Here is a 244,828-nt window from a genome sequence, read left to right as displayed (position 1 = left end):
ATGCATCTCCATCCTGGTTGCTACTCACCTTTGGAAAAGGGGTCTTCCACATCCACATCTCCATATCTTTCCCATTGCAATACTCACCTTGGACATCCACTGTGGAAGAGGGTGGTAGGACTTTGAGTGCACTCATACTCATATTTTCCCTTTGCTTTTTAGTTTTTTATTCATTTGAACTTTTGGGACAATTTCCTTTTTCATACCTGAGATCTCAGAGGTGCTTTTTTTTATTTTGGTTATAAAATCAAACAAAGGTATTTAAAAGAACTGTGTATTGTGAATCCAACTTTGAGTTTATGATAGAGGTACTGAAGTATTATAATGCAGTATTCACTTTAATTTACTTACCTTTTGAGACACTGTGTTGTGAAGGATCTAGGATTTGCTGGGTTTAATATACCTCCTTTAAAATTGTCAATCTGTTGTTGTGTGTGTTATTTGGGGTAGATATTGTAGGTCTAATTCAACAATTGGGCAGGTAAAGCTCAGCAGTCTCCTCATTGAATCTAGAATCAAAGAAACCCTAATTTTCCTATTTGATATTTAGCACTGTCTTAAAGTGACAGGTGCAGGTAGGGGTTACACTTACACAAAGGATTTGATGCGTCATTACATAATATCATTGTATGTTATTAAAGCATTGTCAAATGCTCTGAAGTATAACTTCGAACAGCTAACATTCTGCATCAACACTTCTTTTCCTGAAAGCATGTATGTGGTCAGTTTGAGGAACAGGATAAGCAACTACAAACAGCCCGCCTCTTTATGTAGAAAGCAGCCTTACTGAAGCACAGTTCATTGTGGACATTGCAGAGCTTCAGTCACACTCACCATGAAGAACTTTACCTTGATAACAGCTTTAAGTCTCTGCAGCTTCAGTGAGTACTGGCATTGAATTACATTCATAACTTTGGTAGCTCTAACTAACCAGGACTGAAAGTATTGAGTTATGTAAGAGTTATTGTTCATGTTCTTTTTGTCTCATTGAAAGTAAATCTTGTGTGTTTCAGGCTGGATCTCTGTCTCTGGTTCTGAGTCTCAGACTGTGGAGGCTCAGGTTGGTGACACAGTCACACTGCTGAGTACCAACATGTCCAAATATGACTCTGTGACATTCTGGGTCAAACTGGTCAACAGAACCAAGGCCAGCTGTATCACTGTTATGATCAGAGCTGATGACGAAGTTAAACACTGCGACGGATTTCAAAAAGGAAAATATGAAATGACATCCAACATCTCCACTGTCTTTTTCAGGATCAAACTTATCTGACTCAATTTATCTGACTCTGGACTGTATCTCTGTGGAGGTTATGAAAGTGGACGTCCGAATTTCAATGCGATACATTTACATGTTAAAGGTAAGGTCATTCTAAAGTCTTTCTTCTGATACCCTTTCTTTGTTCAGATTCTCACAATTATCTCCTAACAACACAGGCAACATAGTGACAATTTAAAGACTGACAAACTGTTATTATAAGGAAAATCTGCCAAAATAATATCAAGACTAAATGTATCCTTATTTCTTTAGGAGGCAGCGATGAGCCACATGATGACACGGACAACAAGTGTGAAAGTAAGATTCTCCTAAAGATTTTCTTTATTGTGTTATCAGTCATTTCCAGTTAAACTATTTAGCTAAATTAAGTTTCTAATGTTGAGTCTAATATCATTATCTTTCTATGTAGACTCTGATGGAATAGCACATCAGAGTGTGACGAGTGTGATCCTGGGCAGTGTGACTGGTTTCCTTGTAATGGTCATCACTGGTCTGATTGTTACAGTCAGGAAACTTCAGACAGGTACTCTTATTTTTGGTTGATTGTTTTTATCCATATCCTGTTTATCCATGCGTTAAGTCTAAATGTAATAACATCAGAGTTTAAAGAAAAGGACTGTCAGTTAACTGATTCGATGTATTGTCTCTGTCATTCAGCTGCCAATGAGGAACAGAGACCACAACAGCGTGAGGTGAATCACCTTTTATTGTTTACTGTTGTATATGTTAAATGTTTTCATATGTTAAAGATGGTAGAATCATAAAAGTAGTTTTTCTCACACACTCAGCTGTTTGCCTTGTGTTAACTGTGTGTACTCTTTACAGAATCTGGACTCTGATGACCTGAAGGATGCAGCCCTGAGTTTGTATTTAACAACAATAAGAAACAGGAGGCCTGAGTCAGAGAGACAAGTGGAGACTCGTGTTATTTATGCTGCCAGCAGATAGACTCAGAGTGGTTCAGAGGAACTGATGCTTTATCATATTAATCTGCTACTGTGTTCTTTTGTGGTTGGGTGGGTGGAGTTACCATTTTCTTATTGAGAAGAAAATCAAATAACATTTGACTTTTACTCTCATGTCTTGCTAATTTTATCTGACTTTGCTGACTGTCCAGATCGACAATAGATAGATGGAAGCCTGCAGCAGTGGAGGAGTGAGTGAGGTACACACACAGTGTGGTCTGAGCTCAACTGAGGTGGAAACCATGAGGGTCTGTTCAATCAATGCAAATAAAGTCTGAAATGAAGCAGTGAATAGTGTGGAACTGGATATTTTAACTGCGATGTCAATGTGGTACATGCCTGTGTGTGTGTGTGTGTGTGTGTGTGTGTGTGTGTGTGTGTGTATAGTATATTGTATATTGTATATATACAGTTTCTCTAGAAGACATTCATAGTGCTGTCAGTTGTTCACACATTAGTTGACAGAAAGAGTTGTGTGCACAATGAAAAAAGAGAGAAGGAGAAGTTCAACCACAGGTTCCTTTCTCACCTCCACCCAGCTGACCAATCAGAACCTGACCTGGGTGTGAATGTCCGATCTTCGGTTTCAGAAAGTTACAGAAATGGTCGGACGCATCCCCTCCATCTGACGTCAGAAACCTGTAGGGGGAGGGGGTTTCAGAGGCTGTTCGCTCATCTAACAAGCAATTACATGCTCTCTGTGTTGCCAATTTTATCTGACTTTGGTGACTGTCCAGATAGACAATAGATAATAGAAGCCTGTGGTCTGTTCCATCAAAGCTCTGTGCAAATAAAGTCTGAAATGAAGCAGTGAATAGTGTGGAACTATTTTATATCTTAACTGCGATGTCAATGTGATACATGTCTGAATTTAAAATACAATGTATTTTAAAAAGATTGGTGGTTGTATTAATTAATATAGATATTTATGTCACCTACAGGCCCTTTGTTGCACTTTGTACTGGGGTGACAAACAGCTCTGTCTATATCAGGCAGATATCTGTACTGTATCTTTACACATTGCAAAGACTCACACTCCTCTATCAAACTTGTGAAAGTATATCTGAAGCACAGTGATACTTGGACAGCCTCATATGAAACCATCCACTCTACAGGCTGCACATGTTTAAGACAGATCACAGAGGACGGAGGGGCACCATATTGTTTTAATATGTTGTATGTCTCAGCCTGACAGTCAAGTTGTTGTTCATATCCTTGTCTCTTCAGACTCATATATAGTATATGTGGTAAATACTTAGAGGGAATAGAATATAATGTGTAAGTATTAGTCATTAGGTATAAGTATTAGGTAAAAGTAAGTATATTTGTGGGTCATCATAATGATGGTATATATATGTATGATTTCAGTTAATATTTTTATTTCGGTTTTTGAACTGTATGGACTATCATTGACATATTGGCCAAACACATACACATGTACTCCATTGCTATGTAAAGATGGATGCTCATAGAGTATAGGTTTATAAACAGTGGTGGAGTTTTTCTCCTTTTGTTTTTAGATGCAATGGCTCTCTATGAGCTGTAAGTGAAACTCATTCAGTCACTGGAACACAATGAGTTAAAAGTGACGCTCAAATTCAGAATGAGGCAGTATGAGAGAGGCAGATGAAAGCCCCTCCTGTGCTAGTTAATGTTTACTCATGCTGTCCCAGTCAAGATGTGTGTGAAATATGACATTTTTAATTCATGGTTAAAAACCTATTTTGAAGTCACAATGACCTTTGACCTCTGAGACACAAATGTCACCAATTTAGTGTCTGACCAACTGTGAAATATGGTCACAATCCCCTCTTGTGTTCCTGACTTATAGCCAAAAAAATTGTTTTCCAGGACATTATGATGTCACAGTGACCTTGACCTTTGACCACCAAAATCCATCTTGCCCGACTTCAATCTATACGTTTGTGGCCGTTACAGTGCTATCAGACCAATTGGTGTCCTTTGAAAAAGCACTAACAGCTGTGGGGTTGGGTGCCAGAGCCTGTGAGCGGAGTGGAGTGAGACCGAGCGAACAGAGTGAGTGGAAGGATTTTGGATGGAGTGTGGAGAAGATTTTTGAAAAAGTTGGACCAACTCCTTTTCTCTTTCTCCATTTACTCTCCAGTATGCATATGCCTATCTCCAGAAACACTCTCAAAGTGCCTGCCCTCTTTCAAACAGTTTTCAAAGACAACTTCCCAAATGGCTCTGTGTAACAAACCATCAGATACAGTCAGGTTTAGACAAAGTACCACTACCTGAGAGGTAACCACCAGCGTGGGAGACCACCAGGGGCGTTTCCAGACATTTTTGACTGGGGTGGCACAAGTGGGGCACTGACTTACTCAGGGGTGACATGAAATATGTCTCAGTTTTTCAGTCATTCCCAATTTGAGCAGTATGCAAAAACAAATTAAATACACTCGGCAAAAATAACACTTTTACACCACATACAAAGGTCAATGGCAGAAATGGCCATGCCAGTTTTTCTATCTGCAAAATTTACATCAACTTATAGCGAGTAACACCACAGGTCCCCCCTCTGGACACGCCCCTGAATACTACCTCTGTACCAAGTGTGAACCTATCATAACCATTTGTTGGAGTCAGCGGAGGTAACACACTGCGAGTTAAGCTGCGCTCATTGGCTGCACAGTGTAGACTCGTCTGTAGCAGGAAACAGTGATCCAGATAGATAATAGATAAATGGAGGCCTGCAGCAGTGGAGGAGTGAGTGAGGTACACGTCACCAGTACAGTGTGGTCTGAGCACATCTGAGGTTTAAACCATGTGGTCTGTTCCATCAAAGTTTTGTGCGAATAAAGTCTCAAATGAAGCAGCAAATAGTGTTTTTTTAGCCAAACATCAGTGTGCAAACTGGAGATTTTAACTGATGTCAATGTGTTACATGTCTGAATTTAAAATACAATGTATTTTTAAAAGATTGGTGGTTGTATTAATGAATATAAATCTGTATGCAACCTACATGCCCTTGCACATGTACTGGGGTGACAAACAGCTCTGTCTATATCAGGCTGATATCTGTATCTGTATCTTTACACATTGCAGAGACTCACACTCCTCTATCAAACTTGTGAAAGTATATCTGAAGCACAGTGATACTTGGACAGCCTCATATGAAACCATCCACTCTACAGGCTGCACATGTTTAAGAAAGATCACAGAGGACGGAGGGGCGCCATATTGTTTTAATATGTTGTATGCTTCTGCCTGACAGTCAAGTTGTTGTTCATATCCTTGTGTCTTCAGACTCATATATGGTATATGTGGTGAATACTTGGAGGGAATTGAATAAAAAGTATAAGTATTACTTATTAGGCATCAGTATTAGGTAAAAGTAAGTAATTTATGGGCTAAGAGGATTTGATCATAATGATGATCGTATATATATATTCAGAATGAGAAAGGAAGATGAAAGCCCGTCCTATGCTAGTTATTGTTTACTCGTGCCGTCACAGTCAAGATGTGTGTGAAATCAGAAATTGCCTAATTCGTTCTTAAACCATGGTTAAAACCTGTTTTGAAGTCACAATGAGTCAAAAATGTCACCAACTCAGTGTCTGACCAACTGTGAAATATAGTCACAATCCCCCCTTGTTCCTGAGTTAAGGTGTTGAATACCAGCCAAAACATTTTTTTTTCCAGGACATTATAATGTCACAGTGAAGCTTACTCTTTGACCTTTTGGTAAAACATGTCATCACTTTATTGTTGTATCCCATTAAACATTTGTGTGAAATGGTATCATACTTTCTGCAAAATAATCTGTGCAAAAAGGTCCATTTGGTTCACTGGCGAGTGTACGGTCATAAATACAGGAGGACAAATGATTATGAAGGGTCAGGGAAATGTATTTGTCATTATATAACACAATGTTCTACAATTAAATGAACGTTTGCAGTCCCTTCATGCTACACACATTACTGTTTCTACACAACTGTCTGAAACTGTAGGACAACTGATGGTTCCTAACCTACAAAGAGTAAGTGCTGTTTTCAGGAGAGGTCAGTCCAGAAGATATTTTAAGCATTATAAATGACCAGACAACCTTTGAGTTTGAGTTGATGATTGAGATCTAACATAAAGAATTTGTCATTTGTAAATAAAATCAGCATATCTTGTTAAAGTATTATCAAATGACATGGTCTGAAGTATAAGTTAGAACAGCTAACATTCTGCATCAACACTTCTTTTCCTGAAAGCGTGTATGTGGTCAGTTTGAGGAACAGGATAAGCAACTACAAACAGCCCGCCTCTTTATGTAGAAAGCAGCCTTACTGAAGCACAGTTCATTGTGGACATTGCAGAGCTTCAGTCACACTCACCATGAAGAACTTTACCTTGATAACAGCTTTAAGTCTCTGCAGCTTCAGTGAGTACTGGCATTGAATTACATTTATAACTTTGGTAGCTCTAACTAACCAGGACTGAAAGTATTGAGTTATGTAAGAGTTATTGTTCATGTTCTTTTTGTCTCAGGCTGGATCTCTGTCTCAGGTTCTGAGTCTCAGACTGTGGAGGCTCAGGTTGGTGAAGAAGTCAGACTGCTGAGTACCAACATGTCCAAATATGACTCTGCGACATTCTGGGTCAAACTGGTCAACGGAACCAAGGCCAGCTGTATCACTGTTATGATCAGAGCTGATGACGAAGTTAAACACTGCGACGGATTTCGAAAAGGAAAATATGAAATGACATCCAACATCTCCACTGTCTTTCTCAGGATCAAACATGTGGATTTATCTGACTCTGGACTGTATCTCTATGGATGTTACGAAAGTGGACGTCCGAATTTCAATGTGATACATTTACATGTTAAAGGTAAGGTCATTCTAAAGTCTTCCTACTGGTACCCTTTCTTTGTTTTTGTTTTTTTCACAATTATCTTCTAACAACAAAGACAACATAGTGACAATTTAAAGACTAAATGTATCCTTATTTCTTTAGGAGGCAGCGATCAGCCACATAATGACGTGGACAGCAAGTGTGAAAGTAAGATTCTCCTAAAGATTTCCTTTATTGTGTTGTCAGTCATTTCCAGTTAAACTATTTAGCTAAATTAAGTTTCTAATGTTGAGTCTAATATCATTATCTTTCTATGTAGACTCTGATGGAATAGCACATCAGAGTGTGACGAGTGTGATCCTGGGCAGTGTGACTGGTTTCCTTGTAATGGTCATCACTGGTCTGATTGTTACAGTCAGGAAACTTCAGACAGGTACTCTTATTTTTGGCTGATTGTTTTTATCCATATCCTGTTTATCCATGCGTTAAGTCTAAATGTAATAATATCAGAGTTTAAAGAAAAGGACTGTCAGTTAACTGATTCGATGTATTGTCTCTGTCATTCAGCTGCCAATGAGGAACAGAGACCACAACAGCGTGAGGTGAATCACCTTTTATTGTTTACTGTTGTATATGATAAATGTTTTCATATGTTAAAGATGGTAGCATCGGGTGCCCGGTTAGCCCAGTCACCGGAGCTGGCGACCCATATACAGAGTTGCTGCAGCGGCCCGGGCTCGAATCTGACCTGTGGCCCTTTTCTGCATGTCATCCCCTCTCTCTCCACTCACCTTTCCTGTCTACTTACAGCTGTCTCTATCAATCAAGCCAAAAAAAGAACTTTAACAAAAAAAAGAAACAAAATGGTAGAATCATAAAAGTAGTTTTTCTCACACACTCAGCTGTTTGCCTTGTGTTAACTGTGTGTACTCTTTACAGAATCTGGACTCTGATGACCTGAAGGATGCAGCCCTGAGTTTGTATTCAACAACAATAAGAAACAGGAGGCCTGAGTCAGAGAGACAAGTGGAGACTCGTGTTATTTATGCTGCCAGCAGATAGACTCAGAGTGGTTCAGAGGAACTGATGCTTTATCATATTAATCTGCTACTGTGTTCTTTTGTGGTTGGGTGGGAGGAGTTACCATTTTCTTATTGAGAGGAAAATAAAATAACATTTGACTTTTTATAAGTGCTTTTACTCTCATGACTTGCTAATTTTATCTGACTTTGCTGACTGTCCAGATCGACAATAGATAGATGGAAGCCTGCAGCAGTGGAGGAGTGAGTGAGGTACACACACAGTGTGGTCTGAGCTCAACTGAGGTGGAAACCACGTGGGTCTGTTCGATCAATGCAAATAAAGTCTGAAATGAAGCAGTGAATAGTGTGGAACTGGATATTTTAACTGCGATGTCAATGTGGTACATGCCTGAATGTGTGTGTGTGTGTGTGTGTGTGTGTGTGTGTGTGTGTGTGTAGTATATTGTATATTGTATATATACAGTTTCAATGTGTGGCTAAAGGAGCACATTTTCAGGCAGTCTCTAGAAGACATTCATAGTGCTGTCAGTTGTTCACACATTAGTTGACAGAAAGAGTTGTGTGCACAATGAAAAAGAGAGAAGGAGAAGTTCGAACCTGGGTTCCTTTCTCACCTCCACCCTGCTGACCAATCAGAACCTGACCTGGGTGTGAATGTCCGATCTGTCGAACATTTGACTTTTTAAAAGTGCTTTTACTCTCATGTCTTGCTCTATCTCTTGCTCTCTGTGTTGCTAATTTTATCTGACTTTGGTGACTGTCCAGATAGACAATAGATAATGGAAGTCTGTGGTCTGTTCCATCAAAGCTCTGTGCAAATAAAGTCTGAAATGAAGCAGTGAATAGTGTGGAACTGGATATTTTAACTGCGATGTCAATGTGTTACATGCCTGAATTTAAATACAATGCATTTTAAAAAGATTGGTGGTTGTATTAATTAATATATATGTCACCTACAGGCCCTTTGTTGTACTTTGTACTGGGGTGACAAACAGCCCTGTTTATATCAGGCAGATATCTGTATCTGTATCTTTACACATTGCAAAGACTCACACTCCTCTATCAAACTTGTGAAAGTATATCTGAAGCACAGTGATACTTGGACAGCCTCATATGAAACCATCCACTCTACAGGCTGCACATGTTTAAGACAGATCACAGAGGACGGAGGGTGCCATATTGTTTTAATATGTTGTATGCTTCTTCCTGACAGAGTTGTGACATTAACGAACAAACCAAATCTACTGAACGGCTCTTAAACAAGAACGATGGAAACCGAGTCGTTCTTTTTTTTATATCGCTGTGTTTCACACAGCATACACACACAAGCTCCTCCTTTGCTAATCCACTGAGTGAGACGGACAACAGGTACAAGGGGAGAAGTGCAGCAGACTACATGTGGGGTGCTTATTTGATATGCAAATATCGCATGACGTCACCTGAGCTGTGCACACTGCCTTCACGTGAGCCTCAGTAGTCAGTAGACAAAAGAAAGTCAAATGCAGCCGCATCTGGGTGCACTTTTGTGAAAAGTGTAATATTTGCCTCATTACTCAGATAACCCACCAATAGAATATACAGTATATTGGTGGGATGAATACGTTTGAATGATTCTGATCTAAATCTTACCCTATCATTCCTCCCAGTGATTATTTACCGGATAAAATGAGTTACCCCCAGGCTTGCTTCTTAAAAATAAATAAATATATTTGAACAGCTTTCACAAGATCCTTTCCCTCCCTTCAGAGAGCTGTAAATCCCATCTCTACTGACAGTCAAGTTGTAGTTCACATGCTTGTGTCTTTAGACTCATATATGGTAAATGTAGTGAATACTTGGAGGGAATAGAGTAAAAGGTATAAGTATTAGTTATTAGGCATCAGTATTAGGCAACAGTAAGTATATTTTTGGGCTAAGTGGATCTCATCATGATGATGGTACCTGTATATGTATGTATATGAAATATTTTTATTTAAGACTTTGACCTTGTCCATTGACGTAATAAGATATTCCTTTGTTGATCTCCCGTACTAGAAATTCAAATCAGACACAGCAACATAGGAGGATGTAGTGCAAGTACAGAAGTTCAAAGCACAATAAAGAATCACAAAATAATAAAAAATACAAATATTATAAAGATATAATAGAAAATATAAGACTATAATGAAAAATGGAATTTGACAGTTTGTTGGAGTCATTGGAGGTAACACACTGCGAGTTAAGCTGCGCTCATTGGCAGCGCAGTGTGGACTCGTCTGTAGCAGGAAACAGTGATCCAGATAGATAACAGATAAATGGAGGCCTGCAGCAGTGGAGGAGTGAGTGAGGTACACGTCACCAGTACAGTGTGGTCTGAGCACATCTGAGGTTTAAACCATGTGGTCTGTTCCATCAAAGTTTTGTGCGAATAAAGTCTCAAATGAAGCAGCAAATAGTGTTTTTTTAGCCAAACATCAGTGTGCAAACTGGATATTTTAACTGTGATGTCAATGTGTTACATGTCTGAATTTAAAATACAATGTATTTTAAAAAGATTGGTGGTTGTATTAATGAATATAAATATATATGCCACCTACATGCCCATGCACATGTACTGGGGTGACAAACAGCACAGTCTATTTCAGGGAGATATCTGTATCTGTATCTTTACACATCTGAAAGACTGACGCTCCTCTATCAAACGTGTGAAACTATATCTGAAGCACAGTGATACTTGCTACTTGTGATACTAGTGGTACAGTGAGACAGCCTCATATGAAACCATCCACTCTACAGGCTGCACATGTTTAAGACAGATCACAGAGGACGGAGGGGCGCCATATTGTTTCAATGTGTTGTATGCCTCTGCCTGACAGTCAAGTTGTTGTTCACATGCTTGTCTGTTGAGACTCATGTATGGTATATGTGGTGAATATATGTATGTTGAATATGTGGGATTTGAAATGGATGTTATCATAATGATATTACCTTTATGATTTCAGTCAATATACATTTTCTAGCTGTATGGACTATCATTGACCATGGGTAGACAAACTGCCACATGCGGCTCCTTAGTCCCTCTCCAGTGGCACCCTGTGACTTCCACAAAAATTATATGGAAATTAATAATTATTTTTTCCCACAATCCACAATTGTAAAAGTGTGTAGCTATTACACACTAAATAAAAAAAAACATTTCCTAAACTAAAAAGTGCATCATACATTAAGTCCTGACCTGGTACCTTTTGGGGTGGCACGAGTGGGGCACTGACATATTCAGGGGTGGCATGAAGCATGTGTAAATTTTCTAGGCATTCCATATTTATGCAATTCCAGTACTGTTTATGGACGTCACTGTGTCAATATACAAATGCACTAGGCAAAAGAGAACACATTCATACCACATGCAAAAAAAAAAGTGTGGGATTTGCAAAAGGTGGGCAAGGCTGCAAAAGGGAGACCAATAGAACTAATTTCCATTCAGATATCTTAAGGTCAGAGGTCAAGGGAGTACTTTGAAAATGACAATGCCAGTTTTCCACTGCTATTTAGCCCCCTTGCTGTCATCATAAAGGGTGGCTGTGGCTCAAGGCGGTTATTTGAGCAAGATACTGAACTCCAAATTGCTCCTGATGCCATATATTAGTGTATGACTGTGTGAATGCTTAGTTTCTGTTCTGGTGAGAAGTTGGCACCTTGCATGGCAGCCACTGCCATCAGTGTATGAATGTGCATGAATGGGGTGAATGTGGCATGTAGTGTACAGTGCATTGAGTGGTTGAAAGACTATAAAGGCGCTATATAAGTACAGTCAGGGACGGCTGGTATATATGGGCTAACAGGGCTAAGCCCCCCCTATCTTTTACAGTAAAGTTAAAAAACTATTATTAAAAACATTAGAACATATTGTTTTGAATTTTGGTAGAACCTAGAGCAGCAACAGCACCAAAAAGTGACAGAAAAAACCCAGGATATATATCTTGGGTTTTTTCCTGTGAATGGGCTAAATACAGTAGTGTAAACTTCCATTCACTTTTGATTGACAGGTGTCGTGACACGCCCCCTTCATATGCTGCCCATTTGGGCTAAATTCATTCAACCCAAAGGCTAACCTTCAACCAATCACAGCGCAGTAGCTACAGTACAGTGACCTTCAACCAATAACAGCGCAGTAGCAACAGTACAGTGACCTTCGACCAATCACAGCGCAGTAGCTACAGTACAATCACAGCGCAGTAGCTATAGTACAGTGAGGCCAGTTCGTAGTATGGCGGGCGTTAGCATGAACATGAACGAGGTGGATTATTTACTTTCTAATCAATTTTCTTTAAAGTCTTTGGAGGAAACATTGGAAGTACAGAGATTGGGGACACATCATCAAAATGATGTTCAAATAACACAAAAGAACAAACGACAAAATCGTAATTTTGTGTTACGTGGTTTCAGCTAACGGACTGGTTAACGACAAGTGTAGCTAGGAATTAACTTTTCTGTTTCCCATGTTTGTTTTTTGGAGGAGACACTGCTTGGACCCAACAAGGAACTGATATTTATCCAACAAAATTAGGAAACATGAAAGCAGCACGAGCCATATCAGAAATAGTGTAAAGCTGTCATTGCTGGGTAAAGTGAACATCCTTAGCTAAAGTACCACGTAAGACAACCGGTAAGAAACAGGCATTCACTATCACGGATTGTGGACTGCATACATTTGTGGGGGACTGAGCTCGCCCGCGGGGTCCGATTAATCTCCCACTTCACCCAGCAGCAACCAGTTCTCTTTTTTAGACAGTCAATCAGCCGATCACCTGTCAAACACACAGGTTGCGAAGTACACGTCTAAGACCACAGATTCTCTCAAAACGAGACAGGGCCTGGAGAATTTTTTGTGCTTCATATCTGAACTGCTGACCAAAGATGACAATCAGCCACATCCAGATGCGGACACAGCTGCAGCCGCTGTAACGCCGCGCAGGATGTGGCGCTCTGATAATGTCTCAGTAGCCGCACAGTGCGCTTTGAGAAAGCCAGGCACTTGTTGTCTTTGCATGTGAACATTACCCAATGATCTGCATGGAGAAACTGAAAGGTGAGCTGATGGTGAGGTACAGCAGTGTGGAGTTTGACATGGTGATTAACCTGTTTGCATCACAGAAAGGCCGTCGATGTGAGCGGCGTTTTAAATAAGGTATGCCCAAGCTCTGAAACAACTCTCTTCTACAAATAATTATTTTTGCTTTTTGCTATTTTGCTTTCTGGTACATGGTGTTAAAATTGTTGCTGGTACTTTTCTATAATGTTGTAGTGCAATTGGCATGTGCTGATGTGTACAGAGAAGAGAGAGAGAGAGAGAGAGAGAGAGAGAGAGAGAGAGAGATTTTTGGCATCAGGTCATTCTTTTGGGTATGTCTCCCCAGTGTTGCCGTAGAGCCCTTACTATAACAAAATATACAATGTTGTTGCTGTAACTTGATGCTACAGTTGCTGCTGTTGCTGTTGTGTGGCGTATTGATGAGTGTAATGCATTTGTTAGCCCACCCACCCAAAATCTCCACCAGCCGTCACTGAGTACAGTCCTTTTACCATTTACCATAACTATGACATGGTTGATACCAGTGGGTGTGTTAGGTCATCTAGGTTCATATGATAAGAGTGTCTTCACTCAAGCTTTAAACTAAAGCTACAGCTTCTACAAGACAGTGCAGAGTGGAAGACGTAAAGAAAATGGGGAGTAACTGAAACTCTGAAATCAGCCTGTGCAGACCACCTCTGTACTAAAACAAAAAGATCCTGCCTGAGCAAAAAGGTTTACACAACTGTAGGACAACTTATAGCGTCTGTATGAGTGCTTCTTTAGCAGAGGTCATCCTAGAAAATATTTTAAGCATTATAAATGAACAGGCAACCTGAGCTGAGCTGATGATTGATCTATTCTATGGTCAGGATCTTTATTTCAGGAATCTTACATAAAGGATTGGATGTGTCATTACATAATATCAATGTCTGTTATTAAAGTACTGTCAAATGGTCTGAAGTATAACTTAGAACAGCTAACATTCTGCATCAACACTTCTTTTCCTGAAAGCGTGTATGTGGTCAGTTTGAGTAACAGGATAAGCAACTACAAACAGCCCGCCTCTTTATGTAGAAAGCAGCCTTACTGAAGCACAGTTCATTGTGGACATTGCAGAGCTTCAGTCACACTCACCATGAAGAACTTTACCTTGATAACAGCTTTAAGTCTCTGCAGCTTCAGTGAGTACTGGCATTGAATTACATTTATAACTTTGGTAGCTCTAACTAACCAGGACTGAAAGTATTGAGTTATGTAAGAGTTATTGTTCATGTTCTTTTTGTCTCATTGAAAGTAAATCTTGTGTGTTTCAGGCTGGATCTCTGTCTCAGGTTCTGAGTCTCAGACTGTGGAGGCTCAGGTTGGTGATACAGTCAGACTGCTGAGTACCAACATGTCCAAAGGTGGCTCTGCGATATTCTGGGTCAAACTGGTCAACGGTACAAAGGCCAGCTGTATCACTGTTATGATCAGAGCTGATGACGAAGTTAAACACTGCAACGGATTTCAAAAAGGAAAATATGAAATGATATCCAACATCTCCACTGTCTTTCTCAGGATCAAACATGTGGATTTATCTGACTCTGGACTGTATCTCTGTGGATGTTACGAAAGTGGACATCCGAATTTCAGTGTGATAAATTTGCATGTTAAAGGTAAGTAAAGTCTTTCTTCTGGTAACCATTCTTTGTTCAGATTCTCACAATTATCTTCTAACAACACAGGCAACATAGTGACAATTTAAAGACTGACAAACTGTTATGAGGAAAATCTGCCAAAATAATATCAAGACTAAAGGTATCCTTATTTCTTTAGGAGGCAGCGATGAGCCACATGATGACGTGGACAACAAGTGTGAAAGTAAGATTCTCCTAAATATTTCTTTCATTGTGCAGATTATCAAATGTTTGAAGGTGAAACAGTTTTAGCCAGCTCTCAAGTCTCTAAAGGGGAAATAGCGTCTAACTTAATGTTATTTTTTGTAGAAGAGTCTGATGGAATAGCAAAGCTGGTGATTGTCGTCCTGGGCAGTCTGACTGTTGTCCTTGTAATGGTCATCATTGGTCTGGTTGTCAAAAACAGGAAACTTCAGACAGGTACTTTTTGTCAGTGCTACTGTCTCTATCTTACATATATTTCTTGTTGTTTAAAGTTGTGTCAGTATGATTGAAAAATGACAATGATCAATGAACTGACCAGATGTTTTGTTTCTGTCACTTAGCTGATAAAGAAGAACAGAATCCAGAGCAAAGAGAGGTGAATCCAATTTTAACATTTACTCGCCAGAGCTATATTGACTCGGCTAACATTAACTTGTCCCTGACATATTGGTGTATTCATATATATAAGTGCATATTTGTATTGAATAAGTAACAAGAAAATGCAGTAAAGAAATGACAAAATGATGTTTGAGGTACAGTTCAAACAGTGCCTCCATGTTGTAGTTTGTCCATTAGAGAGCACTATCAAGTTTATTTTTAAACTTTGTCACAATCCTTTAAAGAACAAACGTAAGGACATCTTATCAGGAATGTATGGGTCACACTTTACAACACGGTACACAACATTGTGTGTGGTTACTAAGGAACGAGTGAGGAAAGACCTGATAATTAATGAATTGTTAAGAAGTAGTTAGTGAATAACTCCAAATGGAGGACTATATAGTAGATAGAGATGATTTTCTAGAGAACTGACTGGGGAGATTATTTTATGTCCCCTCAAGTAAAGTGATACATTATAGGAAGTATGCTACATAATATAGTCCATTCATCCATCCATTTCATCTATTTACCCGTGGTCGGGTTGCCGTGGCAGCAGATTAAGCAGGGGGCTCCAGACGTCCCTCTCCCCAGCAATGTTTTCTAGTTCATAATATACATAATATAGTATATATAGCTATGTAGTCCTGGGTTTGGAGTATTTCAGTAAGTGTTTATGAGGGATTAAGGATGTTCTTGACGTGTACCGTGTTGTAAAGTCTTACAATCGTACGTATTTAGAAATTAATATTGACAAAATATCAATATTGGTATCAGCCTCTTGAGTCCAGTATCCATCTGGCTATATTGGATTAATTAAAATAATGTCAATCCACCACATTCAGACTGTAAATACTCTTTTCACAGAATGCAGACTCTGACCTGAACTACGCAGCAGTGGCATTTCGACCAAAGGCAAACAGAAGACAGCCGGAGCCAAATGTTATTTATGCTGCCACCAGATAGACTGAGGAGGCAACTGGAACTGATGCTGTATCATATGAATGTGCTTTAGAGCTGTTGAATGCCTTGTTCCTAACAGCAATAACCACATGTGAAAATTGCAATAATGATCTGATGTTCATTCATTTGCAAGCAGTTTCATGCTTCAATTCTCAACATTTCATTTATTTTCATTTCTTGTCAGTGCTTAGCAGAAATATAAAGGACTGATGTTTTAGGAGGAGGAGCCAGTAAGGACATTGATATTTGTCCAATCTGTTATAGTGAGTTTGATGGAGGTCGTCAGCGGTGGAGGAGCGAGTGAGGTAAACATCACTTGTTTGTCAGGAAGAGACAGTACAGCGTGGTCGGAGAATAACTGAGGTGAAAACCATGAGGGCCGTTAGATCAAAGCTTTCTAATAATAGAAGCAGTGAATACGGGCTGACTTCCCAAAAAGGCTTTGAAAAACCATACAGTCCATTAGTGTGAGAAATGTAACCGATTTCATAGAATCCCTATCATATGCTAAAAGTCTGAATCAAAAACAAAATGTCTGACTATTAGAAGTGTCTGTATCATTGGTGAGGCATGAACCACAGGAAGATTGACGTTCACCTCTCTGCAACCCCTTCCCTCACAAGGTCATAAAAACAGCATAGAGAACTACCACACTGTCTATACTGTATAAAGGAGTAATGAAGGAATATACTGTGACATTTTCTGGCTTATGCATATAAATGTATTACTCTTCATCCTCACACATGCATCACAAAATCATCAATCAGCATTTTACTGCCATTATCTGTTCTGCAAATCAACACATTGAGGTGATAACTGTATTCAAAATCCTGTGTCATGTCATGTTTAAATAAAGGTTTTGATTTGGAGTCTGTCTATTCTTATTATTACTGCCTGTTATCAAAGTAGATATATGCTGTATGGGAGTTAAACCTGCTGTTGTTTCGTTGTGTCTTAATGACGTGCAGCCTGGAGCAAAGTGTTTCAGTTGTTTTTGATGAGGCTGTGTGAGTGTCACACTGCTTCTGGCATCTTCTGTTCAGTTGATATTCATTGTCAAATGAGGTAACATAATGGTGACTGAACTTAAGTCCCACTGATGGAAGTCCTTGCACTTGCAGTATTACAAACTGGGTGTCAGTGGTGACATTCCTGGGAAAAAATGCTGTGTTATGTTACTTCTAATGCAAACTGAACAATTTCCTGATACTGCACCTTCACATTAAAAGCATTTCACTGGAGAAACACAAGTTGACATTCATTCTGAAGTAGTCCCAGAGTGCTTGAGATTAGCACAGACCACTATGGTCAATCAAAAAAGCACCTACAAAAGAAGATAATACTCAATTTTCACATTTTTAGGAAATCAACTTTTGGAGGGAGTACTGAAACAGGAAGGAGCAGTTACAGTAAACATTTAGATGAAGAGCTGCACACCTCCAACTTCTCAGCACAGTAACCCACTCCTTTCACTGGACCCTGCTGTTTGCACTGCCGTGTGCAACACTAGATAAGATCACGTTGCTCACAGAATGACCGAGAAAGGCCAATTATTACCAGACTTCTTTAATTAATTAATTAAAACAACAATCCTTTGTTTTGTTGCACACAGAATTCTGGGACTTGTAGTATTAAACCTCATTTGCCTTCAGACCTACCACCAGTCCCTAGGTGTCGACAAATCAACCAGGTCTGAAATCTTAAGGGTTGTAATTTCAAGTGTGATTCTTTACAAGAGGAACAGTGACAGTCTTTATGAAACTACTCCCTTTAAGATTCATTAAGGTTTTCAGTTATGCTCAGACCACACTGTGCTCTCTCTTCCTGTCAAATAAGGGTTGTGTACCTCACCTGCCCCTCTACTGCTGACGACATGCTTCTAAGGCCTTGATTTAACTGAGCACCGCTGTGTCACACTCGGGCCTCGATGCAGCTGCTGTGGCGGATTGTTACCGTTCTAGACAATCCTTGTGATTCTACAAGAAGCTCCATAGAGTGTTTCAGAACCAGACCTAGACAGTGACTGAGAGAAATAAAATACTAAGAATTGATTCTCTGCAGTATCAACATGCTTTTAAATGAGTGTTTATTGCTGTTAGAAACAAGGCATACAAAGCTCTAAAGCACATTCATATGATACAGCATCAGCTCCAGTTGAGTCTATCTGGTGGCAGAATAAATAACATTTGGCTCCGGCTCTCTTCTTTTAGTTTTTGGTCGAAATGCCACTGCTGCGTAGTTCACATCATCAGAGCCTGCATTCTGTGAAAAGAGTATTTACATGTGGTGACTTGACATTATTTTAACTCCCCTATAGCCAGAACAATAGTGGACTTTTGAGGCAGATACCAATATTATTATTTGGTCAATAGAAACAACGAAGAATTGTGATAAAGTTATTAAGTGAGTCAATATAGCCCTGGCTGTTTTTCATCGGGCTCTATCAAACAGTGTATATGAGTAATTGTTCAAACTAGATTTACCTCTCTTTGCTCTGGATTCTAAGTGACAGAAACAAAACATCTGTATTAAGATATGGTATTAAAAAACAGAAAACGAGTGGTTATTTGATTTTTGTTTTAAAATACAAAAATTAAAATTGAAATACAAGGCGTTTTTTTTTCATGGTCAAAAAGGGATGAGCGAAATGAATCGATTTTCAATTTCTATTCCATATAACAAAAAATAAAATCACTAGAAAACAGAAACGGGATTTACAGTACGGTGCTGTGTAGAAGAAACAGTAGGCTAGTAGACTGCGGCGGGGTAATCAACCGTGACACGTGGACATGGAGCAGTACGTCCCTTTTCCGAAACAATAAAAGAGTGTGTCTCAGGGAAGAAGACATGACTGCAGAAAAACTTAGTTGCATATTTCAGGTAAAAAAATAAAAAAAACTCTACTCCAGGGCGTCAGTCTGTGATGTTAGCCTGTTAGCCTAACTTTCCCCTTTAGTGGAGCTGTTTCGATAGAAGTTAGGGTGGCCATTCGTCCCGCTTTTAAGCCTGACACTCGTTTGTCCTCCTTTTGAGGTCCACATTTTGACACATTACCTTGTTGGTTTAATACTTACTGGCTAAAAATGTGTGTCAAAATAAATCATTTCTTTGGTTACATTTTCATGTTGACCTATCAACACATGGCTAATTTTAATATTCAAATGAGCCATGTGTTGATTGGCCACAACACAGATCACAGCAGTTGCTACCACCAGGCTGTCAATCAAGCTCTCAGTGACAGAGAACGTAGGTTGTTGGACTGAAATTCTGAAAATGCTCATACTCTGAAACAGAAGGTGCTGCATTTTTTTTTACCCTTTATCTATCCAGATAAAAACATTAAGAACAGTTTCTGTATGATGTTTATTAGACCTATGTAATCTGAATTTGAAGGGCACGTTGTCATGAGCTGTATCTTGTATATTTATTATTAGCTATGTGGTATGTATATGCACCTTTATGTAATCTGGTGGAAATACATATTCGAATTTAAAACCGGATCATACCAAACAAATATCTGCTTGCGTGTCCCCGTGTATGCAAAGTGTGCTCCTTTTTGATATGAAGGAAATGGCCACCCTAATAGAAGTCCGCCTTGTCGTGGCCGATTATCACTTAAATACTGTATATATGTAACTAATGCCATTTAGACATTTAGCATTTGGAGAATTTTCTCTCTCAGTGTTCACTGAAGAATATTCATTGAGAAAGGTTTGTAACATTAAGTGAACACTTTCTTGACAGGTCTCAACTCGTAGTCTGTACTTGACTAACGATGCAAATGTGGCCTTGTTTCCGGGACCATCTGGAGTGTTCAGCTCATTCGACCTTACTGCAAGAGCCCATTATGAGGTTAACGGTGAGGAGGAGGACACCTCATCATCAGCTTCAAATAACACGGGCCAACGTTTTGCATTCATGCGAACTCCTGCAACTGCTTCAGCCCCCCCCCCAGAGCCACTGTCCCCAGAGCCACTGTCTCTAAAACATTTCAAAGGTAACATTAGCCTAAATTGCTTGTTAAATGACGGTGATACGATTTATATTTTCAAATTTACTAGTTATGGGATGGCATGGGAAGTAAAAAATAATTAGATTTCATTGCAAAACACCTAGTTAACATTTGATATGATCATATCAACTCCAGTTGCCATTCTTTGTCTCCTTCCTAGTTGTAGTGTAATAATAGTTAATACTACTTGTACATCATTTGCATTATGCACATTTTAACATTTTTCCACTGACTTTCATAACCTCCGCCAAGGAAGTGGTGATATATGGTTATTGTTAATATACAAAACACATTAACCATTGCTAGGATTATGAATTCCCTGTATCATAGAAATTATTTTAATATGATACTCTTCCAGATCAATGTACCTTGCTGAGGTGGTTGGTGGGAGGTTTTTAGAATGTGAGGCTACCCTTCAGGGGATCATCGGAAAAGTGCAAGATGCCATTGGAAGTCATGACCCCATGGTATTGACTGATGCACAGGGTAATGCAATTTTGGAGTCCGAAGGAACAACAGGTGGGTAACATTAATTTAGTTTTACTTTTAAGTCTTTACTTTGATTGAAAATTAGATGGCACATGATTAATCATGACTGAACCAACCACTTAAGCTGTAATGGTTTTTCCTGGTTTCCACCTCCACTCCAAAGGGTCACACTACTGGAAGCAAAATGCGCGAAAGATTCTTGCTGTACAAGAACGGGACTTCCTAGAGTTGCATTGTGTTTTTTTTACTTAGACGTATCCTTACCTTTGCTGTTCAGACTAATAAAAAAAACTTTTTTTCAAATCAGCACCTGTTTGCCTACCCTTTGGACATTACTGCTTCTGTATATACAGTGGCTTCTATAATGTTTGGGACAAAAATGTATTTTAAAAAACATATTCCCATAATCAGGGATAGAAATTGAGCTCACCCCCACCCCCCTTGCTGTTTTGTTGTGTGTGAAACAAGTGTCTTGTTTTGAATGAATGAATTTCATAAGAAGCTTCCCTGACATAGTCAAGCTACATTCATAAATAAAAACCGTTGCTTTTGTTGTGGAGACCTCTGTGCACTGTGCAAAATGTAGAGAGAACACAGGTCTGGTCTGTCAGAGGCATTTTCTGTTCTGCACTTTTATACTCACAAATAGGCATATTGTGTTTGCGTTTATTTATCAATTCAAAAATTTGGGTTAGAGTTCTTGTACTATTGATGTGAATTTCTTAAAATGTTTGGGCTAGATGATGTCATATTGGTGTGAAGAAGGAAGTTGAAAATGTGAGCACTGTTCTTATTGACATCACTGTTTAGTTATATTAACATTTGTCTTTAACAAACACCCATTGCCACCAACTTATAGTTCTTGTTACTCATTTACATTCTGTAAGTTCAAACAGAGCAATGGCCTTTCACACATTGCGCTGAGTTGTGGTTATGAGATAGAGCAATGCCTCTTTGTATGGAGCAAAGTCATTGTTCACTGCTCTAGAGAACTAGTCTGAAATGTCTGAATATTTCTCTGCAAACTGATTCTCGACTGTAAGTTTGTCCTGTTCAGTTGAAAATGGATCAACTCCAAAAGCAGAATGTGTTGTCAGTGAGGATCCCAGCTGTTGTCCGTGAAGGTCTGCTGCTTCAGCTGAATGAGGCAACAGCTCCTGTGGGATTTTTTTGGGACACCCACTGCCAGCCAAGTCATTGGGTATACCTTTACCTGTAAAATAAAGAACATACTGTTGGTCTCAAAACTTATGAATGCCCGTTGTAATTATTTTAATCTTCGCAACACTGGTTTATTTCACCTGGAATTCGGTGAGCATTCCATGAGTCCACCATCCTTGTGAGACCAATCTGGCACAACTGGCCAGTCAGGTTGGACACACAGTATCTCACAAGGTTGTCGTCCATGTCTAGTTCCTCTTGATCCACCAACTGCAGAAGGGCTGTCTTCAGTGGATAATTGACACGATTGTTGACCTCAGGCCAGACTCGTTCAACTATGTGGTTCTGAAATTGCACAAAGATTTGTCATAAGTAAATTCGTTCTGGTGGGTTAATGAAAAATATATATGTTACGGTCCATTAAGTCTGAAATGTCGAATATTTCTCTGCAAACTGATTCTCGACTGTAAGTTTGTCCTGTTCAGTTGAAAATGGATCAACTCCAAAAGCAGAATGTGTTGTCAGTGAGGATCCCAGCTGTTGTCCGTGAAGGTCTGCTGCTTCAGCTGAATGAGGCAACAGCTCCTGTGGGATTTTTTTGGGACACCCACTGCCAGCCAAGTCATTTGGTATACCTTTACCTGTAAAATAAAGAACATACTGTTGGTCTCAAAACTTATGAATGCCCGTTGTAATTATTTTAATCTTCGCAACACTGGTTTATTTCACCTGGAATTCGGTGAGCATTCCATGAGTCCACCATCCTTGTGAGACCAATCTGGCACAACTGGCCAGTCAGGTTGGACACACAGTATCTCACAAGGTTGTCGTCCATGTCTAGTTCCTCTTGATCCACCAACTGCAGAAGGGCTGTCTTCAGTGGATAATTGACACAATTGTTGACCTCAGGCCAGACTCGTTCAACTATATGGTTCTGAAATTGCACAAAGATTTGTCATAAGTATATTCGTTCTGGTGGGTTAATGAAAAATATATATGTTACGGTCCATTAAGGAAAAATGGTCATTATGCAGAATTCCAAGTAAATCTTTAAATTTACCAACTCAGCAGTCATTATGCATAATTACCAGGAAATCTGCATATTGACCACCTAAATGGGTATTATGTGCATTGACCACTGAGCTAGTAAATTGAGAGTTTTACCAGGAATTCTGCTTAAGGACCATTTTCCCAAATGGACTGTAACATAAAAAAACATCATGTAACTACAATATAAAGTTTGAATAAACACTAACCATATTATAAAAAGAAAGCTGTTCTTGGCCAAGGTTAATGTTATGTTTATTGATATGTTTACCCTAACATTTAGAAAACCTAGCAATAGTAAAGAAAATGTATATAATGTAACCAAGAAAACAGTATGCTGCTGAAGCAAACCCAATAAAAGTAATAATAATAAAAGCAGGCATACAACAAATACTGTGTTACTGAAGCAACCACACAAACTATTGAACTGTACCCTTGTGGATGAAGTCTGTAAATAAGGCCTTCTCTCCTGATTATGGCGATGAGATGACAGCTGCTCCTGCATGAAGAGCGTCAAATAAAACTCCTTGCCATGATCTACTCACACCTGGTCCCACATACCATAGGCAAGTACTGCAGGCCTATTGGATGAAAGAATAATTTTTAATTTCCAAATCAGTTATTCTCAGTATAATATGGTTCATAACAATGTAGATGTCCAGCAATTATCATTTAGTCACATTCTATTAGGAAAGCAGTAGCCATGTGTATGCAATATGTACAGCTATTTCAAAGGCTTAAGGTATCGTCTGGTATTTATTTGGGAACAATATATGTTGTTATTTCGTCAATTGCAGCCTCTCTTTTTTCTCTCATGTCTGAAAGGCATAATATAAATTGATAGGTGGTTTCAGGTCAATGAATAGAGAATAATGTCTGCAAATGACCATCGCAAAATAAATCATTTTACTGTAAAGCAGCCTTTAAAACCAGAAAGAGACTACACTTATGTCATATCATGGTTATTATGATATCCAAAATCCCAGACCATATCTAGTCTCATATCACGATGTTGATATAATATTGATATATTGGCCAACAAACATTGTCTTGAAGAAATGACAGATTATCCCTTTAGTGTCCACAACAAAACATAGGCTATTCCCTGAAAACATCTTCATAGATGGCAAGGTTGTTTTTTATAGGCATTGTAGAATAAGCAACAACCTTTTTGCGGAAGCAATCAATGGCTAAAACATGGGTGACCCCAAACATAGCCAGTTTTTCATTTTGGTCCATATGAACCTTGTGACCCATGTAGTCAGCTTGATATGGTATGGGGTTGAGATTGCGGGCACCCTAAAAGAGAGAGGAAAACAATGTAAATATTTCATTGTATACAAAATCCCATTAGTCCTATATACACTGCATTGGTTGCAGGTTTTCTAAATGTGACAATGCCTATTTGTATTGTCCCTCTCAAATAAATGAATAAAATAAAAATGATGGCATTTTAATCTTATACGGGCTAAATAACTGCAACTAACCAAACACCAAAAAAAACACACATTAGCTCATAGTTACACAGAAATTCCACAAGTAACAGACAGTAACATACCTGACGTCTTGCTTCATGGTAAGGCTGATGCATAGTTCTGAGCACTGATCCAATTCGTGTCTCTGCTGCATGCACTCCTTTCATAGCGAGATACCCCTTTATCATCCTTCTTCCATATGTAGGTCCCATCTAGAAAATAACAAATTAACATGATTTCCATATTCCAAAATCATATCAGCTGATATAGGTTTATCATGAAATTAATGCAGTGTGCATGCATGTGGGTGTTTGTGTTATGGGATTTGTCAGTGCTGTGAGGTTTATATTTACTGTGATTACTTACAAATAGCCTATGGTAGGCTGAGGCTATTTATTTTGTATTTATTTACTATTTTTTTTTTTTTTTTTTTTTTTTTTTTTGGGGTTATTTTATTTATAATCATGATAAACGGGCATAAAAAATTCCAGTTGAACTTGCTAAGGGATCCCTTTAGAGATGCGGGACATAGACGTCTATGCATGTTCTCTCTCTCTCTCTCTCTCTCTCTCTCTCACACACACACACACACAAATCTAAGTAGCAAAGGGGAGATATAGCAGGTTCATACCTCGGTTATAGCTTTTGCCACCTCTAACTCCAAATGTGCGTCAGGGAGTCCCATCAAGCTTGACCCATTTTCAGCGCAAAATCTCCTCACATTTCTTGCAGAAAATCCTCTTGTGCCCCCACTTTCCTGTAATATGCACACCGAGATTTCTGTGGATGACAGGCCTTGTTTCGCCATGTCCAAAATCCCATCAGAGTAGGATTCCAAAGCCATTTTAGCCTGGCAACACTGGCACACTGGCAATTTTACATTTGGCGTTGGCGCTCTTGCCTTGTAAATGACAACATCCGTCTCAGAATTGAAAATTGAATAATTTTTTAAATTTCGCTCATCCCTTTTTGACCATGAAAAAAAATAACACCGTGTATTTCAATTTTAATTTTTGTATTTTGAAACGAAAATCAAATAACCACTTGTTTTCTGTTTTTTAATACCCGTTTCTGAAAGGAAAATCCAATGACCAAAAGATACACGGACCCACTGAAAATCTGCCTGTGCAAACCACCACTGTACTAAAACAAAAAGATCCTGCCTAAGCAAAACTGTCTACACAACTGTAGGACAACTTATAGTTCCTCACCTACAAAACTTGAGCAGCAGAGGTCATTTAAAAAAATATTTTAAGCATTATACATTAACAGACAACCTGAGCTGAGCTGATGATTGAGATCCTGTTTATGGTCAGGATTAACAATAGTTATGTACATCTGTTATTTTGCATAAGGGAATCTAAAGTAAAGAATTTGTCATTTGTACATAATAGCAGCATCTCTTGTTAAAGTATTGTCAAATAACATGGTCTGAAGTATAACTTAAAACAACTACTACAACTCTGTGACATTCTGGGTCAAACTGGTCAACAGAACCAAGGCCAGCTGTATCACTGTTAAAATAACCTCAGATAACGCTGTTGTGTACGGCGACGGATTTTCAAAGGAAAAATATGAAATGACATCCAACATCTCCACTGTCTTTCTCAAGATCAAACATGTGGATTTATCTGTATTTAGTGTAAAATAAAAAAGGGGTTAAAAAATTTAAGTGTATATTTTTTTATTTTTTTTTTTTGTTTTTTTTTTTGTTTTTTTTTAAAGTGGGTTGGAATTTTTTTTTTTTTTTTTTTTTTTTTTAAGGGTTTTTTTAAATTTTTTTTTTTTTTTTTTATTTTTTTTTTTTTTTTTTTAAAATTTTTTTTCTAAAAACAAAAAAAAGGGGAATTAAAAGGGAAAAAGGGTTATTAAGAGGAAAATCTGCCAAAATAAATCAAGTCCTTATGTCTTTAGGGGCAGTGAGCTCATATGAGTGGTCAGAATAAGATTCTCCTAAAGCTTTCTTTACTGTGCAGATTATCAAATTTGGGGCGAAACAGTTTTAACCAGGTCACTCTAAAGGGGAAATAGAGCAGGTCCATCCATTACCATCTGACTCTGGTCTAATGGTCATCATTGGTCTGGTTGTCAAAAACAGGAAACTTCAGAGAGGTACTTTGTCTATCTTACGTTTGGTTTTGTTGCTTGTGGAAATGCTCTTAAAGTTGCGTCAATGTGCTGGAAAAATCCTTAACTGCTGGTTTACCAAAGACAATGATCAATGAACTGACCAGATGTTTTGTTTCTGTTACTTAGCCAATAAAGAAGAACAAAAACCAGAGCAAAGTGAGATGAATCCAATTTTAACATTTTTCTTCATATACGTCCCTCTCCCCAGCAATGTTTTCTAGTTCATAATATAGTATATATAGCTATGTAGTCCTGGATTTGGAGTATTTCAGTAAGTGCTTATTAGGGATTAAGGATGTTCTTGACGTGTACCGTGTTGTAAAGTCTTACAATCGTAGGTATTTAGAAATTAAAATTGACCAAATATCAATATTGGTATCGGCCTCATAAGTCCAGTATCCATCTTGCTATTTTGGGTGGCTTAAATTCATGTCAAGTCACCACATTCAGAAGTGGCATTTCGACCAAAGGCAAAAAGAAGACAGCCGGAGCCAAATGTTATTTATGCTGCCACCAGATAGACTGAGGAGGCAACTGGAACTGATGCTTTATCATATGAATGTGCTTTAGAGCTTTTGAATGCCTTGTTCCTAACAGCAATAACCACTCCTACCAAAACAATTCATTTTGCAAGAATGATCTGATGTTCATTCATTTGCAAGCATCTTCATACTGCAGTTTTAATTCTTAACATTTTATTTCTTTACATTTCTTTTCACTCTGCTTATCAGAAACATTGTCAGGAAGAGACGGTACAGCGTGGTCGGAGAATAACTGAGGTGAAAACCATGAGGGCCGTTAGATCAAAGCTTTCTAATAATAGAAGCAGTGAATACGGGCTGACTTCCCAAAGCCTTAGCAAGACATTTGTCTATAGGCTTTGAAAAACCATACAGTCCATCAGTGTGAGAAATGTAACCGATATCATAGAATCCCTATCATATGCTAAAAGTCTGAATCAAAAACAAAATGTCTGACTATTAGAAGTGTCTGTATCATTGGTGAGGCATGAACCACAGGAAGATTGACGTTCAGCTCTCTGCAACCCCTTCCCTCACAAGGTCATAAAAACAGCATGGAGAACTACCACACTGTATAACTGTATTCCAAATCCTGTGTCATGTTGGAATAAAGGTTTTGATTTGGAGTCTGTCTGTTGTTATTATTACTGCCTGTTATAGAAAAAAAAAAAAAAAACTTCCCAAGAAAGATCATTCAATTACTTGAACTGTGATCAAGTAGCATATATTGTGCATATTTCCGAGTGAAATACTTTTTTATACTTTACTAGCTTGAAATCTAATATTAGCACTGATTAATGACCTTTGTTGACTGATGCAATATCAGTTCACAAATTCTAACCTGCATATTAAATCCTAATGAGAGGAAGGGAGAACATTTAATGTGCTACTGAAAAAAATCTCTCACATTAATTATCAGATTTTGACAGGATATTTCCTTAACAATCTATCTCTGACCACGTTGAAATAAGATACATTCTGTTTCCTTTGTGCTGGCAGCTAAAGGACACTGTACGACAATTCTTACCTTGAACCTTTAAATATGTTGCACTGACAAGTACTGAGTATCTGTTCATGTTAAATCCACAAAAATACAACCCAGAGTCAGACACATCAAGGCGCTTGATTTTGAGAAAGACGGTGGAGACGTTGGAGCTCATTTCAAATTTGCCCTTTTCGACTCCATCACAGAGTGAAGCAGGCTCAGTAGAACTGTACATGGAGGAAATACAACGGGGCTGCGTTCTGTTTACCAGTGTGAACCAGACTGTCTGAGTGGGAGAACTGGAAAAGTTGGAGCACAGCAGTGTGACATCTTCACCAGGCTGGGCCTCCACAGTCTGAGACTCAGAACCTGAGACAGAGATCCAGCCTGAAACACACAGCAGAGAGATTTAGTTCTCAGCTGATAATGCAACAACAAACAGATTAAAACGACCCTAAAACATTGCAGTAGAAACTATAAACTAAACAGAATTTAGCCATGGACTAACACTGAGAGAAATTAAATACCAGTACTTACTGAGGCTGCAGAGAAATAAAGCTGGTATCATCATCAGAGTAAAGCTCATCATTGTGCGTATGATCGTCTTGCTGTAATGGAGGCTAAAATCTCCAGGAAGGAGGTTTAAAGAGAAAGGTTCTTCTACGTGTTAATCACTGACCACATAACCTACCATACCACTCACGCAAAGTGTTCTATTTTAGTGACAGCACAACATGTGCAGAGAAAGAACAGATTGGTGCAAACGTAGGAGGATAGATACGAACAGAATTTGCACCCATATAATGCAATGCAAGTCAAGCTATGGACCAAACTCTAGCTGAGTGCAGATTAAACTAACAGTGATCTTGTTATATTGTGGTAAGACAGTGGAAAGGCATATATGCAAAAAACAGAAAGGGGGCAGTAACTCAGTAATCATTGCAGTACCATCAATTCAAAATTCACAACATAGAACTTGGCCTTTATTTGAAACCGTCTGCCTTTATTCCCACTTCCCTTCATTTTACCTTCTTCTTCTTATAATTTGATCATATTTTAGTGAAACGTCTCCTTGTTGAACAGAGACTGACCTGTATCTGTTTGGAATTACCACATGGGAGGGAAGAAGCCTGAGCTTGTTGTCCATGCACTAATGTGACGATTTTATACAGTAGTTAGAGGGCCTTAACATTGCAAGTTGTTTTCTGAATGGAGTCCAGTTAAAACTTTACAATTTACATTTGTTTCACATGTGGGAAACTATATTTCAAATCTAATCACAGCAATTAGTTCACACATCACTACAAACAGGTTACATACTGCGGTCTGCTCCTGTGACCAATTCCGTAAACAGCTTTATTTAACATTTTATTCTATTTTATAAAAGATTCTGAATCTGTTGAGATGTGGTGTGTGTATTTGTAGGTATCTCGAGGTATGTGCAGCGTTTCTTGCGTGTGGTTTTATAGCAAAGAGCTGAAGGCCAGTCTTCCTGTGGCTTTCGTTCAGACTGATACGCTCAGTGTTTTCACCACAGTGGAAACTGAAAAAAGGGGGAGGGAGGGTGTACAAGACTTGTTGCTTGCCCAAATGTGAAAGCAAACACAGCCAGGGCAGAAAACTACCACTCTAGCAGAAACACACAGTCTTGTGGGAACATTAGTGTTTGTTTTTATCTATTATCTTGAACCTCTTCTCCTTTGCAGGGTTGTGGGGGGGACTGGAGCCAATCCCAGCTGACATTGGGCGGGAGGTGGGGTAGACAGGTCACCGGTTAATCACAGGGCTGACACATAGACACATCAAACAGGGTCACCATTAAATCTAACCTATATGTTGTTGGACTGTGGGGGGAAGCTGGAGCACCCCGAGGAAACCCACACAGACACGGGGCAGAACATTCAGACTCCACACAGAAAGGCCCCAGCCGGCTGACACCACCCTCTCGCTGTGAGGCGACAGTGCTAACCACTGTACCATCGTACCACCCATGTTTTATCCTAAAAATAGACTGTACAGGCTCCTCCTGCATCAAACCTCATACGTGTTTGTCATTTTGAAGTCAAGTCTGGGTCTTACTGGCAACCCAAGACGTCAGTATTTGACAGCCTGAATGACTGACCCCACCTTTAACATTAAACCTTTCTATCTTTTAGATATAGAGGGGAGGCATTCTGGCGTCTGACACATCTTTCTAATTGGAATAATGACTCATTTCATCTGAGATCACATGTTGATGTTTGTGCACCGCCACAACATGACAACAGGCACATAAATGAGTAAAAACAATACAGGTCTTTACTGAATAAATTAGTGACTTCACTGCCTCCTGCAGTGCTGTCAGCATCACACACTACACTGTTCTGAGTTCAGCAGCAGATCTGCTATTCAGTATCCCCACATTGGTATCCAATGAAGTCTAACATTAAGGCATCATAATGAAATAAGGATTACATAACAGGATATGGCTCTATTTTTAAACCTGTTGTGGAGACTTTGTTTTTCACTCATACAGACAATGTTTGTCTCCACAGGTTTATTCCATCGTTACTGATTTTCTTCACTATTTTTCCAGTCTGTACATATCCAGAAGTATTTAGTAAAAAGCAGGAAGGTCAGTTTTGACTATTTATTTTTGCTGCAAAGCTTTGACTTCAGAGGCCTTGTGACTTTCACAGCAGTTGTACTCAGATCACAATGTGCTGTCTCTTCCTGTGAAATGATGTGTATCTCACTCCTCCCTCCCCCCTGACAGACCGTTTGACTCTCCCTATGAGGGCGTTTGACAGTCGTCAGTGTCCTTTGTGTCTCATCAAACATCAAATATGTCCTCGTTCTTTTCAGATGAAGACTGAACGCTGACAAAATAAGAAACCTTGACCAAAAAAGTGAAAGAAAGAAATACTATGCAAATGATCAATGAATATACAGTAGATATAGTAGTAATAGAACTTTAATGTCAAACTGTTTTTTGTCTCCACCCACACAGAAATACACAACAGCTGATTCATATGACAAAGCATCGACACACTCAGAGTTGCAGTTCCAGACTTGAAAAGGTTCTTCCAACAATCATTTCTAAGGAGCAGACTGGCTTTATAAAGGGGCGTCAGCTCTATTATAATGTTCGTACTTTGTTAAATGTCTGTTAAATGTAATCTACTCGAAAGAAACAGCTATACCTGAAGTAGTGATATCGATTGACGCCGAAAAGGCGTTTGATCGAGTTGAATGGAATTATTATTTGCAGTCTTAGCTAAATTCGGATTTGGTGAAAGTTTTATATCGTGGTTGCACCTTCTTTATACACTCCCTTGTGCCAGTATTACTACTAATAACATTCAATCCAGCTATTTTTTTTAAATAGAGGTTGTAGACAGGGCTGCCCCCTGTCTCCCCTCTTGTTTGCACTTGCAATGGAGCCCTTGTCTATGTACTAGAGGACCTTTCCCACTTTTAATGGCATCACCAGGACTCATACGGAGTTGAAACTGTTGTTATATGCAGATGACCTATTGCTATATGTCGCACATCCAGTAGTGGCCTGCCCCGCCATTGTTTCACTCTTTCGTAGATTCGGAGTATAAAGTTAACATCGCCAAGAGTGAATGTTATCCTGTCAATAAACTAGCAATGCAGCTCTCCCAGTTGGACATTCCTTTAAAATTGAGCCCTTCGTGATTTAGGTATCTTGGGGTTAACATAGCCAGATCTTTTAAATCTCTTTACTCTGAAAATTTCTTCCCCCTTTTAGCCGAGATTAAGGCAGACTTTCAAAAGTGGGGTTCCCTCCCTCTCTCTTTGATTGGAAGAATAAATACTGTCAAGATGAATGTCCTGTCAAAGTTTCTATTTCTGTTTCAATGTTTCAATGAATAAATACTGTCAAGATGAATGTCCTGCCAAAGTTTCAATTTCTGTTTCAATGTGGCAGTTTTTTTTAAAACAGTAGACTCGATTATTTGTCATTTTTTTGTGGAATGGCAAAACACCTAGAGTTAGACAAAAAGTACTTCAGAATTGTAAGTTCTATGGCGGCCTCTGTCTGCCAAATTTTCAATTCTACTACTGGGCCGCGAACAGTTTCATTGAGATTGGACCACGTACGCTGAAGTGATGAGGACGTGTTCAGGGCAAGACTGTTTCAGAATATACAAAGTTTATTGGAGATTGGACATTGCACACTGAAGTTATGAGTACTATTTTATGGCGAATCTGCTGAAATCGACAAGTTGTCACTGGCACGCGGTTTGATGTACAGTCACAAATAGCTCAACTTTTCAATCAGTTTGTATGACCACAGAATTCAAAGTGGCCAACTTTGACCTCACGCCACAGACACGCCGTTAAACGTACAGTCTCAAATAGCACAACTTTTAATCAGCACCATTTTTTGACTGTACTGACTAATTTTGAAGCAGATCCGATAAATTTCCTAGGAGGAGTTCATTCAAACACAACGCGAAAAAATCACCGAAAATGCGCACAGAATTCACTATGGCCAACTTTGAGGGCACGCCATGGACACGCCCTTCAACGTACATGCACAAATAGCACAACTTTTAATCAGCACCATTTTTTGACTGTACTCACAAATTTTGAAGCATATCCGATAAATTCCCTAGGAGGAGTTCGTTCAAATACAACGCGAAAAGTTCGCAGAAAGTGAAACTTTAAATCAAAATGGCTGACTTCCTGTGGGGTTTCGGGTATGGGTCCAATTGGCTTTTTTGTACGTCCCGGAATGTTACACGTGCCTACCGAGTTTCGTACACATCGGTAAAACGTAGCGCCGGTGCTGCTGGTTTTTTATCCTGTAGGGGGTGCTACACACACGACAAACATGATTTTTGGTATGTGACCTTCAGGCACCACTCTACACGAGCCCTGTGAATTTCATATTCATAACTATTACGGTCTCCGCACAGTGATTTATCATGCCAAAAGAGCGCCACCTAGTGGCGGATTGTTGACAGATTTTTTAGTGAGCCTCAGGAAGCCATCGGGAAGCATTGTACCAAGTTTCATCTTAATCACACATACCGTTGTAGAGATATAAACTTCTTCGTTTTAAAGAGCGCCACCTAGTGGCGATGGCCTGAAATTGTGCACTCATACAGACGCTATAAGTTGTCCTACAGTTGTGTAAACCTTTTTGCTCAGGCAGGATCTTTTTGTTTTAGTACAGAGGTGGTCTGCACAGACTTCTTTACGTCTTCCACTCTGCACTGTCTTGTAGAAGCTGTAGCTGGCTTTAGTTTAAAGCTTGAGTGAAGACACTCTCATTATATGAACCTAGATGACCTAACACACCCACTGATATCAACCATGTCATAGTTATGGTAAATGGTAAATGGACTTTACTTATATAGCGCCTTTCTAGTCTTTCAACCACTCAATGCACTGTACACGACATGCCACATTCACCCCTTTCACGCACATTCATACATACACATTTTACAGCCTTGCCCACCTTTTGCAAATCCCACTTTTTTTTTTGCATGTGGTATGAATATGTTCTCTTTTGCCTAGTGCATTTGTATATTGACACAGTGACGTCCATAAACAGTACTGAAATTGCATAAATTGGGAATGCCTAGAAAATTGAGACACATTCTTTATGCCACCCCTGCAAAAGTCAGTGCCCCACTCGTGCCACCCCAAAAGGTACCAGGTCAGGACAGGATGTATGACGCACTTTTTAGTTGAGGAAATGTTTTTTTGTTTTTTTTGGTGTGTAATAGCCACACAATTATACAATTGTGGATTGTGGGAAAAAATTATAATTCATTTCCATATAATTTTTGTGGAAGTCACAGGGTGCCACTGGAGAGTGACTAAGGAGCCGCATGTGGCAGTTTGTCTACCCATGGTCAATGATAATCCATACAGCTAGAAAATGTATATTGACTGAAATCATAAAGTTAACATCATTATGATAACATCCATTTCAGATCCCATATATTCACCATACATATATTCACCACATATACCATACATGAGTCTCAACAGACAAGCATGTGAACAACAACTTGACTGTCAGGCAGAGGCATACAACACATTGAAACAATATGGCGCCCCTCCATCCTCTGTGATCTGTCTTAAACACGTGCAGCCTGTAGAGTGGATGGTTTCATATGAGGCTGTCTCACTGTACCACTAGTATCACAAGTAGCAAGAATCACTGTGCTTCAGATATAGTTTCACACGTTTGATAGAGGAGCGTCAGTCTTTCAGATGTGTAAAGATACAGATACAGATATCTCCCTGAAATAGACTGTGCTGTTTGTCACCCCAGTACATGTGCAAGGGCATGTAGGTGGCATACATATTTATATTCATTAATACAAGCACCAATCTTTTTAAAATACATTGTATTTTAAATTCAGACATGTAACACATTGACATCAGTTAAAATATCCAGTTTGCACACTGATGTTTGGCTTAAAAAACACTATTTGCTGCTTCATTTGAGACTTTATTCGCACAAAACTTTGATGGAACAGACCACATGGTTTACACCTCAGATGTGCTCAGACCACACTGTACTGGTGACGTACCTCACTCACTCCTCCACTGCTGCAGGCCTCCATTTATCTTATTATCTATCTGGATCACTGTTTCCTGCTATGGACGAGTCTACACTGTGCAGCCAATGAGCGCAGCTTAACTCGAAGTGTAAGTGCAACTAAGTAAAACTTTATTTATATAGCAACGTTTTGACACAGAGATCCAAAGTGCTTTCCAAACAGCAAATAAATAAAACATAACACACACATACACAAACATAGAGAGCATGTAAAAACAAACAAAGGAAAATAAAACAAAAGGGAGGGATAAATTAAAAGAGACACGACAGAAGAGAAAACAAACAGGGAGATCTATAAAAAGGCCTGTAGAGGTGGATTTTGAGCAGCCGCTTAAAACAGTCCACAGATTCAGTGAATCTGAGTGATTGGGGAAGACTATTCCACAATGTTGGGGCTAGAACAGCGATGGCACAGTCACCTTTGGATTTTAGAGAGCGTGGTAAAAAGGCAGAGATTTGAGGAGCGGAGTGGCCGAGGAGTGGAATGAGGAACAAGGAGATCTGAAATGTAACTGGGGGCAAGGTCATTAAGTGCCTTATATGTAATCAGTAAAATCTTATAGTTGATTCTGAATTTTACAGGAAGCCAATGAAGGGATGCAAGAACAGGAGTAATGTGGGACAGACGGCTGGTTCTGGTTAAAAGTCTGGCTGCTACATTTTGGACTAACTGTAATCGGTTTAACAAAGCCTGACTGAGGCACGTGTAGAGGGAGTTGCAGTAATCTAGACGGGAGAAAATGAAGCTGTGAATTAATTGTTCCAGATCACTGGAGGACAGGAATCTTTAGATTTTTGCTACATTTCGTAGCTGCAAGAAACAGGACTGGACAAGTTTTGTGACATGAAGGTCAAATGTCATATGCTGGTCGAAGATGATACCCAGATTCTTAGCAGTGGGTTTGATATTAGTGCGTAGTTGTCCAATAAACTGATCAACTGCAGTGACAAACTTATCAGGGCCAAAAAAAATGATTTCAGTTTTATAAGGATTTAGGTGGAGAAAATTAAGAGACATCCAGTCTTTGGTGGCAGCTAAACACTCATGGAGAGAGGACAGTTGATTCAGATTATTGGGTTTCGCAGAAAGATAGATCTGTGTATCATCCGCATAACAAAGGTATGACATGTTATTGAAGCAGCTGAACAAATGACCCAGAGGAAGCATGTACAGGGAAAACAGAACTGGACCAAGAACCGACCCCTGACACCACACAGCGGAGGAAACATGATTATTAATGCAGACATTAAAGACTCTATTAGTCAAGTAGGAATGAAACCAGTTTAAGGCTGTACCAGCAATGCCAACCCCGTTCTGTAATCTATCCAGTAAAATGGCATGATCGATGGTATCAAAGACTGCAGTCAGATCGAGAAGAATAAGGATGGAGCTTTCACCTTTGTCAGCATGCATAAGAATGTCATTAGACACTCTCAGTAATGCTGTCTCGGTGCTATGTTTTTGGTGAAAACCAGATTGGAATTTGTCCAAGATTCTATGTCCTTCTACCAGCTTCAGGAGCTGGTCCGCGACAATCTTTTCAAGGATTTTAGATAAAAAGGGAAGTTTGGAGATAGGTCTATAGTTTTCTAACTGGTCTGGATTGAGAGAGGGTTTTTTAAGAAGTGGCTGAACACTGGCACTTTTAAAGAGGTCAGGTACGGACCCTGATGTGAGAGAGGAATTGATGATAGCAAGCAGGCTAGGACCTAACACAGGGAGTATGGTTTTTAAAAATGTCGTAGGAACTATGTCACAGGGACTGGAGGAGGGACACATCTTATCGACAGTTTTTGAAAGGATCTGTAGAGAGATCGGAGCAAAATCAGACAGTAAAATAGGACGGCTGAACATTGCAGGGGGAAGAACAGTGAGGGGAAAATGAGACCTTATACCATCGATCTTGCCAATGAAAAAAGACAGGAATTTTTCTCAGTCAGCAGGAGAGTAGGCCTGAATAGCAGGAGGAGATGGAGTTACAAGCTGGTTGATAGTAGTAAACAAATCCTTGGGTTATGTCTATTGCAAACAATCAGATCAGAAAAGTAGGCAGGGACTTCCGGTTTGAGCATGTAGCGAGCAGACGTGTGAGAAGTGGCTCCCGAGTTACTTTTTATTTTCTTAGAAAAGAAGGCCAGGGAGTTTTACGAGCTTCACTGGGGAGAGTAAATGATGCTGGAGCACAGACCATCTATGAGAAGGTGAAAGTAAGCTTAGCTTTCGGCTTAGACACTTTGATTCCTTGGGACTATTTGTTTGCTTGGTTAATATATAGGGGAAAAGAACATTTTTCTTTTTCAAATAAACTACAAGCCTGCACGGTAATATTTACGTTAATGTGGTCTTCATATATGTTTATGGTACAATAACAACGCTGTGGCCTCTGTGATTTAAATTTACAACAGCTATGTTTTGTTTTTGTTTTTTTTATTCTTAGCATGGCATGGTTGTTTTAATTAGTGTGGCTTTCACACATAACTCTGCATATGGCCATTTCACAGACTGGTCAATTTTAGTAAGGTAAATTAAATGATAATATCTGTCCCAAGAGAACTGGATACATTTTATTTTAACTAGGCCTGCCACTTTGATTTATTTTACATACTTTTATCAGTCCAATCATGCTCTGTGTAATTGCATAGTGAGCACTGGTGATCCAGATGCAAATCAGGGATATATCCTATTACTTTCAATGTTATTTATTGATTTAGTTTGGTCCCTTTTTTCTTTTTTCTCAAGGTGAGCCTAATAGATGAATGTATATGGTAGAACACAAATCACTTACTGAGAGGGGAGCCACCCTCAGGTTAGGATAGGAGTTATAGACAACGTTGGATGTCTTGGAAGTTTTCCATCTGGGAATTTCTGCGGTTTTCTTCGTTTGGGGAAGAAGATCTAGGTTTGGGGTGTTCAATGGGATTTTTTTTTTCTTCTTTTTTTTCCCTTCTATTCCAAGTTTCATGAGAACTGGGGAACATTTTATTTACATGGCAACACTTTATCTTCTAAGGATGCACACAACTATGTTAAACTGTATTTTTCCCCACAAGCATGTATTCAAACTAATCAATCTCATTTCAAATTTTTCCCCCTGTCACGTGGGACACGTCAAGGATGTCCATTATCCCCGCTTCTGTTTGCAGTGGCAATTGAGCCTCTTTCAATTGCATTGAAGTCGTCGTTGTTGTTATGGGGGGTTGGGCGTGGGACGGAGGAACATCGCGTCTCTTTGTATGCAGATGATCTCTTGATCTATGTAAGCAATCCAGAAACTAGCGCCCCCGTAATTGTATCACTATTGAACAATTTGGGGTCTTTTTGGGTCTATTGCAGGGCGGGTACAATCGGTGAAGATGAACGTACTCCCAAAGTATTTGTACTTGTTTCAATGTCTACCGTTATTCCTGACAAAATCATTTTTTCAGTCAGTTAACGCATCCATTACCTCCTTCATCTGGAAGAATAAAGTTCCAAGAGTTAACAAAGGCTTACTTCAGAGGGGACGTGATGTGGGGGGGCTAGCTCTCCCCAGTTTTATTCACTATTATTGGGCAGCTAATTTGCAGAAAATTGTATTCTGGCTCCATGTGCCAGACACCGATTGGTGTACACTTGAAGCACACTCTTGCCACTCGTCATCCCTCCCTGCCCACAAAGTGCTCCAGGTTTACCTCCAATCCCATAGTACTGTCCACCCTTAGAATCTGGGCCCAGTTCCGAAATCATTACAAATTCATCTCTCCCCTCCCCCCAAGCCCTATTTGTAAGAATCGTTTATTTCCAGCCTCCTCTCTCGACTTAACATTTACTCAGTGGGGCAGGAAGCAGCTTTCCTGTTTTAAAAACTTGTACTGTAAAGAAGGGTTCGAGAGTTTTGATAATATATGCCAGAAATATGATCTTTCACGCAGTAATTTTTATAGATATCTCCAAATACGCCACTGTGTCAAAGCACTGTTCCCTTCTTTCCCGGTCCTCCCTACTGAGGCAGCATGGGAAGAAATTACCCTCCTTTGTCCAGAAAAAGGACTGATATCACAGTTATATTCTCAACTAATGTCTCTGGAAAACCATGACCTTTCAAAAATCAGGAACGGGTGGGAAGGCGAGTTGATGGTTGAGTTGTCGGACAGACACTGGGAGGATGCACTACAAAGGATTAACTCTTCCTCATCCTGTGCACGCTTGGGGCTCATTCAGTTTAAAGTAGTGCATAGGGCTCATTTCAGTAGGGCTAGGTTAGCAGATATATATCCAGGAACGGACGGGAGTTGTAATAGATGCTCCCTCTCCCCAGCTGATTTAACACACAAAACACACTCAAAATATGGAAGGGTGGGACAACTGTGTTGGGAGGGGGGGTATTACTAAGCAATGTTTTCGTTCCTTTTTTTTGGGGGGTGTATATATTTGTTTAAGATAAAATGAAACTGGAGAACTGTTTCACTTCCTGTAAAATGTAACATCCTTGATCCTCCAATAAAAAGATTCATCAAAGAAAAAAAAAAGAAAAGTAGGCAGCTCGCGCATCTTTATTAGTCTGGTTCAATTAAAATAGTAGTTCCTTCATGTAGAGGCGGTGTACTTCAAGTTTGTGCTTTTTCCAATTTCGCTCTGCCTTCCTATATTCCCTTCTTTGTTGTCTAATATTGTTGTTGATCCAGGGAGTTATATTAATAACTGGGACAGCCCTGGATGTATATGGAGCAAAAAAATTCAAGGGCTGAAGTACACAAATTATTAAACCAGCTAATTTGATCATTAATATTGAGAAAGTGAGGGGAAGAATTAGCCAGATCAGAAAAATGGCTAAAGAATGTGGCTGCTGACCACTTATTAAAGATGCGAGAGTGGATTATACGTTTCTGGGACGGTGAAGCAGTTATAAAATGTGTATCAAAAGTAATACATTTGTGGTCAGAGACAAAATCATGCATATTCAGGGAACTAAGAGACAGATCCAGAGTAAAAACTCCAGGGTATGCCCACGGTTAGGTGTAGGGCCTGAGACGTGCTGCACAAGGTTAAAGGATTTACAAATGTTTAAAAAGTCTGTGGCAAATGGATTTTAAGTTTTATCAATATGAATGTTAAAGTCACCAGCTATAATGGCCTTATTAAATTTGAGCACGAGAGAGGACAGTAGGTCAGAGAATTCAGTGAGGAAACCACAGCTGGAGTTGGAATTGGGGGTACGGTAAATGATTATACAGCAGATGGGGTCTTCACGCACAATTTTAAAAGTTAAGATTTCAAAACTGTTAAAAGAGCCAAGGCTGAGTGGAATACAAGTAAAATGGTTTTTAAAGACAACTGCAATACCCCCACCCCGGCCTGTTAGTCTTGGTGAATTTAAAAATGTGTAATTGGGTGGGCAGAGCTCCACTAGCGGGGAGCACTCCCCAGGTTTTAGCCAGGTTTCAGTAAGAAACATAAAATCAAGCTTATGGTATGTAATTAGATCATTGAGAATGAAGGATTTATTAGCCATAGACTGTGCATTCAGAAGGGCACAGGTAACTGGGATAAGAGGATGAGCTGAGTGGAAATACCAAATTATGAGATCTAGCAGTAGAAGAGACAGATTGCGTGGAGTAGTGGGTTTTAAATCTAGGCATAATTCTGACAGTAATACTGTAAGAGCCTGGGGGGGGGTACAGTTAAATGGGCTCATTGGAGATCAAGATATACAGGCTTCACAGGAGCACAGAGTCAGTTCAATGTTGGTGGATAAGAGGCGTGACTCTTCCTGTGAAGGATGGAGGCCGTCCGGCTTAAAAAATTTAGGCCGAAATAAAAAGGCGGCGAAATTTCTGCGGTGGCGGAGTTGTGGTTGTTACTCTGCTGTAGAGCGCTGGGTGTAATGTGCTTAACGCGGGCACCAGGATAGCAGAAAGTCTGGTCGCCAGATACTGCCACGTGTCGAACCATCGAGGTGCCGACAACAAGCACCGACGGAGGACGCCGAGCCTGGGCGTGGAGGTCTGACCGCCTGGAGGACTGTACCCGAGAGACTGCAGGTGATGCGCGGGCTGGGTTGCACGTAGAAGACATTCGCCCATTTGCAGCGGCAGCAGGGGAGACCCGAGGGGCCGTAGCAGCCAGTGGACAAGGGGAGTTGAGGTCCACCGGATGAGTGGCAGACAGATGAGCCAAGCCAGTGGGATTTGGTCGATCTTTTCTATTTTATTTATTACAGACAACGCCACCTTGGGTTAGGGCCCAAGGACCCGTACTAAAGGTCAATTATCACCTCTTACAAAAGGACACTCAGGTTCGTTCACTCAGGGAGGGCAGGAGACAGAGTTCAATCACATACAAAATTTTATTGTGTAAATGAACACAAAGTTTGGCACAAACGAATAATAGGAAACTGGAGCCCAACTAGGGAAGGGAAGGGGTACCGGCTGAGGCGTCCAAAAAAAGAAAGGAGAGCACCCCACTCACACAGCAAAAAACATGACGTGCACACAAAGAAAATCTTGAACGAGACTCACGCACACACAAGGGATCACCACCACCACCCCCCAAGGGAACCACCACCACCGCCGTCGGCCTTCAGCTCTAGAAGAAGATAAGAGGCACAGTTAAGAGGGCTCACAGTTAAACAATATCTCTTGACATAAACAAACTAATGAATAATCAAGGAACTGAAGAGTATTGATTTACATTAATCAAAATTCAACCAAACCAAAAAAAGAAAATTAAAGAGTCTCTGGCCAGAGATATCAACTCAACAGTTAACCATAATTAATCCACTTTGAACTCAAATAAAGGAAGGGTCAAATTGAGAAGTTGCCCTCCCAAATAGAAATTAAATAATTACAGTAAACTCCTAAAATAAACAAAATTACCCAAACAAAACAATAAACAACCAAACTATTAAAAAGTTACTCAAAAATAAATTATACCGCTACTGAGAAAATAAATAAACATTTACACCACACATTGGCAGATTACCCTTAAAACACAACGTCCAAACGAGTGGCTGAGAGTCCCAGCGGAACTCGCAATGGCCTACCCGAGCAGCAACCATACATACACCACACAATCCCACGCACAGCAGCAGCCGGGAAACAGGGTCAGCAGCAGGAAGCAAACCGACCAGAGACAGCCGACAGGATTTCGAACCAAGCCAACGAAGCAACAGTAGCAACGAAGTAGTAGTGACAGCCGAAGTAGCAGCGGCGACAGCGAAGCAATAGCAACGAAGCAGCAGTAGCAATGAAGCATAAACTCCGGTCCCCAGTCCGGTTAATTTGCGGTCGAGGGTCGGCGTAGCAGGGGAGACAGCCACCACGTATCATGCGACCAGCAGACTGTTAGAGGGAGAGGAGCGGTGAGGGGGGTCCACACCTGGCTAACAGCAATTAACAACAGAAGCTCACCATGACTCACCTATGCTCCGGTCGACGGCGGCGGACAACCCCAAATAAAATATCACCTTGACCGCGATGGAGACATCGGATCTATTAAAAGGAGTTACGGTTTGAGTTAAACGAAACGCTGACGAATGTACACCAACAGCACGCTAAGGTGCGCCTACCTGTGCTGAGGCGAGCAGCGCACGCAACGGCCCGGGAGTAGGCGGACCAAAAAGGCAGGAAGCGATAGATCAGGAGGAGGGGCAAGGCCTACTTTTAGCCCCTCGACATGAACAATGATTGGCTAATAAGCCAGAGAGGGCACGGTGAAGCAGAAGACCGTGTTCCACATGGCAGTGATGCCTCGTACCACAACACCTATTTTCCAAAGTTTGGAATTTGAGTGAAGCAGGCTTGGGATTCAGGGCCAGCCCCGAGGGTGGGCCACGAGGGGATGCTCAGTGCTGGGATGTTTATCGAAAGGATCGGCTCCCCACCTGTGGTAACAGAGCCGGTCCATGGAAGGGTGGCATCGTTGTGTGTGGTAAAGGCTGCGCACTCTGTGGGCAGACTGGCGCCTCCGTAGCCACAGCAGGTAGAGCCCAGAGCGGAGAGGTGTTTAGCTTGAGAATAAGCCACGCTGGTGATTACCTCTCAGGTAGTGGTACTTTGTCTAAACCTGACTGTATCTGATGGTTTGTTACACAGAGCCATTTGGGAAGTTGTCTTTGAAAACTGTTTGAAAGAGGGCAGGCACTTTCAAAAAATACAGTGTTTCTGGAGCGAAAATGGAGCAAGAGAAAAGAAGTCGCTCCAGCTTTTTAAAAAATCCACTCCACACTCCATCCAAAATCCACTCCCATAGTTGCCAGTGCTTCCTCAAAGGACACCAATTGGTCTGATAGCGCTATAACGGCCACAAACGTATAGATTGAAGTCTGGCAAGAAGGATTTTGTATTTTTGGTGGTCAAAGGTCAAGGTCAATGTGACATCATAATGTCCTGGAAAACCTGTTTTTTAACTCAGGAACACAAGAGGGGATTGTGACCATATTTCACAGTTGGTCAGACACTAAATTGGTGACATTTTTGTCTCAGAGGTCAAAGGTCATTGTGAATTAAAAATAGGTTTTTAACCATGATTTTAAAATGTCATATTTCACACACATCTTGACTGGGACAGCATGAGTAAACATTAACTAGCACAGGAGGGGCTTTCATCGGCCTTTCTCATACTGCCTCATTCTGAATTTGAGCGTCACTTTTAACTCATTGTGTTCCAGTGACTGAATGAGTTTCCCTTACAGCTCATAGAGAGCCATTGCATCTAAAAACAAAAGGAGAAAAACTCCACCACTGTTTATAAACCTATACTCTATGAGCATCCATCTTTACATAGCAATGGAGTACACGTGTATGTGTTTGGCCAATATGTCAATGATAGTCCATACAGTTCAAAAACTGAAATAAAAATATTAACTGAAATCATACATATATATACCATCATTATGATGACCCACAAATATACTTACTTTTACCTAATACTAATACCTAATGACTAATACATCTACATTTTATTCTGTTCCCTCTAAGTATTTACCACATATACCATATATGAGTCTGAAGAGACAAGGATATGAACAACAACTTGACTGTCAGGCTGAGACATACAACATATTAAAACAATATGGCACCCTCCATCCTCTGTGATCTGTCTTAAACATGTGCAGCCTGTAGAGTGGATGGTTTCATATGAGGCTGTCCAAGTATCACTGTGCTTCAGATATACTTTCACAAGTTTGATAGAGGAGTGTGAGTCTTTGCAATGTGTAAAGATACAGATACAGATATCTGCCTGATATAGACAGAGCTGTTTGTCAACCCAGTACAAAGTGCAACAAAGGGCCTGTAGGTGAAATATATATCTATATTAATTAATACAACCAACAATCTTTTTAAAATACATTGTATTTTAAATTCAGACATGTACCACGTTGACATCACAGTTAAAATAGCCAGTTTCACACTATTCACTGCTTCATTTCAGACTTTATTTGCACAGAGCTTTGATGGAACAGACCACAGGCTTCCATTATCTATTGTGTATCTGGACAGTCACCAAAGTCAGATAAAATTAGCAAGACATGAGAGTAAAAGCATTCATAAAAAATGTGTGTATGTAGCATACTTCCTATAATGTATCACTTTACTTGAGGGGACATAAAATAATCTCCCCAGTCAGTTCTCTAGAAAATCATCACTATCTACTATATAGTCCTCCATTTGGAGTTATTCACTAACTACTTCTTAACAATTCATTAATTATCAGGTCTTTCCTCACTCGTTCCTTAGTAACTACACACATTGTTGTGTACCGTGTTGTAAAGTGTGACCCATACATTCCTGATGAGATGTCCTTACGTTTGTTCTTTAAAGGATTGTGACAAAGTTTAAAAATAAACTTGTTAGTGCTCTCTAATGGACAAACTACAACATGGAGGCACTGTTTGTACTGTACCTCAAACATCATTTTGTCATTTCTTTACTGCATTTTCTTGTTACTTATTCAATACAAATATGCACTTATATATATGAATACACCAATATGTCAGGGACAAGTTAATGTTAGCCGAGTCAATATAGCTCTGGCGAGTAAATGTTAAAATTGGATTCACCTCTCTTTGCTCTGGATTCTGTTCTTCTTTATCAGCTAAGTGACAGAAACAAAACATCTGGTCAGTTCATTGATCATTGTCTTTGGTAAACCAGGAGTTTAGCATTTTTCCATCATATTGACACAATTTTAAACAACAATATATATATATATATGATATAGACAGTAGCACTGACAAAAAGTAACTGTCTGAAGTTTCCTGTTTTTGACGAACAGACCAATGATGACCATTACAAGGACAACAGTCAGACTGCCCAGGACGACAATCATCAGCTTTGCTATTCCATCAAACTCTTCTACAAGAAAGAGCACTAAGTTAGACTCTATTTCCCCTTTAGAGACTTGAGACCAGGCTAAAGTTACAATGGACCAAACTGAATTTAGTTAAAGTGTTTCACCTTCAAACATTTGATAATCTGCACAATTAAAGAAATCTTTAGGAGAATCTTACTTTTACACTTGCTGTCCAGGTCATCATGTGGCTCATCGCTGCCTTCTAAAGAAATCAATGTAATCCATGTTTCAATATAACTATAAAAAGACATAATGGATTAATGGGAACCAAGAGACAGACTTTACTATAATCTTACCTTTAATGTTTAAATGTATTACAGTGAAACTTGGACGCCCGTCTGTGTAAAATCCACAGAAATAAAGTCCAGAGTCAGACAAATCCACTTGTTTGATTTTGAGAAAGAGAGTGGTGATGTTGGATCTCATTTCAAATTTTCCACTCTGATATCCATCACAGAATGAAGCATTGCTTTTGGAATTGAACATAACAGAGATGCAGCTCATCTTGGTTCTGTTGATCAGTCTGAACCAGAATGTCATACATTCATATTTGGAAATGTTGGAGCACAGCAGTGTGACATCTTGACCAGGCTGAGCCTTCACAGTCTGAGACTCAGAACCTGAGACAGAGATCCAGCCTGAAACACACAGCAGACAACGACAATGTTATAAAGTCATATGAAGGCAAACAACATCTCTTAATGAAGGTTATCAAGAATTTAATAAGTAAATGAATTTAAATGTTGGCAGGTTAAACATGCAATAATAAACTGAGCAATGAAATTGAGAGTAATTCAGTACTTACTGAGGCTGCAGAGAGTCAATACTGTTATCAAGGTGAAGAAGTTCATCATCGAGCGTATGACTGAAGCTCTGCAATGTCCGTAATGAGAGAGTGCCCCAGGAGGGCGGCGCTCAGTGTAAAGAGGTGGGCTGTTTTATGTTGCTTATACTGTTGCTCAAACTGACCACATACATGCTTTCAGGAAGTGTTCAAGGAGTATGAGACAAGTTTATCAACTTTAACATGTTAATGCCTGGCAGAATTTTGGATGACATTGTTTCCCATTGATGGGAATATGTGCTGTAGTTAAAGGACTAGTGTGTAGGTTTTAGTGGCATTTAGAGATGTAATTGCAGACAGCAACCAACTGATCACAGCTCACTTCACTCTTCTTTCCAAGTAAGTAGGAGAAACTACGGTGGCCGCAAAATTTTAGAATCTGTCCAGAGCCAGTGTTTGATTTGTATGTTCAAATTTAATTGTGGTATTTATTGTTCTTTTGTGTATTGGTGATTTCTTATCACCGGTCCATTACACATATCATCGTCCAAGGCCCAGTTCCTATAATACATGTTCATGAAGGATTCATTCACCGTATTTAAACACTGTAAAACTTGAAAAGTTAATTCAACTCTGTTTGAGGAAACAGATTGCCCTAAATGCGTTTAGGTTTATTAACTCAAACAATTTAAGCATGAAAGATATTTGATTTGAGTAACTCAAATATTAATTGTTAAGGTAACTTGGGAAAATTAGGTTAATGTTAACAATTCCATTCAATTAATTGAATGTATCTGAATAAAGTCACTTTTAATTAATGTAATGGATTGACTGCATTTTCTGGGAGGATTAAGTTATGGTAACTTACTTCTTTGATCAAGGTGTGTTGTCAGGTTTTACAGTGTGTCTTTTTACACCCACAATCACACCTCTCTGAATTTATGTTAGATCATGCTTTAAGCCCATTCATGGTAATCCCTCAACAGTACAGATGCTTTGTCAGTCATATTCTCACAAAATAAACGGAAGAACTGGGGAGAAAGATTTTAAGATGCACAACTGAAATGCTCTCATGTCTGGTTGTGAGCTTGTCAGTTTGTGTAAAGTGGTGGGTGGATAGTGAAACAGTGTCATGGCTTGATATATATACCGGTAGCTTTTAAAGCAGCATCATTCTTCTGCTCTTCGATATGTGTGGTTATGACTGGAAACCAGTCTTCCTGTGGTTGCTATTGGTTGCCTCCTGGTTAGTTTCTTTCTTTTTCCAAAACATCCGTACAAATAGAGCCTTTTTGTCTCTTAATGTCCAAGGCTGGGACGGTTAACTTTAAGACTTTATAATTTCTGACTTAGTTGAAACCTTAGTTCAGTCAGACAACTCACATTTGAAATGTTTATTCCAGCAGTACATCATAGTTAGATTTTGCCGTCTAGGCTCCGACCTCATCATTCCCCGCAGATATGTTTACATAGAGATATTGGGGAGTAATGAGCAAATACCTTAACCTCTACCCGGAGCCTACAGGTGGATGCTGGGTTGGTGGTGGGGCTTACAGAGCAGCTATACGGACACAGGGCAGCAGCGGCATTGACAGAGCAGAGGGAGCTCTGGGAAATTGTTCAGTTTAAATAGACCGCCAGATTGGAAGGGTGCGCTTGGTTAGTGATTATGGAGTGAGGCATGTAATGTTTGCATGTCTGCATAGCAGTGCAGCTATAGTGCCTGAACTAGCTCACAGGCTTTGCTCCATTTGTCCTTAGACACCACTGCTATATCTCACTTACTCCACCACTATGTAAATCTACACAGGGTCTGTGTCCAAAGGGCAAGGTCAAAGGATGATGTTGTCAAAAGAAGGGAAAATGAAGCAACTAAACTCATCTCATTCACAAGTTGTAAATTGTTGATGACCTGTGAAGTGTGTAGGAGACTATGGTGCCCGAGAAAAAAAGCTAAAGGCCCTACCTACAACCATTGTTTGGTTTGTCCATGCTGGGCTACTGTAGAAACATGTCGGTTTAACACTGACTCCATGGAAGGCATCCTCCTCAATGTTACACACTGCACCTTTTAATCTATACAAATTATATTTATATAACCCCAAATCCCAAACCACAATTTGCCTCAAGGGGCTTTACAATCGTTACAACATTCAACACCATCTATCCCTAGACAGTTGATTTGGGTGAGGAAAAATTGTAATACAGTATGTGGTATGACTTTTTGGTCAGGGTTACATTTTACGTCTTTCTAGTTGCAGCATATATGAGGTTGAGTTTCCACTTCTTTCTTGTTTTGGGTTGGAAAATCAATGCTGCATCCTTCGGAGTCCAGATTCTGTAAATAAGAGTCAGAGGATTTTCACATATATGAGCTTCAGTGAAAAAATGCTAAGGGCTGCACACTTCCCTGCCACAACGGTTAATAATTACTTTTGTCAGGTCAGAATGTCTGAAAAGCTTTGAAACCACACCAATATGCATACATAAACCATGTATAGGCTGACAAGCTCAATGGTGGCAGATGTGGATTATCATTCTGACCAGGGTGATAAACATCTGAAAACAATGAACAAAGTACATAAGTACACAGATATAGTGTACATATCAATAGAAGCAGTATACATTATATCAGATACATCGACACATATATCAAAATCTACATCACCTGCCTTCAAATATACATATAAAAATATAGTGTAGAAAAATGAGGAGAAATATATTATATATTAGTTAGTATATATGCAATCTAACATTGTTTTCAGATTTTTTTTTTTAAATATGTGTATCGGGATCTAGGGAATTTAAGACTATGTATACATATACGAATATATACATATATACATTGCAAAATTGCTATCATAATGCTGCCACCATTGTATTTTAGAAAGAGATATAGTCTCATAAACTATATAAAATGATTGACTAATTAGGACTTGAAGTGGTTTAACTTGCTTGTGGACTATATATCCAGTAAATCAGTCTGATCTGCTATTAATACATTTCATCACTGAGCAGTAGGTTAACTGTGATATTGACAACAGGATGTGCAAAAGCTACATAAACACAATAGACAGCTCTCAGACAGTACCTCTTTGCCTCATTTTGACAACAAGGACAATGATGACTTTAGTGAGAACAACAGTCACACCACTCAGGATCACACTCATCAGGCTCAGTATTTCACCAGGCTCTTCTACAAGAAAGATCATTCAATTACTTGAACTGTGATCAAGTAGCATATATTGTGCATATTTCCGAGTGAAATACTTTTTTATACTTTACTAGCTTGAAATCTAATAGAAGCACTGATTAATGACCTTTGTTGACTGATGCAATATCAGTTCACAAATTCTAACCTGCATATTAAATCCTAATGAGAGGATGGGAGAACATTTAATGTGCTACTGAAAAAAATCTCTCACATTAATTATCAGATTTTGACAGGATATTTCCTTAACAATCTATCTCTGACCACGTTGAAATAAGATACATTCTGTTTCCTTTGTGCTGGCAGCTAAAGGACACTGTACGACAATTCTTACCTTGAACCTTTAAATATGTTGCACTGACAAGTACTGAGTATCTGTTCATGTTAAATCCACAAAAATACAACCCAGAGTCAGACACATCAGTGCGCTTGATTTTGAGAAAGACGGTGGAGATGTTGGAGCTCATTTCAAATTTGCCCTTTTCGACTCCGTTGCAGAGTGAAGCAGGCTCAGTAGAACTGTACATGGAGGAAATACAACGGGGCTGCGTTCTGTTTACCAGTGTGAACCAGACTGTCTGAGTGGGAGAACTGGAAAAGTTGGAGCACAGCAGTGTGACATCTTCACCAGGCTGGACCTCCACAGTCTGAGACTCAGAACCTGAGACAGAGATCCAGCCTGAAACACACAGCAGAGAGATTTAGTTCTCAGCTGATAATGCAACAACAAACAGATTAAAACGACCCTAAAACATTGCTGTAGAAACTATAAACTAAACACAATTTAGCCATGGACTAACACTAAGAGAAATTAAATACCAGTACTTACTGAGGCTGCAGAGAAATAAAGCTGGTATCATCATCAGAGTAAAGCTCATCATTGTGTGTATGATCATCTTGCTGTAATGGAGGCTAAAATCACTGAGCTCCAGGAAGGAAGTTCAAAGAGGAAGGTTCTTCCACTCACACATGGTCTTTTTTTGTCGCAGCACAAAGATTAAGATCACAGGTTGATCAACATATGACAGGTTGACACTAACGTAGGAGGATAGATGTGAACCGATACAGTGTGCACCCACATAATGCAGTGCAAGTTGAGGTGTACAGAAATTCTGATTGAAAATTGGGCCTGAGACAGAGAACAGACAACTAAGAGTATTTTTCCAGGGCCACGCCTCTCACTTTGTTGTGGACCAAACTCTACACTGAACACAGATTAAATTAACATTGATCTTCTTATTATATTCTGCAAGACAGCAAACAAAAATACAGAAAAGGGGGGAGGAACTCAGTAATTGTTGCAGTAGCATATATTCTAAGAAAGAAAAAGTCTTATAGAGACAATCAGGTTTTTTGCAGCCACTTATTCAGCTGGTTACAATCTACACCTTCACTGCTAGATGCCACAAAATCCTACACACCCTGCACCTTTAAGTACATTTTGATGTAATACTTATATACTATATATACTGTATACATATATATATATTACCTTAGTAACATGTAGAATGCTGAACTTTCACTTTCAGTAGTGGAGTATTTTCACAGTGGGGTTGCTATTTGCACTTTTTGCAAAATGGACATGAACCTTCTTCCAACCAGAGGTTAGCACACCCATAGCCTAACTGCACCTGTGTGTAAGGTCGTCTTGTGGGTAAGGAAGTGAGGAGGTCTATTACAATTTGCTTCTGCAGCTGAGCTTGAAGCCGTGGTTGGAGAAATCAGAGCCATCAGACGATTTGCATGTGTGAGGCTGCACAAAGCATTTTTCCTGTAAGCAGCCTACTGATGTATAAAACGTAAAACAAAAAGTGAATGAGGTGGACGAAGTGAAAGTAAAGCTTCGACTGAGAGCAACGCAGCCTTTGTTGCGTGTGGTTTTATAGCAAAGAGCTGAAGGCCAGTCCTCCTGTGGCTTTCATTCTAACTGATACACACAGTGTTTTCACCACAGTGGAAAATAACAGGGGGGAGAAGGTACATTGCTTGTTGCATGCCTACATGTGCATGCAACAAGTGTTATGGAAAGCTCCCCTTTGTCTTGTTCATACACGCATCCACTCTGTCTTATAACATATGTTTGAGATAGATGAGACAGATATTGATCAGGGACAAACCAAATGGCAACAAAAAAAAATAGCATTAGATTTTAGACTGAGCGAATTATTTCCTCCCTCCTGTCTCCTGACCATCATGCTGGATATTTGCTGGATATCAATAGGCACTGATGGAGGTCTAGTCATAGTCAACAGTAGTGATCCTTTAAGTTAAGGGGCAGGCTACAGTACATGACCTTTGCCACAATTTGCTCATTTGAACTTTTTAAATCTGAGATAAAAAACTATGCGTTGGCATAAAACATCATCATCCGTTGTATAGACACAAGACATAGAGGGGAGGCTGTCTGGCATCTGACACATCTTTCTAACTACCGTCATCTGAGATGATGATGTTTGTGCATCCCCACAGCATGAAAACTGGGCCAAACATTTGAATAGTAACAGTACAGCAGTTCTGTCCACACTAGATTAACTCAATATTCAAAGTCTTTTAAAGAAGATGATGATTTTGCATTATTATGCATTATTGCAATATGAAGTAACTATCACAACTGACAGTGTTCATGTTGATGTCTTTCTCTGGCTAAAGAGTGTCTTGAAGTTTGAAGGCAGATATTGATGTAGCTTGTGAATGTAAAGTAGTTAAATAGTAGCATTACTCTGTTTGTGTAGCAGGTTGTTGCTGTTTGTGGTCATGGCTGAAGTCTTCCTGTGGTGGACACTTTGTTTTTCACTCATACGGACAATGTTTGTCACGACAGGGGGCTGATTTGACTTCAGAGGCCTTGTGACTTTCACATGAGTTGTACTCAGACCACACTGTGCTGTCTCTTCCTGTGAAATGATGTGTATCTCACTCTTCCCTCCCCCTGACAGACCATTTGACTCTCCCTAAGAGGGCGTTTAACAGTCGTCACTGTCCTTTGTGTCTCATCAAACATCAAATATGTCCTCATTACTGACACTACTGGCCGACAAAATAAGAAAGGCAAAGACTTTGGCTGAGAGAGCGACACAACTGCCCATGAATATAGAAACTTTATTTTAAAATGTTTGCCATTGACCGCTTCTGTCACCCACTACCAACATGCATGTGGGTGGTGACTGGCAGCAGATTCATATGATAAAGCATCAGTTACAGTTGCAGTTTCAGTTCCTTCCTGAGTCTATCTGCTGGCAGCATGAATAACATGAGTCTCCACTTGTCTCTCTGATGTAGTCCTCCTGTTTCTTATTATCTGTGGAAGGAAACACTGAGCGTTGTAGATCAAGTCATCTGAGCCCAGATTCTGTGAATAAAGGAACTATTTAGGCCCATATACTGTATCTATACACACACACACACATACACACACACACACACAAGTGTGACAAGGAGACAACATTTCAAAGCGAGCAGGTCAAATCTTGAGGTTTTCTTGCAGTCACATACTGTACACAAACACTGTTTGCACCAAAAAAGAATGACTTGAACTTGAAGATTAAGGTTGATCATAGATACGGGCTGTTTTTAAAAAAGGAAAACAAAGTTAGTAGTAGTTAAATGATTTGTCTATCTCTGTAGGGATCATTTCCATAGTGTTGTCAGACACTTAAAACAACGATCTGAGTCTGTCAGTGGCAAAAACAAGGACTCTGACATACTTTGTTGGTTGCATTTGTGCCCATGGATTAATGTTAGCTTACATTGTGGCAACTGCAGCACTTTTCCCGAATATTTCCACATCTCACTCTGTGAATTATCTGTGTGGAAATACTAACAAAGATGGTTTTTATCCCGTCCCGTTGTTCTGCTCTGAGATGATGGTGCTCTAGTGCAACATCCAATGGCAAAATAATTTTGTATATATAACCGTTACCTATCATCCACAGTAATACTTCACCTTGTTTCTTTCAGGATGCAGTTCTTCAACGGCAACTATGTGACAAAAGATTAGTCTGATTAGTTTAGTGTCACTGACCAAATACTGTTTCACAACTTGACACAACAGGATCTTATGATATCTCATTATATCTGAGTCAGGTGCAATTTGAGATAAAAGTGGCCACAAAGGATTATTTCAGATGCTTAAAAGTAACCTCACCTAATCCAGTCTATAAAGACTAACTATAAAGAAAACAAAGGGAGGGACATATGGTGTCATATCTTTATTCTTGGTGCTATAATCTATGCTGTTTGTGTCATTTTCTTAGAGGTTGAACCTAGATGCAGACCGCCGACAAGCACATAGGTGAATCATCTATTCAGTCTTTTATTGTAGATACCGGAAAGAATGGCGGGTTGATGGCTGACTCATTGCACATGATGAACAAGTGTGCAGAGAGGCAGAGCCATAGTGAGGCAGAAGACCACGCCCATACACAGACACAGACCCTGGGGGACTTTCTCATTTCCCAGTTTTACATCCTCGATTCCATTCCTCACCTCCTATCCTTGCACCTCAGCCCCTCCCAGTCCCAGGAATGAGAAGTGGAGTGATTTAGCAACATCAGAAGAGAATCATATGTATTTTACATTTTTATTTATTACTCATACAGACAGTGTTTATCACCACAGGGTGCTGGTGTATTCTATTACTATTGTCTCCATGTTCCTTCAAAAAGGTCTCTAATTTCATCTGAAGAAGTTAGTTTACACTGTTTGCTTTTATACTTTCCACTGAGCTTTGGCTTCAGAGGCCTCATGATTTTCACCTCAGTTGTTCTCAGACCACACTGTGCTGTCGCTTCCTCCTCCCCCTCAGACCAAAACAGAAAGACATACACTTTGACCGAGAGAGAGAGACAGAAAGAGACATGAGCGAGAAAATACAGAATCAAAGTTTATTCTTCCACCCACTACTCACACACAAAAACACAACAGCAGATTAATGTGATAAAGCATCAGTTCCACTCAGAGCTACAGTCCCAGTTGAGTCTATCTGGTGGCAGCATACACAACATGTGGCTCCAGCTCTCTCTCTGGTGCAGGTCTGCGGTTTCTTTTTGGTTTCGCCTGGAAACGTAGAGCTGCGTAGTTCAGGTCATCAGAGTCCAGATTCTGTAAATCAGAGTATTTAGAGTCACATATTCACATACACTGTAGCTGAGTTTGCCAAACAACCTTTAAGTTAAATTGTTGGCTTTGTGGGTTTTACCACAAAGGAATCATTTCAACTAACGCTATGTCCACACAGCATTTGTAAGCAGTGTTTCACAACTGCTGCAGCTCGCATATCTGAGGTGATCACACAGAAAGATTTCTGCTGCGGAGCTGCTGCTGCCAGCCCTTTATATATGGATAGCTTCTGGTGGAGCTGATGGTGCAGAATAATATGGAAGCCGAGAACGGCTGTGCTTGTGATTGCGAAAGGCAGACTTTTCAAGATAACAAACTAAACAATTTTTGTTTTGTTGAGATCAATAATTATGGAAAACTCAAAAAGAAGTGTTTGGTTCATTTGATCGCACTTGATTTCAGCCTTTAAGATCACTGTCATGAGTGTTGGAGAGGATTCATAATTCAGCTGAAAAGAGTTGTTGCCAGAATGGACATCTGAGAGTTCATTTAAGATATTCATTTCCTGGTGTATATATATCAAAATATATCAGTAGAAGAGATTAATAATGAGATAAAACATCCTTGCTATTCTTTTCATGCACTTGCATGCAGCTGATGGCTCATTTTGGTCGGAATGAAAATCAATATTAGGTGGCACGTTGTCTGTCCATTGTGTTGAACCAATGCTACATCTATAATACATCATCTGTACATGCTGATATGGCACTAGATTTATAATGTGTTCAAATGCAACTTTAAAACCATAACACACAGTTTGTGTAAGTTAATGGTGGGTTCACCTCGTTTCTTTCTGGCTGCACTTCTTCCTTCACAGCTAAATGACAAAAGACAAAAGTCTGATTAGTTCATTATTATTGATCACATACTTTACTTTGGATTTGTCCATCATGTAGATGATGTGCAACAAATTATAAATGTACTGTACCTGTCTGAAGGTTCTTGATTTTAACAGTCAGAACAATGACAACTATAGTGAGGACAGCAGTCAGACCACCCAGGATCTCACTCATTAGGGTTGTCATTCCATCAGGCTCCTCTACTGGAAAAATGGTACGACTACACACTTTAATCTGTCTGATATTAATGACTCTATGGTAACTTGCAAAAATGAAAATAATCTTAACAGGAGAAAGAAGGACCTTACTTTGAGTGTTACAATCCACTTCATCATCAGATTCACCATCACCTTAATAATTAATAATTTGAAATGTTTTGGTTTCTTGTTTGTCTTCCTGCTGCTTTCATACTCTGACAATATATTTAGATATACTGTAAACATGATGAGATAAAGAGATCTTTAAAAGATATAACGTTTATCTACAAACTTACCTTTAACGTTTAAATGTGTTGCAGTAAAAATGACTGTATGTGTGCCAGTGAAAAATCCACAGAAATACAGTCCAGAGTCAGATAAATCCACTTGCTTAATGTGAAGAAAAATAGTGGAGACGTTGGAGCTCATTTTAAATTTTCCATTTTTAAATCCATCACAGAATGAAGCCTCGCCATCAGATCCAAACATAGAGGTGATACAGCTGCCTTTTATTCTGTTGGTCGCTCTGAACCATTCTGCATGAATTGTATTTCTGGAAATGTTGGAGCACAGCAGTGTGACATCTTCACCAGGCTGAACCTCCACAGTCTGAGACTCAGAACCTGAGACAGAGATCCAGCCTGAAACACACAGCAGAGACAACATGAGATTTACTCATAAACTGATTCATTAAGAAATAATTAGCAAGTTAGAAAAAATAAATGCATTACTGGATAGGAGAGATTTGATTTGAATTTACTGCTCAGAATAATTCAATAGCAGTACTTACTGAGGCTGCAGAGAAGTAAAGCTGTTATTAAGGTGAAGCTCTTCATTGTGCGTATTACTGTGTCACAGCAAGAGCACTTTATATCACTGTAAAGGGGCGGGGAATTGAATAGGCCATGTAAAGAAGCTCACATCTTTTACCACGGAACATTTGAGACAAAATTGTGCCTCAAAGAATTTCAGATGACATTAAGTAACAATTCTTCTGCCACTCTTACTGTTTTATACAGCCATCATGGAATACATCCTCACCTCATCTACAACAGTCTGATACAGCAGCTCAGACAGTGTAAAAATGGTAAATGGTAAATGGACAAGTACTTGAAAAGTGCCTCTCTAGTCTTCTGCCCACTCAAAGCACGTTTACACTGCGTGGCACAATAGCCTTTTCACACACATTCACACACCGATGACACGGAACGAACCAACAAGCTTTCGATTTATGGATGACTCTACCTCTGCGCCACAGCTGCCCATCATATGCAAGTTTGTTATTTATCTGTATTCAAGTATGCAAAAGAACGACATGTTGTCCCAGTCTGAAGTTAAGGTGCACAGACAGAAAACACAATAATAAATCAGTTACCAAATGAGAATGTCCCTGTGTCATAAAATACCTTGTTAGATAATGAAATAAATAATAATATAATAGCTAAAAACTAAAAGGATTGTGGTTACAAACAGTGCTTCCATGGAAAGTGGATTGTGTTGGGGGACTATCTAAGACTGTAGATTATGTACACCACAAAAACCTTCAAGCCCCTCACTCTCTGCACACTGGTGTCATTGATTTGTTTGTTGTATCATTGTTGTTGATACAGTCTGCCTCTACTGTGACATTAACAAACCTATCGATGTGACTGAAGCTGGACTTTGTTCGCCAGTTATGTGTAAACAGTCTGAATAGCACTGGGCTGTGCATGTAGCCCTGAGGAGCACCAGTGGGCAGCCTGATGGAGTTAGAGATACATTTCCACACACTCTCTGTGTTGTGTCAGTTCTTCCAGTGACAGAGGGAGGTGTCGACAGACCAAACACTGTCACTATAAGCACTATAAGTACCCACAGCTCTTTTTATCAGACTCAGAGGAGGTATTGTACACATGCACACAGTAGATTCTCCAAGATTATCATCTCTATCTCTAATCAGCTGAATCTCTGTACTGTAAAGGTACGGTACAACCAAAAGGCCATACTGAAAGGCAGTTGCCATTTCAGTTGCTTCCTGAGTCTATCTGTTGGTCCATTTCTACCTGTCTGTCTGACACAGGCCTCCTGTTTCTTATTGTCTTTGGAAGGAACTGCAGAGAGTGCAGCAGAGTTCAGCTAATCAGAGCCCAGATTCTTTAGATCAGAGTATTTAGCATTATACACTGTATTGCACACACTGTTACAGAGTTTTCCTGGCAAGTTGAAAAATCCTGATACTGAATGTAAAATGTAAAATGTTCACTAACAACATATTTCATTTGATATTTGCAAAAACTATCAAGCAATACACTATCTGCTCACAGTGACTGCAGTGGTTATGGTTATTTTTAGGAGCTAGCACTGATACAGAAAAAGTCAGTAGTGATTTGAGCCATATGATTTTTTTATTAACATCTAACTGAAATCGCAATTCAGTCAGGACCACATTCGTCAAAATATCTTATATTCCAAGCAGAATTTACATTTGGCGGTATGGCTCTGTTCTGGGACCTCTTTGTCCTTCCGCGTGCCTACGTGGAAAACCTTAAGGCAGGGAGAGCACACCTCCCTGCCCTTCCATGTGCCTACATGGAAAAGTTTAAGACAAGGAGAGCGGCAGCAGAGCCCCCCAAAGAACCATACCAGGCAACCTCCCTTCCATGAGCTACATGGAAGTGCCAGTAAGAGGAGCCAGCAGGACTATAAACCAATACGTCTAAGCAGACACTAGTTGAAGTACATGGCTAAGTATACTAGAGATATCCCCAGAAATCTGCAATTCAAACCGGGACAAAAATCAGCAATGTTATCCAAGATTGGAATATGAGATGCTCTAATAATGAATTTACCCAACATAGATAACCAAGTGAGGCGCCTTACAAATCTATTAATGAATGGAACTGAAGAACGCCCTTGTAAATGATGTTGGCATTTGCCTCATTGTCGCAAAAACATGATTGTTTCCTTGACCAGTCTTTTCCCCACAGAAACATGAAACAACAATTGGGTACATTCATTAAAAAGGTAGAAGAGGCATTAGCTGGCGAGATGACAGTATTTTAGCCATATGTCTGCAAACCACTGATTATTAAAATACCCCCCCAAAACCTACGGAAGGGCGGTTATCATACAGGTCAATCATGCCACTTCTACTGTATGTTTGAATTAATTATATCTCCATTATTCTGTACACAACACTGAAAAACTTGTGGATCCATTGCTCTTCCCTAAATGCCCCTCATGTCTGCTCTCTGTCTTCTTAGCTCAGCAAAGCTGTTCATTAGTGATCTAGTAGATCATAGCAGTCACACTATTAGACCTTGCTGTTGACATAAAGCTCCCAGGGTGAACTGGCACACAGTGTTCGATTCATTTATATGTACTCAATATGCTGCGTCTTTTTATAATTAATGGCAAATGATGATTCTAGCTGCTCATTGTAAAAGAAGGAGATGCCATACCATTATCACACAGAAGAGATCGGGACTGGGGCTCGGATCTGCAGCCCTCATCCAAGCTCACCATATCATGGAGTTCTCTATAAATCGGAGAGGTCCAGAAGCCTGGATATAAGGGAACTTCCCTGGGGAATAACACACATGCCAATTTAAGATGTCTAAGCAAGGAGAGCAGTTCTCTTTTGGAAATTACTACTGCCTGCTGCTTCATTACCTCTCTGATGCAATTTTTTCATCTGTACACTATCTAGAGTGAAGCCTAGAACTCTAGCCTTACAGGGTCTGATGTTTCTCCTTGATAGCGGAAGACCTAATGTTTAAAGGTATATTTAAGAGCAAAAATGCATGGTCTGATTTTTTTGAATTGATAGTCAACTAACAGAAAATCGTCTACGAGATGTGCCTGATGTGTACTGAGAAGTACATTTCTCTTAATTTAAACCGAACAGATGCCAATGTGAAGGTGTAATGCATGACTTAAATGCATCTGTGACATCTGCCTTGCTAGCCATCTGCCTTGGCTAGCCATGCGCCTCTACATGCTTCCTTAATCAACTGATGGCATTGTAGATTATAGCATAAAATAAGGGAAAAGTGCCAGAGGATTTAAACTATTTATGCCTTAGTTTCGCCTTTGCAAGAGCAGATAAATTAATAATTATGTTTATTTATTTTCCCTGAATATTTCCTGGTAGCTATACCTTAATGCTTGTTGAGAAGGCAACTTATGAATGGACCAATATAACCTTTTGTTATCCTTTCTTCAGTAAAGCATCGACTATGTCAGCTCTTCAAAGCAAAGTCAGCCCAGCTAAGAACCCTGAACCAGCCCTATAACAGATAATTCACTAACAGTGTTTAGATGCTTTCTTAGCTCCTTCCCCAGCTCAGGGACGTTTACTGGGGTTGAAGGCTGATCTCTCATGCCCTCTTTTTGAGAGGCAGCACGTTCTTCCCTATGGTGATTGGGACTGCACTTCCCAGCATTCTCGGCGGGAATGTGACGCCGTCAAAACAAGCTGCTGTGACGTCATCGTCCAGCGCTGCACCTGTGGGACCATGCGCTCTACCTGCAGACAGCGAAGAGGGACACAGGCCAACTGCGGACGAAGACTGGCCGGCCTGACGTGCCGAACCGAACCCTGGACCCTTGAACCCATGACGGCAAGCGACAACCAGATGTTGGACAGAACTGACAAGCAAGACAGGTGGAGCCGGCCGCTGCGCCTGGGACCCGCGCTCCCCTGGAAGGCAGCGCAGCGCCGGAGCCGGAGCCGGGACCGCAGCGGAGCCGCAGGAGCAATTCGCCCCCCCCTTCTGCAGACCCCCCAGAACCAGAGCAGCCGGACAGAACTGCGGATGTTGTTCAAAAGCGACACTCTCCCCAACAGCCGAGATCGCTGCTGAGACTTCACAATGCAATCGACCCGCCATCATACTCACCGCAGACAGGACAAGTAGAAACAAACGACAAACCACAAGTAACGCACACAACATCCTGGCAAACAGGCTTGTAGAGGAGCAGCAGAGATAGGCAGGCAGGCTAAAGCAGCTTAAATAAGGCGCCATGCATGATGTTTGCCAATTGGATGCTTGAGGAAATCAGGTGAGCTGTCAGCTGACTGTGTATGGTATCCAATGGGAAGCTTAGAGGAATCAGCTGATGTATGTTTATGACTAGCTGTGATCGTATGATATAGCTGTAACTGAAAGCTAAGCCTGACTTCGTGCCCTGCCTGAACTAACGCTATGCTCAATTCTTTTCCTAACGTTAAACAAAGTGCTTTTATTGCCTGAAACAAAGCCCTATAGGAGTCTGGATAAGAATCCTGGATTCCTGTGTCACAGTGCTGCACTTTATACCCGCTGGCAGCTAGTTGAGTTTTGTCAAAAGAAGTTAGTTTTCACTGCTCCCTCTTGTACTTTCCATCGAGCTTTGGCTTCAGAGACCTCGTGATTTTCACCTCAGTTGTTCTCAGACCACACTGTGCTGTCGCTTCCTGTCAAATAATTGATGTGTACCTCACTAACCCCTCCCTCCTCTCACAAGCAAGACAGACACTTTGACCGAGAGAGAGACAGAAAGAGACGTGCAAGAAAATACAGAATCAAAGTTTATTCTTCCACCCACTACTCACACACAAAAACACAACAGCAGATTAATGTGATAAAGCATCAGTTCCACTCAGAGCTACAGTCCCAGTTGAGTCTATCTGGTGGCAGCATACACAACATGTGTCTCCAGCTCTCTCTCTGGTGCAGGTCTGTGGTTTCTTTTTGGTTTCGCCTGGAAACGTAGAGCTGCGTAGTTCAGGTCATCTGAGTCCAGATTCTGTGAATCAGAGTATTTAAAGTCACATACACTGTTGCTGAGTTTGCTCATCGGTGGATTTCTGGGTTTTACCACAAGGGAATCATTTCCACTAAAGCTAGGTCCACACAGCATGTGTGAGCATCGCTGCATTGCTCAACTGCTGTAGCTCGTACACCTGAGGTGATCACACAGACAGATTTTGACTGCAGAGCTGCTGTTGCCAGCCCTGTATTTCTACACTGAGTGTGCCTTTGATAAATACAATACAATAAAAGTCCTGTTGACATATGAAGGGATTCTGTCCACAGAAACAGCTTTAATCTGAAACAGATACAGGAGGTGTTGAGTTGAGAAGAATAATTTTCTACATGTCTGTGACATATTCTACCTATATAGACATTGAAACAACTGAAATGTGTATATGTTGCTAGTTTATTGTCAATATGACTATGAACAGATCATTGTCACTGTCTATTGTTGCTGTGAAGCACAGGTGGCTTGTGGAAAAGATAGGCGAGACTTTGACTCTCTAGTGAAGCATCACTGCAGAGACTTGCAGGCAGTGTGGCCTGAGCTTAAGATGAGCATTAAGAATAGTTTAGCTGTGTCTAATTTAAATGCTGAAAATTACTTTTATGTGTCCATCTATGTATATGGATATCTTATGGCTGAGCTGATGGTACATTTAGCTTGAAATATACAGTTTTTATTCAAGCTAATAAACCTCAACTGTCCATTTAGTTTGAAGATGGCAGCTGAAATTAGAGTTAAGAGTATGAATTAATGGATATCATTATAGCTTGAGACTAGCAGAATAATATGGAAGCCGAGAACAACTGTGCTTGTGATTGCAAAAGGCAGACTTTTCAAGATAACAAACTAAACGACTTTTGTTTTGTTGAGATCAATAATTATGGAAAGCTCAAAAAGACGTGTGTGGTTCATTTGATGACACCTGATTTCAGCCTTTAAGATCACTGTCATGAGTGTTGGAGAGGATTCGTAATTCAGCTGAAGAGAGTTGTTACTAGAATGGACATCAGAGAGTTCATTTAGGATATTCATTTCCTGATAATGTGAGGCAATTTGGACAAAATATACAAATAGAATAGTGAGCTGAAATATCCTTGCTATTCTTTTCGTGCACTTGCATGCTGCTGATGGCTCATTTTGGTCGGAATGAAAATCAATATTAGGTGGCACGTGTTCTGTCCGTTATGTTGAACTAATGCTACATCTATAATACATAATCTATACATGCTGATATGGCACTAGATTTATAATGTGTTCAAATGCAACTTTAAAACCATAACACACAATGTGTGTAAGTTAATGGTGGGTTCACCTTGTTTCTTTCTGGCTGCGCTTCTTCCTTCACAGCTAAATGACAAAAGACAAAAGTCTGATTAGTTCATTATTACTGATCACATACTTTACTTTGGATTTGTCCGTCATGTTGACACAGCTCACTAGATGATGTGCAACAAATTATAAATGTACTCTACCTGTCTGAAGTTTCCTGATTTTAACAGCCAGAACAATGAGAACTATAGTGAGGACAGCAGTCAGACCACCGAGGATCACACTCATTAGGGTTGTCATTCCATCAGGCTCCTCTACTGGAAACATGGTAGAATTAGACTCTTTTAATCTGTCTTTTAATCAAAATGAATGGCTCTATGGTAACTTTCACAATGAAAATAATCTTAAGAGAGCAAAGAAGGACCTTACTTTGAGTGTTACAATCCACTTCATCATCAGATTCACCATGATCTTTAAAAGATGATCAAACCATATGAAATGTTTTGGTTTCTTCTTTGACTTTATGCTGCTTTCATACTGTGACAGTATGTTTGAGATATATTGTAAATATGATAGGATAAGTAGATATTTAAAAGAGGTAAGACTTTACTACAAACTTACCTTTAACATTTACATATGTTGCAGTGGAAATGAAGGTGTGTCCGTTTAGGTAAAAGCCACAGAAATACAGTCCAGAGTCAGATGAATTCACTCGATTGATTTGAAGAAAAACAGTGGAGATGTTGTAACTCATTTTAAATTTTCCATTGTGAAATTCATCACAGTATTTAGCTTTCCCTTCAGCACTGTACAGACAGGAGATACAGCTGGGTTTGGTTCTGTTGGTCACTCTGAACCACTCTGCAGGAATCGTTTCTCTATAAATGTTGGAGCACAGCAGTGTGACATTTTCACCAGGCTGAACCTCCACAGTCTGAGACTCAGAACCTGAGACAGAGATCCAACCTAAACACAGAGACAACATGAGATTTACTCACAAGCTGATTAACCAACAACATACCTCTACACTGAACAAAAGAGAGGTTAGAATTGTATTTGCTGGCAGAATAATTAAATAGCAGTACTTACTGAGGCTGCAGAGAAGTAAAGCTGTTATTAAGGTGAAGCTCTTCATTGTGCGTATAACCGTGTCACAGCAAGAGCACTTTATATCAGTGGAAAGGGGCGGAGTATTCATATAGTTCATGTAAAGAAACTCAAATCATTCATCACCAAATATCTGTTGCTGATGCTGTTTGAGACAAACATATGCCTCAAAGAATTTCAGACAGCATCAAGTTACAATTATTCTGCCATTTATACAGTTTTATACAGCCATCATGGAAGATAACAGTCTGATACAGCAGCTCAGACAGTAAAAGTCACCTGCAAGTTTGTTGTTATTCATCTATATTCAAGTATGCCATTAGAACGACAAGTTGTTCCTCTCTGGAGCCAAGGTGCACAGACAGTAAAACACGAACAACACAATAATAAATAAGTAATCAATTTAGCAGGTCATGGGGGGTAGTGTTAGGGAACAACCCCCACCTTTGTGCCCCTGACTCTCAGAGGTGCCATTTTTGTATCATTGTTGCTGATACAGTCTGCCTCTACTATGTCTTTAGAAAACTTACTGACATGAGTGAAGCTGGATTTTGTTCGAACAGTTTGGTGTAAACAGTCAGAATGGCACTGTGCCGAGTATGTAGCCCTGAGGAGCACCAGTGGGCAGCCTGATGGAGCTAGAGATACATTTCCATTCTCTCTCTGTGTTGTGTCAGTTCTTCTACTGACAGAGGGAGGTGTAGACAGAATACAGTCACTTCAAGCACTGTAAGTACTCACAGCTCCTTTTATGAGACCTAAGGGAGACATTTTGCATGTGCCCACTGCCATTATCCCTCTGCATGGAATGTGTAATCAGTTGATCCTCCAAGATCACCATCTCACTCTCTACTGAGCTGAATCGCTGCACTGTAAAGGTATGTATAAACAAACAGGGCTTATTGAAGGGCATACTGAAATCACATCTGACTTCTGCTCACCACATATTTCATCTAGTCTCCTCCAGGAAGCACTTCAAACATTTCAGTCAGACAACTCATGTCGATTTGTTTATTAAAGCAGTATAGCATATTTAGATTTTGGCATCCAAGCTCCGACCTCATCACTCCCCGCAGATATGTTTACATAGAGATATTAGGGAGTGATGCGCAAATACCTTAACCCCTAGCCGGAGCCTACAGGTGGATGCTGGGGTGGTGGAGGGGCTTACAGCGCAGCAGGCAGCAATAGCTTACAGAGTAGCAGCGATGTGATGCAAGGCAACGGCAGCATTGACGCAGCAGAGGGAGAGCTGAGAAATTTTGCAGTTTAAATAGACCGCCAGATTGAAAGGGTTTGCTTGGTTAGTGATTATGGAATAAGGCATGTCATGTATGTATAGCAGCACTGCTCGAGTTGATTGCCTGAACGAGCTTGCAGGCTTCGCTCCATTTATCTATTAAACCATTCTGCTTCAAGTAGTTTATAAAAATATGTTTGATTAAATGTTACCTCACTTAGATGTCTGACCTTCACCGTGCAGAATCACATACACCAATCAGTAATAACATGATGACCACCTGGGCACTCTGGTGGTCATAATATTATGCGGCCCCATTCCAACAAACTTTTGATAGGTACTGACCACTGCAGACCAGGAACACCCCACAGGAGCTGCAGTTTTGGAGATGCTCTGACCCAGTTGTCTAGCCATCACAATATGTCCCTTCTGCATGTATGCTCCATTTTTTTCGTGGGTGTATGGGTGGTTTATTCTATTGCTATTTTATGTCATGTTTCTCGAAAAAGTTCTCTTTACAGCAGCTAGTTGAAATTCATCAGAAGAAGTTAGTTTTCACTGCTTCCTTTTATACTTTCCACTGAGCTTTGACTTCAGAGGTCTCATGATTTTCACCTCAGTTGTTCTCAGACCACACTTTGCTGTCGCTTCCTGACAAACAAGTGGTGTGAACTTCACTAACTCCTCCCACTAAAAAACATTTCACTCTCTATAAATAAGTTTGACAGTTATCAGTGTCCTTTCTGAATCGTCGTCCTTCACACATTAAGCATATTCTTTTTCCTCTCAGACTAAATCAGAAAGACAGACACTTTGACCGAGAGAGGGACAGAAATAAACATGAGCGAGAAAATACAGAATCAAAGTTTATTTTTGGACTCTTTCCACCCATTACTCACACACAAAAACACAACAGCAGATTAATGTGATAAAGCATCAGTTCCACTCAGAGCTACAGTCCCAGTTGAGTCTATCTGGTGGCAGCATACACAACATGTGGCTCCAGCTCTCTCTCTGGTGCAGGTCTGTGGTTTCTTTTTGGTTTCGCCTGGAAACGTAGAGCTGCGTAGTTCAGGTCATCTGAGTCCAGATTCTGTAAACCAGAGTATTTAGAGTCACATACACACAAACACTGTAGCTGAGTTTGCTCATTGGTGAATTCGGGTGTTGGACTACAAACAAATCATTTAAACTGAGATGAGTGTTAGTTTAGCTAAGTCTAATTTAAATGCTGATTTTTATTGGAAGCCCAGCTGTGATGCACAATGTAATGTAAACAAGTAAAAACGGTAAATCATTTAAAATTAGGTTGCAAAAACAACAACGGAAAAAGAATACACTGTAGCTGAGTTTGCTCATTGGTGGATTTGAGTGTTGGACCACAAAGAAATCAGTTAAGAACATCAAAGCAAATAGAATACCTTACAATGTCCATATTTAAAATTCAAAATAACCATTTTGTAACTGTACTTCAGAAAACGATATGCAACAGGATGGCAGAACACTCAATTTTCTCTTTCTAAAAAGAATATTCTCTGGCTGATGCATTTTCATGTGTTTCACATGGAAAAAACAAGGTAACTGTTGGCATTACTTTTGGGTAAGCACACAACTAGCATTTGTTCACATTCTGAGTAAGCCCAATGTTAACCTTTCTATTTTTTCCTTTTCTTTGCTGAAAATTATGAAGTTAATCACGTTTTTGCTTCAAGTTAATGAACTTTAACTGTCAGTTTACAGTTTGAAGATGGCAGCTGCCTGTCTGAATTTGCTGTTTGATTCCACCTGCAGCAGCTCGGGACAAAGATCATTAACAGACTCATCATGTGTTCAAATGCAACTTTAAAACCATAACACACAGTTTGTGTAAGTTAATGGTGGGTTCACCTTGTTTCTTTCTGGCTGTGCTTCTTCCTTCACAGCTAAATGACAAAAGACAAAAGTCTGATTAGTTCATTATTACTGATCACATACTTTACTTTGGATTTGTCCGTCATGTTGACACAGCTCACTAGATGATGTGCAACAAATTATAAATGTACTGTACCTGTCTGAAGTTTCCTGATTTTAACAGCCAGAACAATGATGACTATAGTGAGGACAGCAGTCAGACCACCGAGGATCACACTCATTAGGGTTGTCATTCCATCAGCCTCGACTATCATACCTAAAATGGTTGATTTAGACTGTTTAATCCGTGTTTTCTTCAAAATGAATGGCCCTATGATAACTTGCACAATAAAAATAATCTTAAGAGAGGAAAGGAAAACTTTACTGTCAGTGTGAAAATCCACTTCATCATCAGATTCACCATCACCTTTAAAAGACGATCAAACCATACGAAATGTTTTGGTTACTTGTTTGACTTTATGCTGCTTTCATACTGTGACAATACATTTGAGATATATTGTAAATATAATAAGACCTTTATAAAAAGTAATATTTAATTACAAACTTACCTTTAACATTTAAATATGTTGCAGTGGAAATGACGGTGTATCCATTTTGGTAAAATCCACAGAAATACAGTCCACAGTCAGATAAATTCACTTGCTTGATTAGAAGAAAAACAGTGGAGTCGTTGGAGCTCATTTTATATTTTCCATTTTGAAATTCATCACAGTATTTTACCTTTTTACCAGCTTCATCATCAGCACTGAACAGATGGGAAATGCAGCTGGGTTTGGTTCTGTTGGTCACTCTGAACCACTCCGCCTGAATTGTAACTCTATAAATGTTGGAGCACAGCAGTGTGACATTTTCACCAGGCTGAACCTCCACAGTCTGAGACTCAGAACCTGAGACAGAGATCCAGCCTAAACACAGAGACAACATGAGATTTACTCACAAGCTGATTAACCAACAACATACCTCTACACTGAACAAAAGAGAGGTTAGAATTGTTTTTGCTGGCAGAATAATTCAATAGCAGTACTTACTGAGGCTGCAGAGAAGTAAAGCTGTTATTAAGGTGAAGCTCTTCATTGTGCGTATAACCGTGCCACAGCAAGAGCACTTTATATCAGTGGAAAGGGGCGGAGTATTCATATAGTTCATGTAAAGAAACTCAAATCATTCATCACCAAATATCTGTTGCTGATGCTGTTTGAGACAAACATATGCCTCAAAGAATTTCAGACGGCATCAAGTTACAATTATTCTGCCATTTATACAGTTTTATACAGCCATCATGGAAGAAAACAGTCTGATACAGCAGCTCAGACAGTAAAAATCACCTGCAAGATTGTTGTTATTCATCTGTATTCAAGTATGCCATTAGAACGACAAGTTGTTCCTCTCTGGAGCCGAGGTGCACGGACAGTAAAACATGAACAACACAATAATAAACCAGTAATCAAATCAGCAAGTCATAGGGGGTGGTGTTAGGGGACTAACCCCACTTTTGCGCCCCTGACTCTCAGCACAGAGGTGCCATTTATTTGTTTGTTGTATTAGTGTTGCAGATACAGTCTGCCTCTACTATGTCTTCAGCAGACTTATTGACGTGACTGAAACTGGATTTTGTTCGACAGTTTGGTATAAACAGTCTGAATAGCACTGTGCCGAGTATGTAGCCCTGAGGAGCACCAGTGGGCAGCCTGATGGAGCTAGAGATACATTTCCACTCTCTTTCTGTGTTGTGTGAGTTCTTCTACTGACAGAGAGAGTTGTCGATAGAACAAACAGTCACTGATTGATAGACAGAACACAGTCATTGTAAGTACCCACAGCTCCATTTATTAGAGCCAAGGGAGACATTTTGCATGTGCACACTGTCATTCTTTCTCTGCATGTAATGTGCAATTAGTTGATCCTCCAAGATCATCATCATCGCTGCACTGTAAGGTATGTATAACCAAACAGGCTAACTGAAGGGCATACTGAAATCACATCTGACTTCTGCTCACACCATAGTTAATCTTGTCTCCTCCAGGAGGCACTACAGACCTCTGTCTACCAAAGTATTCTGCTCTAAAGCATTTTATAAAAATATGTTTTGTTAAATGTTACCTCCGTTAGATGTCTGACCTTCACTGTGCAGAATCATGTACATGGATCAGCAATAACATGATGACCACCTGGGCACTCTGGTGGTCATAATGTTATGCAGCCCCATACAAACATACTTTTGATAGGTACTGACCACTGCAGACCCTGAACACCCCACAAGAGCTGCAGTTTTGGAGATGCTCTGACCCAGTCATCTTGCCATCACAATTTGGCCATTCTAAATGTAGATTCACTTGCTTGATTTGAAGAAAAACAGTCGAGACGTTCAAGCTCATTTTATATTTTCCATTTTGAAATTCATCACAGTATTTTACCTTTTTGCCAACTTTACCATCAGCACTGTACAGATAGGATATACAGCTGGGTTTGGTTCTATTGGTCACTCTGAACCACTCCACCTGAATTGTAACTCTATAAATGTTGGAGCACAGCAGTGTGACATCTTCACCAGGCTGAACCTCCACAGTCTGAGACTCAGAACCTGAGACAGAGATCCAGCCTGAAACACACAGCGGAGAAAACATGAGATTTACTCATAAGCTGATAAACCAACAACATACCTCTACACTGGACAAAAGAGAGGTAAGACTTGTATTTGCTGGCAGAATAATTCAATAGCAGTACTTACTGAGGCTGCAGAGAAGTACAGCTGTTATTAAAGTAAAGCTCTTCATTGTGCGTATAACTGTGCCACTGCAATCAGAATCAGAATCAGAATCAGAAATACTCTAATAATCCCAGGGGGAAATTATTTTTGGTACAAACTCCAGATATACAAACAACATGTATTATACAAACAACATATATTAAGAACAAAATATATAAAAAAGATCAAATGTACAGTAATAATGTGCTAAAAGTGCAAAAAATGATTGTCTATGTTTGAGTCAGATTACAGAGAGGGGGTGTCTGAATCTCTTAGGGGGTGTTGTATGGTTTGATGACCACAGGCAGGAATGATTTCCTGTGGCGCTCTGTGGTGCATCTTGGTGAGAGGAGTCTTCTGCTGAAGGCAGAGATGTTCACAAGTCCTTTTTTGTAAGTCCAAGTCAAGTCTGAAGTCTTTGGTCACGAGTCCAAGTCAAGTCTCAAGTCTCTAAAAAATAAAAGTCATATGTCTCTTCTGCTTGTAATGAGCCTTCTGTCATCTGCTGCTATCCGGTCACTTACTGGGCAGTATCTCTCCTCTACCACTGACATGAACTTCTTGAAGCTAGGCTTGTCAATCAAAGACAGAGGCAGATTGCATGAAATGATGAGATCCTGTATTATGGATTCAGTAATGACCTTCTGCCTGGGATGGCCCTGGCTGTATATCGGCACACCTGGTTTTGTTAAGAAAGGCTGCTCTGTCCCTCTGCACTGCCACTGGCCACTTTTTTCGCTCTGTTGAATCCAGAAAACCTGTAGATGAATAACATGGAAAATTAGGCTGTTAATTATAGTAATAAGATCTGGATGATATAGCTCACATTTTTATGTGTAGCAAAACACATCTGGAACCACATGTTTCTGAGAGAAAAACTGGATCTAAACTAATGTTGCAGGCTATATATCAATCTTTTATTTCTGATTATAGAGAGGGTTGCTGAGATGTAGACTAACTCAGGGTAACAGGAAAATATTGCTATTTCCTCAGGCCATTAGACCCCTGAACCAGAACTCAACTTGACCACTCCCCCCACCACCAGGACTCAGCCTGACACACACACATACACACACCCTTGCACATATTTTAATTTCTGATTACATTATTTAGATTATATTTAATTACATTAATTACATCATATTAGTTTGATTTTATTCATATTTATCTTATTTATTCTATTTATAAGGCCAGTTTAGGAGTAACCAGGAGACATTTCACTGCATGTTACTCTGGGACTTATAAAGTAATCTTGTAATCTTGTAAATCTAACATTATTAGTCATGCAATAATAACCAATCATCCAAGGTTTGCACTCTGCAACCGTATTGGTGGCAACGTAGATGATTAACGTTACCCGACCTTTTTTTTTTTTACGTCATGTCAACGCCACTCAATGCAAACAAGTGCGACAAGCAAACTAACATTCACTCATCTATTCAAATATTCAGTTACAAAGCTAGTAATTAATAAGCTAAGTGAACGTTACATAGCTGATGCTGAGCTAACCGTCCATATGCGCTAATGTGACTGACCTATCTGGGTGAGTTTTCAGGTGCCTGATAAAATTTGATGTGGTGGATCCAGCATCCTTGATTCGGGTACTGCAGACTTTGCAGTCAGCGCTCCTTTTGTTGGTGCCGTCCTGTTTGAAGTTTTTACAACCAAATGCAATCACAAATGGTACAGCAGTAGCTGCACGTGTGCCGCCTGGCGCCATAGTCGTCATCCGAGGTACTAGTGTGTGAGGCCGCAAGGCACGCACCCAATGCGTAATATGGTTACCATGGTTACCATGAAAGAAAGGAAAGAATCACATTAAGCTCATCAGACGTTTCAGAATTTCCTCAATATTTATACGCCAAAAATTAAAACATAATGATTGTTCAAGAGTCCCAAAACACGAGTCCGAGTCGAGTCTGAAGTCTTTGTGTGTGCGACTTAAGTGCGACTCAAGTCCGAGTCGCAAACTAAAGTCCCCATCTCTGGCTGAAGGTGCTCCTCTAGTGGGCCAGTGTGTCGTAGAGAGGGTGTGAGACATTGTCCAAGATGGACTGAAGCCTGGACAGCATCCTCCTCTCTGCCACGGTCGTCATAGTGTCCAGCTCCTCCCCCACGACATCACCGGCCCTCCTGATCAGTTTGTTAAGTCTGTTGGTATCCACAGGGACCCCCTGGATGGAAACAGGGGTCACTGGTGTTTTCACCCTCATCAGATCCACTATGAGCAATTGTCTTATCATCACAGTTTGGCCATTCTAAATTAATGCCCCATTTTTTTTCGTGGGTGTATGGGTGGTTTATTCTATTGCTATTTTATGTCATGTTTTTCAAAAAAAAGTTCTCTTTACAGCAGCTAGTTGAAATTCATCAGAAGAAGTTAGTTTTCACTGCTTCCTTTTATACTTTCCACTGAGCTTTGGCTTCAGAGGTCTCATGATTTTCACCTCAGTTGTTCTCAGACCACACTGTGCTGTCGCTTCCTGACAAACAAGTGGTGTGTACCTCACTAACCCCTCCCACCAAAAACCATTTCACTTTCTATAAATAAGTTTGACAGTTATCAGTGTCCTTTCTGAATCGTCGTCCATCACACATTAAGCATACTCTTTTTCCTCTCAGACTAAAACAGAAAGACAGACACTTTGACTGAGAGAGAGAGACAGAAAGAGACATGAGCGAGAAAATACAGAATCAAAGTTTATTTTTGGACTCCTTCCCCCCACTACTCACACATAAAAACACAACAGCAGATTAATGTGATAAAGCATCAGTTCCACTCAGAGCTACAGTCCCAGTTGAGTCTATCTGGTGGCAGCATACACAACATGTGGCTCCAGCTCTCTCTCTGGTGCAGGTCTGTGGTTTCTTTTTGGTTTCGCCTGGAAACGTAGAGCTGCGTAGTTCAGGTCATCTGAGTCCAGATTCTGTAAATCAGAGTATTTAGAGTCACATACTCACAAACACTGTAGCTGAGTTTGCTCATTGGTGGATTCGAGTGTTGGACCACAGAGAAATCATTTAAACTGAGATGAGTGTTAGTTTAGCTAAGTCTAATTTAAATTCAGATTTTTAATAGAATTCCAGCTGTGTTGCACAGTAAAAAAAAAAATTTAAATTAAGAAAATAAAAGAAATAAATTCCTTACAGTGTCTGTATTTAACATTTTGAATAACCATTTTGTAACTGTCCTTCAGAAAACTACTCAACAGGATGGATGAACGCTAAATTTTCTCTTTTTAAAAAGAATATCCTCTGGCTGATGCATTTTCATGTGTTTCATACAGAAAAACTACTGGCATTACTTTTGGGTAAGCATACAACTACCATTTGCTCACATTCTGAGTAAGCCCAATGTTAACCTTTCTATCTTTTTTTTCTTTGCTCAAGTTAATGAAGTTAATCACATTTTTGCTTCAAGTTAATGAACCTCAACTGTCAGTTTACAGTTTAAAGATAGCAGCTGGAATTAGAGTTGAAAGTATCAGTTAATAGGATCATTTCTACGTGACGTTAAAGAGGTCTGCTGTGACTGCCTGTCTGAATTTGCTGTTTGATTCCACCTGCAGCAGCTCGGGACAAAGATCATTAACAGACTCATCATGTGTTCAAATGCAACTTTAAAACCATAACACACAGTTTGTGTAAGTTAATGGTGGGTTCACCTTGTTTCTTTCTGGCTGCGCTTCTTCCTTCACAGCTAAATGACAAAAGACAAAAGTCTGATTAGTTCATTATTACTGATCACATACTTTACTTTGGATTTGTCCATCATGTTGACACAACTCACTAGATGATGTGCAACAAATTATAAATGTACTGTACCTGTCTGAAGTTTCCTGATTTTAACGGCCAGAACAATGATGACTATAGTGAGGACAGCAGTCAGACCACCCAGGATCACACTCATTAGGGTTGTCATTCCATCAGGCTCCTCTACTGGAAACATGGTAGAATTAGACTACTTTAAACACGTTTAATCTGTCTTTTAATTAAAATAATTAATGGCTTTATGGTAAATTATATGGTAAAATAATGGAAAGGAGAACCTTACTTTGAGTGTTACAATCCACTTCATCATCAGATTCACCATGACCTTTAAAAGATGATCAACCCATATAACTGTTTTGGTTTCTTGTTTGACTTTATGTTGCTTTCATACTGTGACAATACATTTGAGATATATTGTAAATATGATGGGAAAAGTAGATATTTAAAAGAGGTAAGACTTAACTACAAACGTACCTTTAACATTTAAATGTGTTGCAGTGGAAATGACGGTGTGTGCATTTATGTAAAATCCACAGAAATACAGTCCAGAGTCAGAGAAATTCACTCGCTTGATTTGAAGAAAAACAGTGGAGACGTTGGAGCTCATTTTAAATTTTCCATTTTGAAATCCATCACAGAATGAAGCTTCACTATCAGATCCGTACATAGAGGAGATACAGCTGGGTTTAGTTCTGTTGGTCACTCTGAACCAGTCTGTCTGAGTTGGAACTCTGTGGAAATAATGGAGCACAGCAGTGTGACATCTTCACCAGGCTGAACCTCCACAGTCTGAGACTCTGAACCTGAGACAGAGATCCAACCTGAAACACACAGCACATACAACATTAGATTTACTTCTCAACTGATAAACCAACAATTTACCTCTACACTGGATAAAAGATATATTAGAATTGCATTTGCTATGCAGAATAATTCAATAGCAGCACTTACAAGGATAGACATTGGTAGGGACTGAATCGCTGACTATGCTAGAAACAGCTAGAACTACTAACTGCTCATGTTATCACACATATACGTAAATCAATCAAATCACACAACAAGCAGAAGAGGCTGTATTTGCTGCTCAGAATAATTCAATAGCAGTACTTACTGAGGCTGCAGAGAAGTACAGCTGTTATTAAGGTGAAGCTCTTCATTGTGCGTATTACTGTGTCACAGCAAGAGCACTTTATATCAGTGGAAAGGGGCGGAGTATTCATGTGCTTCTTGTAAAGAAGCTCAAATTTGTAGCTGATGCTATCTGAGACAAAAATTTGCCTCAAAGAATTTCAGATGGCATCAAGTAACAATTATTCTGCCACTGTTACAGTTTTATACAGCCATCATGGAAGATAACAGTCTGATACAGCAGCTCAGACAGTAAAAATCACCTGCAAGTTTGTTGTTTTTCATCTGTATTCAAGTATGCCATTAGAACAACAAGTTGTTCCTCTCTGGAGCCGAGGTGCACAGACAGTAAAACATGAACAACACAATAATAAATCAGTAATCAAATCAGTAAGTCATGGGGGGTGGTGTTAGGGGACTACCCACACCTTTGTGCCCCTGACTCTCAGCACAGAGGTGACATTTTTGTATCATTGTTGCTGATACAGTCTGCCTCTACTATGTCTTAAGCAAAGTTACTGACATGACTGAAACTGGACTTTGTTCGACAGTTAGGTGTAAAAAGTCTGAAAAGCACTGGGCCGAGCATGTTGCCCTGAGGAGCACCAGGAAGCAGCCTGATGGAGGTAGAGATACATTTCCACTTTCTACTGACAGAGGGAGGTGTAGACAGAATACAGTCACTGTAAGCACTGTAAGTACCCACAGCTCCTTTTATCAGACCCAGAGGAGACATTTTGCATGTGCCCACTTGGGATGGAGAGATTCACCGGTTTGAATCGGTGGTCCAAGACAGACGTTTGCGATGCGAGTGCACCGGTAGCTTCAGTGTGCATCAGATACAACTGCCGGCTAAATGCGCAATGTATATTTCTTTGCGTGTCTGCATCGGTAAAACCCATGGTTACATCGATTATTACATAGTTTATCTCCTCTGCACCCGTGTTTTTGAGGCGCCTTGAACGCACCATCACTATCTTTTTGTGTGGCGCCACAGACGCCGTTAGTTAGTAAACAGAAAAAATGGAGGGAAGCGACACAACAGGTGAAGAGGAGATATTAAGCATACCTTGGAAGACACACAATAGTGCAGGAGTAGTGTGGACTTTGAAAAGAAAGACCCCTAGTTGATATACCTCAGTGTGAGTGATGTTTACAGTTGCTGTGGCTGTCAGTCAATAGTTACATTTTTTACACTTACATTTGTAAGCAGTTGCAATTGTTTATTTTTGTTTAACTGTTATATTGTTGTATAAATCTCAATGATTTCTGCTCTCACTGTTCAGGTAGCCAACTAGAAGAGTGTCAGCTCAAGCACATCAGTCTGGCAGGCAGTAGTATGGGCATTGCACTATGATGAAGTTATTTGCACAATGCACATTGTTGATGTTGGGAAGTTTTATAGGTGTTTTGTAAAACATTGTGAAATTACAGACAGAGAACACTATTAAAGGACCTGAGAAAAGGACTGTTTTTTTGTTTTGTTTTTTTTTTATGAAGAGGCCAAAAAGAAATTAGAGAATGAGATTAAAAACACATGTAATGAAAAAAAAATTTTTTGTTTATGATTTAGTGTTTATTAGGAATAAAACAATCCTCTGTCTGTACCATATTGAATTGCAATATTAAAGTTGGATTTATTGGTTTGCTTTATAGAAAACAATCAAGTATCAAATACATTAGAAACCAGATGTGGGCTTGTAAATTCTTTGTATTGTGTTGAATCGTTTTGAATTGCATCATGAATCGCATCGAACCGAATCGCATTGTATAAAGTCAAATCGTTGTCAAATCATTAATGAATCGCATCGTGAACAGAGGTGAATCGTATCGCATCGTATCGGCAGGGGGCTGCACTGTATCGTTAATGTATCGTATCGCTGGCAGCGTATCGAGATGTGTATCGAATCGGCCTCAGTGGTGGAGATTCACATCCCTAGTGCCCACTGCCATTATCCCTCTGCATGGAATGTGTAATCAGTTGATCCTCCAAGATCATCATCTCCCTCTCTACTGAGCTGAATCGCTGCACTGTAAAGGTAAGTATAAACAAAAGGGCTTACTGAAGGGCATACTGAAATCATATCTGACTTTTGCTCACCACATATGTAATGTTGTCTCCTCTAGGAGGCACTACAGACCACTGTCTACCAAACTACTCCTCTATAAAGCAGTTTCACCCCAAAATGGGTGAACTAAATATAAACAAATAACAGTAGTATTTGCACATAGTCACTTAACTTCTGGTGCTTGACTTCAAGTAGGACACATCTTGTGTTAAGCAGTTACGTTTTTAAAATATAAAATATTTGCATATTCATAGATGCCATTTTAGTAATTTTTAACTATAGGTGAATTCACTGTTTGTATATGTCATAAAACATGCCTGAAGGGGGTCTTTAAGCTGCTTTTACAATAATGAAAAAAATAAACACAAAATTGTATCCCTAAGTGACCTACAGTGCTCTCACTATCAGCCAGTACAGCCACAGAGGTAGTTATAGGCCCAAATTGAGCTCTAAGAGAATGTGGAGATTTTTTCACTCTCACCAAGCTCTCTGTCCAGTGTTTATGGTTTTACTGTTACCTAAGGAAGGTAAACAAGTTCATAATGGATCTATTTGATACCACAGGACAGAAAAGAAAGAGTAAGTGTCTGACCCAACCAATGACAAAGTAGAGTAACTTTCATTTTACATGTTCTTTGTTACTGTTATGTTCATTCACCTTCAACTGAGGTCATAACGGATGTTTACAGTGGAACACAGTCCGACCCTCTTTGCAACCAATCACATGTAACCTCATTTTAAAGCTACCGTCTGCTCTTTCGCTCAAACCTTTCAGTTCTTTGGACCACTGAGACGATGCCCCTGTACCCGATCCTCTGTGGAGTATGTAAGTGTCTTGATATGAAATATATTCAGTATGTGATTCTAAGTAAGGCTAAAAATGTAATGTCTGTATAGTTTGTATAACATTATATCTTTTTGATCCAGTTCATCTGTCAGTGGTGATCCAGTCGGCAGCAGTCCAATAGAACACTGGGGTTATATTCGCCAGTGTTCGGGACAATGTGACTCTACATTGTTTGTACGACAGCCAAGTAGCGATGCACTTTTCCTGGTACCAACAAACCTTAAGGCCAGGACACACCAACCTGACGGCCGACCGTCGGCAAAAAAAGCAGTCGGACTGATCAGTTGGCTCCCGTCTCCCCTAGTCAGTCAAAAAAGTGCCTCCGAACACACCAAACCAACGCCGACTGGAGCGTACGTTCTGCGCTTGCGCGACGCTTAATATGTCCCCATAACAGCAGGCGGTGCTAATCTGTGTTGTTTTATTTTTCATTGGCTTTAAAGATTTGCATTCCAAAGTTTATTCACCTTAAGTATGAACAAAATCCCCGGCGTTTATTTGCTTTGAGTGTAAGATTAAAATTATAGTGTTGAAATATACACACCAGAGATTATATAACACTGGATGGTTCGGGGCATATGAACACTCCAATCAACATATCTGAGACCATCCAGCCAGGAGGGTCTGTGACCTTCAACTGTACAGTACACACTGGGAGCTGTGGTGAAGAACACGGTGTTTACTGGTTCAAACATGGGCCTCGACAAGGAATCCTTCACCCGCTCGGGGATGGGTGGAAACACGTCTCTGCACCAGGGTCCCCTTCACAGAGCTGTGTCTACCATTTACAGAAGATGAACCTGAGCTTGTCTGATGCCGGAACCTACTACTGTGCTGTTGCTTCCTGCGGGGAGATACTGTTCGGGGATAGAAGCAAGCTGCTCGTCCAAGGTGCTGCTGAAGACCAGATGAGAATCTTGGTCTGGCTCTCTATCATTAGAACTGGGGTTCTCTTGTTGTTTGTAACCACTTGTCACTTGTTTTACATCAACAAGAGCAGGTGAAGTCCTCAATGCAGAGTTTGGCTCTCTGAGGTCAAAATGTTCGTTTAGCTCAGAGTCTCTGTTACAGTTAAATGACATGTTATCACAGAAAAGTTATCACAAATGACACAAGATGAACACCAATGTTAGATACACATTATTTAGTTGTTTGACTGTATTACACTTTCATTAATAAAAAAACATTTGACAAAGCTGTTGTTCCTCATACAGTCATTATGTGGAGGATGAATAATTATGTAGAGATATAATTAAAGCATAAAATACATTTATGAACAATAACCACAGACCAATAATCAAACAGTAAGAATCATTTGAATCTATTGTCTTATCAGCCCATAAACTTTGATCAGGTTTTGCTAACCACAGCAGCGCTACGTAACATCTATGATTTTTTGTTCACAAGCTGTGTGCGGTTAAACACAGTGAAACACACTGTGTTGTGGGACATCAGTCAACTTCTGCTTCTAAACATAAAGTTTGATCACAGAAAAAGGCTTCTGTGGTCCACTGAGAGTCGTATGGGTTCTTTGCAACAAAATGAGAACATCCTGCTTGAAAACCCCTACATACAAACATAAAAAGCACAAAGGGAGTTTTAAATATGCATATGACCAAACCCTACCGATATATACACTGTAAAACAGGACAGCCCTGTTTAGTTAAGTCCACTTACTTCCTCTCTTTAACACAAAGAGCTCTGACAAGATTAGTCTTTTGAACCATCCGTAGTTCACAATAACTACTGTTATTAATTGTGTTACTATTTGAAACTTTATCAGATCAGTATGTGTGATGAACTTTGGTTTCAAAGTTATCAGATGGGGGTGGGGTGTGGTGGGAAAGGCGGGAGTGGGCCAATGGGAGCTACAAAATTAATATTGTGCGACTTTGAGTTTAATGGTCTTCTTTAAATCATAGCAAGGCTGAAGCATGAACAGAATAATTAACACTGCAGATAAGTCATATATCGAGTTCCAATCAAAATACAGACACTTTGTAGTAAATGATCAAGGACTACTTCCAAACGCGGAAAGAGACTATGTACCGACAATGGCCTCAAACCGAGGCGGAGCAACACGACGTGCAGCGAAGGCACCAGTGAGGGTGGTGAAGCGGATTTCCTCACGCAGGACAGGTGAGTTTAATTATCTCTAATAAAGTATTTAACATGAACCTATGTGTAGTAACGTAATAAGGTTAACTGTGTAGGTTGTGCTTTTAATAGCCGGAAAATGTGACCAAAATTCGTTTTATTCGAGCCCAACATGAGTTAACGTTAGCTAGTTTGATGTTAGTGACGTGAGGCGGAGTGATACTATGTAGAGATGGGTCTAGTTCCCGGTCCACCGGGTGCGTGAATGCAGGCTACATGTGTGTGAATAAAGCAACACTCTAAGTTAAAGACAGGCCCAGGACGTCCGCATGTATGTCGAGTCACCCGGTCATGAAAATTATAACAATTTATAATAAAAATGTAGTTTCAACTATATACTTTATTTTAATGTTTAGTCAGAGGGTAGGAAAGGAAGGATAGGATATTTAATGCTAACTAATCATTATCTATATCTATGCCCCTTTCCTGCTGTTTATTATTGGTTTCAGCTCAGTGCTGAGTTCAGTAGAATCGTCACCAAAGACCTGCCGGAGTCATTCCTGGATGGACTTGATGCCTTGGTGCCAGGTGTTCTACAGATGTTCGAAGAAGCTGCTGCATCAGGCAGGAGGTTGCGCCTGAGCAGTGTTCTCAGTTGTCTTCAAAAGGAGGTATGTACTGCACAGAAATCAGTTCTTGTTGATGTACTAAAATTAGTATTGTAGCTTGGGTATCCTATTCACAAACTCTTGTCTGTTTTTATAGGACACAAATCAAAACAAAAGAACAGCTGCCCTACTTGGTCTTCCATGCTACCTTGGAGAAGATTCCTCCGACATAATCAGGATGTGTGATGTAAGACACTATTTACACATTTTATATTGTAAAAATAATGACGCCCTATGTTTGGCACACACCCAACATTGATGGGGTTTCCTTGAAATAATTAGAATTTTGTCCCTATGACAAGCAAATGTAGTAATGTCTGAAAAATTCATGAAATGTGCCCTTCATTTAAATCGAAAGTGTAATGAAACCCAAAATGCAATAACTTAACCAATATGTAATAAAATACCCAGACTTATATTGTTTTTAAATAATGGAATCTAACTATCACATTAGGCTACTTTTTAAAATAGCTATAGTATATAGTATAGTATATCAGTATATCAGAAAAAAGTTTGATGGAATGATAAAGTAGTAGGCTACTATTTATTTATTTTTTTTATTGACCACGTGTTAATGTTAGTTAACAGGTGTGTCCCGGAGTTTCTGTCCATGTGCATGTAGCTGTATGATGCATAGTCTATAATAATCATTCTTTCATTTCAAATGCAGTGTATATAACATTGCATTATTATTCATACTAAAACCCAATATACTACATTTTGAGAAATAGAAAAATTTCAATGCAGTACATTCTCCCAGTTTACCCACATAGTGGCCAAAATAACTTGGTTTATTTTATTATTTGGGTTTAACAATGAACATGCAGAAAGGCACTCAAAAACACTCACTCAACTAATTTCAAAGACATTTGTAGCCTTTCTTTATTAGAATAGCAGTGATGTTTAAGTCAGTCAGTTAAGATGTGTGTTTTTGTCTTTATGTTTTCAGCCTCATGGTGAAACCCTTGACGTGATAATGAGAGGAATGCAAGTTGGACTGTTGATTGGACACGAAGGCCCTCTGCATGATGCATTGCCTTTGCATGTTTTCAACATGGCTGTGGTAGTAGAGGAGAAAATCATCCTACATGACCTCAGAGATCTTTGCCATGTTACTGGGCGCAATCCACTGCCTTAACCTTGAGTACCCACGTAATATGAGGTACTCTTTTGAGTTCCTTCAGAGGGTTGTCATGAACATTAAACTGGACGAATGTTCAGCCAGAATCCATGGACTCAGAAATAAACTGCTTAGATATCACATGTAAACAAAGGAATGTACTTGTCAAGCAACTACTAGGAGGCAGCAGTTATTTGGGAAGCTTGTCTTGTTCTTTACACTAACATTATACAGGTTTTCATCAGTCTAGTTTGTTCAGCAGAAGTCAGGTATGTGCAAATCAAGTGACAAATGGGTAAAGTTGAAAAATCTAAAATAGTTTAAATGTGCAAAACATTTTCTGAGGTGTATATATAATGAAAACATTGTGGTTTAAGAATCTTTTAGATGTGGATGTTTTCTAAAGCTTTGCATATACCACATTTTTCCTCTGTACAACTTCACCATACTTACTCTCGTTTACAGTTTCAAAATTGCTGAAGTTTATATAAACATGTATATTTTTAAAATAAATGTTCTATTTTTGGACAAATGCAAGAATTCAGTGTGAAGCTCTGCCATTTACCATACAAGTTGAAACAAATTTGGAATTTTAATCCTTAACTTCAAATGGGTAGTCGTATAAATATTATTAGTTATTTTTAACTCAGATCAAGTATTAAGTTTAAACAAGATGTGATTAAAAGTTTTCATGTATTGATGATGTATAATGATTTTTTTGTTTCAACTAATGGTATCAAGTTAAGAACAAGTGATTAAACTTAAGCCCTTTGAACATGTTAAAAACAATACTGACAACTAAAACATTGTAGTATAATCAACCTTTTGAACTTTACTTTCAGACTTCATTGAAACAAGGTAATTCGTTATATTTTCAGGTATAAAGAGATTGGTATAGTGATAGTGAAGGATGTGGCCTGTGTTCTGTGATGAAGCGGAAATGTCATTGCAACAGTGTTATGGAAGAAATGCGACACACTTGATTGTTGTGGTGTACAATGTGTTTTTATGGTAATAAAGATGAAGTTTTCTCTATCCGCAGGATATGAAGCTGCAAATTTATTTTTTTATATTTTCATCATAAGACAGGTAAACAACCAGTATGGCCTTACTCAATATGCTGCAGCACCTGACACACAAGTATAGTAGCTAATATGCTGTTGATAAGGAAGTAGTATTTAGTTCCTGTGCCAAGACTCTAATTCTGACTTTATAAATTAAGAATGACACACGAAGACAGTGCTTCATATGAATATGAAATGGCAGATGACAGATAATCATCAACTAATAATTAAAAACCGATTCATTATCATAACAGCATTTAAGATTGACTTTTTAGATATTAATCAATACAAAATGTATTGTAATTTATTCCATATGAATCAGGAATATGTTTGTTTGTTTATTCATTATATTTTTCTTACCATAAGTTATTTCATCGTTTTTATTTAATTATCTACTTTATATATGAATTCAATTGTTCACATTGTAAAAACACTGTTGTATAATAATGATTCATAATCAATAAAACTGTACAATCATGCTTAAACAAAAAATTCGAAATTCACCTTTGAAGGGAAACATTTTCATTTATTCAGTTTGACTAAAATATCAACTCATGGTCCAATTATTTGCTTTTTCCAGAACTTTCAGACACATTTCATGGTCTTCCTCAGTGGATGCAGTTTGATCAATTGTTAAATAGTTTTCATTGCTATACAGATTATACAGAAAAACAGATTAAACTGAAGCTTTATGTGGTCACATTGACGTGTTAATGGAAGGTTTTATTTTACAACTATACTTTTACCTCATGTACTTGTTATGCAGTTTTTATTTAAAATAACAATGATTCACATTATCACCATATCTGCAGTTCGAAGTAGTACTGCAGTAAAATACAATAAATTAACTGAAAATGAAAATAAAAGTGTTCTATTGTTTTGCATTCGTACAAACAGGCTTTTACTCTGCATTCTTAATCAAACCATATATGTTTTGTCATGCAAGGCTAAGCTTGGTTTGCAATTAAATAAAAAAAAATAAAAGCACAATACTAAAATGTGAAGCTGACAAGATAATCAACTAGTTACATGAATAACTGTTCCACATCATTAGGATACCATTATAAACCTATATTTTAATATTATTGTAAAGTTGTTGACATTTGTTATTTAGTTGTTTTACATTTCTCACTGCTTTAATGGTTTGTTTACTGTAGTTTGATACATCAGACAAGTTAACAATAAAGCTGCACACAGTAATTTAAAAATGCCAGGGTGAGTCATTCACTTTATGTAGGGATGTGAATGATGCCTTTAGTAAATTATTTCAAATGATAATAAAGGTGCATGGATTTAGAAAATATCTGAAAATAGAATAATCTCTTTCTAACCTAATTTTTTTTTTAAACCAGTAATTAAAAAACATCAAAAAACATATATATCTGAGAACGCTGCCAGAAGCCACCATATTTTTCAGCTGGAAAATTGGAAGCGAATACCAACAATAGCAAAGCGAGTGCTGCCACTTGTAGGAACAGCTGATGCCTCAGAGAGGGAGAATCATTCACATTGATTGAAAATGTCTGATGATGGTGTGCAGGTGCTTACTGTAGAAATCCCTGCCAAATCACAACAAAGTCCTGGTTTATTTCTTCCTGGTATCTTTGCTCATAAGTCTGTTAGTCCTGTTGACACTTCCTGACTTCAGAATAAACTACTGTGTCTCCACTGCATTCCACTGGAGCTGGTCTGCAGGAGGAGCCTCTAGGACCTGAACACACAGCTGAATAGAAAAGCTCCTCCTCAGTCTGAAAGACAAGCAAATGCACATAATTTATACTTGAGATGGTAAATAGGTATTTTTACTTCATGGTACATGCTATGTGAGAACCTTTAAAGATATAAAATTGTAAAGAAAAGGAAACTAAGAAGAACAGGAAAAGCTGTATGAAACAAATGGATTACCTTGTTGCCTTCAAGAGATTCATTGCTGGTTCTGGATGCTGCTGTAACACAGAGAACGTCTGTCATTGCTGGCTACTGCACAATATTACACAACATACCCTATGGCTCGGTTTTTGCTTCAGATACTCAACATAATACATTGTTTTACATACCTGTGGGATCTTTCTTGTGTTTCTTGCAAAGTGTCCATACCAGTAGAATTATCACCATGCCAAGAACGATGTTTGACAGCATCAGTGCAATAACAGCTGGACTCAGATCACTTGCTTCGATCATGTCTCCTTTACACATATGAGAATGAACAAACAGTATTTCCTTTAGATTTTATTTACTCCCGTACTACAAATCTTAATCTTGAGATTATTTTGGACAGAAATCTTCTGCTTTCTATCTTACTGTGAATATTAATCCTGGTCCCATTTCCCAACTGTGAATGTCCACAGGACGTCACAACACAGTAGTAGGTTCCAGCATCATCAGAGCTCAGGTTGCTCATAGGAAGCTTGTACACACAGGTAGTTTCTCCACTTTCAGTCCTCTGGCAGGTGTGGTCGTCATTTCCAGAGGAGTAAATCATTTGTGGAGCAGAATGGTGAGAGTTTTTCAGCCACATGACACGAGTGTGTTCTGCTGCACAGTGGCCAGTGTGAACAGAACAGCTGAGAGTCACAGAGTCTCCTGGCTGGACTGACTGAGACTCTGGCTGCTGGAAGACAGAGTTACTGATCATGTTTGCACCTTGGGAGAGAAATCAAATGACCTGTGATCATTAGCATTATGTTCACATTCAGCTCCAAATGAGCTCAATATCAGTAAGAATGGTAAGCTGAATACCTTTTATTATCAAAAAGGTGCCTGATCCAAATTTAACATCATTTAAGTTAATCACTCCACAGTAGTATGTTCCAGCGTCGTCCCACGTTGCTGCAGATATGCTCAGATGACTGCTCAATCTGTCAAATTTTACTGTATAATGATGTGATTGCTCTCTAAATGTTGTCATATCATAGAAAGTATCTGTTGAAGCCACCAGTTGCAGTCTTCTCCCAGTGGTTACTTTGTACCATACCCTCGTTCTCACAGCACTAGCAATGCAACATGTAATAGTGACTGTGTGTCCTAGCTCCACTGTTTGAAAAGAAGCAGGCTGAGAGATGTCGCTTAACTGTGCTCCACCTGAAAGAAAGAGAAAAGCCTAAATAATACAGTCTCTTTGATGTGTGTAAATCCACATAAAAAGACACACAAGTGGACTTTTTGTTACTTACACAGAGACCAGAGCAGGGAAATATGCAAAAGGCAGACCATCATCTTCTCTGCGTGTGTCCGTGTCTTCTGCACAGAGTTAAATAAAGTGGCAGTGACACCAGTCTTAACAGATTCACCATGCAGGGCCAAGTGCTGCGAAAGGATGTCAAATCTGTCAGCTATCTGATTGGTTCATCATATTCATCAAGCCTCACCTGATTGGCTGCTCAGTATGTTTGGTCACAATGGAGCAAAAAAAATCTTTCACCTCAGTCTTACAACATAGTTCCACCAGACGCATTTGGGCATCCAACTCTGTACTTTCAACTGAAGATCTTAATGTGTTTCTAACAGCCTCATATGATTACATCACAAGAATATATAATATATATATATATATATATATATATATATATATATATCAATTTAAACACAATATATCAACAAGAAGCAAACATGTTGATTCTCAGCTTAAGCAAACTTTGCAGAAGACCCACGCTGAAGCACACATTAACCAAGCTTTGCTATCATTGTTAGTTAATAAATAATTACTTTATGTACAGGAAGCAAGCTCACACTGCCTCAGCTGTCTCCGGGCACAGTAAGGATACAGGTAAGACAAAAGTAAGGAGTCCATTTAGATTTCAGTACTTCTTCTAAATTAAATGTATTAATTTGTTATCTTTGCAAATGCGTTACACTGCTTTTAACACTGGATGCTACAGAAACTTTGCTGGATTGTTTTATACCCGAAAACATATTTTATTTGAAAAGCTATAAAATCAAAATGTCTTGTCAAACTTTTAGTTCATAAAAAATATATGCTCTGTTGTCAAAAAACAAGTTCAGCTGTTTTTCTTCTTGCCTCTATAGTCTGTGACAGGAAGAGGAGACCACATCCTTTCCACACATGTACAGTGTGTAAAAAATATGTTTTGTACGGTCTGCTTGAAAGGTCGGTTTCTGTTAGAGGTCTCTACAGATCCAAATGGACCTGGGGATAATTTGACCCAATGCACAATACCGTCCACCTGAACAGACACTGATATAAAGAAAGAACATCAACACAGTTAGCAGCATGATGTGTGATCAGTTAGCACGCAGAAACAAAAATAATTAGTTTTACACTTCGAAAGATAACCATTGAAAGCCCAAACTAAACACCCCGCATCAACAGTAATATATGTCTAATAACACATAGAACTGACCTGATGTCGTGTCTCAGTTCTCCAGAATTGAGTAAACCTGTAAATACCTCTAGCTGGGAGCCTCTGCGGCTTAATATTGGTTCATCATTTTGCCCTGGAATGGAAATACTTGAAGGGGTTACTGGTCTGCAGTCCACAGATGTAGAATGTAGAATATACTCTCTCTCATTGTTGTTCTGCAAGACTATATCATCAAGATAGGGGGAGGCAGACTCTTAACTACCAGATGCATAAACCCCTGGAAGGAAGACAGATCTCAACATTCAGAACGCTGAAAACTTAACTTGTCAAATCTTAAGATCAAAAGAGTTGAAGAGTCCAACATAGAGAGATAAACCTTAGTGGGATCCATGAACACTGCACTGGTTCATATCTACATGGTAGAGTTGACTTTTTTGCACAAGTGGAGGCACTTACTGCTGAGATTGAATTGCTGTACTTGAAATTATACAAACTGCATCAGCTAAAACAAATAATGCACATGTTAAATACAATATGGCTTAGATATCCTAACTAAAAGCAACTTTCAGTGTCTGCACAAGATGCATTCAGGCACTGTAGTGAGTGTCTGTTTTGGCAGTCCAAGACACAAATACACAAAATGACAATACAATGAAAAACAAAACTGCCTTAAAATTATGCTTTGAGTTGCAGTTATGTGACACTACTACTACATGACACTGTGGGGTCGCTGAGTAGCTCCTTCAGCAGCAGACTGTTACACCCTCGGTGTAAGAAGGAGAGGTTACGCAGGTCTTTCATCCCTGCCGCTGTCAGACTCTACAAAACCTGATCAAAGTTGTAGTTTCTGTTTTCAAATTACCACCATACCATAGCTTTACCACTTTACCATAGCTTTTTTATATCTGTATTTATTTATTTCACGTAAATGCTGCTGTGACAAGTTGTGGGATTGATATAGTGATAAAATTAATTAAAAATTTAAAAATTTAAATAAAGCACCAGCAAAACTCACCTGGTTGACCTGGCGGCCCATGTACCAAGGCTGGGTCCTTGCTGCAGGGGCAAGGGTTCAGGTCTAAGCTGTGGTCAAGTCAATCTCTCAAGCTGTCCTGTCTAATAAAGGAACCCTTGCCCCCACAAAAAGTGTGTAGAAGACTGAACTACACTGCTAAAACGCCTCCTGTGAGGACAAGATATTAGTCCCAGATACAGTGTATAACAGGTTCCTACAGTTACCACAATCCACCTCAATCTTTTCATTAGACCCCTACATCTCTAGTCAACCACCCACCATATGTAAGGCAGTCTTCAAAACCCGTTGAACATCACAAGAGCTATATTGTCAGACTTGACAAAAGCTGACATTATATAACTGCTCTCACAGGCTGATAGTACCGCTCATGGGCAAACTGATCTTATGTGTGCACTTACACTTTGTGACATCTCTGCATCTACTTAAGCAAAGGATCTAAACACTTGTGTTGTGGATAGGATCTATAGGTCAGATTCAGAGAAGAAATGAGAACTACTGATGTAGAGACATCCTGCCTGAAACCACAGACATGACATGGGTCTGAGATTTCCTCTCTTTACTGCTCACTGCAAAGAGGTGCTAAGAAGCCTCTTACTTCTCTGGGTTTGTGGCAGCATTCACAATAAACAACCTACAAAGAAGAACATTCTTTTTTTGATTCTTTGTGATGACTTTGGCATTGTGTATGTACATAGAGTACATGTGATGTCAATGATGCAAGGTTGGTTAGATATGTGGAAACTCTCAGAGGAGCTAAATCAGTGTGCTTCACAACTGGTGGCACTTCAAAGAAACCCTCAAAAACAAGACAAGTGTTTTTTCAGTGGAAGAGTTAGTTTATTGCAAGGCAAGCAGATATATTCATTGAATTTGGTGAAATCATCTTGACGTGTTCAATATCAAATGACCCTAATGAAAAATGCCTTGTTACACAGAAACTGAAACATGTCCAGCTCTACTGCTTCACGCTGGAGTACACGCATTCACTCATAGTGTTGTCTCTCTGTCGTCTGGATCTGTTGGCCTTATGATTCCTTAAAGCAGCGTAATGGAGGTTCTCTGCATCTTGATTTAACTGTTAACAAAATGTAAAATGTTTAATCAATATTATAAAACATACAGCGCAAGAAAAACTTGTACGGAAGCCAGCAGGTGCCATGGGGGAAAAAAACTAATGCTCTAAATTAATCTTTGTGTGCACTAATTAACTAAACATAGCATAAAACATATTGTTAATTTTTGTCATTGTCAATTTGTGTTGTCAAAGATAGCACAGTCTTGTTTGATGCGAGAAACATATCAATGTATCTCTGGCCAATTACATCATGCGACATCTAACTGATAGCAGGCAAAGTTGACCAGTTTTGCTGAAACCTCTGAGAACACAAATTTGAAGAAAATAAATCCCTATGACACCTGCCGACAGGTCAAGAAAAGTAAAGATATTGCTGCACTATTAAAATTCTTTGTTTTTCAGTATAACATGAAACTTACCTCAGTATTCGCAGTAGAGGCCGCTGAAAATGTACACAAAATGAAAGTCAATTCACTCAAATACGTTATGAACTCGATACTTGTCAGCTTCAAAGAGTACCAGTTACCTGTACATTGGCAGTTTCTTTTGTTCATCTTGTACACTGAGACAGTCAGTAAAACAACCAGGATGGTGGTGAATGCCAAAGCTCCACTCAAGAAATACACCAAGACAGGAGAGTTCACCTCATCTGTTGAGAGACAGACACCAGGAGATGTTACAGAGCTTTTAGATGTTATCTCAATGTTGATTAAAGGACATGTTTGGGTACATTTAAGTCTATCTTAAAACATTACTCACATGCACATTTGTACATTGACAGAGTTATTGGTTGTGGTAATGTTAGCTCCTGCTGGCCACAAAGAGATTCCTTCCTAAAGCCATTTCAGTGTAAGTACATTAGACAAATAAAGTGGGTATCTTCCAATGATATTACTTTGGAAAAGAAATTGAATTTAACAATGACTGTTGATTTTTCTCCTACAGTGGAGTTGCGATTACAGTGTCCAGTAATTCCAGTTAGAATGTGAGAAAAACGTACACAATATAAACCGTATAAATCCATTTATCAGACGAGACAAATTCTGCTTGAAATTTACTTACCTTCAATGTCCAGCTTTGTCCCATTTCCAAACAGTATGTGTCCACATGAGGCAACAGCACAGTAGTAGGTCCCAGCATGAGAAAGATTCATTGGCAAGTTGTACACACAGGTGTGTGTTTGTGTGTCGGGTTTCCTCTCACACTGATCATTCCTGTCTCCATGGGTGTAAATGAGTCCTGGATGAGATTCTTCAGAGGTTTTGAACCAGTAAACACTGTGTTCTCCATCACAGGTCCCAGTGTGTACTGTACAGTTCAGAGTCACAGAGCCTCCTGGCTGGATGCTCTCAGATGCTGACTGATGGACCGAAGCTGGGATGTTCAAACCTGAACCCTCCACGTTGACAGTAATGCCCTCGCAAAATTCAAAGTCATATAAATTACTCCCTACGCAGTAGTAAGTAGCTGAGTCTGAAATTTGCAAATATGATATCTTCAAGTGATATTTGCCGTTTTCAGTATCCAGGGAGAAACGTGGATTCTTAAAGTCACCATGAAAGGTACCGTTGTCATTGTGCCTGTAGAATGTAGACACCAGCTTTGGTTGCTGTCCCACAGTTTGTTTGTACCAGTAAAACATCACTGCTGCATCATCTTGACAGAAGCACGGCAAAGTCAGAGTAGCTCCAACATTAGCTGATTCAAACTGTAATGATGATTGTTTTAAAGCTGTCCCAGCAGCTGAGGAGAAAGTGAAGAAACAAAACAAATACACAGTTAATTTAATGCTGGTATATTTCAATTATCTGTAGAAAGCATGAACATGTTACAAGCAAACATATGGTTATAGTATATAAAAGGCTAATAATATATAATCGCAGTATAGTATAGTCAACAACAGGTGGTAACAAATCACAGCTTACCCGTATTCGCCACAAGCAGACATGTGAAATACAAAGCAATGTTTGGAGCTGTCATCATGCTTCAAATGCTGTGATGAATGAACTGAACCTCTTCACGTTCTCCACTCTTCACAGCAAAGGCTGTGTCTGATTGGCCAATGAGATTGTATGTCCTGTTTTGGAAACAGTGAACACACTTCAGTGCCCCCTACCTGGGCCATGCTGGTCCTTGATAAGAGCTTCATCCGCAGCAACAATAATAACAACAACATAACTTTTGAACCTGACAATAGCTTTATGAGAAGAAATAAAAAGCACATACTATATATAAGTAATACAGTGAAGCCTTTGATCACAAGCAAGGGGGTTTAGGATATATATAACGTATTTTGACAGATTTTCTTGCATGCTGGCAAAATGTTAATTACTTTTAACTGATTAGCATGCCACTTAATTTTCTAGCATGTGGGGCACCCTATATTGCATCGAGTTTTCTACAGTTTAAGTGCACCAATTAGTGCACTGCATGTTTTCTCCACTAGAAGGGTGTCCTAGAGGGCACTTAATAATGTTTTATCTACCATAGTAGCATCAAAGACGGGACTTTTGCAGCTTTTTTTTAACACGGGGGTACTATCGGGGGAGTCCACCGGTGCATGTATAGTGTGCAGTGTGTGACAGATGAAAGTGTGTTCACGTAGATACGTACCTACAGTGTGCAAACTATACCAGCGCTTTTGGTGATGATGGTAATGGGGGGGTTGGCGGTTGCCTATGTTTCACCGAGTAGTCAATTAGTCAATTTCTGAAATTTTAGTTAAAGTGAGTGACGTTCATGATATTGCGCCACTACGCTGCGATGGTGATGGCACGAATAGCATGCATGCCAGTATCTTTATTAAAGTGAATTATATCATACATCAAAAATACATTTTACGCATGATCCATGATGAAGAAGATGCAGTAAAAAAGAAATGCAAGGTGAAAATAGCATATTTTTAAGAACCCCAAATCATGTTTTCAGGGGAGCTCATGTCTTCATTAAGTGGAGCCAAGCTCCCCCTGGCCCCTGTGGTTCGCACCCTGCATACCTATCTACAGTCAGATGAAAATCAACGCAATGCCTAGGCCTACGACCTACAAATCTGGAAAAGGAAAAAATAAAAACTGACTTCCAAAAACAAAAAACAAATACATAAACATAATAATTGTGATCAGTAATTAACTGCATGATGTTAAAACTGTTTATAACGGCTTCCACTGTGACACAGACACACACAGAGACCATGCTGATTGGTCGAAAAATGTTAATTAAGTCACTTCTTCTGTCTTTTTTCACTGCTATGTGAGGCTAAATACTAGAACTATATAACATTATAAAATAATTTATAATACATAACAATTAGTGTTACAGTGAATTAATGAGTCTAAATATTAGAAGACGCTGCTCACACATTACAGTGTTAGCCATTCAGTCCCGTCCTGGTGAGGGCTTGTATTTCCCATTCACTAACAAAGACCACGCCAATGGCTGTATGGAATAAGAACAATTGTATTACACGTTATAAACATATGTGGAATACTGGGAGGGAAAGGGTCGAGCGATGGAGGGGATGGAAGGATGAAGGGATGATGGGGTAGGGGTCGAGGGATGGGGGAAAGGGTCGAGGGTTGAGGGATGAGGGGGTATAGGAAGGACGGGTGAGGGTTGATAGAAAGGGGGAAAAGCTGGTAGGATAGGTGGATGGAGGGAGGAGTTCGGCGAGAGGATCAGGAGGAACAGAGTGGGTGTTGAGACGCTGAGTGGGGGAACTGTCTCTTATCTCTTCATGAGCCCCAGTGGTTCCTGTATTTGGATAAGAGAGAAAAAACAAAAAGAAAGAAGGGGATTGTGGGGAGGGATGTAGAAAATTAGTCAAGGAGGGAGTGAATGGATAAGGTGTGCTTAAATATGTTTTGAGTGGAAATGAGATGAGTTCGGGGCGTGGTCTTTGTTCCCGAACCTAGTTATAAAACTTCATTTTGTGTACATAGCATGTTATCTGCATTGAAAACATGGCCCTCCTTTCACACAGCCACCGTTTCAAAATGACTTCTCTCTGCTCGTGGGTTGTCTCTGAGCTGCTGTGTGCTGTGGCTGGAGGCCGCAAGCCGGTCTTCCTGGGTTCAAGCTAGGACTTAAGTTTCCACCAGCGGAAACCTGCTGACAGTAGTTCACACCTCATATGAGCACAGGAGTCACAGCGAACGTCAAAAATGCTGAGAGCCGCCCAGTTTAAAGGTTGCACCCTCCGCTTACATTTCTGGTCAGACGGTATAAATAGATCAAAGGGTTTTTTTGAAAATGCTCTGTATGTGACTGCATCCAATGTTGTATATGACAGCATTTTCTTTTGGCACACATAGATTTTACTTTACAGACTGCACATTTGACACCAAATCTTTTAGCTGAACCCTTTTTTAACTCACTTTAGTGGCTTTGTGTTGTTGGTTTTGCTTTTTCTGTTTGTCATTTGTGAAGCTTCCGGTGGAGTTGGGAGAATGAAAGGGTAAAATGTTTTTCTTTTTTACTCTGCAAATCCAGAGTGCTTATAATATTTGTTTTGTCATTTGCAGTGTTTGTTCCTGTGAGGTCCTCTTTTATTCTGTAAAGCAATAATATTTAAAAAGCTTCCATAGTTATTACCTTTGACTATCTTATCTTACTAGTTATTTTATTTGGTCGACCACTGTTCATTTCATCATTCATGCGATTTGTTTCATACAGTAAATTTGAATAGAATTTATCTGTGTTGCTAAAAGCTTTGAAAAGTTACATTTCACATTTCACAAAGTTGTGAGTAAATTTTTTCAGAACTTGTGTGGAACCTTGTGGTGCTATCTAGCAAGCCAGTGTGATCATCACCAGCATCATCAACGCGATGCACGATGCACAATAACCCACAAAATATGACACACCCACATCGGTTCCCAATTTTGGGTTACAACTTTTCAGGTCCTCTATGTTTTTTCGTGAAAATGCTCCAAACATTTCAAAATTTGATTCTTTAACCAGAACAGAGCAGGTTCCCTGTTGGTGGGAAGGGCCTAACAATGAAAACTATTCTTAAAGATGTTTAACCTTTATTTCCGACATACTAATCATGAGAGATGCTGGTCTATGACATCCACAATACTGGCCATTTCTCTACAATGCTGTAGCCAATTACTGGAGCTTAGGTTTACTATGTCTTTCATTGACCTGGCCAAAATCTAGCCCAAATGCTGATAACTTGGCCTACTTCTGAGAACACATGAGCCCATGTCCAGTCCAAAACCTTGTCTAATCTGGCAGTCATATGAGGGTCACATTTCACAACACTGAAACAATGGACCAGACTGCGCTGTCAACCTCTAATCACTTGACTTGTTACTTGGCCAATTAGTTTACTTGGTGATGGGACCACAGAAATGTGACACATGAAAGAAAAGCAGGTCAAAGGAAAATGAGAAAAACATTATCGACATGTTCAGCATGCCAGACAGATTCAGACACAGAAATGCATTCAGTTAGTTGTCATGGAGCAATTATTTGTAATTATAGCAGTTTATTATTTCCATGTTACAATGGAATGTAACAGTCGACTGACAGGCCTTTTGCCAAGTATCACAGCACAGTAAAATCTACAGTATATCCCATGGTACAGCACTCCAGAGAATAGATAGTAAAACGTAAGCGATAAATTTAAACTCAAGAATAAAGTTAAAGTTAAATCGAAATGTTATAAAACATTGGCAATGGTTCGTGCAGAGTAAGCAGCACTGATCAATGCAAGATATTTCCAATCCATTAGGTAGGCTGGTAGATATGGCCATCACTGAAAATTGGGCACATTTAAGTCTTTCGTATTAAAATATACCATTTGAGCTGCAAAGATGTGAACTGTGCAGCTTTAATTACAGTCACGAAGAAGTGTTGCGCTCCGGTTCCTGATTTGTTCATATTTGGCAGAGATAAAGAGCTCTTTGGATCTATTTGAAACTTGTTTATGTAGCACTGCTCCATCCATCTTCACTCTCTCTGGTTTGTTGAAGATGAAACGTCTCCGTTCTGTTGACAGTATTTGATTTTAGAATAAACTACAGAGTCTCCACTGTATTTCACTGTAGCTGGTCTTGTGGGGAGGCCTCTGGGGGTTGAACACACAGCTGCATAGATAACTGCATCACTAGTCTGTGAGGAATAGAAAGTGAAGACTTGTTTTGAAAGCTGTACATCATACAGAATGGCCATATACAGCTGAACTGTGACGCTGTGGGTGCTGAGACAAACTCTTACCTGATTGCGTTCAGTAGATCCGTCAGTTGCCTCTGCAGAAACAAAGATAACTACAGTCAATTCCAGTTCCTGCACAGTGTAACAGGATGTGGATCTGACTGTGCTGCAGATATGAGCTGATCAATACAACACGTAGTTTTAAATACCTGTGGAATGTTTCCTCTGACTCTTGCACACAGTCCATATGAGAATGACTGTCACAATCGCAAGAAGGATGTTTGACAGCATCAGTGCAATAACGGCTGGACTCAGTTCAACTGGTTTGGTCCGTGAAGTGTCTGCGTTAAACAGAAGAAAATAACTATCAGTACAAAACAGAGGAAAGCAGAAAGTCCTGAAATTGTAGGGGCTGCAGTGTTTACTGAGAGAATGTTTAGTATTTTGCTTGAAAAATTACCTCATACACAATTAATTGACTATGAAAATAGTTGCTGACTATATGATATCAATGCTTTTGTCTGCATTCAGTAAAAGTGAAAGGCATTTTGTATGTGGGACGCGGTCTATTGTGCAACTGTGTCAAAAAACAATTGTTAATGTTGACATTTTTTTGTGTATTTATTAATTATATTATTTGCAAAAAGTGAAGGTATTTTATGGTGACATCTTACTGTGAATAATAATCCTGGTCCCATTTCCAGACTGTGAATGTCCACAGGACGTCACAACACAGTAGTAAGTTCCAGCATCATCAGAGCTCAGGTTGCTCATAGGAAGCTTGTACACACAGGTAGTTTCTCCACTTTCAGTCCTCTGGCAGGTGTGGTCGTCATTTCCAGAGGAGTAAATCATTTGTGGAGCAGAATGGTGAGAGTTTTTCAGCCACATGACACGAGTGTGTTCTGCTGCACAGTGGCCAGTGTGAACAGAACAGCTGAGAGTCACAGAGTCTCCTGGCTGGACTGACTGAGACTCTGGTTGCTGGAAGACAGAGTCACTGATCATGTTTGCACCTTGGGAAAGAAATCAAATGACCTGTTATTATTAGCATGGTGTTCATATTCAGCTGAAATGAGAATGATATGAGTAAGGATGATAAACTACAGAGAAGTAATACCTTTTATCATTAAAAAGGTGCCTGGTCCAAATTGAATGTCATTTAGGTTCACCACTCCACAGTAGTATGTCCCAACGTCGTCCCATGTTGTTGCAGATATTCTCAGATGACTTCTGAATTTGTCAGATTTTGCTGAATGATGATGAAATTCATCAGCAAATATAGTCCGATTATACTGGTAATTAAATGTGGACACAAGCTGTAGTCTCTTCCCTGTGGTCAATTTGTACCACACTCTTTTTTTCATTTCACTGTTTATGTGACATTCAATAGTAGCTGAGTCACCCAGCTTCACCATTTGGAAAGAAACAGGCTGAAAGATGTCACTGAACGCTGCCACACCTGAAATATCCAGACAGCATACAATCAGCTTAGTATGTGAAGACGCTCATAAAAAAGTGGATTTTTGTTACTCACCCAAAGACGAGAGCAGGAAAACATTCACAAAGTACACCGCCATCTGGTCTTCTTCTCTGGTCCTGTTTCTCTCCACAGCAGTTCTGACTTACTGAAACAGACTTAACAGATACACCACTTGTCCTACATTCAGCTACATCTGTAAGTCCTGATTGGTTCATCGTCCTCCCCCTTGCAGGGCATGATTGGTTGTTCACAGTGAAAGAAAAAACCCTTCATCCTGACCTCTTTTGACATCAATGTCAGTGTCAGCAGTGTTTGAAGATCTTTTTTGTCTCTATGTTGCGGTTTGTCATCAACTCCTTGATATTAAATAACAATGTACAGGTATACCACAATGAGGTTGTCAAAATGGTTCTTAGTTCTTAGAAACCTCACTTGAAATAAAAAGGGGGCACCACAAGGTTCTGTGCTGGGTCCTTTACTATTTACACTCTACATAAAAATATTATCAGTGCAGCACTGACTTATATTATTTTTTATGCATTACAATCTTCCTTTCACATTCTCCGGATATCTCTGCATTATATCCATCTTGTACTGAATGTCAGTAAGACAAAATGTGTTATATTCTCAGACACCCCTAATTCCACATAGTTTTTTTTTATAAAAGTATCCTGCAAATGCTGCCTCAGTATATCACTCCTCAAATACAAAACCACTGCTCACCAGATTTCAGACAGTTTAACAGTTCTTAGTATGTATATCTGCTTTGTTTGTCTGGATATGTTATGTTTTTTTTTACCTGCTGTAAGGTCTGTCTTGCAAAACAAATATTGATCTAAATGAGATTAACTAAGGTTATATAGAATTTGAATTCTATTGTATTAAGCTTCCTGGTCTCTGCTATGCCTTATTGACCAAAAGGATACCTACGTTTATGTACTCTAAAGCAAAAATCACTTCCTACCAGATCTCTCAGAGAATATGAGGCCCCCTCATCTGGAAACCATAGGTGTTTAAATGAGTGCAACAGTCATCTTTCAGTTTCATACAATGCACTGATCATAAAGAGCCTTTTCTTAGCTTTACTTCAAGAATTTTTTAAACCTACATATTCATAATTTGTACCATCTCGTCCTGTCAGTTTAAATTGTTACTTACTACATTAGCAGATACTACAAGTGGTTGGTGAGTGCATACACATATTTATTGAGGTCAGGCAGTTGATGTCACAGCCCTCAACAGCCAATGGCAGAAAACGCTACCCTTGTTCATGCTAGCATGTAGCTGTATTTGTACTGACTGTTGACACGTGATAATCTTATTGACGCAAATTTCCATTATGACAGGCAGACAGCATCACTAACCTAACTGTATTAGTTTGAATCTAAAAAGGTCACAAAAAGTTTATCTGCTATGACATCAGTTGGTTGCCTCTATAGAGACATCCTGCTTGAAACCACAAACGCACAATAACAAAAAGTACAGACTGTGTAGTGTGTGGATAGCACTAATTCTGGTGTTAATGCTCATTTTGCTGTCAGGAAATCATGAGCTATCAGCTTCAGAACCACTGAGGTAAGTCTCTTGCAATAGTGGCACAAAGGCAGTGGAAATAATTGCACTTAGAGCATTATCTTTAGAAAAGTTTAGTTTAATGTGTTTATGGCAGGGTAAGGCTTTACAATGATCATGTTTAGATGAAATAAGGCAGAAAAAGCATCAAAAGATACACTAATAAACACTTATGTCATGTTTTTTTTTTTTTTTTTTTTTTTTTTTTTTTTTTCCTTTTTTGTTTTATATTTTTTTTATCTTTCTATCTATCTATCTATCTTTCTTTCTTTCTATCTATCTATCTATCTATCTATCTATCTATCTATCTATCTATCTACACAGTGGTACACACATTCGCTCCAGGTTTCATCTCTCTGTCTCTTTGATCTGTTGATCTTCTTCTCCCTTAGAGCACCGTGTTGGACATTATCTTCATCTTGATAACCCTAGACATGACAAACAATACATCAGAATATCGTATTTAATATGACAGAAATAATAATGTAAATGAAATAGAAATATTAATTTAAACAGTAAATACCTCTGCAGTGGTTGTGGAGTGAGCTGAAGAATAAGAAACAAAGAAAACCCTTCTAAGTATGTAGTGCTTTGCTCAATGAAGACACAATATAGATACCAACAGTACCAGTTACCTGTACAGTGAAAGCAGTTTTTCTTCATGATCATGCACATTAAGAGAGCCAGTAAAAACCCCAGGGTGACGGTGACAACAACAAATACTTCCAATGTCGAAGGAAAATCAAGTCTAAGGTCCATGTTACCTGTGAATCCAGAAAACATTTCATTAAATTTATTTGGCAGGCGCTTTTGTCTAATGCAACAGAGAAAAGTGCACCACAAAGCTCCTTTACTCTGTGTTTATCTCAAGTTTGATTTGTGAATGTAACAATGCATTATGTAATAACAATGCATTATGTAATAACTCAACAAAATGTAATACATTTTCACTTCATTAACACCTGTATTTTGTAATTATCTGCCACATTTTGTAATAAACACCCTGAACCCAACACTCAATACATTTTCCACATTTGTAATGAATTATTACATATTGTGGTAGCTATTATGAAATGTGGGAGTTGCACAAAACTGCATTTTGAAAAAGCTGAAGCTTTTTGAGGAAAGGAAGAAATCTTCCACTTTCTGTCTTACTGTGAATATTAATCCTGGTCCCATTTCCAGACTGTGAATGTCCACAGGACGTCACAACACAGTAGTAGGTTCCAGCATCATCAGAGCTCAGGTTGCTCATAGGAAGCTTGTACACACAGGTAGTTTCTCCACTTTCAGTCCTCTGGCAGGTGTGGTTGTCATTTCCAGAGGAGTAAATCATTTGTGGAGCAGAATGGTGAGAGTTTTTCAGCCACATGACACGAGTGTGTTCTGCTGCACAGTGGCCAGTGTGAACAGAACAGCTGAGAGTCACAGAGTCTCCTGGCTGGAAGACAGAGTCGCTGATCATGTTTGCACCTTGGGAGAGAAATTAAATGCTGTGATCATTAGCATTATGTTCACATTCAGCAGACATGAGCTCAGTATCAATAAGAATGATAAGCTACAAAGACTGAATACCTTTTATTATCAAAAAGGTGCCTGATCCAAATTTAACATCATTTAAGTTAATCACTCCACAGTAGTATGTTCCAGCGTCGTCCCACGTTGCTGCAGATATGCTCAGATGACTGCTCAATCTGTCAAATTTGACTGTATAATGATGTGATTGCTCTCTAAATGTTGTCCTATTATAGAAAGTATCTGTTGAAGCTACCAGTTGCAGTCTTCTCCCAGTGGTTACTTTGTACCATACCCTCGTTCTCACAGCACTAGCAATGCAACATGTAATAGTGACTGTGTGTCCTAGCTCCACTGTTTGAAAAGAAGCAGGCTGAGAGATGTCGCTTAACTGTGCTCCACCTGAAAGAAAGAGAAAAGCCTAAATAATACAGTCTCTTTGATGTGTGTAAATCCACATAAAAAGACACACAAGTGGACTTTTTGTTACTTACACAGAGACCAGAGCAGGGAAATATGCAAAAGGCAGACCATCATCTTCTCTGCGTGTGTCCGTGTCTTCTGCACAGAGTTAAATAAAGTGGCAGTGACACCAGTCTTAACAGATTCACCATGCAGGGCCAAGTGCTGCGAAAGGTTGTCAAATCTGTCAGCTATCTGATTGGTTCATCATATTCATCAAGCCTCACCTGATTGGCTGCTCAGTAAATCAAATAGGTTTGGTCACAATGGAGCAAAAAATAAATAAATGTTTCACCTCAGTCTTTGCTGTAACATAGTTCCACCAGACGCATTTTTGTATCCAACTTTGTATTTACTTTCAACTGAGGATCTTGTGAGGATCGCGTTTCTAACAGCGTCTTCCCCCCAGACCCTTTCTGAGAGAACAATGTCAGACGCCCATACCAGGAAACCACAGAGCAGTTTAAATAGAATTCTGTATCTCTTAATCTGATTTCACTGGGTTTCAACCATTTTTTTGCAAAGAACACTCATTAAGCTCAATCCAGTTTTTTAAAATCAATTTAGATGTTCCTCACCACACTTGCAGGTAACATTCAATAAGGGGAGACTTAATTATTTGTATGAAGATGTGCAGATGTGAAAAAAACTTTGATGAAGCCTGGTGGGACTTGACTCAGTGAGGTGTATGAACTACACTGCAGACTGGAGTCTCTTTTAACGTATACACTCATCTCCTGTGTGAAATGGCTGTATCTTTACTTTCCTGTATTATTATAAACTATTACAACATTGTTATAGCGATCATCAACAAGACCTCTAACCTGTACAAAGTCTGCTTTATTCTCCTGTACATCAGACACACTAAGAAAACCAGTAAAACACTCAGGATGGCGGTAAATGTTGAAGCTCTATGCTAGAAAGAGACAACTGACAGCAGACAGAACTGAGAATGTTTTCTTACTGTGTCTTCTTATGCTTCTTTTATTAGGGCGTCTTTAGAACAAGTATTTATCATATGACACAACTTCTGCCAGAAAGTTATTTACCTTCAAGGTGCTGTGATAAATGGCTCAGTGATCAAGGGAACTAAAACTGTGATCCCACTTCAGATTTTGAATGGGGGGTGAGTATGGTTTTATGTAAGGAATAAAGTGAAGGGTGTGCGTTTGTTCACGGTCATTCAAGCAACTACATTGCATGCAACTGCTTTTATTAACCACAGAAGATCTCCAGTAATCTGGTATCGTGAGACTACACCGAGATGCGTCACTCACTAGAAACAAGAATCTTTTTCCTACAGTACAGCACTGCCTGGTGTCTGCTCTCTTGAGCTTCTTCAAGCAGTTTTTAGATGCGCATAACAGTTAAATACTCTCAACTTTGCACTGGGCCCAGGCAGCCAATCAAATCAAGCAAGAGGAGGACTTTACTACTTCACCACTTCCTTCCTGTTTTGATGTTGTGTGATAAGAACGAGTATGTGAGAGGGAAAGAGGGGAAGAGAGAGAGAGGGAGAGCAACACCAAGAGCTCGACATCTCATTTGATCGCCCGGTTGCGTGTGCAACCATGCTCCACAGGTGCACTAGCTGTTTTACCTGTTTACACCTCTTTGCCAAGGTGATTTTGACGTTGCAGTGCCTGTGGCGATGTGTCTCTGACCAGCCCCTTAGAAAGATCTGAGCCCACCCTACACAGAAGCCACAGAGCAGCTCAGATGAGTAGAATTATAAATTAAGTGCTCTATTTTCCTGGTTTCACATGACACTATGTTTTTTGTTTTTTTTAAACCTATTTAAATTAATAAAATGATCATAATATTTATGATAATATTTATCATTATATTTATATAGGCCTTTTCAAAAACAAATTTACAAAGTGCTTAACAGACATAAAAACTGAATATTATCTGAATATTCAGGAATGACCCATCCTGGCATGGCAGTTTACATCTTCTTCACCACACATAGGTAACATTTATGGTTTGTGGGTTCACACACACACACACACACACACACACACACACACACACACACACACACACACACACACAAGGGAAAACGTTTACACAAAACCTTTCAAAACCATAGAGAGATTTTATCATTACACTGTCGACCACGTGAGAGCTATAAACTGAGTTTGGGTTTGTGGTATGCAGTTGTGCACAATTCCTGCATCTACAGTGTGGTTTCTGTCTGCGATGACTTTGCATCTGCATTTGCTGTGGCTGTCACCCTTACACACTGTGACAATAAATTCAGGTAGATCATCACAAATTGAATATATATTTTTTTTTAGCAAGTAGCTTATATCACCAGAACCAAAGCTGTAAGGTCACTGCAACCCACTGGCACAGAGAAAGAGGAAATCATTGTTATTGCCATTACAAGAGCTTCTTTAGTTAATTTGTTTATTACAAGGTAAAGCTTTACATGACATTTGTACACTTTAAAAGACCCAGTAGGGGTCATCTCCTGTTACACAGAGATGAAGATGAAGCATGTCCATCCAGCTTTATTATTACTTCACACTGGAGTACACACACTGATCCTGTGCGTCGTCCCTCTGTCTTCTTGATCTGCTGGCCTTGTTCACCCTTAGAGCAGCGTAATGCAGATTATCCTCATTTTTGTGAGCCTAGTAATGAAATACATTGCGGTCACAATCACAATATGGTACAAGACAGGAACTTCAACAAATACAGCAGAAATTGTTCCAAGTACGGAAGCAGAGAACAGCCGTTTTTTTTTTATATGTTATCTCAAGAAAATAAGTTTTATTTCAAGATAATGAGATAATCAACCATTATCACGGGAAAACAAAAGATTGTTTCCTCTTATTAGATTACTTAAAATGTCAATTACAGATCAGGAGTGCCGTTATAATTGTCAATGCAACATCGGTTTAAGATATTAGATAATTCATGGAGGCATGATATGCAACGTGTCCGTTAATATTCATTTTTGTACTGACCAAAATGAGCCAGCAGCCAGGAAAAAGTTTGAAACTTTGAGCTCATTATTAATCTCAATCTGATATATTTTGTCAGTATTGCATCACATTACCAGGAAATGAATATCTTAAATGAACTCTCAGACGTACAGTCTGGTAACAACAATTTTTAGCTCACTTATGAAGCCTTCCTTTGAGAAAACAAAAGGTGCATTCTCATGAGAATGCACCATCTTCAACGTCAATTTCTTTAAACTCACAGAGAAATTAACTGGTATTAAAAATATAACAAGCACGGATGTTACTCGCTTCCGTATGTAAGAATGTGTTTGGATGGTAATAAAATAATTGATCTACATAGGAAATACCTCTGCATTTGTTGTGGAACAAGCTGAAACTCTCCCATTAGATTCTGAAAAACAATGTGAAGCTGTGATTCTATAATGACATGTTTAGTAATAACACACTGTGGATAGGAAAAGTGGCATTTACCTCGACATTGGCAGCTCTTTCTCTTACTTATAAAGTACACAAAGAAAGTCAGTAAAACAACCAGGATGGTATTAAATGCCAAAGCTCCACTCAAGAAATACACCAAGACACGAGAGCCTTCATCATCTATAGAGAGACAGACACAGCGCTTTCAGCTTTTATCTCTGTGTTCATACAAAGTTTGTTGGTAAAGTGACCATAGAGAACTATTTATCAAATAAGACAAGCTCTGCTAGAAAGTGACTTACCTTCAAAGTCCAGCTTGGTCCCGTCTCCAAACAGTATGTGTCCACATGAGACAACAGCACAGTAGTAGGTCCCAGCATGAGAAAGATCCAGGCTCTGCATTGGCAAGTTGTAGACACAGGTGTGTGTTTGTGTGTCGGGTTTCCTCTCACACTGATCATTCCTGCCTCCATGGGTGTAAATGAGTCCTGGATGAGATTCTTCAGAGGTTTTGAACCAGTAAACACTGTGTTCTCTATCACAGGTCCCAGTGTGTACTGTACAGTTCAGAGTCACAGAGCCACCTGGCTGGATGCTCTCAGATGCTGACTGATGGACCGAAGCTGGGATCTTCAAACCTGAACCCTTTACACTGACAATAATGCCCTCTGCAAATTCAAATTTTACTGAAAAGCTACTTGCGCAGTAGTAAGCAGCTGAGTCTGAAATGTGTAAATCTAAAATCTTCAAGTGATTTTTACCAGTTTCCGTATCCAGGGAAAAACGCGGACTGTCCTTGAATTCATCATAAAAATCGACTCTTTTGTTAGACACATAGACTGTAGAGACGAGTCTTGGTTTCTGTCCCAGATGTTGTTTATACCAGTAATATCTTGCTACCATATCACTTTCATAGAAACATTGCAGAGTTATGTTGTCACCAACGTTGGCTGATATAAAACCTCTGTCTTGATTAAAAGATGAGGACAGATACGTCGTCTGAGCTGAAGAGACAAGGGAGACAAAGCAAATACACAATTCATTTAACGTGATAGGAAGTACACTTAAGGCATGAGAAACGATCAGAAGCAGTGACACTAAGAGTGACCATACATTTAAAAGATATGAACAAGAGCCATAAAAACACAACTCACCTATTTCCCCAAAGAACAAACAAGTCCACAGACAGAAAACAAGCTTTGGAGATGTCATCGTCTTCAAACTGCTGACTTGAGTGAAAAGAATCTTGATCTCTTCTCCTCTCTTCACAGACCAGACTGTGTCTGATTGGCCAGCCTGAAGTGACACTGTATGTCCTATTAAGGAAACATGATCACATGCTCACTGCCACCTGTGGTGTCAAGGTTGGTTCTTCTAAAAACTCTGCAGTGAGTAAATGAAGAACATAATAGCTTCTCAAATTTGTCAACAAGAGCAGTAGCTTTAAAATGACCTAAATATAACATAGACATCCACACTTATATAACACCATGCTTCCATGCTGATCTCACTGGTGAGCCAAACTAACTTTCAGTATTTATTAGTTTTTTGTTCATTAAAGGGAACCTATTATACTCATTTCTAGCTCTATATTCTTAGTCTGAGCCTACACTAGAAGTAGCTTTGCATGATTCACTCTTCATAACCATCCTTTTTTATCTTATACTGGCCATTCATGCAGCCCCTCAGTTCATCCTCTGTCTGAAACAAGCTGTCTCTTTAAGACAGTTTAATGCTACATCGGTAGCGCAGGAGCTTTGGACCTTGGGCTCTGGTCTGTTTTTTTAAACTTGCTTTATTTTCTGGTTGAAATGCTTAATTGTAATGTTTGTTTTTTATTGTCCACAGCGAAAAATGTCCAAATATATACTGTACCTCAGATTGTTGTATGATTGACAGGTGATATGTTGCCTCAGCTCAGAAAACACAGGATTGAACCCAAATGCAAAATGCCAGCAGGCAGCCAGATGTTTTCAGAGATTGTAGTTTACAGGAAGGTGCAGGTAGGTAAACACATACAGGTCCAGGCAAAAAACAAAATAACAACAACAACAACAACAAGGAAACTAGGGACAAAGCAACCAGGATGAGGAGGGGACAGAAAGACACATAGATAAGGAGGACAACTACACACAGGTGGAAATAATCAGTGCGCGGCAGACAATCCAAACAGTCAAAGGAAGTGAAGATAACCAAGATGCAAGAGGAGGAGTATTACAAAATAAAACAGGAAATAACTAAAGTAAGCCTAAAACCGTGACATTTGAGTAAGTTAGGTCATTAGAGTATGTATGTATGCAGTGTGATTCATTTCTTTTCAATTTTTACAAAACAAACTGACATGTAATCAAGCAGTGCAGAATACTGTATTGTGACTCCAGACTGTGCTGTTCACTAGTTTTTCCACCATTATCTGCTGATGAGGAAATGAACCTTTCTCAGGCAGATCCATTAGTCCTCAAACAAACTTTACATTTGGTTTCTTGTTGGGTTGAACATTGTGAGGCTGCCCTCCTCCAAACTTGTTAGTGTGGCTTGAGAGCTGGCAATGTAGGTCAAGGTAGGTAGTGTTATATTGCCATCAAGCTTTGTACACAGTCATGGTCCCTAGAGGATGTTTCCTTATGACTTTGGAGATCCCAATGTCTCCTCTATCACCACAGTGTTGCTGGTATAGTTTTAAATGTCTTGACTATTGTTGGTAGTAGTACAGACAGTGGCATGGCTGTAGTCATTTTAATTATGTCCATGGTCTTTATTGCATCTAACAGAATTTCTCATAAACAACCTCCCTAACATCTAAACTTTCACAAGAAATATCACAATATGTAAAGTGAATATTAAGTTTAGATGCTGAACACAGATGTCAGGTCACAGTCATTGGTAGTCACAGACAGTAGGTGGCACCACCTATGCCAGAAGGTTTTATGTCTAAAACATAGCACAGAAAGTTTGTTCATTCATCATCCAAATGTATTACTACTGCACAAAACTCATGCCAACCATTACACAACACTCACAGCCACTGAGAAGTATTTGATTATAAAATTCATTTATTAGCAACAAGCAAAGTTAAAGCTCAGAAAATAACATCCTTAGGTATTATTTATTAAGAGTGACATCAGCTGATCTCAGTCTCAGGACTGTGCTAGTGTGGTTAGTACAGATTTGATTGACAGTGGCCTGACAAAATAAGGAACAACCTTAGCAACAATGAAGTTCTGGTTCAAATATAGCAACATTCTGATTGGTGGACAGAAATATGCTAAATAATGTTTTTCCGACTAAGCCCCGCCCACTTTAAACCACTGAGAATAACACAGATCTCATCTTAAAGCTGGTTGTTTTCAGAGTCTTTAAATGCTGAAGCCAATTTATGTACGATGATACTCGGTTTCTCTAAAACCCAGAACATGCAAGCTTTAAGTTACATATGGATTGAAGGACATATTACTATCATAATCCCTGTTTTTTCTCCCCTGCACCTCCTCTGTGCCGCTTTCTCGTTTCCTCTCTCCCTTTATCAAACGCAGTGTCGGTTTGCCTGTCACATACTGTCAGCCAACGTGCATCCATACCATTCTCTTTGAAATACACTTGTTCCAAAGCCTTTCTTCAAAACTTCCTTAGCTATTTGATCTGCTAAAAAGTTACCTTGGTGGACGAATTTAAAACGTTTTTCTTTTTAATATAATGCAATCCAACCTAACACAACCATAGTAGCTAGCTAAATACATTTGATTTGTACAGAGGACAATATGACTTCAGTGTCTTATGGGCTTGCAAAGAAACTCTTATAAGCTTTTTTTAGTCTTACTCAGAAACAAATAGAAAACGTACAGCTCTACGGCTTTATACTTGAGTACACACATTCATTCTCGCCGTTGTTCCTTTGCCTTCTAGATCTGTTGCCCTTGACTTCGCTTAAAGCTGCGTAATGGATGTCTTCCTCATGTTGGTCCCCCTGATAGAAAAATATAAAGAGATAAATCACAATATAAAATTTGAAATTAGAACTGAAGTAAAAATATGTTGTGCTTTAAAAATGTTTTGATGTTAAAACAAGAGTAAACAAAATATACCTCGGCATTTGTTGTGGAAGGAGCAGAAAATCTTGCATTAGACTCTGGAAGAGAATGAGAAGTGTTTTTACTTTACTATCATGTCAAGTGAGTACAAACTGACGACTGCAAACAGTAGCAGTACAGTACCTGGACATTTTCTGTTGTTTCTCTTGTTGATGACACACATTAAGGAAGCCAGTAAAACACTCAGGATGGTGGTGAATGTCAAAGCTCCGCTCAAGAAATACAGCAAGACAAGCGAGTCTTCATTATCTGTAGATAATCAGAGACATTACAGCGTTTGAGTTTTAATATGCAGTAATTTACTTAATACTTTCAAAGACAACCTCTACTAAAAAAGTGACTTACCTTCAAAGTCCAGCTTGGTCCCGTCTCCAAACAGTATGTGTCCACATGAGGCAACAGCACAGTAGTAGGTCCCAGCATGAGAAAGATCCAGGCTCTGCATTGGCAAGTTGTAGACACAGGTGTGTGTTTGGTTGTTGGGTTTCCCCTCACACTGATCATTACTGCCTCCATGGGTGTAAATGAGTCCTGGATGAGATTCTTCAGAGGTTTTGAACCAGTAAACACTGTGTTCTCCATCACAGGTCCCAGTGTGTACTGTACAGTTCAGAGTCACAGAGCCTCCTGGCTGGATGCTCTCAGATGCTGACTGATGGACCGAAGCTGGGATCTTCCAATCTGAACGCTCTACACTGACAATAATGATTTCCGTAAACTCAAACATTAGTGAATTACTGCTTATGCAGAGGTAAGTACCTGAGTCTGAAAGCTGTAGATCTGTTATTTTCAAGTGATTTTTACCTATTTCAGTATCCAGAGTGAAGCGCGGATTGTTCATGAATTCACCATTAAAAGTTCCCTTTTCACTGTACTTGTAGTAAGTAGAGATGAGCCTTGGTTTCTGTCCCAGAATTTGTTTATACCAGTGAAACTTTGTTGCAACATCACCTTCATAGAAACATTTCAAAGTTAAGTTGTCCCCAGTTTGAGCGGATACAAAACTTTTCTCTTGATGAACAGCCGAGGAGAATTTCTGATTAGTTGTCTGAGCTGTAGAGACAGGAGAGACAAATAAATATCAGCAGCAATGTCACGAGGAGAGACCAAATAATTTAAAAAAGACTAAACTCACCCATTTTTCCAAAGAACAAACACGTCAGATAGAAAACAACCTTTGGAGATGTCATCGTGTTCACACTGCCGTGCTGAATGAAAAGATTCTCAGTCCTTTCACCACTTTTCATACACAGGACTGTGTCTGATTGGCCTACCAGAAGTGACACTGTTTGTCCTATATAGGAAACTTGATCACATGATCACTGCCACAGCAGTAACACTGATAACATCATTCATGGTGTGTTTAACTACAGTCTGAGTTCAGCCATGCTAAAATTTCAGTAATCATCTGTCAGATACACTGAAAAGAAGAACAGCTTAAAAATGTAGCTGAAAATGTTAATGTCATTAGGCCCAGATGCTAATTGGTGTGGTCCTTTTTGGTCAGTACCAACGCTAAGAAGATGTTGTCTTTGGCTTGTAAGCCACAGTTACCCCACAAGTTCGTTTACAATGATTATTGCACACACATTTCATTCAAATGTCACATTAAAATATAAACTATATGTATTTGATCAGTATTGACACAAAATTAACATTACAGCAAGTTGTTGGGAACAATTGAGGATTTTTTGAGAATTATTTACAGTGTGATACCAAAAGTAACTTGATGTGCAGCATCAGTGAACTTCACATTCTAAATATGCTGGTTTGACCACAAAAACAAATATTTTCTCCGCTTCTAAAAATGTACAGATTGGTTGCTGGGTTGCTTTGAACACCCTTCCTGTTTGAAACTACATAGACGGAGAAAAACAGCAAAAAAAAAAAACTGCAGGGTTTCCAAAATGTGCACGTAAGCAGTAAAAATCTATTTAAATCAACTTCTATGTCTAAGTCAACATTACACCAAAGAAGAACACTGGAGTACACACACTCCTCCTTAGTGTGGTTCCTCTGTCTTCTTGATCCTTTGCGGTATCCAAGGTTTTTCCTTTATTAGGCCTAGTATATGCCCCCCTCATAAAGCCTTGACCACCCTCTGGCCATCCCTCGTATAAAAGTCTAGTTCCGCCACAGACCACAGTATGGAGTGTGGACTGGTAGCTGGAGAGGTGCCAGTTTCACCTCCTGGGCACTGCTGAGGTGTCCTTGAGCAAGGCAACCTAACCCCAAAAACAGCTTATGTGGCGTTGCTAACGTGGCAGCCCACCACTCCACCATCTCTTTCCTTGTTTGCATGTCCACAAGCCCTGGATGGGCATGAGTGTGCATTTCAGCCTGTGTGTGAATAAAATAAAAAAAAGAGTGAAAAGAAGAATTTCTCCAATAGGGGATTAATAAAGTATAAATCTATCATCTATCTATCTAATGGAGGTCGTCTTGGTAACCCTGCTGATTGCTACTGAATGTAGTGTTGTGCAATAAAAATGTGTCTCGAATGTAATTCAACTGTTGGTCAAAACCAACTCACCTCTTAATTTGCAGAAACTCTTGCTTGAGGCTCTGGCACACACACAGTAAAAAAGGTATTTCATGTAAAAGCAATGCAGTCTAAATTAGAGCTGAAAGATACCAACAGCACTGCTTACTAGTAAATCGGCCTGGTTCGTTTAAGGAAACCCCCTCCCCCCCACTAAAAAACTATGAAATTAGGAGAAATCTCAGGAAGAGCCCCAGAGGCCATGCAATAGATCTCGATCAAACAGAACAGACCAAGAAAATCCTGTTATATAGAAATTTTGATGACAGAATTGTTGATCATGTCAATTATATTGCTCTATTGACGATACGCAGTATTTAGGATCCTCACTCAACCAAATCATTCAATAACCTTGAGTAGCCTGACAGTCTGAATGAAAGTCATAGACATGGGGTCCTTTTTTATCTCAGCCAGTCATCTCATTATAAGACCTAGAAGAAAGATCTGGATAGGGGAGGAGGAAGAAGACACAATGACCAAAGAAGATATATTTTCTTTGACCTGGTATGTTCACTACAGGCTAAGAAGAGATTGTCCATCACTATTAATCTTTCCACTTTCATCTGTTTCATCATTGCTTGGAAGCAGCCCATTATGACAGTCGTTGGGAAATGCAAATCAAAATCTAGTTTGATTGAGTTTCTGTGCTTTATTCAGTCGTTGGGAAATGCAAATCAAAATCTAGTTTGATTGAGTTTCTGTGCTTTATTCACTTTTGTTGAACTTTGTTCTGTCTGTTCAAGTGTTACACACTTTGTCTGAGTTGTAGTTATAGTTATATCTGCACCAAATGTAAAAACGGGTCAATGGTCATGATTGTTCTCATTTACATCATTAGCAATGGATGGATGAGTTCAGTCAGATGCTTTGGTGCAGCTACTGGGGATTGAACACACGCACACATATTGTCAATTGGTCAAATATGGTTCATAGATAGATTTATTTGATCATTAATGCACATGGAAAGGAACAATATGGAGAGACGAAGCATAAAATACAAATAACACTTCCTATTTGTGTTGTGGTCCTTACAGCACAAGAGAGTTCGTACAGAGAAAAATAAATCAGTCCTAAATGTACTGCTATATTAACAAAAATAATAAGAGTTAAAATACAGGCTTATTTTTAGTGAGATATCAAAGTAACAGTGGAAATCACCATGACAAAATACAACAAAGAATATCCACGTTATAAAATCTTACCACAAGGAAGCTACCAACAGACGTTTACCTCTAGAGCTACGTCTAAATCTACGTCACATCTCCCAAGAGATTCTAAGAAACTGACTCCTTACACAATCCACTATTCTACTGCTTCACACTGGAGTACACACATTCATTATTGGTGCTGTTCCTCTGTCTTCTTGATCTGTTGGGCAGGTTGACACTTAAAGCAGCATAATGGAGGTTGTCTGCCTCTTGGTGATCCTGGATAAAATATATAGAGCAGATCATAATTTGGTTCCTAACAAAACAAATGTCAATGAGACAGTTAATTGTGCTTCTATGAAGGCTGTTAAACAGTTAATCAAAACTGCATTTACCTCTGCATTTGCTGTGAAGGAAGATGGTAATCTTGCTTGAGAATCTGATTGTGAAACACAGAAAATGTAATTTTATTCAAAAGCTGAATTCAGTGAACACAAGCTGCCAGAAATAAAAGTACCAGTTACCTTTAGATTGGCAGCTGCTTCTCTTGTTCATCTTGTACATTGAGACAGTCAGTAAAACAACCAGGATGGTGGTGAATGCCAAAGCTCCACTCAAGAAATACACCAAGACAGAAGAGTCCACCTTTTCTACAGAGTCAGACATCAGATACAGAGCTTTCAGTGTGATTGCAGTTTTTATTCTCAGATTGGTTGGAAGTAACAATCACTAGTCAAGTACATTTTATGTATATAGCCCAAAATCACAAATTTACAGTCTGTATGACATACAACACCATCTATAAGCTAAAACACACCAAAGACAAACCCTTTAATGGGGAAACTACTGTTCACTTTTTGCTATTCATCAGATGAGACAAATTCTGATTGAAATATACTTACCTTCAAAGTCCAACTTGGTCCCGTCTCCAAACAGTATGTGTCCACATGAGGCAACAGCACAGTAGTAGGTCCCAGCATGAGAAAGATCCAGGCTCTGCATTGGCAAGTTGTACACACAGGTGTGTGTTTGTGTGTCGGGTTCCCTCTCACACTGATCATTCCTGCCTCCATGGGTGTAAATGAGTCCTGGATGAGATTCTTCAGAGGTTTTGAACCAGTAAACACTGTGTTCTCCATCACAGGTCCCAGTGTGTACTGTACAGTTCAGGGTCACAGAGCCTCCTGGCTGGATGCTCTCAGATGCTGACTGATGGACCGAAGCTGGGATCTTCCAATCTGAACCCTCTACACTGACAGTAATGCTCTCAGAAAATTCTAATGTGTATAAAAAATGAACACAGCAGTAAGTACCTGAATCTGAAATGTGTAAATCTTTGATCATCAAGTGGATTTTACCATTTTCCGTATCCAGTGTGAAGCGTGGATTGTTCTTGAATTCACCATAAAAAGCGACATTTATGTCATACTTGGAGTAACTGGAGATGAGTCTTGGTTTCTGTCCCAGAGTGTGTTTGTACCAGTAAATCCTTACAGGAACATTACCTTTATAGAAACACTGCAAAGTCAACTTGTCCCCAGTTTTAACTGAAACTATATTTCTCTCCTGACGGACAGACGAGGAGAATGTCAGAGCAGTCGTCTGAGCTGAAACTAAATAGGAGACAAAGCAAATGTAGAGTTAATGTGATGTGACAGAATTCAACTTAATCAGTGTAAAAATATTAGAAACACTGATATGAGAACATACACTCTCACAGATAAAAGTCACAAAAATGCAACTTACCCATTTTGCCCAAGATGAAACATGTGAGACAGAGCGCAAACACTGGAGATGTCATCATGTTCAAACTGCTGTGCTGAATGAAAGAACATCGATGGTTCCTTGACTCTTCAGACACAAGAATGCATTTGATTGGCCAGCCTGAAGTGACAACCTATGTCCTGTATAGGAAACATGATCACATGATCATTAACACTTAAAGTGCCATGTTTGGTTTTTGAGAAAAGGTTCACATTGTTACAGACATATGAAGACTATTACAGCTCCCTACTGGCATTACATTTTAAATTACAAAATTATAACTTTTTGACCATTATAAACACACCAGTAACAAGACACAGTGCAGTGCATTTATGCTCATCTTTGGCTATGGACTGACCGCCATTATGTTTAAAAAGATTTTAAACAGTTCCTCCATAATATACCAATATACTCAACTCTCTTTTCAAGCTGTAGTCCTGCGAAACAACACTGTGCTGTCTGCTGTATTGTAAATGCAATAATTAAATATATATGTAAACTGCATGATGCTTTGATCATCATAATGAATGCACTATTCATCTAAGACCGCTAGATACTAAAAGATAGCACCTACCCCAACCACAGTCCATTCACCCTGCTGCTATGTTGGAGGAGGTACAGAAGCTTCTGCAGTCGTACCACCAGACGTAAAAGACAGCTTCTTCCCTTAGGCTGAGAGAGAACTTGAATGATCCTCAGCACTTCATCAGGAAAAATAAAAAAAATGTTATGACTCATTAACCATTTTTTTATTTTGTTTTTAAAAGTAACATAAGGGGAACTCTATCTAATTTTACTCACTAACAAAGAACACACCATCGAATGTATGAAATAAAAAAAGTGTATTGCACATAATGAACAAATATGAACCGATGTGGTATACTGAGGGATGATGGGATGAAGGGATGAGAGATAAAGGGATGTGGGGTAGGAGTCCAGGGTTGAGGGATGGAGGTAGGGTTGAGGAATGAAGGAATGAAGGTTGAGGAATGAAGGTCTGTTAGCAGATGGATGAATGGATAGAGGGGTTCGGCGCCATGTAAGAGGGAACCAAGTGGGTTGTGAGACACTGAGTGGGGGAGCTGTCTCTTCGTATCTCTTGTAGAGAACCCCAGTGGTTCCTGTATTTGGATAAGAAGAGAAAAAGAAAGGGTTTGGGGGGGAGGGGATGTGGAAAAGGAGGGAGTGAACGAATAAGGTTGTATGTAAGTAAAGTATGTTTTGAGTGGAAATTAGGTGAGTGCAGGGCTTGGTCTTTGTCCCCGAACCTAGTTATAAAACTTAATTTATACAACCTTGCATTGTAAATGAAAATATAATATCCTTTAACTGTTAAACACTGGACCCTTAAAGAGTGAATGCAAACAACCTTTTGAACTAGTGTTTCCCTTCTTTAAGGAAGGAAGATTTAGTATCAAATTGTCTTACTCGATATAAGTTAGTTAGTTAGTTAGTTAAGATATTTAGTAGTGAAAGTAAGAGCATTTCCACATGCACAATGTGAAGGGAACTCAAGGGATTGGGACTGAACAACTGTAAAGCCATAAGAAAACCACTGATCGGTGAGGCTAATCGGAAAAAAGGCTTGAATTTGCTAGGGAGCATAAAGATTGGACTCTGGAGCAATGGAAGAAGGTCATGTGATCTGATGAATCCCGATTTACCCTGTTCCAGAGTGATGGGCGCATCAGGGTAAGAAGTGATGCACCCATCATGCCTTGTGCCTACTGTACAAGCCTGTGGGGCCAGTGTTATGATCTGGGGTTGCTATAGTTGGTCAGGTCCCCAAAGTTATGTCCCCAAAGAATGAGGTCAGCTGACAACCTGAATATACTGAATGACCAGGGGTCTCATTTATAACCGTTGCGTACGCACAAAACGGGGCTAAAAGTGGCGTACGTGACTTTCCACGCCAAGGTTGTGATCTATAAAAAACAAACTTGACGGGAGAATGTGCGCAGCCCTAAGCAAACTCTGACCCATGCATACGCATGGTTTGGAGGAAAAGGAGAATTGGCGACACAGACGGTGTGGTGGTGAACTGAAGAACGATTATGTTTTATCATCGCCCTTCATAAGTTTAATTTCAACCATGCGTTAAATCTATGTAATCAGAATGATTTAAGTCAACTGCGTTATTTCTCAGTTATTAATCCAGAAACATCTCCTTAGAATCGAAATCAAAATTCAAAATCAAAATTCTCTATATTTAATCCCGTCACTCCATACTGTCCACTCCCGGAGCGCAGGAGGAGGAGAGGACGGCGCGACTGCATGGAATAAAGCATCTGTCCAACATGTGTCAATAACATAATATTTTTATGTGACACTGTAAACACATAATCAAATGTCAATTAAATCCCAAGTGTGGAAAACCAAGCCACATACTCCTCAGCACAATCGTTATATTATTGTCCGTTCCTCTTGATGCTTTTCATGACAAATCAGGCATTAAAAAGGGGTTATGTTCAAGAACATTTTACGTGGGTGATTACAAACTGATTATCCAAGGTGTTCTCAGTCAGTCTGATTACCGTAACCCTATAAATACAGCAGTGAGCCCCGTGCGTAATGCTGCACCATGGCACTGCTGGAGGACCATGCAAATGGCAGGATTCGGAGGGAGAGGGTCTTCAGGGACCATAACGATTTATTGGCCCATGATGATGACTGGCTAATGAGCCGTTTTAGATTCTCTAGAGCTATGCTCTTGGATCTATGTGCTGAACTGGGTCCAGCATTGGAAAGGGCAACACGTAGGAACCACGCTATCCCGGTGCAGACGCAGGTCCTCACCACTTTGGGGTTCCTGGCAACCCGCTGTTTCCAACGGGAATTGGAAGACAGGTAAGTGTTTCATATAGCTACATCTTAGAACCTGATTTCACATAGCATAATTGGCTCGATTTTGTTTTTTGTTTTCCACCCTGTAGATCCGGTATATCACAGCCATCCCTCAGTGCCATAATGCCTAGCGTTTTGAATGGCATCATACGTATGGGCAGTCGAAACATAAGGTTTCCCTACACAGTGGAAGAACAGGCCGAGATTAAAAGGCAATTTGCAGCAATGTCCGGTTTCCCAAACGTAATCGGCGCAATTGACTGCACTCATATTGCTATACGGGCTCCATCTGAAAATGAGTTTGTTTACGTCAACCGAAAGCACGTGCACACTATTAATGTTCAAGTTATATGTGATGGCCATATGATCTTAACAAACATAGTGGCACGTTGGCCTGGTGCAACACATGATTCCTTTATTCTGACACACAGTAGTGTAGGGAACAGACTACAGGCAGGCGCCGGGCGGGATGGCTGGCTTCTAGGTGAGTTTTAAAGAGAGGAAAAATGTAACATTGTGGTTCTTGACATAACTAATGATTTTCTGCCTTGCAGGTGACAGTGGATACCCCCTGAGACGCTGGCTCCTCACCCTGGTTTTGAACGCGCACAGCGCAGAGGAACATAGGTACGATGACGTCCTCGGTCAGTGGTGGAGCACGCCATCGGCCTCCTGAAGTGCCGGTGGCGTGCTCTGGATGCGTCGGGGGGAGGCTTTTATACCAGCCTGCCAAAGTGTGCCGCATTATAAGAGCCTGCGGCGTGCTGCACAATTTGGCCCAGAGGAACGGCATCCCTCTCCCCCCGACCTCCCTCCCCCCAAGCTTGACCCGGAGGCCGAGCCCCCTCCGAGGCAAGTGGGATTTCAACAGGGTGCAAGAGTACGTGCGGCGTTGAAATGAAGACAACTCAAGGTTCATTTTTTCACAGTATCTTTTAATATTGTGGCAATTTTGGTGATAACATTTCGAATCTGCCTCACCTCCTCAGTCAAGTTGTTGACTGCATGTATTGTTTCCCTCTGTAGCTGCAGAACTGTGTCTGTGAGCACCCGACTGGCGGACTGACACGTGGTGCTGGGGGTGGGGGCAGCTGGATGACCTGCAGCCGAGGGCCCCTCGCCGGCATCATCGTCCTCCTCCCCACCGACCGCTGACTCTGGATGACACACAAGCGAAATAGCTTGCACTATACATGATCAATGATAATAAAAAAAAATCTATAAAAAACAGAAATCAGCTTTACTTTGTACGCAGGGTTTTATAAGTCTGAATATTTTTTGGCGCACGTAAAACTTGGCTTTTTTGGGCGTACGTACACTTTTAGTAACGATCCCACGCACAGTTTTATAAATGAGACCCCAGGTCTTTCCATCAATGGAGTTTTTCTTCCCTGATGGCACAGGCATATTCCAAGATGACAATGCCAGGATTTATCAGGCTCACACTGTGAATGAGTGGTACCAACAGCTAACGCTAATGGATACTAATGGTCATATCAAGTCATATTCATCCCATGCTGATTGACAGAAAGTAATTCATGCTTTTATTTCATCCTGTCAAGACTATTGCAACTCTCTCAGTAAAAGCCAGTCTCAAGTCTCCAACAAGCAAAAGTTTTAATTGGCACTATACGGAGGGAATATATCACTGCAGTCTGTATTGGCGCAGCGGTGCATCTCAGCTTCTATGCTCCATTGACAAAATACGCTGCTGGTCTATTTGTGATGGAAGCTGTGACCCACTCATGTCAACCATAACTGAGCAGATTGCATTGACAGGAAGTCAAAAACAGAAACGGCATAGGAAATCCATTCAATCCCTGTGCAGACTCTGGATGGATTATCACACTACATTGTGGCTCAGGTCAGAAGTCAATCAGACAGAGGAGATTTGAAGTGGAGAAGTTTTGCAAGTAAACAACGTCGGGCTGGAAGACTTTACACTTCTGAAATGCTCTTGGTGGAATCCAGTTTGCAACAAACCACGATGCAAACCAGTAGAGTTACAGGGTAAAAGAGACTGTGCACAAGAGGAGGGCAGACTTGTACTATGAAAATAAGTGCTCCAGATAGATGTAAAATGTCAGATGTATCATTTCTTATGGTTTTCCAGTGAATTAGAAAGTCATCAGTGCAGATACAGACTAACTGCCACACTGAAAACAGTAGCAAGTTCATTCATGAGTGTGAAGGTAGACTGAACTCAACTAGCAAAGCCTTAATCTTAAAAAAAGTCAGTAAAAGCACCTTCCTGTGCCATTTTACTTAGGCACCATAACAACTCACTTTCACCATTTACTGTAATGATAACCATGATAGTGCCATAATGAAGCCATAATGTTTCGAACTCAAAGTGCTCAAGATTTTTATTTCTATTTGCTCATTACAACATAAAATGTACATATACAAACACTTGCATGATTTGATTAAAATCTAATGAGGGTAAATGTAAAGATGATAAGACAATCAATCAGACAATCCTCAGTCACATCCTTTATGTTGTACTTAACTCATAACTCATATCTACTAAAGATAACCGTATATATTTAGATACATGGTTGATATGCAAGAAACACGGCAACATTATAGAGATATCCTGCTTCAGACCTCACTGACACAAAAACAGCATCCTACATATGCACATTAGCAAAGCATAGGGCAATTTTGGTTGCAGAATACAAAGAAGTTATGAAAGCAAATTTATTTCAAACTTGGATCCAAATCCACATCACAACTCAAAAGAGGCACACAGAAAATGCTGTCTTACTCAGAATCAAAGCACAAATGTGATATGTCCACTTCTACTTCTTTACGCTGTAGTACACACACTCACTCCAGGTTGGATCCCTCTGTCTTCTTGATCTCTTCGTCAGTTTGACACTTAAAGCAGCATAATAGAGGTTGTCTGCATGTTGGTAACCCTGGTAACAAAATATATAGCACGTATAACATTAAATATTTTGTTCTTTACCTAAATTAAAACAATAACCAGTAAAATTAAACAGTTAATTTACAGTCAACAGTTTTTATTCACCTCTGCATTTGCTGTGGAGGAAGCTGGTGATCTTGTTTCAGGATCTGATTGTGAAACACAGAAAATTTTATTTTATTCAAAAATCAGATTAAGGGTGGCCGTTTAGCTCAGTCGGTAGAGCTGGCGACCCATATACGCAGCGGCCCGGGTTGGAGTCCAACCTGCAGCCCTTTGCTGCATATCATCCCCTCTATCTACCCCCTTTCCTGTCTATCCCTCTCTATTAAATAAAGGGATAAAAGGCCAGAAAAATAAAAAAAAAAAAAAAAGTCCAATTAAGAGAATACAAGCTGCCAGATATAAAAAGTTACCTGAAGATTGGCAGCTGTTTCCCTTGTTCATCATGCACACTGAGAAAGCCAGTAAAACAACCAGGATGGTGGTGAATGCAGACGCTCCTCTCCAGAAATACACCAAGTCAGCCTCATCTGTATAGAGCCAGATATCACAAACACAGCTTATAGCATGATTTCTATTTTCAGAAATTATAATTTCTGCTAGAAAGTGACTTACCTTCAAAGTCCAGCTTGGTCCCATTTCCAAACAGTATGTGTCCACATGAGGCAACAGCACAGTAGTAGGTCCCAGCATGAGAAAGATCCAGGCTCTGCATTGGCAAGTTGTAGACACAGGTGTGTGTTTGGTTGTTGGGTTTCCTCTCACACTGATCATTACTGCCTCCATGGGTGTAAATGAGTCCTGGATGAGATTCTTCAGAGGTTTTGAACCAGTAAACACTGTGTTCTCCATCACAGGTCCCAGTGTGTACTGTACAGTTCAGAGCCACAGAGCCTCCTGGCTGGATGCTCTCAGATGCTGACTGATGGACCGAAGCTGGGATGTTCAGACCTGAACCCTCTACACTGACAGTAATGATTTCCATAAACTCCAACATTAGTGAATTACTGCTTATGCAGAGGTAAGTACCTGAGTCTGAAAGCTGTAGATCTGTTATTTTCAAGTGATTTTTACCTATTTCAGTATCCAGAGTGAAGCGCGGATTGTTCCTGAATTCACCATTAAAAGTTCCATTTTTCTTGTACTTGTAGTAAGTAGAGATGAGCCTTGGTTTCTGTCCCAGAATTTGTTTATACCAGTAAAACTTTGTTGCAACATCACCTTCATAGAAACATTTCAAAGTTAAGTTGTCCCCAGTTTGAGCGGATACAAAACTTTTCTCTTGATGAACAGCCGAGGAGAATTTCTGATTAGTTGTCTGAGCTGTAGAGACAGGAGAGACAAATAAATATCAGCAGCAATGTCACGAGGAGTGACCAAATAATTAAAAAAAGACTAAACTCACCCATTTTCCCAAAGAACAAACACGTCAGATAGAAAACAACCTTTGGAGATGTCATCGTGTTCACACTGCCGTGCTGAATGAAAAGATTCTCAGTCCTTTCACCACTTTTCATACACAGGACTGTGTCTGATTGGCCGACCAGAAGTGACACTGTTTGTCCTATATAGGAAACTTGATCACATGATCCCTACCACAGCAGTAACACTTGACATCATTCATGGTGTGTTTACTTACAGTCTTCAAGAGACTGATTCAAAATCATTCTGTTGTTTCATCATAAAGATAATAATTAAACATTCAAGATTTGTCTTTATTTAAGGAATAAAGTGAATACATCTTATCAATATTATTTTGAGCAGACAATTGATAGCTGACGGTAATCTTCCCATGTTGTGGACCATAGGACCCACACTGTCATCTGTGCTGCTAAAAAGGGTCAGAATCTGACAATAAATGAAAGGTGTGCTAACTATTCCAGCCGACACATAAACAGCTTAGAAGCATAGCTGAAAATGTTAATGTCATTAGGCTCAGATCCTAATTGGTGATAGGGCTGCTCAATTAATCGAAATTTGATCATGATTACGATTTTGGGGCCAAACGATCTCAAAACTAATAAAAAAACATTTTTTTTCATTTTCTGTTGTGCAACGTTGTATAGAAAAAAGCTGAGCCCCTGAATTGGGACACATTGGGACGTATTTCGGTGGTCGCGACACTAGTTGCAGTCTTCTCCTGTCACGTTGTTTTCATTTGAACAGGTAACGCGGAGACTTGCAAATGTTCATGGGGAAAGGAAAGTGTAACTGAGGACTTCCTTGCAAAGTGTTTTTGAAAAATGTCCAATAAATACAGCATGTTTCTGAAGTTTAAAAAAATTATCGTTTGAATAATCGTGATTTCAATTTTGACCCAAATAATCTTAATTATGATTTTTTCCATAATCGAGCAGCCCTAATTGGTGATTGAGGATTTTTTGAGAATTATACACATCATACAATTACAGTGTGATATCAAAAGTAACTTGATGTGCAGCATCAGTGAACTTCAGATTCTAAATATACTGGTTTGATCACAAAAAACAAGTATTGCCTCCACTGCCAAAAATAATGCTAAGATTGGTTGCTGGGTTTCTTTCAACACACTTCTTGTTTGAAACTAAAAAAACAGAAGAAAAGAAACAGCAGGGGTTCCTCAATGTGCACGTCAGTAAAAGTTAAATGTTAGCTAATGTTAACAAAGGTTAATGAGATCTCATCTTTGGAATATATGAAAATCTATTTAAATCAACATCTTTGTCTAAGTCAACACTAGACCTTGAAGAACAAATGAAACATCCAACATCCCATTCTACTGCTTCACACTGGAGTACACACACTCCTCCTTAGTGTGGTTCCTCTGTCTTCTTGATCCTTTGGCCTTGTTTTCACTTAAAGCAGCGTAATGGAGGTCGTCTTGGTAACCCTGCTGACCAAGTATAAATCCCAATAGTGGACCTGTCAGAAATGTAGTGTTGTGCAATAAAAATTTGTCTCAATTTTAATTCAACTGTTGGTCCAAACCAACTCACCTCTTCATTTGCAGAAACTCTTGCTTGAGGCTCTGTCCAGAACACACAGTGAAAGGTAGTTATTGTAAAAGCAATGCAGTCCAAACCAGAGCTGAGAGATACAAAACGCACTACGTACCGACAGATTGGCCGCCTTTTCTCTTGTTCATCTTGTACATTGAGACAGTCAGTAAAACAACCAGGCCGGTGGTGAATGCCAAAGCTCCACTCAACATATACACTGGGACACGGCAGTCCACCTTATCTGTAGAGAGACAGACATTAGAAACAGGGCTTTGGGTGTGTTTTTAGTTTTTATCCCAAGTTTGGTTGGAAGTAACAATGACGAGTCAAGTTGATTTTATATATATACTAGTCAGACATCAGGAGACATTACAAGCTTGAGTTTTAATAGTGAGTATTATGCTGGCTCGTTCTCATTTCCCAGAGCATCAAATACCGCCGTTTATTCACACAATTAAAGAATCCTTTCTTATTTCTGCGGTAGGTATAAACTGTGTAAAACAATGCATATTTCTTTTTCTTTTTAAAAGTGAAACTAAAAATACGACGTGGTCAACTACGGAAAACGGCCTCATCTCTTTTGCCATGTCTTGCCTGTTACCTTTTTAGCTTTTTCACTGTCTGACTTAGGGAAGCCAAAAAGCTGCCACACCTCCGATTTTAAACAGAATGGTACATCCTCAGTTTAAAAGTCATCAACTACGGCCGCCATGTCTTTGCACCTTGATACAGCTACTGACACGAGTGACGTAGGATGTCAAAAAAGTAAAGCAGATGGGACAATCTGCTGTTTAAAAAGAGTACCATTAAACATTTTTCATCTCACTAATTTGAATCTTCACATATTTGTATAGCTGTTTAACTTTAATGATATAGTGTCACATCCTTTTATAACATCCTGTTTATACTTTTACTCTTAAGACAACCCCTGCTAGACCCCTTTTTATACGTCTGTGTTTATGGTGTGTGTACACCTGGTTTTAACATGTGTCTTTGGTGATGTGGACAGCTTTATTTTACGTCAATTACACCTGGCATTAGAATGTGTCTCTGCATGCGTCTCGAGTGACCATGTGTGTTCCCTGTTATTTATGCAAATAAAGACTTTCCTTGGGCTGTAGCCTACTCAAAATTCTGTGACTCAATGTCCATTATTATAATTTTTTCAGTTTAGCAGCCCTGCAGTGCAGGAGAGACGCTGTTGCACTGTGGCATTACACCTGAACTTTATGAGCAGGACACACTTTTTCTGCTGTGTGGACATCTAATGTTTTCACATTGACGAAGAAAGGCTTTAATACTAGAGAAAGTAGAAGTGTGTGTCCTGCTCCCACCACAATTCTATTTTTAAAGGGAGTCTGGCATTATTGCAGTTACTAGTTCAGTGGTCAAAATGAAATCAAATGAAAAAATGTACCGTCTACTAGAAAGTCATACACACTGAGAAAGCCAGTAAAACAACCAGGATGGTGGTGAATGCCAAAGCTCCTTTCCAGAAATACACCGAGTCAGCCTCATCTGTTTAGAGCCAGATATCACAAACACAGCTTTTTTCAGAAATGATAACTTGTGCTAGAAGGTTACTTACCTTCAAAGTCCAGCTTGGTCCCGTCTCCAAACAGTATGTGTCCACATGAGGCAACAGCACAGTAGTAGGTCCCAGCATGAGAAAGATCCAGGCTCTCCATTGGCAAGTTGTACACACAGGTGTGTGTTTGTGTGTCGGGTTCCCTCTCACACTGATCATTCCTGCCTCCATGGGTGTAAATGAGTCCTGGATGAGATTCTTCAGAGGTTTTGAACCAGTAAACACTGTGTTCTCCATCACAGGTCCCAGTGTGTACTGTACAGTTCAGAGTCACAGAGCCTCCTGGCTGGATGCTCTCAGATGCTGACTGATGGACCGAAGCTGGGATGTTCAAATCCTCTACACTGACAGTAATACTCTCTGAAATTTCTAATGTGTTTAAAGCGGAACTTATGCAGTTGTAAGTAGCTGAGTCTGAAATTTGCAAATCTGTAATTGTCAAATGGTTTTTAGTATTTTTAGTATCCAGTGTGAAGCGTGGATTGTTCTCAAATTCCCCATAAAATGTGGCATTTTTATCATACTTGAAGAAGGTAGAAATGAGCCTTGGTTTCTGTCCCAGAGGTTGTTTGTACCAGTAAAGTCTTGCTGCAACATCGCCTTCATAGTAACATCGCAAAGACACATTGTCTCCAACACTTGCTGATACAAGACCACTCTCTTTATAACCAGACGAGGAGAATGTCAGAGCAGTCGTCTGAGCTGAAGGGAAATAAACTGAAATGTAAAGTTAATGTGATGTGACAGATTTCAACTTAATCAGTGTAAAAATATTAGAAACACTGATATGAGAACATACACTCTCACAGATAAAAGTCACAAAAATGCAACTTACCCATTTCCCCCAAGATCAAACATGTGAGACAGAGCACAAACACTGGAGATGTCATCATGTTCAAACTGCTGTGCTGAATGAAAGAACATTGATGGTTCCTTGACTCTTCAGAGACAAGAATGCATTTGATTGGCCAGCCTGAAGTGACAACCTATGCCCTGTATAGGAAACATTTTCACTGCACCTATGGTGAAAAGTTAGTTCACACTGTTACAGACATGGAGATTATTATGGTTCCTTACTGGGATTAGATTAAGTTAAATCACAAACATATAACTTTATGTCCGATATAAACACACCAGTAACAAGACACGGTGCAGTGCATTTATGTTTGGCTATGGACTGATTGTCATTATGTTTAAAAAGATTTGTAACACTTCCTCCATAATATACCAATATACTCAACTCTTTTTTCCAGCTGTAGTACTGAGAAACAACACTGTGCTGTCTGCTGTATTGTAGAGGCAATAATTTAATATATATGTAAACTGTATAATATTTTGATTGTCATAATGAACTGAAAGATGAATCAAAATAAGATTCAGTGCATCAAAACAAACATTACTTTTAATCGCTTGTATTTATTGTTGTCAGTGATATTCCAATGAGAAAGTATTCTCTAAGTATTAGTAGTTGCAGTATTGTTAAATGTGACCTGATAAAGATGTTTTGGATGTTTACTGCAACTGGTGTTTGGATTGAGGGGCATCCATGTGAGAGTGCAAACATCCTTACATCTTGCTAAGTGGATTGCATCTCTCTATCTTGTTTAAAAACACCAACAGTGCCACTGGGACGCAGATGAATTTAGTTTATTTTGTGAGTTATTCTGAACTTTTTCATATGAAACGTTAACCATTATGTTTCCAGTCACTTCCTGTGACTGTAACCCTGACCAGGTCAAAAAACACCAGGTCTCCCTTTCTTCTCTGTCTTTTCTCTGAACTCTTTCACCTCATACCGGCTCATGGGCTCTCTGAACTTCTGTGTGTGATTTTCATAAAGCAGACGCACCAAAGAAAAGATATAGTATAATGGCACTGATACTGACACGAGAGCTTGCCCAAGATTCCGGGTTTGATGAGTACACACCACTAACCAAGATTACACAAGTTAAGTTAGCGCCAGCAGCACACACAAAATGCGTCAGTCCGCACAGTTTCCAAATCCACCTGAAAATATATATATGACGTTTTCAAGCAGCACAGAAGAAGAGAAAGATCTGATTAAAGTCATACCGATAATATACCTGCTACATATAAACCTTTCACTGCAGTTGAGATTTCTGTATCTGAAGAATAATGTAAATATAATATATAATGTATCAACACCTCCTGTATCTGTTTCACACTTGCAGCCTTGACCAGCATGTACTCACCACGGTGCATCTGGCACATGTGCAGTGTTTACACCAACAGCATGGCTTCTGCGAAGCTGCTGCTGCCAGCTCTATCTTTCTATACTGATTTTACCTTTGATAAATACCATAAAAAGAAACCTTGTTAACATTTGAATGGATTCTGCCCATAGAAAGGCCAGACAGCTTTTAATCTGAAACAGATACAAACAGATGAGACATATTCTACAGATATAGACATTGAAACTACAGTGAAAGGTGTATATGTTGCTGCTATGTCGACATGTCTATGAACAGACCCTTGTCACTGTGTATTGGGAACCAGGCACAGCTTGCGAAAAAAAAAAAAAAAGGTGAGACCTTGACTCTCTAGTAAAGCATTGCTATAACCACAGCTGAAACACACGACTCACTTTGGAAGTGTGACTATTCTAATCTGTAAACATGGGCACCAAAATAAAAAGCAAGACATTTTGCCACACACATGCGCTGCAAAAGCAGGCAGTGTGCATTGCAGCTACATGCTAATACATACCTGCCAACTTTTCAAAAAACCTTGGAGTGAGATTTTGTCGGGGGTGACCAAAATTATGCCGCGCACGCAGCCACACAAGTTGGTGGCTCAGATATCAGAGAATTGGAATTCATTTGATGTTGTACCCATGTTGTACCCTGCATTCTGGTGGTTTGTGGGGAGGCCCAAAGCCGCTGATAGGGGCAGCTTACTGGAGATGGACAATATTGGTTACATTCTGAGAAGCAGACATAGCTGAAGGTCCACCCCCAGGAAATTTTGGATTAAGTAGATGTGATTTCCTGCATTCTAGTGGATTTTTGGGTGGTCTGCTAAAGATGTGCAATACCTGAACTTATTCTGAGTCATGTTCGGCATCATGACTCGTAGGGCCTTCTAGACTTGAGCTGAACATTCAACCAGAAAACTATTGTTGTGCCTAAATGACTGCCTGTATCACAATAAAGCCTTATTCATAGACCAGTGTTTAAGATTGGACCTAGGTACCTGTAGGTTGATTGATTAGAATGGTATTAAACTGTGAGTAAATAAACAATGCAATGAGCTGATATTTTGAGCATGCAGTATACCACAAGGTTAACAAGGTGCTCTCCTGCTGCTTGTTATGACAGCTTTCACCACACTAAATCATGTTCACACGCACAAACAAATCATTTATTTCAAGATTTAAAGTTTAAGAGAGTGAGTACACAATTGGACGACATTTCATTGTTACATACCTAGTCTCAGCTCAGATCAAGGACGACTTTCTGATTTTGGAGGTTTTTCAAGTTATTTGTTTGGCCTCTTGATGGCTTTATTTATAGAGACAGCTGTGGGGAGACAGTGATGGTGGGTGGAGAGAGAGGGGATGACACGCAGCAAACGGAAGCAGGTCGGATTCGAGCCCGCGCCGCTGTAGCGACTCCGTATATGGGTCGCCAGCTCTACCGACTGAGCTAACCGGCAGGCGCCCCCAAGTCATACTTCTAGCTTTCTATTGCTACTTTTACATTTACTGTTCCCTTTTTGATTTGACTGGTTGTAAAGAATGTAAATGTAAATATAGAAAAAATATTCTGGACACACAACGCACGCACTCACGCACGCACGCGGACACCGATTCAAACGTGAATGTAAATGAAACCTCTAATATTACCTGGGCAACACCAGCAGACCGGTGTGCAAGCAAGATGGAGTGACAGCGGGGACGGCCAATCACACAAGAACCGGCAGAGCCAATCGAGGAGCTTGTGGGCGGTCTAAACTAAGGGAAACAGGCTTCAGCTTGAGCGGCCGTTTACCGCTTGGTCCTAGTGCTTGACGAGTCTCTGTTTACTATAGCGGAACATTTTTTTTGGACGGTACAAACTGCAGGGGACCGAAACAGCCCAAGATCGGAGAAATTGGATGTGTGGCGTGAGTGCGTGTGAAATCAGGCAAAACAGTGTGTCACACGGCGAAAGCGTGAGAGTTGGCAGCTCTGCTAATGTCAGCATGCTCATGCTCACAGTGACTAGGCTAGTACACGTGTGTTAACAGTGCATACAGTCAATAAATTATCTAGCTAATTGTCAGTTTACATCCATGTATGTTGGAGGGCTTATCAACAGTTAACAGATACTAATAGTTAAATCAAGTCATGTTATCCAATTCTGATTTAGAGAAAATAATTGATGCTTTTATTCCATTCAATCTAGTCTGTTGTAACTCTCTCTACATGAAGTTTTATAACTAGGTTCGGGAACAAAGCCTTGCACTCATCTGAATTCTGCTCAAAACGTACTTAAGCACACCTTGTCCGTTCACTCCCTCCTCGACTCAGTTTCCATATCCCTCCACCCGAACCCTTTCATTCCTTTTTTCCCCATCTCTCTTATCCAAATACAGGAACCACCTGCGCTCTCTACAAGAGATACAAAGAGACAGCTCCCACACTCAGTCTCACAACCCACTCGGTTCCCTCTTACCATCTCGCCGAACCCCTCCATCCATCCGCCAACACAACCAGCTTTCTTCCATCGATTTATCCCCCACCCCCCTTCTGATACCCCTTCATCCCTCAACCTTCAACTCTTCATCCCTGAACTCTCATTTCTTCATTCCTCAACCCTTCAAAAAAAAAAATGTGTCTCACGTCTCTGGTGCAGAGTGCTGCCGCTAGAATTTAAACTGCCACTATATATAGAGAACATATTACTGCAGTCTTCACATATCTGCATTGACTACCGATAAGGTTCTGAATCAGTTTTAAGATGCTACTGATTACTTTGAGAGCATATAAAGGTATACATTGCTGACCTTTTAAAGTTTTATGAGCTAGAATTGAGCCTTAGATTCATGGCAACGGCCCTTTTGGTTGTTGTACAGTCGAGGCTCAAGACTAAAGGAGACCGCACTTTCTCTATCAGGACGCCTGTAGGAAAGTATGCCAGCTAAATCTGTTTCATCTTTTAAATCCCTTCTTAAAACACACTTTTATAAACAGATTTGTAAATTAACTTACATCATTTTGTGTATCTTGTGTGCAAAACAATCTCCCTCTGGGATAATAATCAAGTTGAGAGTAGAAGCTCAGACTTGTACTCTGGAAATGGTTCGGATAGATGTACAATTTCAATTTCAGGCACTCATGAAGAAGCCTGAGTTACATTAAACATGTACACAAGTAACTTTCTTTTTTATTTGATCATTACAACATAAAATTCACATACATTAACACTTGCAGGTTTTGGTTTAAAAGTGATAAGGATAAATGAAGAAAGTATGGGACTGTCTTGATCATGAAAGACCATGAGAGACTTACATATACTGGTTATGTCAAAAATGTAATTAACTTGTATGTACTAAAGACAGCATTATAATTTGAGATACAAAGCACAAAAGCATCACTGATGTACATATTAGTGATGCTTTTGTGCTTTGTATCTCAAATTATAAGGTTGTCTTTAGTACAGTGCAATTTAATTTTATCTGCAGACCACAAAATTGATCTCAAACTTACATCCAAATCTACATTACAACTCAAAAGAGGCACACAGAAAATGCTGTCTTACTCAGAATCAAAACTACAAATGTGATATGTCCACTTCTACTTCTTTACGCTGTAGTACACACACTCACTCCAGGTTGGATCCCTCTGTCTTCTTGATCTCTTTGTCAGTTTGACGCTTAAAGCAGCATAATAGAGGTTGTCTGCATGTTGGTAACCCTGCTAATAAAATATATAGCACGTATAACATAATTATTTTGTTTGTTGCATAAATTAAAACAATATTAACAACATATCAACTGAATTTATTCACCTCTGTATTTGCTGTGGAGGGAGCTGGTGATCTGGTTTGAGATTCTGGTTGTGTAACAGAAAAAGCTCTTTATTCAAAATGTTCAGTGAATACAAGCTGTCAGATTCAAACAGTAACAGTTACCTGAAGATTGGCAACTGTTTCCTTTGTTCATCATGCACACTGAGAAAGCCAGTAAAACAACCAGGATGGTGGTGAATGCTGACGCTCCTCTCCAGAAATACAGCAAGTCAGCCTCATCTGTATAGAACCAGATATCACAAACACAGCTTATAACATGCTTTCTTTTTTCAGAAAGGATAACTTCTGCAAGAAAGTTACTTACCTTCAATGTCCAGCTTGGTCCCGTCTCCAAACAGTATGTGTCCACATGAGGCAACAGCACAGTAGTAGGTCCCAGCATGAGAAAGATTCAGGCTCTGCATTGGCAAGTTGTACACACAGGTGTGTGTTTGTGTGTTGGGTTTCCTCTCACACTGATCATTCCTGCCTCCATGGGTGTAAATGAGTCCTGGATGAGATTCTTCAGAGGTTTTGAACCAGTAAACACTGTGTTCTCCATCACAGGTCCCAGTGTGTACTGTACAGTTCAGAGTCACAGAGCCTCCTGGCTGGATGCTCTCAGATGCTGACTGATGGACCGAAGCTGGGATGTTCAAACCTGAACCCTCTACACTGACAATAATGCTCTCAGAAATGTCTAATGTGTATAAAAAGCAACTTATGCAGTAGTAAGTAGCTGAGTCTGAAAGGTGCAAATCTGTGATTGTCAAGTAATTTTTACCATTTTCAGTATCCAGTATGAAGCGTGGATTGTTCTCGAATTCACCATAAAAAGTGCCATTTTTATCATACATGTAGAAGGTAGAAATGAGCCTTGGTTTCTGTCCCAGAGGTTGTTTGTACCAGTAAAGTCTTGCTGCAATATCGCCTTCATAGAAACAGTGCAAAGACACATTGTCTCCAACACTTGCTGATACAAAACCAATCTCTTCATAACCGGACGAGGAGAATGTCAGAGCAGTCGTCTGAGCTGAAGGGAAATAAATAGGAATGTAGAGTTAATGTAATGTAATAAATGTCAATATCAGAAACATTTGTATGAGATCATATACTCTAACATATAAAAGTCACTAAAATGCAACTTACCTATTTTCCCCAAAAACAGACAAGTGAGACAGAAAGCAAACACTGAAGATGCCATCGTGTTCAAACTGCTGTGTAAAAAGAAAAGAAAACTGATGGTTTCTCTACTTTTTAGAGACAGGGCTATGTTTGATTGGCCAATCTGTTGTGACGCTCGACTGTGTGCCCTACTTACCAGACATCACATGTTCACTGACACAGTCTTGGTTTTTGTAAAAAAAAAAAAGGTTCACATGGTGAGAGATAAAGGAAGTTCTTAACCTCTCCACATCTCGGCATTACATTTAAAATCAGTGTAAAATTAATTATCTTAGTTTTTTCCATTTTTAGTAACAGGTAAAAAGACACAGCAGACTTGTTGCTGTTTTTTGAAAGAGTTTGACGCTTTGGGCGGCATAATCAGGAGTCATTGAGCTCCATTTACCTCCACTGTACTAGACTGGCAGCAGAAGACAAATAAAATCTGTTTTATCTTCATGAATAACTACCACTTGGCATAAAGTGGGACATACTTTTAACATTTAAATATATCGATATAATCATATAAATCTGACCTGATAAGGACCCTGCTGCTGTTGAGGGTTTACGTTGGCTTTGCCTTAGACCTTACGTCCTGCTGAAAACCACAAATGTGACTTCCACGAAAGAGGCAATACAAAAAGCAAAAAGTTGGGTGCAATTTGTTGTTCATAAAACAGTTTCACCCTCACCAGTTCACAGTCAGCAGGGTAGCATTCTGTCTGCGTACACAATACGAATATAATGGAGATCCATTTATTTGTCTCGAATAAAGAATCACACTGTGGTAAATTATATCCTGTGGTCTCGGGGGAGTGGTAGCAGCATGAGTGTACAGGATTTCAAGAATTCAGTCTAGATCAGGGTTGACAATCATTTTGGTTCATCGGCCACATACAGTCTATTTTGATCTCAAGTGAGCTGCAAATCCCTCGCACATTAACTTATGAAAAGCAACAACTCCAAATTGTTTGCTTTCTTCTAGTGCAAAGGAGGATCACATTCTAAAAAGGTTCGCAATTTATGAACCATCCATGTGCAAATCCTTTGGCAGGACAGTTTTGGCAAATGTTCCATATGATTGACACTAAGGGCCCTATCTTGCCGATCTGAAACGCAAGTATCAAACGCAAAACGCAAGTAGCTTTGTGGGCGGATCTCGGGCACTGTTGCTATTATGCCAGCAGGATAAATGACTCTTGCGCCCGGAGCAAATCTAAAATGGGTTGGTCTGAAGTAGCTACATACACAACGTGCAATAAACCAATCAGACCGTCATCTCACATTCCCTTTAAAAGCAGGCGCGCTTGTTCCATGGCGGATTGCTATTATAATGGCGGATTTGCCAGGCGCACGCCAGGAGCGGTTCACAGCCGAGGAGACCCACGTTCTCGTCAGGGCCGTGAAAGACCTTTCATGACATTATTGACATGAAATAAATGTAACACAGCCATACAATAAATCTAAACAATGTAACGAAGTTTTGCAGGAAGAAGACCCTGGCCTCGGGAGCAGTGTGCACGGGCCGAGCAGTGCTCAAGGGCCAGCTGAGGAGGGAGCAGCGCCAACACCAAGGTGCAGAGGATCCAGACCCACTACTCGCCGGAGGACCACCCGTTCCTGCAGCAAACCGGGTTTGACATGCTGGAACGAGAGCTGTCCGGGATGCGGCAAAGTATTAATGCCCGTCTTGACCAGGTGGCGATGTTGCTGCTGCCTCTCAGGCGCATCCCCTCAAGTCTGCGCCCTTAAAATAGCATCTGAATAAGCGCCACTGACTTTAGACTAGGTTTTTCCTGGTCTGTGGCAGAATTGTTTTCTGAAACAGCAAAATAGCACCAGGGAACGTTTGTGCCGGAACATGCCTCCTGTTTTCGCCGAACCGCCCCCCCGGAGCGCAAGTTCATTCCCTAATTTAAGGACATGCATCGGTGGAGGGAAAATTCCAATGTGCGTCAAGTGCAAAATAGGAATTATACAAGCGCAAGTGTACAAAGTCAATTACGCTGAGTGCAAGCTAGAGCCCTCAGAGTGAAGATAGTGTGTTATTAGAGACTCACTGTCAAAAGATATAGTTACTCTAGATGGCATTACCTTGGCCTCTAGCACCACTGTCAGGAATCTTGGAGTTATCTTTGATCAGGATTTGTCATTTAACTCCCACAAAAAGCAGAACTCTAGGACTGCCTTCTTTCATTTACGTAATATTAGAAAAATTAGACACATCCTATCACAGACAGATGCAGAAAAACTAATCCATGCATTTGTTACTTCAAGGCTGGATTACTGCAACTCTTTATTATCAGGTTGCCCCAATAAGTCCATTAAAACGCTCCAATTAATTCAGAACGCTGCAGCACGAGTACTGACAGGAACCTAAAAAAGAGATCACATCTCTCCTGTACTAGCTTCTCTGCATTGGCTCCCTGTAAAATGTAGAATTGAATTTAAAATCCTCCTCCTCACCTATAAAGCTCTTCATGGTCAGGCCCCTTCATATCTTAAAGAGCTCATAGTACCCTATTACCCCTCTAGAACACTACGTTCTCTGAATGCTGGGCTACTTGTGGTTCCTATAGTCTCTAAAAGTAGAACAGGAGCCAGAGCCTTCAGTTACCAAGCTCCTCTCCTGTGGAACCAGCTTCCAGTTGTGGTTCGGGAGGCAGACACCATCTCCACATTCAAGAGTAGGCTTAAGACATTCCTCTTTGATAAAGCTTATAGTTAGGGCTGGATCAGGTGAGTCCTGAACCATCCCCTTAGTTATGCTGCTATAGGCCTAGACTATCGGGGGATTTCCCATGGTGCACTGAGCTCCTCCCTTCCTCTCTCTTTCTGCACTCATTCATGTTCCATTAATGCATGTTACTAACTGAGATAACTTCCGTTATGAATTGGCGCTATACAAATAAAACTGAATTGAATTGAATTGAATATTATGTAATGGTATAATGTTTCTGTTTTGAAATGCAAAGAAAAATCTGTTTTGGTGTAAGAATCCAATAAAAACATTTTGTGATCAAACTAAAATAGGTAGTTAGACATTATTTTAAAGGGGTGGGGTTACCAGTTGATAAATGACAAAAAGAGGGGAATATAATCATAAATGTACATTAATCAGCACACAAGGAAGCAAAAACTCAACAAACAAAATCCAACACAACAGGAAGAAATAAAAGCGTTTGGTTATTAAAAATAATAACTCGATGGTTGTGGTTTCTGGAAGATAGTTGAATATTCTGCCAGATTAGTTCCGATTTGTGTTGGAGCTATTTGAGGAGAGGTCCACCAGTCTGTCAGTAGATAGGGGCTTACATGAGGCCTTATGTAGGATGGAATATATTGTTGAGACAAGTCCACTGGGGATGGTCAGAGCTGTTTGAAATGGATGTTTGGGCAGTGGTATGTTCCACGGAATGTGGAAGGAAGGCCATAAGTGTGCATCTTAAATTTACCATAAGTATATAAAAAGAATATACTAAGTGTATAAGCAGAATCATCAAGACCAATGGAAGGCAGCTTGTTTATTAAAATACTATGATCAACAGCATCAAAAGCATTGGACAGATCTACAAAGAGCACAGTACCCATGTTGCTTTTTATGAAGTGAGTTCCTGTCTCAAAGATCGGTATCGGGCCGGTCAATTGATTGTATATTAATCCCGATCAGATCTTTTGTTTTCCATGTCACACAGGTGTTTTTACTTGCAAAGCTTTCATGTACAGCAATGAGTTCTCTGCTGCCTGTCTCTCCTCCACTCTGCTGAGCTCCGTGTGTCTGTCTGAGAGCAGCGATGTAGTGATACTCCAACACAGGCTGGGCTCGGCACTTGCTCGGAGGAGAGACAGGGCGGCACAGAGCTGACACAACCATGTTCACCACGCCGCTGCAAGTGTAACAAAAGCACCACGAGGAAAAAGCTAATAAGAGTAATGTATTCATGTAATCATTACTAAATGATGTACAGATGACAAAAATAAACAGTCAACAGAATAAAGCTATTCAGGCAGCAACAAACACTGAAGTGAGACATTAAGTGTTCCTTAACAGCTTGGATGCAGGCAATTTCTTTGTAGAGCTATTTACTTGTTAAGCATATGCATTGGAGTGATTTTCATAACTTTACTGTACATTAATTGTGCACTGTGCAAGTGTATTATCTAGGAAAATTCAAGTATTGGATTGACTCGAAACGGGATCGGTGGAAAAAAATCTTGATCGGGGCATCCCTCGAGTTTCCAGTCTCATCCACAACAAGCAACAGTTATTTCCTGTCCTCTGTGGATGAAGGACTCTTTAAAAAAGGCACCTAATGTATTATTGTTTTTGTTTTCGACAATACCTGCGCAAGGAAACTATGGTATGATGATGCCAGGGAAAGATCATGGTTACGCAAACATTAAACAGTGGTTAAGGAATTAGGCAGGAAATGTACTTGGTATAAAGCTTAGGAAAAGTGTAAAGAAAGGCCAATGTTACCTACACGTCTGTGACAAGATGTGAACGCCTGTCTTGCCCTGAAGACCAATGCAATATACGACCATCCACCCCCAAGAAATAAAAGGCATGAAACATTAAATGCACAGTTCTACTGCTTCACCCTGGAGTACACACATTCATTATTGGTGCTGTTCCTCTGTCTTCTTGATCTGTTAGGTAGGTTGACACTTAAAGCAGCATAATGGAGGTTGTCAGCGTCTCTGTGACCCTGGAAACAAAATATGTAGAATTATTAGAATATTGATCTTAACTGAATTTACTATCCGTAAAACAATTACATAAAAAATCAATAAGTTGTTTAAGTGGTAATTAATGGATTATTAAAATAAATTTCACCTCTGCATTTGCTGGGACGGAACCTGATAATCTTGCTTGAGAATCTGATTGTGAAACAGATTTTAAAAAACACACGTGCTCGTTAGTTCAAAAGTTAAATTCAATGAATACAAGCTGTCCGATATAAAAAGTAACAGTTACCTTTAGATTGGAAACCGTTTCTTTTGTTCATCTTGTACATTGAGACAGTCAGTAAAACAACCAGGATGGTGGTGAAGGCCAAAGCTCCACTCAAGAAATACACCAAGACAGAAAAGTTCACCTCATCTGTAGAGAGACAGACAGAGGTGTTGGCTTTTAACTCTATGTTCATCTTAAGTTTGAGGGGCTAAGAATGTATTTATCAAGTGGGACAACTTATGTTTGAAAGCCACTTACCTTCAAAGTCCAGCTTGGTCCCGTCTCCAAACAGTATGTGTCCACATGAGGCAACAGCACAGTAGTAGGTCCCAACATGAGAAAGATTCAGGCTCTGCATTGGCAAGTTGTAGACACAGGTGTGTGTTTGTGTGTCGGGTTTCCTCTCACACTGATCATTCCTGCCTCCATGGGTGTAAATGAGTCCTGGATGAGATTCTTCAGAGGTTCTGAACCAGTAAACACTGTGTTCTCCATCACAGGTCCCAGTGTGTACTGTACAGTTCAGAGTCACAGAGCCTCCTGGCTGGATGCTCTCAGATGCTGACTGATGGACCGAAGCTGGGATCTTCCAATCTGAACCCTTAACACTGACAGTAGTGCCCTTCATAAAATGCAAGACAGCTGTACAGCTACCTGTTGCGCAGTAGTATGTAGCTGAGTCTGAAATGTGTATATTTGAGATCTTCAGGTGATATTTATCATTTTCAGTATCCAGTGTGAAGCGGGGATTGTTCTTGAATTCACCATAAAATGTTACATTTTTAATATACCTCAAGAAGGTAGAGATAAGCCTCGGTTGCTGTCCCAGAGTTTGTTTGTACCAGACACGCCATACTGAATTATCGCCTTCATAGAAACAATGCAAAGACACACTGTCTCCAACATTAGCTGATATAAAACGTCTCTCTTGACCAACAGATGAGAGCAATTTCACATCAGTCGTCTGAGCTGAAGTGAAATGAGAGACAAAGCAAATACACGTTACTTTCATGTGACAGAATTCAGTGTAATTATTACATTAGAAACATTAGCCACATTGCTATGAGGAGTGATCATACAATAAAAGATACAAACTGGATGAATAAATACACAACTCACCCATCTCTCCCAAGAACAAACATGTCAGATAGAAAGCAAACTTTGCAGACGTCATCATGTCCAAGTTGTCGTGCTGAATGAAGGAATACTGATAGTTCTCCTCTCTTCAAAGACCAGACTGTGTTTGATTGGTCGGCCTGATATAACGCTGTATGACAGACAGGAAACCCAATCACATGCTCAATATCACCTATAGTGCAGCATTTTTACTGTTACTATTCTGTGAGTTAATCTAAGTTGTACTCTGTTTAGTATTTGATGCTAGTTATATCTCATAGTTATTGTTTGTAGGGACTTAATGTGCATCTGTGTGAGAGTGAAAACACTTTTACGTCCTCCTTAAAACCACAATAAACGCTGCACTGACACAGATACAATGCTACAGGACTAACAGTCTACATGATAGCAGCTCTTTGAGGCTGTGCTTTGAGCTACATGTTAACCTCAGCATGCTAACAAGGTCATGTAACAACAAGCTTGTGTTTAGCAGGTATAATGTTAATAGTGCTCGCTACCTTAGTTAAGTGTGGTAGCACGATGACATTATCAATTGACCGGTGATTCCGCAGTATTTGACAGACAGAACAGCTCGGGTATAGGCCAGTACTTTCATCATTTACTCACTTATTGTGGTGGGTGAGGTCACTGTGATAAAGGTGGTGCCAGCAACCACTCATGAAGAAGCCTGAGTTACGGCATCCAACATATGCACATCAGCAAACAATCAAATTAAATTTTGGCTGCAGAACAAATAAAAGCTGTAAAAGTTTATTTATTTTAAATAAATCAAAATCTACATTACAACCCAAACAAGGCACAAAGAAAATCCTGTATTACAAATGTGATATGTCCAGTTCTACTTTTACACTATAATACACACACTCACTCCAGGTTGAATCCCTCTGTCTTCTTGATGTCTTGGTCAGGTTGACACTTGAAGCAGCATAATAGAGGTTGTCTCCATTTTGGTAACCCTGGTAACAAAATATGTCACATATAAAATATGTATCACATATGGCATTATTATTTTGTTCCTCACATAAATTACAACAATGTGCAGCTAAATTGTCCAATAACAATATATGAAGTTTTATAACTAGGTTCAGGAACAAAGACCCCGCCTTGCACTCATCTCATTTCCGCTCAAAACTTACTTAAGCACACCTTATACATTCACTCCCTCCTTGACTCAGTTTCAACATCCCTCCCCCCAAACCCTTACTTTCCTTTTTCCCTGTCTCTCTTATCCAAATACAGGAACCACTGGGGCTCTCTACAAGAGATAAGAAGAGACGGCTCCCCCACACAGGGTCTCACAAGCCCTTTGGGTCCCTCTTACCATCTTGCCGAATCTCTCCGTCCATTCATCCATTCTCCAACAAACCCACCTTTCTTCCATTCGTTCATCCCTCATTCCACCTAGATCCACCAGAGAGCGGCACAGGAAGTCATTCCCGCCTGTGGCCATCAAACTGTACAACTCCTCCCTCAGAGTGTCAAAACTCTGAGTCATTCGTCATTAAACTGGTGCTGTTAATGTGCAATAAGTCGATTAAGTGCAATATCCGGGTCAAGCAATACTGTGGAATATGTTTACACTTATGTTAAGATTTACATTTACTTTGTACTTTATATCTCTTAGGCTCTTATTATATTGTGTTAGACATTGTATATAAATACTATTCTTTAACGTTGTGTGAGTGGAACAACTGTAATGAACAAATTTCCCCCTGGGCATCAATAAAGTATTTCTGTTCTAATTCTGTATCATCTGAAGATCAAAGTGTGCCATGAATATATTGATCACTATTGACATAGAATGGACATATGAAAGCACATACATGATTAGGTTTGGTTGAACTTAACTGAACCAGATCTGCAAGGAAACTGTGTTATGTGTGATGGCAGAGAAAGGTGATCTGGTGGATGCCTGGTTTTCAGTAGATGTAAGCATAAGAATGGACATTGCTATTGTCATTTGGAAATGATTTATGTAGTTTAGTGTAAGTAGCCGGCAGCCCAAGAAAGATATGATTTGAAAAAAGTATGAGGAGAATCATCAAGACCACTGGACATTAGCTTATTTATTAAAATATTATGATCAACATCATCAAAGGCAAAGAGTGCAGCACAATGTTATTTTTTATCAAGTGAGTTCATGTGTCAAAGATATCGGGCTGATCAAGGCATTTTTTTTATCTAATCGGTATCGGCTATATTAAACCCCTGCTTGGAGGAGAGACAGACGGTGGTGGAGAGCTGACAAAACTACACTGCAAGAACAACAATAGACCCTCAAGCAATAATCATAAATGTACATTAATCAGCACACAAGGAAGCAAAAAATCAACAAACAAAATCCAACACAACAGGAAGAAATAAGAGGATTTGGTTATTAAAAATAATAACTCGATGGTTGTGGTTCCTGGAAGATAGTTGAATATTCTGCCAGATTAGTTTCTGATTTGTGTTGGAGCTATTTGAGGAGAGGTCCACTAATCTGTCAGTAGATAGGGGCTTACATGAGGCCTTATGTAGGATGGAATATATTGTTGAGACCAGTCTGCTGGGGATGGTCAGAGATGTTGGAAATTGATGTTTGGGGAGTGGTATGTTCCAAGGAATGCCATAAGTGTGCATCTTAAATTTACCATAAGTATATAAAAAGAATATACTAAGTGTATAAGCAGAATCATCAAGACCAATGGAAGGCAGCTTGTTTATTAAAATACTATGATCAACAGCATCAACAGCATTGGACAGATCTACAAAGAGCGCTGTACAATGTTGCTTTTTATGAAGTGAGTTCATGTCTCAAAGATCGGTATCGGGCCGGTCAATTGATTGTATATTAATCCCGATCAGATCTTTTGTTTTCCATTCACACAGGTGTTTTTACTTGCGAAGCTTTCATGTACAGCAACGAGTTCTCTGCTGCCTGTCTCTCCTCCACCCTGCTGAGCTCCGTGTGTCTGTCTGAGAGCAGCGATGTAGTGATACTCCAACACAGGCTGGGCTCAGCACTTGTTCAGAGGAGAGACAGGGCAGTCTCATCCACAACAAGCAGCTGGAGCAGTTATTATCCCGTCCTCTGTGGATGAAGGACTCTTTGAGAAAGGCACCTAATGTATTGTTGTTTATGTTTTCAACAATACCTGTGCAAGGAAACTATGGTATGATTGATGCCAGGGAAAGATCATGGTTATGCAGTAAAATGAAATAAACAGTGGTTAAAGAATTAGGCAGGAAATGTACTTAGTATTAAGCTTAGGAAAAGTGTAAAGAAAGGCCAATGTTACCTACAGGTCTGTGAGATGTGAACGCTTGTCTTGCCCTGAAGACCAATGCAATATACGACCATCCATGACTATCCAAGAAATAAAAGGCATGAAACGTTAAATGCACAGTTCTACTGCTTCACACTGGAGTACACACATTCATTATTGGTGCTGTTCCTCTGTCTTCTTGATCTGTTGGGCAGGTTGACACTTAAAGCAGCATAATGGAGGTTGTCAGCGTCTCTGTGACCCTGGAAACAAAATATGTAGAATTATTAGAATATTGATCTTAACTGAAATTTAAAGAACTATCCGTAAAACAATTTCATAAAAATAAATAAGGTGTTTAAGTGGTAAATAATGGATTATTAAAAATACATTTTACCTCTGTATTTGCTGGGACGGAACCTGATAATCTTGCTTGAGAATCTGATTGTGAAACAGATTTTAAAAAACACACGTGCTCGTTAGTTCAAAAGTTAAATTCAATGAATGCAAGCTGTCCGATATAAAAAGTAACAGTTACCTTTAGATTGGAAACCGTTTCTTTTGTTCATCTTGTACATTGAGACAGTCAGTAAAACAACCAGGATGGTGGTGAATGCCAAAGCTCCACTCAAGAAATACACCAAGACAGAAGAGTTCACCTCATCTGTAGAGAGACAGACAGAGGTGTTGGCTTTTAACTCTATGTTCATCTTAAGTTTGAGGGGCTAAGAATGTTTTTATCAAGTAGGACAAGTTCTGCTTGAAAGTCACTTACCTTCAAAGTCCAGCTTGGTCCCGTCTCCAAACAGTATGTGTCCACATGAGGCAACAGCACAGTAGTAGGTCCCAGCATGAGAAAGATTCAGGCTCTGCATTGGCAAGTTGTACACACAGGTGTGTGTTTGTGTGTCGGGTTTCCTCTCACACTGATCATTCCTGCCTCCATGGGTGTAAATGAGTCCTGGATGAGATTCTTCAGAGGTTTTGAACCAGTAAACACTGTGTTCTCCATCACAGGTCCCAGTGTGTACTGTACAGTTCAGAGTCACAGAGCCTCCTGGCTGGATGCTCTCAGATGCTGACTGATGGACCGAAGCTGGGATCTTCCAATCTGAACCCTCAACACTGACAGTAGTGCCCTTCATAAAATTCAAGACAGCTGTACAGCTACCTGTTGCGCAGTAGTATGTAGCTGAGTCTGAAATGTGTATATTTGAGATCTTCAGGTGATATTTATCATTTTCAGTATCGAGTGTGAAGCGGGGATTGTTCTTGAATTCACCATAAAATGTTACATTTTTAATATACCTGTAGAAGGTAGAGATGATCCTCGGTTGCTGTCCCAGAGTTTGTTTGTACCAGACAAGCCATACTGAATTATTGCCTTCATAGAAACAATGCAAAGACACACTGTCTCCAACATTAGCTGATATAAAACGTCTCTCTTGACGAACAGATGAGGACGATTTCACATCAGTCGTCTGAGCTAAAGTGAAATGAGAGACAAATGAAATACACGTTACTTTCATGTGACAGAATTCAGTGTAATTATTACATTAGAAACATTAGCCACATTGCTATGAGGAGTGATCATACAATAAAAGATACAAACTGGATGAATAAATACACAACTCACCCATCTCTCCCAAGAACAAACATGTCAGATAGAAAGCAAACTTTGCAGACGTCATCATGTCCAAGTTGTCGTGCTGAATGAAGGAATACTGATAGTTCTCCTCTCTTCAAAGACCAGACTGTGTTTGATTGGTCAGCCTGATATAACACTGTATGACAGACAGGAAACCCAATCACATGCTCAGTATCACCTATAGTGCAGCATTTTTACTGTTACTATTCTGTGAGTTAATCTAAGTTGTACTCTGTTTAGTATTTGATGCTAGTTATATCTCATAGTTATTGTTTGTAGGGACTTAATGTGCATCTGTGTGAGAGTGAAAACACTTTTACACCTTCCTTAAAACCACAATAAATGCTGCACTGACACAGATACAATGCTACAGGACTAACAGTCTACATGCTAGCAGCTCTTTGAGGCTGTGCTTTGAGCTACATGTTAACCTCAGCATGCTAACATGGTCATGTAACAACACTAGAAAGCTTGTGTTTAGCAGGTATAATGTTAATAATGCTCGCTACCTTAGTTAAGTGTGGTAGCACGATGACATTATCAAATTAACAGTAGTAAGTAGTTAGTTAACCCAAAAAATCTTGATGGGGAAATCCCTAGAGTTAACTATTTCATCCACAACAAGCAGCTGGAGTAGTTATTGTAATGTGAAAAGGTGTCCTGGCCTCTGTGGATGAAAGGCTCTTTGAGGAAGATACCCAGGGGCGCCACCAGGAATTTTGGGCTCCATGACAAAAAAATCTAATCGGGCCCCCTCTGTGCAGCTGTTGTCACCACATCTCTAGGACCTAACTGTCCCATCAAAAGCTTTACATAACTCTAATTAAAAGCTTGCAACTGTCTTGCTTCTTGGAGTTCAATGGTAGTAAAAGCACAATATTTACTGCTGGTGATTTGTACATGCATGCAAGTCTGCATACAGTATGCAGTTCACTATTTGATGCCAGATTAAAAGCAACCATAAAAAATGTGCTAAAGGCCATCTTTTACAGTCTCAATGAATTTTTATTGTAACCATGACAACATGGTTGACCAAAGACACAGTGCACTGATGTGCTGCAGATGAGATGTTTGTGGAGCGTCGGACGCAGTGCTCTGCTGCGCGGGTCACCTTGACTGTGCCTATGCTTGGAATTAGCAGGCCTCCATTGTTTTTCAAGATCAGCAGGATTAGATTATATGAGAATTTGTCATGACACTAACTTTACAAAGATGGTCAGGAAAATTAAACACTGATGGTATCACTCCTTCCTTTAAACAAGTTGACTGTCCAGTCCTGTCAAAGTCTTGTGGTTTGAAGTGACAGCTGCAGGCGACTGAACGGTCCTTTGGGACAAAATCTCTCCTCCTGAGTGCTGCTGCCCACGCCTGCCTCTTCCATTTATCTTTTGGAAACCGACACACAAAACAACTCCATCTGAACAACACTCAGTTCTCAGTGTAGCTACAATTCAGGTACATAACTTACATTAGCAGTTAACGTTAATGTTAGTGCCATGAAACTGATTTAATAGATAATTTAGGAATAACATGGCCTACTTAGGACATTTATATACAGTGGCTGATTGCCAAATGTCACTTTCATCATCTTACTGATGTCTTATTTACAAAAACATCTTTTGTTTTCTATTCCTGACATATGCTAGTAATAAGCTACTTTCATTTATGTTAGCTTAAGAGATACATCAAATTCAACACGTTCATAACAGTCAAATAATATAAAACAACTTCTTACTTGTGAAATGTTATTCCGTGTTTCTTCATTTCGGCGTTTCTTTCACGGGAACATCCGTACGCGGCACAAAAGTCTGGAAGTAAACCGTAAAAATGCCTTCTACCGGCTGTGCCGTGGGCTGTGATAACAGCAAGTCAAAAAAAACAGGACATATGTTTTATAACATTCCTATAAACACTGAAAGGAGACATAAGTGGTTAGTTGCCATTAAAAGGGATCACTGGACTCCCACAGAACACTCCAGACTGCAATGAACACTTCATTTCGGTAAATTAACTCCTTAACTGACGTTAGCTATCGATAGCCATGTTAGCTAGCAACCCTAAGATGATACAATGACATGCCACACAACAATGTTGATGATGACAGTGATTCACAAAATAAGATCACTCACAATTATTTCATTTCCCCTCATCTATATTGCATTATTCGATTTTTGGTCGAGTATCATTACTTATTTCTGGTAGAGATGTAACAAGGAGGCTGCACCAGGCACGTAACTGAAGTGTTCCGTTCGCGTTGTGTCTGCTGTAGCAATTACCTTCCGCTATGATCAGTGAACTGGCTACAGCAGATGTGATGGCCGCGCGTACGTTAAAAAAATAAAAATAAAAAAATAAACTAGTCTTCTAAAAGTATATTTGCGCGTCGCGAACGGAGCGTTTCACTTACCCAGTGTAGCCCACCTGTTAGTCTCAAACACGGTTCATTAATGTGTCACTATATCTCATTCTACCACTGTAGGTCAGAAGAGCGAGAATCCATTACACCCCGACTATGTGCCAACTTTGTTTGATTATCTCACACCTGAGCAACGCAAAAGAAAAAGAAATAGCCACAGCAAATTTGAGCAAATTCAAGCTGTCAAAAGAAGGAGAAGGACGCATGATGTTGGACCGGTGGCACCGTGTGATAACAGCAGTCATATGCAGATTGATGACTGTGGAGAGTTGGTGGGACCTGGACTGTCTCCCTTTCAAAGCTTTTTAATGATTCTAATGAGAATGAGACTGAATTTACCTCTGCACTTTGTTTCATATATATTTCATGTGTCAAAGCCTACTGTGAGCCGAGTTTTTAACAGTACATTAAATGTCTTGCATGATAGGTTGTCTAGATTCATACTGTGGCCCAGTAAGGAACAGATTCAAATTAGTTTACCCATGTGTTTCAAAAATAGTAGTTACAGAAATTGTACATCCATAATAGACTGCTTTGAAATTTTCATTTAGAGACCTAAAAACACAAACATATTCACAATATAAGCACCACAATACTGCCAAGTGCTTGATATCAATAACTCCACAGGGAGTCATATCGTTTGTGTCTCGTGGCTGGGGAGGGCGAGCAAGTGACAGAGAACTGTGGCTACCTGGAAAATCTGTTACCTGGTGATTTGGTCCTAGCAAATCGAGGTTTCACAGTAGGAGAAGCTGTGGGATTGTACAGTGCTCATCTCAAAATACCTGCCTTCACTAGAGGGAAAAAGCAACTGCATCCAAGTGAACTTGAGTATTCAAGGGGGCTAGCAGCTGTTCGAATTCATGTTGAACGGGTGATTGGTCTTGTGAGGAACAAGTACACCATTTTTGAGAGCTTACATCTCTTGACAAGATGGTCAGAGTGTGCTGTGCTCTGTGCAACATTTGCCAATCTGTTGTCCCCTCGCAATAGCATGGGTGTCAGTAACATTGTTTTCCTTAGTGTTACAATGTTAAACAATTGTGTACAAATGTAAATATATCTGAATCTTTGTTTTGTTATACAAGGCTGTTACTTATGAGTTTCCTGTAAAGTTGTTTTGTGTTGGTCTTAGTCTACTAGTTTTGCGAAGTAAACTATCACACAAGTGTGTGTATATTGGTATCAGCTAAAATTAGTTTGGAAATAAAAAATATTATAAAATAAAATTGAAGTAGGCCTATGGCAAACTAAAAGGAGAATGTTTATATTGTTTACCTGTTGCTTCGTTAGATGTAGATCATCAAAGACCTTGGTACTCTCAACCAGTAGCAAGGGAAAGTCCATCTCCAGCCGGGTGCTGGAGTACAGGATGGAAAGAGGAGTTGGCAAGTCCAGTTGCATCACCGTTGTACCTGTGAGAGAGAAACAGAAACAAGACATTTTAAGTGACCATATAAAGTGTCCAGACTATTTAAACTGACCAAAGAAAAAGTGTGCATTTAAATATTCTAGTCCTGTAGTAATTACTCATTATAATTACCCCATGTGTTTTCCCCCTGTCATAACTAAGATGAGTTGTAAAGTCTTATGTACAAGCCACAAAAGAGCTTTTCAGTCTTTCTGTGGAGCAGAGTATCTTACCTGTGGGAGTGGCCCTCAATGACAGACAGGATGGCACTCTTCTTTAGTTTGGACTCCTGCAATTCACTATTATGAAGCGCCTCAAAGAATGCCTGGCAGTCTTTATCTGACGGTCTGATATCAGGACCACCAGGACCTTGATTTTGACGGCTTGAACATGGCTCTTGTTTATGAAAGAAACTGATGTTGCAGATCTCTTCATATGGGACCCCTGTGACAGAGTTCATACTTGTCTGAGCCCAAGCACAGGGCTTCTCCGTGCAAGCCTGCCCGTTTTTAGTATCAGCAGCAGCCAACACAGAGTATAGAAGAGCTGCTGCATGAGAGCAGACCTCTCCTAGGCCTGCCTTACAGGTGCAATGAGCCATAAGTACTGTTCGTCCTCTTGGACTGTGAGCCAGGGATGTGTTGGGGTCACAGAACGGTTTTGTGAATGCTTCACCTTAAGTTAGGAACGCAAATTGCAAATTATAAGTTTAGCAATATAGCCAGACCAATGATGTTTAAGTTAAACATAACATTATCTAAGACTCCTAGCTATTTTCTACATTAAATATGTTTTCGCTAACAAACATAAGGTCAGTTTTAAAAAACGAAATACCATTGGCAATTGTTAATTATTATCCTAGCATTGACCTAGTACTAGCTTTGCCACCTAGCACCACCGAGCAAGTTAGTATCATAGAGTCGTAAAGTTAAGTAAACACATATCTTACCTTTCCTGTAAATAAAAACAGCTTCTTCATCTCCAGATTATAAACTTGAGGATCATTCAACCATCCTGATTTAAAATACATGTACGCTTCAGTGCTCTTATATGCCTTGAGGGACTCCTCGGTGTATGGAGGAGGATTGTGGACGAGGTAGATGTAAATGTCGCCAAAAGACATGTTCGGCAAGTTAAGGACAGATTTCAGCGGGGTCAGTAGTTGATTCGGAAGTAAATACTGATCAAAACCTAAAATATGATTTTTTTTGGAATAGCGTTGCTTTTCTTTGTCAGAGAGATGAGAGATCATCTGACTAACGTTAGCAGAGCCCGTTTCTTTGACGTTTACGGTAACCATTTCCCTGGAATCGGTTGGTGGCGCTGCGGTCCTAAAGATGGCGGGCACAACAAAAAGGTCACGTGATTGATACCCATGTATACAGCACCCCTGAAGACACCTATTGTGAGTTGACCGGTGATTCCGCAGTTTCTGACAGACAGAACAGCTCGGGTATAGGCCAGTACTTTCACCATTTACTCACTTATTGTGGTGGGTGAGGTCACTGTGATAAAGGTGGTGCCAGCAACCACTCATGAAGAAGCCGAAGTTACGGCTGGATTGAACGCACACAAACATAATGTTTCAAACTCAAAGTGCTCCAGATTTTTTATATTTTATTTGATCTTTACTACATAAAATTCACATAAACAAACACTGGTATGATTTATTTCAAATCTAATGAGAGTAAATATTCGAAGTATAAGACAATATTGATCCTGAAAGCCCAATGAATCAGAGTTTCTTAATATACTACTGAAGTCACAAAAATCCTTTACTCATATGTTGTAAAGACAACCGTATAATTTTAGATGGTTAATATGCAAGAAACAAGCAGCATTGTAGAGCTGTCCTGCTTCAGACCTCACAGACACAAAAACAGCATCCTACATATGCACATCAACAAACAGTGAAATTTAATTTGGGCTGCAGACCTAAAAGAAGCTATAAAAGTTTATTTATTTTAAACGTAAATCAAAATTTACATTACAACCCAAAAGAAGCACAAAGAAAATCCTGCCTTACAAATGTGATATGTCCAGTTCTACTTCTTTACACTATAATACACACACTCACTCCAGGTTGAATCCCGCTGTCTTCTTGATGTCTTGGTCAGGTTGACCCTTGAAGCAGCATTATAGAGATTGTCTCCATTTTGGTAACCCTGGTAACAAATATATATCACATATAAAATATGTATCACATTTGGCATTATTATTTTGTTCCTCACATAAATTACAACAATATGCAGCTAAATTGTCTAATAACAATATATCTGAATGGTAATTCAACAGTCATTTTACAGTCAACAGTTTTTATTCACCTCTGAAGATTGGCAGCTGTTTCCCTTGTTCATCATGCACACTGAGAAAGCCAGTAAAACAACCAGGATGGTGGTGAATGCAGACGCTCCTCTCCAGAAATACATCAAGTCAGCCTCATCTGTATAGAGCCAGATATCACAAACACAGCTTATAGCATGATTTCTGTTTTCATCCTAAATTTGTTCGGGAAGTGACAATGAGCATTTATCAGATGCACCAACCTCAGCTATACAGTTACTTACCTTCAAAGTCCAGCTTGGTCCCGTCTCCAAACAGTATGTGTCCACATGAGGCAACAGCACAGTAGTATGTCCCAGCATGAGAAAGATCCAGGCTCTGCATTGGCAAGTTGTAGACACAGGTGTGTGTTTGTGTGTTGGGTTTCCTCTCACACTGATCATTACTGCCTCCATGAGTGTAAATGAGTCCTGGATGAGATTCTTCAGAGGTTTTGAACCAGTAAACACTGTGTTCTCCATCACAGGTCCCAGTGTGTACTGTACAGTTCAGAGTCACAGAGCCTCCTGGCTGGATGCTCTCAGATGCTGACTGATGGACCGAAGCTGGGATCTTCCAATCTGAACCCTCTACACTGACAATAGTGCCCTTCATAAAATTCAAGACAGCTGTACAGCTACCTGTTGCGCAGTAGTAAGTAGCTGAGTCTGAAATGTGTATATTTGAGATCTTCAGGTGATATTTATCATTTTCAGTATCCAGTGTGAAGCGGGGATTGTTCTTGAATTCACCATAAAAAGTTACATTTTTAATATACCTGTAGAAGGTAGAGATGATCCTCGGTTGCTGTCCCAGAGTTTGTTTGTACCAGACAAGCCATACTGAATTATTGCCTTCATAGTAACAATGCAAAGACACACTGTCTCCAACATTAGCTGATATAAAACGTCTCTCTTGACCAACAGATGAGGACGATTTCACATCAGTCGTCTGAGCTAAAGTGAAATGAGAGACAAAGCAAATACACGTTACTTTCATGTGACAGAATTCAGTGTAATTATTACATTAGAAACATTAGCCACATTGCTATGAGGAGTGATCATACAATAAAAGATACAAACTGGATGAATAAATACTCAACTCACCCATCTCTCCCAAGAACAAACATGTCAGATAGAAAGCAAACTTTGCAGACGTCATCATGTCCAAGTTGTCGTGCTGAATGAAGGAATACTGATAGTTCTCCTCTCTTCAAAGACCAGACTGTGTTTGATTGGTTGGCCTGAAATAACACTGTATGACAGATAGGAAACATGATCACATGCTCAGTATCACCTATAGTGCAGCATTTTTACTGTTACTATTCTGTCTAAGTTGTACTCTAAGTGTTTGGTATTTGATGCTGGTATAAACTATTGGTTATTGTTTGTAGGGACTAAATGTGCATCTGTGTGAGAGTGAAAACACTTTTACACCTTCCTTAAAACCACAATAAACGCTGCACTGACACAGATACAATGCTACAGGACTAACAGTCTACATGATAGCAGCTCTTTGAGGCTGTGCTTTGAGCTACATGTTAACCTCAGCATGCTAACATGGTCATGTAACAACCCTAGAAAGCTTGTGTTTAGCAGGTATAATGTTAATAATGCTCGCTACCTTAGTTAAGTGTGGTAGCACGATGACATTATCAATTGGCCGGTGATTCCGCAGTATTTGACAGACAGAACAGCTCGGGTATAGGCCAGTACTTTCACCATTTACTCACTTATTGTGGTGGGTGAGGTCACTGTGATAAAGGTGGTGCCAGCAACCACTCATGAAGAAGCCTGAGTTACGGCATCCTACATATGCACATCAGCAAACAATCAAATTAAATTTTGGCTGCAGAACAAATAAAAGCTATAAAAGTTTATTTATTTTAAATAAATCAAAATCTACATTACAACCCAAACAAGGCACAAAGAAAATCCTGTATTACAAATGTGATATGTCCAGTTCTACTTCTTTACACTATAATACACACACTCACTCCAGGTTGAATCCCTCTGTCTTCTTGATGTCTTGGTCAGGTTGACACTTGTAGCAGCATAATAGAGGTTGTCTCCATTTTGGTAACCCTGGTAACAAAATATGTCACATATAAAATGTGTATCATATATGGCATTATTATTCTGTTCCTCACATAAATTACAACAATATACAGCTAAATTGTCCAATAACAATATATGAAGTTTTATAACTAGGTTCAGGAACAAAGACCCCGCCTTGCACTCATCTCATTTCCGCTCAAAACTTACTTAAGCACACCTTATACATTCACTCCCTCCTTGACTCAGTTTCAACATCCTTCTCCCCGAACCCTTTCTTTCCATTTTTTCCTGTCTCTCTTATCCAAATACAGGAACTACTGGGGCTCCATACAAGAGATACGAAGAGACCGCTCCCCCACTCAGGGTCTCACAACCCACTCGGTTCCTTCTTACCATCTTGCTGAACCCCTCCGTCCATTCATCCATCCGCCAACAGACCCACCTTTCTTCCATCTGTTCAGCTCTCACCCTTGCTTCCGATACCCCTTCATTCCTCAATTCTTATTCCCTTTATCCCTCAACTCTTCATCCCCTCTTCCCTCATCCCTCGACCCCTACCCTCATCCTTTCATCCCTCATCCCTCGACCCTACCCTCATCCCTCGACCCCTACCCCTCATCCCTTCATCCCTCATCCTTCAGTATACCACATCTGTTCACATTCAATAAATATGCAATAAACTTCATATTTCATACATCTGATGACGTGGTCGTTGTTAGTGGAATCTGTATAGAGCAAGATATCACAAACACAGCTGATAGCAGGCTTTCTGTTTTCATCCTAAATTTGTTTGGGAAGTTACAATGAGCATTTATCAGATGCACCAACCTCAGCTATACAGTTACTTACCTTCAAAGTCCAGCTTGGTCCCGTCTTCAAACAGTATGTGTCCACATGAGGCAACAGCACAGTAGTAGGTCCCAGCATGAGAAAGATCCAGGCTCTGCATTGGCAAGTTGTAGACACAGGTGTGTGTTTGGTTGTTGGGTTTCCTCTCACACTGATCATTCCTGCCTCCATGGGTGTAAATGAGTCCTGGATGAGATTCTTCAGAGGTTTTGAACCAGTAAACACTGTGTTCTCCATCACAGGTGCCAGTGTGTACTGTACAGTTCAGAGCCACAGAGCCTCCTGGCTGGATGCTCTCAGATGCTGACTGATGGTATTCACAAATGCATAGTCAGAGTACTCCATTTCTATACTGGTGAAGGCATAAATGACTGTGGTAGAGGTCATACTCATACTATGAATGCTTCAGACAGCTGTAAACCAACAGCAACACTGCAAAGTGTACTTGATGCATAAGTGTTTGGAAGGTAATGTAACCCAAACAGTAGCATAGTGAACTTTAAGGCTGTCATGCTTTTGAAATGGTATCTTCTGTTTGGACAGCTTGGCCCTTCTTACAGCAGGTACTGTCTGCACTGTCAGGTCAGTAAAGTAGACATGGGTACTGTATGATTCAATCACTGAAGGCCAATAGAAAAACCTTCCTGGTAGTAGATGTAAGCATAAAAATGGACATTGCTATTTTCATTTGGAAATTATTTATGTAGGTTTATATATTATATTTATATTTATATTCATATAAGTAGCCGACCGCCCAAGAAAGATATGATTTGAAAAAAGTATGAGCAGAATCATCAAGACCAATGGACAGCAGCTTATTTATTACAATATTATGATCATCATCATGTGTCAAGGATATCAGGCTGATCAAGATTTTCTTTTTAAGTAATCGGTATCGGCTATATTAAGTCCCTGCTTGAAGGAGAGACAGACGGTGGTGAAGAGCTGACAAAACCACACTGCAAGAGCAACAATAGACCCTCGAGCAAAAAGCCAATAAGAGCAATTTATTAACGTATTCCACACTAAAGATGTACAGAAGCCAAAAATAAACACACAACAGAATACAGTTCATTCAGGTAATTCAGGCAAAGGCTACATGAAGCAACTAACACTGGAGAGAGGAACTAACCCTAGAAAGTATCAAGGCCAAAATGATTACAGAGAGGGTTTGTTCTACTTTTTTAATATATTTACTTGGTGTAAAGCTTAGAAAAATGTACAGAAAGGCCAATGTTACCTACAGGTCTGTGACAAGATGTGAACTCTAGTGAAGTCCAATGCAATATATGGCCATCCACCCCAGAAATGCAATATGTCCAGTCCTACTGATTCACACTAGAGTAAACACATTCATTATTGGTGCTGTTCCTCGGTCTTCTTGATCTGTTGGGCAGGTTGACACTTAAAGCAGCGTAATGGAGGTTGTCAGCGTCTCTGTGACCCTGGAAACAAAATATGTATAATTGTTAAGATATTGATCCTGACTGAAATTTAAAGAACTATCCGTAAAACAATTACATAAAAAATAAATAAGTGTTTAAGTGGTAATGAATGGATTATTAAAATTCATTTCACCTCTGCATTTGCCTCGGAGGAAGCTGGTAATCTTGCTTGAGAATCTGATGGAAACACAGAAAATCAAAAGTTATATTTAATGAATACAAGCCGTTAGAAACAAACAGTACCAGTTACCTGAAGATTGGCAGCTGTTTCTCTTGTTCATCTTGTACATTGAGACAGTCAGTAAAACAACCAGGATGGTGGTGAATGCCAAAGCTCCACTCAAGAAATACACCAAGACAGGAGAGTCAACCTCATCTGTAGAGAGACAGACACAAGAAACAGAGCTTTCAGCTTTTAGCTCTGTGTTCATACAAATTTAGATTGGAAAGTGACCATAAATAACTATTTATCAAGTAAGACTAGCTCTGCTAGAAAGTTATTTACCTTCAAAGTCTACACTGACAGTAGCGCCCTCCGCAAATTCTAATTCATATGAATTATGCTTTGCGCAGTAATAAGTCGCTGAGTCTGAAATTTGGAAATCTGAGATCTTCAAGTGATTTTTACGATTTCCAGTATCCAGTGTGAAGCGTTGATTGTTCTTGAATTCACCATATAAAGTGGCATTTTTACCATACATGTAGAAGGAAGAGATAAGCCTTGGTTGCTGTCCCAGAGTTTGCTTAAACCAGTAAAGCCATGTTGAAGAATCGCCTTCATAGAAACATTGTAGGGTCAACTTGTCTCCTGCTTTAACTGATAAAAAACCACTCTCCTGATGAACAGATGAGAGCAATTTCACTTCAGTCACCTGAGCTGAAGTGAAATGAGAGACAAAGCAAATACACACGTTACCTTCATGTGACAGAATTCAGTGTAATTATTACATTAGAAACATTAGCCACATTGCTATGAGGAGTGATCATACAATAAAAGATACAAACTGGATGAATAAATACACAACTCACCCATCTCTCCCAAGAACAAACATGTCAGATAGAAAGCAAACTTTGCAGACGTCATCATGTCCAAGTTGTCGTGCTGAATGAAGGAATACTGATAGTTCTCCTCTCTTCAAAGACCAGACTGTGTTTGATTGGTCGGCCTGATATAACACTGTATGACAGATAGGAAACCCAATCACATGCTCAGTACCACCTATAGAGTCAAGTTTGTTTTTTGAGAACTTTTACATGGCTAGAAATATATTAAGAACCTCATACTGGCATTGGATTCAAAAATAAATGATCTGTATCAAATATAAACACCAGTACCAATGCACAATAGGAGTTCTCTCTCAACGTTATACAGTGATACAATGATATTTTCCCCAAGCTTTCTGTATTCTGTGTTGTATTGAAGAGACACATTTTTTTTAAGTTGTATAACCACCTTACAAACAACTACTTTCTTTCAGGGGTTTAAATATAGTTTTTAAATGGCTACCTTAAGAAATGTTACAGCTATGCAGAAACTCATAAGAACAGCATTTTCTGTTACTATTCTGTGAGCTAATCTAACTCATACTCTAAGTGTTTAGTATTTGATGCTGGTAATAACTCAGTTATTGTTTGTAGAGGCTAAAGGTGCATCTGTGTGAGAGTGCAAACCATTTCACGCCCTCCTAAAAACCACAATAAACGCTGCACTGACAAAGATACAATGCTACAGGACTAACAGTCTACATGATAGCAGCTCTTTGAGGCTGTGCTTTGAGCTACATGTTAACCTCAGCATGCTAACATGGTCATGTAACAACACTAGAAAGCTTGTGTTTAGCAGGTATAATGTTAATAATGCTCGCTACCTTAGTTAAGTGTGGTAGCACGATGACATTTGAGAACATCGGCAAGAAAAAAGTCCCTCAGACCAATGAGTGCCTGTATTCGAGTAGTTAGGTGTATAATGAACCCAGGTTTAGAGTTAGTATGACGTGTGGTTAAAAGCTTACCTGTTATGTACTCAGTGTCATAGTTCACATTTAACTTAACTAGGAATGGAGATGTGATAGTTGTCTTGAGTAATGAATCAAATCAGACAACGTAGAGTGGTTTCCTGGTAATGATAGCAGTATGAGCATAGCCTACCAGACGTTTTAAAAAGCATAAGTAATGACAAAGTTGGGTATTTCTAAAAATATATATATTTACAGACAGAGTCAATGCATCTGCCAGCAAGAGCCAACTCAAAAAAACCTTAAACCTTGCGATAAAATACATTTTGGGTGACAGGATTTCAGTCAGATAGTGCATAATCACAAGAAACTATAGGTGTAAATGCATCCAAGACAAACCAGATCCGGAGGTGGTCAGGAAGGTGCAGGGCATATGCACAGGTATACAGGGAATATCCACCTCTAGGCAGGGGGAGTTTCTGTATACCAGCAATGTATTGGTACACATCTTGCAGGTTAAGGCTGCAGGCGATCTCGCGATAATCCTTCCCGCGCAACGTAACAACAAATCCTCTAAATTAAACGAAAAAATACATTGTTTTCCACATACATAGTTTATTAGGCTTAAAATAACTACTTTTAAGGATAGGGGACCTTCATACTTACACTTATAACCATGTGGTTAAGGTTAGGAAACTATTGTGGTCATACTTTAAAAATGTTGACTGTGTTAAAGTCCAAAGTTTGGTCAACCCATCCATCCACCCAGACATCCTCCACATGTGGACTTAACCAGTCTGTAAAAAAGTCACCTTACTTCCTCCTTTGTGCATAGAGTAGAGGGCTAGAGAGCTTAACCTGTTGAACAGAACCATGAGGCACTAGCTCAAATAACGCTGTTGTTTTTCTTGGGAGGACAATCTCCAACATACAGTAAGTTGTTAAAAGTAATGTATTGGAAAATGTCAGCAAAATGTTCTTCTGTAAAGAAAATAGTAACTAAAGCTGTCAAATAAATGCAGTGGAGTAAAAAGTACAATATAATCAAAGAGCCACCACAATACATTACATTATATTTCTGTCAAACAAAGTCAGTTACGGGTGGCCAGTGGGGAGTCATCTAGGGGAGCAGGTGGCTGAGGGCTGATGAGGGGGTGAGGTTGAAGCCACAGTTGTATACCTACCGGCCTACCAAGCCACAACTACACCACTGCTACCAGCAAAAAGAGAATTCTCAGGCACAAACCTTCTAAAACAGTAACTTAACTGGCGATAGAGGTCAGACTTATGAAGTACTTAGGGCGTTTATAAAATAGGTATGATTGCTCCGTACCATGCCTGAGTATGATTGCCTCAGCTTTCACATAACTAATGTTGTTCTGTACACTTGTGTCTTCTTGACAGTAAACTACTAAAGTAACAGAAAGGAGTACACATTATGAAGTAAAGTGACGTAAGAAAACAATGCCAGGTGGAACTTCAGTCTCATTTTCATTTTTCAGTGGAATCAGTGTTGCAGTGTGCAAAATGGTGGAAAGCCACCTCATTAAGTGAATGATGATAACAAGAAATCATTAATGAATGGAGAATTAAAGATTTCTAAATTAAAGTTCACTTCTTTATGCACTACCCATGGGGCCACCAGACATTTAGAGGTAATGCTATTATGGATTGAACACATGCACACACACACACACACACACACACACACACACACACACACACACACACACACACACACACACTATAAGTGTTTCAAAGTCATATTTGGTTTATTTTATCTCTCATACAAAATGCACATAAATCATTTGGACGAAAATTTAGTATATGAGTCCAAGTCCAAGACATATTTTAATAATTCTCAAAGTCCATGAGTCACTTGTGCAACATCAATCAACCAAAAAGTACGACTGTGAAGATATCCTGCTTAAAACCCCAGAAAAAACGACAAAGAAAGTAGAGGGTCTCAAACGTTACCAAAGCACAGAGATTTTATCTTCATAATGTTACACCTCAAAAGACAGACACCATTTTATTCTCAAAGAAAGTACAGGTGTCACATTCAGCAGTTCTGCTGCTTCACTCTGGAGTACACACATTCATTCTGGGTGTTGTCTCTCTGTCTTCTTGATCTGTAGGCGGTGTTAACATTTAAAGCAGCATAATGGAGGTTGTCTGCTTCTTGGTGACCCTGATAAAAAAATATATATGTCAGCATAACAAGATACAGGATGATGATATGGTTCCACAAGATAAATATTTGTTAATTCACCTCTGCGTGTGCTGTGGATGGAGCAGATCTTGCTTGAGACTCTGAGAAACAAAGACATGAATTTTTTTGCAAAAGCCAAATTCAGTAAATGGTAAATGGTAAATAGACCTGTACTTGTATAGCGCCTTTCCAGTCTTCCGACCACTCAAAGCGCTTTTACACTACGTGCCACATTCACCCTTTCACACACATTCACACAGTGATGGCAAAGCCCAGTGAATACAAGCTTTCAGAAACAGTTCAGCACCACCTACCTGAAGCTTTGTAGCTGTTGTTCATCTTGTACATTGAGACAGTCAGTAAAACAACCAGGATGGTGGTGAATGCCAAAGCTCCACTCAAGAAATACACCAAGACAGAAGAGTCCACCTCATCTGTAGAGAGACAGACACCTGTTTTGACTAATCAAGTCAAATACACAATTTTACCTTAAGGTGCTCTTTTTACATTTTCACATCGTTGCTCAGATAAGCAAATACTTCCCTCAGAAAAACCTTTCAAAGGGTAAACTACCATCAACTTTTTACTACTCATCATATGAAACAACCTCAGCTATACAGTTACTTACCTAAAACGTCCAGCTTGGTCCCATTTCCAAACAGTATGTGTCCACATGAGGCAACAGCACAGTAGTAGGTCCCAGCATGAGAAAGATCCAGGCTCTGCATTGGCAAGTTGTACACACAGGTGTGTGTTTGTGTGTCGGGTTTCCTCTCACACTGATCATTCCTGCCTCCATGGGTGTAAATGAGTCCTGGATGAGATTCTTCAGAGGTTTTGAACCAGTAAACACTGTGTTCTCCATCACAGGTCCCAGTGTGTACTGTACAGTTCAGAGTCACAGAGCCTCCTGGCTGGATGGTCTCAGATGCTGACTGATGGACCGAAACTGGGATGTTCAAACCTGAACCCTTTATGCTGACAATAGTGCCCGCCCCAAACTCAAACAAAAATGAAGAACTGCTTACACAGTAGTAAGTAGCAGAGTCTGAAATTTGTACATCTGAAATTTTTAAGTGATTCTCACCAGCTTTAGTTTGCAGTGTGAAGCGTGGACTGTTTTTGAATTCATGATAAAAAGTGCCATTTTTATCATACATGTAGGTAATGGAGATACGCCTTGGCTTCTGTCCGAGAGTTTGCTTATACCAATGATACTTTGCAGCAAAATCCTCATAGAAACATTGTAAAGTCAAGTCGTCACCAACATTAGCTGATATAAAGCCACTCTCTTGACGCGCCACCGTGGACTTTTTCAGATTACTCATTTGAGCTGCAGTAAAATGGGAGACAAAGCAAAGACGGAATTCCTTTTATCTCACTGAAATGATTTCATAATCAGAAAAAAGCTGGCTGGACTGACTATAAATTAACTCACCCATTTCTCCCACGAACAGACATGTCAGATAGAAAACAAACTTTGGAGATGTCATCATGAAGAAATTGCCGTGTGGAATGAAAAGCACCTTGATAGATTTTCCACTCCTCACAGACTGGGCTGTGTCGAGTGGCCAACCAGACAACAATGATCACATGTTCAGTAACGCCTACAGTGTCAATTTTGTTCCGTAAGAAGCATCACATGGTGAAAGGTGTGTCAAGTCTCCTCACAGTGTCACTAAATCTAAAATCGTATCATCAAAATGAATGCCTTTTATACAAAAAGAAGATACAGTCGAAGAGTCAGAAACTTGTTCTTGTTATATGTGCTGTTGTGAAGAAACAAATGATGACATTAAATCGAAGAATAACGAAGAAAAAGAATATCACTTTCCATCTGCTTACTCTGAATGGCTAGTTTTATTTCTCACGCCACCCCAATACAGTTAAGGTAGTGACAGCTAAAGCTCCACTCAAGAAATACACAAGGGAGTCCGGAGAGTTCCCCTCATCTGTAGATAGCCAGACGTCGGGAGACATTACCAACCTTTTAGTAGAGCTAAACAAAGAGCTGATTTTTGAAATGTAAAATGTCCCACTCAGTTAGGTTAAAAAGTACACTTTCAATTAAATTCAAAAGTCAGCAATGATTTGAAACCTAAGATTGTCATTAACATTTAACCAGAATCACGATCTTTTCTTACCTTAACCAAAGTGCTGGAGTCTGGATGTGAACCCTGGACCACCACTTTGTATGTCCCCAGCCAGGTATTTGTTTTCACAACAACATAATTATGAATACATGTAGTAATATACAAACATATTTTCTAGGTAAAAGGGTTGAGTATCAATATTAGAAGTAGTATAATCAAATGTGAAGCGATAAGTACGCTTTTCTTGGGATGTTTAAATGGCATTTGGCTTTAGGAATATCTATGCACGGACAACACAGCCAACTCATTCATTTGAATTAACTCGGCCTATTGATGCAGTGGGGGTGCCAACATAGGGGTCTCTGGCAAAAAAGCTGAACCTGGTTCTTTTCCAGTAACGCAGCTCAACATCATCCAGCAAGGCACTACACTGGCCAATCTCATACATGCAAGCACACGTTCAAACTAGATTACTTACTGTTTGAGATGACATTAAATAGTTACCGCTGTGATAACTTGTTGTATCTAAGTTTAATACTCTCCCAGTATTAAAAATATGATAGAGTTGTGCAGTGTTTTTCTGCCCAGTAGGCCTTTAAATGCATTCATCTGTTAATCAAACGGGACCTCTTGGATTGTATTTCACTCATTGGTGTCTTAAACAACACACCCCCGCAAACACAGTCCCCTGTGTGGAGGTAACACAGCACTGTTTACAGCTTGACTGCCCGCTAAGATTGCAAACACCTCCACATCCTGCTGTAAACCACAAAGGCTGCTGCAGTGAAAGAGATACAAAATGGCTGCACGGTCAAAAGGTCTCAGTGAAATGACTGCTTCATTTCTGTGTTCATAGCAGAGACAGAGCTAATATCATAGTTAAACATTGTACTGAACTAAATTTACCATGCTATTTAATTAAAGGCTCCTTCAGCTGAAAGAGTAAAGCCTTATTACCCTTGCCCTGCTTCTACACATTATTATTCCAACAAAATAGTCCACTAAGACCTGATCAGCTGGCTTGTTTTGACAATACTGCGATAAAAAATAGCTGGAACTCAAGGTGATGAGTGCAGAATTTCTCAGACCTTTATGGAAATCCTCTTGTTTGCAGCCTTACTCATAGATAACTAGATGAGACAACTGATGTCAGTTTCATCTCTTTACGTTGACTCCTGCATTGTTAAAGCCTAGCTTAGCTTAAATTCTGAAAGTAAGGAGAAACAGCAGACTTCACAAATAGTGTAAGTCTTCTAACAACCCTGTGTAACATGTCAGTTCATGGTTCTGTCATCTTAACTCTCAGGCTAGTGACCCATACCCCCAAGAGTCAGCTGGATCAATGTTAGTTCTCAAAGCTGGCAAACCCAACAATGTTTGGTCATAACTCAACAAGTGATACAGTATTTATGAAATAATTCACACAAATGTTTAATGTGATACAACAATAAAGTGATGGTGTTTGTTACCCAAAAGGTCAAAGGTCAACTTCACTGTGACATCATAATGTCTGCGAAAAACACTTTTTTGGCCATTATTCAACACCAGAACTCGGGAACAGAAGGGGAGGTTGACCATATTTCACAGTTGAACAGTGAATTATTGACATTTTTGACTCAGAGGTCAAAGGTCACAAAATAGGTTTGTAGCCATGATTTAAGAATGGATTGGGCGGTCCAAGATTTCATACACATTGACTGAGACATCACCATGAGTAAACAATAACTAGCATAGTACAGGCTTTTATTTTTCCATCTCATCCATTCTGTCCTTCACTTACTGCCTCATTCTGAGCGTCACGTGACAGCAAACAACCTATTGGAGCACGCCTAACTAATAGTGTTCCTGAGAGGGGGGGGGGTGAGTATCACCTACAGCTTATAGAAAGATGTGAAGATATAAAAACCAAAGATAGCCGTTGTAAATATACCTGTAGCCAGCCCAATGGAAGCTGTTACAAGATTCTTTCATCAGCTGGGTTGTAGTAACATGTAGAAAAACAAAATGACTAGAGGTAGATACAACAGCTAGAGTATAGTGCTAGTGGAAAAATGGCCCCTTTGTCAGCACATAAAAAACCACATCAGACAGCTGTACTGTCAAAAGCTTCTTTTAGTAGTCAAAAGCAACACACTTTACATTCATTATACAGTATGTGTGTAAACTTCCTGTTTTAAGAAAATCCAGTTCTACTGCCTGACACCGGAGTACACACATTCATCCTTGGTGTGGTTCCTCTGTCTTCTTGGTCTGTTAGGATGGTTGACACTTAAAGCAGCATAATGGAGGTTGTCTGCATCTTGGTTACCCTGGAAACAAAAATTTAATAAGGAATCACAATAGAACAAAATCCAGGAAACAGCTAACTGGACTGTTAAATGTGTCTGGATGTTAAATTAAAATGTATTTTACAGTAAATGGAAAACATTCACCTCTCCATTTGTTGTGGCAGAAGCTGAAACTCTTTGAGGCTCTGTTGGGAAATAGAGAAAGCTCTTTATTTATAAGCCGTCTTCAGTGAATACAAGCGATTTGGTAAAAACAGTACCAGTTACCTCTACACAGGCAGCTGCTTCTCCAGTTCATCTTGTACACTGAGACAGTCAGTAAAACAACCAGCAGGGTGGTGAATGCCAAAGCTCCACTCAAGAAATACACAAGAGAGTCGGGAGAGGTCTCCTCATCTGCGTATAGCCAGACATCAGGAGACAATACGAACCTTTAGTAGAGCTTAATTTTTGCAATGTAAAATGTCCCACTCAGTTCGGTCAAAAACCAACAAATCAAAGGGATAAGACTCAAGATTTTTGCTACTGGCTGATATATTGTTCATAGACTTTTTTAAACCCCCAAATATCATCATTGAAATGAACAATATTGATTTGGCTATACCTTATTAAAATTTGACGATTGATTGTGAGTTCTCTGCTAGAATGTTGCTGTACTTACCTTCAAAGTCCAGCTTGGTCCCGTCTCCAAACAGTATGTGTCCACATGAGGCAACAGCACAGTAGTAGGTCCCAGCATGAGAAAGATTCAGGCTCTGCATTGGCAAGTTGTACACACAGGTGTGTGTTTGGTTGTTGGGTTCCCTCTCACACTGATCATTCCTGCCTCCATGGGTGTAAATGAGTCCTGGATGAGATTCTTCAGAGGTTTTGAACCAGTAAACACTGTGTTCTCCATCACAGGTCCCAGTGTGTACTGTACAGTTCAGAGTCACAGAGCCTCCTGGCTGGATGCTCTCAGATGCTGACTGATGGACCGAAGCTGGGATGTTCAAACCTGAACCCTTTACACTGACAGTAACACCCTCTGCAAATTCAAACTTGTATGCATAGCAACTTATGCAGTAATAAGTAGCTGAGTCTGAAGTATGCAAATTTGAGATTGTCAAGTGATTTGTACCCTTTTTAGTTTCCAGCGTGAAGCGTGGATTGTTCTTGAATTCATCTGAAAAGGAGCCATTTTTATCATGTTTATAGTAGTTAGAGACAAGCCTTGGTTTCTGTCCCAGAGTTTGTTTGTACCAGAAAAACACTGCTGCAACATCACTTTGAAAGAAACATCGTAATGTCACGTTGTCGCCAACATTAGCTGATATAAAACCACTCTCTTGACGCACAGATGTGGACAATTTAACATCAGTTGTCAGAGCTGAATAGAAAAGAGAAAGGAACAAAATGAATGCAATGATAGCAGTTTATCATAGTGATTATACATTCTGATTATAATGACTAAACATTGACTATACACTTGAAAGGATACAAAAACATCAGCAAAATACCAAACTTACCTATTCTCCACAAGCAAAGACAAGTCAGATATAAAGCCAACTTCAAAGATGTCATCGTGACCAAAATGTCTTGATGAATGTGGAGATCCTCCATACGTTCTCTACTCTTACAGAGAGGACTGTGTTTGATTGGCTAACAAGAAGTGACACTGAATGTCCTATTTTGGAAACAGTGAACACATGTTCAGTGCCCCCACCATTGTCTACTTTGGCTCTCGAGTTAAGACACTTGGATAGAACCACAATATCACTTGCAATGTCGATGTTTAAAATCACTAAGAACAGAAATAATCTGGTGAAGTCTAGTACTGCTCAACCAAAGTCAGTCACTTTCATTAACCGACATCAGTAGCAGAAAAAGTTCAAACATGATATTCAGAGAGAAGTGAATTTACAAAGACAAAGACATAAAATGTATTGTCACTCATTTCCAGTCAGATTAGTGTATAAGACTAAAAAGTACTGAAATAAAAGACTTGGTGGCTGAAATAAGATGAAGAGTCTTACTCTGGGATAAAGTTTGTCGTCAGGGGCAACTGAGAAAAAGTAAGACTCAACTCTGTACTTTCTTTGTTGTTGGAAATGAACCAGGATTGGTACAATAAACTGTCTGCCATCCCCCACCCTTCCACTTTTACTTTACAATGTATTAATTTAATATAAATTACATAATTTCTCTTGTCCTGCCCCCAACAATTCACAAGCAGAAAGATTTCTCACTCTTTACTGAACAAAGTAAGGTGTTTGCATTGCAAAGTTAGCACATATTTCAGTTAATAGGTTATTCTTCCTGTGTTTAAGCTCTGCTGTGACCAAAGTTTCCACACCCCACCTTCACCACAGGAGTGAGAAAGGTGAATGCCAATTGTTGTAGTTGCATGTTAGCAAGCCAATAGTTGTTTAAACATTTCACTCACAACAAATGTGTACCTCATGGTGGCGCAAGATGGGGAATCACCAAAGTCAGTAGGATTCAGCCTCTGAGGACTATGAATGTCTGCAAGAAATTTGGTGCCATTTCATCCTGGGGATTTTGAGTTATTTCACAGAATAAGTGTAAACTTTGACCTGCTAAGGGCCATACAGGAAGAGTCAGGGGACCACTAGTGTTCATCCTCTAGGCACCATGGATATATGTATCAAAATACCTAGAAATCAATCTGAATCAATCTAATACTTGTCAAGACATGAAACATAAAGCCGAAACTGTCAACCTCATGGCAGCGCTATAAGAAAAGTCAGGGGAAAGTCAGTAGTCAGAGTCAGTGGAATCATCCGTCTGGATCAAAGAGGTGGACCAGCACACCAACCGACAATGATAACCTTAGAGCCATGTCTCTAGACTTGTCAAAAATAATACTTTATTTGCAGTAGTTAGTGTTGTTGCAGCAAGTTGCTAATGGTGCTGGCATTGCTTGGGAATGTAAATTGTTTCAGCTGCTTCTCCCATGCATAGGTGTGGTGGCCACTGTTTGGTTGGTCTGCCAGGCAAAAAGATGAGATTACTGTGGGAGGACATATTGAGCAGTAAAGCGCCCCTCCCTAAGCAAGGCTGGTCTTGAGGGTTTTAAAATGACATTTGCACTCTAAATTTTGCAGACAAACACAATGTATTGATTGACTACATATACATTAATGTTACAGAGTTACTTATACTACCAGTTATTATTTTATAAAACCCAGTTTTAGCCTCTTGACATTCATTTATTGATATGATCTTCTTAAATAGTCTGGGCATTAGAGTTATACTGTGTGACTGCTGTGCATGAAGACACTGCAGAGACTTCCTGTTTGAAACCACAAAGACACAGAGAGCAAAGGGTCGTAGAAAAGCACATGACCAAGTATACTGAGAGCTAATCTTTGACTGACAACCACACAGAAGCTAAAAGAGATACTTAATGACAATAACCATCCTGCATAGACATTTAGGAAAGGCCTAAATATAATGAAGGCGGACACTCACTATCTGACAGACTGGCTCCAGCCATGTTAAAAATGTATATTCAGATATCACATGGTCACTGGTATGTTGCCACCCTGCTATGAGAAGGCTGGTCCTGCTGAGTCACACCCGTATCGATAATGTTTGCAAAAGCTTGCTCTTAAATTTCAGAAGGTATAGTACGTGAAAAGCCTTTGAAATGTGTTCATGCTTGCTACCTTATTGTTGCTGAGTTTTATTTGCCTTTGAAGTAACCACTGAGAAGAACCCAGTAACGTTTCAACAGAGGTTTACTTTCTGTTATGTTTGGCCTTCTCACATTCTCTCGTGCACTTCCTCTAGCTCTTTCTTTGTCATTTTTATAAAAGTTATTCCCAACTGAACCAAAAAAACAAAAAAAATCACATCAACTCATCTATGACCATGAAATGAGACATGACTACGACGACGTGTCTCCCAGTCAGAGAGGGGTATTAAACAGATGGGTGTGGCCAGTTTCTGTGCTAGTGTACACAATGATGAAGTGTCATTCTTTCAACCATGCAGCACTTACAGACATCCTTCTCCAACCTGGGTACTGATATTGCAATCTTCCAGTGCGGTCTCTAGCACCTGAGCCCACAGGCACCACATAGATAAGCTGTGTGTGCTGTGTTTTTATGCTGTAAACTACTGCTAAAGTGACAGTAGACCAATTGAACTTTGCTGTATCAAGGAAGCTTGGTTTCTTGCAATGTTTTATTAGTTTATGGAAAAGAAAAACTTTACATTCAGTATACTGAGGTGAAATCTGACAGCAATGTTCCTAGTTTAGAAATAAATCACATTATTTAGTTTGATAGACACATTCTTCTTACGCGGAAGTAAAGTACAAATGAAATATCTCCAGCTCCTACTGCCTTACTCCGGAGTACACACATTCACTTTGCACGTCATTCCTCAGTCTCGTTGATCTGTTGACCTTGTGTGCCTTCAAAGCAGCGTAATGGAGGTTGTCTGAATCGCTGGAATCCTGGGAATAAAATAAAATTTTAACGTTTAATCACCATATACATATACATCGCTTGTCTTATATATATTGTACACACCAACACCTATACAATATCGATTGACATTGATCACATGGACATAACAGAACTTAGAAAATAGTATCTCTGTGCTTTGAAAGAGGCCATTTGCACCACAGGAACAAAACCACACATAACATGTAGCTCATGTTGACATACTTACATACTATTTCAATGATATATATCCAAAAGGTTCAGGTTTGAAATTCAAGGCAGAACCTAGAACCAAAGACTACAGTTTCCTAAAAGTTTAAGTTATGGGTCGGTAAATTCCTGTGAATCTAACAGCTACAGTATGTAGTATGTATGTCAGAGATATGAATTGCATTCATGGGCACAGGTGTCACTTTTTTCATCCCCAATACTTTGTTGTTGTGTTGTAATATATATTATATTACAGCACATTATAGAGATGCTATAATTCAAAAATACTCACCGCTGCATTTGGAGTCGAGGCAGCTGAAGATCTTGAGTCTGGTTAAGAAAACAACAAAAGAAAAGCCTTCAAAATTCACTAAAGCTGGTGGTGAGAAGACCAATTCTTTAAACATTTGGATTTTATAAGTATTATACCACTCAGAAGTGATGGAAAACAAACCACAACAGCATAAATGAAAACTAAAGACCCACACTAAAACCAACCATAATTGTATTTAACAGTGTAAAACCTCCATCAACTTATGCCCTTGTTAGTAAATTGTTATGTTGAATGGCTCAGTTTTTCATAAACTGAGGGCAGAACATGTTAAATTGTATTTTGTACGTTGCTGATGACATTTGCAACTAATAAACCATGGAATATAGAAATATTCCCAAGTTGTGTGCAAGTAATCAGCACAGTGAAATATGCTGATTTCTGACACTCTTGTCTTGATTGACAATTCAGCTTAAAATAGTTTCTCCCCCAGTATTAAGTACATAAAGTTAGCCTACCTTTACACTGGCAGCTGGTTCTGTTGTTCATTGTATACGCTGCATACGCCAGTAAAACAACCAGGGTGGTGGTGAATGCCAAAGCTCCAGTCAAGAAATACACCAAAGAGTGCACCTTATCTGCAGATACAGATGATAGGACAAATTACAGAGCTGTGGAATACGGAGCAAGTAGTAATCATTACTAATATATATATGATATAATGTTACTTACGCTTTACGTCCAACTTTTTATCCTCTCCAAACAGTATGTGTCCACATGAGGCAACAGCACAGTAGGTCCCAGCATGAGAAAGATTCAGGCTCTGCATTGGCAAGTTGTACACACAGGTGTGTGTTTGGTTGTTGGGTTTCCTCTCACACTGATCATTGCTGACTCCATGGGTGTAAATGAGTCCTGGATGAGATTCTTTAGAGGTTTTGAACCAGTAAACACTGTGTTCTCCATCACAGGTCCCAGTGTGTACTGTACAGTTCAGAGTCTCAGAGCGTCCTGGCTGGATGGTCTCAGATGCTGACTGATGGACTGAAGCTGGGATCTTCAAACCTGAACCCTCTACACTGACAGTAACACCCTCTGCAAATTCTAAGTCATATGCATAGCAACCTGCGCAGTAGTAAGTTGCTGAGTCTGAAATGTGTAAATTGGAGATTATTAAGTGATAATTTCCGTTTCCTGTTTCTAGTGAGAAGCGAGAATTGTTCTTGAATTCATTTAGAAAGGTGCCACTTATTTCATGTTTATAGTAGGTAGAGACAAGCCTTGGATTCTGTCCCAGAGTTTGCTTATACCAGTAAAACATCATAGCATCACCTTGATAGAAACATCGCATAATCACGTTTTCACCAACATTAGCTGATAAAAAACCACTATCTTGACGCACATATACGGGCGATTCCAGATTAGTCGTCTGCGCTGAGGACAAAAAAACAAAAATCGAGAAAGAACATGTTTAATGCAGTGATATAAATTGATCGTGATGTCTAAATTTAAAATGTGTAATCATATTAAATATTGAAGTTACAGCAGACAACTTACCTATTCTTCCCAAGAACAGATAAATCAGATACAGAGTAAACCTCAGAGCTGCCATCGTGCTCAAAATGCCGTGATGAATGAAATGAACGATGACACCTTCTCCACTCTTCAGAGAGAAGACTCCGTTTGATTGGCTAATGAGAGGTACCACCTAATATCCTGATTTGGAAGCAACGAACACATGATCAGTGCTGCATTGAATGCACTGCACTAAGAGAGACCTACAAGCTGAAAACAGGACTTCTGAGAGACGCCCCACTCATCTGGTTTCCAATTTTGCATTCAATACATGTCATCAGTCTTTCTGTGGGAAATGGCACTCAATTGCTAGAGATTGGATCAGCTGTAACCTAATATTATGTCCATATCACGTCACCAAATTAAATGATACATTTTTATTGTGGTTATTAGTGGCAGATGTAACAGCTATTATTATTATTATTATTATTATTATTATTATTATTATTATTATTATTATTATATATTCTATAGGGATGTTCATTGCCTCATCTGCTCCTTCCCAAACACACATCATGGCCACTGTTTGGTTGATTCAACAGTAATACGGATAATGAATAATATGGAATACCTCTGTGCTGGCTAAACTGTCTGTCAGGCAGAAATACTTGTACCAGGTTTCTGTGGGTGGACATGATAAGATGTTTAGGCTAACATCAACATGAGCACATTACTCCCTCATGGCTGGTCCTGAGGATTCCTGACATTGTTACCTGTGTTAAACTGCACACTGAGAACAGTTGAGTGCATATGCACTAATGTTAGAGTTACTATTTATTATTTTACCAGTTCAGGAAGACTCAACACTAATTTAGCTTTCAAAACTTTGATTGATCATAAACTTGTTATATAGTATCACTCAATGTTTGCAAATGAAATTAAAAGTTTGATTGCTCAAATGATTTCTTCTGATCTTAGAATAGTCTGGGCATTAGAGTTGTACCGTGTGGCTGCTGTGCATGAAAACACTGCAGAGGCTTCCTGTTTGAAACCACAAAGACAAAATGAGCAGAGGGGTCTAGAAAAGTACATGGCCAAAGTATTCTGAGAGCTAAAAAGAGCTTTACACCTTTGGGCTTGTGGTGATCAGCACACTTACAGTAAACAACCTGTGAAGAAGAACAGGCATTATCAATACGCTGAGGGTGGGTGCTCACTTTTGGACGAATTAGCTCGTGCCACATGCATCATCGCAGATATTTCTGAGCATGCTACCACGCCATATCGTATCAAACATACTGAAAGGTCGCAGTGCCATACTAATTGTGTCCCAATGACCGTGAGATAGTGTTGCTGAGAGTTTGATGTGCTTTTGATTTATTAAGTTACCACAAACAACACCCAAATAGTGTGTGTTGTGTGAAGGGGGAAACATTACACATGTACAGACTGTCAATGTTGAAGCTTTATATTCCGCTATCAAGTACCTGAGCCCACAGTCACCACAGACATCAGTTATGTGTGGTTGTGTGCTTGTACGTTGTTGACTACAAGTGTAGCGAGAGTGGAAATATGTCACCTCGATCAAAGAAACACAGCTTAACTGTAACTGAAGGAACTTGTTTAATTGGTGCTTTGCAAGGTAAATCTTTACATTCAGATTATGGAGGTAAAAAACTGACAAACTGACAAACACAAAAAAACAAATGAAAAACGTTCACTTTTACTGCCTGACCCTGGAGTACACACATTCATTCAGGCTGTTGTCTCTTTGTTTTCTTGATCTGTTGGCATTTTTGGTCCTTAAAGCAGCATAATGGAGGTTGTCTACATCCTGGTAACCCTGGGAATAAGATATAAATCATCCAATCACCTGCAGAGTATTTTTTGAAAGTGTCGGCCCTTTTCCAAACTGACTTTCCAGATGGTTCTATGTAATACACCATCTGGCACGGTTAGGTGCTGGTCTGGTCAGGTTATTCAGCCACTGCTATACAATCTATGCTGTGTTCTTGCTGTTCAATATGATGCAGTTATAGTAGCGCTTTAAAAATACTCACCTCTGCATTGGGAGCTGAGGATCTTGCTTGAGATACTGGTTTTGAAAAAAACAACAAAAGGCTTCTTCAATACTCATAATTCTTGTAAATATATCAGTGTTAATATACTTAATTATACCAATTTATTCAAGATACTTTAAATGTTAATTGTACCCACAGTTACTCAACTCCATTAATTCTTACCCGCTATCAATTTTAAGGAATGACAGTTTAGCCTACCTGTGCATTGGCAGTTGTTTGCAGTGTACAGTGTATGTGCTCTGTAAGCCAGGAAAACAAGCAGGATGATGCTGAATGCCAAAACTCCAGTCAAGAAATACACCAAGGCAAAAGAGTGCACCGCATCTGCAGATCATTAACATATGGAACATGAGGAGGCATTACATGTACTTTTTTTTTTTTCTGATTAGAAAGTATCCATCACTATTTAACAATATTTGTTTAAAGTTACTAACCTTCAAAGTCCAGCTTGGTCCCGTCTCCAAACAGTATGTGTCCACATGAGGCAACAGCACAGTAGTAGGTCCCAGCATGAGAAAGATCCAGGCTCTGCATTGACAAGTTGTAGACACAGGTGTGTGTTTGTGTGTCAGGTTCCCTCTCACACTGATCATTACTGCCTCCATGGGTGTAAATGAGGCCTGGATGAGATTCTTCAGAGGTTTTGAACCAGTAAACACTGTGTTCTCCATCACAGGTCCCAGTGTGTACTGTACAGTTCAGAGTCACAGAGCCTCCTGGCTGGATGGTCTCAGATGCTGACTGATGGACCGAAGCTGGGATCTTCAAACCTGAACCCTTTACACTGACAATAGCGCCATCAATAAATTCATACACATAGGAAAAGCCACTTATGCAGTAGTACGTAGCTGAGTCTGAAATTTGCACATCTGAGATCTTCAAGTGATTTTTACCAGTGGTAGTTTCCAGTTCAAGGCGTGGATCGTTCTTAAATTCACTATTCAAAGTGCCATTTTTGTCATGCTTATAGAATTTAGACATCAGCTGTGGTTTCTGTCCCGGAGTTTGTTTATACCAGTAAAACTTCACTGCCATGCCATCTTTATAGAAACATTCCAAAGTCACGTTTTCACCAACGCTAACAGATCGGAAATGTAGAGATGATGATAGTTTAGGAGCGATCATATCCGCTGAGGAGAAAATGGAGACCAAACAATTGCACAGTTCACTTTATACCATGACTGGAAGCATTCTCCTGTACAGCACTTTGGTCAACTTTGGTTGTTTTTAAAGTGCTTAACAAATAAAGTTGGATTGGATTGGATATTGTAACACCCAAAATGTATTGCAAAACATATGAAAAATATCGGAAGCAATCATTTTAAGAAAAAAAAGAGACAATGTACTTACAAAATGTAAAACTTACCCATTGTCCCCAAGAGCAGACATGTCACAAACAAAGCGAACATCGGAGGTGTCATTTTGTTGAGATTGCCGTGGTCGATTGAGAGAATCTCCACACATTCTCCACTTTTCAGTGTCAAGGCTGCATTTGATTGGCCAATCAGAAATGACTCTGAATGATCACATGATCTGTGCCGTCCTCAGTGTTCATTTTGGTATTTGAGAAAGAATTGTCATGGAATTCAAAACAGAATTTGGAGAGATTTTACCAGGTTGACAAATGCATTCTAAGGTTGATCTTAGGTCACCTACAATGTAACGCTGACCTCAGACCCCCTGACAGCATCACATTTATATGTTTTTGTTCATTTTCTAGAACTGGTATATATATTACAAAAACAATTTGTAGTGCCTCGCTAAAGTATTCCTCTTCACATCATTCATCATTATTGTACCTCAGACTGGACATTATATATATATTATATATTATAAACAAAATATTTTGAAACAATGATTATTTGGCAGCCATTTTGCACATTCCTGTGGCACAGTTTCTGATGTTTATTGTACTGAAGGAACATTTAGATTTATGATCTGTGTGTTCTGTTCAATGTGAACAGAACAGAACTTATTACTGGATTTGAGTATGAGTTGTGAATCTCTATGATACTGTATGTCCTCTTCCTCAAAAAGTTGTTGTAGCTCAAACTGGACATTATCATAATGGTGAGTTTCCTAAAAAGCACAGCTTCGGGTCAGGTTGGGCCACATGAGTTTTAGGAAAGTGAATTGTGAAAGCTAAACTGTTACTGATGAGTACAGCAACATTTTGATTGACTGAACTGAAAGCTTCACTTGATAAATCTGGACAGTTGGAGTTGTAGGTATGTAAAAATTCTTTCACCTCACATTGAAGTCTGGTCTGAAATTCTGAACCTAAGACATGTTGCTTGCTGCACAAAGCTATGTGAGCCTGGGTTTGCTGAGGTGCAAGACGCTGTGGCCTGGACGCTACATGCCGGTCTTCCTGTGTCAAGCTCTGCTAGGACTTTTGTTTCCACCAGTGGAAACTTACACTCTGTAGTTCACACCACCGTCACCACAGGAGTGAAAGGTAAACGGTAAGAGCCGGCTGTAGATTGAGAAGGTGCAACCTGTGCTTACGTTTTGAAATGGAAGATATTTATAGGTCGGAGGGGATTTTTATGAGCCTGCATTGTCTATATTTGTATCTAGTGTTATACTCTGGGTGCAGAGATGCTGATCCATGTGACTGTTACACACACAACATATTTTACATACAATACTGCACACACACATTGCACCAAAAATATTTTATTTTCTTTCAACATGTTGTATATTGTACATTTGCATGAAAAATGTAGTTTTCTTGCAAGTGATTGACAGCAAAGATAATTCATGAAAGTAGTTGAATGTAAAGGTAAAGTCCTACTTCACTCTACTAGTCTTTACTCTAGAGTATACACAAACATTCTCCACGCTCTCCTCTTGGCGGTGTCGTTCTCTGGTTCTGTTCAGACTCAGAGCAGCATAATGGAGAGCATCTGCGTCTTGGCTCTGCTAATGACAATACCACAATGGCAAATGATGTGAGAAAAAGAGGAAAACACGCTGCAGTTGTACATTTGGCTTCCATCATACAGTTGTTTAACCTACCGTGGTGTCAGAAGCTGCTGAACATGTCAGATGAGAAACTGTTCCTGCAAATCAAAATACATAAATGATCAGGCCAGGTCAATACAGAAAAATGGTTAACATACCTTTATTGTGAAAATCTTACCTTTGCAGACAGAGCATATCTTTTTTTTCAACTTGTACATGACTAAAGCCAAGACGAAGAGCAGAATAATGGAAACTGCCAATGCCACACTCAGACAATACACCAGGACACAGGGGCCTTTGGTAGAACCTTCTAGTCAAGAGAAAACATATCCTATTTTAGATATCTCTTTTTTGGATATACAATACATATGGTTTATTTTAAGGCTATTTTAACTTACGGAAACAGCAATCATGTGCAATATCAACTATAATCACCTACCTGCAATCTTCACTTTAGTTCCTTGTCCGAACACAATCTCCCCACAAGAGGCCAGAGCACAGTAGTACATCCCAGCATCGGAGGAGCTCACAGACTTTATAGCCAGGTTTAAAGTGCAATTTTCCATGTGAGAATCTTTCATACACTGTCCCGCATTGTGATACATGATTGCAGGCTGAGCCACACCATGTCTGAACCAGTACAGATTCTGCTCCCCTGCACATTTTTCAGCGTATACCGTACAGCTCAAATTCACAGAGTCTCCCCACCGAAGAGTCTCCAACGCTGGCTGATGGACAACAGCATGGATGTTGGACAGCGATGTTTTCACATGAAGGAAAGCTCCTTGTCCAAATTCAATTTCGTTGAATTCTAAAATCCCACAGTAATATGTTGCTGAATCCGACAGGAGAAGTTCTTTGATTACAAGATGGTTGATGCCCTCTCCTCTTCCCACTAAGACCTGAAACCTTCCTTTATACGTGGGGGAGATGGTAGCTTCTGTGCTGTGCTTCATCAAAGTTGATACAATGAGAGGTTTGCCTCCCAAGCTTTGCTGGTACCAAAAGAAGAAATTTACGGCATCATTCCGACAATAGCATTTTAAAGTCACAGTCTGCCCAACTTCAGCTGTTATAACCCCACTGTCCTGAGTAATACCTGAGGTCTTGTCAACAGCTGGCACCTGACCTGAAATTAATAATAAAAGATAAAGTCATATTTATTTTACTTTTAAAACGTATTTCCCTTTACTAAAATTGTATTCATGCCTGTAGAAACAATGAATAGATGTAAAATACTCACAGGTTTCACTGAGAAGCACAAGAAAAATGCAAAGTGGCATCATCCCTGAAGCTCTGCAGTCTGTATCCTGTGTGTTGACGGACGCACTCAACTCTTATAGGAGACGAAGGCTCTTTGTGATTGGCTAAGCTGACTTCTTTTGCATGAGAACAAATTGTAGTTCTGAATCTAAACCAGAGTATGCTCAGGTGATCAGAGGTGTAATTGGGTTGATTGAGTCTTTATGGTGACATTATTGATGTGGTACACTGGAGGACAGTAGGTGTGACAACATACCATGATGTATACTATGAAAAGGAAATTCTCTCAAGTCAATATTTGAATTGAGGGGTAGAGGTTGGTGCATGTCAGTGTTTTTTTTGTCAGTGTGGAAAAACATGGTTATTCAGTCATCACACAGGTTTGTTTAGATTTAGATGTGCTTTTTGGGGGGATGTAAACAGTTAAGTGGGTTAAAAAGGCAGTGTGTGGGAGAGATGCAGAAATCAGGTCAAGTGATTTAACCCATTTAAAGTACTTTAAAGTTAATGTTGATAACTTACAGTTAATAGCTGGGGTTACAGGTTGGTCTTTTCAGTGTGAATTTGTAATTCCCATCATGCCGGTGGTGCCCCTGGATGCGGCATTTGTTCCAATGGGACAGCATCCTATGCACACATCATCAGCAGTCTTAGAGGAAACTACAGATGAAGACTGACAACAGTGTTGCACAGAGGCATTGTTGCATGCTTACCTGAACACATCTCACTCCCAGACACAAACACACAATGTTGTTGAATGTTGTTTTGTTAAACTGACAAACAATGCTTACAATGGAAAATATAAAAGATTTGAAATGCAAACGTAATTGTTACTGTTATTGCATTAATAATCTTTTGGGGGGGCTACCACTCCCTGTGCTGATATTAGGTTGATGTTCTGCTGGGAAACCTTGGGTCCTGCCATTCATGCTGATGTTACTTTGACACTTACCACCTACCTAAGCAATGTTGCAGACCATGTACACCCGGTATTCCCTGATGGCAGTGGCCTCTTTCAGCAGGATAATGCACCGCGCCACAAAGCAAAAATGGTTCAGGAATAGTTTGAGGAACACAACAAGTTCAAGGTGTTGACTTGGCCTCCAAATTCCCCAGATCTCAATCCATTCGAGCATCTGTGGGATGTGCTGGACAAACAAGTCCGATCCATGGAGGCCCCAGCTCACAACGTACAGAGCTTAAAGGATCTGCTGCTAACGTGGTGGTGCCAGATACCATGGTTGCAAAATTGGGACCTACACAATATTAGGCAGGTGGTCATAATGTTATGGCTGTATATTCTATTCTATGTATATTCTATTCTACGCAGTAATGATTCTGAATGTGTTAGGACAACCAGCAAGGAGACTGAACATTTAGTTAATTCATTTCAACACATAACATTACAAAAGTCTCATTCAAAGCACAGGAATAATGATGAAAATAATGATGTATAACGTTAATATAACAAATCACCTGGTCTCCGTCGGTGACAGTTCACTCCCAACCCTGGTCACTGGAAGCCCGACTCCGTTGTCCACTTGCCCAACTCTGGTGCTCATTCTGGCACTACTCCCCAGCAGCAATCCCTGCCAGGTCCCCTGCCCCAGCCCTGAAAACCTCCTCCTCCCAAAGTGCTAGTGCTAGTGGTGTAGTGGTGCTAGTGCTATTAGTATGTCTTTAGACATACTAATTGAGAGCAGCAGTCATTGTAACAAAAATGCCGGTATTGTCATTTAAACCGTAGCTGGCTAGAGAGGGTTGAAGATTTTCTTTGCATAAGTGTAACATGGTTAAAAGAGTTTACTGTTAATATATGAATATAATTGTGTAGGAGCTTGGTTAGAGCGAGAAAAAAATTGGTCTGATTGTTGTAGGTATTTGTATCTGCTTCAATTTAAGTAAATGTAATCATTTTGTCTCATTACCTCAGCCTCGACCTTGCAAAGCCAATCATACCGTTAACTGTTGCAGTAGACCTTTACCCGTCAGAAGCAGGCTACTGCGTGTGACTCAAATATGTCTTTTGATGTTTGTGGTCTGTTTACATGCTTGAACAAAGCTGTGGTAAAAGCTCTACAGTTGTTGACTCAGTAGAGACGAACTGACCAACATTTCTCTCACTTGAACCCATACTTCCTGAGTCGTGCAAAGTGATGGTGGGACGGCCAAATGTTCGCTGTTTCTCAGACGAGTCAAAGCTGAGACGGAAAATAGATCCTCCCATTCTGCTTTCAAGAGAATGTGAGGCAGACAAACAGTGAAATGAGGAAGTATTGCTCTAAATGCTTCATTTAAATAACTGTGAATATCAAATAATGTATTGAGTACACGCAAACAACAAGGAACGGTTTTATAGAAAAGAATTGTTTACTGTGGTTTTGGCAGGTTGAGCTCATGGCTGCTTATCAAACTCCTCAATGTCATTTCAATGTCATCCGGGGCCAATCTGTCAATACTGTCACATTCTTGAGCTAAACTTCTAAAAAACGTGTGGGCGGAGGACGTTTTTCTGCTCAGGTCATCTGCTGATGAAGTTTAACTATAGAAGGTGCTCAACTATTAGTCAGTTCAGAAAACCCTGAGCTTTCTAGAGACACTACACACACTGCACAGTTGTCTAACTGATGAAAAGTAGCCTGTGCTGCTGCTTGACAAATATAGGAAGTCATTCAGAGCTGATATAACTGACTGGGTTCAATTTATCCATTTAGAACATACAAATAAGAAAAGGAAAATCTCATAATGGAATGAATTCTCATTACTTGATTGTTTCACATCCAAACCACTGATTTCAAACTCCTGTGCAACACATTCCATTATATCACTTTTTATTTTAAGTGTTTTAATTTAAAAAGACATTAAACATTTTAGATTGTGTTTCTCTTTTTATTCTTTTAAATGCATGCATCAGTAACAGGAACATGAAGGCAACCTTTAGCTAGAATTTAAAAAAACCCCTGCGGTTAGAGAGAGGCGAAAGTTAAGCCCGGCCCCAAGTGACCTCGTCATAGTGCTCCTCCTCCTCCTCTTCCTCCTCCTCTTCCTCCTCCTCCTTCTCCTCCTCCCTCTATATCTGCTGTGACAACTCTTTCAGTGATGTGATGATGTACTTTTCTGTTTATTTGATGCTAAAAGTGTGACTTTGTGTATCGTAAGCTGTTAGCAGACATATAAATGTGAAATATAGATACATGGGAATGAGAAGTGAAAGAGCAGAGGCGTTGTTGTGAGGCGATCAGAACAAACAAACAGCATCAAATAAAACCACATAGACATCCTGTCAGAGGGGAGGGCAGCGGGGGGTGGGGGGTGCAAAACCACCTTGTTGAGCTCTGTGCGAGCAAGCTTGACCAAAGCGGGAACTCAGAAGCGATACGTTGTTGTTTTTTTCTTTTCTTTTTAGTCCGTCGGCTGCAGGACTCGAAAACACTTCACTGTCGGAGTGTTTGAGAGAAACAAACAACCAACTTTTATTAATTCTCCACTCGTTTTTATTTTCTGACGAGGGGATATAGGATAAAATAAACACATCTGTGACAGTGAAAATGTAATATTTGCCAGAGTTGATCATAATACATGGTTAAGATGATTAAAGGCTGACTTCACTGAGGAAATATGGCTGCTAAAAATCTATAATGTTTGTTCTTTATGTATTTTGACCAAACTTATCTGCTGAAAACCACATTGTGTGCAATAAGCAATGTTGTCTCGGCACTGATGGTACTCCGAGGCTCTGAAAAAGAATAATGTCAGTCGACCACAACAATACCTCCGAACACATCGCTGTGTGGGTGGAACAAACAGGACACACCTCACTGAGTGTCTTTGAAATGTTCAGATGCACTTCTGTATCCTTTCTCTGTGGTGTGTTCACTTAAAATATCTTATCTTTCCAATCTTAGCCATCTAGAGGTCAGAGCACCAAGTGTGTGTGCGTGTGTGTGTGTGTGTGTGTGTGTGTGTGTGTGTAGGTGTGTGTGCGTGTGGTTTGATCGTTTTAGGAAACATCATGATGTAGCGCCTCTGTGATATCTACTGCAGGTGTACTGCTGCCCCCTACTGACCAACAGCTTAACTGCACACAGCAAACTGAACAGAGACAACTAAGGCCTGAAACTGACCTTAAAGGTTCACTGTCAGGAAGAGAACTACTCATAACGCAAACATCATTCATTTTGCTGAGTGAGATATAACATGTAGAATGAAACTACTGCCTTAAACAATAATTGATGATATATAATATTCAATGAAGCCAGAAAGAAATTTTTATAATTTTTGTACTTTTATTTTTCCTCTATCATAAGAATATACTTTTAACTATTCAGTTACGCATATGCAGGATTAAAGAAGATGATTAAAGATGAAATTACAGGAGGAGTCAGAGAAATATTAGCGGCAGATGGAGGTGTTGAAAGTTTCAGCAAAAATCACTTCATGTCTGACGGTCTGACTCCACTTTGATTCAAAGTGTCACCAACTCATTGTCCAACCAACTGGGAAATATGGGAACAGTCTCACCTTCTGTTCCTGAGTTTTCAAGGACTTTTTCACAGAACGTTTGACCTTTGACCTTTTGGTAAAAATGTTATCACTTCAATTTTATATCACATTTTAAGGTCCGTGGGAAATTTTGTCGTATTTACTACATACATTTTTGAGGGTGGACGTCATTCATTTCTAATAACAAAAATACAGATTGAGTTTGTGGCTCAGCTGAAACTAAAAACTCTCCTTGGTCTCTCTCCTCAATCTGTTTTGTGTTTTGCTCATTTTGTATTCTGTATCCTTTACACATCTGAAAGACTCACACTCCTCTATCAAACGTGTGAAAAGGACAGCGATACTTGGACAGCCTCAAATGAAACCATCCACTCTACAGGCTGCACATGAGCTGCAGCTCCATCCCTCTCCACTGTGACATGTACTCAGTCTCCTCAATGCAGCTGGCTACATATTACTGGTTAGCGTACTTGATACTCATCTGAATAAATAATATAATTTCTGTAGTAACGGACATTAGTTTATACATTACTTGTTACATTCATATGTTCAGCCCAGGTCCATTGAGGTCCTTTTCCAACAACTCCACAGCTGCCATTTATAGTTGTGCACAGTGAAAAGCCAGCTGCCATAGACAGGGGGGTGCATACTGTTTCAATATGGGGCTAAAGGAGCACATTTTCAGGCAGTCTCTTGAAGACGTTCACACAATAGGTGACAGAAATAGTGAAGAATGAAAAAGAGAGAAAGAGAAGTTCATAGCCTGGTTCCTTTCACCTCCTTTCTTCCACCTCACCACACAGCTGACCAATCAGGGCATGAAGTGAGTAAGACTGTCAGATCTTCATCCCTGTCAGAAAAAAAAAATAGAAAATATATGTTTGGTTTTTTCGTGCCTTTAGGATATGAAAGGTGAAGACAGGGGAGAGAGACAGAGAGAGGGGACAACATGCAGCAAAGGGCCACAGGTTGGAATCAAACCTGGGCCGCTGCAGTAAGGACCTCTGTATGAACAGAAAATTAAAGAAAAACTAAATTGTTGCATTTGTTCTCTGTCAGCTGTCAACTAAACTTTGCCACAATACCGATAAAACCACAGAATCTGAGCTTTAAATTTCAATAATGTGTGTCGGCCACAATCAGACTGGCACCTGTTCCATCACCATTACATCCAGATGATCAGCGTTTCTCCTCTACAATTCCACACCAAATCTCAACTCAGTGATCCACTGCTGTGAGTATGTATGGATATATAATGGAAACACAGATCTTCACTCACACTATTCTATTATACCTAATAGATAACACACAATAGAGAGAAGAAACTTCCTCAATTACAGAAGGTGAGAATGTTTCTCATTCAGATGCATTCAGAAATCAGCTGTAATAGAACATGCATCTTTCATTTATTTGATTATTATTGTGCCTTGCATAAGCAAGCAAATACTATTTCCTCGGGCTTATTATTGGCCTTGCATAAGCAAGCACAATACTATTATTCCCCATACTTATTATTGTGCCTTGCATAAGCAAGCACAATACTACTATTCCGGGCTTATTATTGTGCCTTGCATAAGCAAGCACAATACTACCTTCCCCATACTTATTATTATTATTCTTCCGTACGTTTTTCGGCGCGCTTCTTCTCCCGCAGCTTTTGTCGCACATACACAAATAAGGTATCAAAACGTGCGGCTCGGCGGGAATGGTGTGCTATGACTTTTCTAAGAATTTCGCCAAACGGTTTGCCGGTAAATCGCCAAAAACCGGTCCAAAAAATGAATGGGTGTGTATTGCGAGAACCTCCAACTGAAAAAACCGCCAGAGTGCGTGACATCATCGCTAGAGTGTGGGGAGAGAAAAATTTGTCGAAAAATAAATTTGTAAACTGCTGTCATGGCCACAAATTTCACTCTACAGAAATAATTTATAGATAGAAACGTAGGTAAATTCGTTGGGGTCGCAGTGATACTACTGCTGAAGCTTTCAGACAAATAGTTTTGGCGGGAAACGCACTGATGCGCCAGCAACGCCCTCTCACGGCCCCATCTACTCCCATGTTAATTTTAGAGGAGGAATCCTGAAAACGCTCGTTGAACCTCTTCTCTCTCAATCTCCCCAGGTCACATTTTTTAACTTTAACCACTGAAACTCGGCAGCGCTATAGTCAACAAGATGACGACGCTCACGGTCTTTTCGGTTTTCATTTCGGTCGTTCCTGTCCATGGTTTTGAGGGGATTCATTTTAAATGTTTTCTGTCTCTCTGAGGAGTTAGAGACAGAGAGAGAGCGTGCGCAGCTGCTGTGGGCTCCCCTGATTGCCATGACAACCAAAGCCTGCTCACACACACACACACACACACAGCTAGCTACAGAGAATGACAAGACAATAATAAGCTAGCTAGCTGGCTAGCTAAAGATAATTAGCAGGCGGCTAACAAGCAAACAATTTAAAGCTGAATGATTTTAATATTTACACAAAATAAGAACAATACACCTTAAATATTTTACCCTACTATGAGCTGTTCCTTAATTTACATTAGCACTCCTTCAGGAGCATAATACAATTAAACACATTAACCAAAGCTAGCACTTAGCTAGCGATTAGCGCACTAGCGATTAGCGCACCTGCAGAGCGATTAGCGCTTAGCTAGCGATTAGCATGTAGCTAGCGATTAGCGGTTAGCTAGCGATTAGCATGTAGCTAGCGATTAGCGCTTAGCTAGCATTAGCACGTAGCTAGCGATTAGCGCTTAGCTAGCGATAACGTAGCTAACGCTACCTTTGGTTAATGGTTTATATGTGCTAGCTCTAGCTAAAGAGAATTACATGGTATTAATAGCTAGCGCTAGCGAGAAACAAGACATGGTATTAACATATGGGCCAGAGCAAGGCACAATCAAAATTGCTTTAGGAATTTTCTAGTTATTATTCTTCTTCCGTACGTTTTGGCGCGCTTCTTCTCCCGCAGCTTTTGTCGCACATACACAAAAAGGTATCAAAACGTGCGGCTCGGCCGGGAATCGAGTGCTATGACTTTTCTAAGAATTTCGCCAAACGGTTTGCCGATAAATCGCCAAAACCGGTCAAAAAATGAATGGGTGTGTATTGCGAGAACCTCCAACCGAAAAAAACTGCCAGAGTGCGTGACATCATCGCTAGAGTGTGGGGAGAGAGAAAAATTTGTCGAAAAATAAATTTGTAAACTGCTGTCATGGCCACAAATTTCACTCTACAGAAATAATTTATAGATAGAAACGTAGGTAAATTTGTTGGGGTCGCAGTGATACTACTGCTGAAGCTGTCAGACAAATAGTTTTGGCGGGAAACGCACTGATGCGCCAGCAACACCCTCTCATGGCCCCATCTACTCCCATATTAAAATGGAGAGGAGGAATCTTGAAACACGCTCGTTGAACCTCTTCTCTCTCAATCTCCCCAGGTCACATTTTTTAACTTTAACCACTGAAACTCGGCAGTGCTAAAGTCAACAAGATGACGACGCTCACGGTCTTTTCGGTTTTCATTTCGGTCGTTCCTGGCCATGCTTTTGAGGGGATTCATTTTAAATGTTTCTGTCTCTCTGAGGAGTTAGAGACAGAGAGAGCGTGCGCAGCTGCTGTGGGCTCCTGATTGCCATGACAACCAAAGCCTGCTCACACACACACACACACACACACACACACACACACACACACACAACTAGCTACAGAGAATGACAAGCATTAATAAGCTAGCGCTAGCTGGCTAGCTAAAGATAATTAGCAGGTGGCTAACAAACAAACAATTTAAAGCTGAATGATTTTAATATTAACACAAAATAAGAACAATACACCTTAAATATTTTACCCTACTATGAGCTGTTCCTTAATTTACATTAGCACTCCTTCAGGAGCAAAATACAATTAAACACATTAACCAAAGCTAGCACCTAGCTAGCGATTAGCGCTTAGCTAGCGATTAGCGCTTAGCTGGCGATTAGCATGTAGCTAGCGATTAGCAGTTAGCTAGCGATCAGCACGTAGCTAAGTGCTAGCTTTGGTTTATGTGTTTATGTGTGCTAGCTCTAGCTAGCTAGCTAAAGAGAATGACATGATATTAATATGCTAGCGCTAGCTAAGGAGGATGACAGGTTATCAATATGCTAAAGGGAGGATTACATGGCATTAATAATCTAGCGCTAGCTGGCTAGCTAAAGATAATTAGAAGGTGGCTAACAAGCAAACAATTTAAAGCTGAATGATTTTAATATTAACACAAAATAAGAACAATACACCTTAAATATTTTACCCTACTGTGAGCTGTTCCTTAATTTACATTAGCACTCCTTCAGGAGCATAATACAATTAAACACATTAACCAAAGCTAGCACTTAGCTAGCGATTAGCGCAGCAGCATTAGCATGTAGCTCGGATTAGCGGTTAGCTAGGATTAGCAGTTAGCTAGCGATTAGCACATAGCTAGCGATTAGCGGTTAGCTAGCGATTAGCACGAGCTAAGCGCAGCTTTGGTTATGTGTTTATGTGGCTAGCTCTAACAGCTCTAAAGAGAATGACATGATATTAATATGCTAGCGCTAGCTAAGGAGGATGAGGTTATCAATATGCTATAGGGAGGATTACATGGCATTAATAAGAGTATTAGCGCAGCAATAGCGGTTAGCACGTAGACATGGTATTAACATATGGGCCAGAGCAAGGCACAATCAAAATTGCTTTAGGAATTTTCTAGTTATTCCAAAGAATCACTCAACTTATTATTATTATTTCGTCGTGGCGCTTCGCAGCTTGACATAAAAATAAGGTATCAAGCGTCGGCGATGGTGTGCTATGACTTTAAATGCAAACGGTTGCCGGTATGCCACCGGTCAAAAATGGGTGTGTATCAAACCTAACGAAACGCCAGAGTGCGTACATAGCAGAGTGTGGGAGAGAAAAATTTGTCGAAAAATAATTGTAACTGCTGTATGGCAAATTTACTACAGAATAATTTATAGATACGAGGTAGTGGGTGTATACTTCCACTTCCTCTGGGCCTGGTTTGTACTATTCAAAGAGCCTCCAAGAACTCTTTCAATCATTACATTTCCTGACATCTCTCAACTGTGTGCTACAGTCATTGTAATGCTCCTGCTTAACCAAGGCTGTGTGAATATTATTTAGTATAATAGGTGATGTATCTGATGTATGATGATCTTTTCATTTTGGTTTGAACATTACTTTGGTAACTTAATATGAAAGAATAACTTATCTTATCTCTTCAGGCGGTCATTTGGTGTTGACACGCCCTGCCTCTTAAGTTGAGAACAGCCTTCCTGGAGCACAGTTTAATGAGAGACATTGCAGAGCAGCAGTCATACACACTATGATGAACTTCACCTTGACAACAGCTTTAATTATCTGCAGCATCAGTAAGTAACTGCCAATACAAAACGTCATTATTATTTGCTTATTATCATATTTAAGCTGGAAGTGGAACGTTTATGTTTACCGTCCTATAACAAGTGAATCTCATCTTGTCTCTGCTGTGTGTTTCAGGCTGGATCTCTGTCTCAGGTTCTGAGTCTCAGACTGTGGAGGCTCAGCCTGGTGACCCAGTCACACTGCAGTGTCCCAGCAAATTTGAATCTGACTCTTATACATTCTGGTTCAGAATGATGAACAGGACCACAGTAAGCTGTATCTCCGCACTGTTAGCTTATAAGAGTGATGCTTTATTCTGTGATGGGTTTCAAAAGGACAAATTTAATATGAGATTCAACATCCCTACCCTCTTTCTGGAAATCAAACAAGTGGATTTGTCTGATTCTGGATTGTATTTCTGTGGAGCTTACAAAAGAGGAGAGCTGATTTTTGGTGTGGTACATCTGTATGTTAATGGTAAGATTGTTATAAAATCCTGTGGCATTTATTTTTCTGTTATGTCTTTCTATATTTGAAATGTAGTAGTTGCCCTTAAATACAATATGTGGCTATTTAATCTTTGTCAAAATAAGTGATACAAATATTAAATTAAAATCAAAAGTAAATGTATCTTTATGTATATTTTTTAAAAGGCAGTGATGAATCTCATGATGACGTTGACAGAAAGTCTGAAAGTAAGATTCTCTTTAAGATTTCTTTCATCATGCAGACTCACTGCTCGTCATTTTAATATAATATGAATACTGTGTGGCTAACTTAAGTTTTGGCAGTTTAATGTTAGCAGTTCTAAAGCCAGGAAAGGCTAAATATAATATAACTATATTATCTTTCTTTTCAAAGAGTCTGACGGAACAGCAAAGCTGTTGGTTCTGATCCTGGGCAGTCTGGCTTTTGTCCTCCTCATGGCTGTCATCGACCTGGTTGTCAAAAACCAGAAACTTCAGACAGGTACTGTTTGAACGATACTGTCTCTGTCTTACATTTGGTTCACTGGGTTTTTACGGTTGTGGAAATATGTTGGAAAAAAACAGAGTTGACCTAAGAACAACAGCAAAGATTTAGGATGAAAAAATGTCAGTTCAGTCAGACAACTCACATTTGAAATGTTTATTAAAGCAGTACAGCATAGTTGGATTTTGGCGTCCAGGCTCCGACCTCATCACTCCCTGCAGATATGTTTACATAGAGATATTGGGGAGTGATGCACAAATACCTTAACCCCTAGCTGGAGCCTCCAGTTGGATGCTGGGTTGGTGGTGGGACTTACAGAGCAGCAGCAGCAATACAGATGCAGGGCAACAGTGGCATTGACAGAGCAGAGGGAGAGCTGGGAAATTGTGCAGTTTAAATAGACCGCCAGATTGGAAGGGAGCGCTTGGTTAGTGATTATGGAGTGAGGCATGTCATGTGTGTATATCAGCACAGCTGTTGACTGCCTGAGCAGGCTTCGCTCCATTTATCTGATTAAACATATTGTCATTTAGCTGCCATTGAAGAACAGAAACCACAACATCACAAGCTTAAACAAGTTTTATTATTTACTGTTATTTCGTTTATCATTTAAAATGATGTCTAGTCAATGTTTTTTCTCTAAAGTTCAGCTTCTGACTGTGAATGCTCTCTTCTACAGAATCTGGGCCCTGATGACCTCAGTTACTTTAGAAGTGGAACCGAAAGTTATTTATTCTGCTATGAGAGCAAGCTTCTGATTAGTGCTGAGTTTTCATTCTTATCCCCCTTTTGAACACATTATTATGGTACATCAATACATAAAGTAGATATATTTACAGCAGCCATCCAGTTTTACACCCTGGTTGTTGTTTTTTAAATGACATTGCATGTGTGCTAAGAAAACAGTACTGTATGTATCAGCCTAAAGAGAAGTCTTGACCACAGCAAGCAAATAAAAATACATCTGTTAATGTATTCAGTTTTGATCTCAACCTTGAAGACACCATGCTGTAGCACAGATCCAAACAAAGCAGTTAGGACTCATTTAGCTGGTAAATATTTCTCCAAGGGAATAAATACGCTTTTATCCAAGACAAGATGTGATCATGCTGATGTTGTACAAAGCTTTGCAGGCAGTGAATACTATTTTCTTTATGTGAGTGTTTTTGAGATAAGTGAGCCTAACTCCCACTTGCTATTCACCAGTTATTCTGAAAGAAGTAAATGGAGCATCTTTGTATCATAATGATCTCTACAAATACAACTTGTGGCTGCAAAACACCAAATGTTAGCTGAGGCTCAAAGTTCATTCTTTAATTTGGAAACGGCAGCTGAGAAAATGATCTATTCACACCTTCAGTCCATGATATGTATGAGCCAGGCTATCATTGAGCTTTTTCAGGCACTTTACCATTGGACAACTGAGCCTACTGTTTACTTATTTCTGTCGAGAGAATCACATATTGAACTTACTATGTATGACTGTCTGTGGGTGGAGCAGGTTGGGCTGGAACTGCTGGACCTGCTTTCAGGTGCTTTAATGAAACTGTGCACCACTGTTAATGGTTTGTGTCCCTGTAGATTAGTGTAACAGTGTGAAACCAAAGGATATCTTATAACTTGCATGCATTGCATCTGTGGTTCCCAACCTGGGGGTCGGGACCCCCGTTATGGGTCACCAAAGCTTCATGGGGGATCGCAAGGCCTTCTTGATTTCATCTTTTTTTTTTTTTTTTTTTTTTTTTTTTTAAATTATTATTTTAATTTTAAGGTTTTAGTTTAAAAATAATATAATTAAAAAAAAAAAATTTTTATTATAAAAAAATTAAAAAAAAAAAAGAAAAAAAAAATTAAATAATTTTTTTTTTAAAAAAAAAAATTTAAAAAAAAAAAAAAGTTTTAAAATAATTTATTATTTAAACACAGCTTGTTTTGAGCCTTTTGTAAGTGGTCATAAACACAATAATACACTAAACAACACCTGAGCAGAAAACAAAGTTATTTTCTTATATGATGACACATGTTTTATCCCTTTCATGTCAATGACCGTCAATTATTGCTGACAGCAGTGTGCAGTGATGTATCGACAGCAGTAAATAAATCAGCTTTCAGTTGGAAGTGTTTATGTTTATATGAGTAATAATGCATGAGGTATCCTGATATAGGCATTATTTATTATGAAGAACATTAAAAAGATTATGCTTTTATACATGTAGTAATTTATTGGAAAGCTGTAGTTATTGGTTTTTCTTTTAAGTTTCTATTTTATTTTATTTTATTTTATATTATTATATTTGATATAGTTTCCTTCTAATTTTTTTCTGTATTTCTCTCTACTTATTTCTGTCCTTGTGCTGCTGCAACACCTGAATTTCCCCTCTGGAGATAAATAAAAGCTTATTTTATGTTATCTATCTGATTTTCAGTGTTAACGTTGTCTCATTCTGCTTGTGGCTGTGACGCCCTTTTTTCTGAAAGCGTTGATGTTGTTAGTTTTAGCAGCCGGAGTGACGAAAGCAACACCCACCTTATTACAGTGAGCCCACTCTTAGTGGAGCACAGATCAGAGCTGCAGTCCTGCTGTACACATCATGATGAACCTCACCTTGATAACGGCGTTATTCTGTGAGTATGTCTACAGACTTTAATAATGCTAGTGTCTCTTTAATGAAGGGACTGAACAGCAAACTCACAAATTCTTTGTTACAATATAATAGTTTATGAATTAATATATTGCTTGTTTTGTGTTTCAGGCTGGTTCTCTGTCTCTGTTTCTGAGTTTCACACTGTGGAGGTTCAGCCTGGGGAAGAGGTCACACTGCTGTGCTCCAACTTCAGCAGTCTTCCCGTTCACATGTCCTGGTTCAAACTGGCCAACAGAGCCAACGCCAGCCGCATTTCCTCTATGTTCAACCCTGATACCAATGCTACATTCTTTGATGGATTTCAAAATGGCAAATTTAATATGACATCCAACACCACTACCCTCTTCCTCAATATCAAACCAGTGGATTTATCTGACTCTGGACTGTATTTCTGTGGATTTCAGTCAGATGGAAACTCAGTTATTTTCAGTGCAACATCTTTGAAGGTTCAAGGTAAGATTGTTCTAAAGTCTTGTCTGTATTTTCTCTCTTAAGGATTGATCTCAACTCTAAAGAGGTATAATATACAAAAAGGTTCATATAATCATCTCTCTTGTTATATAGTGTTGGGTGTAAAAACAGAGCTTATGATGACTGCGATCCTGGCTGCTGTGACTGTCCTCATCATAGTTATCCCTGTTGTGGTTGTCCAAATCAGCAAACTTCAGACAGGTACTTGATGAAAGCTGTCGTATACGTAGTTTGATGGAGTTCTCTCAATAAGAAGAACAAATAGAAAATGTCCTGTTTAGCAAATTGCATTTACGACAATGTTTGTGAAACATGATGTATTGTTTCTCTCTTTCAGCTGGTAATGAAGAACAGAATTGGCAGTGCAGTGAGGTGAATCTGAATTTAAAACAGAATTAAGTTTAAGTTTAAATTAAGGCCAAATCTTATTGTTTTATGTTTTGTCAGCTGTGTCAGATGTGTGACTGTAGATACTTTTATTTACAGAATCTGGACTCTGATGAGCTGGAGGATGCAGCCCTGAGTTTGTATTCAACAACAATAAGAAGAAGAAGGCCTGAGGAGACTCATGTTGTCTATGCTGCCAGCAGACAGATGCAAGAAGCTTATTGAACTGCAGCTCATGCTTTTGTGATTCTATATTCATTGAAGATGCACAATCACTTTCCTAGTGCTGCAGTTTAATACTTCTCTCTGTTCCCCAATATCCCTCCATCCTTCTCAGCCAAAGTCTATCTCTTCCATTTTGTCTAAAGAATATGATTGGTGTTTGATGGAGCAGTAGCCAGAAAGAACATTGTCTGCAGCGCCGCTGTGTGTCGCAGTGGAGGAGTGAGCGAGGTTCACATCAGGAAGACAGGAAGAGACAGCACAGTGTGGTCTGAGCACAACTGAGGTGAAAGACATGAGGCCTGTTAACACCAAGCTCTGGGAGAATAAAGTCTGAAATGAAGCAGTGAATACTGGCTGACTTTTTTTTGTCAGGAAGACAAAATTTGACCCCCGTCTGCCTCTTGCTGCCCATCGTTCCACTGTGGGGACAAACAGCAGTGTGTATCAGTGAGCTATCTGTATCATTAATGAGGTCTCAACCAGAGGATGCTCTGTCTTCAGCTCTCTGCATCACAACCACACACAACAAAGGTCTTCATCTTGCCAAAGAATGAAAAGCATATTTGAATATTTTAAATAGTTAGACGAGAATATGATTTTAGTATTAGGTTTATTGGCTTTGATATATTATTGGAGACTTGTTTGTGCTCAATGTCAAATCACATGGCTGAACAAATAACTTTGTGTTGAACTGTAAATTTCTCATAACACAGAAAATACTAATTTCTGAATGGTGAGCAGGAGTATCTTAAAATTGTATGATTGTATAATACATATGTATCTTGATTGGCTGGAAATGAAATAGACAAAGCACATGGCTACATCTAGTTGTGAATAAACACAGTTCAAAATTCATAAAAAATGAACTGTTATATACTGGTCCAACTAAAAAGAGCCAGAAGAGAGAGATGACATTCAAACCGTGACAAACTACAAAAGGTAAAAGCAATAATTACTGCAACCAAAATATATCGCTAATCCAACCTGAAGGTGACCACAGCCAAACTACCTCCACACACCCCTCCACTACAGGAGCAGCCTTAATTCCATATTTAAAAAATGAAGCAGGCAGTATTAAAACCAAGAGAAACTGTAATGGATAATAATATGCGCCTGCCAAAGGCCTACCTACCAAACTTCAAGCTCATCCTATTCTTACCTAAGCACCTCCCACGCACACACCTATTCCTACTTCTTCATCCACCTCCTTCTTCTCCACTAGATTTCCTGTGGAGAGATTATCACTTAGAGCATAATGCAGACAGGATAGGGTTAAACCTCTATGCAGTAATGTTTCAGAATATGATTGGTGTTTGATGGAGCAGTAGCCAGAAAGAAAATTGTCTGCAACGCCGCTGTGTGTCGAGGTGGAGGAGTGAGCGAGGTTCAGGTCACTGGTTTGGCACAAGGCCTGTTAACACCAAGCTCTGGGAGAATAAAGTCCGAAATGAAGCAGTGAATACTGGCTGACTTTTTTCTGTCAGGAAGACAAAATTTGACCCCCGTCTGTCTCTTGCTGCCCATCGTTCCACTGTGGGGACAAACGGCAGTGTGTATCAGTGAGCTATCTGTATCATTAATGAGGTCTCAACCAGAGGACGCTCTGTCTTCAGCTCTCTGCATCACAACCACACACAACAAAGACCTTCATCTTCCCAAAGAATAAAAAGAACATGGAGGGAAGATGTTTTTGTGTTTGTGTTGGTAGAGATGTGATCCTTGAGCATCTTGTTGGTGGTAAATCGATCTCAAACTGTGTCACTGCTTCCCTCATCAACGCTCACACTTAACAGACTCAATACACACACACACTCACACTTTTTGTGAAAAGATGCATGTTGTAATGTGACACCTGCACCGTGTTATATGATAGCATTTACTCTGTTAACAGTCACACATTTATACGACAGATCACACTGTAACCACAGCAGGTGTGAAGGTCCCATCCATCTCCACTCTGATATGTATTTCAACACAGTCAGCCTTGCACACATTAATGCAATAACTCTCACTGGCCAGGTAAGATTTCAACTGCTATTACTGATACAGTCATTTCATCAGTTTATATTAAGTATAAATTAATGTCAAGCTAACATCATGCCAATGTGCACTTTTTTTGAGTTGCTGTAGCAGATTGATCAGTGACATTAGCATCACTGCAGGAGTTTATCCTTACTGATTTATCATTTGTAGCAGTTTATAAAATATGGAACAAAATGCAGACTTTCAATGGCGTACTTAGGGAAACTGTGGGAATTCTAGCATATTCAGTGTTTTTCAATATGAATGAATGAAGCTGCATCACAGTTACATTTTTCGGGATTTCTTTGAGCTTGAGATGAAATCACATGGCTGAACTAATAACTTTGTGTTCAACTGTGATCTTCTCATATCACAGAAAATACTCATTTCTTAATATCGGAGTCTCTTAAAATTGTATGATTGTATAAAAGACATTTGCCTCTGGTTTGGTCTCAGCTCTTGATCGAGATCAGTACAACTGTAGGTGATAATAGTCTGCATCATGCTACAATACTCTCACACAAGAAACTCACGGGCTAACCATGGGCTAAGTGGACTGCAATAAACGTCCAATAAATGTATGACAATATAACCACGGCTTCTGTTGATACGGAAATGAAATGTCCTGATGTGGAAAATATCCTAATCTGCAGAGAGCCTCAACCATATCATTAATAATATAGCAGAACACCTTGTTGTGTATTATCAGTGAGTACATAAAGTTTCAGTAAAAACATCTGCTGGATGTGTGTGTGATAACACATTACTGTATGAGGAATCCTGATATAAGATAAGAACAGTTATTAAAGCATTACCTACATTATATCGTGTTATCAAACAACATAATAACAATGTCCTGTTCTCCTTGCAGCTATTAACCATTTTCATTGTCAGTGTGAGCCGCCAGATAAAAAAAAGAACACTCCGCCTCTTTACGTTGAGACCACTTTTACTGGAGCACAGTTCAGTTACAGCAACCATTGTAGCGGTGGAGTCCTACTGTACGCACAATGATGAACTTTACCTTCCTAGCAACTTTACTTTGTACCTTCAGTAAGTAAACCTACCAGTTATTACTCAGTAAAACAATTGTTAGTTTTCCTTCAGTAATCTGCCAGATGTGAAATTTACAGACGGTTCATAAATAACATAGTTTATGCGCTTAGTTCCTGTTGAAATACAAGTTTATGAATAAATGTCTGGTGTGTTTTAGGCTGGTTCTCTGTCTCTGTTTCTGAGTTTCACACTGTGGAGGTTCAGCCTGGTGAAGAAGTCACACTGCTGTGCTCCAACTTCAGCAGTCTTCCCGTTCACATATCTTGGTTCAAACTGGCCAACGGACCCAACGTCAGCCGCATTTCTTCTATGATGAGCTCTGATGCCAATGTTACATTCTTTGATGGATTTCAAAAAGGCAAATTTAACATGACATCCAACACCACTACCCTCTTCCTCAATATCAAACCAGTGGATTTATCTGACTCTGGACTGTATTTCTGTGGACTTTACTTAAATGAAAACTCAGTTATTTTCAGTGCAACATCTTTAAAGGTTCAAGGTAAGATTGTTGTAAAGTCTGTTCTGTGTTTTGATTGGAAAGAAACTGATTTAATGTAAAAATCAGGGCTGATCTCAACTCAAAAGAGGTAGAATACTACACAAACAGTTTCATTTACTGTAATTATCTTTCCTGTAGACCTGTTTGATGGAACAATAAGCCTGATGAGTGTGATCCTGGGTGCTCTGATTGTTGTGCTCATTGTAGTCGTCATTGGTCTGGTTGTCAAAATCAAGAAACTTCAGTCAGGTACTTATTATTATTTATGTTGCAAATGCAAAAATGCAACTTCCTGTTTTTCAAAAAGTATTAAAAACAATATTTTTAAACAATTAACTGACCAGATGTTCTGTTTCTGTCATCTGTCAGCTCATAAAGAGGAACTGAATCCACAACACAGCGAGGTAATCACATTATAACCTCAGATTAAGACTGATTAATGTCTATTTTTATATGTTGTATGGTTAAGGTCATTTCTCATTTAAATATTGCCATGTGACATGAGTGACTGTAAATATTTTTATTTACAGAACCTGGGCTCTGATCACCTGAACTATGCAGCTCTGAGTTTCCATCCAAAAGCAAGACGCAGCAGAAGTTCTCCATCAGAGAACCAGCTGGAGTCACATGTTGTGTATGCTGCCACCAGATAGACTCAGGAAACATCTGGAACAGCAGCTCAGAGTGGAACTGTTACTTTATTATATTAAACACTGTTTAAATACAACACAACAAAGGCCTTCATCTTCCCAAAGAATAAAAAAGACTATAAAGTGAAGATGTTTTTGTGTTTGTGTTGGTAGAGATGTGATCTTTGAGCATCTTGTTGGTGGTAAATCAATCTCAAACTGTCACTGCTCCCCTCATCACAGCTCACACTTAACAGACTCAATACTCACACACACTCACACTCTCTTGTGAAAAGATGCATGTTGCAAGGTGATGCCTGCACAGTGCCATTGACTCTGCTAAAGCCCAGACATTTAAACGACAGATCACACTGTAACCACAGCAGGTGTGAAGGTCCCATCCATCTCCACTCTGATATGTATTTCAACACAGTCAGCCTTGCACACATTAATGCAATAACTCTCACTGGCAAGGTAAGATTTCAACTGCTAATACTGATACAATCATTTCATCAGTTTATATTGAGTATACATTATTATCAAGCTAACATCATGCTAATTTGCACTTTTTTTGAGTTGTTGTAGCAGATTGATCAGTGACATTAGCATCACTGCAGGAGTTTATCCTTACTGATTTATCATTTGTAGCAGTTTATTAAATACAGCACAAAATGCAGATTTTCAATGGCATACTTAGGGAAAATGTGGGAATTACAATTCTGATATATTCTAACATGTTTTTTATGAATGAACTTACATCACAATGACATGTCAGAATAGTTTCCCTTGTTAGATTAGAATAAGATTGATATATTCTATATTTGAGATTTATTTCTCGGAGATCAAATCACATGGGTGAACAACTTTTGTGAAATTTATATATACATTAGTTCCTGTGCTCTTTCAACCAGGGTGGAGATTCCCAGAAACCTAAAATGGTTTACCTGCTCTACCTTAGTGCCACTGACGTAAATAGGGGTGTGTGTCTTTGCCTCTTTATTTCCTAAAATCAACTATCTGCTCCTTGGTTTTGCTGACGTTGAGCAGTAGGTTGTTTTCTGTGCATCCATCTGTAAGATTGTTGATTTCCTCGCAATATGAAGTCTCATCTTTGAAATTTGGCCAATGATGGTGGTGCCATGTGCAAACTTCACAACAGAGTGGTCTCCATGTCGGGGGATGCAGTCATGGGTGTACAGTGTGAACTGGTGGGGGCTGAGCACACAGCCCTGAGGGGCTCCGTTGTTGAGCAGTAGAGCAGAGGAAGTGTGACCACAAATCTGTGGTCTGTTTGTGGGGAAGTCCAATATCCAGTTGCAGAGTGTGGTACTCAGGCTCAGACTGCTGAGTTTATCCATCAGTTTAACAGGGGAGATTGTGTTGAATGCTGAGCTGAAATCAACAAACAGCATTCTGACATTGGTGTTGTTTTTCTCAACGTGTGTGAAGACTGAGTGGAGGGCAGTAGAGATGGCCTCCTCTGTGGATCTGTAGGTTCTGAATGCAAACTGGTAGTCCAGGCCGGCAGGGATGTTATTCTTTATGTGCTTGAGAACCAGGTTCTCAAAGCACTTCATCAGAACGGGCGTGACTTTTTAGGTACAATGGAGCTCGTCTTGAGCGATCTTACACATGATGGGAGCGTTCCTGCCCATGATGTTCTGGAACGCCTGCCACATATCTCTGGTGTTGTTGGTGTTGAGGTATCTCTCAGTTCTCTGCTGATGCCTCCTCTTTGTCTCCTCAATGCCAGCTTTCAGTCTTGCTCTGGCAGTGCTGTGGGCTTCCTTGTCACCTGACCGAAAGGCAGTTTTGTTTTTTTTCCGATTGATGTGGTTCTCCAGGCTGGTATTCCCTTTAAACATGTGCCAGTCTGTGTATTTGAAACAGTCCTGTAGAGCTGCTTTAGCTTCATCTGTCCATACTTGAAAGTAATACAGGGTTACAGTAAAAATAAGCTAACATAAAATAAAATAAAATAGATAATAAAATAAAGGCTAACACAAAATAAATCAAACAATTAACTAAATGCAACAAAATGCAAGCACTTACAGGTAACATAAGTAACTAAATGTGACAATGCAACAAAAATTGCAGTTAAACGTAGGTATATACAATATACACAATACGCACTGTGCAGTTTAGCAGCATAAATTTAAATAAAATAAGTACAAACTAAATCAGTGAGAAGGAGCGATTGGAGAAAGTGGTAACAGTGATAAAAATTGTAGCAGCATTTGTTAGCAGCATAAATTAACTAAGGTACAGTACAACTAAATAATGTGATGAAGTGAAAATAGGGTAAAAAATGATAAAGTGACATTTGCTCAGGGCACAGTGTCTCCACTGTCCCTCTCGTGACCGGAGGTAGATGAGTTATATAGTCTGATGGCCACAGGAAGAAAAGACTTCCTCTGGCGTTCTGTGTTTCCTCTGAGTCTGTTGCTGAAGGTGCTTCTGCTCGAGGTTAGCACCTGGTGGAGAGGGTGAGCGTTGTTGTCCAGGATATTGCGCGGTTTACACAGCATCCTCCTCTCAGGCACCACCACCAAAGAGTCCAGTTGGACCCCTAGGACGGAGCCAGCCTTCCTGATGATCCTGCTGATCTTCTTGGCATCCGCTGCCCTCAGCCTGCTGCCCCAGCACACAACAGCAAAGAAGATGGCACTGGCTACCACCGACTGGTAGAACATCCTCAGCATGATGTTATATACGATGAATGACCGGAGCCTCCTCAGGAAATAGAGTCGACTGTGGCCCTTCTTGTAAACAGCCTCAGTGTTCTTGGGCCAGTCCAGTTTGTTATCCAGGTAGACTCCAAAGTATTTGTAATCCTGGACAACATCCACAGTCACACCGTTGATGGAGATGGGTGTGAGGGCAGATTTCTTCCTGTGGAAATCCACCACCAGCTTCTTCATCAGCTGGGTTGGCTGGAAAAGCAGGGAAATATGGTCCGATAGACCAAAATAGTTATATGGGAGGGCTTTGTAGCTGCCATGAATATTTGTATAAACACGGCCCGGTGTATTCGGTGGAGACATTGACATGCTGGTGAAATCTAGGTAAAACAATTCTGAGATCTGTTTTATTAAAATCACCAGCAACAATAATAGTTTCTGCAACCAAAATACACCACCAATCCATCTTAAAGGTGACCACAGCCAAACTACCTCCACACACCCCTCCACTGCCAATCCAGATGCCACACCACCACAGCTAACAGTACACCCACTGGCTACCACCGGGAAACCCTACAGAGGGACTGGAGGACTAACCTTAATTCTATCTTTAAATTATAAAGCAGGCAGCATTAACACACAAAAGAAACCCTCATGGATAATATTCAGTGCTTGACTGGAATTAAGACAAATACAAAAAAATAACTGGAGTACATCATGAGACAGAATTTAGATTTCATACCATATTTGACTTAGATATTTCTCAATAAATACCAGAAATCTAAGTTCACACAACCCTGTTAAATAAACTAGGAGAAGTATAGAGATGTAAATGTCCTATCTAACTGCATGACAATTCACAATCTCTGAATGTCTCTCACCCTAGAGCTCAGCATGTACCTCAGACAAGAGGTGGAACACAAAGAAGCCTACCAACCTTCAAGCTCTGCCTTTTATAGCACCTCCCAAAGACACACCTATTCCTTCTTCCTCATCCACCCTCTGCTACTCCACTATATCTCCTGTGGAGAGAGTATCACTTATAACATGAAGCAAACAGTATAAAATCAAACCTCTACGATGGGTCAACTAGTCCAGTGAGTACATAAGCTTTCAGTTAAAATGTCTGCTGGATATGTGTGTGATAACACACTACTATATGAGGTATCCTGATATATAACAGTTGATGGAGACAAAGTACATCAAAGATTACACTTCCTCATACTGTATAGAATTATACACACTGATTTTATTAAAGCATTACCTACATTATCTAAAGTCTCATCAAACAACACAATAATGTTATCCTGTTCTCCTTGCAGCTATTAACCATTTTCATTGTCAGTGTGAGCAGCCAGATAAAAAAAAGAACACTCCGCCTCTTTACGTTGAGACCACTTTTACTGGAGCACAGTTCAGTTACAGCAGCCATTGTAGTGGTGGAGTCCTACTGTACGCACGATGATGAACTTTACCTTCCTAGCAACTTTACTTTGTACTTTCAGTAAGTAAACCTTCTTTTTTCTCAAACAAATGTTAGTTTTCCTTTAGTAATCTGCCAGATGTGAAATTTACAGACTGTTCATAACAGAGTTTATGTGCTTTGTTTGGTTCCTGAAGTTTATGAATAAATGTCTTGTGTGTTTCAGGCTGGTTCTCTGTCTCTGTTTCTGAGTTTCACACTGTGGAGGTTCAGCCTGGTGAAGAAGTCACACTGCTGTGCTCCAACTTCAGCAGTCTTCCCGTTCACATGTCCTGGTTCAAACTGGCCCACAGACCCAACGCCAGCCGCATTTCCTCTATGATGAGCTCTGATGCCAATGTTACATTCTTTGATGGATTTCAAAATGGCAAATTTAATATGACATCCAACACCACTACCCTCTTCCTCATTATCAAACCAGTGGATTTATCTGACTCAGGACTGTATTTCTGTGGATTTCAGTCAGATGGAAACTCAGTTATTTTCAGTGCAACATCTTTAAAGGTTCAAGGTAAGATTGTTGTAAAGTCTGTTCTGTGTTTTGATTGAAGAAAGAAACAGATTTACTGAGAGGTAAAATACTACACAAACAGTTTCATTTACTGTAATTATCTCTCCTGTAGACCTGTTTGATGGAACAATAAGCCTGATGAGTGTGATCCTGGGTGCTCTGATTGTTGTGCTCATTATAGTCGTCATTGGTCTGGTTGTCAAAATCAAGAAAATTCAGTCAGGTACTTATTATTATTTATGTTGCAAATGCAAAAATGCAACTTCCTGTTTTTCAAAAAGTATTAAAAACAATATTTTTAAACAATTAATTCACCAGACGTTCTGTTTCTGTCATCTGTCAGCTCATAAAGAGGAACCGAATCCACAACACAGCGAGGTAATCACATTATAACCTCAGATTAAGACTGATTAATGTCTATTTTTATATGTTGTCTGGTTCAGGTCAATTCTCATTTAATTATTTATTTTTTCTGGACAAACTCAGCCATGTCAGATGAGTGACTGTAAATATTTTTATTTACAGAACCTGGGCTCTGATCACCTGAACTATGCAGCTCTGAGTTTCCATCAAAAAGCAAGACGCAGCAGAAGTTCTCCATCAGAGAACCAGCTGGAGTCACATGTTGTGTATGCTGCCACCAGATAGACTCAGGAAACATCTGGAACAGCAGCTCAGAGTGGAACTGTTACTTTATCATGTTAAAATGTTAAATGTTAATCTGAAAGCAAAAGATTATGATTGGTTTTTAGTGCAGGACGAGCCAGTAAGGATACTGATGATGTTCAGAGTATCTTATTAAGAGATGGAGGCAGCAGTGGAGCAGTGAGTGAGGTTCACCTCACTTGTTTGACAGGAAGACACAGCACAGTGTGGTCTGAGAACAACTGAGGTGAAACCCATGAGGCCTGTTAACTCAAAGCTTTGTGTGAGTATATTCTGAAATAAAGCAGTAAACAACTGTCTTTTAAAAATTTAATTATAAAAATTTTTAAATAAAAATAAAATGCCAGTTGTTGCACTGTGGTAACTAACAGCACTGTCTGTATCAGTATCTGTATCTGTGTCATTAGGGAAGTTTGGCCTTCAGCTCTCTGCATCATAACCACATCTGCACCATGTTTGTAGAGATCAGTGAGCATGCATGTGGAGGTAAATAGGTTCTTAAACTGTCACCACACCCCTCGTCACAGGTCACACTTCACACTCACACCACCAGTTTACCTCCACACGGTGCATCAGCGTCTCTCAAACTTGTGAAAAGAAGCAGCGTGACAGTGGCTCAACCTCATATGAAACCATTCCCTCTGCTTCTGGCTGCACGTCTTTAAGATAAGACTGCTAGACTGCTACCTCCGGCCTAGGGGAAACCTGACCATTGCATAAAAAAAATTACTAAACTTATTAAACTATTTACTCAATTAGTTAGACATTTTCTCCCTGGGAAATCATCTTTGAGCTGTCCAAATGCCTTCTGACTCTGTGCCTTAATTGGTCATTGCTGTATGCTACATGTCTGAATTAAAAGCACAATGTATCACATGGATTCATATTTGCAGTAAGAGTTTAAAATGCATACATAAGACCCCCGCCTGCCGATGGTTGCACTGTGGTGACAAACAGCACTGTCTGTATCAGTGAGTTATCTACATCTGTATCATGAGTGAGGGCTTCAGCTCTCTGCATCAGAGCCACACACAACAAAGGCCCTCATGTTCCACAAGAGCAATAATGCTTCTTCATGACTTTTAAAATGTTTTCTCTAAATATATCTTCTAAAAGCATGAGAAGATGTAGGGTGACCCATGTACAGCCTCATATGAGCCCATCCACTCTACAGGCTGGACATGTTAAAGATAGATCCCAGCAGATGCAGGTGGAGCTCAATGCAGCTGTTTGGAGTTAAAATGAAAATCTTTATTTACACCTGGCTTCAGTCTGCCCATCAGTTTAGAACCTACTCATCACTGGCCTGAGAGTAAAATATAACCTTTTAAATAACAAGATACAGTATGTATAAAAATTCCAACTTTACCAGATGACATGTCAGTTTTGTCCCTTATATTAATCAGATCTCAAGCAGCTAGAGGTGAGTCTAATTAAATGATTTTTCTTGTGAAGTGTTTGATGGAATAACAAAGCTGATAAGTGTGATCCTGGGCGGTCTGATGGGATTTATTTCTGTCATCATCTCATAATGAAGAACAGAATCCAAAATGGAGAGAGGTAAATCCAACTTTAAGATTTGAATGATTGATTGATTTTGATATACTGATTATTATATTGATTAGGACATTTATGAGTCATTCCAGGAGCTTTGTCAAATGTTAAATAACATATTGACCTGTGCTATTGTTGTTGACCAAGTCATATGAGAGTTGTCTGATTCTTATATTCAGAATCTGGACTATGATGACCTGACGGATGCAGCACTGAGTTTGTATTCAACAACAATGACTCAGGCCTCCTGTTTCTTTGAGAAACAAGTGGAGACTCATGTTATTTATGCCACCAGTAGATAGACTCAGGAAGCAACTGTAACTGCAACTTAGAGTAGAACAGATGTTGTTAAAGTGAGTATATTTATCTTATTTTGAGGGTCAATGACAAATCACATGTTGATGTTGTTGAGTATGTTGCCACCAGAGATGGTGGACACAACTGGAACTGTGAGTAGAAATGACACATCATCTGTATTATCATCAGCACAATTAGTATAAAAAGTAAAAGTATTCAATGTCAAGCTGAATTCAACCTGTAAGTATTAAATCATTCTACATTATTACTGGATGACTGAGTGAGTGATGATCTGAGTTAAAAAAAACAATGTATCACATGGATTCATATTTGACCGATAAGACCTCCCGCCTACCCATGGTTGCACTGTGGTGACAAACAGCACTGTCTGTATCAGTGAGTTATCTATATCTGTATCTGTATCTGTATCATGAGTGAGGTCTTCAGCTCTCTGCATCAGAGCCACACACAACAAAGTCCCTCGTGTTCCACATGATTCGTAAAATGTGAAGTACACTTCCTGTTATCGCTAACTCTATCTCTTCTAAAAGCGTGAGAAGATGAGGGTGACCCATGTAAAGTCTCGAATGAAACCATCCACTCTGCAGGCTGGACAAGACAGATCACAGCAGAACTACAGCAGAAAACCTGTTTTTACATCTGGCTTCAGTCTGCCCATTAGTTTAGAACCTATTCACCTACTGGCCTGAGAGTAAAATGTAATCTTTTCTAACTAAAATTAACTTCTATTAACATTATCATGAAGAAATGTTCTGTCTTCTTGCAACAGGAACGCAAACTGCAAGAAAATCCCGCCTACATCAATGTAAAGTTTGATGTCCTCTGTCTTTTTCTTTAGGGTTACTTTGTCTTACAGAACACAGACAAAATGTAAATGTGAGCAAGCAGGCAACCTATCGTGGTCAACCAACTAGTTCCGCAGTACTTAATGGCACAGATCTTGATCAGGTTTTTGAGAATAACATGAAGTTGAAGAATGTGGCTGAGTGGAATTCACAACATATTAACACTGTGTCGTACTGTAAACTTCAAAAGTCATGTTTTAAGGTAACGATTTTATGGGTTTTAGATCATTTTTCACAAGTGCTGGTGTGATGAGCAAATACCAAGGTACAGCATATGTGAAGAAAACACTCCGCCTCTTCAACCCCTGTGACAGAGCTCAGTGTTATAAAGCACCATTACAGGGACACGAATATACGCACAATGAGGAACTTCACCTTGATAACAGTTTTACTTCTCTGCTGCCTCAGTAAGTACTGCTACTGAATTACTGTTAATGAAATCATATGAAGGCACTGATCACATTCCTCTTGTTCTGTCAGTAACATGAGGAATATTTCTGCTGTGTGTTTCAGGCTGGATCTCTGTCTCAGGTTCAGAGTTTCAAACTGTGGAGGTTCAGCCTGGTGAAGATGTCACAATGCTGTGCTCCAACTATTCCAGTGTTCCCACTCAGATAACCTGGTACAAACTGGTCAAAAGAACACAGCCTCACTGTGTCTCCTCTATGTTCAGGTCTACTGACCCTGCTAAATACTGTGATGGATTTAAAAGTGGAAAATTTGAAATGAGCTCCAATGTCTATACTCTCTTTCTCAAAATCAAACAAGTGGATTTATCTGACTCTGGACTGTATTTCTGTGGATTTTACATTACCAAAAACCTGGTTATTGTCGATGCAACGTTTTTAGAGGTTCAAGGTAAGATCTGGTGCTTTTCAGATTAATATTAAATTTATTGAATATTAACATTTCTGCCAATGGTCAAGTGTAATTTAATAATCTTTCTTGTAGAAGGGTTTGATGGATTAACAAAGCTGATCCTGGGCGGTCTGACTGTTTTCCTCGCTATGGTCGTCATCTGTCTGGCTGTTAAAATCAAAAAGCTTCAGAAAGGTAACTGAACTCAGTTTTATTGTATTTGAACATAAAAAGCAACATTTAACAAAAACTGTTAACTAAAAGGGCATTTTATTTCTTTCATCTGCTGATAATGAAGAACAGAATCACCAATGGAGAGAGGTAAATATAACTTTAAGACTGTGTTTATATATTGATAATTATATTGATTGAGACTTTTTTGAGTCATTGCAGTTTTACCAATAATGTAATAACTTATTAAATACTGTCGTTGTTGCTGACAGGTGTCGCTTCTTAAAACACACTTTTTGTCTTCCTCTGATCCTTCTATCTTTCCTTTTATACAGCAGAGATTTTTTGTTTTGTTTATATTTTTATTTATTGCTATGTTTTACTCTATATAAATAAAGGTTTTTATTATCATTTTCATTACCTAAGAGTTGTTTGACTCTTCTTTACAGAATCTGGACTCTAATGACCTGAAGGATGCAGCCCTGAGTTTGTATTTAACAACAATAAGAAACAGGAGGCCTGAGTCAGAGAGACAAGTGGAGACTCGTGTTATTTATGCTGCCAGCAGATAGACTCAGAGTGGTTCAGAGGAACTGATGCTTTATCATATTAATCTGCTACTGTGATTTTTCTCTATAAGTGGTGGGTAGGGGGAATTAACTTCTCTTGATTGATGTTTGTTGAGGAGGAACCATGAGGACATTGCTGACTAAGGGTTCAAAGTTAGAGTCAGATGGAGGTCTGCAGCCGTGGAGGAGTGAGTGAGGTTCACATCACTTGTTTGACAGAGTGCTCTGCACACAGCTGATGTCACAATGTTTGCCTCCATCCTCAGTCCCTCCCTTCAGACACACTCTCTCATCCCCTGCCCTCTGCACTGCTCTCTCTCTCTCTGCCCCAGGCCTTATACTTTCCTGCCATCCTTGAGCTGTCCGCCAGATGCCCTCAGCCTTTTTGTCGTTTCTCACTTCCAGCCGCTCCTTCCTGCCCTGCTGTCACCCGCCTTCACACATGTTCTCATGAACTCTGTAATACTTATATCAGACTTTTTTTTTTCTCTGTCTGCCTACCTATAAACCATTTAACTGTTGCTGTTGTGCATTGTCTGCATTGGGTGCTCTCCCTGCTGCCTCACACTCACCACCTTCACAACTGAGGTGAAAATCATGAGGTCTGTTAACTTGAAGCTTTGAGAGAATGCAATCTGAAACCAACAAATCAGTCAACAACTGCACAGTCTACTGTGAAATATGCAAAACAAACATTTAAACAGTTTTTATAAAGCATAAATGTGTAAACTTAATACTTTAACTGCAGTATGATGTCATGCATGTGTGTAAATGTGTGATAAATGTCTGAATCAAAAATAAAATGCATTTAAATATGATTAATAGTTGCATTTGTCATAACAAATACATATGAGCTCCACCTGCCCATTGTGGCACTGTTGTAATATACAGCACTGTATCAGTGAGGTATCTGGGTCATGACTGAGGTCTCAACTACAGGAAGGTCGGCCCTCACACCATTCACTCTGCTCCAGGCTGCAGGTTTTTAGGATATGATCGAGTGAGACATAGAACCTAAATGAAACAGGTGTGTGTCAGACAGAGAGAGAGAGCTGGTGTTGAATGCTGTGTATGCTGCCACCAGAGAGACTCAGGACACAACTGGAGCTGCAACTCTGAGTGGAAATGTCACTTAATCTGTATTATTGTAACATGGGTGAACTGGAACAGAGGAGCTTCAGTAAAGAGGTAACATCAGTCAGTTTGGGGTAACTGCCATAACTGGCTATTTATTGGAGCATTTACAAAAATTCAGGGAAAGGAAAGAAAGGAGGAGGACAGACAGACGTACCGTGGACGGAAGCTAACCACCCACTGATGGTGCTCTGGGAGTATTCAACCTGTGATGAATGTAACAAACCAAAACACAATTCAAATAAAACACCACACTAATAAAGATGTGCCACCGCAAATCATACCACCATCAAAAACAAGTGAATGAACTCCCAGCACTCCGACCCCACGCAGACTGCAAGGAGGCCACCACCAGCCGCAGCACTAGAAATAAATAAGACCCTACATTGTATAAAATCAATTATCCAAGGAACAATGAAAACTAAGATATTAAAACTAAGACTAAAATACACAATGAGGCAATGTGCAGTCTCCACACCTTCTGCCCATGAGCCTACTTATTACTTTGTGGCTCTCACCTGACAGGCCACTTCCCCTACAAGGGTCCCTTTGTTCCTGTGCTACATCATCATCAGCATGATGTACTAAAAGTATTAAAAGTAAAATTCCTGTTGCATTAACCTGTATGAAGCACTATAATATAGCAGCTGGTACAGAAAGGGGGTCATTTAAACTACTTTATCTATAGCAATATATCATAAGTTAAAAACTAGTCATGTGTTTTCAGTGCTGTCTGTCAGCCTTCTCAATACCACAAGATGACCAGCCTTCAGCTGACTGCTATTTCCTCCAGTGTGTTGCTTTCACAATGTAGGCAACAGCCAGAAAACACATGATGATTGATATGAATGATAACTGGAAAAATTGGAATAACTCTATAGCTCTCTATATGTCAGTTTTGTTTTTTCATTTTGTAGCACTTGAAGGCACCACACTGCAGCACACAGATGAAGACTAGACATACAGAGTCTCTGTACCTTATTTGATCATTGCTGTATGCTACAGGTCTGAATTAAAAACTCAATGTTATCACATGGATTCATATTGGACCTATATGACCATGGTTGCACTGTGGTGACAAACAGCACTGTCTGTATCAGTGAGTTATCTGTATCTGTATCATGAGTGAGGTCTTCAGCTCTCTGCATCAGAGCCACACACAACAAAGGGCCTCATGTTCCACAAGAGCAATAATGCTTCTTCATGACTTGTTGAATGTAAAGTAAACTTCCTGTTTTCTTTAAATATATCTCTTCTAAAAGCGTGAGAAGATGTAGGGTGACCCATGTACAGCCTCATATGAGCCCATCCACTCTACACTCTGGACAACTGAATATGCCTGTGGTAAATGTTCTGTCTTCTTGTGTTCAGTAACATCGACTGCAAGAAAATCCCCCAAAATCAATGTAAAGTTTCATGTCCTCCGTCTTTCTTTCTTTAGGGTTACTTTGTCTTACAGAACACAGACAAAATGTAAATGTGTGGATGTTTTAAAAACAGAAAAGAGCAGGAAATATAGTGGTCAACCAACTAGTTCCGCATTACTTAATGGCACAGATCTTGATCAGGTTTTTGAGCATAACATAATTCATAACATGAATTCCCAATGGAACTCAAAACATGATGTTAACACTGTGTCGTACTGTAAACTTCATAAGTTATGTCTTAAGGTGATTTTATGTGTGTCACTCTGATTTTTCACAAGAGCTGGTGTGATGAGCAAATACCAAGGTACAGCATATGTGAAGAAAACACTCCGCCTCTTCAACCCCTGTGACAGAGCTCAGTGTTATAAAGCACCATTACAGGGACACGAACATACGCACAATGAGGAACTTCACCTTGATAACAGTTTTACTTCTCTGCTGCCTCAGTAAGTACTGCTACTGAATTACTGTTAATGAAATCATATGAAGGCACTGATCACATTCCTGTTGCTCTGTCAGTAACATGAGGAATATTTCTGCTGTGTGTTTCAGGCTGGATCTCTGTCTCAGGTTCAGAGTTTCACACTGTGGAGGTTCAGCCTGGTGAAGATGTCACAATGCTGTGCTCCAACTTTTCCAGTGTTCCCACTCAGACAACCTGGTACAAACTGGTCAAAAGTTCACAGCCTCACTGTGTCTCCTCTATGTTCAGTTCTACTGACTCTGCTTCACACTGTGATGGATTTAAAAGTGGAAAATTTGAAATGAGCTCCAACAACTCTTCTGTCTTTCTCAAAATCAAACAAGTGGATTTATCTGACTCTGGACTGTATTTCTGTGGATTTTACATTACCAAAAACCTGGTTATTGTCGATGCAACGTTTTTAGAGGTTCAAGGTAAGATCTGGTGCTTTTCAGATTAACATTTAATTTTGGTTGAGTTTAAGATTTTAGATCTATCAAATCATCTACTTTTCAATTCTTTCTGTATAACATTAAAATTTTTGCCATGCATCTGTCATTTGTGTATTTTGAAATGGCAGTCAGATCTGAAGCTACTAGAGGTGACTAATTGAATAATCTTTCTTGTAGAAGTGTTGGATGGAATAATGAAGCCGATGAGTGTGATCCTGGGCGGTCTGACTGTTTTCCTTGTTCTGGTCGTCATCTGTCTGACTGTTAAAATCAAAAAGCTTCAGAAAGGTAACTGAACTTAGTTTTAGTTTTCCACATCCTTTTTTGAAGTAGCTGATAGACCAATTCACAACTTCCTATTTAACAAAATGTGTTACAGCATTATTTTTGTTTCGCTCATTCAGCTCATATTGGAGAACAGAATCCACAACAGACAGAGGTGAAGTTTACTACGTTTTATTTTCTTTTTCTCACACACTCAGCGATGTGAGATGAGTGACTGTAAATCCTTTGATTCACAGAGTCCGGTCTCAGCTGAACTGAACTATGCAGCGGTGACTTTTCTTCCAAAACCACAAAGAAACCACAGGCCTGATTCAGAAGTAACAGTGGAGACAAATGCTATTTATTCAGCCCCCAGATTCACTCAGGAAGCACCTGGAACAGCAGCAGTGTGATTGGCGGGTGCACCAACATTGTCAAAAAGTCTGACTTTATCACAGAGATCCATGTAAAATGTACAACATTCTTACTCATGCTGATTTTTGATCCTATTTCATACTTGCTCTCCATGTCAGTCTGACAGCAGAGGAATTAGATAGATTAGATATTCCTTTATTTGTCCCACAATGGGGAAAAGATGACTGTCTACATTATCTTATAGCAATTTAGATGGAGGTCTGCAAAATCTAACAACCAAACAAAATACAGCTAAATTAAATACTCAGGACCTACTAACTAGCTAAACATCCGCAGCACATCACTTGTTTGACAGGAAGAGATGGCACAGTGCGGTTTGAACACAACTGAGGGGAAAGTCATGAGGGCTGTTTGATCAAAGCTCTGCAAGAGTAAAATCAGAAAAGAAGCAGAGAACATTGGTTTACTGGCATCTGTCACACAAATATCAGCTTCTACACACTGTATGTAGCATTGGAAAGACAGACGGACACTATGGTACTGGGGAGGTATCTGCACAGCCTCATGAAAAACCATCCACTCCACAGGCTGAATGGGTTTAAGACAGATCACAGCAGAACCACAGCAGCTACAGCTCCCATCCATCTCCTCTTAGGACCAAAACCATTATATGTAAACATTTGGTGTCTAAATTATACAGATTTTCTGTCAAAATACACATTATTAAATGACAGAAGAAAGTGTGACAGGGGATTCCATACATGTTGGAATAGGTTGAAAAAACAAATGGGATGTTACATTACCATCAGCATCACAAGTATAATATTAGAAGTTACATTTTTTAAGTCTAAATGAAGCCTTAATATTTAGTTCCCTCCTTCGGTTGTGCTGACGGTCCTGATTCAGTGTATAGAGTAAAATTCTGATCTGATCCGTGTTACAACTGCAAGACTACAGAGTGCTTTGCATTCACTGAAAAACTCAGAATAACTGGAGCTAAAGAATAACTTAACATAGATTGTGTTTGATCACACCAACAACAGGATAAGCATCAAACACTCTTCAAAGGCCGTTACAGAGCTTTAAATAGCCACTGCAGTGGTTCAACAATCTTAACAGCGATAACAGCTTTACTCCTCTGCAGCCTCAGTAAGTACTGCTATTGAATTACTGTGCTGTCTAACTTTGTAACAATCTGCTGCATTTGGTAATAAACAGCATGAACTCAACATGCAACACATTTCTCTGTGTTTTGTAATAAATTGTTCCACGTAACCAGCCTAAATGAATGTCTTCATACATTTTATATTTTTAACAATCAACCTAGATTGAACTTTAAAAAACCCAAATAAAAAAGACTCCTGTGACCTCCTATTTCTTTTCTTTTAATGTTTGTGAGGGTGATATAGGAAAAAGAAAACTCTTTCCTCACACAAACAGGCTCTGGGTCTGAGAGCTGTTCAGTGGGGAATGGGTTGTGCCCTTGTCTTTTGTCATACACTGTATAAGGTCTGTCTTGTCTTGTTTCACATGTTCTGTCTAATCTTGCAAAGAACCTTAAAATAAATGTCGGTGAGGTGAGGTGAGGTGAGCCAGTGAGCTTCACTTCAGTTCTAAGCTGTGTTAGAAGACCGCACTCTCTGAGGCGGACTAAATTAAAGTCTCAACCACGTGAAGACCGGCGTGCAGATACAGTACATGCTATTTTCTCTGAAGTGTAACTTTCGCATTGTAAGAAACAGCCACCAAAAAATAAAAAAAAACTGACAGACAGGTTCCTCACAGTGGCTGTGTCAATCTTACATTTGGTTGTGTTGCTTTTGCACGTCCTTGTAGTCAACACGATAACGCCTGTACACACGATAACGCCTGCACATCCTCCTCATGAGTGAACATGCAGAAACAGCAATGTTAGCTGATCAGACTTATTGTCTCTTCTTCAGCTGGTTTCCTGAACCCCTACGTGTGACAGTTGTCTGACTCTTGTCATGACCCGAAGGATGCAGCCCTGAGTTAGTCATCAACAACAATAAGCAGGAGGCCTGAAACAGAGAGAGAAGTGGGGAGTCATGTGGAGGAGTGAGGTTCACACCACTTGTGTGACAGGAAGAGATAGCGTGATGTGGGGAAGATCATGAGGCCTTGCAATAGGCCTGGCAGCCTAGTCCTCAATATCCGGCTGAAAAATGCCCTCTGTGTGTTTGTATTATGTCTCCAACGCTCCGCTGTGGCCTTTTCCACAGTCACACACAGTAATGTCTGTTCTCAGCATACAGTGACGTCTCAACCACAAGAAGACCGGCCTTTCCACTGCAAGCAATTTTCTCCTGAGTGTGACTTTCACAATGCAAAAAACACAAAACCATCAAAGTCTGTGTCTGCAGTTGTGAGCGAGGTGTGCAAGTGTGAAAATACTAGGCAGAGTTTCAGTCACCTTTTCCCCATTCTTCACATGTGCACTCAGCTACTGTGTGTCAACACAAATTCACTGTATCTGATTTTTGTACATATATGTTTTGTTTTTACCAGCAGGATCATGGGAACTACAACCTGAATTTCATGATACAGCCCTGCGGCGTAAAATGACCAGTAAATGACCTTGTATCTGTATCCTGCAAGCCAAACAGCCTTCTGCTCTTTATTGGAGGAAAACAAATAGGCCAGGTGTCAAAGAATGGGTTAATGAAATGGCATCATGTATGGTATAAGGGAAGATAGTACACATTGAGAAATAGACTAAATGTGTTTGAGGAAACCTGAAAATCCTTTATTTCATTCCTCAGAAGTGCAAGCATTACAGGTACCCTAACATAAGGAACCTTTATTGTTGAAACTGACACATCATAGAGTGTACACATATTGTTTTTGTATTTAATATATATATATATCTTTTGTTTTTATTTGTATATTTATTTGGTACTGCTGAGTTGTTGTTTCACATTTTTGTCAGTTTTATGTCCTGTCTGTGTGCTATTGGGAAAGGTCTAGGAAAGTGGGGTGGGAGACATTGTTTGTCCATGTCATTTGTACTGGTAAAAGAAAACTAATAAACAGTGTTTACCAAAACATTAAATGTTCTTGTATCCCTGTATCTTCACCATCTGAGCTGGCAGCACAGCAGCATGCTCCCAATCTATAGTTGCCCTCCTCGCTGTGACAACAAGCTTCTCCAACAGCACAACTTATTTAATCATGGTGCTAGCTGAAATTCTTCAAACTGCATTCATTCGTTTGTAGCCACTTGATGGCAGTGGAAACCTTACAGAGCCCATAAGGCCCCATGAGATTTATTAGGTATATTTTTTTATCTTGTGCACAAAAGTTGGGTGTATCAGTGAAAACTTTTGGTTCTTTGCAGATCTTATTTGTAGAAAAAGCCTACTTTATATATACTTTATATATACTTTTGTGCACTTTGGCATGCATGTTCATGTTTGATGATGAATGCTACAGATTTGTACTTTAAAGATCCAGTGTGTAACATTTAGGAAGATCTATAATATTCATAGGTATGTTTGCGTTAGTGTTATAATCACCTGAAAATTAGAATTGTTGTGCTTTCATTACCTTTTGAGTTGTACTGGCCAGCCATAATGGCCTTAATAGGCAAACTAAATTTGTTCTATTGAGTTACTTCATTCAAATAGCTTTACTGGCTTGAACTAATGCTGCACATATTACTCTTTCACTGTTTTGAAAATAAAATTTGATTATGAATATGGATAATATAATATCCAATATATGGTGGCTGTGTTCATCTGTCATCAAGTTGTTAGAGGCAGATGAATTTATAGTAAATTACTTTCTGCACACAAGATAATTAACTAAGAGATTTTTAAAAAATCTTGAAGGCTTTAATTTACACAATCTGAAACTTTTGTTATACTTTAGACTACAACTAAATCTCTCTTTGAGCCTCTGATCAGGCTTTAACACTTCTTGTTCGGAGGTCACGCATGCAGTTTAAACTGAGAGATGTGAACACCCCGCCTCTTTCAAACAACACCCCCCCTCAGTAAGTACTGCTATTGAATTATTCTGCCAGCAAATACAATTCTAATCTCTCTTGTCCAGTATGTTGTTGGTTTATCAGCTTGAGTGAATCTCATGTTTTCTCCGCTGTGTGTTTCAGGCTGGATCTCTGTCTCAGGTTCTGAGTCTCAGACTGTGGAGGTTCAGCCTGGTGAAAATGTCACACTCCAACATTTCCACACATCCAACTCACTCACACGTTCTGGTCCAGACTCACTAACAACACCAAGATCAGCTGTATCTCGTGGACATTCGGGTCCGGCAGTCAAGCTTCGTTCTGTGGTGAATTTCCAGATGGAAAATTTGAAATGAGCTTCAACATCTCCTGATATTCTTCAAGTCAAACAAGTGGATTTCTCAGACTCTAGGATGTATTTCTGTGGATTTTACATAAACGGACACACGCTGTTTAATGTAATACATCTAAATGTTGGAGTTAAGACTCAAGTCTTTATTTTGAAGTCCTTTCAATATACTGAAATTTCACACTTCAAAACAACACATGCAGGAATGCGCTTTCATTAAATTTGACTCATATTTCATTATAGGTAATGACAAAACCTCATGATTACGCCAATGGCAAATCTGAAAGTAAGGTTCTTTCATTTTATTTCTTTCACTGAACAGATTGTTGATGTAAAATATACAAGATTGTACATTTGAATGTTTATTTTAATGACCTTGACCTCATGAAGAAAAGCCTGAAGGAATAAGCCTGCTGAGGGAGATCCTGGGCGGTCTGATTGTTGTCCTCATAATGGTCATCATTGGTTTGGTTGTCCAAAGCAGAAAACTTCAGACAGGTACTTTTGAGAGCTACTGAATCTGTCTTTGGTTTTATTCGCTCATCTGCTTTAAATCCATGCCAAAACCTCCTGAACTGTTTAACTGACATTTGTCTGTCATATGTAACTCAAAATGAAGAACACGGTCCACGAAAGCAGAATCTGGCCTCAGATGAAACTATGCACTATGTAGCGCTCAGTATCGATCCAAAAACAAAGAGAAACCGCCGGTGTGCATCTTCAGATAGTCTTTAGGCACATATAGTTTGTGAGGTCTTCACATTGTTTATCAACTTGTGTTTTCCCATACATGGAAAATGTCTGACAGAAACATGACTCAGAGCTTGCAGACTTGCAAAATACCACGTGTGAAACCACAATGTCACACCTCCACAGACTAATGTGCAAATACTGATAGAACAGATAGAACAGATACACATTTGTAGTTTGAGCTGTTTAGTCTAGAAACTTGATAGACTAGTCTTAGTTAGCAAAGTCAAAGTTTGACGTGAGCGTGTTTCCCCTGCTGGCCCTCGGTGGTATCTGCAGATTGAGGAGAATGAAACTAAAACCTCTTCCACCCAGAGAGGTCACTGAAATCTGAGTAAGACAACACTGTAAAAAGAGATAAGTTCATATAACTCAAGAACTTGTTGAAACTGATTCCATCCATTTTAAGCAACACTAACACTATTGAGTAAGTTAACAAAATATTTTTGATATTTTTGGTAGCTTTTTTATTTTAAGTGAGAATGACTTTCATTTTGTAATTTTTATTTGTACTGTGAAAACAAAATGCCTAATAAAAAGTTATTAATCAGGAATGTTTCTGTAACTTACCAAACTAAGTTAGTGCCACTTAAAATTACTAATAAAAGTGGCTAAATCAAGAATCTTTTTCCACCTAAAAGAAATGAGTTTCTGTTACTTAATGTCGATGTAATCAGTTTCAACAATTGCTTTGAGTTAAATGAACTTTTTGTTTTGCTTTGACTGGTTTTAGTCAATATTTAAAAGATAATTTAATATTTTAAAAGTAGAAATCTATAATTCTATAAAAGGCCTTCAGACAAAACAAATCAATCAAACCATATTGTTGTATTGTTTTTTCTGACATTTGCAGGATTTTAAGTAAATATTTCCAAAACTTATAAAAATGGCTGGTGTCAGACCTCAATCTTGCAATATTAACAACTAAAATTCCTTGGTTGAGGGATTCTGTGTTGTACAATGACAAGCTGAACCTTGAACACTGTAGTAGCCTAAGGAAATAAAAACTAACTGCAGACGGTTGTCAGTGGCCGCTTTAGAACTGGGAAAAACTCTTATCCAGTCCATCCACCCTTCAGGTCAACTGTAAGCCTGCTTTCAAGTTAATTCTATTCATACTGAATTATCATTGCAACTTCCTATTTCTATTGTTTTGTGAATAACTGATTAAGCTGGGAATTCACATACAATATTCAGAATTGTACTATTATTTAGAACAGTCACACTGGTCCTCCAGTAAAAACCCCTCACTTTCCTATAAGTACACTAGATAAAATGCAATGCATTAAATCAGTTACAGTTTCAATGGCAGGATATTAGTTAACAGGGAGTCCATGTTGTTTTAAATATTTTATTTATGCAGGTCAGACTCACAAAACGGCAATACAATTCAAAGTATTGTAAATTTCTTAAGTCCATCAAAATTCTGTGTAAAATCAGTTACTATAGCAATTTCACTGTGTTGTCAATTGACTTCATGTTTTAAAAAATGTCAGCAAGACCAAGTGTAGAATTTACCGATGCTTTCCATTCAGTCAAAATCTCAACTTCTGTCCAGTTCATCCAAACCAAGCTATCCTGAGGGCTTCTTAAATTTCAATAAACAATTTTCCCAGAAGCCACCCATGGTCTCCGAATCTTGCCGGATTTGAACACCATAGCCAATGTTTCAAAATGCTGGCAGTGCCTATATATACACACACACGCTTCCTGTAACTTGGCTTTATTTCCAAGCAGACACTGTTGATTATGGGTAGCAGATTTACAGCTGAATGGGTAGTTGTTGTTGTGTGTACAGGCAATGAGTGGAAAGCACTTAACTAACCAACATGGTAGGTTCTCACAAACCTATGTAGTAAATAACTAGTGATATTCACCTATAAAAGTTCCATGTGAGCATGTGCTGTCTGTTCTACTTCAGTATTCCTGAGAGCCCTTGACTTACCTGTTGACTCTGAAGGTCTCCCGCAGCCTCTGACGCCATCTCCCCCCAGATTCAAGGTAAACTAGTCTTAGCTGTGAAATCTCACCTGGTTACGTTTGGCTGGAGTGTGTTAGGCCCTTCTTCACTTAAGCTCTGACGTGAGCAAGTTTCAGTTGTCAGTGAAGGGGGACAAGCTACAAGGTACGCTGATGCATGATAAAAGCTGTAGCATTTCAGACAAGACCAGAGAGGAGACATTTCTTTAATCAGCGTGACGGTTTTAACAAGTTTGTTAAGCGTGATTTCATCATTAATAAAGAGCTGATTTTTTTTTCGAGAGAGAGACCCTAGCAGAGTATGCGAATCAATTCAAGCGGTTACACTGATGTGGTGCTTTAGCGCTGGGCATGATTTTGAGCACATCTGTGAACAGTACTGCACAAATCCGTTTATTTAAAAACAAGTTCGACAATGGAAAGGTACATGTGAACGCCTTGCGGTAACGGTTCTAGTAACAGTTACTTTCTACATTTGTCAAACCCCTACGTCTTAGCAGTTTTAAGTTTTCACAGCAACGCCACATGGAGGTTTGGTTTTTTCTCTTTTTTTTCGATGGATAAGCTTAACATGATGGAATCAACGTGCAGATTAGATTTAATACCAAACAATCAGTTCAGTTAAATCTACAGTCACAAGTATCGCCTAGAAACTGCTGCTGAAATTCTTCAGCTCTCTAAGGTCACACACAACATCAGAACACTAGTTATTCAAAACGTAAAAGTACAAATTAAAAGAAAAGAAAACGCCTAACTCAGATGTCAAGCATTTAAAAATACTACAGCACAATAACAAACTAAAACAATCAGGGCAAAAAAAATGCGAGTGTAAAACCTGTCCCAAAATAATAAAAACATAAACAGACGTGGACGTCGGCAATTCAGTTCCTCCTGTGAGCGTCGCAGGGGAACGTAACGCGCTCAGCCACAGACAGGAAGAGGATAGTGTCACGTGCATCAGGAGGCGGCGAGCGGCGACGCAGTCGGACGACGATCCTGAAAAAAGAGCAAATGACACACATGAACTGTCTGCAACTGAGGATACAAAGCACGTTGTTCCATCTTATCTACATGTTGGCTTCTTTTTGTTCGAGTTGTGCATCTCGAGTCCCGTTCAACAGTCGTCCTTTGTCGGATTGTGCCACACATTTAAAACTGATAGCAGCTGAAAACTCAAGTTAGTGCACAGACGTGCTTTACCAACGAATGTTACACCTTGTTGAACAGCACTTCGTACGCATGCTTTCTCCAAACCTGCTTTTTTCCCCACACAAGCTGTAGAACAAGCTGCCTCTGCCTTTACAGGGACGAATGGCAATTTTAGAAAAGATATGAACACCAGTCTACCTGAGACCTATTCTCACCTTCACATGCCAGGGCCTTGCTTAATAAGCGTAGCGTGCAGGCGGTGGCGGAGGCAGACGTTCTGCGTAGGGGTCCCTTGCGCGTGGAACTCCGTATGCAGGGACCCGGGAAACCGGAGAGAGTCGGGAGCGCTCGTAGGAGTAGCCATTACTGGCGGGGGGCATTGGCGCGCTAGGTGCTCTCCTGAGGGGGCTGCGATCTCGGCCGTAGTACGAGGACGGAGGAGGTGGGAGGGGGCGACGCTCATACGGGTCGAGCGACGAGGGCATAAGGCGGTCTCGGACGACGGCTGAGGGGGGAGGGGGAGGAGGAGGGGCGCCAGCACGTTGGTCCTCGTAGGAGGCGATGCCATACGGACGGGCTCTGTACTTCTCATAGTAATCTACCACGCCATACCTGTCCCTCTCACCCTCATAGGGACGGTCAGGATAAACAGCTCGTCTAGGGGGCGGGGGTGGCAGAGGAGGGGCAGGGTAACCTGGGGGTATATGGCTGAGGCGGCCTCGCAGGTAGCTGGGTGGGGGAGGCTCGTGCCTCTCTCCTGGATAGCGTGGAGGCCAATAGCCACCCCTGTCTGGGGGAGGTGGGGGATAGTCGTCCCGTTCGTCATGTCTTGGGCGGCTCTTAGAAATCTGGACATGGATGCGTTTGCCTACATACAAAAAAAAATATGGATAGAGAAAATACAAATGAAATAACCGGGTTTAAAATGAGACAACATGTCTCGACATCTCTACTCGTTTTACATAATGGCCTTTTCCTACCTTGAAATTCACTGTTGTCCAGACCCTGGATGGCATCCATGGCCTCGTCCGAGTTGGACATGTGTACAAAGGCAAAATTCTTAACCACAGCGCACTCTGTGACTGTGCCGTACTCTTCAAAAAGAGCGCGAAGCTCGTCATCGGCTCCCTTTTCAACATTGGCTACATGCAGTTTGACTGAACCCTGGTTCTTCCCATGGCTGGCCTCCACGTTGATTGGTGTGCCGTGAAGCTTGTGTAGGTGCAGATTCTTGATGGCTTTGGTGGCGGCCTTGCGGTCATCCATGTGAACGAAGGCGTAGTTCTTGATGATGGCACATTCTGTGACTGTGCCATACTGTGTAAAAAGTGCCTTGATTTCATCCTGGTCCGCCTCTCGGGGCAGGTTCCCCACAAATATCTTCACCATTTCTTAAGATCTGTTTTAGAGCAAGACAGAAAATATAAATCAATTAATATCAATTAAAACAAAACGTTTAATACAATTCTCAACCATATAACACACACAGACAAACATATAGTGTTAAACTAGGACGTTAAGTATGCCTACGTATTTCACTCCGTATGCTGCAGTCCGAGCTGTTAAACGGGCCTGTTCATTGCAAAATGGCTGACGGCAGTTTAACTATCACTCAAGTCAACTAAAGCTATAATTTTGTCATTGTTCATACATTACGGAACATATTGTAACAACTAATCGTTTCTATTAGACTTGTTGCTCTAACGCTAGCGGGTTAATCACTAGCTACCTACGGTTACATACAATTCTAGGCCTTGGTTTAGCATATCTGCTAGGCTAGCGCTAACTGATAGCTACGCTATGACACAAAGCACCTAGCGTTAGCCATGTCCATATTACCAGAAGAGCAAAGAGCGGCGGGCCGGCAGACACAAACTCACAGGTTAGTAGGGCTTTCGGACATTTAAAATGCCGCGAACTGTAAATATAAAGACACCGGATTGTGTATTTTAGGTTACCTTTTTTACCGGGCGGCCTCGACGACGGATTCAAACCGATTCAAACCCTTTTCGAGAGCTTTCCTAGCCTACTTCCGCTTGGTTTTTGTCCGTCTTTCCCCCTTCTTCTTTTAGTCTGCGTCGCCGTATCACAAGCACACCGCCACCTACAGTCCAGGAGGGTGTAGTGACATCAGCAAACCTTTAGCTTTTTATACAAATTGTGATTATTTTACACGATGTTCCACCATGTCCTAACGTTAACTACAGGTCAGTATGTCGTGTATTATTCTCCTCAATTCTTAAGAATGAGTCCCCTCGGTATATCATTTTACGGCAGCGCTGTTTGGAAACAATGCTGAGCCAATGTGAAAGAGCGTGACTCCCTTTCTTTTTCAGGTTGCGTCATCGGGGACTTTTCGTGCTGTACTGCTGCGTTCAGGTACCCATCTTAAAATTGTATGTTAGAAAACAGCAATCCATTCATGAAATACTTGATCAGAAAAGTAAAGAAAAACAAATTGTAACAAAGAAGCCAAGGTGGCATTTTCATGATGCTTTTATTGTCTGACTTATTCAGTTTAATAGGATATAAAACACACAAAAAAGTAGCAAATTATCATATTTGATAAGAATTTGTAATCAAAATGGTTGTTGTTTATTTTTTTGTTAATAAAGTAACCAATTCATTGTTTAAGCACTTCAGTAGAGTCAGTGACCTGGCGTGGAAAAAATGGTTTCAAATGCTTTATTGGTCAAAACTATTTGTATATCTTGTGGTCCGCTTGGTGGCAAATCACTTTGCTTGACTGACTAATTCAAATTAAATGAAAATCCAGACTTTTGCTTTCTGTTTACCACCGCTTTACCACTTACAGCTGTCATTTTTCCGAATTTCCACTTGAAAGCAGCATTGTTGTCACTGGGTCTTGTGGGAGTGATGTAACTGAAGGCACCACCCTGCAGTCAGGAGGAGTCTTTCACTCTCAGCACAAACACCGTTAGTTAGTTCCTCCTGAAGGCTTAGTGTAGTGTAGTGTAGCTGATCCTGCACCTCTGTGGACTATCTGAATCTTCAAGTTAAAAACTTGAGCATACAGGTAAGGCACACTCACCTAACAACAGGAATTCTTCTGTTACTTAAGTTTGTGACTGGTAAAACACCAACTTTAATTGGTTTCTTCATAGGTTTGTTTCTCTGTCCCAACAGCCTTTCATCCCTGAAGGTCAGTAAGTCAATTCCCCCTCTACCAGCTTCATTATGAATGTGTCCCAGACAATGGAGACAGAGGAGGATCTCCTAACTTGTCTCCACATCAAGCTTTACCACCCTCAGCAGAGTTGTAAGGGCCTTTACGGGCTGCTTCCTCTGGGGAAAAGGAGCAGGCTCTCAGCAGATGACCCTCTCAGGCTGGGACGTGACGCCCCGGCATGCACCTTCGCCCTGGTCGACGTCCGGGTGTCCCGGAAACAGCTGGCCCTCCACGCCTACCGCACACCCCAGAGCCCGGACATGCTGTTCACCATCCAGAACTTGAGCCAGAGGGGACGGCTGTCAGTGAACAGCTCGGCCCTGGGCTACCTGGAAAGGATGGACCTCCCGGACAAGGCCCTGATCCGGTTCGGAGAGTACGAGATGCTGATCATCCGTGAGTCTGGCGAGGCCAAGGGGAGCTTCGAGGTGGAGTTTGAGGTGCTGGCAGTGTCTCCGTCCAGAGAGACATGCATGTGTGTGCCCAGTAGGACACCCGTCATGGATACGGGTTCTGGTGCGATGAGAAGTTTTCCAGCTGAACTCAGAGACCTCGGCCCCCTGGAGACTGATGAGACTCTCATGTGTCCGTCATGATGAACTATGACTGCTAAATGGGATGCTGGGACTTTCTTTTACCTTTTTACCTCTGACTCGCATTTGAAGGCAACACAAAGTACTGTGTAGTTGTTACATTAGATTTCAAACTTTTGTTTAGATAAGATCCCACTTTGTAATGTCAAATCATAGTATTACGTTTTTTATTACCCTATGTATACGTATTATGTATCTCTAACTCTGTGTCTACAGATGAAAAAGCTGTGATTTTAATATAACAACACCTGGTTTTAGTGTTATAAATAGTTAAAGCTATTTATTTATATATATTCAACCTAAGTGCATTAAATACTCTTTTTGTAACATGTTATTTGTGAATGCTGTTGTTGTTAAATACTGTTTATCAGCCATAGATTTACAGTTCTATGACTTATACTTTATGGTGATCATTATACATCATAGTATCTAACATTTTAAAAACAGGTTTTTTTTAGATTTACTTGAGATGAAGTAAATATTCTTACCCTGCTTGAGCTCAGATTACAGTTATAAAGCGAGGGAGACAAAAACAAAAAAACAGGAACAAAATGCACACGTCTCTCTTCTTGGTTTTCAAACTGGTGCAATTTCTGAAATGAAATTACGCCACTCCAAGTGAAAGCTCTTCATTCAACATTTCCCCTACAAACGATCAGCACAATACAGTGAAAACTATCCAAAGTCGAGGTACTTGTTATGCATTTTCCCAGTGTTATATTATTATGTAATCCACTGCTTGAGGAAAATATAGCTGTCAAGTAAATTAAGTATTTCCCTCAGAAATGTAGTGGTAATAAGTATTAAGTAGAATAAAAAGGAAACACCAGAGTACAGGTACCTTCCAATTGTACTAAAGTACAGTAGTCAAGTAAATGTGCTTAGTTCTCTGCTCAGCATGACATGATAGGACAAACAAACAACATACAGATCCAACGGTGAGACAGTGCATCATAGTGAAACTGGATTTGGGTAATGACAGGGGCCCTAAAGCTATAACCAACAGGAGTCAAAGGTAGAGACAAACTGGTCAGATATCCTGTCTGGGTCTGGTGCAGAAACTGTTATTTTATAATAGTCTTAGAACAAAGTCCAGTCTGGCTGGAGAATCCCAATCTTACTATATTGAACTTACGAGCAGGAAGTGCAATATGAGTTTGCAGTAACAGTGTGGTTAACAACAGCCGACTACAGGAATGATGAGTACTAGGGTCATAAAGGTTTGGAATGTGAATCCTATAAAACAACTTCTGGTCAACATAATGAAACTCTAACCACCGCCCGTGAGGTCTCGACACTCAGAGTTGAGGAGAAAACTTTATTTCAACTGAAATGACTTCTGTCAGCAAATAAAACATCCAAAAAGGGAGAAGAGAGAGTTACGCTCCTCACTCCAAATAACACAACTATACTACTGATACATCCATGGCTGGTTACCCGTCTGCCCCAGTGCATGCTGGGATAAGATCTGACCGCTGTAATCCCTAAGTAAATACAGAGAGCACACTTTCAAAAGATATCATCTGGTTTGTTTCCTCACTCATCAAGAACCACAGCATCACGCTAGTCATAGCTGAATAAGCACATCTACTAATTTTATCAGGAAAAGGGACGTTGCTAAATCTTATGATAAATCAAGTGATATTGACTGAAAGTGATAAAAATAGTGAATTACTGAGTCTTTAGTCTTACAGCCACACCCTGCACATTGAGGGGAATCTTTTCGCTGTAACATATTTCAAAATCAGAATCTTTTACACTGAGACTGTTAACCAGAGAAAGCTTGTGTCAGGCTAGGATTCAGGGTTCAGCAACCTTCTCTATCAAAAGAGCAGAAATAAAGAAAAACCTGTCTGGAGCAAAAAACACATTTAAGCCTTATAATACTAATTTCTTGCCACATTTAATTAATTACTGTACATTCTTACAGTTGGAGAATGTAAGAATAACTTGATACGACAAAGATAAATAAAAATATTTCTCTTTATTTATTTGTTTTGTCAAAGTCACAGGGAGCGACTGGAGAGGGGAGCTACAAGTACCCTACCCCTTTCTTAGGCATCTCAGCCACTAGAGGCCACAGTCCAGCCCTGGTACTCCATACATTCTTGGAGCTGCAGGGTTGATCAAAACTATACTGCATCATTCTAGTCCCAATAAGCCAGCTGGGATTAACAGCAAAGTCTCCAGCTATGGAAAATTAATTGGAAACCCTTTGCCTCAGCCACTAACAGACTTTAAGAGTAACTTATAATAATTCTTAAAAAAAGCAAATCTGTTTGAATAAGACAGGACGTCTATCCATTCAGACATTAAGGAAAAGGTCTTTATTAACAGAGGTTTATCATGTTTAAACTTGTCATACTGGGAAGACACAAAAGTACACATCCATATTAAAAAAAGACAATTTATAAAATTATTTGACAATGAAGTACTGCAAATATTGTATGCACATGCCTATATACAGTAGCCTACAGTATATCTGTATAAAACAGGTGTAGGTTCATCAACAGTACTTTATAGGCATGAATATAAAAATAATAATGTTTAACAGTGGTATAAAAGCTCATGTAATGGTTTCAAGAACACATTTCAGGACATATGGACTGTACCAAAATCCAGCCACAACTGTCAGACTATATGGTTTAGTCCATATCTCCTCTTTTGGAGTCATCAGCTGCAGAGAACAACAACGCAACCTCGCAGGTTTTCCGAGGATTGGATCTTTCCCTCCAGTTCACCAAACAGTGGAGCCAACTCTCACTGAAGGACCACATGCTCTTCCTGTAAAAACAACAGACATTTTATTCAAAGCTCACAAAAAATAGATGTCTTATGGACTTCACAGTGAACTCAAACTGCTTTACCTTTAACACTGGACCGCCTGATTCCATCTTATAACACTCAGAGACGACAAACTTGTGTGAACTCACTCGGAGACCCGTTACTGTTGTCGGAGTGGAGACGAGCCTGCAGACAAAGAGAGACGGTCAGCGGTTGATGATAAAAGCAAACATTTTCATAATTTCTCCATTACCTCATACCGATGTTGCATTACCACATCTTATAATATAACCCAAATAAGCACCAACTAGATTCCCACAACTATAATTTACTGAACGAATTCACACCTTTCTCCCTTTGTCAGATGCTTGTGAGCAAATGTATTATTTTACCCCAGTAAATCTAATATAATGGATGCTACTGTCCCACATTTACCAACTAATTTAAAGATAAAGTACATCAAACACAAGTATGTGCTTTACCAATTAAAAAAAAACATTGATAATGTTTTAAAATGTAAAGAAGTGTAATTTTTTTTGCAAATATTGTAAAGCTTCCTTTAAAAATGTTCAAGGCTCCCAGACTGTTTTTTTTTTTTTTTTTTTTTTTTAACATAATGCAGTACAAATGCAACAACACAAGAGGGAGGCAGGAGACAGGTTATTGCATTGGTGAGAGTTGTTTTGCAGTACAGTTTAAACTATACCTACCTCTTCTTTACAGGCTGCTGCACATCGTCCCAGAATGACTTACCATGAGCTGCCACCTCCTGCATAGAGTCTAACAACCTACAAAGAGCACAAATACTAAGAATACCAAGACTGCATGCAATTTGTGGTACACAGTTATAAATGCTGAGCTAAAACAATAATGGAGAGTGTGACTAATATGTAGTGTGAACTCAATGAGAGAGAAATGATGAATGCAAATGTAAGACTACAGAGCTATTTAAGACGACAGAAACATGGGCCACCGCAAAGCTCAGTTTATTACTACTAGGAAGACCACTAACTGGCTCGACACAAGGTAGGCAATGGACGACGGTTGCTGAGGAAAGATGCGGCTCCCCGTGCGCCAGGTGCAACACGCAGCAGCAGATGGACGCAGTGTTACATCGCGTGTGGCCACAGAAGAAGAACACAAGAAGCATAAGTTATAGTGAAATTTGTTTGTTTAAATCACTCCAGGGTTTGTGGACAACTACTGATGTCATTAGTTGGATTAACTTTGAGGGTCTTCGAGGGGAGGTCGGACTCGGTTTTCTTTTGCATACATGTAGTTTACACTGGCAATGACTCAAGAAAGCACAAATTAATTTATCCTACGTCAAGCCGTCATTATCAGGGACGCTCAGAAACTACATTTTTTTCGCTTCAACACAAGATTCGAGTGGAAAGCAGGTTGGGTGTTGCTTCTCACATGTTTTAGTGCATTTTCACTGGAAATGAACAGCTGATAAGTTAGGCTGGGAGAAAACATCGCCTACCATGTGTCAAGCTGATAACTCTGAAGGGTGTGATAATTAAACTGGAAGCGTGTCAAGACTAAAAAAACGCCTGGGTATTACTACCAATATCAGGTCTGGTGAATAGTGTCTGTCCAGGTCATTGGAGTAAAAGGCCTACCAAACGAGGAATAATTTCACAGTTAAAACGTCGTTTTTGGTTTGATTTGTTTATTAAAAAGCCTTCAAATGAAAAGCAACTTGTAAAGTAAATAAAATCATACATAACGGTACTATAGATTCTATTTTCGCAAGAAAAAAAGGTAACACAAAGTGTAAAAAGAAAACCACACTGGAACTTCTGATTTGTCATGCTAACATGTGTCGCAAATCTTAAGAGATTTCTGTACAACCTGCCACACCAAGTATTATATTAAAGCACCTCTACACTGAATTTTTTTAACTTAATTTGATGAGCATTGGATGTCATCAACCAACAATCTTAAGTCTGAACACAATAATTTTGTTTACAAAGACTACATATATTTTCATTTAAATGACTTCCCTTGTTATGAAATTGTGTCACAGTTTCCCAGAGGCCATATCCATTTAGAAAGATTGAAGAGCAGAGTCAGTCTATTTGGCCATTAACAGTACTGCGTCACACTGAAAGAGACTAATCACCTATTCTGCAAAACATTTTTTTTTTAAAGGATTTGAACAGTAAAACAAGCAGAGGAACAAAAAAGGCATGAACAGCTCAGAAGAATACGTGAACTGTAGACATGGTATCGTATGATTTTAAGTACGGGGGCTGTCCGCAATACAGTATCTTCCAGTAAGTCTCAGGCGAACGCAACGCAATCCGCCATAGACGAGGGGAATGCATAGCGCCACGTGCATCAGCAGACAACGACGATCTTGTCATATTCTAAACCTGGAAAGAGAGCACACCACACATGTCAAGGAGCGTGTTTTACTCAGGCTTCGCGCAAGGCTGATCTTTGATGTTAAAGCAGCAATATTTTAGGCTTATATATTGATCTGTTGTCTGGACTAGATCTGCAGGAATTAAGAGCTCTGGCTGATGGTGATGGTTTAAAGCGCCATTCAACTAAAATTCATCTCGGCACATTTTTCTTTAATATTCTATCAATCATGCCTACAATGTGATTTAGGATGGCGTGAAATATCCGCTCTCTGTTCTCACCTTCCGTTCTATTACACTCCTGTGTGCTTAATAGCCTGCATATCGAGGTGGTGGAGGCGGCAGCGGCGGCATCCTCTCTGAGAAGGAGTCCCTGGGGCGGGGGACGCCATACATCGGGGGCCTGGACACCGGGGACAGGCGGGACCGCTCGTAGGAGTACCCGTTACCAGCTGATGGAGCAGGTGGAGGGGGGGCTCGTCTGAGGGGGCTTCGGTCCCTGACCATGTAGGGCAGAGGGGGAGGAGGGGGGCGCTCGTATGGGTCAGGGGGCCCCATTCCGAGACGTTCTCTAACCAGTGCTGAGGGGGGAGGCGGAGGAGGGGGGATGGCGCCGGAGCGCCGGTCGTCGTAGCCTGCCGCGCTGTAAGGACGGGCTCTGAATTTCTCATAGTAATCGACCACCCCATAGCCGTCTCGCTCGCCATAACCACGGTCAGGATAAGCCGCTCGTCTCGGGGGAGGAGGGGGCGGAGGAGGGTAAGCAGGCATGCGGCCCCTGTAGGGAGGCTCGGGCCTCTCCATTGGGTAGCGAGGAGGATAAAAGCCTCCTCTGCCTGGCGGAGGTGGATAGTCCTCCTCCTCCTCTGGTGCCCCTCTGGGTCTGCTTTTTGATACCTGAACATGTATGCGCTTTCCTGAGAGAGAGAAAAACATTGTCCCTCAAATCTAAAAGGCTAAAACACAAACAGTATGGACACCCCAACACCTTCCAATCCTTCCATTCACCCAGTGGAATACCAAACTTACTTACCTTGAAACTCGGAGTTGTCCAGGCCCTGCAAGGCGTCCATGGCCTCCTCAGAGTTGAGCATGTGCACAAAGGCAAAGTTCTTGACAATGGAACACTCTGTGACCGTGCCATACTCTTCAAACAGCTCCCGGAGCTCCTTATCGAAGCCCCTTTCTACGTTGGCTATGTGGAGCTTCACAGGGCCCTGGTTCTTCCCCCTGCTGGGCTCCACGTTGATGGGTCTGCCATTCAGTTTATAGAGGTGGAGCTCCCGGATGGCTTTGGTGGCCGACTTGCGGTCCTCCATGTGGACGAAGGCGTAGTTTTTATACTTGGCACACTCGGTCACTGTGCCGTACTGGGTGAACAGAGCTTCCACTTCATCCTTGGTGGCGTGCTGGGACAGGTTCCCAATGAAAATCTTCACCATCGTTGCCCCAGTGTGCTTCTCTCTTCTTCCCTAAAAAAAAAAAAAAAAAAAAAAAAAAAAAAGGGGTAAAGACAGGATGAGACGATACAGGCCACCACGTAGTAACAGAAAGTAACCAATCAGAGAGCGAGGGGTGAATGCATAACGTCATTATCAGGAAATAGACACGACGGTCAGGCTGAGGGCCACCGGGGCTGAACTGTCACTAAATCTGTCACCAAGCAGCAGGTTTTTACTTTTGTACTTCAACTTTAAGTAGTGACAATAGTCTGAAAACTACACGACTTCAATACAGCTGACTTTAAAAACAAAAAGAGTCGAAGAAGTTTCCGTGTTCGCACTTCCTGGTCAGTGAGCTGCTAGCCGGGCTCGTTTCACTGGAAGGGTTGTTGTTAGCAGGCTAACTTTAGCTGCTAGCAGGTGTTAGCCATTGTGTCCCGTGACAGAACCAGATTAAACTCATTTCCAGCATTCATACTGTATGTGGTTACGTCTTAAGGCACGTAAACTCTCCACTGACGATGAAAAGAAGAGAAACGAGTGGAGAACACCAGCGCTGATACTTACAGCCTCTGAACGGCGCCACGGCGAAGTCGAAACTAAAAGACAGACAGTGGACAGAGCGGACAGCGAAATGCGCACAAGTAGGAATCTGATTGGTGGATAGACGTGTTGCTTAAAAACTACGGACTGTGATTGGTTAAAGGTATGAAGGAAAGTTTTACCCGGAAAAGGTTTTTCCTCAGTGTTGGTGTTGTGGTATGGCGACTGTTAAAAAAAAAAAAAAAAAAGTTTGCTGTCACCTGTAGAGATCCAAAGGATTTCTCCGTTTACAGCATGTTGTGACAATGGAGTGGGGACCCTCTCAACCTACGGGAACACACGAGGTGCATTTACACTCTGACTGTAGTGAAGTGTTTGATTGGTTGCCATAGAGCTCTGGTGTGATATGCACTATGTGTCATTAACAGTGAGAGAAGAAAGGGAAGCAGCAGTGTAAAGCTGTAGGAACCTCTTTAAAGGACTGTCCTCTCTCTATGTGTGTACAACCTGATGAGTGATACCCAGGAGGGATAAACTGATTTTAAAATGGGTTCAGTCATCACATGTTAAAACAAAACAAAACAAAAAAAAAACTTAAAAACAGGAATGAAGCAGACAGAAAACATAAAACAATGTTGTATTTTGGTAGTTTGGAGTAATCATTTCTTGTGGGAAAAACATTTCTGAGTGGTATTTGTTGATGGATGATGCATAATGTATTAATAACTCATTATATTATATATTATTATGTATATTTTATTTACTTGTGCATTATGAAACACACGTTTATCTTTGGTCACCCTGGCTATTTCTCCCATAGAGTCCATAGACTCGTGGTTTCTCATTGATGTTTTAACTTCAAAGCTGTTAATTGAACATTACTCACACAAGAAAGCAACCAAAAAGATGATGTTCCTGCATATATAATGGGAATGTCTTTTTGTCTTACCCAGTATTACAAATAACACGCATGCTTTATCCGTTCCTCAAACACTGCTTGCTGTATGGAGACTTGGGTGGCAGCATTCTGGGAGGAACAGGGCCTCTGGGATTTGCCATTCCTCCTGGAACCTCTCCGATGTATCCCAAAAAGCAAAAGTAAAAGAAAAATACTTTTTTAGCAGTGCATCCAGCAAGTCCAGTGGATGTGACTACAACAGTCCAGTAGAGGGAGACACACGCTCACAGAAGTGAAGTCAGGAGGCGACGGGGTTAATGGGGTTTCCTTTACTGCAGCATCCTCCTAACTTATTTATCAACCAGCACACTAACATTTTTCAGTTTCAAATTAATCTCTAGCTCCCAGTAGTGGAGGAAGTATTCAGATCCTTTACTTGAGTGAAAGTACTAATACCACACAGCAAAAATACTTAAGTATGATCAGCAAACTACTTGAAATATTTAAGGCAAAAGTACTCATTGTGTAGTAAAATAAGTGTTTTATTATTATTATTACGACTATTGTCATTATTATTGGATTCATATTACTGCTGCATGCAATGTGTATGTTGTATTTTCCTGCTGTAGATAATTTAAGGTTGAGCTCATTTTAGCTACTTATATACTGTTGGGTGGTTTAATCTACAGCCATGCATCATATTCAATGAGATCATCATGTGTTTGTAGCATAGCAGTCCTGTGAGAACCATGTATCTCTAAAAGTCAACCTCTCTTAATACAGACAACCCTGTTTCAGTTTTGTGACAATGCATTTTCCAGCTCATCCAAGAGGGGGTTTAAACCATTTATTTAGCTTAAGAAGTATGAGAATTTTCTTAGCCCATAAAGGAGTATCAAACCTTCAAAATCACTACATTTGGAGATAGATGTTTTTCACTGGGTAGGAAGGGTGTGAAAAATTGTCATTTGAAAAGTAACTGAAGCTGTGGGACAAGTGTAGTGGAGTACAAAGTACAATATGTGCCTCTGAGATATAGTGAAGTAGATGTATAAAGTTGTGTAAATTGGAAATACTCAAGTGAAATACAAGTACTTTGAGTTTGTACTTAGTTATGTGCCTGCTCCCCAGTAACTTCAACAGTTCTACAATGCGTAATCTCTTTTGTGATTATTCAATCAATGATACTGAACCACAGTTTTCATCTAGACAGCAAGTGAGTGACCATGTGTCTCAATGTGGGTCTCAACTTTATCCCCAAGCTATAAAACTGTTAGTCTATGATGGAATCAAATACAGTACCAGTCACCAGGCAACATACATGAAAACAACTTAAGACACTAAAGACTTAATTTAAAAAAAAAAAGTTGTCAACTATCTTCTCAGGCTTCTTGCAGACTGCATCAGATTTCCCAGTATTTTTGTTACATTCACGTAGCCACCGCCTTCATGGGTTTTTCGGGGCCTATTACACGGACTGTCACTCTGCAGGATGCTGCACCCACCGTGCTTCACGAGGATGCCGTCTTTCTGATGATGCGCTGACAGCATTTAATATGATGGCCAGAAAGCACAAGTGTGTTCTCATCTGAGCCACGCAGCCCCGGAGCTCCAGAGCTCACAGTCCTCCTGCTGGCCTCCTTTACTACTACCACCACCCTCCTTTTATATAGGGTATATAGAGTCATATGCCTGATTGGCATGTTACACTAACTTTTCACAGGTTTATTTAGAATGATCCTTTATTAGTTATTGCCTGGAAAAGAGTTTTCTGTCAAAAAATAGAACTAGTTAAAAAAAGAACTGAAATGAAACAGAGTCCAAGGTGGAGCAAATACTGACAGACGCTGTACATGTGCCTGTGCTCAGGGTTAACATCATTTACAGGTTGATACATTCACTAAAGAGAGCAAGATGCACCATGTGTGACTCTGTGGGTCCAGAAACAGTGAAACAGCAACCTGCTGAGTCCCTGTGTACCTTTTGATTCATACCAAAAGTAGAATTACATCACAAAACAACAACTCTTAACAGTAAAGTAAGTAAAGTATAAAAGGAAATGCGTCTTCAACACCATAAAAGATGATTTTAGCAGAGGCCTATTCACAGCTCGAACGGTTACACAAGAGTAAAGCACCGCTAAATGCTAAAGATAACAGGAATAGCTGGACTTCACTGATGCGTCCATAAACTCAAAATTAGGATTGCTTAAAATAGCTTGAGACAAATTTAACACTGGTGACGCAGTTGTTTTCCTAACCAAGTCATTATGAAATGCTTCAGCAGTATAACAGATACATTACAGAATATACAAGCTTCACTTTACACTTTCTCTGGCTGCTGTGTGAGTTTGGGCGGATATTCAAAAAAAAAAAAAAAAAAAGAACAAACTGTTCAGGAAAAGTGTATACCAAACAATGAAAAGTCCTTTATTGCCATCAGAACATGAGTGAGAAAACCAGAGACAAAATCTGACAGAGTGGAGTCGACTGTACAACCAGCATCCACACAGAGGCACACAAACACACGCACACACACACGCGCGCGCACACACACACGCACACACACACACACACAGCGGCCAGCAGTCTTTCAACAGGACGCGAGGGGTACAGATACATAAGGAAATACAGTACTCACACAATGAGGTATAAAGGTAAACACAAACATACCAGATAGGGCTTCGTCCTCCACTCGCACACATGCGACTGAACCAAGGTACAAATACTCAAGTGCTCGTTCATCCTTTAAAAACACAACATACAGGCGAGCAGAAATGTATAAGAGCAGCATCTGGGTCATCTCGATTCAACCACACTCCCATTCATCTGTCTCTCAAAACCTTTGGTCATGTGGACGCTTGCTTGTCATGCACAATGTTGCCCTTGTAATTTAATACTTTGTGAGACTCGGAAACTTGTGAGCGGAGGAACGGGGTCCCTTCCTGACTCGCATCCGCCGACAGACACTGGGACAGTTCTGGGCAGATGAGCCGGGGAGGGGGGGAAATGTTTTTTTTTTTTTCCTTTTTCTTTTTAAAGTCACAAATAGTTTCTCTCTCTCCTCAAGGTAGAGTTTCTACGTTAGTTGGACATTCAATGTGTACATTAGCAGCAATTCTAGTGAATGAAACAATGGCTTTGTAAGTCAGATTAATAACCCTTCCCTCATGCACAGGACAGGCACCACCTACTACTCGTTAACTAAATGCCATGCAAGTTAGAAAAATAGACTGCAAACTCACAAGACAGAGAAATCAAAGTTCGTCTCCAGAGAAGAGGTTGATTTCACTTCAATTTTTTATTTCATATTTTCTAAGATGTGGAAATAGCAACAAAAAAAACTTGAGAGCGGTAACCAAGACAACAGTCACAACATGAGCAGAGAGCCACTGAGGTTTTGAGTCCCTCTCTTACTCCATTTGCTAACCCAAACTGCCAGGTACAAGACAGACACTTGGTTTACAGTTTTCTGTTGCGGTCCTCTTACTTTGCGCCACGCGGGCGACCACGTCGACTTACACGCGCCTGGTGTGTATGCCTGTTGTGTGTGTGCGCGTGTGTGTACCTGTAAGCGTGGGCCTGTGTGTCATGTGGCTCTCATGTCATTTGAAGCTGTCCCACTCCCCCACACAGTCCGCAGTCTCCAGGCCCTCCCCCCCCCCCTCCCCTCACTGGCAGCACCTCCCCCCCCCCAGTCCCAGAAAAGGTGGTCGCCCTCGTGTGCATCCGGAGCTGCGCGCTGCAGTGGTTTATCAAGACACTAGTGTGGCTGGAAGCTAGCACCGCCGCCCCCTCCGACACAAAGAGAAAGAGGCACGGTATAGTTCTCTTATAGTCTAAATCTATAGTTCAAGTCTGGTCTCAGCCTGTCCTGTTTAGAAGGCTGCATGGGTGCCACCCTGGACCCTCCAAGGACCTAAAACAGGTGAGAGGAGGACACATCACCTGATCTCTCCCCCCCCCCCCAGGCCTGTCGATAATTATAGATGCCTCACCGTGCGACCCGCCCAGGGCTGCGTTGCATTTTGTTACCTCACCCCTCCCAGTTTAGTTTTGTGGTTGCCAAATGTCTCAACTGTGCGCACACACAAAACACACACATACGCGCGTACACGCACGCACTGACCCCGACGCTGTCCATTCTACTCGGAATGAGGACAAGCGCCTTGAATTTCGTGTTTGGCACCAGACTTTTTTTTTCTCCTCACGTTGGCCAGCCACTCCCTCCTTTTCTGTTTCACTCATTTTACTCATCACTCCCTCACAGGTCTGTTCTCTTCTTGGAACCAAAAAATAAAAGAAACCTGGAAGAACACCTCGCCATCTTTTCTTCCTCATGGGAAACAAAAACAAACTTAATGGAAAAACTCAAGTTTTTTTTTATTATTATTATTTTTTTTTTTCAAATTCAAGGCACAATGTCTATCAATATTCCAATCCGTCTGTCTGTCTGTCTCCACTCCCAGGTACAGTGTGCGAACATCGCGTCACATAAGCTATTGGACTGTCTGCTCGTACTCCACTCCCTACAGCTTACATCTCTCTTGTCTGTACTTTAACACTGTTAAGAGAAGCGTCTGTTTTGGTTGAGAGAGCGACCGCCAAGTCCAAACCAGTGATAAACAATGAACAAAATTAACATAACAAAAAAGAAAGGACACAAATAAAGACAACCGTTTCAAAAAAAAAAAAAAAAAAAAAGAAGTCTCGTCCTGTTTCTCGTATTTCAGTATTTTTAAAAATCAAGTCATATCCACCAGCTCTTTTTGGCAAGCTAGTTGTTTTTTTAAATAAGCACTAAGTACTGATAGATAGGATAGCATACACCGTTAACGTGTGTTTTTAAGTAGATGCGTTTGTCGTTTTTTTGTACTTTTTCACTCTCATAGTATGAATTCAGGTATTTTGTCAGGTACTTTTCACTCATCAGTTTAAGGTTTAAGTTAATGCAAGCAGGGACAGAGTTTGCCATGGAGTCTTGCTCTAGACTTGGGTTCGCGAGGGGCACGGCCGTCTCTTTACGAGACCCCATTGACCAAGGTCAGGGTCTCGCTGGGCGAGGTCATGCCTTTGCTGGGAGAACGCTTGGAGGGCGTTCGCTCAGGAATCTGGGCGCTGGTCCCGTTCTCCTGTGGGTACAAAAAGCAGGAAAAGGTGAGAAAGGTCCAATAAATTATCATGTCAATAAAACTAATGCAGAGGTCAATGTGTGTTGTGCCTGTACCTTGGGCTCGGGGCCAGCGTGGTTTTCCTTCTGGGGAAGGTTCTGTCTGCTCTGGGACTCAGCACGGGATATGTAGTCAGCAACAGTCACTGGAAACATTGAAATCTGTTAGCTAGAAGAATAGCTGGGGGCTACATTGTACATACAGCGTAGATACAGATTCAAAACGCCCTTTACGAAGGCTATCTGCACGCCTGTGGCAATAAAAACACAAACAATCCCCAAACACAATCATGGATAGCAGTTTAAAAGCAAATGATCAAAACTTATATTGATACAGGCTATTTGTCCAGAAGAAGAAAATGTTAACTAGTAAAACATGGTGACTCACCATTTTCACCTGGCTGTCTGTCACGGCTGGTGGAACCTCCCTCGGGGCGGTTGCCACGGTTACGACGGCGGCGACTTCGGTTGCGGCGCTGAGGTCGGGCCTCCTCATCTAACATAACAGCCAAATGAGAAAATATGGTTCAAAATAAAAATAAATGAAATTTAGTTTAGAATTTCTACTTTCACCGACAAACTTTACAGATTTACAACGTGTTGGTGGATTTCTACTTTGAGTCATGGCAGCAATTGATTTTTTACAAATGATATGCAACAGCGATGAGAATACAGCTCTGAAATTCTCACCCAGTCCGTTCTCGCTGGGGCCGGCCTGGCTGTCCGACTCTGCAGCAGCGTCCATCACACTGGGCTCCTGGTCATTGCGGCGGCGTCTGGAGCGTCTGCGGCGGTCTCCTCCCATGCCTTCGCTGATGTCTCCGTCGGCCAGCTCTCCCTCACCCTCCAGCAGGGAGTATGGGTTGCTGTCTGGGTCCCTCAGAACTGAATATTCCACAAAAAATTAGCATCTCCTCCCATTTTTCTTTATTTGCTCTAGTTTTAACAACTTCCAATACACATTCTCCAACTAATCCTTACTCTTATGAGCTCTCCTTACTTCATCATGTAGGAGGAACACACCTAAAATGCAAAAATCCACAGCACCATACTCTAGGTTCTAGTTCTTATTATTGTAAGATCACCTGAAATCTTCTTCCTCAGTGGACTACAGGTTGAAATTCAATGATCAAAATGCAAATTTCAGACACACAATTAACTTAAGCTGAATTTCTCTAACTTTCAAAATGTTGACACACACAATACAGCCAGTGATCTTAAAAGTGGGTATATGCCCATGTCTGTTGGTAACCTGAACTTGGGCTTTAACTACCTGAGCTGATGGAGTTGGAAGGCTTGGACCCTGGCCCTCCACGGCCTCGTCCTGAGTTAGAACCTCGGCCCCTGCCGCCCCGCCGGGAGCCTCTCTCATCGCTGCCTATGCCACGGGGCCGCTGGTCTCGCTCGTTTAGATCCTCCGACTCAGAAGCATTGGACAGTTCAGAGTTTGTTCCTGAGTCAAGCAATAATGAATCAAGAAATAATGTAAAAAATATGTAATAAAAACAAACATACAACTTTCTAAATGACAGAATTATCTTCTATTGTCTATATTACTCTTAAATGTGTCAAACTGAAATGATGTTTCAGCTCCTTCATTCTCACCATATCCAGAGTACTGACTGTTGGAGGCCCTGCGCCCTCTGCCGCGGCCCCCATAGGTGCGAGAAGTGTGGAGTGAGTTGTTGCTGTCATCTGTCAAGTAGCCTTTCTCCCGTTCAACACCAGGGCCCCCAGTTCGACTAGGAGGTGCGCGGTACCCAACCCCGATCTGACGGAGCTGCTCGTCAATCTGGAGACGCTCCATGCGCAGCTGCTCCACTTCCTACAGGACAGGGACAGGGGAGACAGTATGCACTTCATAACTGGTTCCTAAGCACATGATTTATTGAAATGTTTCTCTCCTGCACCTTATACTACTGTACACCTTGAAGTCCACCCATTATTAAACACAAATGGTTGGGAAATAAAAGTGCAGGTGAACAAATCCAAAAAACTCCAAGAATGCTTGGAAAAAATTAACCCTGATTTTTTTTTGCTATAACCATCTAGGGTATATTGTATCTTCCTCAACATTAAGTGAAACATAAGATCCAAGAGCCATCTAGCATGACAAGGTGACCTGGGCCACTTCCAGTTCGACAAAATAAAAACGTGCCAAGTGTTGTAAGTGCTACCATCGTATGCAAATCATCTGACCAACAGCCATTATCAGGTTTAACTACAAACAAAACACTCATGCTACTATCCAAATCAGATGATCCACATGGTAGGGACAAAAAAAAAAAAAGGATTACAATGACTTAATGCAATCATATGGGGATAACATGATTATAAGCACAGTTAAAAGATTTATTCTAATCTTCAAAAAGTCAATTGCAGTATTACAGCGCTTTCTAAACACAGCAATCACAGACTTCTCATTTGGTCCACTTTCATCCAGTGCAATTGTTTCACTACAGACACATGTTGGTTCAGCCTATAAAATACCACACTCAGACTCACGCTGCATTGTGCTGGGACCAAGCCATGGTCTTAAAACATCTGCTGTGGGTCTGGGCTGGTTTTCTGCTTGTTCTTAAGTCCATCTCTCTACCACTAAGTGGCAGTAATGCGTAAAGTTCAGTGTTCCAAGCACATAAGACCGTGGGCAAATTCAACCCCACAAGGACCCCTGAACAGAACACCATTCTGACAGAACACCCACTTCTGTTGAAACACTTACCAATTTGCCATCTGTAAGGAATTGGTAAGTTTTAAGTATTAGTTTGTAGAGATCAAGGATCATAATAATGACTAATAATGACCATAATTCTCGAGCCACGTACTAACACTTTGCTGGAGATCACCTGGACCAGCACACACCCCTGTGACAACCAATCCTCTCACTCACAGCACTCTAACAAACACAAAGTTACAACTAGGATAAAAGTTAAAAGCTATCCATTTATCATGTTTGCTGACACTTTAATGACTTAATAACATGTTTTTTAAAACTACTTCTTTCTTTTGGGAGTATCACAGTGTCTTCAGCTAAGCCACATATGCCATCTTCATAGATTTTTTTTGGGGGGGGGCCATTGCCGTCTAATGGCAGCGGTGCAATGACAGCAGTTTCTATGGTGGTTGATTTGGAAAAGGGGGTCTCACTTCACAGTGTGACAGCTGCCTCCACCAACGACAGCTGAACCTCAAGGGAGGTGTGAAGGAAGTGAGGCAGGGAGGGGGGTTCTTTATTTTTGGAAGCTTAGGGTCCAGATAGCTGGTAATCTAAACTCCAGCGTACCCTTCACCCCATCCCAGAGAGAGGAGCTATTTATAAAAGCACATGAGGTAAGGGCAAAATGAGGTGCTCTCAGCAGCTTTCCTCATGTGGTTCTGGGCAGGAGGGAGACAGGTGACCAATATGAAATGACCCTGCATATACGCCCACCCTTCCAAACAGTCCCCTGTGCCCTACCCAACATGTCACATAAAGGACCTGTACTTCTAAGAAACATATTTCCTCTAAGGGTCCGGATATTCTGAGCGCATTTATAGATTCTTATTTAAAGTAAAAACAGAAATGCTGAACACAGGTCTAATTTATCTGAAGTTTTTTGAGTGACAGGAACAGATAAAAAGGCCAACGGTGAATATATTAGAGGACCAACTAACCTGGAGATAGGACACATGGTACTCCAACAGAGCCTGAGCATTGCTGATGTTCTCTTTAGTTCCCACAAACACGAAGGGAACCATGCCCTGATAAAACACAGAGAGGGGGAAATAAAGAGATGAGTGCACTTTTTAAGGAAAGAGATAATCATGACTTAAGTACTGAGCCCCGTTGTTGGGGACATATCACTGACTGGGAACAGCTCAGACCTTACACACAAAAACAACATTTTGAGTGATGAATTACAGATTATTTCTGGAAAGATTGGTATGCTTAAAGAAAAAAGAAAAAAGAAAAAAAGAAAATCACATAAAGCACAATCAACAGAAACATATCAACCCATCAGAGACAACGGACAGATAAGTGCCCACACATGCCCAAGATAACTGACATATGCTGTGCGGTGGGCTGTGTGTATTGAAAGCGATGAAAACATAAGTGCTAGTGACAAAACAAGAGAGACAAAGCAGCCGAACGGAACAGTGTCAGAGCAGACAGCACACGCTATGTCTACGCTCTGCTGCAATTAAGCAGCTTTGCTTTTTGGAGAGCAGAGGGGTGGGGGGAGAAAGGGGGGACTGAGTTTATAGGGGACTGGGAGACCAGCCGAACGGTCCATTCACCTCTTTGCCGCTGGCAGTGTCGTCCCTGCCTGCCCCCTGCCTGCCTACCTCCTCTCGGGGAAGTTTTTTGTCGTTGTCTCCCTCAATCCTGACGCGGACCACGCCCGACTTGTCCACAATCTCCTGGATGACTTTGCCGCTCTTGCCGATGACTTTGCCTGCACATGGGAGAAAGAAGAAATAAAGAAAGTTAAAAGAATGTAATGAAAATAAGAGAGTACATATGTGTAGTGATAAGGAATATGCTATGGTGATAAAGTGGGATGTTGTCGCCAACAAAATTAGCTCCTTCAGGGATGTTCTGTAGCTCACTCACCTACAAGGTTCCTGGGTACCTGAAAGTAGTCTTCTTTGAACTCAAGATACTCTCTAGCCTGCTTTACTGCTTCTGGGGTCTGTAACACAACACAAACATTGCACCACATTACAGTACAGTACATCTATCCATACATTGGGACAGGCATACAATGGCACACAAGCTCTTTAGGCAGTGTACCTCTCCGTAGATCCTGAATGTGCAGCTTTCCTCTTCCAGTTCGATAGCTGTGACCCCAGGCACCTTCCTTGCCTGTTGGATGTTGGCACCGTGGGAGCCGATGGCGAGGCCCATCAGGTCCTCCCTGACCTTCACTTCTTCTTGGTATGCTGATGCTAACTGCTTACTTGTCTGGGAGGGGAAACACATAGGCGGTTTTGGTGTGCAAATGTGTAAACCAAACCAAAATGCTTAGCTAGGGCTTCTAATTTCTCTTATGTATTTGACAGGGTGTGTGCATGTGTGATGTCAGAAGAGCTTACCTCCAAATGTTTGGTGGCTTCTTCGTTGCGGGACATTAGCATAAGCTTGGTACGGATGCTGCGGAAATGCATGTCGCTCAGGAGAGTGGCACGCTTTACTGTGGTTTCATTTGTAGACTGTGAAGATGACAAAGAAAGGCATAAAGTTGCAATTTATCAACAGTTGTTTAGTCAGTGTTTGTCAATTAATTAGGAGAGATGGGAGGAGGAAGCAAGATATGTGGCATGAACTGGATTTAAAGCTTCACCTATCGTTAACCTAGGAACGCCAATTAAATCTCCAACATGCAGTTCATTTGACAGTCATCAGGCACATATTTTATACAATGTGCTCTTAGGATCCTGATCTGAGTTATTCCATAACTGTCTATACTGTAGATTGGCAGATTAACAGTGGAGAGTGTGAAACCTATGAATAGAATAGTCATTCTCATACATTCTCTCACTCTAACTCCGAGTGAATCAAATAATAGTGAAATTAAAACATTTCCCATATTTCTAGGGACCCCTTATAGAGAACCACTGGTTTTAAACCTTTCAGATTTTTATGTGAGAGTTATGACAGCTCATTTGTATCATTTCCCCATATGTGGATATGTAACGAGGCCATTTGCACGTTCATGAGGTGACACCAAGTGTGTATTCCGAGTACTAACCAGCACAATGAGTTCGTGTGTTTGGGCACTGTAGAAGATGCAGTTGGCTCCGATAGCTTTCCTGAAGTCTTTGTGAATGTTGTCATTTGCACAGCTGTCGATAAGAAAACAATCCACAGGAGAGTCAGCCTCGTTATTCATTTGGCAGCAGTGGGCCACAAACAACATCACTGCTCAATGAGACAACTTAACATTCAAAGAAAGGTGTTTAGACATATAAAAGCATCCATTCATATACCCGAGGCAATCTCAATTCAACATTTAGTGCAAATTCTCTGGCACTGCCCAATGCCCAGGTCCCAAGCTTGGTGCAATGCTGCCGCTAATTCAAATATATCTACCTACAGGGTGTAAAATTGACAACATAAAGACACTCACATGTCTCTCAGGTCTTCTGGGACAGGGATGGGGACCTTGTGGAAAGAGTTTCGAGAAGAAGGGCTGTTGGGGTTGAGGGGCCTGATGCGCTCTGATGTGACAATCTCGTTGTATGTGGCGTCGCATGCAGCGTATTCAATCACATAGAACTGAAAACAGCACAGAGATAAAGATTTTTAATAATTGGCATTAATATCAGACACAAAAGCCTGACAGCTCAGATAACCAATGTGAATTGAAAAACAAACAAATCATGCCAGGATATACACAGAGCAGAACTGCTATATTCCATCCATATAAAAAAAAAGTCTGAGTCAGCTGTCAAATTAAAAATTCATTGATGTCCACTCTCAAATTAAGAAATTATACTTCACATGTTTTTATTCATGAAGCTATACTACAAGCATTTCCCAGTTTCTGAAACAAAGAAGGTGTGCCAGAGTGAAATGCAGAGACAGATGAACAGATGTAGAGAAAGAAAAAGAGGAACCATGGGAGAGTGAGGCAGTGAGATGAACACTGCACACTCCATGCTCTAAGGACAGAATTAAAGCCATCAGTCAATGCTAGACATTCCTGCAGGCTCTTATCAGACTGCTCCAAATAACAGCACTACACCAGCAGCAACTCCCCCCGGCACAGTAGCACTACAAAGCTGTCCTTTCCATATCCCACTGACCCACTATTCAACCTGCAGCTTGTACTGGTGACTAAGAGCCAGTCCTGGCTGAAATCATCAGAAAATAAAAATATAAAATACGTAAAATAACTGAGCCTGTTAGACTGAGCTTGGTGCAAATGAATTATGACACAAGTCAGTGTTAAGAAGAAGCACAGAGTGTATGAGCTATATAATTTGAAGATACAGTGTCAGACCGCATCAGGACATACTGACTGTTTGAGCTCACTACCCAGCAATAGTCATCTTACTACAGGCCTGTATTCACTCCACATACAGCAGCACCCAGAGCTCAATAAACAGTTGCTGGCAATACAACACCAAGGCAAAGTGAAGGATAATTGCTTTGCCTCTATTACTGATTATTAAATACTGAGTTACAGAGGAAGTTAGCATAGCTGGATCTTATCACTAACACAAGGTATCATCTTCTTTATAATATTAGTCCTTTTTAACTAAATAGCTCCAGGAAATTTAAGCTCCAGGAAGTAAAACTCAGGAAATAACAATTCCTTCAGCGCACTGTGAAGATTAGGCAAATCAGACCGGATTAAAATACAAACAACTTGCATGGTCTAATGTGTATTTTACACATGACAGGACTACAAAACAGCATCATGTTGTTCTTTGTAATTTCCTGCGACTATGATGTTTGAATCAATGGAGACATGCAGAGGTGGAAAGGGGATCTGAAAACACCATTAAGGCAAAACAAAGCAGAGAGGATATGCTCAGTGGGGGGGGGTTTCTGGTTACTCTTCTGCAATGAAACAAACTCTAAAGAAAGTTTCAGCTATTTTTCTATCTCTTACCAGTTTTTTCAATCTCATTTTTCTTATAGATAATATTCCTTGGTTCCCAGCAAACACTTACCTCTCCCTTCATCATTCTGACCCGGGCCAGCCACCAGCCACATGGCTCCTGTTCGTTGGCCCTGGAGTAAACCTGTAAGGCGACACACAGTGAATGACAGCTGAGTCACGGAGAAAACTACATCTATTACACACATAAACTGTGCTTTGAAATGCTTGTAGTGGAAAGCAAGATGCAACGGCCTTGGCTGCATGTTCAACAAGCAAACAGCAGACCTATGCTGTGTCATAAATAGAATCCTACCAATCCACTGTCTAGCTTTCAGGAGAGCAGACAGGATGCATACTGTACAACTAACTAGTGTTGTGTGATATGGGAAAAGATGCTAAATATGTGAGGTAAAAGCTGTTTTTGCTGTTTTACAGTAATTTAAATATTTTAAATGTAGATAGTTTAATTTTTTTCATAATTTAGAGGCTATGTGGATGGCCTGGAAATGTCACTCAATACTAGCCAGTAATAATCCATCTGATGAAGTTCAAAGACACCTTGAGACATGAGGTTAGTGAAAATGTGGAGTCAGAGCAACGCAAAGTGGCAGGCCTTACCTCCACCTCCTCTCCTTCACCAATTTCCTTGTGGTACTCGGCTGGAGGAGGCAACCGCACGTCGCTGAAGGGCAACTGTCTTTCTGGCTGCCAGCTATGGCGAGACGACACAGAGACACAAAACAAACATCAACAATCACAGGTAACACAATTCAATACGGCTACATAGTTCAAGCAGCCTAGCTCAAGCTCTTTTCCATTCATGTCATATAGGGATTGCGAATGACACTGGTGTATTACCCACTTACTGCTGTGCAGTACACTAACAGACATAATGAAAATTAAAATTAAAATGGCTCATTAACTTTAATGAGGAAGTTCAAGGAACTGTGTCTGGATAATGAGTGACTATGTTCACTGTATGATGTCCTTTTACATTAAATAAGAACTTGAAAAAAGCCCAACAGAGTGCTATAAAGTTCAATAAATGAGTTTCAAAGGTGAAACTGCGAGATTATTACACCGGACACATAAAATGAAAACTGGCTCATTTCTAAGTTCATTCAGTATTGATATCTTTTTTTTAAAACTCTGAAGCTCATTTTGAATGTTAGATTTAAAAGGAATTTTCATCTAAGAGCCAAAAGGTGTTTTATTCATTCACTATCTTATACAACCAGCTTCTCCAAAACCTCCATGTGCTCAGAGAAAGTAAAAGAAGAAGAGGAGGGGGGGGCATCCCGAAAAACGACGCAGGGCACCATACTGTCACCCCTCCCAATCGGCATACCTTGGGTCACTATTTTTAGGGCCACCCGGCTCTGCACTCTGAGCCAAGTAGATAAAGAGGGACCAGAGGGATGGGTGGGTGGGGGACGTGGAAAGGGACAGTAGGTGGGGCTAGGAGTATAGGAAAGCATGCTATCGGGATAGCAAGGGCAGGAGGGGTCAGAGCAGGAGGTAAAAAACTGTTAGAGACATGTATGGACAGCTGCATGCCAAGCACAGGTGCTGAAGAGGACAATTTTGAATGTCTGGGTAAAGCACCAGGCTGGAACAGTTGTTACTCTCAACTACTACCCAAGCTTCATTTGCAAACTTACTTGTTTTCAAAAACAATTGTGAGCGAGTCATCGTGGACATCTTTGATGTAACCCTAAAAGAAAAGCAGAGAGAAAGAATTTTATTCCTAATGAATGCACAAGACAGAGACAGAGACAAGGGGTGGGGCTGTGACTGTTTGATTTCACATGTAAACAACGCAGGCAGCTGGCTTGTAAGCCGTGCTAGACCAATACTGTGACTGTTGCTGAGAAAGAGCATCTAGGGCTTTTTGGAAGCCAAGACATCACATCGCTGACACAATTCTCTGGCTGTGAATTCTGTGCTGGATAAAGTGACGAGGAACACTGACTCCTCCTGACAGCACAGACAGCCTGGAAATCTTTCTCTCACTCACACTCACACACACACACACACACACACACACACACACACACACACACACACACACACACACACACACACACACTCTTTGCGAGTGAGTTGGAAATAGTAATAATAGTATAGTTGTACAAGAGGCATGTTCATCAGGGCACATGTATGGGGGGGAAGGCAGGCGCTCACTCGGGCCTAGCCCATATGGACAGATTATAGCCCAGAGACAACTATTACGAGAGACACTTCAATGTGTTACTTGTCCATCATGACAGCCCACAAATCTGTCACAGCAGCCCTAAACTTTGACCAACACCCCCCACCCCCGACGCTGAGCAATGACGAGACGGAGGGAGAAAGTCGTGGGTGGGGCGTGTCTCTCAGTGTGACACTACCGTATATGGGACAGAGAAGTCAGGCAGTATCTTCACTTGCAAGTATGCGTGGGGGGGTCGGGAATCGGGGAGTGGATTCACCTGCTGGGAAGGTGCTGCCTTTGCACTGCAAGAGCTGGCTAGGGTTTCAGCCTGGATCGGGAGCAAAATTGGTATTTGGTATTTTGGTATAGCAGTCCACTCTTGACTACAACACTGATTCTAAATCTGCACCTACTGCTGTTCTGAAATGGTCCCGGTCGCCCAAACATTCCTCTGTATCGACATGAACAGTCAGCGTCTGCCTCTCACACTGCAGGGTCCCAGTGGTGCTAGAGCTGGCTAGCTTCTGGAGAAGAAGCTAGCAATGACAACAGGTCTGAGTGAAAAGGTGCTCTGCTCACCCTTCAATTTCTAAAGGTCATGTCAGGAAACAGCTGCATGTTGTGTCAGATTGAGCACTGCTTCCACTTAGGACTACCAGGGCAAGCCCTCTTTCTAGCATGACTGGTGTAAAGTTGGGGGCAGAGAGGGGTCACGGGCATCTCCGTAATGCATGGTTTCACCCTCAGGCCAGCAGCCAAATGCAGGTCCATGTAGTGACCAAGACCTTTTGGACCAGTGGAGCTAGTTTCCTCTCTCACGAAAATGAGTTTTCCCACACAAGTAGCCATTGCGTTGAGATATATTTATTGACTGTTTATGCTCAAATAATCAAATGAGCAAAACTAAGATATCTAGCCAACAAATAAAGAATCTAACGTGGAACATTACTCACAATTAAGAGAATACAAAAACTGTTTCAATCTTCCATTGGGTTTTTAAATCAGCTTTCCTGGTATGTGCTTGCTGCTGCAAAAGACTCAGATTTAACAGGATAAAGCTCAGTTTTCCTGACAGGTGCAGTATCGCCCTGACAGGTTCATAAAAATGATCCTGATTCATAGTTAAAAAGAAAAAAATAAATAAACTGACTCACACTGACACCAAGGTGAATGAGGTGAATTCAAAAAGCTAACTACTTTTTTCCACTGTGTCAATCACAACAGGAAAAAAAAACAATAACGTATTTTGTCCCATTTTCTCCCATCAAGGACAACAAATCTACAGGAATACGACATTTAGAATGTCACTACCACAATCAAGTGTCCATCTCGTCCACAAAATGAGAGCTGTGAGATAATGGACGTAACAGAGATGAGTGGAAAGCGTTCATTCATGCCAGAGCCAAACTGTCACCCTGTAAAACAGAACGACAGGTGAAGCAGCATGAGGAGAGTAAATATAGGCTCCTCACTAAACCACCATGTGGTTGGTTGACCACATGCTGAACACCCGAAGACAGAAAAGAGAGGAAGAGCACATTGGGGGAAAAATGTGTTTAAACTGAGAGCAATAAAAATAAGAGATGGATGAGGTGAGGGTGAGGAGGAAGATTTTGAGTGGAGTTATTTTCCAATCTCCAACCATCATGGTGTCTCCTCAGGATTAACTGCTTCAGGTTTTTTTTATAGCTAGAATTCTTTCAAATCCCAAATTACGTCAGAACCTCCAATGTTTACCAAGGACTAAATCTAGATGCCTAATAAAAACATTGATATTTAAGCGGCATTTGAATAAAATGAATGTGTAAAATTCAATTTTAAGTCGCAGAGATGTTAAAAACAAGCTGTGACACAGCAGCAGGACAGACTTTAAGTCGTGTGTCTGGATATGAAAGTTATCTTTCTTTTGAAAAGGAGACAGAATTGAAACAGAAACCGACACTCTACCTCTTCCTTGTCAGAATCATAAACACAAGATTCAATGCTCAGTAGTGCAGCTAGAACGTGGGTTGGGCAGAAAAACAAATATGAAGTATGTGAGCTTTGATGTAGCATCTCATCATACTGCAAAACAGCTGCCTGATTAGCAGCAAGCTTCACTTTAAACTGCTTGCATCCCACATTTAGACACAAAGCAATGTGTTATTAGAAACACTGTATGTCTGTCAAAACTACAGGAATCTTTCCCCCATGGTTTGGCATGTATTCATATTGACATTTGCTAAAACGAACAAATATAGGCCAGACATGGTGATGACAAGTGTACCTAGCTTAACAGCTAACAGGAGCTAGCTACCCACCCCACAATGGCCAGCCCTAAACCATCCCCGTTTGTCTGCACTGGTCCTATGCTAACATTAGTCAACTAACGGCTAGCAAGGGCCGAGCTCAGAGGAACAAAACCGAACAGTTTTCCTGAAACAAAACTTTTGACTGGGACAGCTAGAAACTACGACTGTAACCAGGTTACCTTGTAGAAGGCCCCATTCGAGCCGCGAACTTCCACGGCCAGCCCGTCCATAATTGTCGGTAGATCCCCACGGCTGAGCTTGTCTGAAGCCGTTACGACTCCCGGCGAGTCCGGTAACGTTACCACCCCCAGCTTCGCCGGCCCTTCGCCGCTCTCCGGCCGCTTGTGGATTTCCAGTGTTTCGGGTGGAGGGAGAGGGGCAGAGGAAAAGGGGTTGGGGAGATGGGTGTGATGGTGTCAACTAACTAATGCAACGCAGACGCCGTCTCCAGCAGCAGCGAGTTAGGAAGCCCCGTTGTCTGTTTTTGCCTGAATCTGGGATTTGGTGCTCGCGAGCTGAAAGGCACCGCCACGAGCAATGGCTGAAAGTCTCGACGTGCGCGAGGGGGGAAAAGCAAGCTAATGATGCTACGGCTGGAGGATGCTAGCTGATGGATAATTAGCTGGGAGGCTAGCTATCAACACCTTGATCCCGTCAGTTTTCAGGGATGCTAGCTGGCTAGCATTTGATAGCCTGGTTGCGTTTGTTGGTTGTGCGTGTGGCGCAGTCGTTGCGTTGAGTAATTTCCCAGAAGTCGTCACCGGGGGCCGTTTCTTCAGTCTGCGGTGCAATTTTCAGCGGCGTTTCTTTCCCTAAAAGCGTTTGAGATGCACTACCGCCCGGCGACTCCTTACTCCAACTACCCGTCCCCACAAACACACGCCGATAGAGTGAATCAGAGAGGGACTGAATGACCTCGAACACCCCACCCCTCCGTGACAAAGACCCACCTATTAGGGAACCCGGGCCTATGATTGGTCAAAGACATCAGCAATCAACTATAGCTTTTATTAATTGGTTTAGCAAATAAGGGTTGGTCCTTACGCGTGACCAATCAAATCCAGAGAGTCGCATCCTAACACAATCCATTGGTTTTATTCCGTGTCAATTATAATTTCACTCGAATTGACTGGCTCCCATATCTAATTTTGCCCACTCATTGATGAGTGAGGACCACCAGCCATTGTGTAAACAGCACTATAGTGGAGTTACTATACTTATGTGCAACGCAAAAGTTATATCACATGCTAGAAACCCCCTTATTTATTTATTCCGGATTTTTCAGGGATTTATTAAATGCTTTTTGGCACATCTTGGATCATTTTGTCTAGAGCCACTAAACTGTGGCTGGCAGCACGTGAATGTGGTAGAATTGTGAGTAAAGTATAAAACAGTGTGGGCAAAGTTAGGTAAGGGTATAGTTACAAAGCACCAGGAATGCTGCACCAACAAGACCAGATATGGGCAAGGGCTGTTGCGACAAAACAGCTGTGAGAACCACACACCAGAGGCTAGAGGTCATGGGGGAAAGCCACACAGCACAGGAAAACTCACAATTGTGGAACCCCAGATTCAATATGGATAGGAGATAATGTGACAGATACAAGGCCTGCTCAATTAATTGTTTTATATCTAATCCAATCTTGTAGAAAGTCTTGACACAGTGGTTGATATTATGCATAACAGAGAGTTTAGGATAAAAATTAATTTGGACACAGCAGCCTGAGAGCTCAGCAAATGACAAGTTATCATGTAATGTCATCTAATCAACTCCCAAGTACTGATAATAAGAAGTAATTATGATACTTAATTTAATTAGGAGCCCTAGTCACCCCACTATCTCACTAACCCCCTGCTAGTCAAAGTCTAGACTTGAAGAAGGATGTTGCCCCTGCACTGCAGCAAAAGTTAAACAAATCTGGCACAGCAAAAACGAAAAGGTTTTATTGACCTTTATCAAAGCAAAATATTCTTCTTCTTCCTGGAAGTTTAACAAGCTCTAG

The 244,828-nt window shown here is 40.1% G+C and overlaps 24 protein-coding genes, 2 long non-coding RNA genes and 1 pseudogene across 74 annotated transcripts; 7 read left to right on the top strand and 20 right to left on the bottom strand.

The window, feature by feature from the left end:
* Window positions 1–14,178: 14,178 nt before the first annotated feature.
* On the top strand, window positions 14,179–17,236 carry LOC127349564 (uncharacterized). Its single transcript, XM_051375425.1, has 6 exons — window positions 14,179–14,327; window positions 14,460–14,801; window positions 14,962–15,006; window positions 15,132–15,242; window positions 15,368–15,402; window positions 16,272–17,236. Exons 1-6 carry the CDS (start codon window positions 14,282–14,284, stop codon window positions 16,368–16,370), a joined length of 678 nt encoding a protein of 225 aa, XP_051231385.1. The 5' UTR covers window positions 14,179–14,281; the 3' UTR covers window positions 16,371–17,236.
* Window positions 17,237–21,522: 4,286 nt separating this feature from the next.
* LOC127349562 (uncharacterized) lies at window positions 21,523–50,208 on the bottom strand. Of its 10 annotated transcripts, none has more exons than XR_007880321.1 (9): window positions 49,934–50,208; window positions 49,665–49,783; window positions 25,183–25,308; window positions 24,635–24,763; window positions 24,244–24,375; window positions 23,510–23,657; window positions 22,759–22,963; window positions 22,170–22,670; window positions 21,523–22,081 (listed from the first exon to the last, which is right to left on the bottom strand). XR_007880321.1 is itself a non-coding variant. In XM_051375423.1 (8 exons), the coding sequence occupies exons 1-6, from the start codon at window positions 49,998–50,000 to the stop codon at window positions 23,550–23,552; spliced, it is 681 nt and encodes a 226-aa protein (XP_051231383.1). In that variant the 5' UTR covers window positions 50,001–50,208; the 3' UTR covers window positions 21,523–22,081; window positions 22,759–22,963; window positions 23,510–23,549. The 10 variants fall into 10 exon arrangements, 2 of the variants coding, with proteins under 2 accessions (XP_051231383.1, XP_051231384.1); XR_007880324.1 differs by having other exon boundaries at window positions 22,170–22,374; XR_007880325.1 differs by lacking the exon at window positions 49,665–49,783 and adding an exon at window positions 28,456–28,574.
* Window positions 50,209–53,973: 3,765 nt separating this feature from the next.
* LOC127349557 (uncharacterized) lies at window positions 53,974–63,446 on the bottom strand. 2 transcript variants are annotated; one of them, XM_051375417.1, is made up of 7 exons: window positions 63,401–63,446; window positions 62,933–63,277; window positions 62,741–62,782; window positions 62,515–62,628; window positions 62,355–62,389; window positions 60,958–61,027; window positions 53,974–54,134 (listed from the first exon to the last, which is right to left on the bottom strand). In XM_051375417.1, exons 1-7 carry the CDS (start codon window positions 63,444–63,446, stop codon window positions 54,082–54,084), a joined length of 705 nt encoding a protein of 234 aa, XP_051231377.1. In that variant the 3' UTR covers window positions 53,974–54,081. The 2 variants fall into 2 exon arrangements, with proteins under 2 accessions (XP_051231377.1, XP_051231376.1); XM_051375416.1 differs by lacking the exons at window positions 60,958–61,027; window positions 62,355–62,389; window positions 62,515–62,628; ... (1 more) ...; window positions 62,933–63,277; window positions 63,401–63,446 and adding exons at window positions 55,005–55,039; window positions 55,151–55,264; window positions 55,370–55,411; window positions 55,555–55,899; window positions 56,049–56,094 and having other exon boundaries at window positions 53,974–54,204.
* A 2,065-nt stretch (window positions 63,447–65,511) lies between these two features.
* On the bottom strand, window positions 65,512–67,643 carry LOC127349566 (uncharacterized). Its single transcript, XM_051375427.1, has 7 exons — window positions 67,598–67,643; window positions 67,290–67,474; window positions 67,118–67,211; window positions 66,934–66,975; window positions 66,706–66,825; window positions 66,546–66,580; window positions 65,512–65,751 (listed from the first exon to the last, which is right to left on the bottom strand). Exons 1-7 carry the CDS (start codon window positions 67,641–67,643, stop codon window positions 65,629–65,631), a joined length of 645 nt encoding a protein of 214 aa, XP_051231387.1. The 3' UTR covers window positions 65,512–65,628.
* A 4,359-nt stretch (window positions 67,644–72,002) lies between these two features.
* LOC127349559 (uncharacterized) lies at window positions 72,003–74,243 on the bottom strand (annotated as a pseudogene).
* An 8,335-nt stretch (window positions 74,244–82,578) lies between these two features.
* LOC127379331 (signal-regulatory protein beta-2) lies at window positions 82,579–99,965 on the bottom strand. 6 transcript variants are annotated; one of them, XM_051428792.1, is made up of 7 exons: window positions 86,441–86,510; window positions 85,253–85,385; window positions 84,819–85,160; window positions 84,381–84,722; window positions 84,137–84,265; window positions 83,985–84,022; window positions 82,579–83,827 (listed from the first exon to the last, which is right to left on the bottom strand). In XM_051428792.1, exons 2-7 carry the CDS (start codon window positions 85,293–85,295, stop codon window positions 83,699–83,701), a joined length of 1,023 nt encoding a protein of 340 aa, XP_051284752.1. In that variant the 5' UTR covers window positions 85,296–85,385; window positions 86,441–86,510; the 3' UTR covers window positions 82,579–83,698. The 6 variants fall into 6 exon arrangements, with proteins under 6 accessions (XP_051284752.1, XP_051284750.1, XP_051284751.1 ...); XM_051428790.1 differs by having other exon boundaries at window positions 83,985–84,025; window positions 86,441–86,509; XM_051428791.1 differs by lacking the exons at window positions 85,253–85,385; window positions 86,441–86,510 and adding an exon at window positions 99,736–99,917 and having other exon boundaries at window positions 83,985–84,025.
* Window positions 88,253–90,516, bottom strand: LOC127379325 (uncharacterized). Of its 2 annotated transcripts, XM_051428781.1 has the most exons (5): window positions 90,438–90,516; window positions 89,575–90,255; window positions 89,039–89,161; window positions 88,932–88,954; window positions 88,253–88,512 (listed from the first exon to the last, which is right to left on the bottom strand). In XM_051428781.1, exons 1-5 carry the CDS (start codon window positions 90,493–90,495, stop codon window positions 88,393–88,395), a joined length of 1,005 nt encoding a protein of 334 aa, XP_051284741.1. In that variant the 5' UTR covers window positions 90,496–90,516; the 3' UTR covers window positions 88,253–88,392. The 2 variants fall into 2 exon arrangements, with proteins under 2 accessions (XP_051284741.1, XP_051284740.1); XM_051428780.1 differs by having other exon boundaries at window positions 88,932–89,161.
* Window positions 93,990–96,312, bottom strand: LOC127379330 (signal-regulatory protein beta-2). Of its 2 annotated transcripts, none has more exons than XM_051428787.1 (6): window positions 96,209–96,312; window positions 95,792–96,133; window positions 95,346–95,687; window positions 94,881–95,012; window positions 94,735–94,766; window positions 93,990–94,629 (listed from the first exon to the last, which is right to left on the bottom strand). In XM_051428787.1, exons 1-6 carry the CDS (start codon window positions 96,249–96,251, stop codon window positions 94,468–94,470), a joined length of 1,053 nt encoding a protein of 350 aa, XP_051284747.1. In that variant the 5' UTR covers window positions 96,252–96,312; the 3' UTR covers window positions 93,990–94,467. The 2 variants fall into 2 exon arrangements, with proteins under 2 accessions (XP_051284747.1, XP_051284748.1); XM_051428788.1 differs by having other exon boundaries at window positions 95,792–95,923; window positions 96,209–96,283.
* A 2,133-nt stretch (window positions 99,966–102,098) lies between the features above and the next one.
* LOC127379334 (immunoglobulin kappa light chain) lies at window positions 102,099–107,059 on the bottom strand. Of its 2 annotated transcripts, none has more exons than XM_051428799.1 (6): window positions 106,966–107,059; window positions 104,250–104,411; window positions 103,398–104,099; window positions 103,150–103,275; window positions 103,026–103,069; window positions 102,099–102,342 (listed from the first exon to the last, which is right to left on the bottom strand). In XM_051428799.1, exons 2-6 carry the CDS (start codon window positions 104,305–104,307, stop codon window positions 102,226–102,228), a joined length of 1,047 nt encoding a protein of 348 aa, XP_051284759.1. In that variant the 5' UTR covers window positions 104,308–104,411; window positions 106,966–107,059; the 3' UTR covers window positions 102,099–102,225. The 2 variants fall into 2 exon arrangements, with proteins under 2 accessions (XP_051284759.1, XP_051284758.1); XM_051428798.1 differs by lacking the exon at window positions 106,966–107,059 and adding an exon at window positions 104,971–105,274.
* LOC127349594 (uncharacterized) lies at window positions 106,131–152,807 on the bottom strand. Its single transcript, XM_051375460.1, has 12 exons — window positions 152,674–152,807; window positions 152,150–152,521; window positions 151,895–152,020; window positions 151,778–151,821; window positions 151,528–151,644; window positions 150,268–150,506; window positions 122,980–123,047; window positions 118,827–118,943; window positions 107,529–108,236; window positions 107,307–107,432; window positions 107,178–107,221; window positions 106,131–107,059 (listed from the first exon to the last, which is right to left on the bottom strand). The coding sequence occupies exons 1-12, from the start codon at window positions 152,729–152,731 to the stop codon at window positions 106,940–106,942; spliced, it is 2,139 nt and encodes a 712-aa protein (XP_051231420.1). The 5' UTR covers window positions 152,732–152,807; the 3' UTR covers window positions 106,131–106,939.
* Window positions 110,647–113,282, bottom strand: LOC127379327 (uncharacterized). Its single transcript, XM_051428784.1, has 6 exons — window positions 113,212–113,282; window positions 112,620–112,777; window positions 111,776–112,486; window positions 111,398–111,523; window positions 111,269–111,312; window positions 110,647–111,152 (listed from the first exon to the last, which is right to left on the bottom strand). The coding sequence occupies exons 2-6, from the start codon at window positions 112,675–112,677 to the stop codon at window positions 111,033–111,035; spliced, it is 1,059 nt and encodes a 352-aa protein (XP_051284744.1). The 5' UTR covers window positions 112,678–112,777; window positions 113,212–113,282; the 3' UTR covers window positions 110,647–111,032.
* On the bottom strand, window positions 128,347–130,264 carry LOC127379333 (uncharacterized). 2 transcript variants are annotated; one of them, XM_051428796.1, is made up of 5 exons: window positions 130,140–130,264; window positions 129,316–130,023; window positions 129,114–129,230; window positions 128,991–129,034; window positions 128,347–128,899 (listed from the first exon to the last, which is right to left on the bottom strand). In XM_051428796.1, the coding sequence occupies exons 1-5, from the start codon at window positions 130,192–130,194 to the stop codon at window positions 128,777–128,779; spliced, it is 1,047 nt and encodes a 348-aa protein (XP_051284756.1). In that variant the 5' UTR covers window positions 130,195–130,264; the 3' UTR covers window positions 128,347–128,776. The 2 variants fall into 2 exon arrangements, with proteins under 2 accessions (XP_051284756.1, XP_051284757.1); XM_051428797.1 differs by having other exon boundaries at window positions 128,347–128,896.
* On the top strand, window positions 129,323–147,858 carry LOC127379336 (uncharacterized). Its single transcript, XR_007888288.1, has 3 exons — window positions 129,323–129,434; window positions 135,489–135,575; window positions 147,745–147,858. It is a non-coding gene; the product is annotated as an uncharacterized LOC127379336 (long non-coding RNA).
* Window positions 133,686–136,925, bottom strand: LOC127379328 (uncharacterized). Its single transcript, XM_051428785.1, has 6 exons — window positions 136,855–136,925; window positions 136,231–136,378; window positions 135,370–136,080; window positions 135,133–135,258; window positions 134,992–135,035; window positions 133,686–134,863 (listed from the first exon to the last, which is right to left on the bottom strand). The coding sequence occupies exons 2-6, from the start codon at window positions 136,286–136,288 to the stop codon at window positions 134,744–134,746; spliced, it is 1,059 nt and encodes a 352-aa protein (XP_051284745.1). The 5' UTR covers window positions 136,289–136,378; window positions 136,855–136,925; the 3' UTR covers window positions 133,686–134,743.
* LOC127379326 (uncharacterized) lies at window positions 138,360–141,211 on the bottom strand. Its single transcript, XM_051428783.1, has 5 exons — window positions 141,133–141,211; window positions 140,272–140,982; window positions 140,035–140,160; window positions 139,894–139,937; window positions 138,360–139,759 (listed from the first exon to the last, which is right to left on the bottom strand). Exons 1-5 carry the CDS (start codon window positions 141,188–141,190, stop codon window positions 139,640–139,642), a joined length of 1,059 nt encoding a protein of 352 aa, XP_051284743.1. The 5' UTR covers window positions 141,191–141,211; the 3' UTR covers window positions 138,360–139,639.
* Window positions 146,573–148,496, bottom strand: LOC127379335 (immunoglobulin kappa light chain). The gene is made up of 4 exons (XM_051428800.1): window positions 148,400–148,496; window positions 147,539–148,249; window positions 147,296–147,414; window positions 146,573–147,136 (listed from the first exon to the last, which is right to left on the bottom strand). Exons 1-4 carry the CDS (start codon window positions 148,455–148,457, stop codon window positions 147,017–147,019), a joined length of 1,008 nt encoding a protein of 335 aa, XP_051284760.1. The 5' UTR covers window positions 148,458–148,496; the 3' UTR covers window positions 146,573–147,016.
* Window positions 152,808–155,352: 2,545 nt separating the features above from the next.
* Window positions 155,353–157,885, bottom strand: LOC127379329 (uncharacterized). The gene is made up of 5 exons (XM_051428786.1): window positions 157,250–157,885; window positions 156,440–157,144; window positions 156,126–156,245; window positions 155,872–155,912; window positions 155,353–155,790 (listed from the first exon to the last, which is right to left on the bottom strand). Exons 1-5 carry the CDS (start codon window positions 157,305–157,307, stop codon window positions 155,662–155,664), a joined length of 1,053 nt encoding a protein of 350 aa, XP_051284746.1. The 5' UTR covers window positions 157,308–157,885; the 3' UTR covers window positions 155,353–155,661.
* LOC127379337 (uncharacterized) lies at window positions 156,457–169,494 on the top strand. Its single transcript, XR_007888289.1, has 3 exons — window positions 156,457–156,558; window positions 160,973–161,095; window positions 169,400–169,494. It is a non-coding gene; the product is annotated as an uncharacterized LOC127379337 (long non-coding RNA).
* LOC127379323 (immunoglobulin kappa light chain) lies at window positions 159,999–170,154 on the bottom strand. 4 transcript variants are annotated; one of them, XM_051428777.1, is made up of 6 exons: window positions 170,090–170,154; window positions 169,277–169,853; window positions 160,854–160,972; window positions 160,460–160,588; window positions 160,337–160,377; window positions 159,999–160,213 (listed from the first exon to the last, which is right to left on the bottom strand). In XM_051428777.1, exons 1-6 carry the CDS (start codon window positions 170,142–170,144, stop codon window positions 160,094–160,096), a joined length of 1,041 nt encoding a protein of 346 aa, XP_051284737.1. In that variant the 5' UTR covers window positions 170,145–170,154; the 3' UTR covers window positions 159,999–160,093. The 4 variants fall into 4 exon arrangements, with proteins under 4 accessions (XP_051284737.1, XP_051284736.1, XP_051284738.1 ...); XM_051428776.1 differs by lacking the exons at window positions 169,277–169,853; window positions 170,090–170,154 and adding an exon at window positions 161,701–161,849 and having other exon boundaries at window positions 160,854–161,561; XM_051428778.1 differs by lacking the exons at window positions 159,999–160,213; window positions 160,337–160,377; window positions 160,460–160,588; ... (1 more) ...; window positions 169,277–169,853; window positions 170,090–170,154 and adding exons at window positions 164,366–164,657; window positions 165,149–165,186; window positions 165,646–165,765; window positions 165,860–166,561; window positions 166,685–167,099.
* Window positions 170,155–171,386: 1,232 nt separating this feature from the next.
* LOC127379371 (uncharacterized) lies at window positions 171,387–174,864 on the bottom strand. Of its 3 annotated transcripts, XM_051428868.1 has the most exons (7): window positions 174,430–174,861; window positions 173,476–173,580; window positions 172,934–173,354; window positions 172,130–172,819; window positions 171,869–172,000; window positions 171,745–171,788; window positions 171,387–171,648 (listed from the first exon to the last, which is right to left on the bottom strand). In XM_051428868.1, the coding sequence occupies exons 3-7, from the start codon at window positions 172,974–172,976 to the stop codon at window positions 171,517–171,519; spliced, it is 1,041 nt and encodes a 346-aa protein (XP_051284828.1). In that variant the 5' UTR covers window positions 172,977–173,354; window positions 173,476–173,580; window positions 174,430–174,861; the 3' UTR covers window positions 171,387–171,516. The 3 variants fall into 3 exon arrangements, with proteins under 3 accessions (XP_051284828.1, XP_051284830.1, XP_051284829.1); XM_051428870.1 differs by having other exon boundaries at window positions 171,869–171,997; window positions 172,934–173,580; window positions 174,430–174,864; XM_051428869.1 differs by having other exon boundaries at window positions 171,387–171,645; window positions 172,934–173,580; window positions 174,430–174,858.
* A 10,883-nt stretch (window positions 174,865–185,747) lies between these two features.
* On the top strand, window positions 185,748–197,404 carry LOC127379515 (uncharacterized). 17 transcript variants are annotated; one of them, XR_007888319.1, is made up of 8 exons: window positions 187,555–188,030; window positions 189,143–190,633; window positions 190,794–191,138; window positions 191,277–191,387; window positions 191,508–191,542; window positions 191,669–192,241; window positions 195,335–195,545; window positions 195,771–195,909. XR_007888319.1 is itself a non-coding variant. In XM_051429178.1 (8 exons), exons 4-8 carry the CDS (start codon window positions 195,910–195,912, stop codon window positions 197,088–197,090), a joined length of 657 nt encoding a protein of 218 aa, XP_051285138.1. In that variant the 5' UTR covers window positions 187,555–188,030; window positions 189,143–189,577; window positions 195,335–195,545; window positions 195,771–195,909; the 3' UTR covers window positions 197,091–197,404. The 17 variants fall into 17 exon arrangements, 15 of the variants coding, with proteins under 15 accessions (XP_051285152.1, XP_051285151.1, XP_051285150.1 ...); XM_051429178.1 differs by lacking the exons at window positions 190,794–191,138; window positions 191,277–191,387; window positions 191,508–191,542; window positions 191,669–192,241 and adding exons at window positions 196,098–196,442; window positions 196,555–196,665; window positions 196,786–196,820; window positions 196,968–197,404 and having other exon boundaries at window positions 189,143–189,577; window positions 195,771–195,952; XM_051429184.1 differs by lacking the exons at window positions 191,277–191,387; window positions 191,508–191,542; window positions 191,669–192,241; window positions 195,335–195,545; window positions 195,771–195,909 and adding exons at window positions 196,555–196,665; window positions 196,786–196,820; window positions 196,968–197,404 and having other exon boundaries at window positions 189,143–189,577; window positions 190,475–190,633.
* A 1,751-nt stretch (window positions 197,405–199,155) lies between these two features.
* Window positions 199,156–202,241, top strand: LOC127379517 (uncharacterized). 2 transcript variants are annotated; one of them, XM_051429193.1, is made up of 5 exons: window positions 199,156–200,232; window positions 200,339–200,683; window positions 200,777–200,878; window positions 200,982–201,004; window positions 201,304–202,241. In XM_051429193.1, exons 1-5 carry the CDS (start codon window positions 200,187–200,189, stop codon window positions 201,424–201,426), a joined length of 639 nt encoding a protein of 212 aa, XP_051285153.1. In that variant the 5' UTR covers window positions 199,156–200,186; the 3' UTR covers window positions 201,427–202,241. The 2 variants fall into 2 exon arrangements, with proteins under 2 accessions (XP_051285153.1, XP_051285154.1); XM_051429194.1 differs by having other exon boundaries at window positions 199,157–200,232; window positions 200,987–201,004.
* Window positions 202,242–204,335: 2,094 nt separating this feature from the next.
* On the top strand, window positions 204,336–206,912 carry LOC127379514 (uncharacterized). Its single transcript, XM_051429176.1, has 5 exons — window positions 204,336–204,430; window positions 204,537–204,881; window positions 205,077–205,187; window positions 205,304–205,338; window positions 205,421–206,912. Exons 1-5 carry the CDS (start codon window positions 204,385–204,387, stop codon window positions 205,574–205,576), a joined length of 693 nt encoding a protein of 230 aa, XP_051285136.1. The 5' UTR covers window positions 204,336–204,384; the 3' UTR covers window positions 205,577–206,912.
* Window positions 206,913–211,962: 5,050 nt separating this feature from the next.
* On the bottom strand, window positions 211,963–216,068 carry LOC127349524 (RNA-binding protein 4B). Its single transcript, XM_051375338.1, has 4 exons — window positions 215,713–216,068; window positions 214,735–215,153; window positions 213,970–214,622; window positions 211,963–213,601 (listed from the first exon to the last, which is right to left on the bottom strand). Exons 2-3 carry the CDS (start codon window positions 215,141–215,143, stop codon window positions 213,991–213,993), a joined length of 1,041 nt encoding a protein of 346 aa, XP_051231298.1. The 5' UTR covers window positions 215,144–215,153; window positions 215,713–216,068; the 3' UTR covers window positions 211,963–213,601; window positions 213,970–213,990.
* A 565-nt stretch (window positions 216,069–216,633) lies between these two features.
* tifa (TRAF interacting protein with forkhead associated domain) lies at window positions 216,634–217,871 on the top strand. 2 transcript variants are annotated; one of them, XM_051375341.1, is made up of 2 exons: window positions 216,634–216,791; window positions 216,880–217,871. In XM_051375341.1, the coding sequence occupies exon 2, from the start codon at window positions 216,953–216,955 to the stop codon at window positions 217,538–217,540; it is 588 nt and encodes a 195-aa protein (XP_051231301.1). In that variant the 5' UTR covers window positions 216,634–216,791; window positions 216,880–216,952; the 3' UTR covers window positions 217,541–217,871. The 2 variants fall into 2 exon arrangements, with proteins under 2 accessions (XP_051231301.1, XP_051231300.1); XM_051375340.1 differs by having other exon boundaries at window positions 216,635–216,791; window positions 216,902–217,871.
* Window positions 217,872–219,841: 1,970 nt separating this feature from the next.
* Window positions 219,842–224,816, bottom strand: LOC127349526 (RNA-binding protein 4.1). Of its 6 annotated transcripts, none has more exons than XR_007880316.1 (5): window positions 224,703–224,816; window positions 223,727–224,165; window positions 222,976–223,610; window positions 220,405–221,109; window positions 219,842–220,321 (listed from the first exon to the last, which is right to left on the bottom strand). XR_007880316.1 is itself a non-coding variant. In XM_051375339.1 (3 exons), exons 1-2 carry the CDS (start codon window positions 224,133–224,135, stop codon window positions 223,003–223,005), a joined length of 1,017 nt encoding a protein of 338 aa, XP_051231299.1. In that variant the 5' UTR covers window positions 224,136–224,165; the 3' UTR covers window positions 221,980–222,702; window positions 222,976–223,002. The 6 variants fall into 6 exon arrangements, 1 of the variants encoding a protein (XP_051231299.1); XR_007880318.1 differs by lacking the exons at window positions 222,976–223,610; window positions 224,703–224,816 and adding an exon at window positions 224,477–224,627 and having other exon boundaries at window positions 220,405–220,507; window positions 221,032–221,109; XR_007880314.1 differs by lacking the exon at window positions 224,703–224,816 and having other exon boundaries at window positions 220,405–220,507; window positions 221,032–221,109.
* Window positions 224,817–227,984: 3,168 nt separating this feature from the next.
* Window positions 227,985–243,722, bottom strand: fxr2 (FMR1 autosomal homolog 2). 2 transcript variants are annotated; one of them, XM_051375336.1, is made up of 17 exons: window positions 243,005–243,722; window positions 240,002–240,054; window positions 238,959–239,052; window positions 238,411–238,482; window positions 236,859–237,007; window positions 236,481–236,574; window positions 235,825–235,941; window positions 235,523–235,693; window positions 235,343–235,421; window positions 235,027–235,184; window positions 234,403–234,489; window positions 232,351–232,570; window positions 232,019–232,198; window positions 231,436–231,630; window positions 231,134–231,241; window positions 230,803–230,891; window positions 227,985–230,707 (listed from the first exon to the last, which is right to left on the bottom strand). In XM_051375336.1, the coding sequence occupies exons 1-17, from the start codon at window positions 243,053–243,055 to the stop codon at window positions 230,597–230,599; spliced, it is 2,028 nt and encodes a 675-aa protein (XP_051231296.1). In that variant the 5' UTR covers window positions 243,056–243,722; the 3' UTR covers window positions 227,985–230,596. The 2 variants fall into 2 exon arrangements, with proteins under 2 accessions (XP_051231296.1, XP_051231297.1); XM_051375337.1 differs by having other exon boundaries at window positions 235,075–235,184.
* Window positions 243,723–244,828: the final 1,106 nt, after the last annotated feature.

This window comes from Dicentrarchus labrax, unplaced genomic scaffold (assembly GCF_905237075.1).
Source record: "Dicentrarchus labrax unplaced genomic scaffold, dlabrax2021, whole genome shotgun sequence".
Classification (NCBI taxonomy): Eukaryota; Metazoa; Chordata; class Actinopteri; family Moronidae; genus Dicentrarchus; species Dicentrarchus labrax.
The sequence above is the reverse complement of the archived record's forward strand: the minus strand, read 5'-3'. Positions and strand labels throughout refer to the sequence as shown.

Bases quoted from the DNA above. Each gene is read 5' to 3' on its own strand.
- LOC127349564 (XM_051375425.1), top strand. From the start codon at position 14,282: ATGAAGAACTTTACCTTGATAACAGCTTTAAGTCTCTGCAGCTTCA. The intron at 14,328-14,459 runs GTGAGTACTGGC...TGTGTGTTTCAG, and splicing joins TTTAAGTCTCTGCAGCTTCA to GCTGGATCTCTGTCTCAGGT. The intron at 15,007-15,131 runs GTAAGATTCTCC...TATTTTTTGTAG, and splicing joins CGTGGACAACAAGTGTGAAA to AAGAGTCTGATGGAATAGCA.
- LOC127349562 (XM_051375423.1), bottom strand. From the start codon at position 50,000: ATGATCATACACACAATGATGAGCTTTACTCTGATGATGATACCAGCT. The intron at 24,376-24,634 runs GTATGTTACTGT...TCTCTCTTTTAG, and splicing joins ACCATGAAGCAAGACGTCAG to GGTGCCCGCAATCTCAACCC. The intron at 23,658-24,243 runs GTTGTTGCTTAT...TTCATCCAATAG, and splicing joins TTGATTGCTTCCGCAAAAAG to GCCTGCAGTACTTGCCTATG.
- LOC127349557 (XM_051375417.1), bottom strand. From the start codon at position 63,446: ATGAAGAGCTTCACCTTAATAACAGCTTTACTTCTCTGCAGCCTCA. The intron at 62,629-62,740 runs GTAAGGTCCTTC...CCATGTTTCCAG, and splicing joins AGTGGATTGTAACACTCAAA to TAGAGGAGCCTGATGGAATG. The intron at 62,390-62,514 runs GTAGAGTACATT...TTTGTCATTTAG, and splicing joins AATCAGGAAACTTCAGACAG to CTGTGAAGGAAGAAGCGCAG.
- LOC127349566 (XM_051375427.1), bottom strand. From the start codon at position 67,643: ATGAAGAGCTTCACCTTAATAACAGCTTTACTTCTCTGCAGCCTCA. The intron at 66,581-66,705 runs GTACAGTACATT...TTTGTCATTTAG, and splicing joins AATCAGGAAACTTCAGACAG to CTGTGAAGGAAGAAGCACAG. The intron at 65,752-66,545 runs GTGAACCCACCA...TCTGGTTTACAG, and splicing joins CACAGCCAGAAAGAAACAAG to AATCTGGACTCAGATGACCT.
- LOC127379325 (XM_051428780.1), bottom strand. From the start codon at position 90,495: ATGATGACAGCTCCAAACATTGCTTTGTATTTCACATGTCTGCTTGTG. The intron at 90,256-90,437 runs GTAAGCTGTGAT...CTTTCTCCTCAG, and splicing joins TCTGCTTGTGGCGAATACGG to CTGCTGGGACAGCTTTAAAA. The intron at 89,162-89,574 runs GTAAGTAAATTT...GTCTCTCAACAG, and splicing joins GACAAAGCTGGACATTGAAG to ATGAGGTGAACTCTCCTGTC.
- LOC127379330 (XM_051428787.1), bottom strand. From the start codon at position 96,251: ATGGCGGTGTACTTTGTGAATGTTTTCCTGCTCTCGTCTTTGG. The intron at 95,013-95,345 runs GTAAGATGTCAC...TGTTTAACGCAG, and splicing joins GACCAGGATTATTATTCACA to ACACTTCACGGACCAAACCA. The intron at 94,630-94,734 runs GTAAGAGTTTGT...TATTCCTCACAG, and splicing joins GATCTACTGAACGCAATCAG to ACTAGTGATGCAGTTATCTA.
- LOC127379331 (XM_051428789.1), bottom strand. From the start codon at position 99,778: ATGATGGTCTGCCTTTTGCATATTTCCCTGCTCTGGTCTCTGT. The intron at 99,200-99,301 runs GTATTCAGTCTT...TTCTCTCCCAAG, and splicing joins CACCTTTTTGATAATAAAAG to GTGCAAACATGATCAGCGAC. The intron at 98,491-98,881 runs GTAAGACAGAAA...CTGGATTCACAG, and splicing joins GACCAGGATTAATATTCACA to GTAACATGGACCTTAGACTT.
- LOC127379334 (XM_051428799.1), bottom strand. From the start codon at position 104,307: ATGACATCTCCAAAGCTTGTTTTCTGTCTGTGGACTTGTTTGTTCTTT. The intron at 103,276-103,397 runs GTAAGTCACTTT...GTCTCTCTATAG, and splicing joins GACCAAGCTGGACTTTGAAG to ATGATGAAGGCTCTCGTGTC. The intron at 102,343-103,025 runs GTATTTCCTATG...TTTCATTACTAG, and splicing joins GTTCCACAACAAATGCAGAG to GCTCACAAAAATGAGGATAA.
- LOC127379327 (XM_051428784.1), bottom strand. From the start codon at position 112,677: ATGATGACATCTCCAGTGTTTGCGCTCTGTCTCACATGTTTCATCTTG. The intron at 111,313-111,397 runs GTAACTGGTACT...TTTCACAATCAG, and splicing joins AAGCAGCTGCCAATCTAAAG to ATTCTCAAGCAAGATTACCA. The intron at 111,153-111,268 runs GTAAATGCAGTT...TATTTTATCCAG, and splicing joins CCTTCACAGCAAATGCAGAG to GATCACCAAGAGGCAGACAA.
- LOC127379333 (XM_051428796.1), bottom strand. From the start codon at position 130,194: ATGGCATCTTCAGTGTTTGCTTTCTGTCTCACTTGTCTGTTTTTGGGG. The intron at 130,024-130,139 runs GTAAGTTGCATT...ATTTCCCTTCAG, and splicing joins TCTGTTTTTGGGGAAAATAG to CTCAGACGACTGCTCTGACA. The intron at 129,035-129,113 runs GTAACTGTTACT...TTACACAACCAG, and splicing joins AAACAGTTGCCAATCTTCAG to AATCTCAAACCAGATCACCA.
- LOC127379328 (XM_051428785.1), bottom strand. From the start codon at position 136,288: ATGATGACGTCTGCAAAGTTTGCTTTCTATCTGACATGTTTGTTCTTG. The intron at 135,036-135,132 runs GTAACTGTTACT...TTTCACAATCAG, and splicing joins AAACGGTTTCCAATCTAAAG to ATTCTCAAGCAAGATTATCA. The intron at 134,864-134,991 runs GTGAAATTTATT...TTTTGTTTCCAG, and splicing joins CCGTCCCAGCAAATGCAGAG to GGTCACAGAGACGCTGACAA.
- LOC127379326 (XM_051428783.1), bottom strand. From the start codon at position 141,190: ATGATGACGTCTGCAAAGTTTGCTTTCTATCTGACATGTTTGTTCTTG. The intron at 140,983-141,132 runs GTGAGTTGTGTA...ATTTCACTTTAG, and splicing joins TTTGTTCTTGGGAGAGATGG to CTCAGACGACTGATGTGAAA. The intron at 140,161-140,271 runs GTAAGTGACTTT...GTCTCTCTACAG, and splicing joins GACCAAGCTGGACTTTGAAG to ATGAGGTGAACTCTTCTGTC.
- LOC127379335 (XM_051428800.1), bottom strand. From the start codon at position 148,457: ATGATGACGTCTGCAAAGTTTGCTTTCTATCTGACATGTTTGTTCTTG. The intron at 148,250-148,399 runs GTGAGTTGAGTA...ATTTCACTTTAG, and splicing joins TTTGTTCTTGGGAGAGATGG to CTCAGACGACTGATGTGAAA. The intron at 147,415-147,538 runs GTAAGTAACTGT...GGCTCTATACAG, and splicing joins GACCAAGCTGGACTTTGAAG to ATGAGGCTGACTTGATGTAT.
- LOC127349594 (XM_051375460.1), bottom strand. From the start codon at position 152,731: ATGATGACGTCTGCAAAGTTTGCTTTCTATCTGACATGTTTGTTCTTG. The intron at 151,645-151,777 runs GTGAAATGAATT...TTTTGTTTCCAG, and splicing joins CCTCCGAGGCAAATGCAGAG to GGTCACAGAGACGCTGACAA. The intron at 123,048-150,267 runs CTACTACTGTGC...TCATGCTGGGAC, and splicing joins GATCTTTCTCATGCTGGGAC to CTACTACTGTGCTGTTGCCT.
- LOC127379329 (XM_051428786.1), bottom strand. From the start codon at position 157,307: ATGATGACATCTCCAAAGTTTGTTTTCTATCTGACATGTCTGTTCGTG. The intron at 157,145-157,249 runs GTGAGTTAATTT...ATTTTACTGCAG, and splicing joins TCTGTTCGTGGGAGAAATGG to CTCAAATGAGTAATCTGAAA. The intron at 155,913-156,125 runs GTAGGTGGTGCT...TTTGTTTCTCAG, and splicing joins CAACAGCTACAAAGCTTCAG to AGTCTCAAGCAAGATCTGCT.
- LOC127379323 (XM_051428776.1), bottom strand. From the start codon at position 161,794: ATGGAGGATCTCCACATTCATCAAGACATTTTGGTCACGATGACATCT. The intron at 161,562-161,700 runs GTAAGTTTGGTA...TTTTCTATTCAG, and splicing joins TCTTTGCTTGTGGAGAATAG to CTCTGACAACTGATGTTAAA. The intron at 160,378-160,459 runs GTAACTGGTACT...ATTTCCCAACAG, and splicing joins AAGCAGCTGCCTGTGTAGAG to AGCCTCAAAGAGTTTCAGCT.
- LOC127379371 (XM_051428868.1), bottom strand. From the start codon at position 172,976: ATGATGCCACTTTGCATTTTTCTTGTGCTTCTCAGTGAAACCT. The intron at 172,001-172,129 runs GTAGGTGATTAT...TCTCTTGACTAG, and splicing joins AACTAAAGTGAAGATTGCAG to AAGGTTCTACCAAAGGCCCC. The intron at 171,789-171,868 runs GTAAGATTTTCA...TTTGATTTGCAG, and splicing joins GATATGCTCTGTCTGCAAAG to GAACAGTTTCTCATCTGACA.
- LOC127379515 (XM_051429179.1), top strand. From the start codon at position 190,591: ATGATGAACTTTACCTTCCTAGCAACTTTACTTTGTACCTTCA. The intron at 190,634-190,793 runs GTAAGTAAACCT...GGTGTGTTTTAG, and splicing joins AACTTTACTTTGTACCTTCA to GCTGGTTCTCTGTCTCTGTT. The intron at 196,666-196,785 runs GTACTTATTATT...GTCATCTGTCAG, and splicing joins AATCAAGAAAATTCAGTCAG to CTCATAAAGAGGAACCGAAT.
- LOC127379517 (XM_051429193.1), top strand. From the start codon at position 200,187: ATGAGGAACTTCACCTTGATAACAGTTTTACTTCTCTGCTGCCTCA. The intron at 200,684-200,776 runs GTAAGATCTGGT...TCTTTCTTGTAG, and splicing joins AACGTTTTTAGAGGTTCAAG to AAGGGTTTGATGGATTAACA. The intron at 201,005-201,303 runs GTAAATATAACT...TCTTCTTTACAG, and splicing joins AGAATCACCAATGGAGAGAG to AATCTGGACTCTAATGACCT.
- LOC127379514 (XM_051429176.1), top strand. From the start codon at position 204,385: ATGAGGAACTTCACCTTGATAACAGTTTTACTTCTCTGCTGCCTCA. The intron at 204,431-204,536 runs GTAAGTACTGCT...TGTGTGTTTCAG, and splicing joins TTTACTTCTCTGCTGCCTCA to GCTGGATCTCTGTCTCAGGT. The intron at 205,339-205,420 runs GTGAAGTTTACT...TTTGATTCACAG, and splicing joins AGAATCCACAACAGACAGAG to AGTCCGGTCTCAGCTGAACT.
- LOC127349524 (XM_051375338.1), bottom strand. From the start codon at position 215,143: ATGGTGAAGATATTTGTGGGGAACCTGCCCCGAGAGGCGGACCAGGAT. The intron at 214,623-214,734 runs GTAGGAAAAGGC...TTTTGTATGTAG, and splicing joins GGACAACAGTGAATTTCAAG to GCAAACGCATCCATGTCCAG.
- tifa (XM_051375341.1), top strand. From the start codon at position 216,953: ATGAATGTGTCCCAGACAATGGAGACAGAGGAGGATCTCCTAACTTGT.
- LOC127349526 (XM_051375339.1), bottom strand. From the start codon at position 224,135: ATGGTGAAGATTTTCATTGGGAACCTGTCCCAGCACGCCACCAAGGAT. The intron at 223,611-223,726 runs GTAAGTAAGTTT...TCTCTCTCTCAG, and splicing joins GGACAACTCCGAGTTTCAAG to GAAAGCGCATACATGTTCAG.
- fxr2 (XM_051375336.1), bottom strand. From the start codon at position 243,055: ATGGACGGGCTGGCCGTGGAAGTTCGCGGCTCGAATGGGGCCTTCTAC. The intron at 239,053-240,001 runs GTAAGTTTGCAA...GTCTCGCCATAG, and splicing joins ACAATTGTTTTTGAAAACAA to CTGGCAGCCAGAAAGACAGT. The intron at 235,942-236,480 runs GTTAGTACTCGG...TCATCTTCACAG, and splicing joins CACACGAACTCATTGTGCTG to TCTACAAATGAAACCACAGT.